Below are 257940 nucleotides of genomic sequence, written 5' to 3'. Positions count from 1 at the left end.
ATCTCACTGTATAATCTCATCAGCTTCCATTGATTCAATTATCCTCTCTATGCAGATGATTCTTAAATCCATTTTTTCCATCCCTAACATCTCTCTGTCTCCAACTTCAGATGTCCAGCTGCCTATTGGATGTCTTGAATTTGATCTCCTAAAGATATCTTAAACTTGACAGCTTTAAAATTGAACTCATTTTTCTTCCCAAACTCCCCCCTCTTCCTAACTCCCTATTACTTTAGAAGGTATGGATAGGGTGCTTGGGTGCTTGTGCTTGGACCCCAATTACAAGATCACATTTCTCCCTAGCTTCATAACACTGTTCCTGACAGTTTTCTCCCCAGCCCAAGGACACTATGCCTAGCAATAACTCATGAGTGGGCCCTAGTAAGACAAACTACCTTTCCCCACAATTACTCATGAGTGGCCCCCAGTAAAACAAACTATCTTTCCGTCTCACAAGAAGAAGTTGACCTGTGCAGAAATTCTCTTGTAAAAACAGGATGATTTTGTAAACACAGAATTATCATGTATTGATTCCCAAAGTTATCATATGCAATCCAGAGGTCAAGCTTTAGACATCAATTCTCAAAGCTATCTTGCTACATATGTAACAGAACAAAAATATATCCCTTAGAAACCTCTTACTCTGGTTTTCAGTAGTGAATGATAGCCAAGGTTGTAGGTTAACACCTAATTAACGTATCTGCCAGATAATCCACTACTTTTCCTATATAAGCTTTAGCATCATTCCTCTTAAATTACAAGTTCCTTAAGGAATGCAGGTTCTTTTAGAAGCTCTGCCCACCACATTGGTGTTACAATAAACCTTTGCCAACTTGACTTAAAGAATGCTTGAATCCATGAATTCATTCCAGATGACCCTCTCCTGTGCTTCAGTCTTTGGCAGGGAAGGGTCCCTTAATCTCTCGAACCACATCAGTAAACACCATCCTCCCAGTCATCCAGGTTATCAACCAATGTAGCAAAAAAGTCTGATATCATGTCATATATCCACATTTGGTATTCGAGCAACATGGCCAGCCCATCAGAGTTCTGCTCAGTGCGGTAGAGTTTGAATACTTTGCAGTTTAGTTCAAGAAAAGACCTCAGTGTCTGCTACCTTATCTTGATGGGTGATCTGCAGAATCTTCCTAAGACATTTCAAATAGAAGCGATTCAGTTTCCTGGCATGGTGCTAGTGGACTGTCCAGATGTTACAGGCATATAATAATGAGGCCAGCATAACAGCTCTCTAGACCTTCAGTTTGGTAGTCAGTCTAATACCTCTTTTCTCCCACACTTCCCTTTGTAGCTTCCCAAACTCTGAGCTACCTCTGATAATGCATGCATTAACCTCATTGGCTTCACTCTTTCTTCCAGATTCATCAGAGTCCAGTGGCAGGACAGAGTCAAGATGACTGGTGAAGGCTCCAGATGCAGTGGATGACCTTGGCATCTTCAATGTCTAGCCAAGCTATATGTGCTCCACAGCACCTGCTTCAGCTGCCATTATGGCCTTTGGAACGGATTGTCCTCATCCGCCCATTCTACCAGGGCAAGTCTTCACATGTTTGGGGTAGACGCTTGCCTTCCAAGTCACCAATGGGTTTGAGACTCCTCAGTTACCGTTAACCTGGTTTAGCCTGTCTTTCAAAATGGTTTACTGAAGTGTGACCACTGTGCATGCTACTGCTTCTTGGAGCCACTTATAAGAGTTAGGTGGATCAGGTAGACACCAAAGTGGGAAAGCAGCTCTGAAAAGGAGCCAGCAGCCCTCATACCAGAGGTGCTAGTCTTTCCTGAACACACCCTACACCCCCAACCTCGAATAGGTTCACACTGTAATAAAGGTTCATCGTGCACTGAATGATGCTCTAGGTTTTGTCTTAGAGCTGCTAATGTATGCATGACAGGCACCTTTGTCTTTCTGATGAGCTCTGGAGTTTCAGAAGATGAAGATAAATAAGATTTAGCAAGTATAACCAAGTATATCTCTTGCCTGAGAGACTGGCTAAAGGAGATCTACTGTTAGCCAAAGGCTTTAGCTCAAAAATGCTCTGAGAAAAAGAAGTTTAGGTTCATTGGGGCATCTAGAGAGTACAGCAAATAGAGGACTGAAATGTGACTCAGAAAGACTTTGGCGTGAATTCTTCCATGGACATTTACTAACAGGTGACTCTGGGCAAATCATTTAGCCTCTCTGGACCTCAGTATCCTCATCTGTAAAATGAAGGGAGAGGGTGGAACTCAACGGTCCTTTTCAGCTCCAAATCTATGATCTTCTGATCTTTGCTTCAGTGGACAGCCTCTAAATTCCCTTCCATCTCTAAGTCTATGACCCTATGAATTGTCATAGCCTTCAGCAAGATGATGGTGCTCTGCTGATGGTAGGGGCTGGCACACCAAGCCTGGAGCCAGGCCCTAGACACATAATAATTGTGTGTCCCAGGCAAGGTTCCTGTTTGCCTCAGTTTCCTTATCTGTAAAATGAGCTGGAGAAGGGAATGGCAAACCACTCCAGTATCTTTACCAAGAAAACTCCCAGAAAGGTCATGAAGAGTTAGACATGACTGAAAACAACTAAACAACAACAAGAAATCTTGGGGTGCACTCATTGGGACTCATGGAAAACCAGTTTATACTAAGTAGCAGAAAAACTGGTCAGTTTGCCAGTCTACAAAAATGGCCCAGAGAGTTATCAGGACTCTGTTAAGAAAAGACATCAGAACCATCTATTGCTTCTTGGGGAGTTAATTAGAGATGCTGGTCAGCTAAAGGGAAGATGGTATAGTAACTATCCATATTCTTGAGAGTGACATACGAGCCTGGAAAGTAAATTATCTAGATGAAGGATCACTTGAGTGTTGGTATGAGTGTTCTCACCTTATTAGGTGAGAAGTGAACTGATGGAACACTAACTCATTGTTGGCAGAACTATGAGCTGATGCAACCATTCTGGAGAGCAATTTGGAACTAAGCCCAAAGGGCTACAAAAATGTGCACACCTTTTGATTCAGCAATAGCTCTTCTGGGACTCTATCCCAAAGAGATCATAGAAATCAGAAACAGTCCCACATGTACAAAAATATTTATAGCAGCACTCTTTGAGGTGGCCAAAAACTGGAAATCAAGGGAATGCCCATCAATTGGAGAATGGCTGAATAAGTTGTGGTTTATGAATGTAATGGAATACTATTGTGCTATGAGAAACGAAGAATAGGAAGACTTCAGAGAAGCCTGGAAAGACTTATATGAACTTATGCTGAGTGAAAGGAACAGAACCAGGAGAACTTTGTATACCACAACAACCATAGTATGTGAGGAATTTTTCTGGTAAACTTAGTACTTCATTGAAATGCATGAACTTAAAAAATTTCCAATGGATTCTTGAGGCAAAACACCTTCCACATCCAGAGAAAGAACTATGGAATTGGATGTCAGACAGAAACAGACCATTTTCTTTTGTATTATGTTTTGTTTTGTTTTATGGTTTCTCCCATTCATTTTAACTCTTCTAAGCAGCGTGCATTTAATAGGAATGTACGTGTAGAACCTCAATAAGATTGTACACCATCTCAGGGAGGGAGTGAGGAGGGAGGGGGGAATAAGGGAGAGGGAGTGGAAAAAAATCTAAGATATATGGAAGTGGTTGTCAAACACTGAAAACAAATAAAATAATTCAATTTAAAAAGTTAAAAAAATAAAAATTAAATAAAAAGAGAAGTGAACTGAATTTGTCCTAGCCCTAGGGTGTATGGGAAGGGGAGTCAGTTAGCCAACCAGTATTTATGGAGTACCTGTTGTGCGGTCAGCACTAGTGCTAAGCTCAGTGCTGGGGATCAAAGACAGGCAAAAATAAAGTCCTTGTTATCAAGGAGCTAAATCAGAAAATCCACCATTGCAACTTTCTCTGCATGTGGTTCACTGCAGGTATGAGATTTCTTGATTCCTGCCAAAGTCAACAAATCAACCTGTGAGCTACTTTGACAAAGGCAAAGGTTTTGGTTTACACTCAAAACCTTTGCCTTTGTCACAGCAGCTCATAGGTTACTAGGTGGCACAGTAGATAGTGCTCTGGACCTGGAGTCAGAAAGGCCTGAGTTCAAATCTGGTTTCAGACACTCTCTAGATGGGTGACCCTAGGTAAGTCATTTTAATCCCTGTTTCCCTCCATTTTCTCACCTGTAAGATGGAGATGATAATAGCACCTACCTCCCAGAGTTGTTGTGAGGATCAAATGAGAGAAATTTGTAAAGCACTTAGCACAGTGCACATAGTAGGTGCTACATAAGCATTACCTATTATTATGATAGGTAATACAAAATGGGAGGAGAAAGTATGCAAGTCACTATGTACATAAAAATTTTTTATACGTATGTATTATATACACATATAAATATTATTTTATTTATATAAAATAAAATATAATAAATTTATATAAAATAAATAAATGTTTATATAAAATAGACATTATATTTATATAAAATACATAAATAAATATATGATACAAATATATTTATTATTGCTTGTTTTATATATTTATATATAAAATCTTTTATGTACATTGTTACATGTATACATATGTATATGTGTGGATAGATGGACAGAGAGATAGTAAGGTCATCTCAGGGAACAGAGACTGGGAAAGGCTTATTGCAAAACGTAGGGTTTGAGCTGAGTCTTCAAGGAAGCCAGGGAGGTTAGGAGGCAGTGAATGTTGAGGAGGGAGAGCATTCCAGGCACTGATAGACAGACCGAAAAACAGTTAGGAGAATCATCTCTGAGAATCAGCAAGTAGATGAGTTTAAATGGCTCATAAAGTACACAGAATAAAGGGACTGCACTGGAAAGGTAGGAAGGGACAAGGTTGTGAAGGACATTTTATATTTATATATTTTATTTTATGTATATATATATATCCATAATATTATAGTTATATTTTTGCACTTTATATTTTATACCAGTGCAGGCTTTGAGTAGGTGGTTGACATGGTCAGCCCTGAACTATTCAGTAAAATTACTTTGACAGCTGAGTGGGGAGAGACTGGAAGGACAGAAACCATTCATCATGCTACTGCAATAATCCAGGTGTGAGGTGATTAAGAGCCTGTGCCAAGGTGGAGGCAGGATCAGAGCAGAGAAGGAGATGTATATGGGAAACTCTGTGAAGGTAGAAATGATGACTTGAGCACAGGTTGGATACACAGGCTAAATGTGAGTTAGGAACCAAGTATGCCAAGGTACAGGCCTAGGTAACTAAAAGGATGGTAGTTCTCACAACAATAATAGTAAAGTTGAGAAAAGGGGATGGTTTTGAAGGAATGATAATGGATTGTCTGGGGCATACTGAGTTTGAGATGCCTACCAGACATCCAGTTTGAGATATCCAAAATGCAGGTTGACGATGAGAGACTGTTGCTCATCCTTCATTTGAAGAGGACCAGCTGTATTATGGGGTGATGTCTTGACTCATACATGAATGGGAATTAAGTGAGGCAGAGTTGCACAAAGTTGTCAGCCTCACTTTCTCTTCCAGAGTCATCAAAGTCCAGTGGCAAGATAAAAGTCAAGGTGGCTGATTGGCCTAGGATGTAGTGGAGAACTTTGGTGTCTTCTATGTCTAACCAAGCTCAAAGCACTCCGTAGTGCCTGCTTCATCCACTTCTATGATTGAAACAAACTATTCTCATCTACCCATGTCACCAAGGGAAATCTTCACATGCTTGGGACAGACATCCCCCTAATTCACAGACAGTTCTGAGGCCTTCCAGTTACTCTCAACTTGGTTTAGTCCATCTGTTGAGATGGTTTTTATCAGGGTGTGGTTCCTGCTTGTGCTATGCTCCTTGGATCTATAGGTGAGATCAGGAGAGAGATCAAAGGTAGATCTGGGAAACATCTGTGTAGAAAGGATAATAGAATCCGTGGGAACTGATCAGATGACCAAGACAGTTAGTGTAAAAGAAGAAACAAGGACAAAAGCTTGGTTAGTGCATGTGGTCTGGATAAAGTTCTAGCAAAACAGAATGAGGAGGCAGTCACAGAAGCAGCAGTGGAGCCAGGAAAGGACAATGTCATAAAAACCTAGAAATGCATATCCAGAAGGACATGATGATTCACAGCGACCAAGGCTATAGAAAGATCAAGGAGGATGAAGACTGAAAAAAGGGCAAATCACTATTTGGCAATTAAGACAGCATTGGAAACTTTGGAGAGAGAAATGTCTGTTGAATGATGAGGTCAAAAACAAGACTGCAGAGGGTTTAAAAGTGAAAAAGAGGAGACAATGTGTAGACATCCAATGTCGATGGCTACCTCAAGGGGTTTAGCCAAGAAAAGGAAGAGAGATATGGGATAAATAGTTAATGGGGATGGTTGGATCAAGTGAGAAGGTGTTTTATAGAAGAGGAGACATGGGAATGTTTGTAGGTAGCACAGAAAAAGCCAGTGGATAAGGAGAGACTGAAGATCAGAGAGAAGATGGAGATAATGGAAGGGCAAATCTATTAGAGAAGATGGAAGAGTTAGGATTAAGCAGTCATGCTGGAGGAGGAAGGGAAAAGAGAGAGCTTTTTGGCAAATGGTCTTAATTGTTTCAATAAAGTATGAGGCAAGGTTCTCAGCTGAGAGTGTAAGGAGAGGGAGATGCAGCAGTAGGTGGGGGGATATTGAAGAGAGATGAAAAAGTTAACATACTGAGTCAATTAAGGAGATGTGAAAGGATTGTCATGCTGCAGTGAGGACTCAGTTGAGATAATATAGCATAAATTTGTAATGAGCCCATAACATGGTTTCATGATTTTTTCCAGCTCTGTTCAGCAGCACATGAATAGAAAAGAATGAAGCAGATAGTGGGAACTTGGGATTTGACAGGATGTGATTGGTGATAGGATAAAATCTAAAGGATCTGAATGTATAGGGTAGTATTGAATTGAACTGATTCACCATGGGGTCAATGTAGGGAAGGACAAGAAGTGTAGCCAGGGCAGGGGTGATGACCTAAGGAAAAACTGAGAGTTGGAGAGATTGGTGAAGGGTCATGGTGAAGATGAAGACCAGGGATCAGAAAGTATAGCGAAAGATGGAATGATATGACCACTTCTGGGCATAGCTGAGGCAGAATAAGGGAATAGGCTGTGGGAAGAGAATATGGGAAATGATCAAAGTTATCATTGCATAAAAAAATTCAAAGATCTTGAATATGAACAAGGAGCACTTATGGATGATGGCAAAATCAAAGATATGATCATCTCTGGGTGTACTGAGGTGAGATAGAGGAGTCGATCTTGAGAATTGAGCGTATTGAGGAACTGAGAATTGAGAGCATTTGAGGGAACATTAATATATATAATGAAGTCACCTAAGATGAGGCAGTTGGGGGTGGAGGGAAAGACTGTGAGCCAGACCCTGAACTCATTGATTAAGAAAGGAGAATGTCTTGAGGATTGATAGAAAATAGCCACTGTGATTCTGATTGGGTGATAAATGAGGTTAGCTTGAGCCTCAAAGAAGAAATTGCTGGGTGATGGTGGTAGAGAGAGAAAATGGAAGTGGAAATGGAAGCAGAGTATTCTGACCATCTTCCTCATGCCCCAAGACCAATGAGCGGAAGGTATGAATGAAAGGGCAACCAGTACTGTGGAAAAAGTGGTCAGGAACACTGTCTTTCCTGAAGGATCTCAGTGAGTCTCAGTAAATGTCAGAAGCTAAGGAACAATAAGGAAGAAAAAGGTTTTATATGAAAGAAAGTTTGTTCAATTAAGTGAAGGTCTAAATCTAGATATGTAATCACAGGATCATAAAATTGGAAAGGAACTTGAAGGACATTTCATCTGCTTCCTTACTTTATAGCATAGGAAATGGAGTCTGATAAAGGCTGTGACTTGCCCAGTGTCACACAGTGAGGAGGAGAAGAGATGGGATTTGATTCCATGTCCTCCAAGCCCAGAGCCACCCTTCTTTCCATTGTACCATATCACCTCTCAGTTATATTACAAATGGTTTGGGTTTTCTTCCCCTTAAAAGGGGATGTTTTGCATAAGAGTACTAGTTGATATTTCTAAATCCTCCTACACTCCTCTTGTTAGATGCTTTACACTACATTGGTTGTATGCAGGAAAGCTAGGCTCATGCCATCCTAATATGAGTACTACTAGGTCTTAGGTACCCGCACATACATTTCATTGTGAAGTTGGGATGATCACCAGTGGTTAAGTTATATGTCAATTTATGAGGCTATTGATATATGTTAACAAATAGTCAAATATGTTGTTGTTGTTCAGTCAATTCTGTTGTGTCTGACTCTTTGTGGTCCCATTTGGGGTTTTCTTGGCAAAGATAATGTAATTGTTTGCCACTTCCTTCTCCAGCTCATTTACAGGTGAGGAAATTGAGGCAAACAGGGTTAAGTGACTTGCCCAGGGTCACACAGCTAGTAAGAGTCTGAGGCCAGATTTGAACTTATGCAGATGAATCTTCCTGACTGACTGGCATTCTATCCTGTACTCCAGCTGAAGTGAACTTTATGTGATTTTCAGGGAATGAAAATTGTTACTTCAGGAAAAGGTTTATTAGAGAGTATAGCTATGGTTATGTGTCATTCCTTGTTCAAAAAGCATTAGACTCAATAGTAACAAAATACATTCTTAAAAGTTTGCTCCAAAGAAGGTTCTCATCACATGTACCCCTTGATCCTAATCTTAACGTTCTCAACCTAAAGCCTGAGGGTACCATATTGTTTGGTCATTTAAAGAAATGCTTTCCAAATTTGGGAAGCTGAGGAGGAAAATGCATTTGGAAGAAAAGTACTCCTTAGGATGAGAGCTGAATAAAAATAAGGAAAATTGAGAAAAAAGTGAAATATTGTCTGTTTTTTTCTATTCTCTTAACTTTATTTTAATTAACAAGCATTTATTTTTTCTCTTCCATTTCCCTCCTGCTTGTTTTTTTTTTTTTTTAATGTCTAAGGAAATGAAATCATTTGACATCTTGGTCTTGTGGATAGAGATTTCAGTTACATATTTGGATTTACTAATTGGGAGAAATGATTATTGGTAACCAATGATTTGGGGTGATCCAGAGTTCCCAACTTTTTCTAAAGTCCTGATTTAAAAAAAACGTTCAAGTCTCTTGAAGGACATTGATGATAATGAGATTGGCCTAATTTTCTTGTTCAGACCTCACCCAAGTGGGAAAGCCATAATGTTCTGCTCAGGTTTGGGTGGGACATAAATTCTTGAATAGATTGCCAAGTCTGGGGTCATCTGGCTATAGTGAGAGTTTCTCTCTGCACAAGGGTGACATGATGTCACTCTCAGTCCCTTACCGTAACATTTTTTCTCTCATTAATTGTTAACCAATAAATACTTCTCTTCCAAAGAAAAAAAATACAAACCCTAAGTCTGCTACCATGATTGCCTTTGATCTAAGAGAGATGACCAAATGACCATCCTTTTATTGATAAATGTGCTGGACTTATTAATAAAATGATTAAATTACCCAGAAACTATGTCTCTGGAAACTTTTTAATCACCTCATAATGTTTAAAACACATATGAAAATATGTATGAGTAAGAGTGTCAAGAATAAATTTCAGCCCTCTCAACAGCATCCTACACAAGTTATTTACAGTAATTGCAAGTGCAGTTTCTTTGTAATTAATCAGGAACATCTCATTAGCATTGCCGTTCATTAAGTGAACTCTGTCCTTTGCTGTTGTGTCATAAGTGGTAACTGTTTTCTGGCTTTCGACCTGGCAAGATTTTAAAATAATCAGTACAGTTGTTTGTTTTTAAAAGTGGTTCCCAATATGCTTGGACTCTTTAATTTCCTGCAAGTCAAAGGCAAATTCTGATCTTTCTTCAGCGAATCCTACTGTCCCTCCCCATTTTTGCTTCTGGTGAAATAGGAGAATTCAGATAAAGAAGGGTATTAATGCTGACTCACTCTTTTCTTGCTTCACTGTTAACGACTGAATGGCCATGTGAAAGATGGGAATGATATGTCTGGTGCCTGGGCTGCCTACAGGCTGAAATTGAGAGGACTGCCAGAATCTAAGCTTTAAAACCTAAAGATCACAAAGCTCTTAAAATTTTCTAGTCTGAATAACTCTTTTTCTTCCCCCTTCTCTAGCCACCGCAAAGAGTTTGTCTCTCCAATTAAGAGGAGAAATGATGCTTCTTTGAATGAAGCATCAATGAAGTTAATTATTTGGCTCTTAAATATGGCAGCTAGGTGGCTTGATGGATGGAGTGCTGGGAAATCTCATGGATAATATGGTCCACTGGGTCATAAAGAGTCACTGAATAACTAATCAATAACAAGCTCATTTGCAAAACATTGAAGAGGAGGATAGAAGCGGTGTATACTCACAAAGTAATACAATGAACATGAAGGATAACACAATTATGGAGGTTGGTATGTACCACAGGTAAGTCAAATCATTCTGACAGTATTATAATGATGATGATAATGGATACTATTGTTATTTTCATCTAGTTCTAATCTTTTTAAAAAATAGGTTTCAGATAGAAATGGACCTGACACATCCTTTCTGGGAAATGAAACCACTCATGTGCCTGAAACCCAGGAAACTGGTTCTGTCAATAACTACAGTGTTTCAGAATGGCCCCAAATGGTGGCATAGGTTCCCAAAGTGGGCAATACCACCACCTGGGGAGTGTTAGAACAACCCGGGGGAGTGGTGGTAGGAGCACTGGGTACAATGCAGGGAGCATCAAATAAAAATAAGGGGGCAGTGGAAGCATAAAGAAAGAAGAAAATTTTGAAAAATTTGTTCATACATGTTTCATCTGTTGTGTAACAGAGTTAAAGTTGTAGTGATTACATTTTTTTCTAAATAAACATACAAAATGGAAGTTATACTCCATCAGTGGTAAGTCTGCTGACAGGTCTTAACAAGCAAGTATTGGCAGATGAGTGTGCCTCCCATTGTCCAGAAATCCAGCATGCATCAGCAGGAATATGTGTGTGTAATGACTTGTTTACAATACAATATTATATGGTTACATGATGCAATAGTGCATCATAAAAATTTTAATGCAGGAAAAAGACCACCAATTTACAATAAATTATTAAATTTAAGATGCATCATTTAAAAAATATATTTTATATATTTTCTGAAATGATGCAAATGTAAAAAAAAACCATTAAGGGATTAAAGAAAGTAGATTTCCAGGGGGGTACTGAGTAATTTTTTTTGAAAAGGGGGCAGTAGAGCAAATAAATTTGGGAACCTCTGTTTAAGGGGTTCTGTAATTTTGTATGGAAACAGAAAAAGAAAGCCAAGTTCTTTTACAAAAATATTAATTGGAGGAAAGAAGACCCTACACCAATCCCAAGAAAGTTAGAATAAACATGAAGCATGTTAGAATTCATTCCGTTGGTGTTAGGGAATGCATTCGTGGACTCATTAATCAATCTAGGTATTTATGTCTACCTCTCTCCCTTTCTTCCTTTGGGACAGGGCCCAGAGTACATCACCACATTTTCATAGTTATACATCTGACTCAGATACAGATAAAATAAGATCACACCATTTAAATTTTTTTTTAAATTTATTTTTATTTTTGAGGGGTTAACAATCATTTTAACCAAGCACATGTATAATTCCTTTAACCAAGCACATATATCATTCACCTAGCTCAGGGGAGTCAGCACCCTGAATTTCAAAGAAAATACAGAGAAATCAAAAATCAACAGACATGGTTTCCTCTGCCTGAATTCAACAGACAAGTCTAACTGTCTGACCATGGTTACCAGAGAGGGAAGCACTGACATCTGGGTTTTCAAAGCCAGGGGGCTCCTTAGTGCCTTCCCAGAGTCCTTCTCTGGTCAAACACTTCTAGTCAGTAGGTCCCCTATTTTTTTAAACATTCAACTTAATGGTAAAAAAATAAAGTCCTAACATTCTAATCAAACCAAGCTTCTTCTAAACACACATTGAAATCATATAAGATTCCATGACACCTGTAGAAGAAGTGGATGAACCCAAGTACTCTGAGATCCCACAACACACGTGACCATGGAGATATAGCTAACAATCCACTAAGTAGCAACGTCAAGTAAGACATATGGCAGGAATACATGCTCACCTATGGTATTCACCAGTGTTATAGAGAATATCCTATGAAGAATACAAATAAAACAATTCTCTTTTTTATTCTTCAAATTCTCCTATTTGCAGAGTACATTGTATTAATTTTATTGCACTCACAAACACTATAAAGCCTCTCAAGTACAATATAAATTCATTTGAAAGTGATCAGCCTCACCATCCACAATAGAAAAACAAAGTGGATGAAAAACATACTGCCCAGATAATAATCTTCAGCTGGACAGAGAGTGCATTAGTTAGTTCACCAATAAATATGGCAATGCCTACAGAAGATAGATAATGAGCTGATTCTAAAATAGGAAGAAGAGGAATAGATTAGGCTGCATTGAATTTGGGAAATTACATATCTTAATAATAGGACCAGAGATGATCCAAAGTTGATAACTGCTATAAATACTCACTTTTTAGGCATCACTATTTCTTTGGTGTTGCTATATAGATGCAAATCAAGGAAGACAGGGATCTTATAAAAAGACTTGGAGACTTTTGCCATGAAGGCTGAAATGAAAGACAAATGTCACCAGATGTATCTCCACCTCTCCAGGATTGCTAAGTGCCTCCTTGAAGTTTATTGAAACTTCTAGGTAATTTGCATGGTTCCCCCCCAAACCAGTTCCCAAATAGTTTCGTAGTCAATAGCATTTACCAAAGAGAGAAAAAATTTGCCTATGAAAGTTGAGAAAAAGAAGGCAAAATGGTTGATTTTGCTACCCATATGAAGAAGAGTCATTCAAACTGTGGGTTTTCACAGGGTTGTCAACATCATCATCCAATTCTGAAGTAGCTGGCCTTGGTTATGGGAGAGGGTTGCAGTTTGCGGTGGAAGGTTGGGGCTTGTTTGGGACAAATGACAGCCCTTTTTAATGTTAAGAAAAAAAGAATGGAAAATGCTTTACCTCAAACTTTTCTCTCATGGAGCTCAGGAAGGCATGACACTTCTCTTAAAATCAGTTTTTTCCCCTCCATGACATACCTCTCAGAGTTTGCGTCCTGTTTTTACAATGGTTAGTCACCTTATTTTCAATGGCAGAAGTTGCCTTTAAATTCTAGATATCAAATATCTCCACTGGTGTATGGCCACCATCTGTACATTTCCTAGAGTTTAGAGAGGGAGGTTGCTATGCCCTCAGTGTCCAACTGAAGCAGCTTCACCCAATGACCCTCACAAGTCATAAAGGAAAGGGGAGAGGTAAGATGCGAAAATCAAGCTTCCCAGAGAACATGTTTCTTGTAAAAAGGATAGCAAAGCATCAGGATAAAGATGAAAGCTAAAAACATCATCTGTAAAATTGGACTTACAAAAACACTTCCCTCCCAGTTGTGAGGATGAAATGGGAAATTGTAACGTACTTTGCAAACCTTAAAGTGTGGTCTACTACTACTACTACTACTACTACATCAAAAACCCTTACTGGATCACTGAGAGCTCCAAGACCACAGTTTGGATAAAGCAAAAAGGTAAACTATTAATAGATAAGATGTAACTATTACTTGACCCAACCTTAAAGTGCTATACAAATGCTTTCACTATTCTTGTTATTAATTTCATTCAAATCAACAAGCATTTTTAAGGGCCTGCTATGTGTGTCCACTAAAAATACAAAGACACAAATGAAACAGCTCTGGTTTTCAAGTTTATATTTTATTTGAAAGAAACATGTCCACAGATAAATGAATACCAAGTAATTTCAGGGAGATGAGGGAGAGTCCTAGCAACTGGTGATGTCAGGGAGGGCTTCATTCATGTAGGAGATAGCATCTGGGCTGAGTTTTGAAGAGACCTAGAGGGGAGTTCCAAAAGGCAGAAAAGAGATGGGAGAATGTTCCAAGCATCATGGACTAACTCACGCACAGGCAGAAGTTAAGTACATTAATTAAATAAGTACATTAAATACATAAATTAAGGCATACAGAATGGTAACCAACTTAGCCATATTTCAGTCCAACCCTTTGTCTTCTTGACAAGAAGAAAGCATCAAGTTTTCAGCTAAAATGAATCATCAAATAGCATTGCAGAAGTGGTAGAAATCTTCCAGCTCATTCCGTCAATCCTTTCATTTGACAGTAGACCACATTTGGGCACAGTTCAACTCTGTTCTGTGGAGATGTTGGCCTGTTTTTGTAAATTTAACATGGCTGGAGCAGATAGGTGGCAAGGTGGGATAGAGCACTGGCTCTGGAGTTAGGAGGATCTGAATTCAAATCCAGCCTCAGACATTTGACACTTACTAGCTGTGTGACTCTGGGAAAGTCGTTTAACCCCAATTGTCTTGAAAAAAAGCACCAGATCTTGGGGATCACTTAATTATGAAAACTTAGGCAAGTTGCTCCTTTTCTCTGTGTCTCAGAAATGTCCTCATCTGTAAAATGAGGCAGCCAGCTTAGATGATCAAAGGATCATGAAGTTAGAATTGTAAGGAAGAAGTGAAATTCATTTTTTTCTTTTTCCAACAAACACTGTAAGATCACATAATTTGTATCACCTTGATCAAGACACTTAATTCTCTTAGCCTCAATTTTCTCTTCAGTAAAATGGGGAAAGTAATATATTTATACTGTGCCATTTAAAAAGGTTTGAGGGCAATTTCTGGGTAATTTAATCATTTTATTAATCATGACAGCATTTTAATAAAAGGGTGGTCTCTCTCTTAGACCAAAGATAATCATGGTTCATGGCCTTTTGGAAGAGGAATAGTCCTGAGCTTGGAAGTAAACTCTCACTGGCTAACAATTAATGAGAGAATGAATATTAATTATAATGAGGAGCTGGACCTGAACTTTGCTTGTGTCATTTTCTTCTAAGTTACGGCAATCTATGGAAAGAATTTGTCCCCTCCCAAACCGGAATAGAGCATAATAGCTGTTACACCTCAGTGTGGTCTGGATAGAAGAGGTTAGCTCAGCCTTCAAGAGACTGAGATCTTGAAATGAGGAGAAAAGAAAAAGGGGGAAATCTAGATCTCCCCACATCACTGGTTATTAATAACCATTTCTCTTAACACTATCGAAACGAATGAAATCACAGATCCAGTCTTCACCCCCTTCTCTCTCTCTCTCTCTCTCTCTCCCAGTGTCACACACACACACACACACACACACACACACACACACACACACACACACACACACACACCCCACCCCCAGTGGACAATCTTGTTCCTCATCTAACTGCAAGCCTACATATTATAATCTGCAAAATAAGCATTCTTCCCTTATCCCCCTAATATCAATCAACAAGCATTTATTAAGTTGCCACCATGTTCCAGTCCCTGTACTAAGTAAAAAGACAAAAGGGACAAAGTGTGAGGGGACTGCAGCAAAATTCTGGCAAGCCACAGACTGGAGCTGAACAGGATGGGTAGCATGCATGAGTTGCCACCGGCATCCTTGGAGACAACTGCCCTAATGATTAGATCACTTCTGTGCCTCAAAACTTTCTGCAGATTCTCCCCACTTAACAGAATAAAATACAAAATCTTCACCCTAGCATTTAAGGCCTTCCACTGCCTAGATCCAGTCTTCTTTCTCAGATTTATTTCATACTACTACCTTTCACAAATTCTATATTTTAGCCAACTTGTATTACTAGCTGTTTCATCTCCAGCCTCCAGACATTAGCACCAGCTGTGCTCTCCTGACTAAAAAGCATTGCTTTCTCAATAGTAGGTTCACTTATTGATTTCAGGAACTGTCTTTTGTCTTTGCACACTACACCCCCAGCTTGGCACGTTTTAGATGCTTGGTACTGAACCTGAATTAGGATATTGAAACTCCCCGCTCCCCAGTTGCAATTAGTTTATAGACAATTATCCTGGGCAGAGGATTATTAATTTTTAAAATGGAATATCGCAGGTTAAATATGTTGAAACTTTGTTGTCCAGAAGCAGGTATATAATCCCAACCGAAGCCACCAGTCCTTAGTGGTATACAGTATACATATGGGACGCCTTAGAGTAACTAAGTAACTCTGTAGTAACCATTTTGGACACCCTCAAAGTCTGTGAGTGACAGCCTCCGGCACAGGCAAGCCATGAAGAATTTGTATCGCACAAAGTACATCTGGTTTGTTTGGTTTGGGCGTTAACGCAGGCTTCCTTTAAAAAGAGGGCTCCGAAGACTGCCCAAACCACAAAGGGAGTCTCCCCCAAAAGACAGCCTGAGGCTACTGCCTCGGGTTCCCCAACTCGTCAAAAGAAAGCCTGAGGCTACTGCCTCGGGTTCCCCAACCCGTCCAATAGTGGGTGCGAAGGAGCGAGCCTGAAAAGCGGGTGAGACGTCAGGGGCTGGGAGGGTTAGCTCAGCCCTTCTGGGGTTGGGGCTCGGGGGGGGCGGGGACAGGTTAGAGCCAGCCCCCCCACATGGCTGCCAGGTTGCCGCCCTTGAGACGTTTCAAACCAGAGGCTGCAGAACTTGACCAATGGGGTGCAGAACGTTGGGGGCCGAACGTTCCGGGCCCTCCCTCCACCCCGCCCCCTTTTCCCTTTGTGACGTCTCTGGTCACTCTCTCTGCGGCCTCTAGAATCTGTGTCAGTTTCTCTGTCGATTTCCCGGGCTCCGGCCACCTTTGCTGGGCGAGTGGTGTTTCCCTGCTGCTAGAGACCATGGCCTTCGTCACCCGGCAGTTCGTGCGCTCCCTGGCCTCCTCTTCCTCCGTCACTGGCCCCGCGGCCTCGGCCAAGAAGATCCTCATCAAGCACGTGACTGTCATTGGAGGTGGGCTCATGGGTGCGGGGGTCACGCAGGTGAGCTGGGTCCAGGTCCCGTTTCCCTTCCCCTCCAGCGCCCACTCTAGACCCCCGCCCTTGCCCTCTACCTCCCCACTGACATTTAAACTGCTACTGTAGCAGCTGCCTGGGAAGGGAGGGGGGGAAGGTTGGAAGGGTCCTCGGGGCATCTTACCTGTTACCTTGCGGTCCCAAGGGAGGCGACTGAGCCCTGAGACTGGGTCCACAAGGAAGGGGTGTGAATCTGCACCCGCTGCGCTCCCCCTCCCCAGCCCTCCGAAAATCAGCAGTCTGACTGTAGGAGAGCCTTGTTGTTATGGCCTGTGTCTTCAAAGTTCTACCTCTTGTTAAACCTTTTATGCCTTAGCTCCAACTTAATCTAGGCAGGAAGTACTTTGAGGGAGGGGAATGCCTTCTTGTAGGGAGTCTGATGGGAGTCACATCTGGATTCTTTCTGGAAATCCTATCGTAAAATCGGAAGTTTAGAATTAGAAGAGGCCTTAGAGGGCTTCTAGCCCAAACTCCTTAATTTTACAGATGAAGATCTGAGACTCAGAGAGGCCAGTAGTAGCTAATATTTATCTGGAATTTGAAGATTTGAAAAGACCCTTACAAATAGTTTCATTTGACATAATATAATAGGTGGTCAATTCTACAAGCAGTTTTAAAGCAGATTCTATGTGTAGGTATTGTGCAAAATGTTGAAAGAATTTCAGAGAAAAAGCAAAACCAGGCCCTGTCCACAGAGTACATTCTGACTTGTTAAGGGAGGTGGGTAGACAGCTAAATACATGCAAGATAAATGTGGAGTAAATTGGAAGTAATCTCATTGGGAATGCTCTAGCATTAAGGGGGCCTGGGAAAGACCTCTTGGAGAAAGTAGGATTTGAATTGAGATTTGAAGGAAGGCAGAAGGCAGGTGACGGAGAGAAAATAGCTGGGATTCAAAGTTCATTTCTTCTGATTTTTAACTCTTACACAGCTCCCACTGCATTACCGGCTGTGTGACCTTGAACAAGTCACTTAATCTGTAAAACTAGATTAATAATATCAGCCTCCCTACTTTATGGATCTCTTTCTGAGTCAACACAGATACAGTAAAAAGGGCCTGGTGCTACACAATAAATTTGTTAGATATTGTGAGAAAATTCCTACACCATTAGCACTTGCTAGACATTCAGCAACTATTTGATTGATTTGGAAAAAATAGAGAATCTCCAAAGAACTATTTAATTGCTTTCTTAGTGATTCTTTCCCCATCATTTACTAAACTGTAGTTTAAGGGATATAGGCAGCTAAGTGGTGCAGTGGATAGAGTGCTAGACTGGGAGTTAGAAATACTCTTAAGACTCCACATTCTGAGTTCAAATCTGGCCTTAGACACTTTGTGCTATACTCTAGTATCTTTGCCAAGGAAAACCCTAGTTGGGGTCATGAAGAGTTGGACAGGTTTATGGGTAAGCTGGACTCCAGTCTAAGAAGGCCTGGGCTCAATTCTAGGCTCAGACACATACCAGCTCTGTGATCCTGGGCAAATCACAAATCTCTGAGGACTCTCTACAATTTGCAGAGAAGATGGCATTCCTTGCATGGGTAGAGGCAGTTTACTCACACAGAAAATTCTCTCTCTTAATGAAATCACAGGGTCCATCCTCCATTTTCCCTCCATATAGTTCCCAAATTTGAAAGATAAATAGAATTTTGCACTGGGCACCAGACATCTTTATCAGAAGCCATATTGTACCTCTTTCCTTTAGCACCAAGCACTGAATTGTATTAGGTCTCCAGGGGGAGGGACCAAAGGACTTCAGCAGAGAAAAGATACAGCCTCTGCCCTCCAGGAATTTCTAATCTCATCATTTATCTGTAGAACTCTGCCCTCTTTCTCAAGAGAGTTATGGTTTGTGCTTAATTGCACAATTGATGACCTAGTTTAGAATTATTTTGAAATTACAAAGTCATTGGTATTACAAAGTCATTAAACCTTTACATCATGGTCCCCTTCCCTGACAGTTAACTTATTCCCACTTTCTATCTAGTTTGTTTGGTTTAATTGTCTCTGTGTTGTCTCACCTGATAGAATGACCAAAGACTTGCATCTTTCTCTTTGTACCTAAAGCCAACCAAGTGCCTGGCACATTCTAAGTGCTTAATTAATGCTTATTGGTTGAGTATAAGCCGAAATCATGCTAGACTTGGAGTCAAGAGACTCAACCTTGTCACTTACTAGGGTTGTAACTAGGCAAATCATTCAGCTTCCTCATCCCTAAAATGTGGGTAATTACTTGTTTTACCTTCCTCACTGGTGGGCTTTCAAGAAAACATAATATGAATTGCTTAGCAAGGATTTGAGGATATTTTGGGGCCCATTGATGGGGTGTTCTGACCCAGTGTGGCAATTCTTAAGTCCTCAGGTCACAGTTGGCCCAGTATCAAACCTTCAGGTATGTTTTCATCACTACATTGTTTGTACACCTGACATGATGATGGTCAGGACAGGGCTCTAGGGGCCACTGCATTGTCTTACTCTGCCTCCTTCTGAGTCTTTGCTGTAGGTCCTAGATTTGTGCTTTGCTGCTTAGTAACCCCTGACTGTGAAAGAAATGATTATTTTTCTCTCATTAATAACCAATTATTAATTGAGATTAAGATTTTTCTTTTCTGTTTCCTCATTCAAAGTCCAATCTTTCAAGGAGATTTATGATCTTACCCCAAAATTTACCCCACCCATGCCATTTTAACCTTATAAAGAGAATCTAATCTAAGTGTATAGCCTGTTGTGCTCTATTGTAACAGACTTGAGTAGGAGGTCTGGATTGTCTTTGCCCAGATTGCCTGTGGCTAGGGGTACTCTGGGTAGAGAGAATGGTGACATAATTACAGCTAGTCCTCTAGCCCCTCAGTGGAATAGGTCTACCTGTCATTATAATATTCATTCTCTCATTAACTGAAGGCTATATAATAGAGGTTCCCAAACTTATTTGGCCTACCGTTCACTTTTCAAAAAATAAAATTACTGAGCACCCCCTCCCAAAATCCATTTTCTTTAACTCTTTAATGTTTGCTTTTTTAAAAAGTTTCTGTCATTTCAAAAAAATAAAATATATTTTTAAATGACACATCTTAAATTTAATAATTTTTTTTAAATTTGTGGAATTTTTCTTGCATTGAAATTTTGATGATGTAGTATTATGCCATGTAACTTTATAGTATTGTATTATAAACAAGTCGTTATGTGAATATATTCCCACTAATACATGCTGGACTTCCTGATGGTGTGCAGTAAACTCACCTGCCAACACTTACTTGTTAAGACCTGTTGGTAGACTTGATCACTGATGGGTAAAACTTGAATTTTGTGTGTTTATTTGGAAAAAAATGTAATCACTATGACTTTAACTCTGTTATACAATAGATGAAACATTGTGTAACAGATGAAGGGATGAATGATCTTTCAAAATTTTCTTCTCTTTTTTTCCTTATACTTCCACCAGTCCCTTATTTTTATGCAATGCCTCTCAATTGCATCTGGGATCAATTCAGCACCTCCCAGGTGGTGGTAACACCCACTTTGGGGACCAAAGTTATATAAGCATCAAGAAGCTTCCAGGGAGGGTCTTTGTTTTTTGAGAGAAGTCAAATGACTGCCTTCTAATTAATTAATTTAATTAAATGTCATATCTTTGCCTAAAACACCCCATGTGAGGTTATGAAGAATCAGAGGGAGCTGAACAAAATAATTATGGTGCCAAAGGTCATTGCCTCTCTACTGGGTATGCTTGAGAACAAAGTGTACGCCAGTCGAATTTTACCGAATTTTTTCTGGCAAGTTTTGGATTGCTGTGAATCTTTGGCAATGCTTAAAGAAACAAGCCCCCTAACCTGATTAGGTCAGATGACTAATTTTGACTCTTAATAAGACTTTAATTTTAATCAGTAACTTTTTCTTTCCTGCTTAACATTTTTGCTAAATTCTTAACATCCTCTAAACTCCTTGAGGATAGAGATTTTGTTTCATGATACCTTTCTATTTCCTCTAGCCCTTAGCACTATGCTCTGTACTCAGTAGGTGCTTAATAAATGTTGAACAGTGTCCTAATACACTGAATTTTAGCAGAAAAGGTATAAACTTGATGGGTTTCTTTTTTTCTCTTTCAGATAGCAACTCCAAAGTTGTTTTATATATGCCATGGCTCATTTGATCATGAATGCATTTGTAGGAGATTTATGTGAATTTACTAAGCAAATTAAATGACTCATTACTTATATTTGAAACAGCAAATGGTCCTCTTTATTCACTACCAAGATAGTAATGTTGTACTTATGTTTTTTCTAGTGTAAGCATCTTCGCCCTGGAAGGTTTTGCCATTGAGTTAATATTTAAGTGGAGTTAACTTGTTTAATGTGTATGTTTGTCTAATGCTTTTTCTCCTGACTTGAAATGACTGCCAATTTATCTTCCACCTGATGCTATGCCTGACATTAAAGTTTAGAGCACTAAGTAAGCCTTGGACAGTAGAGGTCATTGTGTTATTTTAAAGGGGAGCTGTATTTTTTCATTTTCATTTCATAGGATAATTATGACGTATATAAGTATATAATATAAAGCATATACTTATATTAAGATATAATATAAAACATATTATATAAAGTCAGTAGTACATGTGGGACCAGAGTTCCAGGGTCTTCTTTTCTATTCAGAATCTTGCTTAGCACTGTGCTTGGCACACAGTTTATTGTTATTGTTCAGTTGTTTCAGTTATGTCCAGTTCTTCATGGGTTTTTTTTGGCAAAGGTACTACAGTGGTTTGTCATTTCCTTCTCCAGTTCATTTTACAGGTGAGGAAACTGAGGCAAATAGGGTAAAGTGACGTGCCCAGGGTCACACATCTAGTAAAATATTTGACATAGGATTTGAACTTGGGTCTTCCTGACTCCAGGCTGAACACTCAATCCACTGAACCACCTAGCTTCCCCATTTGATCCTTACAAGCACCCTGAGAAGTACTTATTATTCTCTTTTAACATTAAGAAACTGAGCCTGTCTTAGGTTAAGTATTGCCTGGGGCCATACATGTACAGGAGCAAGCGTCTTGAGCCATCACCTCTGATGACTCTGGAAGAAAGAGTGAGATTGATAGTGTGCAACTCGAGTCCTCTTAGGAAACAGACTGAACAGCAAAGGTGAAAGATTGGAACGAAATATAAAATGAAATAATGAAAGAGATTGCTGTAGGGTGTGAACAAAGGGTATGTGTGTGAGAAAGTACACCCTGTAACCTAGAACGTGTTTAGGGATGCAGTGTCTTGTGGGAGAGTCTGGTTCATTCTGACTGAAGTTGGAAGATCCTCGAGAAGAAAATGTCTAAAATAAAGTTTGTTAACAATAGAAAAAAGCCTAGAGGACCCTATGGAAGGGGATCCTGGGTTTTGGAAGTGAGGACCCTGATGACTAAGGCTCAGGTCCTGGGCCCAACAAGCTTTGCTGTATCCTCCCTGAGGGGGAACAGAGAAATGTTTCCCTGTGGCTGTGAGTTGGGACAGAGCAGCAGCAGATTCCACAGCAGTTTGTTGGGGGAGAAGAAGAAATGCAGGGAACCACTTATTTTTAATATTTAATTTAATATTTACACATTTAATTTTGATTATTCGATCTTTTCGGTCATTTTTATATTTAATATATTTTAATTATTGTTCAGTCTTTTCAGTTATTTTTATATTTATTATTTTCTATATTTAATTTTGATTGTTCAGTCCTTTCTGTCCTACTTTATCATTTGGAATTTTCTGGACAAAGATACTAAAGCTGTTTGCCATTTCCTTCTCTGGATCATTTTACAGATAAGGGACTGAGTCAAACAGGATTAAGTGACTAGTCCAGGGTCACTCACTTAATAAGTATCGGGTGCCAGATTTGAACTCAGGAACATTTCTCTTCCAGACTCTAGGCCAGCACTCTGTTCACTTTGACATCTTATAGTTAATAAAGAGTATTTAACAAATAGGTGTTTAACTAGAAAGTACTATGTGCCGAGTCCTCTAGAAGGTCCTGGAGTGGGAGGGTTAGGGTAGATACTGTCCCTGCCTTTATGAAGCTTGCTGTTTCGTAGGGAGATATTTCATAAAGGAAATTGTACATCCTTTCCCGTCTCTCACCTGGAGAGTTGTTCGTAAGAGGAAGGAGGATGGGAGGAGCACAGAATACTTTTGTGCATTAAGTGAATCATCTCCAAGTGTAAGTTATACCTGGGTGGAAGTAGCATCTCCCCTCAATGCCCCCAGCCCCTTCCAGCTCCCACATGGTCACCTGGAACCAGGAATGGTGACCAACCATGCTCTGTGTGAGGGTGGGAAGGGGAAAGACATTTCTGTCTTCAGTGAGATACTATTGTAAGGCTTAGAAAAGTACCTGGTACATAGTAGGCACACTTAATCAGTGCTTATTCCTTTCCTCTCTTATTTTACTCTAGTGTTTGAGTTCAAACCCCACCTTAGTCCCTTACTAACCATATGACGCCAGTCAAGTCACTTAACCTCTCTCAGCCTCAGTTCCTTATCTGTAAATTGGGGATAATACTGATAATACCTAGGGTTGTGTGAGGATCAAATGAGATGACTTAGATAAATCACTTTCCCTCCTCATGTGTAAAAATGGGGTTTTTTAAAATATATTCATTTTATTTATTTTTAATGCTCTACAATCATTACCATAAAACTTAGATTTTTTCCCCTCTACCTACTCCCTCCCCCCCCAAGATGACATACTATTCTGTGTAGGATCTACACATACGTTCCTATTGAATACATTTTCATTATAGTGATGCTGTGTAGAAGAACTAAAATAAATGGGAGAAATCATCTAACAAACCAAAACACAATACACACACACACACACACACACACACACACACACACACACACACACACACACACACACACAAATGATCTGCTACATTGTGCGCTTGAATTCCATAGTTCTTTCTCTGAATGTGGAAGGCATTTTGCCTTAGAAGACCATTGGGAATTTTTTTTTTTAATGTCCTTGCATTGCTACGAAGATCCAAGTCTACCAGAAAAAACTCTTGCACACTGTGGTCGTTGCTGTGCACAAATTTCTCCTGGTTCTGCTCCTTTTGCTCAGCATCAGATCATATAAGTCCTTCCAGGCCTCTCTGAGGTCTTCTTGTTCATCATTTCTTATAGCACAATAGTGTTCCATTACATTCATGTACCATATTTATTCAGCCATTCCCCAATTGATGGATATCCCCTTGATTTCCAGTTTTGGGCCACCACAGAGAGAGTTGCTATAAATATTTTTGTACATGTGGGACCCTTTCCCATTTTTATGATCTCTTGGGGATACAGTCCTAGAAGCAGTATTGCTGGGTCAAAGGGTATGCACATTTTTGTAGCCCTTTGGGCATAGTTCCAAACCACTCTCCAGAATGGTTGGATGAGCTCACAGCTCCACCAACAATGAATTAGTGTTCCAACTCTCCCACATCCTCTCCAACATTTATCATTTTCCTGTTCTGTCATGTTTGCCAATCTAATAAGTGTGATGTGGTACCTCAGAGTTGCTTTGATTTGCGTCTCTCTAATCAAAAGTGATGTAGAGCATAAAATGAGGGTTTTAAGACCTTTTCCAGCTCTAACCAAATCTGTAATCTTATCTGCATTGGTAATAGGTGGGAGCATTTTTAACCCCTTCACACCTTCATTTCTTGAATTGCTGAAGGAAAGAAGACCACAAACATTTATTTATTAAGCCTCTCCTATGCTCCAGGTACTTTGCTAAGTGATTTACAAATATTATCTTACAACTCTAGGAGGTAGGTGCTATTATTAGCCTATTTTATTGTTGAAGAAACTGAGGCAGACAGGTGAAGTGATTTGTCTAAGGCCCTGATTTGACTGACTGCTGGTCTGGTACACCATCCCACATGTCACCAGCTGCTCAAGGTCATCACTTGTTGACTGTCCCTTTGGCAGAGTGGCCCCTCTCTGGGCTTAGGCTGGTCCTGGAACAACTTACATGCATACATACCTCACTCCTCCTCCCTGGCCTGGATGTCAAGGTTGCAGCACCAGAAACCATACCCTTGAGGATTAAACCCTTTCATCGCATCTAGCACTTCTGCCCAGAGACCCCTATTCAGATCTGTGACTGAGCTACCTGGCCCACTGTTTCAGGCAGGCCCCAGATATCTTCTACTATGCATTTGTGCAGTACAAATACCCCTCTGTGCCCCTTGCTCCCTTCTACTTTTGTAACCTTGATGCGATCATCTCCCCCATTATTCTTGGGAGGCATGCATGAGTCAGTTTGCTCCCACTAACATCCCATACCTTCTAGACTAGAGTGCCCCTCCTGAGCCCCCACCTCAGCGCCTGCTGCCTCTCCCAGTTGGAGGGGCACTCTCTTTGCTTTTGTACTTGTATCCCCAGTCCTTGGAGCAGCTCTTGGCACATAGTATGTGATTAATTAAAACGTTTTCATTTATACTTGGTAGATCCTACCACGTCTTGTAAAATATTGGCCTAACTAACCTTTGAGAGCTTAGAATGGGATCCGTACCCCAAAAAGGAATTTGAGTGGGAGATACACAAGGGGGGTGTAAGAATAGTGCTTTGTGAGGCCTGATGGTAGGAAATTACCTTATCACTTTGGATTGAGAGAATTTATTAAGTAAACATTTACCGTGGGCCAGGTGCTATACTCCATGCATTTTACAGATATCTCATTTGAGGGTAGATGCTATTTTTATCCCCATTTTGTGGTTGAAGAAGCTGAAGGAGCCAGGTTAAATGACTTGCCCAAGGTCACACAGCTAGGAAGCATCTGAGGCTGGATTTGAAGTCAGGTCTTCTGACACCAAGTCCAATGCTCTATCCATGCCAACACTTCGCATGGGGGAGGAAGTCAGGGAAAGCCGGCTTTTGAGTTAGACTTGGGAAAGATTTCAGCAGGTGGAAGGGTGGGTGAGACAGGTTCTTAGGCTGGGTGACTGTTTGGGCAAAGTCACAGAGGCTGGAAAGAGTAAAAGTGGCAGACAAGAAATAGTGCATCTTGGTTAGACTAGTGTAAGAGTGAGCTGGAAAGAAAGGTAAGGCTATCTTTAAGCCAGCAGAGAAATAGGGGTCTTTCAAAGCCTTCAGGTTTTTGTTAACGAAGGACTTGAGTATTTAGCAAAGAACCTTCTTGATATGATTGTATTTATGCTGATTTCCATCTGCCTGCATTCTCATCCATTGCCCACCTCAGTGGTCAGAGCCCAGGACTGTCCTAGAAAGCCCTTTACAATCTTTCTTCAGCCTACCTTTCCTGGCTTATTCCACATTTCTTCCTTTCTACCCTAGAGGCAGCAAGGTGGCTTCCTGGTTAGAGTTCTGGGCCCAGAGTCAGGAAGACCTACCTTCAAATCCAGCCTCAGATACTTCCTAGCTGTGTGACCCTGAGAAATTCACTTTTCTTCTGTCTGCTTTGAGTTCCTCAACTGTAAAACTGTATCATAATGTCATCTATCTCTCAGGGTTGTTGAAAGATCAAATGAGGTATTTGTAAAGTACTTGGTAATAGTAGGTACTTAATAAATGCCTCTTTTCTGTGTCCTTCATTCCTTTGTGCTCATTGTCATCTGGATATTCTATCTTGTCTCCATGCCTTTGCCCTGGCTGCCTGAAATGTGTTCTCTTCTCATTTATACCTCCACCCCCCTCTCCCCACCCAGGAAATTATCTTCCCTTGTACCTACTTTATATGTATTTCCTTTTTACTTAGATGTGTCCTTGTTTTGCCAGCATCCATCGATTAAATGCTAACTGTGCGCCAGGCCCTCATCCAAATCCTCCAGATGAAGCAGACAGTCCCTCACCTCGAGGAGTTTATATTGAGTCAGCAAGCATGTATTAAGCGCTTTCTCTTTGTTTGTGTTGCTCTGTTATTTTGCCGCAGGGGCCATGGCACAGTAAATGTTTAGTAAATGCTTGCTGATTGATTACAGTGCCATGGTGACTTGACACTGGTATGAGGAAAGACAATGAAAATCTCCCATTAAGAATGAGAGGCAGCCAGCTGATGGAGGCTAACTGAGGCCTAACTTCTTCTTAGCCCTAAGGCCTTTGGGAAGATTGCATGGAACCTCAGCTGCTGCCTGAAAGGTTGCTTCTTGGTGGGGCTAAAAGCCTATATTGGACTGGGATCTCAGCTCATGCAGTAGTGAGCTGAATTCTCTTGATTTGAAAAGGTTTCCACTGGACTCAGTTTATTTGAGACAAATGACCCAGTGTTCTTTCTTTAGGTTTTTTTTGGATACCTTTTGTTTTTTTTTATATCACCTTCATTGCTGAATGTGACCCTCCTGTCTCCCTTACTTAGGTAAGAGAGAATAGGATAGAAAAAGGAAGATGGAAGAAAGTACGTTAGGCATACTAAGTAATACGTTAATCAAGTCTGACATTATATGCAATATTCCATACCCATAGCACCCACCTCTTCAAAGACAAGAGGGAGGTGGGTTAAGCTTGATCAGTATAATAAAACAAATTTCAGTTGGGGAAAACACATTTTAAAGCTTAAGGTGATATATAAATGTAAGTTGTCATTAAGAATAGTGGGCAACGAGGTGGTGCAGTAGATAAAGTCCTGGGTCTGAAGTCAGGAAGACCCCTTTTCCTGGATTCAGATCTGGCATCAGATACTTATTAACTGTGTGACCCTAGGCAAGACACTTAACCCTGTTTATCTCAGTTTTCTCATTTGTCAAATGAACTGGAGAAGGAAATGACAAACTAGTACAGTAGCTTTGCCAAGAAAACCCTAAATGGGGTCATGAAGAGTTGGACACAACTGAAAAAAATACTGAACAACACTGAGACATATAAAAGGAATGGTCCTGAAAACAAAGACAGTTGTTACCACACCATTTGATTTAATATAAGGATTTACTGCTCAAGTTAGAAGGCATGAGGCATGCTGCAGTTCTGGTGGTAGGTATTCGCCCCTTCCTTGCCCCAAACCCAACCACCTTCACCCCCTCCCCCCAAACCACCATTTGATTCCTTAGTATATTTGTGTGGCCTTGGGCCCAGTGTACTTAGAGCCTTTGACAAGGGGGCTGTTTACCTTGACTATTTTTATAGCACTCTACTCTAAAAATACTCCTCAGTGTGACTGAATCTTGCCTCTGCTTTGAGTTGGAAGTTTGTGCACAGTTCACTGGGCAGTCTTCCATTAGAATTTCTGCCTGGCATGAGCATTGGCAAACTTCCAAGCTTGGCTTATTGGACATAGGACTGTGGACAAGCAGCAAGGTTTCTCCAGCTCTGTTTTATCTAGCATCAATAGTTTTTTGTGTATCCCTTCTACTAGATTGTCTCCTTCACCTTGGCATCTTACCCAGCCCCAGTGTTCTACACAGTCCTATAGTGGTAGCATAGACTGGAAGTTAGAGCTTTGGGGGCTTTTATCCTGATGGAAAAAAATTCATGAGACCTCAATATGGTGTAGTAGACAGGTAGGGAGATACTTGTTAAACTTATACTCAGGGAAGACCTGGTCTCATATCCTGGCTCTGACACTTCATTAGCTTTGTGACTGTAGGCAAGTCACTTATCTTTCTGTGTCTCAGTTTCTTTATCTGTAAAATGAAAAGTACCATCAGTGGTACCTCCCTCACAGGGTACTTGTGAGGTTCAAAGGAGAGAATACCCATGGCAAGTGCTACGGAAAATGTCATGGGCTGGATGAATGACAATTGTTATTGTTCACAGGTCATTGACTTTCCCCCTCTTCATCTATAGTTTTTTTCCATTCTCATGACCTCCTGGGTCCAAATTTGGTCCTTGATAGGGGTGATCTTTCTTACATGTCTACTGGATGGTTTATGTCATGCTTTTAGTGGGCCAAGAGAGAAACTGGAATGAAGAAGTAGGAATAGAAATTGTAAAAACAAATATGCTGCTACTGAGATTTCAAGTCTTGACCCTTCATGGAACCAGAAAGACCAGTTTAGACAGATAAGGTCCTCCAGGATTTTTTCTTTTTGTTCTTCCAGATGAATTTTTTTTTATTATAAGCTTAAATATTAAAACTTAAATATAAAATAAGACAAGAAAAAAACATGTCATGTGCACAGCAGAACATGAGAGGATTCAAAATATAGCAATAAATTTCCATTTCAAGAAAGCCTACATACTAAGTAGTACGCATTGTGTTGAGAGTTGTCCATCTTCACTTTGCTTCCATGTGGATTTTCTTTTGTTCTCTGCTGTGCACTTTTCACTTTGTTCTTTTTTCCCCTTCCTCCCCTTCCTCTCCCCTCAGGCTACAATTAAACATATCTATGTGTATGCATGTACATACACACACATGTGTACACACACATGTGTATCTATGCACACACATACATATATGAACATATACTTTCCCTAACAGGTTCTACTCCTGATCTTTGTTTTTGTGCTTGTGCATATCTCTTATTTCCTATCCCTCCTAATTTCTCTACTTCTGCCTGCTACCTCACCCTCCTATTACTTAACCAGGGGTGGGGAAGCTGTGGCCCAGCAGGTCCCCAAGTGTGACCCTCCAACTGAATCGGGATTTTGAAGAATGGCAAAATTACCTGGCTGAGGCAGGTCACAGATTTTACTAATAAATATGATTTCTTGTACTACTTCACCTTTAATGAAACTGATCATCCAATAGGATGAGTCAGCAGCTCACCTCCAAACTGGATTTTCTTTTTCACTCTCTACTTGAGTTAGGCTTTTACTTGTCTTGGGTGAACTGGGAAAATAAGCATAGTTTTGTCCCCTCAATCACTTTGACAGGGCATCATTTGACACATATGCTTTGTCCTCTTGGAGCAGTTGCCTAGCAAGTCTTTTAATTACTTTGTTTTCTTGCTGGTGTGTTTATTTAGTAAAAATCCAGCAGCTTCAGGTGTTCTCAGCTCAGAAATGGCAGAAGGGTGGTGGTGGTGGGAGGAGGAGGTTGGATAACTGATTAGAAAGAGATTGCACGTGACTCTTTTATAGGCACTGGATGCAGCTACACTGATCAACAGCTGTTGACAACACGCAGTTCTGGATTGAGGTTCTAGGGTGGAAAGGAATGGTCATGGTCAGTTACAAGGGAGCAGGAAATCTTGTGGCAGTTCCAAGGTGTTAGAAACACACTTGACTAATAAGGTTATCAAGGAAAATTTATTGCATCAGAGTTCAGAAGAATTGAACACTTTGGCCAAAGTGGGCCCCCACCCTCTTTTCAGGAAGAGGAGGGAGCAGTGGATATAGAAGTGAGGTGAGCTATGTACCATTATTCCAAGACAGATCCTCCCACCAAGAGATGGATTGGTCTACCCTCCATTAGGTTGCCATCTTCTCTACATGCCCATTACATAACCCCCCTTAGTAAGATTCCCCCCTCCCAGATATGCTCTAACATAAGACCTATGATCAGAAAATGGAGGGATAATTTTATGCAGAGTGTGTCTGCTTATATGCATGAAGTTCATTAAGCAAGTTCAGTGAAGAAAAGCCTTCCCTAAAACTCTAGATTATTTTTTTTGGCTATTTCCAGCTAGCTGTAGATTTGGTTCTTTTATCAAAAACTTTGTAATCTTCTGAAGGCCACTGTCTGACTTTTGATTGGTTGCGTCCACCTGCAGTCTGCTGGACTTATTATCTAACTTGTTCTCCATGACTTCATCAATTAACAGTAACTCACTGTGGAAACTTAACTTTTGCTATCTCTTTTTTGTTTTGTGATTTCTTGGTTTCTCGTAGTCATTAGCTTCCATCTGCTCCATTCTAATTTTTAAAGAACTATTTTCTTGAGTGAGCTTTTGAACATCCTTTTCCATTTGACTAATTCTGCTTTTTGAAGCATTCTTCTCCTCATTGACTTTTTGGACCTCTTTTGCCATTTGGGTTAGTTTATTTTTAAAGGTGTTAATTTCTTCAGCATTTTTTTTGGGTCTCCTTTAGCAAGCTGTGGACTTGCTTTTCATGATTTTCTTGCATCGCTCTTATTTCTCTTCCCAGTTTTTCTTCCACCTCTCTTATTTGATTTTCAAAATCTTTTTTGAGCTCTTCCATGCTCTGAGACCATTGCATATTTATTTTGGAGGTATTAGAAGCCTTGACTTTGGTGTCTTCCTCTGATGGTATCCTTTGTTCTTCCTCATCTGAAAGGATGGAGGAAAATACCTGTCCATCAAGAAAGTAACTTAATATAGTCTAATGTTTTTTTTCCCCTTTTTGGGTCATTTTCCTAGCATGTTACTTGAGTTTTGAGTCCTTTGTCAAGTGGAGGGTATATTCTAGGGACCTGTAAGTTCTCAGTTCCTGCACGGTGGTACAATCAAGGAGGAGGAGTTTACTCCTCTCCTGGCCCGTGCCCTGGTCTGAGAGCAACCACAAGCTTTTCTGCCCAGGATCTGCGAGTAGGGTTCTCTCTCTACAACTGCTTCTAGCTCCACCTCGTCAGCACTCCTCCTCACCCCAGGACCACCACTCAGGGCTGAGATCCAAATCAGTGGCTTGATTTCCCCAGGGGCTTTAGGCTGAGGGCTCCTGAAATGAAGGTTGCTGCCTCAGCAATTGCCACCACCCTGGAGCCAGGACCAGACCGCATTCCTTTCTCACCCACCTTTGAAACTATCTTTGGCATTTGTGGTTTGACGAATCTGAGAATAGCAGTTGCTGCCCAGGATTCCGTGCCCTGAAACCTGCTCCAGTCCTGTCCCTGCTGTAACACACGGCCTAGGCTGGGCTGTGCTTTGCTCCGTGCTCCTGAGCCCGGTGCGATACACCTTTTGTTTTAGCCTTCCAGGCTGTCTTAGGATGGAAATCTCTTTCACTCTGTTTTGTGGCTTCTGCTGCTCTAGAATTTGTTTGGAGTCATTTTTTACAGGTATTTTATAGGCTTTGGGGAGAGAGCTAGAGTAGGTCTGTCTTTCTACTCTGCCGTCTTGGCTCTGTCCTCAACTTTTGCTATCTCTCACACAAGGCAAAGAGGAGCGCTAGCATTTGTGACTTTAGGAGAGCAGGGTACCTTGTGGTAGTTCCAGGATGAAGAGGAATGCTAACACTTGTAATGGCAGAGGAACCAGGGGCCCTTTCTGGGTAAAGACCAGAGCACATACCAGGAGAGTAGTGAGCCCACTTCTCCCCACATCACACCATTTAGGAAGCAACAGAAGCTTGCAGACCCCCCAGAATTAGGGTTCAGTAAAGCAGCACAAAAGAGCCTGAAACTTGAGACAGTACCTCCCACCCCAAGGTGAACAGAGCCCAACTTTAACATTGAGTTTAAAGCAAAGAAGTAGGCTGAGAAAATGAGGGAACAAAAAAAGGAATTTGGCCAGCAAAATTGAATATAATCTTTCTGAGGGGAAAGGAGAGGGAAGGGATATTTAATGAAATAGAGGACTTCTAAACATTCCTGATGTCATGACCAGAACTGAATAGAAAATCTGACTTTCAAATATAAGACTCAAGACAAGCATAAAAAGGTAACCATAAAGTAATAGTCATAAGGGATTTGATAAAGTTAAACTGTTTACATTCCTGTATGGGAACATGATATGTGTAACTCCTAAGAGCTTTATCATTATTAGAACAGTTGAAAGGAGTTTTTATAGGATGAAGGCATAGACTCCTGGAACCAAGATGGTGGAGAGAGGCAGGAACTTGCCTTAGTTCTCCCAAATTCTTCTCCACACAACCTTAGAATAACTCCTCAAAATCAATTTTGAAGCAGTGAAACAAATTTTCAGCCCAGGACAGCTTAGAGGGTCAGCAGGAAAGGTCTCTCTCATTGGTAGTACCTGAGCAAGCCAGAGGCAGATTGCACCATATGTGGGATAAAAGCAAGGCGTCATCTCCAATGTAAATTGGGCCCTGAGCCCTACCACAAGAAATTTGGGACTCCAGGAGTAGAGCCCAACTTTAACATAAAACGAAAAGTCATGAAATAGGCTAGGAAAATGAGCAAACAAAATATGACCATAGAAAGGTTACTATGGTGAAAGGGACAATCTAAATACAAACTTAGAAGAGGACAACAGTGTGAAAAACAGCCACCTGCGAATTCTCAGAAGAAAATGTGAATTCATTTCAGGGCCAAAAAGAACTCTTGGAAGGCCTCAATTTTTTTTTTTTAAATCAGAGGTAGAAGAAAAATGGGGGAAATAAATGAGCTTAATGCAAGAGAATCATAAAAGAAGTTAGCAGCTTGGTAAAGGAAGCACAAAAAATGAAAGAAGTTATACAGAACTTCACTGAAGAAAACAACTCCTTAAAAAGTAGAGCTTGGCAAATTGAAAAGGAGGTACAAAAGCTCAATGAAGAAAATAATTGCTCAAAATTAGAATTGGACAAGTGGAAGCTCATTACTCCATGAGACATCAAGAATCAATCAAACAAAAAATAATGAAAAAATAGAAAATATGAAATAGCTCATTGAAAAAGCAACTGACTTGGAAAGTAGATCCAGGAGAAATAATTTAGGAATTAATAATTGGATTACCTGAAAGCCATGAATCATATTTCAAGAAATTATCAAGGAAAACTGCCCTGATATCCTAGAGCCAGAGGGTAAAAATAGAAATTGAGAGAATCTACCACTTACATCCCAAAAGAAATCCTAAAATGAAAACTCAGAAATATTATATCCAAATGCCAAAGCTCCCAGGCCTAGGAGAAAATGTTGCAAGTAGCCAGAAAGAAACAGTTTAAATATTACAGCACCACAGTCATTACACAGGATTTAGCAGCTTCTACATTAAAAGACTGGAGGGCTTGGAATATGATATTCCAGAATGCAAAAAGAGTCAGGATTACAAACAAGAATCAACTACCCAGCAAAACTGAGTATAATCTGCCAAGGGAAAAAAATTGATATTTGATAAAATAGAGGACTTTCGAGAATTCCTAATGAAAAGACCAGACATGAACAAAAAAATTTGATTTTCAAATACAAGATTCAAGAGAAGCATAAAAATGTAAACAGGAAAGAGAAAACATAAGAGATTCAATAAGGCTAAACTGTTTATATTCCTACATGGGAAGATGATACTTAGAACTTTTAAGAACTTTATCACTATTAGGACAATTAGAAGGAGTATATATAGACAGAGAATGAGAGTGTGAGTTGGCTATAATGGATACTCCCCCCAAAAATTAAAGGGTAAGAAAGAGGAATGCACTGGGAAAAAGGAAAGGGAGAAGTAGAATGGTGTAAATTATCTCAAATAAAGGAAGCACAAAAGAGTTATTACAGTGGAGAGGAAGATGGGGTTAGGGGTGGCAGGCAACTCTTGAACCTTACTCTTATCAGAATTGACTCAGAGAGAATAATAGACCTAGTTGGGTATAGAAATCTCTTACCCTTATAGGGAAATAAGAAGGGAAGGGTATAAGACAGGGAAGAGGGAATGAAGGAGGGGAGGATAGATTAGGGGAGGTGGTGGTCAGAAGTAAAACACAAAGGTGAGAGGGAAATGGGAAAAAATAGGATGGAAGGAATACAATTATCATAATTATATATGTGAATGAATTAAAAAACAGAATCCTACAATATGTTGTTTATAAGAAACACATTTGAAGCACAGTGACAGAGTAAAGATAAGGGACTGGAGCAGAATCTATTATATGTCAGCTGAAGTAAAAAAAATGAGCAGGGGTAGCAGTTATGATCAAAGACAAAACAAGCAAAACCAGATCTAATTAAAAGAGATAAGGAAGGAAACTATATCTTGCAATACTACACATAATATGCAACAAATGATACAGCATCTAAATTTTTTTTTTTATTTTGTAATGTTTAACAATCACTGCCATACAATTGCGATTTTATCCCTCCTCACCTACTCCCCACTACCCCCCTCCCTCCCCATGACTGCATACAATTCTGTATAGATTCTACATATACTTTCCTATTGAGTATATTTTCACTGTAGTCATGCTATGTAGTCAGACTAAGATAAATGAAAGAAATCGTATAACAAATCAGAACATGATACACAAACACATACACATACACAAACATGATCTGCTACAATATGTGAGTGACTTCCATATTTCTCTCTCTGAGTGTGGCAGGCATTTTGCCTTGAGATCCTCCATTGGGATTTTTTTTTTTTTTTCGGTAAGAAGTTCTTGTGTTATTACAAAAATCTAAGTCTACCAGAAAAAACTCTCACACACTGTGGTTGTTGCTGTGCATAAAGTTCTCCTGGTTCTGCTCCTTTCACTCAGCATCAGGTCATATAAGTCCTTCCAGGCCTCTCTGAAGTCTTCTTGTTCATCATTTCTTATGGCACAATAGTACTCCATTACATTCATATACCATAATTTATTCAGCCATTCCCCAATTGATGGACATCCCCTTGACTTCCAGTTTTTGGCAACTACATAGAGTGCTGCTATAAATATTTTTGTACATGTGGGACCCTTTCCCATTTTTATGATCTCTTGGGGATATAGTCCTAGTAGTGATATTGCTGGGTCAAAGGGTATGCACATTTTTGTAGCCCTTTGGGCATAGTTCCAAATTGCTCTCCAGAATGGTTGGATGCGCTCGCAGCTCCACCAACAATGAATTAGTGCAGCATCTGAATTTTTAAAGAAGTTAAATGAGTTACAGGAGGAAATAGTAAAACTAAAGGTGGGGGACCACAACTTCCTCTTCTCAGAACTAGATAAATCATAACAAATAATAAACAAGTTAGGGAAGTGTATAGAATTTTGGAAAAGTTAGATATGATAGACTTCTGGAGAAAATGGAATGGGAATATATCTTTTTTTTTTCCTGTGGTACATAGCACCTACACAAAAATTGACTGTATAAAGGCATAAAAACATTACAACCAAATGCAGAAAAGCAGAAATATCAAATGCATCCTTTTTGGATCATGGGGCAATAAAGATTCCATTTAATAAATGGCAGTGGGAAAATAGATTAAAAATTAATTGGAAACTAAATATAATCCTAAAAAATAAGTGGGTCAAAGAACAAATTATAGAAAAAATAATTTGATTCAAGAGAATGACAACAATGAGACAATATACCAAAATTTATGGGATTCAGCCAAAGCAGTATTTAGAGGACAGTTTATATCTCTGAATTCTTGCATCAGTAACAGAGAGCAGATCAATGAATTGAGTATGTTACTAAAAAAAGGAAAGAGCATGGATGTGGAGTTATGTTGGAATGAATACCGCCCCCCTCCCCCCCAAAAAAAAAGAAATGTAGGGGTGAGAAACAGATGCATTGGGAGAAGGGAAAAGTAGAATGGGGAAAATTTTATTATAGAAAGATATACAAGGAAGAGTTTTTATAGTGGGGGGACATGCGGGGTGGTAATGGCAGGCAATGGTTGAACCTTACTCTTACTGGAACTGTTTCAAAGAGGGAAGATACATATACATATATACACTTAGTTGTGTATAGAAATCTACCTTACCCAGTAGGGAAATAACAAGAGAAAAGAGGTAAGAGATACGGAGGTAAGGGAAAGGGAGAGCTGATAAAAAGGGCAGAGTCAGATAGGCAGTGGTCAGAAGGAAAACAGACTTTTAAGGAGGGGCTGGATGAAAAGGGAGAAGGATAAACAGAAAAGGAGGAAGGTAAATACAAAATAATCATAACTGAATGTGAATGGGATGAAACAACCCTTAACACAGAAATGGATAGAATGGATTAGAAATATGTAGTTTGAAGAAGAAAGAAATACACAGAGTTAAAATAAAGGGGTGGAGTAGAATCTGTTAGACTTCAGATGAAGTTAAAAAAAAGCAGGGGTAGAAATCTTGTTCTCAGACAAAGCAAAAGTAAAAATAGACCTGACAAAAGAGATAATTAGGGAAATTACATTTTGCTCTGTACCATAGACAATGAAGTAATATCAAAAAATTTACAGCACTTTTTTTCATAAAGGCCTCATTTCTTAAAAATATAGGGAATTAAGTCATTTTTAAAAACAGCCATTCTGCAATTGATAGATGGTCAAAGGATATGAACAGGCAGTTTTCGGAAGAAGAAATCAAAGCAGTTTATAGTCATATAAAAAGTGCTCTAAATAACTTGATAAGAGAAATGTGAATCAAAACAACTCTGAGGTACCACATCATAACTTATTAAAAATAACATACTGGGAGGGGTTGAGGGAAAATGGGTACACTAATAAATGGAGTTGTGAATTGGTCCAGCAATTCTGGAAAACAATTTGGAACTATGCCTAGAGGGCTGTAGAACCGTGCATACCCTTTGATCTGGCAATACCACTATCAGGTCTGTACCCCAAAGAGATCAAAGAAAAAGGGAAAAAGAGTGATATATACAAATATGCTTATAGCAGCTCTTTTTGCGGTGGCAAAGAATTGGAAATTGATGGGATGCCCATCAACTGGGGAATGGCTGAACAAATTGTATATAAATATAATGGAATACTATTGTGCTATAAGAAAAACCTGGGGAGACTTTGTACATACATACATAACACACACAACACACATGATACATATATATGTATTTATACACACACACATATATAAGAACATGCAAAGTGAAGTAAGTAGAACAAGGAGAACATTGTACACAGTAACATCAGCTGTAAAAGACTTGGCTACTCTGATCAATACAATGATCCAAAAGACAATTCCAGTGGACTCTTGATGAAAAAATACTATCTACCTCCAGAGAGAGAATTAATGAACTCTGAAAAATGAAGTATATTTTCTTGCCTTATTTATTTTTTAGTTCCTTCTTTTCCTTCTTTCTTTCTTTCTTTCTTTCTTTCTTTCTTTCTTTCTTTCTTTCTTTCTTTCTTTCTTTCTTTCTTTCTTTCTTTCTTTCTTTCTTTCTCTTTCCTTCCTTCCTTCCTTCCTTCCTTCCTTCCTTCCTTCCTTCCTTCCTTCCTTCCTTCCTTCCTTCCTTCCTTCCTTCCTTCCTTCCTTCCTTCTTTCTTTCTTTCATTATGTGAATGAAGTCTTTGCTTAGACCCTTTGCTACTAGTGGCCTCTGTTGTTACCTACCTTGTATCCGTGTACATAAATGCTCCCTTCACTAAGAACAAGAGTGGAGCTTGCTGGAACATTTGCCCAGGGTTTCACACTAGTAATATATCATTTCCAGTTTGCAATACTATTCCTGTGAGATCAGAAATGGTAACTACCTGGGAGGAAACTGAGGTACAGAAGTTCATTTTTAAACCTTGCTTGAGTTTTTATAGTTTTCCCCCCTTGGTGATGGTTGTTGTTTAGTCACGTCTAACTCTTTATGACCCTGTGGACCGTAGCATGCTATACTTTTCATGGGGTTTTCTGGGCAATGATGCTGGAGTGGTTTGCCATTTCTTTCTCCTGTAGATTAAGGCAAACAGGTTAGGTGACTTGCTCAAAGTTACACAGCTATAAAGAGTCTGAGACTGGATTTGAACTCAAGTTTTCCTTACTCCAGACTCAGCACTCTATCCACTGAGCCATCTAGCTGCCTCATTTTCCCCCTTAGAAGCCATCAAATCAAACTTAGGCACAGAGAGGTTTACTGAGCCTGCTCAGGGTCATGTAGCTAATGGTGTCTGAGAGGTAGGATTTGAACCCAGGTTTTTCTGACATTTTTGTCTTGCCTACATGTAACCCCTAAGTTACTTTCAGTAATTATGACAGGGAATCTTGGTTGGGCTGGCAAAAAGCTTGAGATTCCTGTTTCAGGTTCTCTTGTTTGTCATGAGTTTTTAATCTTGGTTTGGTCAGCTTGCATTTTGTGGATGGTGTTTCTTTTGTCTCAGGTTGCTGCATCAACTGGACACACGGTTGTGTTAGTGGACCAGACAGATGAGATCCTGGCCAAGTCCAAAAAAGGAATTGAAGAAAGCCTTCGGAGAGTGGTCAAAAAGAAATTTGCAGAGAATCCTCAGGTAACCTCTTAAGTCTTGATACCTTCAGATCAAACCACTTAGAAATTGATTGTGCTCTTTGTATGGAGTAAAGAAGTCCACAAAGTTAGCACTTTTCTGTTGAGCAAGCACAGTGGTGAGTAGGGACATCAGATGTGCTTTTATGATTCAAGAGGCCCCGAGAGTAGCTGGGAACATGGGCATCAGAGAGACCCTGATTGGGGGAAGGAGGCTCTGAAGCTGGTGAGTTCCTCAGCCTCTGACTTGTCCTCAGCAGCACCTATCTACTGCCGTTACCAGAATTCCTTGTTATGCCAATGCTTACCAGGGAGTCTGTTCTTGGTTTCTGAATCATCCTGTTGTAAATGTTTCCCTTTTTTTGCACTGTCCTGTACAGATATTTCTGAGACCTCCAGGGGCATTGAAGTTTGGATAGAATACAGTAGGAATGTAGGATCATGGGGTCAAAGCTGAAGGACCTCAGAGACCATCTGGTTCAATTTCATTGTTTTACAAATGAGGAAACTGTGGCTCCAGGAGGTAAAAGTGACCTTTTAAAAGACCACTTAGAGATTAAATAATAGACTGGGATGCAAGCCCAAGGTCTCAGACTGAATCCAGCTATCTTTCTGCAATTTTAATTTGACCCCTGTACATTTTGAATTTGTGTAATTCTTAGTCTTCTAAGGTAACATTGGAAGGGCCATGTTGATTTTTACCAGATTTGACACATCATAATTTAGGTTGTATTCCTGAATTAATCTACCATTCCTTACATCAGTTTCTTTTTCTATACCTATATAGTCACTGCCTAGAATTTAGGCTCTTTGATTAAAGAAATAGACTTCAAATGGGTTTCCAGATGAGCGCATTTTTCCTTGAGTGAAATCTAGACGAATCATTAGAAATAAGCTCTAAAACCAGATAATACTTAATGGAAAATAAAGGAAACATTTGAGTTTGACAAAGCCTTTGTGAAGTCTCCTCCTTCTGTCCCCCCTACTTTCATTGTCTAGCTCTTTATGACCCTGTGGACGATACCATCCATAGGGTTTCATTGGCAAAGATAACTGGAATGGTTTGCTATTCCCTTCTCCAGTGGATTAAGGCAAACAGAGGTTAAGTGACTTGCTCAGGGTCACATAGCTAGTGATTATCTGAGGCTGGATTTGAACTCAAGTCTGAATAACTTCAGGTCTAACATTCTATCCAGTGAGCCACCTAGCTCCTCCGAGGCAAACAGAGGTTGAGTGACCTGCCCAGGGCCACACAGCTAGTAAATATCTGAGGTCAGATTTGAACTCAGGTCTTCCTGACTCCAAGCCCAGAGCTCTATCCCTTGAGCCATCTACCTACTCTCCCCTGGCTTAATTTTTCTCTTGTAATCTATTTTGTGCTGTGATAAAATAAATAGTATCACGTTTTTAGACTAATGGAAAGCACCAGTCTAAATTCAAGCCCTTCTTAGAGAACTGAGTTATAGGCTTGCATTGAAAATAAGAATAAAAAGAATTATCGGGCTAGAAAGAATGATGCAGAGAATGTGGTGTTACTGATTCTAGATACTTAAACAATTGGCATAGCCTCCTTAGTAGCGTAGCCTGGAGTGAACAGTTGTGAACATAAAGATTGGCATGTCTATTTAGAACTAGGCTGATAGAATAACCTCTTGGAAGTGGGATGTAGGAAGATTTTATTTTCAGCACATAGCGATATTTTCTGGGGCGCATTGGTTTCTTCTCACTCTGTTTTGACAATATTAAGAAATATTTTCAAATGAAGTGTGTGACTTTTTTTCTCCTTTCTCCTCCACATTCCTTAGGCTGGTGATGAATTTATTAAGAAGACTATGAGCAACATATCTTTGAGCACAGATGCAGCTTCTGTGGTCCATAGCACTGACTTGGTGATAGAAGCCATTGTGGAGAACCAGAAACTAAAAAATGAGCTTTTCCGGAGGCTGGACAAGTTTGCAGCAGAGTATGTATGCAGGCACCCAACTGGTCTTTATTTTCCTCTAAAACCCATCCCTTTTCCTAACTTTCTTCTTTCTGTCAACTCTCCTATTTTCTACCATCTTTCTAGGCATGTAGCTTCTCTACCTTGTAGTCAGCCTTCATTTTTTTCTATCTTCAGTCCCCCATACACAGTCAGTTGCAAAGTCCCGTTGAGTTTGCCTTCACAGTATCTCTCCTGTCTGTCCTTTATATATGAACTGTCACCACCAGATGCTTAGGCCCCACTTTGCTTAGGGTCACAGCCTACAAAAAACCTATATATAGTCCCTCCCATTTCTAGTCCATTCTCCCCAGAGCTGCTAAAATGGTATTCCTAAATCACCAATCTGACCATGTCACTCTCCTGTCTATGTATCTCCCTGTTGGCTTTTAGGATAAAATACAATCTCCTCTTCAGGCATCTTAAAGCCTTTAAAATCTGATGCCAACATATCTTTTGGGAACACTCCCTCTCATTCCCCCTTGTGGATTCCAATTCCAGCCAAATTGGCATAGTTATTACTACAGTAACATATTGTGCTCTACTAACGTTAGCATATACATAACAAATTAGCATAGTTATTATTATGCCAACACCCTTCTCTGTGCCATCACAGGCCATCACCTTAAGCAGCTCTTCTCTAACTAGAATGAGCTAAAATTCCTCGCTTTCTTCTATACATAGCTCACATCCTACTTCCTGTGAGTGGTCTTTCCCATACTTTCTGTTAGTGTTCTTTGCCCATGAAATTTGTTTTACAATAGATGGTCCTTGAGGTCAGGGACTATTTTATTTTTGTCTTTGTTTCCCCAGTGCCCAGTATGGTGTGTAGCACATAGTAGGTGCTTAATACATGCTTCTTGAACTGAATTGTCTAATATATACAGTATTTTTTGAGTCTTTCCTGTGTGCATTCTACATCTGTCTTCCTCTTTCTGCTACAGGGGATACAAAAGATACTTTTCCCTCAAGAACTTTCAATCCGTGGAGGTGTTGATAATGATAGTTCATGTTTGTAAGCCTTAGAGCATTATATAAAGTGCTTTCCTTCTGTAAGTCCTGTGAGTGCATTTGCATATGAAAGAACTAAGGCTCAGAAAGGTTATAGGACTTGCCCAGTTAGAAGCTAGCAAGTAGCAGAGCCAACATTCAAATCCAGGTCTTTTGCCTCCAAATTATTACCACTATATGCCATTAGAGTGGTTCAGACAAAGGTCTCTCACTTCATCAGTCATGGAGTATCAGGAAGACTTCAATGGAAGAGGAAACAGGTAAGGAAATATTCTTGTGAAATGCTTCAGTACAAAAAAAGGACCTTAAAGGATGGATGCGATTCAACAAATGGAAATGGTAATGAGAAGGAATTCTTGGAAGAAGCCAAGGAAGGAGGCAGGAAAACATGGGGCAAAGTCCGAAAACAGTCATGAGTCCATTTCGGATTAGATTGACTTTGCATTGTTAGAGAAGCCACGGGAGGTCTGGAGAGACCTGGTTTCAAGTCCCATCTTTGACCTTGAGCAAGTCCCTTAACTTCTTAGTGCTCTAAACAATGATCTAAGACTGAGTTGCAGAGAGAGAGTGCTGTCCTGCACTAGTAGAGGGGAATTTCTTCACATAGGAGTTTAGTGGAATCACAGGATGAGTCTCTATCCCTTGATTGTCTTGGATCATCCACATGATGGACTATATGTTCCGCTCTATTCATCTTTAAGAGGAAAACAAGACCTACATCAGGAGGAGGGGGACCAATGAGTCTTCAGCACATTGTGCCAGACGGTCATCATTGGCAGTAGCATCTCTTCCAGTAGAGTTAGTGTAGATGTCAGAATGTTTTAATACCCTTAAAAACTGAAGATATCTCTCACTTCATCCTTCTGGGTGATCTCTCATTTATATTTTATTATAGGTTAATATTATTATTTAATTAATTAATATTTACATATTAATATATTTTTTATTTGTATTTATAAAATTAATATATAAATGCTTGTTTTCTTCCTTCCTGCCGGAAAACTTAAGGCTGTGGGTGCCCCTGCCAGAGAAGAAAGGGGACTGGACTCTACGCTCTTTTTGGATTTGAAAAACTAATTAAATACACACACAAGAAACCAATATATCTTACCATAGTAGTCAACATTGAGTGAACATAAAGACCCCATCCACTTGGATGAGTACTCACTATTTGACCAGATCTACTGGGAAAATTGGACAGCATAATGGAGGAAATTAGATTTAGACCAACATATTACACATTATGCAAAATAAGCTCCAAAAGGGGAACATCTTCATGATAGAAACTGTCATATCATAAATGTAGACAAATGGAAAGAAATCAGCTATCAAATCTTATCTCCTTTCCCCCTAAAACCTAGGTCAGTCATTCTAAGGAAGAACTTTTCTGCCCCAAAGATCTTGCCCAAATTGTTCAGATTTACAGCAATTAGATATATCTTGTCTAACAAGCAAGCACCCAGGGAGGGTTACAGGAATAAGGTAGGAGACTATCAGAAAACAGCTAGTTTTGGAAAAAGCCTTAGGGATTTTCTAGCCTAGGCATCAGGGCTGTCAGACTCAAATAGAAACAGATCCCCTGTAGTTTGCATATTGACTTAGTTTTAAAATGTACTGTTAAATGTTTTATTATATTTTTATTTTGTTAGATATTTCCCAGTTACATTTTCATTTGGTTCAGGCTATACTTCTATTTTGGGCTGTGTGTATGTGATATGTTGGATTTAGTTTTTCATTGTTAGAGAAAAATTTTAGAATTACAGAGCTGAAAGGGAACCCCTGGAGGTCTTCCAACCTAGTCCTTTTCATTTTACAGATGAGGAAATTGAGGCAGAGGTTAAATGACTTGCCCAAGGTCACTCTGCTAGTAAGTGTCTGAAGTAGAATTTAAACCCACATCCTCTTGACTTCAAGTCTAGCACTTTAATCACTAGACAATACTTTTTCCCTAATTATTGGTATCTGTCTGTAATTTAATGGTGCTATCTGAAGTGGGCAGAAGGAATATTTAACTACCCACATGAGTAGTTTTGCCTCAGATTCTTTTTAATCCAGGCCCTGACCCTTTCTTTACTTATTAATCCCAAAGACTGGCATTTTGTAACTGGTCAGATTGAAACTCACCCTGCACCCTTTCCCTCAACCCCTCCGAGAAGGGGAGTCAGGGGCAATGAGCTGGCACCAGACATAGACTTACATAAATGTCAAGGAGTTTTCATTGGAACTGCCCAGGGTAAGTGATGCAGTGTGAAAATAGAGGAAAGGAGTCAGGGCAGTATTTATTTTCTCTTCTCCGCATATGTGCATGACTTCTTGTGTCTTAAGACCAAGATCAATTCAGCATCTAAATGTTTAGTTCAGGGGTGAGAAACCTGTGGCCTCAAGGTTACATATGACCTTCTAGGTTCTTTGGTGTGGCTTTTTAACTGAGTCCAAGTTTTACAGAACACATCCTTTTATTAAGGGGATTTATTCTGTGAAGTGTGGATTTTGTCAGAGGGCCACACTTAAAGACCTAGAGGGCCATATGTGGCATCAGCTGCATATTCCCCACCTCTGGTTTCTTCCTTTCTGTGATGGTTAGCTTATTTGAGTAGCCTGCTGTTTGGCCTTACCTACTTCCAAGAACATAATCCTGGCTAGGAACACTAGCCTTTTCTACTGGAATGGAAAGGCAGGATGAGGTTATAAGAGAACAAAGTCCTTCTTAAACAGCTTTCAGTATACAAAGGCTAAGGAGCTCAACCCCAGATGAAAGCACCACCACAGATGGAAAAGGTGATCAGAGAAACCCTACATTCAACAGAACATAGTGTAAAACCCCTCTGATCTGGTCCTAGAGATGTCACCTCTCTGAAGCATAGGTTCATGATCAGTGGTAGTTACTGGCATTGGAGCAAGAGGTGGGATTACTTACTACCTGTAGTAAGGGATCTAGGGCAAATCATTCAGACTTTTTGAGCCTTGTGTGATTCATCTGTAAGATGAAGGAATTAAATTAATTATCCTCCAGGATCCCTTCTAACTCTTAAGTCTACATCTATGATTGATTTCAGCGCTCACTTTCAGCATTAACATTCTATGGTTCTTTGATTCTGGGATCTTATAAAAATAAAGTTTGTATTTTTTGATGACAAGCTAACTTGTTTACTTAAGGTCACAGCAACTTGAGATAATCAGAGTTGTAAGGGATTTTATTTTTTATTTTATTTTTTGAAGATCAAAAAAAAAATGTTTCCTTCCAAAGAAAATTTTATTTTTTCCCAATTGCATATAAAAACAATTTTAAACATTTATTTTTAAAAATTGAGTTCCAAATTCTCTCCCTCTCTCCTTCCCCTCCCCAGTCCCTTTGATGGGTAAGCAATTTGATACAGCTTGTGTGTGTGCAATTGTGCGAAACATTGGAAGAGACTTTGGAGGTACTAGTGACACAGTGGGATAGATTCCTAGGTTCAAGGTCAGAAAGTCCTGAGTATAAATCTGGCTTCAGATACTTGCTAGCTGCATGAGAAGGGATAAGTCACATATTTTTTGTCCTCCCCAGTTTGCTTAACTATAAAATGGGGATGATAATAGCACCTATCTTGGAGGGTTGTTGTGAGGATCAGATGAGATAATATTTGTAAAAATGCACTGGAGCATAGTAGGCAGTTAGGTAGCACACCGGATAGTAAAGCATCAGGCTCCAGACATTTACTAGCCACGTGACCCTCCGTTTACTTTAAGCCACTTGAGAAGGAAATAGCAAATCACTTCAGTATCTTTGCCAAGAAAACCCCATGGACATTATGGTCCATGGGATAATGAAGAGTTGGACGTGACTGAAAACAATAAGAAAAAGTATAGCCTCAGGCTTTGAGGTAATTTAAATCTAACTGTAGAGATAGAGTTTTTACAAAGGAAAGGATCATAGCATCAAAAGACTTAGACTGGAAAAGACCTTGGAGACCATCTAGACCAGCCCCTCTACTTTAAGGTAAATGACTTGCCCAGTGTCACACAGGAAGTGGCCTGAAAATAATGGAGTACAAATAGACTGCCTCAGTCAGAAGTAGGTGAAAAGTCAGGTGGCACAGTGAATAGAGCACCAGACCTGGAATCAGAAAAATCTGAGTTCAGATCGGGCCTCAGACACTAGCTGTGTGATCCTGGATAAGTTGTTTACCCCCTATTTGCCTCACTTCCTCATCTGTAAAATGGGGACACACTGGAGAAGGCTATGTATGGCAAACCACTCCATTATCTTTGCCAAGAAAACATCATGGACAAAGGTCGCAGAGTTGGATGCAACTGAACAACAAAATGGTGAAGAAGTTTGATGGATTTACCATTCCAGTGACAAGACAGAACATTTGTTAATGTTTGTCTTTGTATCCTGACTACCTTAACCCAGTGTCTGGCACTTGGAAGCTCCTTAGGCAGTATTTATCTATTGATAAATTGACCAGTATCTATTGATACTGAGCAAATTATTTGAATTAATTTTTATTTAAATTATTTTAATTTGAATAATTAAATTATTTAAACAGCTAGGTAGGGCAGTGATAGAGCATTGATTCTGTGGTTGGGAAGACCTGAGTTCAAGTATGACCTTGGACATTTAACTATGTGGCCCTGAAAGTCACTTAACCCCACTCAGACTCAATTTCCTCTTCTGTAAAATGGGAATTCTGATACCTAACTCTCAGGATTTTAATGATAAATGAGATAGTGTTTGAAAATTGCTTTGCAAACCTTAAAGTGTTTTATTTATGATTGATTGTTCTTATTTATTCATATATATTATTAATATTAATAATTATCCCTGAACCTTGGTTTCCTCATCTTTAAAGCAAAGATAATATAACAGCTACCACTTACTACTTAGGGTTGTTATGTGGAAAGTATTTTGTAAATCTTTAAAATTTAAGCTCATATAAAAATGTCAAGTGTTCCTTGTATGGTGACTCCCTCTACCAAGGCATATCATGACTCCCTAGGACCTACTAAGTAGATCCAAAGGAGTTAGATCTGATTTCCTACACCCCACCTACGTAAATCAAGTCACAGGCGCAGACCAAAATCAAAATAAAATTTCCTGGCTTTTAAATTGAGAATGGAAGTAGCTCTGTTATTTGAGTTTGTTTGAGAGAGTCCAGAGCTCTGTACCTTCAGCTTATTTGAGCTTATGGTTTAAGGAAGTCCTTCATTTATATGTGTCAATTTCTAGGGCAACCATACCGTATGCTACATTGTTTTTCTTTTTAGCCCATTGCCCTTTGAGTGACTGAATGACTCTGTCCCAGTAGAATGGGTTGTTTTTCTCGTAGATTTCAAACAAGTTACAGTTGCCTCGTTGAGGCCAAGCCCATGATTTTCATACTCTTTCTAATGACCTAGGCTCATCAGGGATAGTCAGCATGCTGCCTCTTCTAGACTGCTCATTGCCTATTTTTCCACAAGGTGGCACAATAGGAACAAGAAACTATATTTGGATTTCTTTAAGGAAGTTTTTTTTCTTTTTTTCCCATGGTATTTGTAATCCAGCTGTCAGATGTTACATTTTGTATTAATCTGGAAGCAGGGGGAGAGATTATTGTGAGCATTTCATCTGGTGCTGTAGTCTTATTCTGTTTCTCCCAACATTGAATTGGAAATTTGGAGATAATTTACATTAAAAAATTATTTGGAAAAAAAAAGGCACTATGTTTAATGTTTGCCATTAGAGTTTCCTGGATGGAAGTTTGTTTGAAATATAGGTTTATCCTGAGTTGTCCTTATCAGACTTCCACACAAATCTTTCTTTCTGATGGTGGAATTCTCTGTTGTTTGTCCTTTGTTTCTGAGGAGGACCACAAATGAGGAAGATGATGCCGTAACTTTTTGCGTGAGGTAGGGCTGTGCAAGGTCACCAGCCTCACTTTCTCCTCTGGAGTCATCAGGATCCCCTGGCAAGATATAGATCAGGACAATTAGAAATGGTGCTGGGAATTCATTAAGGAGTCCTAGGAAGACGTGGGGCAGCTAGGTGGTGTAATGGTAGAAGGTCCAGTCTGGAGTCAGGAAGACCTGAGTTCAAATGTGGCTTCAGACAATTGCTGTGTGACCCTGAGCAAGTCACTTAACCTCATTTGCCTCAGTTTCCTCATCTATAAAATGATTTGGAGAGAGAAATGGCAAATTACTCCAGTATCTGTTATGAAAATCCCAAATGGAGTCACTAAGGGTTGGACATGACTGACCAACAACTCAACAACAATGAAGATATAGGGAAGGCTTCTCTGTCATTTTGTAGAAGAGAAGTCCTTTTGTCAAATGAAAATATTAAGTTTCTCGGTGGGAATGTACTGCAGAGAGGATACTATGTTTGAAGGGAAGGAGTCTGATGTTGGAATCTCAATATCTGTGTGACCTTTGGAAAATTATATAACATCCCTGGATTCCCTCATCTGTAAAATGAGAGGATTAGACAAGGTCGTCTCCAAGACTTCTTACAACTCTAGCTCTGTGATCTTATGTATCTATGTAGTTATAATTTGTTAAATGGACTTTTAAAGTTCTTCGTACCTTTCCAGTTGCTTTACACCTTACTCCCTTCTGTTGTCTGATCCAGTGACATTAATATCCTTGTCTCCTACTTTGTACATGTTTACTGCTTTGTCTCCCTGCCTAGAATCCTCCTCTCCTCATCTCTGCCTTCTGGCTTCCTTTAAGTCCCTCCCTAAATTCTACTTTCTACAAGAAGCATTTCCTGACATCCCTAAATCCTAGAGCCTTTCTTCTGTTGATTACTTTCAATTGTTTTCATGTTGAGAGCAGAGAGCAGCAGGGTGCTTTCTGGTACATAGTAAGTGCTCAAGAAATGCTTGTTGACTATGTTGATAACTTTATCATGACATAGTAAAATAGTTTCTAGGTGCTTTTTACTTTTTTTTTAAAAAATATATCCCATCTTTAGTAGGTTTTACTGATTTTTTTTCTTTTTTTAATTGGTGAATTTGTTTGGGACAGTTAGAAAAAATGTCCGTTTATCTTTGTAACTATGTTTTGTTAAACCATACACAGAAAAAGAGAATTTTTACCCTCTATTCCATGTGAATTAGAATATGAAAAAGAGTGATAAGGGAACAAGCTTCCCTTTAAATCATAGATTGACTTAATTTAAATCCAGACCTGAGATCATATGATGTGTTTCTGGGGGAATACACTGTTTTTTTCTTCCTTTTCCCCAAAGGGGGCAGATTAGCTGATAGACTAGAGTCAGTAGCTACCTAATATGGTGTACTTAAGACCTAAGTTCTAGTCATTGCTAATGATGTAAAATTACTTGGACATCCTGTTGTTTTTTTTTGTCTCTGCAGACGCACGATCTTTGTCAGCAATACTTCCTCTTTGCAAATCACAGACTTAGCCAATTCTACCACCAGGCAAGATCGATTTGGGGGGCTCCATTTCTTCAACCCTGTGCCCATGATGAACCTGGTAGAGGTTTGTATTTGTATATATAAACATGCATTTGCTTAGTTGTTACTCTTGATGTGTTCTGGTTTATTCTTGTGTTCAGGTATGATGTCTCCATCTCTTAGAAAGCCTATCTTTTTCAAAGGAAGGAGAGGAAAAAATGGGAAGAAAAGAGGGATGAGGAAGGATATAGATAAGGGAAGAGAAAGAATGAATGAGGAAGAAAACTGCAGAGATCACTGTGCCTTCAGTTTTTGAATCTTGTGCTTATACCAAGAGCAAAGAAGATTTTGCTGCTGGTCAACGGATGGGCTGCCATATTTGTTTGTAAGATTGTGAGTAGTATAGGAATAGTCTCACCTGAAGATTGAAGAAGGCAGCTAGTAAAAACAGTACTCTTGAAGAATTCATGGCCAAATGACAGCATTACGGGATATAAAATAGATAATTTTTATTATATCAAATTTAAGAGTTTTTATATAACCAAAACCAATTCAGCCAAGAAACAGGAAACCAGAGAAAAAACTTTATAGTAAGTTTCTCTGATAAAGGCCTCATTTCTCAAATATAAAGAAAACTGAGTTAAATTTATGAGAATGCTAGTCATTCCCCAGTTAATAAATGGTCAAAGGAAGTTTTCATAAGAAGAAATCACTAGTCATGAAAAATGCTCTCAATCATTGTTGATTAGAGAAATGCAAATTAAAGCAACTCAGATTTCACCTCATATCTTTTAGATTGGCTACTATGACAGAAAGGAAAAATGACAAATGTTAAAGGGGATGTGGGAAAATAGAGACACTAATGCATTATTGGTGGAGTTGTGAACTGATTGACTCCAGTCATTCTGGAGAGCGACTTAGAACTGTGCCCAAAGGATTGTAATGCTGTATATACTCTTTGACCCAATAATACCACTGCCAGATCTATACTCCAAAGATATCAGAGAAAAAGGAAAAGGACCAATATGTACAAAAATATTTATAGCAGCTCTTTTTGTGGTGGCAAAAAATTGGAAATTGAGGGGATGCCCATCAACTGGGGAATATTGTGGTATATGATTGTGATGGAATGCTGTTGTGTTATAAGAAATGACATCCAGGATGACTTCAAAAAAACCTGGGAAGACTTATATGAACTGATTGTAAAGTGAAGTGAGTAGAACCAGGAGACCATTGCGCACAGTAACAGCAATATTGTGTGATGATGAACCAGGAATGACTTAGCTGTTCTCAGCCATACAATGATCTAAGACAGTTCTGAAGGACTTATGGTGAAAAATCCTATCCACCTCCAAAGAAAGAGCTGATGGCATCTGAATACAGAATGAAATATACTTCCCCCCACCTAATGGTATTTTATTTTTTCCAATTACATGTAAAGATGGTTTTAAATATTCACTTTTATAAGATTTTGAGTTTCAAATTTTTTTCTCCTCTCCTCCTCCCCAAGCAATCTCTATATATGTACAATAAAAAATAGACTTTTACTTTATTATCCTTCAGTTCTTTTAGTCTGTGTTTTCATTTGCAATATGACTAATATGGAAATGTTTTCCATGATTGTACATATACTCTATATCAAATTGTTTGCCTTCTTGAGGAGGGGAGAAGGGAGGAGAGAATTTGGAACACAAAATTTAAAAAAATGTTAGAAATTTTGGTTTACATGTAATTAACAAAAAATAAAAAATTAAATCTAAAAATTAAAAAAGAAACATTCCCACTGTTTGGATGATATTTCAGAGGGGTTACTTAACACATCAGTTCCCCACAGATCCAACACATGACAATCTTATTGGACAAGGCTGGCTTTGAAGGCAGCCAGGTTGGACTCATCATCTTCACCACTCTTCATGGGAATTTATTTGGACTTTTCCTAGTGTGAGAAATTCATACTATAATGTAATCATCCAGTAGGAAAAGTCCAAATAAAGGCTACTGAACTGGACCCAAGTTCCAGTCCTGGCCCTGCTATTTACTATTTGTGACAAGTCATTTAAACTCTCTGGACCTGAGTTTTCCCATCTGTAGAGTGATGGATTTGAACTCCATGACCTGTAACCATAGATCAGTGATCTCATTTAATTGTGAACAGCACTATTAAAAATAGCTGTTGTGGCTTTGAACTTTCTCACCCCAGGCCAGAGGTGTTTGGGAACAAATGGCCAAGGAGGGACGTCTACAATGATGCCTAATCATTTGCTGTGTTGCCTGTGTTCGTTTGCTTAGAGACTCTGTTTTAAAGGGAGATGCATTCACAATAGACAATTTGCACCTGAAAATGTAGCAACTTGCCTTTTACAAGGACTAATAACAGTGTCTGAGGAGTAGCAGCTATTAAAATAGTATTTTACTCCATGGTTCAGGAGTTATTACCATGCGAAGTGTGGGGGAAGGCATCCCACATCCCGGGTGATGGGAGCCAAGGGAAACCATAGAGACTCGTGACATGGCTTTTCCTGGGAAAGAACATTGGTGTCTGGGGTTTTTTGTTTTTTGAAATTATCACTGTTCCCTTCTCACTTAGCCTTTCTTTAACCTGTCCTTTATCTTTGCTTCTAAATTCACAGCTCTGGTACCTTTTCCATATAGTCCCCCTTCACTCTAACTTTTCGAATGCGTTTGGTTTCCTTGGTAATTTTCTCTATTTTAGTTCATTTATTTTTAAAACATTTCTCTGAGAAGGGACCAAAACAACCATAACACATGTAAGGTTAAAAACTCCTGGGCTCCAGAATCTATCTGTAAGGCCTCTTCTGGTTCCAGATTCTCTGATTTTATGAAACAGCTCTTTCTGAAGCTGTCTTTGAGCAGCTTCCTGATATGTTGAACTGGGATTGTCTATTCTGTTTTTTATTGGGGAAAATGCTAAACATGTATTTAGGTATTTGTGTGTCTGTGTCACATGCAACATGTATATTATGTAAAATATCAATCCAGACTTAGCTAATATTGATGTCAACAGTAATGTTCATTTTTTTCTTTAGCAAGGTAATGCCTGTATTAGCTGTGTGACTGATGTTGATATTGTCCTGAAAATATTCAGAAATTCTTTCCCCCATGTTATTTCAATGATTAATCCCACATTAATGTTCACATTAGCTGTCATTTTTACCTAGCTTTCTTTTTCTGTTGCATACAGAAGTTAAGCAGACGATTTCAGAAACCATTTTGCTGTCTCTTTGTGGGGGGACCATGTGCCTTGCCTTTCTTCCTTGTCGACCTTTCCACTACAACAAAAATAGAATGATTCTTTAAAAAACACCATGTCCCAGCCCTGACTGTCCTCCCCCAGATCACTTTCTTCTTCCTTAGGTCTTTGACCAGACATTGGGTGAGGAGGTTATTCCATAAAATTCAGACCTGTTAGCACCTGCCATCTTCATTGTCCTAACCATTTCTTTAATCAGATATGACTGAAATAAGAATTTTTTTTTAGAATGTAGTCTTTTTGGGTTTCTTTCCAATATTTGCTATCTCCAACATGGATTCTAATTCTTCTCCCTCTCCTCCCCTCTTTTCCATCTCCCTCCAGGTGATACTTTAGCCTTTTTTTAGTCATACTACCACACCCCATGCTTTTAACTAATCCATGATCACATTAAAACATGATTTATAATAATACTCTACGTTTATATAGCACCTTTCATCCAAGGATCTCAAAGCCCTTTACAGACATTAAGTCATTAAATTATACAACACCCCTCTGAGGAATAGATGTGCCAAACACTATTATACCTATTTTATAGGTAGAGAAACTGAGGCAAGGAGAGTTATTTGACTTGCCAATAGAGTAGATGAAAAAGTAGAGTATGAAATAAGGTTGGAAAGTTGGAATAAAGCCCAATTGTACAGAACTTTGAAAGACAGAATTCAGGGTTTTACATTTTGTTAGCTAAGCAATGGGAAGCCATCGAAGAATTTTAATAAAGGAGTAATAGGGGATTAGAGTAGTTATTACCTTAGAAAAATTACCTGGGTGTGAAGGATGGACTAGTAGTTAAGGTGAACCAAATTAGTTATAGCAGGAATGAAAAGGGGCTAACAAGATACAAGAGATACTATCAGGGTTTAGAATCAATAGGATTGGAAATTGAATTGGATGTTGTTTTGGAGGAGCAGAAGGGTGATTGGGAGGGCTGGTGAGAGGCAGCGTGGGCTAGGGTAAAGAATACTTCTTTAGAGACAAATCTGGCTTCCAATTTCAGCTTTGCTGCTTATCAGATGTGTGACTTTGGACAATCAAATTGTCTCATGTAAAATGAAAAGGTTGGATTAGATGATTTTCATTTTGCCTTCTGTGATTAATAGGCATCTAGAATATAGGATGGAGGGAAGTGTTTTGGGGGGAAGGGGAATTCTGTTGTGGATATGTTGAGTTGGAGCTCTGATCAGAGCTCAGGGTGGAGATAGAGATTCACAAGGCTCATCCCTGGAGGTGATTATTTAAGCCTTGGGAGTAGATGCACTCACCAGGGAAGAGAGTAGGGAAAGGAGAGCATTGGCCAAGGACAGAGAGAGCACCATTATTTAAGGAAAAAGTGGTGGAATATTAGGAAGAATAGGAGATGGGGAAGGAGAGTTAAGAGGAGAGACTCATGAAAGTGAAGTATCGTGGAAGTCAATAGAGGAAGGGTACAGCTGATCTAAAATGGCATGTCCAAATATCAACAATATCTATAATTAGGTAGAGTAATCGAGGCTCCTTAGAGATTCTCCATTTTAAAGATGAGGAAATTAAATCCTAGGGAGGTTAGGTGAGTTAAGAGCTGGGATTTGAACACTGGGATTTTTGCCACTTCATTATACAGTAGAGCCATGCTATGAAGCCTTCTCCTTGGAACTTACTTAGGGTATGAGCACTGATTGATTTTATAAGGTTATGATTGCTATTGGTGATTTCCTCATTTCTCCTACTAATATCTGTATCTGAAAAACTTTTAGGCCTTTGCTATTTTATGGTTTCTTTGTATTACCAGGTCATCAAGACACCAATGACCAGCCAGAAAACATTTGAATCTCTTATGGACTTTAGCAAAGCTTTGGGAAAGACTCCAGTAACTTGCAAGGTAAGCTAGGGGTAATTTGGAGAATGAGTGATCTCTAATCCAGGATTTTAGGGGTTTTAGCTCTCCTCCCTTGGAGGATTTGGCATTTTGGGGTTGAAAAAGAGATCTGTTATTGATTAGCTATGATTAGAAAAATACTTCCGTTCTCCTTCCCCTTCTCTTTCCCCTTTTCTCTTTTTCCTTTTCACTTCTCCCTTTCCTTTTCCTCCTTTTGGCTTTTTTCTTTCCTTTTCTTTCCACTCCTCCCCTCTCCTTTCCTCTCCTTTCCTCCCTTCCCCTTCTCTCTCTTTTCTCACTTTTTTCCCCCTCCCTCTGCCCATAAGCCACCTCAAATCACAGTTATATGAGTTAGATTGAGTCTGGTGGAAGTTTACAGTTCTTATTAACTGAATTTTTTGAACTGATGAGAAATTCACATTTTCCCTTTCATAAAAAAGACCATCAGTAAGATTTTTTTGGCATTTTAATGTCTTGGTGCCACCCCCACCCTTCAAGCATGTTTTTTTCTTTGCAAATACTGGTAGGTAGATGTGTGTTGTCGCCAATCTGCATGGAGGGTGGTCCTCACTGTAAGTTCCCAGTGACATCATAGGTGTTGCCCAAATCAACATTCTCCCACCCACACTTTCCCCCTACTCCCAGGCTTCCCTCCAAAGAAAAGAAAAAAAACCCTTCATATTTGTATGGTATTTCAAGTTATGTGATGTTTCCCTCATAGCAACCCTAAGAGGTAGTTAATGCAAGTATTAGTGTCATTTTATAGATTAGGAAGCCTGAACTCACAAGGGTTCAGTGTCAAGTCTACACCTAAAACCAGCTTCATGAGAAGTTTAATAGAGAGTGACCAACTTCCTCTTCCTCTACCACCCCCTGCCACCTCCAGGGAAGTGGTGGGCAGAATATTCTTTTCTTCTGGAAAAAGGATTCAGACTATTTGCTGGTCCAAAATTCAAACAGTATATTTCATATGGTCGAGATGGCTAGATTTTGGTTTTTAGTCTAGAAGCCAAAAGAGTATTCTGAGAAAGAATTTTACAAGGGTTTTCTTTCATCTTGTGGGAACGGTTGATAACAAAAGACTTATTCAGACATTTTATTCAGTTCCCTCCACTGCCCCCAAGCCTATCCCCAGCCCATGATGCAGATTAGGTAGATTGTGGCATAAATGTTAAGGTATGTGAAAAGAGACTTAGCTAGGTTGAAAAACTGCCCCTGTCAGCACTTTCTCCAGTGGAGAAATCAGAAAATTTCACATCTGTTCTCTAGCTTCATGAAACCACACTGTCTCTGTTTCACCATCTGTAAATTGGGTCTGGGCTTTTGTTTTTAAACCAGTGTAGTATTTGGTCAGATGGGTCTGTAGGTCATTAAAATAATGTGGAATTTGAAGTAAATTTTCCACAATATATAGAGAAGAAAAACCAGATAATCTTTCCTTCCACCCCTAACAAAAAGGCAATGTGATTATCTTTTACCTTTTATCTTTTATTATCTTTTATCAAAATTTTATATTATTTTATCAGAGCTTTTAAGTTTTTTTTATTGACCAAAGGATTGTGATTATCTGACACTCTTTTACTTTCCTTCTTCCCCCCATAAAATAGGATAGCCCTGGATTTGTTGTTAACCGTCTCCTTGTACCATATCTTATGGAAGCAATCAGGATGCATGAAAGAGGTAATTTTCTACCCTTTATTTTGAAAAAGACTAACATTGCCAAACGACATGTGGGACTGCATTCCTGGAATCATTCTTAATGCTTATCTTGGGAGGCTCGGGACAGTATGCATTGTACTGGGAGTCACTGATGAGCCGTGTGACCTTGATGGAGTCGAGTCATTTAAACTCTGGGCTGTAGTTTTCTCATCTGAGATACTAAGAGGTTGGATTAGATGACATTCTAAACTCCCATAACTTCACATTCATCCCACAGAAAGGGTTTTGGTGTCGAAAGTGTGTCATCTCTCTGATCCCAAACACCAAGATTTCTCATGCTGACCATAACATCATCTTCTGCCTCACTCCTCATAAATCATTGTGAATTCCATTTTCTCCCTTTATACCTGTTCCTCTCTCATCCTCTTATCTCACTTCCCTGTCTTCCCAGTGTTGACCCTTGACCAAAATAAACATAAACTATTTAAAAAAATTATTTATTTCACTAAATGTTTCCCAATTACATGTAAAAAAATTTTAATAATAATTTTTTAAACTTTTAAGTTCCAAATTCTCTCCCTGTCATCTGTCCCTCCTTATTCCTTAAGAAGACAGGTTCTTTGAGATTATACATATGAGGTCATGCAGAGCATAATTCCAAATAAAGAAATTTTTAAATTTTATTTTTAATCTTTTTATTTTAGACTAAAACTTAAATACAAAATAACTTAAATACATGAAAAGAAACATCACAAACTTAAATATTAAAACTTAAATATAGAAAAAGAAAAGAAAAAACCTGTCATGCGCATAGCAGAACATAAGAGAGGATGGATATTGATACTGTTGAAAAATAACTGTTTTTTCTTCTGAAAACTACCTGTTCATATCATCTGACTATTTATCAACTTGGGAATGGCTCTTATTTTTATAATTTGTCAGATTACTATGGTCTTATGCTTATTGTATAGTTTGTCTCTTCCAATGATCCACCATCCTATTTCTTAACCAGTATCAGACTGGTTTTAGTAATTACTGCTTTGAATATAGTGTGAAATTTGGAATTGCTAGACCACCTTCCTCCACATTTTTTTCCATTAATATTTCCTCGATGTTCTGGATCTTTTGTTCTTCCAGATGAATTTTGTTACCATTTTTTTTCTAGCTCGATAAAATTATTCTTTGGTCGTTAGATTGGCGTGGCACTAAATATGTAAATTAGCTAGAATTGTCATTTTTATTATATTATATTGGTTCAGCCCATCCATGAGCAATTAATATTTCTCCAATCATTTAGATGTCTTTATTTGTGTGAAGCATGTTTTGTAATTGTGTACGTCCCAAGTATTTTATGTTGTCTGCATTTAAGTTGAAATTTCTGTTTCTCCCTGCGGGGTTTTGTAGATAGTATATAGAAATGGGTTTATTTATAGATTTATGGATTTATTTTATATCCTGCAACTTTACCAACATTGTTGATTGTTTCAACTGGTTTTTTAGTAGGTTTCTCTAAATATACCATCTGCAGAGTAAGTATGTCATCTCCAAAGAGTGATAGTTTTGTCTCCTTATTGTCTATTTTTAGTCTTTCAATTTCTTTTTCTTGTCTTATTGCCATAGCTAGCTAACATTTAATACAATATTGAATTATAGTGTTGATAATGGACGTCATTGTTTCACTCCCAATCTTACTGGAAAGGCTTCAGGTTTATTTCCATTACAGATAATTCTTGTTCTTGGCTTTAGATAGATGCTGTTTTATCATTTTAAGAAAGGTTCCATTGCTTTGAATTCTTTCTAGTGGTTTTTTAATATGAATTGGTGTTGTATTTTGTCAATGATATTTATTGTTGTCATTATTGATATGATCGGTGATGCTGATAAGTTTTCCTGATGTTTTTGGTGTGAATCCTACCCAGTATGGTATATGATCTTTGTGCTGTTTGGTATATGGTATAAATCTCTTTGCTAGTATTTTAACTAAAATTGCTATATCAATATTCATTAAAGAAGTAAGTCCATCGTTTTCTTTTCCTCTCCCCGGTTTGCCCAGCATAACCATATTTGTGATGTAAAAGGAATTTGGTAGAACTTCCTTTTTTGCCTATTTTTCATATAGTTTTTATAGTACTGGCAGTCTTTAAGTGTTTAATATTCACTTGTGAATCCATCTGGTCATGGGTTTTTTTTTTCTTAGGGAGCTCACCAATAGCTTGTTCAGTTTCTTTTTCTAAGTATCTTTTATATATATATATATATATATATATATATATATATATATATATATATATATATATATATATATATATATATATATATTATATATATACATATATTTAATAAATATTCACCCATTTCACTCAGATTCCAGTTTTACTGGCATATAATTGGGCAAAATAACTCCTAATAATTTCATTAGTTTCATTTTCTTTGGTTCCATTAATTTGCCTCTTTCATTTTTGATACTAGTAATTTGGTTTTCTTTCTTTTAAAAATCAAATTAACCTGTGGTTTATCCATTTTATTGGTCCTGCCCCATCAAACTAGCTCCTAGGTTTATTTATTAATTCAGTAGTTTTTTTTTTTTTTTACTTTCAATCTTAATTAATCTCTTTGATTTTCAGGATTTTTATTTTGGTTTTTAATTGGGGATTTTTAATTTATTTTTCTAGTTTTTTTAAAATTGCATGTTTAATTAATTGTTCTGTTTTTTCTCTTTTATTGATATATGCATTTAGAGATATACATTGTCCATCCCACAAATTTTGATTTTGTCGTTCATTTTAATGAAATAATTGATTGTTTCTATGATTTGTACTTTAACCACTCATTCTTTAGGATGAGATAATTTAGTTTTCAATTAGCTTTTAGTCTATACTTCCACAGCCCTTTATGTCATGTCATTTTAATTGCATTATGATCTGAAAAGGTTGCATTTAATATTTCTGCTTTTCTGCATTTGGTTGTGAGGTTTTTGTACCATGATCAGTTTATATGAAGGTGCCATGTCCAATTGAAAAGAAAGATATAATCCTTTCTATTCCAATTCAATTTTCTCCACAGCTCTATCATATCTAACTTTTTAAAGAGTTTATTCATCTCTTGGCCTCTTTCTTATTTATTTTATGACTAGGTTTATCTAGTTCTGAGAAGGGAAAGCTGAGGTCCCCCTACTAGGAATTTGTATTTCTTTCATTATTTGAACGCTTTTTCATATGGTTGTTGACAGCTTACTTTTCTTCTTTTGAGAACCATATTTTACTGACTTTTATTCTTTTACAGTTGTAGCAGTTCCCTAGGTATCTTGGATATCTTTGCCAAAGAAATTTCCTATGAAGATTATTCTCTCCCCTTCTGCCCCTTAACTGTTTCCCTTAAAATTTTTATTATTCATTTTGCTTGTGCAAAAACTTTTCAATTCTATATAATTGAAATTGTTCCTTTTATCTCTATGATAACCTCTATCCATTGTTAAAAATATTAAGCATTCTCCCTTCTGTTAGTCATAATTGTGAAATTGTGTCTTTTCTAATTTAAAAAAACCACTATGTAACCTTTTGTGTTTACATCATGTCAATTTGGGGCTTGTTGTGGTATGTGGTATGAGTTTTGATCAAAACCTAATTTCTGCCAGACTCCCTTCTTTTTCCCCTCTCCCTTCCCTTTTCTTTCATTATTATCCTCCTCCATGCCCCTGTCCTGGGTCCTATTTTATTCAGTCTGTATCCTCTTCTTCAGTAATTTCTTTAACTCCCATGGGTTCAGTTATCTCTGTGCCAGTTACCCTCATATCTACATGTTCTAGGCAGCTCAGATTCTGTTTATCTGCAAGAGAGCTCATTTCCCTCAACCCATTCATCCTTTAAATTTCCCTCTTTCTTTTGAGGACACTGCCATCTTTCTAGTCCACTATGTCTGTTATCTTCGTGTCCTCCTTCATTCTTTCCTTTCTCTCACCCCTTGCCTCTAATCATTCAACAAGTCTTCACACTTCTACATGCATACCATCTCTCATTAACATCCTCTTCTCTCTAGCCACATAACCTCTGCTCTCCTTCAGGTTTTTCTCACCTTTCACCTGGACTGTGGCTGTAAACTCCTGATTAGTCTCCCTGTTTCCAGCCTCTTCCCTTTCCAAACCATCCTCCACATAGCTTCCAAATTGGCATTGCTAAAGCTAAAGCTTAAAGCACCTGACCACATTGCCCAGCTACTCCGATATCTTCAATATCTCCAAAGTCAGAGGCTACAAAACCTTCATCTTTGTGCTGAAGACCTTCCATAATCTAGCTTTCACCTTTCTTTCTAGTCTTCTTTCTTACTATTCCATTTCAAGTGCTCCATCTCAGGCAAACGGACCTTCTAACTACTCCCTATACACAGTGATCACTTTTGGTATAGAGGATACAGTGATAGACTTAGAATCAGGAAGACCTGAGTTTGCATCCCACCTCACATACTTGTTAATCATGTAAGTCACTTAACTTTTCTGAACCTCAGTTTTCTCATCTGGAAAAGGGTACAGTGATGATAATGATGATGGGTATCCCAAGAAAGTGTAGGGAATCAGATGAGATAATGTATGTAAAATGCTTTACTGCCCTTAAAGCTCTAATATCAGGGATTCTTAACAAGAAGTCTATGGATAGATTTCAGGGATTCATGAACTTAGGGGAAAAAATGCATCTTTATTTCAATAAATCTGATTTCCTTTGTAATCCTAATACATTTTGTTCATATATTGAAAAACAATATGAAAAAGGATTTATCAGACTGCCAGAAGTGTCCATTACACAAAAAAGGTTAAGAACCTCTGTTTTCTATAAATTTCAGATATTGTTCTCATTTCCCACTTTTTAGCCTTTTCATAGGTGGTTTCCCATGTCAGAAATGCTGCCTCTCATTAGCCTTAACTTCCTTTCCTGCCCAGCTCAGGCACCACCCTCCTACATGAGGATTTTCTTGATTTTCCTCCATCCCAAGTTGTTAGTTTTTTCCCTCATGAAATTACTCCAGTGTAATTTAATATATACATTGCACCTTTCTGTGTCCCTCCAGTAGAATGTAAGTTCATGGAGGGCATGCTTTGGATGTGGTGTCCCTGCTGTCTAGAATTGTGCCCAGCATACAGTAGGTAACATATGCTTGTCCAGTCAAAGAGTCTTCCCACTTGACCATTCTGTGGGGCTCTAAGGACTCTTTGTCTGCCTCTCGCTCATGACTATGTTACCATCTTCTCATCTGTGGTCTACTGGGGCTTGAGAAGCTTCTTGGATCACTCCTTATAGATCAAGAAAATAGGGAAGATCCTTAGTTTACCTACCTGAGAAATAGACAGCTTGGGGGGAAATCACCCAGAGTGAAATAAAATGCTTCCTCCCACTTGTCCCTCCCCCAGTTCTGGGAAGATAACTATCATGTCTACTTCAAAGGCAAACATGCTTTAATTCGGCTGGATAAAAAGCAGCGTAATTGTTTTCAATTACTCCATCCACAATTGCCTGCTCCTGAGAATGTCACTTTGGAAACAAAACATTTTTAACTGGCACTTCCTGAGAGATGAAAGCACGTTTGCTTTTATGAAAATCTTTTTTAAATATCAAAACTTTTGCCCCTGTTTTCTGGAAGCAATTGCTTCACTTTCCCTCCAAGATCAAACCAATATTTCTGTTTATCCATCAACAAATATACCTAATTACTCCTCAAAGGGAGTAAGAAGCAATTTGCGCTGTCTTGAAAGACAGTTTCTTTTAATAACTCTATTTTCAAATGAAGCATGTGGGTGATCTGCTCCTTGTTAGCTTGATTCTCCCAGCAGTATTCTGCCACTTAAAAACATTTTTAGAGATAGCGTGTCTCAGTGTAAATCGTAAGGATTTGTTCCCATCTCCCTTCTTTTCTTCTTCTTCCTCCTCCTTCTCCTCCTCCTCTTCCTCCTTCTCCTCCTCCTTCTCCTCCTCCTCCTTCTTCTTCTTCTCCTTCTCCTTCTTCTCCTCCTTCTCCTTCCTCTCCTTCCTCTTCTTCTTTCTCCTCCTCCTCCTTCTTCTTCTCCTCCTCCTCCTTCTCCTTCTTCCTCCTCCTCCTTCTCCTCCTTCTCCTTCTTCTTTCTTCTTCTTCTCCACCTTCTTCTTTTCATCCTCCTTCTTCTCCTTTTTCTTCTCCTTCTCATCCTTCTCCTTCCCCTTCTCTTCCTTTTCTCTCAAAGAGCTTCTTAATCTATTCTTTGATATGTCATGGACCCCTGTGGCAGTATGGTGAGCTCAATGAACAACTCAGAATAATGTTTTAAAATGCATAAAATAAAATACTTAGAATCAGAAAGGAATTTTTTTTTTTTTTTTTTTTTTTTTTTTTTTTACAAATCTGAGGACTTCAGGTGAAGGGTCTCTTAACTAGTACCAAGCCCTCATTTTGCTGATGTACCATCTTGGGCTGCACAGCTAGTTATTGCTCCAGGCATGAGTGGCCTTCCAGTTCACTGGGCTGCTGACTTGTTCTCTTTTCTTGCTGTCTTCACCAGTCCACGATGCTGATGTAGGGAGCCTGCGTGCTGTGTACAGATTAAAGAGGTAGCATGTGGCAGAACAGCTTTACTTACCTCAGGAGTGGTGGGCTGGCTGGCCTCCAGAAACTCATCCTTGTTTTTGCTATTGATGTTGTCACTGTTCGCACCAGCTCTGGTGTTTGTGGTGGGTCCTTATTTCCCAGCCGGGGAGGAGAGGGGAGCAGCAGAATTTCCCTGTGCTCTATAGCCTGATGCACATTAGCAGGCTAAGTGCTGGTTGGCTTTGTTGCCTCTCTGCACCATACCGTTGTGCAGACCCTGCAAAGTATGCAGGTTTTGTGATTTTGGTAACCACTCGATATGAGCTCCGAGATCTTAGTCATATCTCAAGAATTTTAGCTATTATTTGGTCATTTTTATTCATGACATGGAGCTGGGAGAGGTTGCCAGAGGCCCCTGTTCTGTTTGCTACTCTTGGAATTACAGCTAGGAGAGGGATAGGGACTTTCATTGGCAAAGGGAACTCACCAGAAGAAGAAACTTTCTCTACCAATGCAGGTGGTAACTCCTCTGCCACTTTAGTCCTAGAATTGCCTAGGGGGCGCTAACGTGTTACTTTGCCCAGACTCCTACAGCAAGAAGATATCAAAGGCAAGATTTGAACCCAGACTCTGAGATAGGCTTTCTATCAACTATGTCACACACATATCCTCTTAGCAGTATGACTTAAGTAAGATTTCCTGACTCCCAATTCAAAGAAAAGGGACATTTTCTGTCCTTCCCAAATCAGAACTATTAGTACCACATATTAGGGGTATGAAATGGATTGAGATGAGATACCAATAAATCCAGTATTACATCTTGGAATAGCTTTAGGGTCTTGGTGTGTCTTTTGGCTGGTAGCCATCAAAAGCTTCTCTAATGGAGATGTATTTACTCAGTTAGCTTCTAGCATAAAACTTGTCCAGCAGCTAAGCATTTGGTACCATAGTGTACAGAGTGCTGGGAAGACCTGAATTCAAATGGACACATACTAGCCTTATGACCTTGGACTAGTTACTTAACGTGAGTTAACCTCAGTTTACTCAGATCCAAAATGAGGATAATAATAGCACCTATCTTGCAGGTTCTTGTGAAGATCCAATGAGATAATATTTGTAAAGTCTTAGCACAATGCCTGGCACATAGTTGGTGCTATATAAATGTTTATTCCCTTCCCTCCCTAACCAAGCAGAGTAGAAGGGTTGTAGGAATGGTTGAACGATGACAGTAATTGAGAATGAACCTCCTTCTCTAGGGGATGCGTCAAAAGAAGATATTGACATAGCCATGAAGTTGGGATCTGGCTACCCCATGGGTCCATTTGAACTCCTAGACTATGTTGGTCTAGATACCACCAAGTTCATCGTAGATGGTAAGAAGTCACTACGTTCCTTTTTTTCCCCCAAGGAAGGGGTGAACTATAACCTGCTCCATAGCAACAAACACTTTAAAAAACTGAAATGATAAGGGATTTATTTGAACCAGTATTAGCTTGAGAGTGAAGTTAATAGGTGCCAACAGAGAAAAAAGTGTATGACTGTCCATCATTCCTCCTTTTAAAAAGACATTCCTTTTCATGGAGTGAATCTAGCGACCCCAGCAAAGAGGTCCATCAGTCATGCTTAGAGTATTATTACTTCTGACTTCCACAAGATGGGGCTGAAAGAGAATGGAGGAGAGGAGACAGCCTAGATGTTGGACTTGGAGATTGAGTCTCCTGGCATATGATATGTTGTCAGCAGCAATTCAGTTCTTTAAATATTTGTGCTGGAAACGTAAAGATCCATTAGTGAGAGACCTTTTAATCAAACTTTTCCTACTGGCCTCCTTATAATCCTGAGTATAGATATATACTCTTTGTAGTATAGATAGATAGATGGAAACAGCCCAACCAATAAATGAGAAAATCTTAAATCTAACAGATGATTAGAAAATAAGATAAGGTTCTGAATAGGGAGGTTTCTGAATGGAAAAATTCGAGAGGGAAGGTTAAAGTTTGCTTGGCTTTTTTTTGCTTGTTTTATTTTTGCTTGGTTCATTATTTTTATTTTATTTTATTTTTTGTGAGTGGTAAGTAAAATAAAGAAAAAGTAACCAACATAATGGCTGATTCTGACAATGTAAGCAACGTTCTGCACTCCCACCTTTCTACTGAGAGGGAGGAAGTGGGTTTTCAGCTTTGATTCACTTCATATAGTGCTGTAAGGATAGTGATAAGGATGATTTGTGGTTAAGGTTTTTGGTCTGATGACATTTTCATATGGAAAATTTAAGGTGAAGCGCCCCTTTGTCTAACTACCTTAGAGTCTGAATTTCTACTCTTACTCAAAGAACTGTCCTTACTGTTCAGATCAGCATGGCACCATTTCTTCCTAATCTCAGATATCAGCCAACACTCTAGTTATATAATGGTAGTAGTAGTAAGGACAATTTTTAATGGTAGACCGTTGATTTCCTCCCTTCTTCTCATTAGGATGGCATGAAATGGATTCAAAAAACCCATTTTTCCAACCCAGCCAGTTGCTAAATAAATTGGTTGAAGAAAAGAAGTTCGGCAGGAAGACAGGAGAAGGATTTTACAAATACAAGTGATCCCCTGGGTCTCTTGAGTGGGAGGAAGTCTCTGTCAGCAGGTACCAGTTGGCCATCTCAAGAGTCCGATTGGAATGCTATTTGGGCAGAAATTCCCTCACCCAGCCTGCCCTGATTTTTGTGCATTTTGATTGTTATCTCTCTAAAGATTATTTGGCACTCGTTATGTAATAACAAATTTCTCTATCTGGGAACTAATTGTTTTGGTTTTTTTTTTAGTCTATCTCAATTTTTCTATAAGCTTGATGCCCTTTGTGCCTTGGAGCAAATGATGCCTTTGAATCTGTTCATTTTCTTGTAAAATTAGATGTTTATAAAGAAGGTGACACCTATTTGTGTCTTCTCCTGATTATTTGGGGAATCATCGGTGTCAGGTGCATGTGTCTCTGTGTGTGCGTGTTTTAAGCTGTGCTCACTCAGATCCGGCAGGTGGCAGTGTGTACCTGGCCTTTTAGGAGACCATGTACAAGAATAACTTACCTGCTTTAGGAGGTTCCACCATGTTTCTAGAATCCAAATTGAAACAATCTGACCAGACACTGAAGAATATAAGTTTAGATTTTAATTCAACCCCTTTTCAGAAGAAAAACGCCATCTTAGGATATTGTACTTAATGGACAATGGATACCAGTTTTCTGAATTTCCTAATTATTTACATTTTCCTCTAGCCCTTTTGGAAACCACTATACAGATTGTATTTAATAAAAATGTGCACTTTCAAAACCCAAAATTTAATAAGGTCAAGCAATGATAAAAGCACAGTTTGGTACTTTAAGACAAATGCTCTGTGCTTAAATTTCTTCCCCTTAGAAATAATATGAGTGTGGGGATTGGGACATAGGATATAATTTTGGTCTAAATGTTCATGTGGCTACCATTTTCATGGCTTCCTTTTCCTTCACAGTATAAAAAAGAGATCTCTGATTATTTAAGATGATGTCAGTTCATGATGATGGCAATTTCTTTTGAGTAAAGAAATCTAGGACATCTTTTAATCATTGTTTGAAAAGGTATCCCCAAAGATATGAAATATTAGATTTGGAAAGGATCTTAGGCATTGCCTAGCCCAACTCGTCAGTTTGCAAATTGGGAAACTGGGGCCCAGGGAAGTTAAGTACATTGATCAAGTCACACAACTGAGCTGGGAATTAGAACTGGAGTGGTGGGTGATGATAAAGTACTGGGATGAAGCTGGGAAAGAAAATAAACCCACAGGCCTAGTCCCTCCTCCCCAGAAGTCATTGTTGGATTATGTATTGGGTTAAAAGTTCAATGCTAGGAAAATGGGAGAGGGGGAGGGAACTTTTTTCTATAATCATACATTAGCAAAAAAAGAATTCTTTCAATTAAAACAAAATTAAAATGAGAGCACGTGCCTATGCGTATGTATATATATGCACACATATCAATCTTCAATGTGTATGGGTATATCTATATGTATATCATTTGATGAATGTACACTCAGAGCAGTCTAAAGAAATTGAGGCTTCTCTGAACATTTTTATAAAATATTTCCTAAGAAAACAAAGGAAACACCTGTATAGCTACCCCTATTTCCATTTAATAAAGGTTAACCATGTGGTCTAACAACTCTGGTCTCTTGGGTTTTTTTTCAGGCTGGTTCTTGACCTTTTTGCCCAATCCTTGGGCAGAGGAATGTGCTTTTTCCTCCCTTTCAAAGGGATTAGTGGAAGGCTTCTGGGGCTGACTGTCTCAGCTTAGTCACCAAAGGATATGGTGCCCTGCCCTGGATACTAAAGGGCTTTTCATGAATCCTGAAGGCCAGGAAAGGGCAGCTTAAGAATCTAAGAGCCAGGCTCTGGAGACCCAGACTCTGCCTAAAATGGGAGAGTGTGGGAGGGGTCATGCTGACTTTTGATTTGACTGAGGAAAAACACAAGGCCTGGGTTCAAGAAAGAATCAAACTCTTAGAATCCCCATCTGGGCAAATTTTTTATTCCCAAAACCTCAGCTGTAGAGGTGGAAGCAAAGGGAAGAATATCTCCACAGCCCCCTCGTTTGATGAGGAAACAGAGGCTAAAGAGTTTACCATGGGGTCAGAAGTTGTGTGGTTTGTTCTCCATTTTCAAGAGGACCATGACATCAGGGAGGTGATGCCAGGTGAATTGGATTTAAGTGAGGGAGGGCTGTGCAAAGTCACCAGCCTCACTTTCTGCTCCAGAGCTATCTGGGTCCAGTGGCCAGATATAGATCTGCTTTTGACAAATCCCATGTTTTTTCCTTCTATACATCATAATAGAAGGAAGAAAATCACTTCTGAATAGTCTCTCCCATCTCTGGGTTTGTGTGTCACTGTTCTGTCCTGGTTCTCTGGCTGCTTCTGCATGTCGTCCCCACTAATCTGGGATGTACCCTGAGGCTCTCTCTTGAACCCTCTCTACTCTCTATATGTGTCACTTGGTGATCTTATCAGCTCCCATGGTTTCAGTGATTCAGATAATTCCCAGGTTTGTATATTTAGGCCATTGTCTCTCTCCTGTACTTTAGTCAGACATCCCTAACTGCCTCTTGGGCTTCCCAAAATGGATGTCCCATAGACATCTCAAACCAATATGTCCAAAACAGAATTCATTTTCATTATCTTTCTCTAAAACTCCCTCCACCTTGCAGACTTAACTTTTGCAGTTCCACCATCTAGTCCCCCAGGCTCACAACCTCGGTGTCATCCCTGACTGGCACACTCACTTAATTCACATCCAATCCATTGCCACACCTTTTTGTTTCTACCCTCACAGTATTTCTCCTATATGTTCTTTCTACTCATATCACCACAATACTCGCTTAGGTCCTTATCCATCTCACCTGGACTATCGAAATGACTTTTAGCTGACAATTTATCTAGCTGATTCCTATGAGGCAACTCAATGTTTTCCTATTGGCTTCAGGATCAAATGATTGTTCACTGAGTACCTACTATGTGCCAGGCATTGTACTAAGATCTGGAGCCACAAATAAAGGCAAAAGACAACTTGGTTTTCAAGATACTTATCATTTTAGTGAGGGAGACATGAAAACAGCTTTATATATACATACACATATACATATGTCTATATACATATGTGTATGTATATACACATACATGTATATAGACATGTGTATATTATGTATATATATATATACATACATATATAGCTGGATAAATAGAACATATTCAATAGAAGGAAGGTTCTAGCTGTGAGGGTGATAGAGAAAGGTCTTCTGTAGAAGATGGGACTTTAGCTGGTACATGAAGGAAGACAGGAAAACTACGAGGTAAAGGTAAAGAGGGGAGTGTATTCCAGGTATGGGGATTTAAAACATCATTTAAAACACTTGGAGTAAGGAGATGGAGCCCTCCAGCTTCATTGCATCTCAGAGTACCTGGTGTAAGAAAACTGGAAAGGTAGGAGGGGGTCAGGTCATGAAGAGCACTGAATTTCAAACAGAATATTTTATATTGACTCCTACAAAGCTGCTGTTTCTTGACTAGGGAGATGATGCGGTCATATCTGCTCTTGAGGAAAATTAATTTGAAAGCTGAGTAGAGGATGATGGGCCAACCCACAGTAGGCTATTCCTCTAGTCCAGGTGTGAGGTGATGAAGGTCTACATTGGAGTGGGGTAGCATCAGAGGCAAGAAGGGACCTTTTTGAGAGATATTGCAAAGGAAAAATCAACAGGCCTTGGCCTGGGGTGTTGCTGAGAAAGGGAGGAGTCCAGGATAATGATTAGTCCAGGAGCTTGGGGTGACTGGGAGGATGGTGGTCCTAGACCTAGATAGAAAAGGTCAGAAGGGAGGGGAAGGAAAAATGATGAGTTTAATTTTGGACATACTGAATTTAAGATAATTAGGAGACATCCAGTTTGAGATATCTAATACACAGTTGGAGATTCAAGTCTGGAGGTCAGTAGAGATGTTAGGGCTGGATAAGGAGATCCGAGACTCATCACCATAGAGATGATAATTGAATCCGTGATAGCTGATGAAATCTCCAAGTGAAACAGAAGAAAAGATGGTCCAGGACAAAGCCCTGGGGGAAAGTCATAAGTCGTAGTCATCACTTGAGTGAAGATGTAGCAAAGGAAACTTCGGAGTGATCGTCAAAGAACCAAGAGGAAGCAGTTGAGAAAACCTAGAGACGTGATGGGCAATGAGAAGAGAGCAAGGGGGCATCCTCAAAGGCTGAAGAGAAGTCAAGAAGGGTGAGTGCTGTGAAAAGGTCATTAGATTGGGCATTTAAGAGATTGTTGGTAACTGGAGACAGCAGTTTCAGTGGAATGAAATCAGAAGTTAAGAGAGTGGGAGAAAAGGAAGCAGAGGTACCTATTGTAGATGGCCTCAAAAGGAAATGTCACATTTCTAGTGGGTAAGGGATGAATCAAGTGAGTTTTTTGAGAATGGGAAAGATAAGGGTATTTTGTAGGTGGTAGGGAAGCTGCTAGCAGACAGAGAGACTGAAGATGTAAAAGGCGGGGAATGATAAGAGGGCAATCTGCTGGAGAAAATAGGATGGAATGGATCAGTTGTGCTTGTAGGTGGATTTGTCTTAATAAGGAGAAGAGTCACTTCTTCATGTGAAAGAAGGGTGAAGGAGGAGACAGAGTCAGGAGGCTCCTGCATAATGTAAGATAAGGGGGAGGGGGAAAAGGGAGCTCTTGTCTGAAAGGCCTCATTTTTTTTCCCAGTGAAATATGAGGGAAGGGTCTCAACTGAAAGAATGAGGAGGAGGGAGAATCTTCAGAGATTTGAGAAGGGATGGGAAGGTTTGGAAGAGCTTCTGTGGTGAATGTGATAGTGAGTTAATTAGGGAGGTATAAAAGGATTTCCTTCGCCATGGCTAAGTTAAGGTTGTGTAACATAAATTTGTGGTGGACCCAGTCAGAATGGTTTTCCTCTAGCTTTGTTCATTAGCACATGTCTAGGAGTGAAGGCAGTGTAGGAGTAAATCCGAGACTGAGACTTGGCAGGGTAAGACTGGCAATAGGAGGGCAAAGGACTTAAGAAGTTATAGTGCAGAGTTGCCCTGTTTCACCAAGAGGGCAAGCTAGGGAAGGGACGAGGATGTAGCTGGTCAAGGATGATGACCTGAGAAAGAACTGAGAGGTCAAAGGATCAGTGATCAAGGAGATGTGGGTTGTAAAGCAGAGGGAGAGAGAGAAAATCAACAGATTATGCTCAGATAAGGGAGCTTTAGAGCTCATGAATTCGAGTAGTGCATTGGTGGGTGATGGCGAGATCAAGGGTATGACCATTTTTGTGTGTGGCTAAGGTGGAGTGAAGGAGTATATCATCTGAAATGAGTCTTTGGAGGAACTGTTTATTAGGATGTTTAAGGGAACATCAGTATGCATTTTGAAGTCCCCTAGTAGCAGGACTGGATTTCAGGTGGAGAGAACAATTTTAAGTCAGGTACCAAACTCATTGAGGAAAGAAGCAGTGTCATATAGATAGAGAGACAGATAGATAAACGTACATATATACATATGTTATACATATATACACACATGCACACATATATATACATACACACAAGAAAAGCTGGGATTTTTTTTTTAAGTTAAAAAAAGTGGGGTTGAAGGATAATATTCATTTCTTGGCATTGCCCTTCTCTCCTAAAGATTATGAGTTTACTCCCCATCACTATATTTGTTGATGTTTTGTTTTTAAAAAATTGCTATTATCCCCCACCCCCACCAATTGGTTTGGAAACCAAGACCCAAATTGCTGTGTGACCCTTCTTAACTTGACCTCAACCTACCTTTCCAGACTGATGACTCATTCCTGTCTTTCAAAGACTTCATTCAGCCAGACTGGTCTATTTGCTGGTCCACATATACAGGAATCCATTTCCTATCTCCATGCCTTTACAAAGGCTGTTCTCCATACTAGGGATTCACATTCATCTCCCCTTTATCTCCCAGAATCCCTAGATTCCTTCAAAGATCAATTGAAATGTTCCCTCCTACACAAAGCTTTTTCTGATTTCTGTTTCTCTCCCATCCCCAGAAAGTACTTTGTATATTTCTTTGGTTTTGGGGGTTTGTTTGTTTGTTTTTTGGTCTAGACCTGTGATTTCATTAGTTTGGGAACCTCTGGTAAGGACATTTCCTCTACCAATGACCGATAACTTCTGCAAATTATAATCTTAGAGAGTTGCTTAGGGACCCCAAGAATTTAAGTGACTTCTCCAAGATCCTGTAGTCAGTATGGAAATTTCTATCAGTGGTGGTATTTGACCTAGGTTTTCCTGACCTCCGGACAGGCCTCTGTCTCATATATCTCATATTTATTTATCTGTGTTCATGTTGTTCACTCTTCACCCTATCCTCATAGAGAATGTAAAATGTTTGAGGGTAGGGACTGTTATCTTTCCATTTTTGTCTTTGCAAAAATTATCAGTGCCTAGCACAAGACCGACCCATAGTAGGTAGATTCTTCATAAATGCTTATTAAGTCAGATTGTACATTCAGCACCAGGGAGAAATGGGATGAGGATTAATTGACTGGGGAGGCTGTTGTGAACAGACAGGCCCACATGTTGCAGGGTATAATGTAGTCCACAGGACCGTATGGCTTGGAAGTTAAACTGTTGGACCTCCTGGGCAAATCGGCCCCAAGAGTTGTTCCTTCCATCTCTAGAGCCATTCCATTAGAGATTCTTTAAACTTCTAAGGATGAGTCTGGTCAGAATTAATCAGGAGAAAATACTGACCTTGGGGAATGTTCTAATGAGCTCATATGAGTCAATTACATCTTACCTATCAGCAATGAGTTGTGAATGGTTTAAGATAATAGGAAAAAAATAACTGAGGTTATAGAGGAGAGACTTTCCCTGAGGTTCCCCCAAATGCATAAGGTAATTAGGGAAGGGGCAGTGTATGGGATGGAAGAAAAATGTGGTTCTAACCTGATACATTTTTTAAATGATAGGTGTGCTTCAAAAGATTCCCTCTGCAAGATTCAGTTGTGGGAAGGTATTTGCACTTATGGTGCTAATAAGCCACAGTTATTGAAAATAATTGATTTACTTTCATGCAGTCAGAGATTACTTCTCTGGGTTCTCATAGAAGGTCAAGGTAGAAGAAAGACCTTATTAGTAGAAAGGTAGTCATTATGGTCTTAGAAGGGAGAAAAAGTCACACTACTGAGCATGAACAATTCTACTACAGACTCATTGACTTTGGAAGGATTTCTTCAGAAGGAAATGGCTTGGTCATAATCTAAGCAAGTACCCTTGGAGAAAAAAAGTACCTGAGAATAAGACCCACCAATGTCTTTGCCTTCCATGTAAAGAGCCACCTGGTTCAGAAATGACAACATTTAAAGACAAAGAAGAGAGGCTTTGGAAGTCCCTGTCTGGCAAGGTTGGCGTTCTGGAAACCTAGTTTTCTACTTGGATCAAAGCTTCTCAGCAAAGAGAATTATGAAGGGTTTCAGCCTCAGGTCAACACCTGGGAAAGGGTGAGGATACATACAAAATATTCCTTTTCTTTTGCCATACTTATTCATACTATGAACTTTTCATATGGTTTTCCTTCATTTAATTTTAATTTTAAAACATTAAAATCCACCTTCTCTCCTTCCCTTTGAGAAACAAATTTCCCATTGGCCATGTCCACACAAATTTTGTTTTCTTTCATCAAGGAAGGTAAGGAATCAATTAAGCATTTAAAAAGTGTTTACTGTGTGCTATGAACGGGAAAATTATTGTCTATATGTGTGTATATGTGTGCTCTTACTCTGGAATCTGTCTCAGGTGGAGTTTCGTGCACTCTTCCCAGGCTAACTGGCATCCTTAGTTGTTTTTGGAACACCATGTTCCATTTCTCATCAATATGTTTTTGCCCAGGTGGTTCCCTATGTCTGGAATGTTCTTCCTTCCCATTTTGCCTCAGAATTAGAGCTATCATCTTTGGAGTTATTTTGCACAATTTTGTCTATGTAAACTTATTGTATCGTCTCTTCTTGGAGTCCCTGTTGCAGTTAGGTTACTGCATTTCTAAACTTTATTTCAACTCTATCACTCCAGTTCAGCGAACAGTGAAGAAAGCCTATTTACAATGGATTTAGGTTCCTTGAGGACATTGACTGCTTTATTTTTGACTCTGTGTCCCCAGCTTCTAATACAATGACTGACCCCTGGAAGACATTTTTTAAATGCTTGTTTAATTTATTTTAAATATTGTGAGAACCATGAATTTCTCAAGATTGCTAACTTTAAAGATGTTTTGAACAATGAACTGTGTTATTCTATGGTACCTTAGGTTGAATTTTGTTACTTCAGTATATTTCCTAACATTCTAGAAAGAAAAACAATAGCACTGAATAAAATCCATGTTTCTAGTTAGATGACAAACAAATTGAAAATGTGGGAGGGGGTAGGAAAGGAAGCAGAGCAAAAAGTACAAAGTGATTTGGCATAGTAAAAAACGATTGGGAAGACCTATTTTTGTGACCTTAGGCAAGTCCCTGAATCTCTCCAGGCCTCGGTTTTGCATTTTCATTTAATATAGAAAAAGAGCATTAGACCAGGCAGCCTCTGAAATGCCATCCTCAGAAAATCCTTGCTTGATATTTCTGTCCCTGCTAAATATTGTCCTATATATCTCTTCTACTCTATGTGGCCAAGCTTTTTGCAAAGGCCATCTTTACGGTAGGTACCTCCAACTTTCCTTCCTCTTATTCACTGTTTAATTTCTTAAAATCTGGCTTCCAATCCCATCCTTTCACCAAAATGGTTCTCTCCAAAGTTAACAATGATCTCTTAGTTGCCAAATCCGTGGGCTTTTCTCCATCCTCATTCTCCTTGACCTCTCTGCAGCCTTTGATACTAAGAACTCTCTTCTCCTTGATACTTATCTCTAGGTTTTCAGAACACAATTTTTCTCCTAGTTCTCCTCTCCTCTCTTCAGACTGCTTTTACTCAGTTTGTTTTGCTGCTTCTCATCCAGGTCATCCCTTCCAATTGTGGTTCTACCCTGGGCCCTCTTCTCTTCTCCCTCTATCTTACTTCCCTTGGTGATCTCATGAACTCTTATGGATTTGTCATCTCTATGCTGATGATTCTCAGATCTATGTATTCTGCCCTAACTTCTTTGCTGACTTCCAGTCATATATCTCCAACCGCCTTTTAGATATCTCAGAATGAATGACCAGTAGACATCTTAAACTTCAACATATCCAAAATAGAACTCTTTCCCTCTACATTTTCCCCACCACCTTACTTTCCCTATTACTGTAGAGGGCAATACCATCCTCCCAGTCCCTCTGGAGGAGGGAGTCAAACTCAACAATTCACTAATTCTCACTCTCCTCCTCCAATATCTAATTTGTTGCCAAAGTCCCTTGATTTCACCTTCGCAGCATTTTTTCAATATGCCCTCTTCTCCCTGACACTCTGGTGCAGAAACTTGGTCTTCCCGCCTCAAGTCTCTCCTCCCTCCAATCCAAGCCACCAAAATGATTTTCTTAAAGTGCAGGTCCGATCATGTCATACTCAATAAACTCAATAAACTCCAGTGGCTCCCCATCACCTCCAGGATCAAATACAAAATCCTCTGGCATTCAAAGTTATTCATAACATAGCTTCCCTCTTCTCATCGTTTTAGTCTTATACCTTGCTGTCTGCTGAGTACTTTTTGATCCAATGACACTGGCTTCCTTGTTGACCCATGAATAAGACATTATCTGCTCCAGACATTTTCTCAAGTTGTCCCCCATGCCTGGAATTTTCTCCTTTCTCACCTCCATCTCTCAGCTTCTCTGACTTGGATCAAGTACCAACTTAAATCCCATCTTCTTCAGGGAACTTTTCTCAATTCCTCTTCATTCTAGTGCCTTCTTTATTTTATCTGTCTGTCTGTCTCTCTCTCTATCTACCTATCTATCATCATCATCTATCAACCTATCTATCATCCATCAATCAATCTATCTGTCTATCTATCTATCTGTCTATCTATCTATCTATCTATCTATCTATCTATCTATCTATCTATCTATCTATCTATCTATCTACCTATCTACTCTATGTCTGTCTATCTAGTGCCCTAATTATTTTCTATTTATCTGATCTAAACTTGTCTGAAACATCTTTATCTGTTAGTTGTCTCCCCCATTAAACTTGATGGCAGACATTGCCTTTTGCCTCTTTTTGCATCCCAGTACTTAGTGCAGTACTTGGCCCATAGTAGGCATTTAATACATGCTTATTGAATGGCTGTTGACTGACTGTTCAGCACTAAATCTATAATCTTGTGACAGATCCTAATCTGTCTAAATCATGCTATTTAAACATTTTAAAAATCATACCTACTTTAGCTCTATTCCATTCAATACAGAATCATTTACTTCTAGTATTCTTTTAATCTAACATCAGATTTTCTCTACATTTTCCTTATAGGCACACCTCACTGCTTCCCTAATGGAGCAGAGAATAAAATCAGCCTCGAATATATTGAGGTAGCTTAATCATTAAAAATGATCGCTCACATCTTACAGTGTTGTTGAAGTGATTCTGTTGAACCAGGCTGTTGGTGTGTGTACTTTTTGGATCTTACACCTGAAACTCAGCCATGACAGTTCTGCTCAGTAGTGATCACCACGGTTACCAGCTGCTTCTTTAGGAAAAGGAAATGTTCTGCATCCTTTCATCACTTCCTAATAGTTATCCGTATGCCTTTAGAAACTACTCCTTTTTACCCACTAAACTTGTTTGTTACAATACATGCACCTTTGCATACAGATGAGACTATGTGGCAGAGGGGATAAAGAGATGTCCTGGGAGTAAAGAGTATTTGGTTCAAGAACTACCTCTGACCTACTCTAGCTGTGTCCTTGGGCAAGTCACTGAACTTTTGAGTGCCCCAGATAATTCTCTAAGACTTTTATGTTCCAGTTGTCCATCTACATTGTGGGGGTTTTCTTAGTGACACCTTTCTATACCAATGAAATCACAGGTGTAATTAATAATTATATATGGGTATACAGACATACGGGGTGGTAGGTGGCATAGAAGAGAGAATGCCAGGTGTGGAGTCAGGAAGACTCTTCTTCCTGAGTTCAAATCTGGCCTCAGACACTTACTAGCTGTGTGACCCTGGGCAAGTTACTTAACCTTGTTTGCCTCAGTTTCCTCATCTATAAAATAAGCTTGAGAAGAAAATGGCAAAGAACTCCAGGATTCTTCCCAAGAAAATTCCAAATGAGATCACAGAGAGTCAGACTTGACTGAAAACGACTGAACAGATACAAACATATATCTGGGTATGTGAGGGCAAGAAAGCCACATGGGCACATTTGTTCGGACTTGTGATTTCATCAAGGAAACTCACAATGAGGAAACCTGCTTCACTAAAGACAATTTCTCTATAACTTAAGAGTTGTAGGGGGCACTCATAGGTACTCAGACATCAAGTGACTTGTTCACGTTCAGTTATTATGCATAGAGGCAAGACTTATGTCCAGGTCCTTCTGACTCCAGAGTTAGTCCTTTATCCACTAGGCCAGGTTACCTCTTGCCAATGAATGGTTACCAATTTGTACAGCATTCTAAATAAACATTTTTTACAATCCAATTTGGCCTTCTCGAATAAATTTCCTACACAGTATAACAAATAATGATCATGATCCACCTTGGAAACAATCATAAACATTTTTCCTAGTTCACAATTACTAGAGATTTAATTTTGTTTTAGCCAGTCTCTTCTGTCTCCTTCTCCCCCTCCCCCCCATATATTCAGGATAAAATAAATATGATAGGCATTCTTTGATACTTACCTGGCAAAAACACTTTACCCATTAAGTACAAATGGGTAAACAGTAGGTTTTTACCAAATTTCTTTAAAATGTCTCTTTTCAATCCAGATGCTCTCCTGATGTGTGTCCAGTTTGACTCTGGGCTGTAGTACATCAGTCTTCCTTATTCAAATACTCTCTAAAAACAGTTGAGAGGCAGCATAGGCAGAAGGAGAGGTGGGACTGTCTAGGCCATAAGCTCAAGTGTTTCCCTCTCTGGCTGTTTACATAAAAGGTGTAAAGTAATAAGAAAATTAATATTTGGGAACAGTGGCTCATGTCAGAGCCAGAAGGACCTGGGTTCATTGCCACCTCTAACACATAGCTGTGTGACCTTTGGCAAGTCAGTGCTCAAGAAAATTTCTGAAATCTATGAAGTTGCAGACAAGGTGCCAACCTGCATTGGTAGATGGGTTTTCTTCCCCTGAGTTTTCTATATACCCAACAGTGATGCTGGAGCCAACTTGAATGGTGAGTCAGTTTGTTAAAATTTCAAGGTGAGCATTTATGCCCCTGAAATCTGTAAATGCTACAAATCCAGGCTTGATTTGTTGTTTTACTGATTATCTAGACCACGGGTGGGGAACCTGCGGCCTTGAAGCCACATCTAAACCTTTAGGTCCTCAAGTGTGACCCTTTGATTGAATCCAAACTTCATAGAACAAATCCCTTTAATAAAAGGATTTGTTTTTTGAAGTTTGTTAGACTCTTAGGCTTAAGAAAGTGAGGTAAAAAACAATGAAGATTAAATTTAAAGGTGTGTAATTTGGGTACATTCCTTCCCCTACCCCCAACAGGTTGTTAAATATTTACTAGCACCTACGCTGGCAGCCTATACCAATGAAATCATACGTTCAGAGATATAATAATGAAACCAGTAAAGGACCTACTGTGAGTAGCTGAAAAGACAATGCCCACAAAATTCACCTGGGTTGAGCAAGATAATTTGTTCCTTCATTTTTGAGGGAAAGCAGAATTCTAAACCACCATTCCTTCGGAGGTGCTGGAAAAGTTGGTCAGACCAGGAATTCCATAGGGAGGGAAGGAACACCCTCCTCTTCCTCTCAGACCGTCATGTAGATTGCCATCTCATCTGAGATGAAATGGGGTCTGAGAGAGAGAGCTGTCTCTATGTAAATAGCATTCTGTGTGGAGATCCTGAAACTGAGAATAGAGAGGAATCTTAAAGCTCATCCAATCTGAGTTTAAGTGAATTGCCCTAGTTCACACAGGTAGATCAGGGTCTTCTGATCAACAGCTAGAGTGATTTCCACTGTACTATGCTGCCAAGTCAAATTGTTCTTAACTGACAGTTATGTGGTACAATTGAGAGTGTTGGACCCAGGAAGACCTGAGTCTGAATTCTGTCTTAGACACTATGTGACCCTGGGCAAATCACTTCTAAGCCTCAGTTTCCCTATCTGTAAAGAGGGAGTGGCAATTGTACCTCTTCCCAGGTTTGTTATGAGGATCAAATGAAATCACTTATGTTACTGTCATTCTATTACTGAGACAAACATTACAAAGGTAACTTTAGAATTCACCTTGGAATTCTCAGAAGTGAGCTTAAGCAGTACAAATCTTGCTGAGATCTGCCCTCACACCCTCGCAGGCCTGCTGTCCTTTGGCCAAGGAACAATTAAGTGACATTGGTCAATAAACAATATGATGTCTTCCAGTGACCAAGTTTCTAATTTTTGTTAAAGTTATTCTCTATCCATCTGTGGTTATCCTCCTTTAAGAATGAAAATGACCTAGATATCTAGTTATTATTCACTTGCTCCTGATTATCATAGCCTTTAAGATTATTTCTAGCCTCAGACCAAAACCTACAGGAAAAGAAAAAGGATTTTACAGCTAGGGTAGTGGTCTGACTTATTGGTCAGAAGGCATCACTCCTAGCAACCAAGTAAACCAGGGTCACAGAGAAAAATAATACTTGGTAATGAGTAGGTTGTTAGCCATAACCTCTGCTAGTATATATCTTTCAAGAGGCTGAGGCGTCCTCTCTTAGGCACATCCTTTACTGAGGAGAGAGCAATGAAAAAAGTCAAAGACGGACCAACACCAAACCAGGAAAAAACCAGGAGGCAGAAGCCCCACAGATGTCTTCAGAGCACTGGTTCCTCTTTAGCTCATACCTTTGGGACTACTTACTCTACTACCCTGTAACACCTAAAGGAGTTGGGCTTTATGGGGATTTGTCAAGAATGAGCTTCCTAAGGAAAATTTTTCCTGAGATCATAGCCCATAAAAGAGGGAGTTCAGGTTGAGGAGGAGTATGGTAGAAGATGATGTGCAAAGACCCCAAGCTGAAATCAATTTCTTCCCAAGTCTTACTCTTTCTCTCTTTTTTTTCTTCATTTGTTTCTTTCTTAGGATGTACTGAGAGGGGGGAAAAAAATCTCTGTCACTCTTTGAAATGGATTTTGCTAATGCATCTTGTAACCTGCTCAACCCAGTATATGAAGAGTTTTTATTTGAATGGTTTTCCATCAATCAACAAGCACGTAATAAATTGCTGCCTTGGAGCAGAGGAAGGGGTACTGACATTAGAGTTGGAGAAAAGGAGTTAAATTCTGCCTCTGATGCTAAACTGCATGACCTTGGTCAAGTCATCTACTTAAACTCTGTGGGCCTTAGTTTTTTCATCTATTAAATGAAGGTGAGACTAAGATGGTTCTGGGGTTCCTTCCTGCTATGTGTTTATGATCCTGTGTACCATGCACTGAAACCTAGATTGATGACTTCTTGGAGGGTTTGGTTTCCCTGCTATTTCAGAGAGTCATACTACTAAGCCATTTTTAAGCATTATTTTTACAGTGCTGCAGTCAACAAGCCAAAGATGAATTAACATTCCAAAGACAATCATTTTGGAATGGTTGAAGTAGGTAAGTCATGTGGGTTCAATGACAAAAAAATAAAGAAAGAAAAAGAGAGACACTGCCCCATCTCATCAGATCAGTGCTAAATTGTCAGGTGCTTTTCCCCTTCTTGATTATAGTTTAGGACCGAATGAGAAGAAATTGGAGAAGGTACAGAGGAGAGCAATGAACATGATTAAAGGACAGTGATGTAAGCTTCAGGGAATTGGGATGTGCATCTCCACCTGAAACAGGACAAGGCAAAGCGGCACAAATTTTATTTGATTATTTGCCTAAGTGGGGAAGGAGGAGGGGAGACGATTTCCATTACACCCAGAGGCAACCCTGAATTTGAACTTCTAAGAACAGAATAGCTGACAAGAGGTTTTCAAAAAAGTTTCAACCATCCTGTTCAGGATGGCTGACATACAGACCTACCTGTATACTGAAGGATGGCAGAAGGTACTTACAGCGGTCCCTAACAAATCTATTCTAATCCAACTTTACCAGACAATTCACTCTTAATGAAGTGATACTTTTTTTGTAGTTTTATTACAAAGCTTCTTTAAAAAAATGCTCAGCACATTAACTCAAACTGGAATGACAAAACTTTAGTTAACAGTTTTTGGCAAAGGCTGCGCCTCGCAGTTTTTTGTTTTTTTTTAAAGGGTACATCAATGCTTATTTCAACCACTGGCATAAAATCCCACTAATCGGCTAATAAAAACAGATACAAATACAGAACATTTAAAGTAATAACAATTCAAGTGCTGGGCTTTTTACAAGAAGAAGGAAGTAAGAGATAAAGAAGAAAGGGAAAACTCACTGCAAACCAATTTGCTGGATGGATTGCTTAGGTTTACAAAGAGGACTAAAGTGAAGCAGGATCCACGTGTCTACTGACATGTTGACTTGGTGGTTACACTTAATTAGTTCTATATGACACCTTACAAAGACGGAGAGGCCACTATTTGTTACAAACGGTTCACAGAGAAGCCACATTTTCAGACAAGATTTCTCTCAGACTTCTTTCAGTTTTGTTTTTTTTAAAAAAATCATACTTTTCCAGATCTTTGAATTTTATTTAAAAGATCATATAGCTAGTAAAATATACACCAAGGAAATTAAAACTAAAAAGTTAAAAATATAAAAGCATTCAAGTTTAAAAAAAAAAGAAGCAAACATAAAATTGATCCTTTTGCACTGTTATTAAATAAAAAGTTTGGGAGGAAGGAAAAGAGAAAACAATGGGGACAGAAAGAAAGATGGAAGAGGTCTTCCACAAATTCCTCATAGGGGGATGGGCAGGTGATTGAGTGCTGGCTAGCTATTGGCTCCACATGGTTGCAGCAGGCAGGCAGACATGGCCGGGTTACCTTGCTTGCCAAAAGGTATAGACATGGATGCAAAATACTCTGGGAAGGCAGAGATGAAGGGAGAGAAGCTTCTCAACTGACCCAAAGCCTGCAAACCTTCTCATGTGCATTTCAATTTTGTGGGGTTCGTTGTTTTAAATCTTCTTATGCTTTTCTTTCAGGACTGGGTTCTTGCAGTAGGAGCAAAGAGTGATTTGGCAGTGATTGTCCTTATGGTTCAATGTCTCTAGCAGTAACCACAGGGTCAAGTAGATATCAAGACTCCTTAGGGGTCGACTGCTCAGACCGAGGAGATGTTTGGAGTTTCAACAGGCTTCCATCTCCAGAAGAGGCCCTGGGGTTGCTGCCTTGGCTTTGCACGTTGGGAATGAGTTTCGTTTTCCACCTCAAGAAGGAACAAATGAAATGCTATTAATATGAACCATCCATAGATGAAACTCCCTGCCCCATTCCCCCAAAAAGCCAACTTCATTTTTTTTTTTTAATGTCTCTAATGCAAGACCTTCACAAACCCTTTGTATTTCTTTTGTCCATTAGGGCAACTTGGTTATCCCAAATATGGATTGTGCCCCAGCACTGCTTAGTCTCCAGTGGAAGTCTGCCTTCAGGCAACACAATTAGAATGTTTCAACATCAGGGTTTTCAAAATGTTTGGATTCATGCACCTTCTACCACATATTTGATTAATTAAGCATATTTTTCCTTTTTAATGAGTTAGCAGCATCTGTTGTGCCATTTAACTAGACTGGCTAAAAACAAACAACCCTAAAACAAACACCTTCGAAAAAAAATGACTCAACAGTAACTCCTTTCTAATAAATACTACATTTCCTTCCACAATTGAACACTGAATCAACGATGTGATTTTCCCATGTACAATGTGACTCTCAGTACTTTGAATTCAGATTTTTACCTTGGGAAGGAAAACTCCTAGAGCAGGTAGTAGAAAGAACACTGGATCTAGCCAGGAGAACTGAGTTCAGACTCCAGTTTTATCACTACCTTAAATAACTCTGAGCAAGTCACAACCTTGAAGAAAAAAGCGTCTGTGTGTCTTAGAAATCTTGCCCCTAACTGGTTCTACCTGATGGGACCACCATACGGTGGCATAACTCAGTTTCCTCACCCATAAAATGAGGAGGCTATACTAGACACAGCCTTCTTAGCTTTCTAAATCTTATCTTGAGGATTGTGTTGTACGACACTCTATTCCAGTGCACTCAGTAATAACTATTCTGTAATAATAAAAAAAAATTGCCTTAAATCCCTCCACTTCAGACCCCATTTTGCATAACAACTAAACTTTGAAAAACTCACCTAGAGGATATGTATAATGGAAAAAGAAAAAAAGCTGAGAGGCCGTATTGGTATTGTGTGTGTTACAATTTACCAGAGAGAACACATATTATTCAGCACATTGCTAATATCCTAATACCAAGCATCCCCACATCTTTCCATACATTTTCACACCCTTGTATCAAGAGTCCAAGGTCCTTTGTTACTATCTGTAAGTCTGTCGTTGGATTACGATCTAAAGATCTACAACTGAAAGGGACCCCAGAGACCATCTAGTCAATCCATTTTAATCTGAATATTCTCAAGGATCAGGAAAAAACAACAACTACTTTGTCTTTTGGACTCGAGCCATGTCATGTACAGATCAAGTGTTAAATGGATATGTAAAGTAGACAGTGCTTATGACAGTTGTGGGGAATCTTGAACACCAGAAAAGTTGAGAATATAACAGACCTCAAAAATCACAGTTTTGGTAAGTTAGGGAGAAGAAATGGACTTATTTTCATTGATAGTGTTATATATTATAAAGAAATCACACATCAGGACCTTTGTTGAAGAAAGGACTTTTCTCTGAATTTTTTTCCCAAATGACTTTTAGGCAACTAGCTGCTCTAAACTGATGGCGAGATAGCTAGGTGGCACAATGGATAGAGTGCCAGGCCTGAAGTCAGAGAGACTCTTCTTCCTGAATTCAAATCTGGCCTCAGATACCTACTAGCCGTGTGACACAGAGCAAGTCACTTCATCCTGTTTGCCTCAGTTTCCTCATCTGTCAAATGAACTGGAGAAGCAAATGGAAAACCACTCCAGGATCTTTGCTAAGAAAACCCCAAATTGGGTCAAGAAGTTTGACTTGACTGAAAGAACTGAACACACACTTAAGATAGATCAACCACTCCAAATACAACCTTGAAGAAGAGAAGAGGGTCTGAGTATTTTAGAAACTTTACCCCCAACTGGCTCAACTTGATGGGACCCCTATACAGTGAAATAATTTCTTAAACTTGGATGACTTGGATTTCCATCGGCTTTTTATTTGAGAACATATGGGAAAAGTAAGAATGAAAGAGGAAAAATAAAAATAAGAGAGAATACTAATTTGATTGTTTCTGAAATAGGGTAGCGGATAGCAAACTTGAATGTCGTCCCTAATACAAGATTTTTTAGGTGTACAAGATTTTTTAGGTGTTTAATAAAGACTTGTTGATGAGGTGATTAAAATTCTAATATCTTGACATAAATATAAAATCATTACTAGGTCATTTGAACTTATTTGACTGAGATAAAATTACCACACTTTCAAGTTAGGTAGAAGAATTCCTTTCACATAAAGAATGGTGGCTACCAAATGCTCAGCCTGAAACTTGGGGTGAAACAGGCATCTATGCTTTGGGAAGGTAAGGCCAAATGTTTATTTACAAAAGTAATGTTTTCAACTAAGGGGGCTGTTTATTGGCACACTCGATTTCTATTTTCTTATAAAATTAGACCTCTTCTGACTTAATGGGAGATGTCATATCCCCAACCCCCATCCCATCCCACCCAGTTTCCTGCAGTGGTACCCTACCCAGTAGTAAGTGGGGATCAAAGAGATATGAAGGTCTCTACCTTTCCAAGGAGAAAGGAAGAGTCCAAGCAAACAGCATGGAATCAGTGCTGAGTGCACCCCGTAGATTTCCATTTACTTTGTGCCTTTTCATCCCAGATTTTCAAAGGTTTGGTCCAGGTCACTCTTCCTGGGAAGGTTTTCCTCTAAGTCTTACATAAAAACATTCAGCTTCCTGTTGAGGATTAGCCTTGAGGCTCCAAGCCAGTAGCTAACAGCAGTCTGATACAAATGCTGTGATTCAGAGTGGACTCTCCATGAAAAGCCAGAAATGTCTATTTTCTGGAGGAAATGAACCATTCTTCTGTTGCGGCTTTTCCTCACTCCCTTCTCCCACCAGCAAGCGCCCCTTTGAAGCCAGAAGGTTATGATAACTTTCATGGCCTTGCTCTAGGCTTCCATTCTTAAACAAGGTCTTCACTTCTCCTACATCAGAATAAAAATGCCATGTATGTACATACCTAACCCCTCACAGCGCTCCTCACTGCCTTGCCTGAAAGGCTTCCTTTCTCCCTCCACCCCTCTAGTCAAGTACATTCTAATATATATCTTTTTTAGGTGCTCAATAAATAGGCTTAATTTTAGGTTTGTTGATGGAGTGATTAAAATTCTACTTTCCTACATAAATACAGAATGATTTAACTTACCTGAGCATGATAAAGCTAACAAAACAAACAATCTTATCACACATTCTTCATTTCTTCACTTGCCTGTACACACACATACACACACACACACACACGCACACACACGCACACACACACACAACAAGTTTTTCCAGCATCCGAACAGGACTTAGGAGAGAAATATTCTAAATGCACTCAGGCAAAACATGTTTCCTTTTCTCACTAATCCTGATTTAAGTTTGCTCCATGAGCTCACTGGACAACTGCTCACCAAGAAGCAACTTAACACCACTGGGACAGATCTCCCAAGGGATATGCTGTTTTTTTGTTCTGTTGGTTTCTTTTAAAGAAGGCAATTGAGAAAGTGCCTCTAGTAGCAAGTAATGTCATTCTTTCCCCTTAGGATCTAAGGGACAAAACTCACAGGCTCCCACTGTGGACAAACCCACCCGTACCTTAAAGCATTAGGAATGGGGGTCTTGTGGTGTGCTTTGCAGACATGAAACAGGTCAAATCAGGATTCTTTTCAAGAAACCACAGGCATGCGCTAAGGAGATGGAACACTCCCCACATCTAAGACTTCACTGGGGGGCTGTAGCTGAAGCCTTGCCAAGCCAGGCATGCCCTAGCAAAGCCCAATCCACAAGTGAAGTCGGCGCTATCAAAGGTTGCAATTACAACTCCATGGCTGTGGTTAGGCTTCAAAGAAAGTGCTGCGAGCCACATTTTACATATGTTAAGTCTTGGGCTTGATCCACAGCGAGAGCCACTGTCTGTGCCATTTATACTGGATATCTGAGTGGGGAGGGGGGTGCCTTCTAAACAGAGGCTACTAAAAGAAAATGTAAATGATCCACATGAAGTACTCATGGATCAAACCATGAACTTTTCAGACTATTCCAACAAGTCAAGTGCGATCTGCAACCCGGGCTGGCAAAACTACCTGTTGGGAACAGGTAATTCACAACGTGCGCAAGAGGTGGGGGATAAGGGTGGAGGCAGGAGAGGGAGCCAAGGGAAGGTCTTTTGTGTAACTAAAAGATTTTTGATGTTAGCATGCTAGGAACTAATAACCGAGGAGAGTAAGTAGCACTAGGATAACAATTTATTCAGTGATAACATTATAAAGAAAAACAACTTTGAAAGACTTGAGAACTTTGATCAATGTAAAGAGAAACGAAGAGTTCAGAGGCCACCATTCACCTCCTGCCAAAAAGCTGATGGCCTTAAAAGGCAGATTGAGACACTCTGGACAAGGCCGATGTGAAAATTTGTTTTGTTGGACTGTGTATATTTGTTATAAGGCCTTTATTTCTTTTATGAATTGTTCAGTGCAGAGGGACAGTGGGAGGAAGAGATAATAAATGTTTTAAAATAAATACATTTTTTTAAAAAATGAGACTTTTGGTAAATGAACTACCTGGACCTTGAGATTCTCTTGGTCTCTGACTCAAAGGATGTGCAAAAGAGAAAGGGGGTGTGTGGGGGGGGGAGGGGGGAGAGAGAGAGAGAGAGAGAGAGAGAGAGAGAGAGAGAGAGAGAGAGAGAGAGAGAGAGAGAGAGAGAAAGAGAGAAGGAGGGAGAATGGAAGGAGAAAAGAAGCAGGGAGGAGATACTTGCTTATTAGTTCAAACATAAAGTGAATTAAAGGCAAAGTGTTGACATATTTCCTTAGACTTTCACAGCCTTCTCCTAGGCAGACCCCAAGAAACAAGGACAAAATAAAGAAAGCACATAGGATGGTTGGGTGGTGGAGGAGGGGATGCGTCTAGGAAGGAAGTCCCCCAACGTCCAGCCCCTGCAGCACTTTGCCTGATGCAGGGCATTTTTCCAGACCCAGGTATAAGATGGCCAAGTAATTCCCTGCAAAGAAGAGAGAAAGAATACCCCCTCGGTTGGGATTTGATGCTAGAAGAGAGAAGGGAGGTGGAGCCCCCCACTCTTCCCACAATGCCACTCCAGGAAAAACAACAACCAAAAAGAAAAAAAAGAAAACAGTTTTAGTTCTGACATGAAAATTGGAGGGGAGGAGAGAAAGATTAGAGTGGGATTTATGAGAGGTGAAAAGAGACACAGATTTTAATTGCAGAAATTGCTTTATACCACACCACACACCTTGTGCCAATGCTTGAAATTTCACTGCCCTGGGGAAAACTGACAAAAACACTCCCAAACCTGTGATTTCATTTTGGGGTGTGAACCACTCTGCTGCAAAATGCCATGCCTATACCAGATTCCTGTCTTTCAGGGGTTTAGTCTGAAGATAAGTCACACTTTTTTCCTATAAGGTTCAAACTGTTGTTCTCTTAGACTGGGTTATTCTACTGAACATAAATCCTTCTGTCACTTCTCTAATGGAGCCCTCAGACCACGGGAAACAATGACTTAACTCAATGGGAAGGAAGGATATGAAATATGAAGGGTGAAAGGCACAAAAATCTGGATTAGAAATTTAATTCTTCTCTAAGATTAAAAAATATAACTTCAGAAATCTAGTCGCTGTGCCTTGGAATGAGGCATTACTAAGTATTTGAGGAAAAAAAGTTAAAATGATAATGCGTGGTTATGGATGGCCATAACCCAGTTTTGTTTATACAGCTGTGTTAGCCTCCACCCCCAATACCCATGGTCTGGCACACCAACCACAAAGCCCTAATGTAAAGTGAAGATTCCCAGCATGGGGGAAGTGAGGGTGGGGTGGGGAGACAGAGAGCAGGAGGAAGAGGGAGGGAAGGGTGTTCCAAGCTATCACTGGTTCTTTGCCTCATCCTAAACTTTTGTCTCTATTGAGGCTGAGCCAAGAAATTGGCTTCCACCTTTGTTGAAGAACATTTTCATAGCCAGCATCATAGAATGCACAACAAATGAAAACTAACTCATTTGCACACTTGGCTTTGGCAATATCAGAAAGACTTCCAACTCATTAGGACTGTTTCTCCCTGGGGTTACCTTGTAGCTCTTAATAAAAAAAAATCCAGGTGCTTGTATTTTTGTCCTATGTCCTTTGTTTTGGGTTTCTCTTTTCTGTTGATATTCCTTTGTTGTCTCCTTTATGAGTGTACACATAATACCCATGTAGAACAAGCACAATGAATTAATGTCCCTGGAGGGACTCACAAGGTATTCTCAAAGACAAGACTGGTGAAGAAACCACTTCCATAGAAAGTACCTCCCATAGAACAATTTATAGAAAAATAGATTTTTCCAAAACTCCCTTCAAGTGAACTAAAGTGTTCAATGATTATGCATAACAAAATGAATCTTATATACCACATACAGAATTCTCAAATCTTTATCCATTTCTTCTTTCTTTCTATTCACTATGACTTTTTTAACATCAAAAATAAACTTCAAAAATGGGTTGGAAGGACAAATGCACATCTTATTCCATTTTTAATGCAAATAGTCCTATTTTTTATATCTCTGCATATCTTCATTTTATACTTAGATTATAGAGCTGGAAAGGATTTGGGGGGCCTTTGAAGTCACTGAGTCCAACAGCCCAATAGAACAAACAGAGGCACAGAGAAACTGACTTATCTGAGTCATACAGAGTGGTAAGTGACAGAGCTGGAATTTGAAATGAGCTCTTGTATCTCTAAGATCACCGATCTTTGCTTTGTATCACCCTGTCCCTGGTTAATAAGTCTTGATATTAATCAGTAGAATACAGGAAATTTGTATGACAGAACTTCTAATAATAGATGGAAAATGAATCCCAGTGCCGATCAAGAATTTAAAAATGTTCTCTAAGACAGAATAAATCCTGAAAGCCCCAAATAAGAGAAGAGCCAGAGAAAGACCCCCAAGAGGGAAATGGGGCTTTTCAAGCAATACCAAAGAATATCTGCGAAAGAAATGGAAGCTTATCTAGATTTAAAGCTCAACAGCAGATAAAAAATGAGGCAGGCAGCCTTCAGTTGAATGTTTCCTATTCTCCCTCTCTCTCTCAGAAGGCACCAAGACATCTGGTCAAACTCAGGAATAGTTACTTAACAGGGAGAAGAATGCTTTGCTAAGTGCAAGTCAACCAGGATCATTTTTCTTTGCTACAAAGACAAGTTCTTGAGCACTAACTACAGCGATTCTCTTATTCCACTTAGCTCTCTAACCAGGAATGTGGAGGTACTAATGACCATCATGGTGATCTGCTCATGGAATCATAGCTCTTGAGCCCAAAGGGTCTAGTGGGTGCTGAGTCCAACCCTCATTTCATGGATGAGAAAACTAAAGACAGGTTAAGTGAGTTGCACTGGGGGTCACAATAAAAGTTCAAGGCAGGATTTGAGTATATCTCTCCTAACTCCCAGTTCAGGTTTCTATCAACAAAGCCATGCAACTCTTATATTCTTACATTAGTTGCTTTCAATCCTTTCATTAGGAAACTTACAAACTAATAAAGACAGGATCAAACACATCACTACCCTAGAAACCAGCTGTTTGTTGTTTGTCCATGAGGACCATGCCATCAGGAAAAGGATGCCATAACATGCAAGTGAATTGGATTTAAGTGAGGAAGGGCTGTACAAGGTTACCAGCCTCACTTTCTCCTCTAGAGCCATCTGGAACCAGTGGCAAGATATAAATCAGGATGACTGGAAATGGCACCCAGACACCAAATGGTGAGTGAATAAAAAGCAGCCTAAGAGAATGCTCTGATTTTAAGAAGTTGTAATTATGTGGACAATATTATATATTCATTAGACTAGTTATACTGTTTTGATTGTACAGCCTCTTCTACTCAAGTCAATGTGATGAATCTTGTGATAACGGAATGAGGTAGGGGGATCCATGACCTGGTTCTTATATCTTTATGGGGTGGTCTACAAATAGAGACACCTGGGATATGTGGATTTACCATAGGGCATATCTTATACTACTGAACTGTGTTTGGCTAGAGTTTGGGTGGAGGAAGAAGAGGGTAAGTAGGGGATGTAATTGTAAAAGGATAGAGAAAGATGTGGATTAAGGGCTCTCATTCTCACCTTTATAGTTACTCATTTATGCCCTCATTAACCATGATGACCAAATGTCCTGAATTTTCTGGGCCCATCCTTGTTTTTAAGAAAATAAAAATGTCGTTTATTATCATTGTTTGTTGTTTCTGTTTCTAAGTTGGGTAAAGTTTCCCATGTACTATCATCATCATGGTTTTGTGGTGTAGTGAATAGAGAGCCCACTTTGGGGTCAAGGAGACCTAGATTCAAGTCCAGCCTTTGACACATATTGGTTGTATGACTGGGCAAATGAATTAACCCTTTCAATGCTCTATAGAACACTCTTAAGACAATAATTTTTCAGAGCAGTTGCCAAACTGCATTGGTAAAGGTGCTCTATATCAAAGGAATTGCAGGAATAAAATGTAAAGTTAAGGAGGTTTCTGCAAAAGGAATGTTCCTTTTTTGACTACAAATAGTAATTTTTGGTTTGGAAAATAGGAGTGCTATGTAGTTACTCCAACTGTACCAATCAAGAGACCAGGGAGAAGGATGGCCAGGGATTCAATTTCTTATATTAGATTTTAAACAAGACTGCATTTCTCTTTAGATTTTCAAGGCTCCCATCTTCTAGTTGACAATGTAAGCAAATGTCCTGAAAAACATCATTTATAAGGTTCATTCCAAGAGGGCACCCCAGAGAGCACCCACCATTGTGTAAATAGGGGAAAAAACCCAGTGAACTACGTCTTCAGCCACAAGATCAGCACAGGCTGTAGCTCTTACCATTAACTCAAATCTTACCATTAACTCCAACTGTGCCTGGCACCCAAAGTAGACCATTAACCTTTGTGTCTCTTTTTAGGTCTTCCTAAATACTGGGCTCAGGCATGCACCTCCAGATTTATATTTCTTCCACTGCCTACTTTAATTCTGTAGGCCTGCTGGTGGCCCTGTTAGTGAAGCTGTGGCCGAGTTAGATGTTTTCACTGCCCTTAAGAGTAGAACTGAGTGAGGAGACAAGGATTGGAATGGTGATTTCATTGGCATAAGGAATTCTGAGGCGAGGAAGTTCACTCTACCAATGCAGAGATTCTTAATCCATGAACTTGTTTAATTTTTTGATAATTATATTTAAATATAATTGGCTTTCTTTGTAATCCTATGTATTTTATGCATTTAAAACATTATTTTGAGAAGGGATCCATACACTTCACCAGACTGCCAAATGGGTCCAGTACACAGAAAAAGCTAAGAATCTCTGCTTTAAAGTTATGTCTAGATCACCGAGGGGTTAAATGCCCTGGCCAATGTTACATAAATAGTATGTGTCAGAGGTGGGGTTTGGGCCTTGGTCTTACTCTCCAATGGACTGTTTTGTTTTTTTTTGTCTTTCCTTGTACCTATCCCCATTGACTTGATAGACTTGGCTGTGCTATACTGATTAAAGAAGAGAAAATGAGTTGTAATTTTTTAATTTCTTGACTGCTGGTTTTGGAGTCAATCATACTTCATAAATAAAGCATAAATCAATGAATAAATGAATTTTATGACTGCTTCTTTCCTATTTCTTCACCTATATCTTGTTTTTTGTTTTGTAAGCATCATGGAGGCTATCACCAATAGGGAAACTGCCCTAATGCTTCATTGTACAAGGCTAGGCACTGCTGACCATGCTTCCTGGGGCCTGTGGAACAAAACTGGGAACCAGAGCAAGGTCAATCAAAGACGTGTTTTCTAGTAGCTCAGTGTCCAAGTGGATAGAATACTAAGTCTGGAATCAGGTTTGAGTTCAAATACGGCTCGGTGATCCTGAGCAAGTCCCTTAACCTCTGTCTCCCTCAACTTTCCTAGGCTGGAAAATGGCAATAAGAGTACCTACCTTCTAGGGTGGTTGTGAGGATCAAATGGGAATAACTGTAAAGCATTTAGCACAGTTTTAGGTGCATAGTAAGTGCTATATAAATATTATTTATTATTATCATTATAACTGTCATAGTATAAAATGTGCCAGGAGAAGAGATACATTTACAAGAAGGATGTGATCATTTTTCTCTAGTGATCAAAGATTTGGGAAAAAAAATGGAATTATGGGTCATCTAATCCAATCCCCTTGTTTTATAAATGTATAAATTACTGATGGGTTGTGAGGTGGCCCAGTGGATAGGGCACTTTGGAGTTAGAAAGACCTGTCTTCTAATTCCACCCCAAACACTCACTGCAGCCATGTGACTCTCGGTAAAGCTCTCAGACTTGGTTTTCTCATCTGTAAAATGGGAATAATGATTGCACTTACCTTCCAGGACTGTTGTGAGGATTAAATAAATTAACATATGTAATGTGCTTTGCAAAACTTAAAGTGTTATATCAATGCTAACTATTCTTCTTCTTAAATTGACACTTAGGTAAAGAAAGTCACATGAGCACAGGTGGGTTGCTAGCCCAAGTTCTCGGATTCTAAATCCAGCATTCTGTCTCCTGCATCATGCTACCTCTTATCAACAGAAAGTATTTTCAAAATGGTCCCTGCTTCTAAGAGTGGGGCTAAGTTAGGGGTTGGGGGCAGCAGTACTATAAATCCTGAGGATCAGATTTCTATTTTAGGAAATCCCTCACAGTTACAGGACATCACAGATGTAAAAAAAGGCTCCTGAAAATTCTCACCTCCACTTTTCAGCCACAAGCAGTAGAAACTACTTAAGGACCATACCCAGGGCATGGCACAATGAATATTCTCTGTTCTGTTGGCATACCTACCTTACAACTCTGGGCCATAAAGAAATAAAAACAAAGGTTTTTATTTAGTAAAGGGGGGAAAAGAGGGAAGAAAACTTCTTTATTTACTTTAGCAAATCTCCAAGATAAGCCAAAAATACATATATTTTCTTCCTTGTATGTCTTTTTAATAGCTAAGAGGTAATAATGACAGCTTGCTTTTTGCTCTTAATACCGTTTTTAAATATCAGATAACTGAAACCATTACACTGAAATACTTTTTCATTAAAAAAACAGGATAGCTCGGTGGTTTTTGTTTGTAAACACAAAATAACAACCCAATTTATAAAGTTATACATTTTTTAATGTATGGAGTTTACTCACTCGTCCCAACTTAAAAAAAAAAAATCATCTCTCCATTCATTCTTTAGGCTGTTGAGATAAAGCAACCACAAGCCAATTATCTATATTAGGATATAACTGGTAAAACCTAGCAGATGCTGAGATTCTAAATATTCCTTAATAAAAATTTACTAAAACACTGGAATGCTGTTGTTTTATCATATCAGAGAATCTTTCTATTAACAGAAAATAAGGATTGTTTCATTTTTAAAATTCTTGTATGTTCAGCGTAGAGTACAGATGAGGTTGTCTTTGTTTAGTGCATAGTCAGCACAGTGACCAACACATAGTAGATATTTAATAAGTATTTCCTTCCTTAAGCACCTACTATTTATTAAATATCTGCTATGTGTTGGTCACTGTGCTGACTACTCACTAAACAAAGATAATCTCCTTTGATCCTCACAACCGTGGGAGGTAGGTGTTATTTTTATCCCCATTTTACAGCTGATGAAACTGAGGTAGGCAGAAGTTAAGCTACTTGCCAAGAGTCACCCAGCTAGCAATCTGAGGCTGGATTTGCACTCAGGTCTTCTTGACTCCAGGCCCAGTGCCTTTTTCTATGGAATCAATAAGGTGCTTAATAAATGACTGTGGAGTGCTTGATTCTTTGTCACAAAGGACGGTTAACTGTGGAGGGTGGCGAGAAATTACTGTGCTATAAAAAACAAAAGACATCCTGTATCTCAAAGAAATCATAAAAAAGAGAAAAGGACCTACACGTACAAAAATATTTATAGTAGCTCTTTTTGTCGTGGCAAAAAAATTGGAAATTAAAGGGTTGCACATAAATTGGGGAATGGCTGAACAAGTTGTGGTATATGAATGTAATGGAACACTATCGTCTATAAGAAATGATCAGCAGGCAGACTTCAGAAAAGCCTGGAAAGACTTGTATGGACTGATGCAAAGTGAAACGAGCAGAATTAGTAAAACACTGCACACAGTAACATCAACATTGTATGATGATCATTTGTGAATGACTTAGTTCTACAGTGATCCAAGATGATTACAAAGGTCTCATGATGGAAAAGATCTATAATCAAAGAAAGAATTGATGGACTCTGAATGCAGATTGAAGCATACTATTTTCACTTGTGTGTGTGTGTGTGTGTGTGTGTGAGTGTGTGTGTATGTATGTTCTTCCTTTTGATCTGTTTCCTCTTTCACAACTGTGACTAATATGGAAATATGTTTTACATGATATCACATATATATAACCCTGTTTAAAATTGCTTACCATTTTAGGAAGAGGGGAGGGGAGGATGGAGAGAGAAAAATTTGGAACTCAAAAATTTGTAGAAATGAATGTTAAAAATTTTTACATATAATTGGAAAAAATGAAATATGATCAATTTTTTTTAAAAAAAGACAAGAGACATCAAAAAAATGAATTTAACACAAATAAAGTTTAGTGTTGAGGCTGAGCTGATATAACATAGTGCCACTCATTTTAAAATTTACCAGAGTGGGCACTCAATACGCTAGAATGGGTGAATATGGCCACATTAGAACACAGTTGCATACTGCAAGGAAATTCCAGGCCAATTCCTATGGTAAATTGCATCAGACAGAAAGGCAAGGGCCTTCGCTACTTCAAATAAAAGATCATAAAAGAATTTTAGGGCTGGAAGGGACCTTAATGATTATTTAACTAAGGGACTCAATTATTTTTGCGTCCCGGACCTCTCTGGCTGACTGGTGAAGGCTATGGAACCCTTCTTGAAATAATGTTTATAAATGCACAAAATAAAACACATAGGATGACAAAGGAAACCAGTTCTATTTAACTGAGATGACAAAATAAATGTTAAAAAAGGTTCACAGACCCCAGGTTAAGAACTACTGGTCTAATTCAGTCTTTCATTTTACAGAAAGCCCTAGAGGTGAGAGTGATTTCAGTCAAATAATAATTTAATGGCAGAAATGGAGGGGTGTGTTTTGCTTGATTATACAAATTTATTACAAAGGTTTGCTTTTCTTTATTTTTCAGTGGGAGACAGAAGGGGAAGAAGAAAAAAATTTAGTAAAAAAAAAAAGTGAATTGACAGAGCTGGGACCCAAATCCAGATCTCCAATTTTCTACTACACTATGTTGCCTCTGCATAATTTAAGATCTATTTCTACTCTGGAGAGGTACGGTGGGGCCCTGAATTAGACCCTGGATCTGGAGTCTCAGAACCCTCCCCCACAACTGAATCCATGTCTTATTTCTGACAGTTAGTATCCAGGTAGTCTCAAAAAGTCAGTTCTCTCTCACAGGCCTCAGTTTCCTCATCTGTAAAATGAGAGGGTCAAACCTGAAAGCCTCTAAGGTCTCTTATAAGTTTAAAATCTGTGGTTTTATGAACTCTTCATAGCACATATGGGCTCTCTGACATGACTTTGGTGACCTGGGAAAGCTGATTCACTTCAAACTAACCATCAATTCATGATTACATTTCAGAGTGATGGGAATGTTCTGTGTTTGGGGTTGCACTTGCATAAAAATGAGTGTGAATTGTTCCCCCCCCCCCCAATGTAGGAGTTATCTGGGGACTGTACTAGCTAAGGTGAGAAGTCTTCAGCCTTCACGTGCTGAATATCAGGTGAGAAATTTTTTCAGCCACTGCAATTCACACAATCTACTAAGGCATGCAATATGGATCAGTGAAGAGAATGACGAGAACATTTTAGTTTTACACTGGTGAAAGTATAGGACTTAGAAAGGCTTGAATATGTGTGTGTGTGTATGTATACACTATGTAAAGGTATAATATGGCAGAAGAGTGTAAGTGAACGTATCGATCAAAAAACACATTAAACATCTACTGTGTGCCAAGTACTATATTAAGCCATATGTGTATAGGAGGAAGAAAAAAAATATTCTTTTTTTTGGAAGTCTCCTTTGATCTTAGAATTATTAGATCTTTAAGATTAGAATCATTAAGATAAGCTGTCTGACATTGTTTTTTAGGATTCTGTTTACGTTGTCTTTATGACAATAAGGAAGCTCTGACTAATATTCTGCAACTTACTTTAAAGAGAGTATTGGAAAGCAACTTTGAGTTTTTACCACTGAAACCAATGCTAGGCAAATGTAATTCATCTTTTCTAGCTATGGAGTTTTCAGTTTTTTGGGGGGTATCCTAGGCAACTCTATGTGGTTCCCATTCCTTGAGAAGCAAATAACAAAATCTCATGATGTGTTCTCCAGTTACTCGAAACATTATGCAAATATCCTGAAAGAATCTGACCCTATGAGACGTCATCTATGTTGAAAACGACCCAAGAATCAAATTTCCTCCAAGGTGTTTTAGAGATCATAAGCTCATAAACTGAGAGATAGAAAGAACCTTAGAGGAACCCTCATTCAATCCTCCATATTTTAGAAATTAGAACATTTAAGGCCCAGAGGCTAAGGACTCATATAGAGTTTTTCAGGTAATAAGAATCTTATCAAGAATTGAAACCCAACTCCTCTACTTTCTAATCTACTTCTCTTTTCTCTTATTAGGTTGCCTCTTTACATCTACTCTGAAAGCTAAACCAAAGCATTTATCAAGAAAAGGAAAAAAATAACAATTAGATGTTTGACAGGATCAATATAATTTTTATAGTTAGTGTGAAGGCATTTTATTCATTTATGTCAGTAAACAAAAATCCCTTCATGTTGGTTCACATGGCTGCCTTAATCATAAATAACAAGGAACAGGGGGAGGCAGCATAAGCTAACAAATTGGAAGAAGTAGAAGAAGTTCTTCCTGTAGCACTATGCTCAAGAACCCCTGTATGATATACCTCCCTTTACTTTAACTTCTTGACCTACAGAATGAGAGGTGCCGAACCACCAGACATGTAATAAGCTTTGGAGATCCCCTCCCCTCCAAAAGGGCAGAGTGGGAATATGAACACTTACCATTACCAGATAATTCTGATAATGGGAAGTGTGAGTCCCTAACTCCTTTATACCTTACATCCTATGACTGGAGATATATAATAGAGTCTCAAAAAGTAAAATTTTGGATATAATTACTTCACAGTCCTTTTTTATTGCATGAAATAATTTTTAAAAAATAAGGTGGGTAAAAATATTTTAAAACCATTTTATATCTTGTTATGAGGTATAATATTTGTTATGAGGGTTTTTATTTTTCTTCCAACAAAGGAGTGGTAGAAAAAAAGTAGATTTTTATTCACTGAAAAAAATTACATTTTAAAAATATTGTAGCATGATGGAAAAAACAGCTTCAAAATCAGAAGAGTTGGACTTATGTCTCAACTATGGGACCTCAGTTTCCTCAGGTGCATAATGAGGTTAGATGAAAGAATCTCTAGATTTCCTTCTTGTTATAAGTTCTAGTGAGTGCTGATCCTGGAGATGCCTTTGAATCAGTGGTCTCCCCTGTAAAAGTTGAATAATGATATTTATACGGCATCCCTGCAAACTCAAAAGGTACTAAGGAAATATTAGTTATTATTCTGGATGACCACTCCGCTTTGTGGCACCAGAGTGAAGGTCATAAAAAAAGAACTTGAGGAAGTAGAAAGAAATGGTAACAAGGGGAAATCTGAGGGAGCTGACATGATTTACAATCTACAGAGAAAAGATGGCACCCTCCATTTAGACCACAAGACCAAAAGGGCCAACTTCTAAATTTTGAACCATCAGAAAAGAAGCTTTACTTTATAAGAAGGGAGATTTAGCCTTAATAATAGGTTACCAAATGTACTTCACATTAGAAATAGGCCAGAATTAGGTTAAAAAAAAAAAAGACTTTCCAAAGGACTAGGATGGCAGAGATCTTTACAAAAAGGTGTGGAGAAAGGTACAAAGTCCAGGGCATTCTGAGGTTCAGGGGAAGAATCTCTGGGGTTCACTTACGGAATTGCCTTATTCAGCTATGGCAGAGCAATCAAAGCAACATCTATGAGAGCCAGAACTATGGCAGACTGGGCGTGTAGCAAAGCCCAGGTCTATAAAAGATGATGGAGAGAGGAGCAGGGGAGAGTGGACCCACCACACATCCTTGAAGGAGGTACAGAAAGAGGCTGAAGATCCCACCAGATGCAGCAGCAATGTCAACACTAACCTATTTCAGGCTAAAATTAAAAGAAATGTCTTTCATTAGCCTCCTCAAGAGAACAAAAAGAAGTGATGTATCCAAAAAGGAGTGGGAAAGCAGGAAGGATAATTTGTGTCAACTAGAGGCATTAATCCTTTCTCATGTGTTATATAAATTTAAGTATATACTGTAATAAGTATATATGCTTCATATATATATATATTACATATAAGTATATGTGATAAATAATACTCTTCTCATCTTGTTATCCTGTTCCCAGGGCCTGATGTACTGCTTTGCCTAAGAAATGTATGGAAAACAAAGCAAAGCATTATCCTGCCTTTACTCAATGTGATTTCACAGTCTTGAATATGTTCTAGGGTGTCTCCATCTTCACCCTGGCTAGGTACTATCATATTTGATAACTCACATCTTCTAATTGTAAGGAGCACTCCCTCCCCCACCTCACTCTGGCCAGTGTAAGAATCATCCCTAAGGGGCAGGAGTGAGGGGGTAGGAGTTGGTTTCTTGTTTCTTTCTGAGGTCAAAACTCTTGGATTTATAAAGGCCTCCTTCCTGGCAGAACTGACAACAGGAGGTTGATTTGATCACGGACGTGGAGATTTGGTCCTTTTACATGACTGGAAATATTTGACCAGAAGTACTAGGCATGGCTTTAATTTACTACTTTAGCCAAAGATGGAACAACAGAGCAGCCTGAGGAAGTTATTGACTTTGCTGCAGGGAAATATGGATAAGAAGGCTGCTCTTTTGATGAAAACAGGAAAGATCAGACTTTGTTTCTTCCTACCTCTCTCTTCTTTTGTCTGACTGTCTCTCTCCTAGGAGAGGAAAAGTTCATATGGCCTCATGTTCAGGAAAGTTCCCCTGGAGGTATTGATCTATTAGTAATTATGTATGTAATTAAGACTATTGTTAAAGTTTCTATTTTCATTATACAGGAGCTAATTTTGATAGACTGATGTGTTTATTGAGCTAAAAATTTCCCGACAGTCTATATGCTCAAGTTCTCAATTTAAATACCTCTCTCTGCTACAACACTGTGCAGTTATTATATGGGGTTCATCACTGCAGGTATGCTATAACCAAGGCGTAAAACAATCCAATGAGTCCTGGCACTCCTACAGATTTGAGGGTGTAACAGACTTTATAACTAGTGAAAGTTGGGAGTTTCTCTGCTTCCAGCAATCTGCAAAACAGATACTATTCATTTTGGTCATCATACCTTAAATAAGATATAATGTAACCATGGAAGGTCCAGAGAGGGACACATGAATGCTGGAATCAGAAAGGAAGTTAAGAAGTCACCTAGTCTCTTGTATTTACAATTCCTATTTAACGGAGGAATCCTCTCACGTCCCCGATTTTGGTCCATCCCGCACACTGCTGTCAGAGTAATGTTCCTTAATTGTAAGTCTGACCATGTTATTCCCCTACTCAGTTAATTTCATTAAGTTCATATTGTCTCAAGAACCAAATACAAATGCTTCTGCCTAGCTTCTAAAACTCCCACACCTTGGTCCAAACCCACCTTTCTGGTTTTAATGGACACTATCTCTCTCCCATACTCTACAACCTAGTTAAATATGACAATCTGAATAGTCTTATCCTTATGGGAGAAGATTGGGAGCTATTGAGGTTATACATGTCAAAGCATTTTATTCAGAGACATTAAGAACATCTAGATCTTTGGCTTAAGTGTTAGGTAGTTTAGGCTGTGTCCGCTTTGCTCAGTCACAAGCTTCTAAAAAACCAGGCAGTCTAATGCATATATAATTAGATAACACACAATTGAATGGGGCTATGCTTAAGCAAGACATGCCATTTTTACTTGTAGAGTGTTTAAAGATGGTGATTCCAAGTGAAGAAAAGACACTAAGGCTATATCTAGGGAAGGAAAACAACCAAGCTTTTGCGAGGAAGAAGGTACAATTTTTACTTGTGGATAAAACTCAAAATATCATGTCTAGCAGACTGTCTATGAACTCTGAATTCTTTCTTGCAAAAGCAGAGACTGTTCTACAGTTTCTATAGCTAAATCCTGATTTGTGTAAACAACGAATCCCTAAAGTGGCTGCATTTATTTGAATTTGCACTATTGGAAGTTGTAATTATATAAAATATGGCAACTAATTCTAGCCCGATGGAAATGTGAAGGGTAAATTTGAATAATGTGACCATTCTATAAGGGATTCATTATTCATAATAATGAGAACTTAACTGTACTTTCAATGTAATTAGAGAAATAAATCATTTGTGACCTTTGGGTCTCCTAATTAGGGTCCAAACCCCTCAAATTTCATACTTTTAAGAAAAGTGGGAATATGAAAAATATATGACTATATGGTTAAAGATAAAAAACCAGGCATTATAATTATACTGCTCAGAATTTACTTTGACAATATTTGTGTGAATCTCAGTAAAGAAAAAAAAAGCTAATTCCCCCAAAGGACATTTTATCATCTTTCTTGGGTATGGAGCTCTCACTAAAGCCAATGAACTTCTTAAGAGTGGAAAAAAATGAACCCAGTAGAACAAGCCAAATGTTTAGTTCTAAGGGTTTTGGGTTCTTGAGGAGAGGTTACAGGATTGAAACAGTAAGACTCAGTGTGAATTGCCATCAATTAGAAAAGGTGAAACCTCGCTCATGATGAGGACAGAGTTAGAATCACTGGAAAACACCCTAAATGAGCTGTAGTGATGTGATCACAGAAGAAAAAAGAAACATTTAAGATAAAAAAGGAATTAAATTAATATATAATATTTCTAAAATATGCAAATGAGAACAAGCCACTATTACTAGGAGAGAAAAATTCATTCATTCAAAAATTTATGACTTGGGATGGTAAAAGGGAACAGCTATCTTTTCCTTGAGAAACAAATTAGTTTTCAAATGTTAACCCTTAATTGAGAAAAAGTCTAAAACCTAGCATGCCTTGACTGAATGGTGCTTCATTCCAGTCAAGAATACACTGCCTTCCCCAACGCTGGTTAAAAGCATTCTGAAAGCAGAAGCCATATGTATCCCCTTGGGATGGTAAGATGCTTGTTAAACAGACTGGTGGCTAGTTAGTTAGTAAGGCATGGTTGGTGGGCTGAGGGAGGTGTGGTTGAGGGCAGCAGAAGGGAAAAACTGAGAAGAAAGTAAAAGAAAAGTCCTTTTTTGAATTCATAGCTGATAGAGAAACTATCAGATTTGAAAATGGGCTTGATGCTAAGAACTGGATTTTGTTCTTTCCTGTTTAATAAAATAATAATAATGATACTGAATGGAATCTGTGGCAGCAAGGAGGTTCACAAGCAAAGGCCTATGTTACAACTCATTTCGGCGGGAAGTCTAGAGAGACATTCTTACCATGCTTCAGATGTAGGCAGCTGTCATTCTTGGACCTGTACCTGGAGAAAATTGTGTCCTTTAACAAAGATTCATTGAAGATGTTTTTTTTTGTACATTCCAAATATGTAGCACGTTATAACATCATGTGGAAGTGTTTGTTTTGCTTTTTGTGATTCTTATACTAGCCATTTTTATTTGTGTCACATAGGCAGAGGGAAGGTTTTTTTAATGCAGGAAAAATAAGATCTCACTGATGCCTTGAACCTATTTACTAGGAAGATGAAATTCTCTTTTTGTTTTACATTAAATAACATAGGAAACTATGAAAAATATTTCAAGGGGATGTAGTCTATTGCAACCTATGATAACCATGTAATAAAACATGTTTGAGGTCTTAGGCAAATGGAAAAGGACAGAATGGATAAAGGCAAAGAGAGCACAGCCAAGCAACAGAAGCAAAGATTTAAGAATTCAAACACAGTTAGCACCTAGGATTCCAAGGTAAAAGGTTTTTTAAAAAATGCATCTTCACATGATCACATTAAAAACAAATCTCTTAATTTTTTTTTAAAAAAAACATATAAGGAAGGAAAAGAGAAGAAAAACAACTTGGAACTCTAGAACATGGCAGCATTTAGAGAGAATGCATGTCATTTTGAGCATAGGCTTTTAGAAGCATATGAATTGGACACACAAAAAAATCACTTTGGGCATACCTGATGTGGATTCCTGTAGTTTCTCTCTCTTTCTCTTCTTTTTCTTACCCTGGAAAACAGAGAATTCATCATGTCATTTATCCATGACATATGTCCTATTAAATCAACAGAAGAAAGACCAGAGATAAGAAAACCCCTCTCCCTTCTATTATATTATTCATGGAAAGAGAGAGACATATACAGAGAGAAACAGAGAGACAAAGAGAGATCAAGAAAGAGAGATGGGGGACAGAGCAAGGGACAGAGAGAGACAGAGAGAGAGACAGAGAGATAGAGAGACAGAAAAACAGAGAGAGAGAGAGAGACAGACAGACAAACTGAAAGAGGAGTAGGAGAATGACGGTGGGAAAATGAGAGTAAAGGAAAAGGAAATTAATTTGATGCCCCTTTTAAGGATGGGATAGTGTAGATATTTGCTTACTTTAAATGCTTTAACAGTTCCTGTTTATGTAAAAAATGTGCTGAAAACTTAAGGTCTCATTTATAAATCCTGTCTATAATTCTAGATTTTTAAAATTTTTCATCCTTACTATTTTCCCCCAAGTAATAAATAGTCATTAAAGCCACTTTATTAACAGAACCTGTTGTTCAGTCAAATGACATATTTGATTCTTCATGACCCTATTTGGGGTATTCTTGGCAGAAATACTAGAGTGGTTTGTCATTTCCTCTTTCAGCTCATTTACAGATGATGAAACTGAAGCAAATAGGGACAAGTGACTTACTCAGGCTCACACTTCTAGTAAGTGTCTCAGGTCCAATTTGAACTCAAGAAGATGAATCTTGTTGACTCCAGACCCAGCCCTCTATCCACTGTGCCACTTATAGTCTCTCTCTCTCTCTTTATACATATATATGTATGTATATATATAGTATACTATTACTATATACAGTATAGCACACTGTATTTATAGAGAGAAAATGACCAAATTTGATTTAGGATGCCATTTTAAAATAATTATGACCTAATCATGTATAAGGTACCTCCATACACCCCAGACATGATAAAAAAAAAACAACACAGCAGTTATTCTAAGAGCTCTAATGGAACTATATTCTATATGGTGTGTGTGTGTGTGTGTGTGTGTGTGTGTGTGTGTGTACCATGCACTCCTAATCACTCCCTCCGTTTTTTTTTTTATGCTTATGCAGTCACAAATACATTTTTCTTCCTTTCATATTGTCATATGATTGGCTGTGGAATCAGAAGACTTTAGCTGAATCTGTTCACACACATACTCACTAGGGAAAATGCAAGATAGAAGAAACTTAGTGAAACTGAATAAAGTCAGCTGGAAAAGCAAATGAAAATCACCAGGACTTTTGTGTGGCTTGAAAAATATATTCCATTCACCCCTATGCATTCTTTGGATCTCTAAAATAATGCTGTAACATTGCATTTGTGTAACTACAATAATTGGCTCTAAGGAGGTGAACAGCTGAATTTTACCTAGGCTCTAGAGTTTGAAAAGCATAGTCTGAGAAGCACCTTTCATTTGATCTCACAACAACCTAGTGAGGCAGGTGCTGAAAAAACACGTGTTGGATCACCATAAAGTGTCTGACGTGGTTTTTGAATGCACATTTTCCTGACTTCAAATCTAGTATGCTACTCATTATACCTCACTATTCTTCAAATTAATTAAAAGAGTTTGGGATGATAATAGAATGATGAGGAAAAAGGGAAAAAAACATGGTTTCTTGCACCATGCACTCGTAATCATTCCCTCTTTTTTTCTGCTCCCAGAAAAATAGTAAAAGCTCAACAAAATTAAAATGAAATCTCACGAGCTCTGAAAAAAGTATGCACAGAAAATAGATCCCTATTCACATGGCAAAAATGTATTTGTATGTAAAATATGTAAAAAGTACATATGTGCATATGTGTACATAAAATATGCATGGATATAGAGTAAAAGAAAGAGACAAAAGAAGTAGAGATGATAAGAGACAGAGAAGAGGGAGAGGACATTCTTTGAAGTCTGTGAGTTCTATGTAATATTTATCAGAGGAACCACTGAAATAGAGATTTAACTATCTCTGTAAAAAGACAATGTTCTATAATTTTCCTAACCAATGAATGAAAAGAATAAATTATCCAATGTCTTCTTCCCTAAATGAGGTGAAAATTCCATAGGAAGCTAAGCTATATATAGAAGGCTGGATATATATATATATATATATATATATATATATATATATATATATATATATATATATATACACACATATACACACATATACATGTATATTTAAAATTGCTAAAATTTAAAATTTAAAAATTGCTATTGAAAAATTGCTTCAATGTATTTCTCACATCTGAGTTTTCTTCCAAAGAAAGGGGCAATTATATTATCATACAATATAATGTAGCTTTTGTGAAAACACATTGTCCCATAATCTAGATGTGAGTTGGTTTTACAAGTGCCTATCAGTCCCAGACAGAAATACTGGCTGTACTTAAGCATGTGAACACACAAAAAAGATCAATCTCCTTTCCATGAAAACACGATTTGTGCGGTGCCCCAGTATTTTAAGGTGTTGGGCTCAAACAAAAGACAATTTTATTAGAAAAAAAGTTTTCGATTGTTCTCAACTAAGAGGTTGTGGTGTTGGTTGTTTTACAGAATCATCTATTATTAGCCAAGTTATCAAAACACAAAAGTGAAATTTTAAACATTCGTAGTATGGGAAATTTTGTTAGGAAATCATGAAATGCTACCTATCACCACTGTGTTACCAGTGAATGTCAGCACAGCATTTTTTTCTTTTAACTATGGCTCTGGCGTGTAAATGTCCTTCAGTTTTAGTCTGTTTGGTTTAAGTTGACTAAAAACCAACTTTAAAGAAACCAAGGTTGTCTCTGTTTGAACTACTTGACTGGAATGTTGAGTGTCCCATAATATATGGCCTCGTTCATGGCCAGAGTAATTATTAAGTGATGGGTTAAAAAAAGTATGCAATATATTTGGGTTTTCCATTGATTGCGGTGGATCCTTAAACCGAACAAAATCGTTATATTTAAAGTATTTTACCGAGGGGAAAAATTCACAGAAGAATTCAATTACAATGGTTTGCATTAAAACCCTGTCTCTAAAAATATGCAACCACTTAAAAAAATTCTCAACTTTTCATGTAACCATCAAAAAAAGGAAGGAGTCCAACCCACTGACTGGTCTGACAATGAGGGGTTACTTAAGACCTACTGACACCAAGTATGCACATATAAACCAAGAAATTAAGAGCACTGACAAAAATAGAGGTGCCTCTTTGAGTATGGCCAGTAGAAAAAATATTTTAAATAAATGATTACTCAGTGACATCCAAGATAGAATTAAAAGAAGGAATTTTCAAAACAGGAGATTGAAATCTAAGCATTTTATCATTTTACTAATAGGAACCTCACTAGGATTCTATATATAATAGGGCACAGAGAATGGGGGCATATAACCCCTTGGTTCAAGATATTGTTCCTAAGTCAAAAGGAGGTTCTAAGCTTAAAAAAAGTCTGAGAGAAATTTGCTTCATAAAAATATGAAGTTTTCTTAGAAGTTAAGGTTCTTTTTCTTCATTAGCTCTACAGCTTTATCTAATGCTTAAATTCAGTTCCCAGAATGCTAAAAGGATTTTTTTGTCCAAAGCATGCTATGAGAAAGAAAGCATGGTACATATCTAACAAGAAAATGAAGGGGAAAATACAGAATGGAAATCAGGAGACCTGATCTTTACTCTCAGCACCATCACTAACTAGGTTTAGTTAGTAGTCTTGGACAAGATGCACCTCCTTTGAATCTCAGTGAAATGAATAGAGAAGATTGAGGCAATTCAAAGGCCTCCTTCCAACTTCCAAAATCTATGAAGCCATAAACTCTGATGATGAGATTTATAAGTATTTTAAGGGAAGCAGGCAGAGCTTTGGTAGAGAACTAAATACTCTGTAAGATTTGGGTCATGAACATAAATTCTTGCATGAATGTCAAGGTCAACAGGAGCCATGTTCACCCTCATAGCAGCTCAATTTGCCCTCATCACAGAGATAATCCTGTATATTTTAAGATTTTTCCTGATGGATACCACCGATGTTGATTATACATTGGACATGAGTGTTATTTTCCAATTAGATTTGTAGCTCAGGTTCTTAGAGTTACAATGGCTTCCCCTCCTTAAAATATGACACTTCTAAATACATCATTAACAGCAATATACCCTCATGAGTCTTTAACTTTGCTAATGCAGGAACCCAGACAAACACAAAATGAAGATTGCAGTAAACATTTTAATGACATCAAATGTAATAGCCTCATAAGGGCTTTTTCATGGAAATTTAGAGTGGCAAGAGACCTTAATGGTCATCTAGTCCAAATTCTGCATCTCCAAAAGAAGTCATCCAGTCATCCAGCATACCTCTAGTGATGGGAAAGTCTTTATTATTAGGATCAAAGATTTAGAGTTGGAAGGTACCTTAAAGGTTATCTGGTCCAAAATCCTACAAAGAAGTTAAGTGACTTTCCCAAGGTCGTACGGAACGGAACCAGGATTCAAACCCAGTGCTCCTTCCAGGATAGCATTCTACCTCCTGCCATACTTATATATTCATCCAAAGTGGTTTAGTTTTCAAAGAGTTAATGCCTGAAATATACGCACGTTAAAACAGCTTTCTTTCTGGACAGCAGTAAGAAAAAACAAATGAAAATGGGCAACCACAGACAGTATATGCTTACATAATTGTCTCTTGCAGACCAGCCTGGATAGAGCTGCATGTGTAACTGCCTTTCCTTCCGAGCTAATTCATAATATTTCGCCTGCTCTTCCCGGGACAGGGCGTGCCACTGCAAGCAAAAATGGTGGAGGGAGAGGAGAGAAGAAAACAAACTTAAGTGAATACAACAGGTGATCGTGGCAGTATACAGAGACATCTTTCAAACTGTTGGGAATGATTTCGCATATTAAGCTTATTAACACTGATTTACATTTGAACAACCAAAGACCAAAGGGGTAAGTGAAGCAAGATCCCACTGGGAATTGGTGGTTATAGTGAAGTCAAACCCAGGCCTTTCTCTCTTGCTCAATTATATCACAAAACACATCAAAATCAATCAAATTTTGCTATGTAAAATTATTTCTATCATATTCTACTATAAATTGAAAAGAGATTTCCTTGGTGTACTTCAGCACCATTTTTTTTGTTTGTTTTTTGCTCCATTATTTATTAATTATTTTGGTTACTTTTTTTTGCCCTATTCTCAGATATGAGTCTAAAGTCCCATTCATTTCTGCAAAATGAAAAAAATTTCCAGCTTTTTGTTTTTTTGCACTGTTCCTCTCTCTCGCATGGACACTTTCTCATAATGTCACATGAAGAGGTCTCACCCTGTAAGGAAAGGAAATGAGCTTCTCTCATGTGATCCTTCGTTTCACATAACAACACATCAAAGGTCAGCTATATACACACACTCTAACTGCCCTTGGGGAGGCCACCATAAACACTGTACATTCATGCCTGCATACTTTACAGCCATTATTTCATCTTCCCTCGCACAGAAATTAAGAAGTCATATTAACTTTATCCTGCCAGCTACAACTTGATTTCAATTATCTAATTTGGGAAATGGAGATAGCAAACATCCTTTATATTTTCCTTGTGTGTCACTGCTTTGATACATTTCTAGATAAAGGGCATTATGTTAAAATGGAACATGTAGACAGTATAGCAATTTTGCTATTATATATCCAAATACATACTATATATATACATGTATGTGTATATATAATGTATATGTATGTATGCACACATTCCAACAATTCTCCCCTCTTTTAAACTTCCACATCACTATCAAGGGCACCATTATTCTCCAGTGACCAAAACTGGGAGTCACTGCTGATACTTTGATCTTTTTTACCCACCATATCCAATCTTTTGCCAAGTCCTATTGATTCTGTCTTTGCAACATCTCTTGTATATGGCCCTTTCCCTAATACTGCCACCATCTTGGAACAGTCCCCATCACATCATACCGGGACCATTTCAAGAACCTGCTGGCGGGTCTGCCTGCCTCATATCCCTCACCATTCCAGTTCATCCTCCACTTAGCTGCCAAATTGATCTCCCTAATGTGCAGGTATCACCCTGCTCTTTTATTACATTCCAGTGGCTTCCTATTCCCTCCAGGATCAATAAAGCCCTTTGTAACTTGGCATTTTTGTACTTTTCTATTCTTCTCATATTTGACTCCCCTAAATGTATTCTATGGCTCCCTGAATAAGACATTCCACTAACTTTTCATTTCCATTGTCTGCCCCACCATGGCTGGAACTTTCTCCCTCCCCTTTCTTCCCGGCTTCCTTCAAGTCTCAATTTCTGCAGGAAGCCACTCGGGTCCCCTTAAAGGTCAGCGCCTTCCCTCTGGGATCACTTTCTATCTATGCTGGATAATCTTGCATGTACATATTTGTTTGCATGTTGCCTCACCAATAAGAATATAAGGTCCTTGAATAGCAGGGGCTATTTTTGCTGTTCTTTGTGTCTCTAGTTGCTTATCACAGTGCCTGGCATATTATAAGAACTTAAAAAAGACTAATTGACTGAACAAGCTTGGCCCCAAAGGAAAGGTATGAGAAGGCATACTCCTTTGATGAGGTGGGGCGAGAGGCAGGTCCATGGTGTGGGACAATGAATATATTTTCATACACTTTCAACATATTGATTGGTTTAGCTTATTTTTTCCTTCTTTCTCTTTTTCTTTAAAAAACAAATCTTTGTTATAAGAGATGACTCTATGCAAACAGGGAGGAGAGAGATACAGGGAGAAATTTAGGCAATGTAAAAACAAGGTACCAATAAATTTTTAAAAAAGAAAAGCTAAGTGTCTTTTCAGAAATTTTGTAATTCATCTGATTTTGCTGTGATGAAGTAGAGCATTCCCAAACCTTAAGAATATCTGCCAGGCAATCATCTTTCTATATCTCGTCCACATTGCCATGCTCATCCTCTTCTCCTTGGCACAGTTCTCTCCATGGCACTAACTTTCTTCTTTTCTCCTACCTATCTGACTATTCCTCAGTCTCCTTTACTGGATCTTCATTTAGATTATGCCCATTGACCGCAGAGGGCCACAGGGCTGCCTCTTGAGTTTTCTTTGCTTCTCTTTCTAGAGTATTTCATTTGGTGATCTCCTTAGCTCCTGTGGATTCCAATATCATCTATGCTGATGATTCTCAGATCTACTTATTTAACCCTAATTTGCAGATCCAGATGTCCAACTGCCTATTAGACATCCTGAACTGGATGTCCTGTAGACATCTTAAAACTTAACATATCTAAAACTGAGCTCATTCTTTTTCCTTTTAAACCTTCTCTTTCTAACTTCCTTATTACTGTGCAGGGTGCTGCCATCTTTCCAGTCACTCACAACCTATGTATCCTCCTTGACTCCTTATACTTTCTCACTTCTCATACCCAATCTGTTGCCAAGGACTGTCAAATTTACCTTAGGAACATTTCTTATATACATTCCCTTCTCTCCTCTGACATTGCCACCGCTCTGGTGAAGACCTCATTATCTTTGTTGTTGTTTAGACGTTTCAGTCATGTCTGACTCTTTGTGACCCCATTTGGGGTTTTCTTGGCAAAGATACTGGAGAGATTTGCTCTTTCCTCCTCCAGCTCATTTTACAGGTAAGGAAACTGAGGCAAATAGGGTTAAATGACTTTAACAGGGTTACACAGCTAGTCAGTAGGCTGAATTTGAACTCACAAAGAGAAGTCTTCCTGATTCCAAGTCCAGTGCTCTATCCACTGCACCACCTAGCTATCCATCACCTTATGTTTGCATTACTGAAAATGCCTGATGTTTGGTTTAACTGCTATCTGTCCATCCTAAGTCCAATCTATCTTCTCCTTAGCTGACAGTGATTTTCCTAAAGTTCAGGTCTGACTATGTCATTTCTCCCTACTCAAAATAATTTGGGTGGCTTCTTAGCACCTTCAAGATCAAATATAAAATCCTCTGTTTGGCATTCAAAACCCTTCAAAACTTCCTTCCTCCCCCCACCTTTCTAGTCTTCTTACATGTTACCTTGGGGGCCATCTCCAGCAGTCCTGATCTATATCTGGCCACTGGACCTATATGGTTCCAGAGGAGAAAGTGAGGCTGGTGATTTTGTACAGACCTCCCTCTCTTAAATTCAGTTTACTTGCATGTCATGGAATCACCTTCCTGATGTCATGGTCCTCTTTGAGAATGAAGGAAAAACAACATCTTCCCCCTGCCCCACATAATATACTCTGTGACCTGATACTGGCATTCTATCTCCTGACTCTTGGCATTTTCTGTGGTGTTTCCCCAATACATTACATCCTCTGTCTCTTCATCTCTGCTTATTAGCTTCCTTAAAGTCCCAGCCAAAATTCTACCTTCCAAAAGAAGCCATTCTCTGTCCTTCCAAATTTTTGGGCCTTTCACCTGTTCTTCCTTCCAATTCATTCTGTCTCTAGCTTGTCTGTACAGCTGTCTTTATATTGCCTCTCCCATTTGACTATGAGCTCCCTGAGGGCAGTAACCATCTCTTTCCTTTCTCCGTATCCCCCAGTGCTTAGCACCAGTGCCTGGTACACCACCGAACTCAATACACATTTGTTAACCGATTTAACCTTTCAAGTAGAAGTAGCAATGCCTGCAGGCAGAGCAAGAGACTAACTTTTGAAGATCCCTTAAAAGCTTTTGATTCCTAATGGAAAACACGTTGATCTTTTTAAAAAATTGCTACATTTGTAGAGTGTGTAAAGTTTAAGAAAAAGCCTCTAACACTCATGGCTTGGCCTCAAGACAAATTAATAAGTAAAAGATTTGTTTAAAAAGGGGTGGGGGGAGCCAACAACTGTATGAAAATAAAGTTACTAGAAACATACACAGATTTATTTCTTGCCAGTCTAGTACACACAATTAAAGAAGTGCTGGCCAGAGGTAACCGTGGAGTGGAGAAATAACAAAGGTCCTAATTTTACCAGCCATTTACAACTTTACCACTTATATTTACTCACAGATGAAAAATTTCTATAGAACTGGTGCAACAGAAGAGGTATTTCAAAACCCATATATAATGTGGAAAAAGAAAAATTAGTGCATGCTCTCCCACATGCACACACATATGTATTTTTGGGTGAGAACAGTTATACTGGCATCCTTTATTTTTAGGAATTGACTTTACTTAGTGGATGGAGAAGTAATTCTAGACCTTGGAAAATGATAAAAAGATAGGCACTATAATACATATTCCATCATTTGTCCATTACATTCACTCATCCAACAGAGTACTGATATGAGATATATACAGTTCTGTCCTTTCTCATCCCACCATATTCAAGCCTGTCACCTACTATTCAGTAAATAAGTACTCATTAAGTAACTATTATGTGCTAGACAGAAGAGGATTCTAAGTCTAGAGGGTTAGGAGCTTATGGGGTCTGATAGTCTATAGCCATCTGATAGACCAAAGATAAAATAGCATCCTAAACACACGTAGGTATCCATAAATAAGAATGGAGGTGAGCCTGGTTTATACCCGAAACAATTCATTTCTAGCTTCAAAACTTTTTTTGAAGGAGGGTGTAGAGGGGATACCACCTTTATCATGTTATTACTACAGAAAATTACTGATGTAAACTGTCTCTCCATTGATACAAATCTACATTCCATCCCTCTGAGAAGTCAAATGACTTAGATAGAGCCACACAGATAACACATGTTAGAGGTGGGACTTCTTGACTTCAAAATGTGTTTTATCCACTAGCCATGCTTCCTAAATTTCAAAATTAGGTTGACATAATAATCACAACCTATATTTACAAAATGTTTTACATTTCCAACAGGCTTTCACACACATTTTTTTTCTCCTTCCAAACAACCTTGTAAAGTAGGTAGCACATTATTATCCCCATTTTACAGATGAAGAAACAGAGGTATTAAGAAGCTAAGTGGTTTGTCAAAAATTGCCCAGCTAGTAAACGGTTGAGCTGGGAGGTGAACACAGGACAAAGTGAATTCAATATGGTTTTCTTTCCCACCAATTCACAAAAAAACAGAGCAAAAAGGGAGAGGTACAATGACACAGAACAAATTCTTAGCTTGCATTTGCAATTAATTGGATTCCCTTTGTACTCATTTTGGCCATGGATTTTTGTTATAATATTAACCCATTATAACATCACAAAATATACACAACAATAAAACCAACTGTACAAGATTAAAACAAAAATACAAAGTGGTATGAATGTTGAAATGTTGTGCAAAATAACTGCATGGGCTAGAAGATGAATCTTTTTTTTTTACAGTAAAGGAGGAACTATTTTTCTATCTTCATCACTTCATGAAAAATCAAGAGCATTGCCTGTATGTCACTTAATGTCTTAATTAATGTCTGTTAGGAGTCATGGCTTGGCCACGTTGAAATACAGGTGAGTAAAAGAAAACCTAGCTATTAGGGAAATCATCGCTCTCTTAATGTCCTTCTCCTACTCCGGTTATTTTGCAAAAAGAAATCTTATAAACCATTTTGTTCATAATGAGATTTCCAAAGACAGACCAGACACCATCAAATTTTGACTCATTTAATCGAATATATCGTTTTTTCATTGTAGAGATACAGTAAGAAAACTCAGACGCTACAAGTTTAAATATGCTTGGAGGAACTTTGGCAGAATCTTTAATTCATTCAAAAAGAGGGCTTTACTTCATTCATTTGTAAAGAGAGGTATAATTATCCCAATGCTAATCTTAAAAAAAAATTGAAACCTGGGAACTTTTAAGGGCTAGTAGGCTCTGCTCAGCCAGAGAGACCTTTGTCAGGATGGAAAAACCTGATGTTAATCAGAGCTCAGAGATCTGTAAATAGAAACAGGTGTCCAAATCAAAGACAGAGGGACCTCACATAAAAAGCATCATTCGGGCCACAGGCACTGATCTGGGAGTCGTTAAGAGAGCTGAGAAAGTAGCAATTGCTGGAAACGTGCCTAAAGAAGGAGGAGGAAGCATGCCTCCTTGTATCTTTTCCTGGCTTGCTCTCTCTCGCAGGAAAAATAATTCCTGGTGGAGGGTTGGGGATCCTTCAACTAAGAAAAAATTGTTTAAGAGCATTACATGGCCTCAATAAAAATGTCAGCTCTGATTCTGCACTGATTCCTTCTTTTACGGGGTCAGGGAAAATGACAATCAGCCTTTAAGCTTGTACAGTTTAGAGTCCTCCATGGGTGATGGGAATCACCCATCTGTGATGATTTGGTAAGGGGAATAATCGTAATTATTGTTATTAAATGTTTAAGAACCTCCTGGGTCCTAGGCATCCTATGTAGGGCACCAGAAGGGCTATAATTTGCTCTCACTCATTCTTTTTCCAACCACAGTCTATTGTAGATAAGAGAAGAATTTTTAGGGTTGTGAAACTGCCCTCAGATAGTGCTGCAGGGACATCCTCTCCTATTTATAAAGATTGGTTGTCTCAACTATTTTTAATTGTTTTTACTTAATTTTATTAGTTATTTCTAATAGCTGAATCACCAGCAAGCAGATTAAAAATGACCTTATATTTTTGTCTTACAAAGCATTGTCATGTGCACCAAATATGAAACATATTTTGTTTTGCTTAGAAACAAACAAACATACAAAAACTTGCGACTTACATGACAGATGCCAGAATGGAGTTAGGTCCTATAAACTTGTAAACCAGATAAATCTGAAGTGTTTATGTGGTGATGGCTGCTTGTCATCCTGGATACCAAGGAGTCTGAGGTTGGTGAATCACTTGAGCTCAGGAATTCTGAGCAGTGCTGGACTGAACCAATTGTGTATCTGAACTAAGTCCAGCATCAATATAGTGAGCTCCTGAGGGCAGGGGAGCCACCAGGGTGCCTAAAGAGGATTGAACCTGCCTAGATCAAAGCTCTCAGGCTGATCAATAGTGGGATCAGGCCAACGGATGGCGGAGGAGGAGGAGAAAGTAAAGAACAAAGAAGAGAAGGAGGAAAAGGAGGAGAAACAGAGAAGAAAGAAAAAGGAGGAGGAGAAAAAAAGGGGAAGGAGGAGAAAAAATGTATGTGTATTATAAAAACATTTGCTTTACAAAAGGGCAGCATGGGTAGAGAAATGGTTTGAAACCAGGAAGACCTGGGTGCAGGTCTAACGATCTCTGATATTTACCATCTGGGCAACAAAGAGCAGAATGCTTAACCCTCCAGCTGCTCTAGACAATTCTCTACTTTTTTAAATTACACAGCAGATACTCATCAGGACTGATAAGGGGGCTTCCTCACTGGAAATTCCCTAGAAGAATGAAACCATCGTTCTGAAAATGAGAATTTATTTATAGGTCCTCAATTGCTTAACTGGCAGGGCTGAGACCACAAAAATAAAAATTCTTCCAAATTAAATATCATTTAAATACTAAGATCAAGTGTGTCTAAATTATAGATGTAAGTACATAAAGTTCCCAAATCAGTTGACAAAAATTCAGGAGACACTTTGCAGTTTAGAAATATGCTGTTTCTAGGGTGAATGCAGGAGCTGGGTCATGTGGTAGGCAGTGGGTGGATGTGAAAATTTTGTAAGGTACCTCAGTGTAGTGGAAAGAAGAGGAGGTTTTGTTTCAGTTCAATGGTATGGGCTCTAGTTTTATTTATTGTTTTTCGGTTATGTCAGACTCTCTGTGATGCCCATTTGGGGTTTTCTTGGCAAAGAGAGTGGAGTAGTTTGCCATTTTCTTCTCTAGCTCACTTTACAGATGAAAAAATGGAGGCAAATAGGGTTAAGTGACTTGCACAGGGTCACACAGTCAGAAAGTGTTTGAAGTCAGAGTTGAATTCACAAAGAAGAATCTTCCCGACTCCAGGTCCAACACTCTCTCCATTATATCACCTAGCTGCCCCCGTGTGAAACTTGGGTTAAATCACTTAATCTCAATGAATTTCCTTATCTGTAAAATAAGGGTGAGTGGGTTGGTGGGGGGTAATGAAGTTGAACACCCTTCTGTCTCTAAAATTCTAAATAAATATTTAATAAATAATGATACTAATAAAATAATAAAAAACAATAAATTCTAAATTAAAAAAATTCTAAAAATCAACCTCTATAACTCCGGAAATCCTTGGAACTAGGCTATATTTCCTTGGGCCCAAAGAAAAGGTCAAAGGCAGAAAGGTATTGTCCTGAAGAAGGTCGGAGTGCAAGTACTTAGGTACCGTCCTAGCATACACCCCTATGTGCAGAGATTCAGTGTGTCTGGTTGTTGCTCCAACCCAGAACAGCCGGGCCACTTCCCTGGTAGAAGCCACCATCACTTCCGTAGATCATTCAGAAGAACTGCTTTTAGCCTCCATGCCAAGTGGAAATAAAAATAGTCCACTAAGGAAGCATCTTAATATAGCTGGCGTTTACGTAACAATGTAAAGGCTTGCAAAGCACATTCCATAGGTTTTCTCCGTTAATCTTCACAACAACCCTGGAAGGCAGGTGCTCATTATTAGCCCCATTTTACATCTGAGGCAAGGGAAGTGGAGGGCAACAAGTGTTTATTAAACTCCTACTGTGTCCAGCTAGGTGACACAGTGTACAGGCATGAAGTCTCATCCTCCTGAGTTCAAATCTGGCCTCAGACACTTTACTAGTTATGTGACCATAGGCAAGTCAGTTAACTTTATTTGCCTCCGTTTCCTCCTCTGTTAAATGAGTTGGAGAAGAAAATGGCAAAACCCCTTCAGTATCTTTGCCAAGAAAACGCCAAATGGGGTCACAAAGATTCAGACACGACTGAAAATGAACAAAATCAGCAGCAAATGTGCCAGGCACTATATTAATCACTTAACAAATATCATTTCTTTTGATTCTTGCAATAATTCTGAGAGGTAGGTGCTATTACTATTCTCATTTTACAACTGAGGAAACTGAGGCAGACAGAACTTAAGTGACATGCCCAGGAACACACTGTTAAGTGTCTGAGGCCGGAATTGAATTTAGGTCTTCCTAATTCCAAATTCAGCTACTGTGCTACCTGTCTTCCAGATTTAGGACAATGATGAGCAGCCTCTAGGTATTCTTCCTGGGATTGGAGCTGGTTGTATCAAACCGAGGGACTTCCCTTTATACCAAAGCGTGATATGGTAGAAAACTCATGGAACATGGAGACAAATGGGGTGGGTGTCAGAGGAGTTGGGGTCAGTTCTTGGCTGTTATTTAACAACATTAGTGTGACCTTAGGCAAATTACTTAACCTCCCTGGGATTCTGTTTCCTCATCTGTGATGTGAGAGAACTAGACTAGATGGTTGCTCACTTTTTTTCCAACCCTCAATATGTTTTGATTCTAGGTCCTCTCACAAATGCTCCAACACTACCTAACATCTTCTCCCTTTCAAGCCATAATCTGGGTTAGTGTTATTGACTGAAACAACTTGCTCTGGACTCTGAACCTTTTTCATGTCATCATTCTCCCCTGTCTGCCCCCAAGACTGTGCCACATCTTTACCTTTTTCACACCTGCTCAACAGACTCATTTTTCCCATAAGACCTTTACGGATACAGTCACCAGCTTCATTTACTCAAATCATTCAAACAGGCCCCTAAACAAAATCCAATGACCCACAGATTCTCTATAACTTCAACACTTTGATGGATCTGTGACCTCAGGGATGTAGGTACTTGCCCCAATGATGCCAATGGCAGCTCATCCCGTGAGACTCTTGTCTGGGCTTCCCCCAAAGTCTTCCAACATAGTGGAGGCATTCCATTGGGTTATATTGCTCTCTCCCTGCTGCGCGGGGAGCCATAGAGGAGAAAGCTGGGGTGACTCCATAAGAGGAATCTTTTAGTGGGTGACCTTGGGTCCCCATAGAGTCCAAGTGGCACCATGAGTCATTAAGGTCCCTAGGGCTACTTACAGGCCTAGAGCTAGGTTTGGCTGACTAGCTTCAGGCCTTATTTCTCCTTCCTGGGACAATCTTAGCCACCATCCTTTGACAGACCTCAGAGAATAGACTTATACAGGACAGGGATGGGAGTATAGAACTTGGGAATCCCCACAGTCTGAGGGGAAAAAAAAAGAAAATTTGAATAGTGTAGAATTGACTATTGAAAAATAATGTCCATTGTGCATCTTATAAATGATTCTGGTTTCATAAAACTTTTCCCATTTAAAAAGTAATAAGGCAGGTTATAAAATTCTTTGGCGAGAGTAGGAAACGGACTGAAGGACTGTGAAGATCCCCTGTCGTCAGCTCTGCATGTATTTCAGTCTAACTATAATCAGGTTGTCCTGTGTTTGGTTCTCTATTCTTTGGGGGTGTTTCTTGTGACACTCTTCTGTCTCATTCATTAAATGCTCCTTGAAGGCTACCTCAGTTGTTTTTAATTCTTCCCAGGATCCAGGTGTATCTGCTAAATACGAAGTTTCCATGACAGACTGGCAGTTCATGAGAAGTGCTCAGTGTGAGCATTTACCCCTCAACAATTGGTAGTACGAACCAAACCTTGGTTTATTTTTTGATGATTTATCTAGGTTTAAGAAAGTGATGTAGAAAATGTTAATAATGCAGTTTAAACTTTCAAGTGTACATTGGGTACATTTTTTTTTCTTTTTGGAGGGGGGAGCTGGTTGTTAAACATTTCCAGCATGTTGATGCTAGAGGGTCATTGAATTTGGGTAGGATTTAATGAAATGTTTCCATAGTGACTGTAAACACCCACATACTATTTCACTACTTACCCTTCTGCCTAGAATCTGGTTGATAGCTGCACTTTCTTTCAGAGTACACTCAGCTACAACATTCGCTCTCATCTCTTTCATGTATAACATAAAAGCATTCAGAGGTTTCTTAATGTGAGGTCTTTTCGGCTCCTGCTCCTTTCTCTGGTCATGCTGAGGCTTCCTAAAAGGTGGGGGTTGGGGGTAGTAAGAAAAGGATCACAAGGGGAAGAAAAGAGAGTATCTGTTTACCATCAACAGCCAAACTTGCTCCTAGGAATAAAGCTGGTAGGCTCGATATATACACACATGCCCTTACATTTGAAGAGATGGCACCCGGCTAGATAGATTAAACCTAATTATGTCAACAACCGAACCCAGCAAAGCCATTGACTCATTGTAGATAAAGGCCATCTCTAAACGATCCTGGTTTCATAAAACACTTCCCACGACAAAGAAAAGGGCTGTAACATTCTTTGACATAAACTGGAAATGGATCTAGAGACGGAAAGAGGCCCTATCCTCAGTCTACTTAAAGATGGAATTCATTGGTTTTCTTGACATGAAGCAGAGTATGCAATGTTGGTGCATACTTCACAATCGAATCAGTCAACACATATCTATTAAGTTCCTGCTGTGTGACTGGCATTATGCTATACACCAGGGATACAAAAACTAAAATGAACATGTCCTAGCCTTATGTTCTAGAAATCATGGAATTTGAGAACTCAATAGCCAATTAGTCCAACTCATACATGAAAGGAGTCCCCATAATTCCCTGATAGGTAACTGTTCCTTCAATTAATCCTTAAAGACTCAAGAGGAACCTCCTGTTTTTCAAGGCAGTCCATTTCATCTTGGACAAATCTAATTGCTAGGAAATTTTTCCTAGCAATCAAGCCTAAACTGATATCTTTGACACTTCCACACATGGCTCCTGATTCTGTCATCTAGGGTTAAACAGAAGAAGGTTGATCCCTCTTTCACATGACAGTCCTTCAAAAAGAAGACAATTGATTCCTCTAAGTTACCTCTTTTCTAGGGTAAGCATGTCCACTTCCTTCCACGGATCAATCATATGACATGGACCCCAAGTCCAGCACCCTCCCGACTGCCCCGCTTTGATTGCTCTCCAGTTCACTTTCTATAACTATGATCAACCCTACTGTGAAATTAGTGGGATGGCTTTGGCACTAAGAGGGTAAAATTTGAGGTATGGGGCTCTTTTTGCCCCTAACCTCTGCACTGAAGAGGCTTCAAACTAGAATGTGGGTGATCTCTTTAGCAAGGAAGGGTGCTGATAAACCAGTTCATTTTATATGGGCTTCCTAGGACATCCAGTCATTCCAGCTTCTTTCCCCTATGAGCTGAATTGCAGTTGGCACCTTCCTGGCAAACAACTCCACCATTCATGAGTCAAGATCTGGAGATACCCTTAGAGGGAGTAAGTTTTAGTGATTGTCTCATGTTCTACGCTTTGCCTTCAGAACCATAAAATAAAGGAGAATGATCACTACACAGAGAATCAAAGCACTTCTGAGTGGCTACAGAGACATAGCTAGGAAGGAACACTCAAAACAAGCTTTCCTGTTCAGAGATGTGGGGAACAAAAGGTGGTAAAGATTCCAGGAAACCAGAAGCAAACTTACACGTGCATTAACTCATTGTCAGTATGAGGGTGTTCCTGCTTGACCTGAGGTGTTACAATAGCTGGATGAGGGATTCCAGTTGTGTGGGGACCTGGAGGGCCAGGGATCATATGATGTGAAAACCTAAAAGAAAAAAGAAATAGATAAAAAAAAAAGTGCGTAGTGATAAGCCATCATACCAAAAACGAGGGAGAGACCAGTAAACAGGACACTCCAAAGAAATGTAGGGATGACCAGCTACTAAATACCACTGGGATGACAGTACAAATATTGGTCATTGAATACAAAAAATATTTAATTATTGCTTGTTGTAACTGTACTTCTTTCCTTAAATCATTTGATCGAAACTTAACAGCTGACAACATTTTCCAACCAGTTTGAAGGACTGAGAAAAGACTCAATGGACCATACATAGTATCATACATTTGGAGCAGTAGTGCACCTTCAAGGTCCTCTAGCCCAATTCCCCTTTTTGAGGAAATTGAGGCCCAGAGAGACTGAATCCCTTGCCTAAGGTCATGATGTCAATGATGAGAAACATCAAAGATCTATAACTAGATGGCCCTTAGAGGCCATCGGATCCAAGAGAAATGTTAAATTTTCTTTTTTTTTTAAAAGTTTTCCAATAATAATATCAAAAGAACTATTTATTTGGAATACAACATTCCATTACGGTAATTCTTTTAACAATTTTAACAAGAGACCCAAAAAATAAAACAAAAAGATTATCTTTCCACTTGTAGAAAAGTATCAAAGTATAAGAACCTCCACCCTGGATGTCCTTCCAATTTTTGCTCTCTCCTGTCCAAAGATCAGGAGAAGCAAGGGGAAATAAGAAAAAGGAAGATTTTCTTCAAATAATAAACATAAGTGAAATCGTGCCAGATACTTTTCTGTACTTGCTGTATAGAATATCCCTTATACTATACTAGGAGAATTGTTTAAGAAATCCTGACTCATGGAAAACTGATAAAGAATTCAAGAAGACATTTTTTAATGAATACAGTGTTGTATTTGATACCAAGAGAAAGCCAGGTACATGTACATGTATTAAAAGCAACTACATTTCTAAAGGATTGCATTGCATTATAACAGTCTTAAAATATCCTCCACCAATGAGCACAAAGAAGGGAAACCGCCATGCAACAAAAACTAAACAAATGAGAGTCAGAGGATCACAGCCTTTAAGCTGGAAGTAGACCTTGGAGGTCATCTCCTTTCAACAAGTTCTTTAGATATGTTTGGCTTCATTTTAGAAACTTTTGCTTTTCAAAGTGTTTTAAGGGTTCAAGAAAAGCCCTCCTCTTCCTCCATGGCCTTCCCACACATCCAAGGTTGGCAGGTCTCCTCAATGACTTCAACCCCCAAATCAGGCCTTTTGGGAGAAAAAAAAATTAAGCTCTTTCATCTGGGAAGAAAAGAATGGATTCTCCTTGAATACGTACTATCTGGGAAAGAACAAAAAAAAATCAAGACTGCAGGACTTTCATCAGAGAATGAATGCTAAATTTAGGATTAAAAAAAAAAAAGACGTACTGGTTATTCGTCAGTGAAAAAATCCTGTCACCAGACAGTTCTAACAATGTGACTTGAAATGGGTGTAAATTTTTTTGCCCATGGGGGAAAGAGTTAATTTTGTTTTGAACTCCCTAACTGAAATGTCTACAATTCACCTAGAAGAAGGTAAAGAAATTTTAATAAACTTAAGAAACCCCAGTTAAAAATAAAAAAAAATAAAATAAAAGTTGATCATCATTTATTAAGCAAATAGTACGATGCCCCATATGATGACAGTATTTCCCTTGAGAAAGTCACACCAAATGCACAGATGATACATTGCAATCTTGGGTGAATATATCAAGCACAGGATTCAGAAGCCATTTTTTCCCAGGTGCAAAAGCATTTACACAGAGCAGTTTATAAGTGTGGCATGGCAGGTCTCAGAGAGCATTGCTTGCACTATTAAGTCAACACATGGCCTGATTCACACACTAGTACAGACATCCCATAGGTACTGACAGCTTATACACACAACCCTTATCCTGGGGCTAGGACTGGACCCTGCAGAATCTGTGTATTTTTTTACCAACCAGTCACGCTAGGCTGAACTTGAGAGTCGTGTCCAGGAAGCAAATTAGGAGAGTAAACCACTCTTTCCCCTCCTCCTCCTCAATATATTTTATTAAATCAAGCAAACTGACTGCAATTTCCAACACTGGAATATTTCGCACCCCTCCCCCCCACATATACATTGAGTGAGGAGGAGCCCTTTCACTTTGGGAGTAAATATTTGCAATGATCACGGATCATTGGCATATCCGGTTTCTATCTCCTGTCTACAGTACATGGCTCCTACCTGGGAAATCCTAATTAGCACTTCTAGTGTGGGAGCCAGGCAGCCTGTATCTACAGACAGACATGTTGTTGAAATGAGGCACTGCTCCTAGCTGTCTAAAAGGCAAGCAGAGGCGTACAAGATGCACGAGAAAAGCAGCAGCTTGTATTTCAAATGCCCCAGTTTTCCGCCTCCTCCACCTACCTGGACATGGAAGTGTCGACTGAGAGTGAGGATGGGTAGGGCTGCCTGAATCCACCTGTGATGGGATATACAGGCTGACCTTGCCTGAGGTCACAGAAGAAAGGGTCCCATCAATAATAAAACAAGAGTTACCAACTAGCAACAACAACGAGAGGAGGGCAGGATTAACATAATGTTGTCTGGGGTTTCAATAGTTCCCCCCTCCCCACCTCAATCTCTTCAGTTATAAATAACTGGTTCCCCATCTCCTTCCCACCTCCAAAGAGCCCTCCTCCCTCACACACCCCAGTATAAAATCATATTAGTTAACACAAAGGCTTGTGAGTCAGATCTTCTGTGCTAAAAAAAAAAGAAAGTAGCCAGTCAGTGAATTTCATCTGAAAAGTCTGCAGACCAGTAGGAAATGGAAATAAAAAATAAAATTGGATAAATCAATTCCAGTGAGCAAATATTTTTACACCCCCACACTCCCTACACGCCTCTTTCTCATTCACATATTCCTTCAAGAAACAAAAGGTCTCCTGTTTGTTTTCCTTTCCATCCTCCCTTCAGATCCCATCTCTCCTTCCCTCCCTCTCTCTGTCTTTCCCATATCTAACATTACACTTTCTTGCATATTTAGTTTATACCCCCTCTTCTAACTGCCCCTGATGGGACTCGGCACAGGATTAATGTCCCCCTAAGTAGCTAAGTTCAGAAGGAATAATTGATTCAGGTTTGAAAGTGTAAGCACAATCAATTAAATTCAAACAGAGTTATTGACCGAGAGATTTAATGCTTTAATTAAAAAAAAAAAAAAAAGACAACTGACATTTCCAAAGCTGCTAGCCTTAATAGCAACCAGGATGACAATCCATGGTTAAAAAGAGGAGAGATGAGAATTCTTAACATACTACATTAGGGGAGAAGAAGGAAAACACAGATTTAAGTTTCATCACAGATCCCCCCAAAAAGAAATAGTACACTCCAAGAGGAGGAAAAAAAAAAAAAAAGGTGAGAGTATCAAAGACAACAAAAAGGCAATAACTTGTGTGTTTCTTCTTCCCTCTTTCTTTCAAACTACATTTCCTTTGCCTTTAAAGTTCTGGCTAAACAATAACAATAACGAAAAAACCTTTAAAACTAAAATAAGAAAAGACTAAAAGGACGTTACCATTAAATTTTTAAGAAAAGACAGTCCTAAATAACTGTTTTTGATTGATGCTGAAGTTCACGGTACACACATCTCTCTCAAAATTCAAGCCCTGTTTTCATATTTTGAATTCCTGTATGTGGTCTATTCTGCTGACAACTGACAGCTCTTTCCTCCCAGTCTGACACGATTACTTTAGTGAGAAAAAAAACATTATATACGTTCATCTTTGGTGCTAGAAATTGCAAGTTTATTCATAAAAAACTTTTAAAAATGTTTTCCCTAAGAGCCATCTATTTTTAGTCATATCAAATGCCCAAAGCAACACACTGGATCCATCCAACTATGAGCTTCAAAGCAAAAATGCTATATGTTCATTTTCTACACATATTAGAAAACAGATTCAACCTGTTTCAAAGTCTACATTTTTTTTTAATCTTTTAAATTGAAATGAAATGAATTGACCACCTTCCTCACGAAGTGAAATTTTCTTTACTCCATGGTCCTGTTCATAAAGTTAACATGAATAAATGAAAAAGGAATGGTATGAAAGTACAGATATTCTACTTCCAAGTTGTCAAAGGGTTCTTACCAGCCAAGAGGTGGGGTAATCTGTCCTACACCACTTGGAGACAGGGGATAAAAGGTAGGGATGTCAGGAGCTGGAGGATGTCTGGACATGCCTGTTAAAAAGAACAGAGGAGAGGTAAATTTTTAGATTCAACAGGCCACTGGGCGAAGAGATGAATGAAAAAAGGAATAAAATGCCTTATGCTTTAATCAAGAGATGGAATCAAATTGTTTTTATTGTGGAAATTTGGAAGAAGTTGTAAGGAGAGTACTTTGCAGATGACTGTATAAACACGAAGTACTACTATTACTGTTACTATTATTATGATTTATTATTTTTACTTCAAAGGGATTTGAATTCTAAGAAAAAAACTTCATCTTGGCTAATACATAATATATTTTAGTAATTCAGTTACAACATTTCCTTTTTTGAGGAATCTATGAAAGCACAAATGCACCATTACCTCAAACTCATCAAATATGATTTTAGAAATATGCTACTTATTCCACTTTATTTCCTTTTAGCTGAGAAAAAGTCATACAACTCTTTGGAAATACAGCATGAAACAAAGGGTACAGACAAGGTAAATAGCCTTCCATGGAGTTACTGCAAGATTTGGTAGGCACCTACTTTTACCAATTTTTAACTGGCTCCCTCATGGATGAGATTTGGAAAATTTGCTACTGGAGGATCAGGGCTTAAAGGAATTATCTTCAGTCTCATAATGGTCATAGTCGATATGATTCATTGGGTTTCTAACTGTCACTTCATCGTCAGTTAAGCTGTGCAGAGAGTTAAGACCTCTGGGCTTCAAGGTCACCCCATTTCACATCAGTTGCATTTCACAGAAAGGCAACGTCCCACTAGAAATGTTCATCTTCCAAGCCACAGAGTGCGCTTAATTGTAAGAAGTACCTCAAGATTAGACCTAATCCTAGTCCCAGATGACTGTCTTTTGCTCATGTTTTACCTAAGACTGTCTATAAAAGGAAGAAGGGAGAGAGCCCCATGAGCAAGCCTATGAAAAGCTGCCATTTAATATGTTTGGGAAAGTAGAGCCTAAGAGCGAAAAAGCTATTAAGTCTTCTTAACACATTAAATCAACTCCTTTAAAGGGCTGTTTCAATATTTATGCTCACATTCAGGAGGTGTGAAAACTAAAGAGACATACCCATGGGAGGCTGAAATGGTACTAAGTCAATAGATGGCTGGTATGTGTGTGGTACAGGTAGACTGGATATTATATCATGGACTCATGTGACTTTTCATGCAAAATTCCATTGAGATCCATCTGGATTTTAGGAGACATCAAAAATCTTGAATTTGAAAATGGACTAGTAGCCAGCATTTATACACCTATTTAAGGTTTGAAAAGGACTTTACATATATTATCTTACTTGTTCCTCACAACAACTCTATGAAGTAGGTGTCATTATTAGCATCATTTTACAGATGAGGAAACTGAGGCTGATCGTGACTGCTCTAGGGTTACACAGCTAGTCAGTATCTAAAGTAGTTCTTTCTGATTCCAAGACCAGAACTGCTAGCCACCTGAAACAGCAGAAAGAACAAAAAAAGGGAGGAGGCTGATGGGAACAAGAAACAGCCAACACTGAAATGGGAAAGCTAGGTGGGTAGCAGAGCTCAGGGCAAGAAGACATGAGTTCAAATCCAGCCTCTGATACTTACTAGCCGTGTGACCCTGTGCAAGTCACTTAACTCTGTTTGCTCAGGTTCCTCATCTGTAAAACAAACTGGAGAAGAAAATGGCAAACCACTCAAGTATCTTTGTTAAGAGAACCCCAAATAGGGGTCACAAAGAGTTAGACACAACAGAACAACCACAAAAATACATGCTAGGCATTAGTAACTTAGAACAGAAAAATCTTGCTTAATACCCAGGGAAGCAAGTTGCTGCCATCCTAGTCACTTTCTATCATATCCAACTTTTGGTGACACCATTGAAGATTTTCTTAGTAGAGATGTGGAGTGATTTGCCATTTCCTTCTCCAAAGTAAGCAAGCCATGGGGACAAAGAGAAAGGCTTTTTCCTTTCTTTTAAAAGATTAACTACCACGTAAAATACATTCCTGTTCTTGTTCAGAGTCCGGTGGTAAGGCTAGATAGCAGTTCCTGTGAAACAAAAATCCGGATGTTTTAATAGACCACAAGCTCACTGGGAGTCAGAATGTCTTCAGAATGAATCTTTAAATCCATTTATCCCCCATAACCGGAGTGTGTTCCCTCCACCTTTTTGCCTCTCTAAATTCTTGTTTGTACACACACACACACACACACACACACACACACACACACACACATTAAAATGTAACCTTCTTGAGAGAAGGTTCTGTTTCACCTTTGACTTTGTATTTACAGCCTGGTACATGGTAGGTGTTTAATAACTGATCATCTGACTGATCATCTCCAAAACTAATGCAATCTAAAGCTGTGTTAAGGCAGGAATAGACTATACTTAAAACACAGGAAGAGATAAGCTTATTACACTCTTTTCTTGACTAACTATATCATCACTAGAATTTAATAATAGCATTTATAAATAATAATAAAATGATAACATTTATAAAGTACTTTAAGATTTAAAAAAACATCATAATGTTAACTCATTTCTTCCTCAAAACAACCCTGGCAGGTAGGGGCTATTCTTATCCTCCATTTTACAGTTGAAGAAATGGAGGCAGAAAAACGTTTGTGTGACTTACCCAGGGTCACACAGTTACTCCGTGTTTAAGGCAAGATTTAAATTTTTCCTGATTCCCAAGCCCAAGGCCTCTTTGTCCATCTCTTATGACATCCAGAATATTGTGTTCAGTTCTGGTACCACATTCTGAGAAGGATATTGATTAACTGCACTTGATCCCAAGGAGCGTGCCTATGCCAGGCAAAAGCTGAGCTGAAGGACTTGTACATGTGTATGTAGCATGGTAAAAAGTAGACTTAAGGGGAAACGTAAGAGTTCTCTGCAAATGGGTCTGCAAATATTTGAAAGACTGTCAAGTGAAAGAAAGATTAGCCTTATTCTGCTTGACCCTAGAGGAAAGAGATAACAACAATGAAAGAATTTGAAGAGACAGATTTTATCTTGATGCAAGCAAAGTCTGTCTGATGATAAGAGCTGTCCTCGAAAGTAATGGACTGCCTCAGGAGGCTCCCCTTCACTAGAAGGGACCATTTCTCAAAGATGCTGTAGACCAGAGATTCTTAACTTTTTTTAATCCCTTCTTAGAATAATGATTTTAAAAGCATAAAATAAAATAAGATTACAAAGGAAACCAGTTTTGTTGAAATAGACATATTTTTTCTCATCCACGTTCATGAACCTTTAATATCTCAGTAACAAGGGAAGGTCCATGGACCAGGTTAAGAATTCCCTGTTGTAGAGGGAGGTTCCGGTTCAAGTAGCATTGAACTAGAGGACCAAAAAAGCCTCTTTTGATTCTGAGAGTCTATTGAAGATTGTACATAGCTAGTCCTTCCATTGATCTAGAACAACGGTGCCAAACTTAAGTAGAAATGGTGGCCATTAAACCATATCTAAGGTTTGTGCAGGCTGCACAATGGTCTATTATATTTTTATTTATTTTATTCAATATTTAACATTTTTATCTCATTCAGACTGAATTTCAAAGAATTGAGGCCACTTCATGTCTGACACATTTGATGAGATCACAACCCTCAAGTTAGACTTCTTTGGCAGAGGCAGCTAGATGACGTGATGGATAAAGTTCTGGACCTGGGGTCCTGCGTCAGACACTTCCTAACTGTGTGATCCTGGACAAATCACACAACCTCTGTCTACCTCCATTTCCTCAACCATAAAATGGGAATAAGAATACCACCTACCTCCCAGGGTTGTTATGAGGATCAACTGAAATAATATATATTTTTAAATTGAAAAGAACTTTAAAGATCATATTGTTGTTTTATGTTCCAACTAATTCTTTGGCCATCTCCCATCAGCATAAACTAGGAAGACTGAATCTCGCATTTGCTGTTGCAATCACAATTTGTAACAAAATTAATGATACAATAGACCACTGTATCTCAGAAGCAGTGTCAGAAGCCATCTGGTCCAAACACTGAGATAACATTTTTTAAAAGCTTAGTATAGTGCCTGGCACATAGTAGGTGTTTAATAATTGCTTGTTTTCTCCCTTTGGCCAGACTGGCCTGGAATCATATGAGTTAAAAATAACTATGAAATCATGGGCTATTCAAAGTTATGGCTCTAGAAGACAAAAGGAGGCAGGGAGGATGTGGGAGTTGGGTTGAAATCAGCTTCCAGTGGAAATGGGAAAATATTGACAATTGACAATTGAAATATTATTCAGGATAAGACACTTGGTTCTGACTCATAAGCATGTGTGATGTTGTAGCTCCTGCCTTTGAACAGCCAAGGTCCTTTCAACAGTGGCCAATGTTTGACTCTACAAAATTAGGACACAAAAGAATAAAAATTGTAATGTTTCAATACTTGTAGAGATTTATGGTTTTGCCAATGTGGCTACTTCCTCCACTGAAATAGGTTAAAAGCCCTTGGTGCTTTAATACATCTCAACAAGCTTCTCAGTCCAAAAAGAAAAAAAAAACAATTATATGCCAGAAATGAGCCTCTATGAACTTTACTAGATGGGTGCCCACATGACTGATGAACAGCCTGTTCACTAGGTCCATACTAGAGATTAGAGCTGATGTTTCATGACCTTCACCTTTGAGAACCCAGGATCATTTCTAAGCCAAGGTAAAGAGCAGAATCTTAGGATTTAAAAAAAAATTAACATAAACTGAAAATAGGAGTATCATGGTATTTTTCTCAACCTTATTTATCGAAGGATTATCCAATCCACACAGGAGAGTACATCCATTCTGGTAATCATCTACTGACTCATTTGGCACTACAGAGATGCACACTGGCTACATTTAACCTTGCCAGGATTAAAGTCCACGAAATTGACAGTTTTTTACGTTGAAAGTGGCCTTCAATATGTCCCCATTTCTGTTCCTTACAAAACTCCCCTTCCAGGTTTCCCATGCATCATTGCCCTTCGAACGACTTGGATTACATCCAAACTGACCTTCGATTAGCCCATATACAATGTTCCATCTCATTTCACCATGCTGTTCTACAGTCCCATGTCTGAAATGCCCTTCCTCCTCACATTGGCGTAGCAGAATCCCTAGCTTCTTTCAAAGCTCAGCTCCAGTATTATTTCCCATAGAAGTCTTCTTATCCTTCAGGTTGCTAATGATTCCCCTGACCCTCACCACCAAAAGTCCTTGTTATGTATTTTGCTTTTTCATTTTGGGATACCTGTTGTTTTCTTTCAATAGAATATAAGTGCCTCAAGAGTAGGGACTGGCTTATTTTTGTCTTTGTTAATAACCTGGGCCCTAGCATAGAGCTGGACACAGAGTATGAATAAAGGAATGAAAAGGCTTTAAGTCCTACTATGTGCAAAAGCATGATACTAAGTGCTAGAGATACAAATAAAGAGTTAAAATGTAAACTTTGGCAGCAAGTCAGATGGAAGGATCTCGTAGACCTTAGGGGTATAGAGGCAAAGTAGATGATTACGCATTTTCTTTAATGTCATCTCTACTAAAAAAAACCAAATCTGCATTTACATCTTCTATTGAGGTGTTCGATGGTACCAAGGCCTTTGGTAGTAAGAACTCCCCCTTACTCCCACCCGCATCATGTTTCTGGTAGTTGCACCCATACAAATAGCTGCCAGGTCCCATCTACATAGAGGTTCCTGCCTTGGAATGCCTTGGATGAAGAGGTCAAGCTCTAAGAAGGGCCAGTACTCGGGGTGGAACAGTACTTCTATTTGGGACTCTTGGCTTACCCATCTGTTGATGGCAGTGGATCAGTGGCTATGGGTGGTGCTCACGATGGACCCCTTCACCACACTGATGGCTGTGAGGGACAAGAGGGAAGAAAGACTGCTAGTCTGAGGATGAGGGGGTCACTGCTATTTCCAGGGATCTTAGCTAGAGCAAAAGCTTAATAAATGGTTCACTGATCAATCCTTCCTTTGTTACTCAGATTTTAGGGTACTGACCACTAGTTAGGTACATTATAATAGGGATTCCTTTGGTGTTAGGGTTGGAATAGAGGTCCTTTGCAATTCTTAAATTCTATGATTGTATTATTTGCTGACCAATCTGAAGCAGGAACTAATGTTCTTCTGTTCTGGGTTTTATTGGGTAGATGAGTGGTAATATTAACACAGATACTTCAGATCATATGTAGGTAACAGAATTTACATCCTTGGAATATGAGGTAGAAGGAATAATTCATTGAATTAAACCAAATGGGAAATCTGAAGTCCAAGAGGTCTAAAACTATTGAAAATTTTATTCTAGAGTAGAAGTTCTTGTTTTTTTCCCCCAGTGTCTGGACTTTGTTGGCAGTCTGAAGAGGCCTGGAGACTCTTCAAAATAATGTTTATAAATGAATTAGATGAAATACATAAGATTACAAAGAAAAATCAACTATACTAAAGAATACTTATAAAATTATCTAAAAACTAAGTTCACAGACTCCAGGTTAAGGATCATTCTTCTAGAGAGTATTCATGCCTAAACTAGAAAAATGTGGAAATGACTGTGTTGAATATAGACATTTCAAAATCTTCTTAAAGATTTGCCAGTATTCAAGATACATCCCTTTTAACAACATATTTGTAACACTGTTCTAATCATCACAACTAAGAAGTGTCTGATGATGAAAGTGTATTCCAATTAGTATTTCAAATAGAATAAGCTAAAGAGAGCAGGAGAAAACACACTGAGTCAAGAGTTAGAAGACTTTTTATTGGTAACCCTATCTGTCACCTGTAACATAAAGGACAAGGTTACCTTTGTGGATCCTTGCAGATTTACAGTTCTGTGATTCTAAGAGTCACTAACGATCACATCATCAAGTAAATAAGCCTTTGTCCAATTTAAGACTTCTTTTGGTGGGTCTACCAAAAGGTCTCCAGTGCAAGCAGAACCAAGTCAAGGCTTCAGCTCACATCCTAGAGCAGGGAAAGCTACTGATTCTCCTCAGAAAAAGATCTGGAGGTCAGATGGGCCATGGTAATAACAAAATGGAGCTCATCATCTTTCCCCCTTAGATGAAACATAGGCTCTCCTTTCAGCCATCTAAACTTACATGCTCAGTCATCATTGGTACTCAACTATTTCCTTCCAGTGTGATCTTGGATAAGTCTTTGACCTTTTTATCTTCCATTTCCTCATCTGTAAAATAAATGGCTTAGACTAAATGTCCTTCTGTTTCTAAGACTCTTCTTCTAACTCCTAATATTTCTTGAACCAGTCCCGCTTCTCATTCTGGTTTACACCATCACAACCTTAATTTAGACTTTATCACCTCTTACTTGGACTAGCATAATAGCCTCCTAATGATTCTTTCTGTCTCCAGTCTCCCCTACCTCTCCAATCCCTTCTTCACATAGTGATCAAAATAATATTCCTTTCCAGCTCACTATTCCACTCTCAATAGCAACTCCTTTTTTATTAAATTATTTTATTTGTTTTCAGTGTTCCACAATCACTTCTATATATCTTAGATTTTTATCTCTACTTCTCCCTCCTTCCCCCATCCCTCCTCACTCCCTCTCTGAGATGGCATGCAGTCTTATGTAGGTTCTACACATACATTCCTGTTAAATACATTTTCACCTTAGTCATGTTGCATAAAAGAATTAAAATTAATGGGAGAAACCATAAAACAAAACATAATACAAAAGAAAATAGTCTGCTTCATTCTGCAATCCAATTCTATAGTTCTTTCTCTGGATGTGGGAGGCATTTTACCTTAAGAGTCCATTGGGAATTTTTTAAGTCCTTGCATTGCAATGAAGTACTAAGTCTACCGGAAAAATTCCTCCTTGCACACTGTGGTTGTTGCTGTGTACAAAGTTCTCCTGGTTCTGCTCCTTTCACTCAGCATCAGTTCATATAAGTCTTTCCAGGCCTGTCTGAAGTCTTCCTGTTCATTTCTTATAGAACAATAGTATTCCATTACATTCATATACCACAACCTGTTCAGCCATTCCCCAATTGATGGATATTCCCTTGTTTTCCAGTTTTTGGCCACCACAAAGAGAGCTGCTATAAATATTTTTGTACATATGGGACCCTTTCCCATTTCTATGATCTCTTTGGGATACAGTTCCAGAAGCAATATAACTAGGTCAATAGCAACTCTTTTAAACTTTTTCATCTCCATAAATCTCACATAACTCCCTCTTCCCCAACCTTCTCAGCTGAGAACCTGGACTCAGTTTATAGAAAAAACTGAGACCATTCACTGAGAGTTCCCTCTTCCTCATCCTCATCACTGCCACTATCTCCTCCTATACCCTTTACTCACATTAAGAGGTGGCCTTTCTCTTTACCAAGGATAACCCCTCTTATCACCCGCACAAGTGATCCCATTCTATCAATCATATCCACTCTCACTTCAGTCTCTCCCTCTCTATTGACTTATTCCTTACAGCTTACAAACATGCCCATTTCTCCCCTATCCTCAAAAGACTTCCACTTGCCCCTTTTGTCCCAGCTAATTTTTGTTCTATATTGCACTCAGATAGAATGAGGTCTGGGAAAGACCTTAGCTTAAAAAAGCTAATGTCTCCCACTGCATCTAGGGCCATCTCCAGTTGTCCTTATTTATAGTTGGTCATTGGATCCAGATGGCCACAGAGAAGAAAGTGAGGCAGGTGACTCTGCACAGCCCTGTCTCACTTAAATCCACGTGCAAGTCAATGTATCACCTTCCTGATGTCATTGGCCCTCTTTGAGAATGAAGGATGAACAACAATAATAATTCTAATGCGTAGTTATGACCATTTCATCCCCCCAGCTCAAAAATCTTCAATGGTTTCCTGTTGCATAGGTCAAAATACAACCTCCTTAATTCAGCATTCACAATCTTCCAAAATTTGGTTCTTACATATCTTTACAGTTTTGTTCCCCATCATTTGTCTTCATATACTCTACAATAGAGCCAAACTGGAATTCCCTAACCTTGTTGGAAACTTTCCCATCTCTATGCATTTGTATGGCTCACCTACCATACTTTCTTCTGTATGAGATCTCTTCCTTCAAGATTTGGCTCAAGTGCTACCTCTTCCACAAAGCCTTTCCTGATACCCCCACCCCAGAAGAGTTCTCTCCCCCTCAAATATTCCCATCACATCATTCCTTGTGTAACTTATCACACTTATCTGTACACAAATGGAATCCTATGTCTTATAAGTCACTTAAAGGTGAGGAGTATGCCTTTTTCATTTTTGCAATCCCGTTGAACCTTGCAAACATAGGTAGTTGCTTTATCCCTACTAGCTACTATCCCATATCTTTCCTCCTCTTCTCAGCTGAACTCCTTCAATAAAAGAGTACTTTCATCCCCTATCCTTCATATTCACTTCTAAAATGTAATCTAGCTTCCAACATCATTATTTAAATGAAACTGTCCTCTCCACCATGATCAATTTTCTCTTGATTTTCAAATGTCTTACCTTTCCTGTTTTCTCATATTTTATTTCATGTATTCAATGATCCAAAGGCATTTCTTGCTGTATGTCAAATGAGACACTCCATCACTTGATTCTGGGCATTTTCCTTGGCTCTCTGACATACCTAGAATTGTCTTCCCTTCTCACCTCTGCCTCCTGGCTTCCCTGAAATGTCACCTAAAATCCTACCTTAGGCAAGAGCTTCTGTCCTCTAATAGAAATAATAGTGCCTTCTCTCTGAGGTCATTTCCAATTTATCCTGTATATAATGTGTACATAGATGTTCGCTGTCTCCTCCATTAGACTGTGAGATCCTTTAGGGTAGGGACTAGTTTTGCCTTTCTATGTATTCCCACAGTGCCTAGCACATAGAAGATGTTTAATAAATGCTTGCTAACTTGACTTGAAATCTTTTCCTCAAGGTTATTAGTTCCTTCTTAGACTCAATTGGATTACCTTTTCCTCTTGGATATTTTCTCCATGTTTCCTTGACATTGTTCTCTCTGGCTTCTCTTTCTACCCCCTCCTCAAACTCTTTTCCTGAATCTTCATGTCTGTCATGTCTGCTAATTGTAGGTGTCCCTCACAAGGTTCTTAACTGAACCCTTTTCTCTTTCCCTTCTAAAATATCTCGGTGATAACAGCACCCATGCGTTCAATTGTCATTTCTATGCAAATGATTCTCAAATTTACATACCCAACCCTAATACTTCTCCTGAGCTCTAGCCTTGCATCACCAGCTGTCTTCTGGATTGTCACCTGGAACTGGATGACTCCTAGGCAGCTCAAACTCAAAATGTCCAAAACAATACTTAGTTTTCCCTTAAAACTCTATTATTTTTCCAAGATACCATACCTTCCTTTTATACTTCAACTTTTGGGTCATCCTCAATTTCACTCAGATTTCTAATCTGTTCCTAATTTTGCCATTTCTACATTGCCAACATCTCTCATACACATCCTCTCCTTTCCATTTACATGGCCACTACCCTCATATAGTAAAAAGGCATCATCTCTTACCTGGATAATTACATTAGTTTCCTAATTTGTCAGCCCATTCCAGTCCATTTTCCACTAAACTACCAAAGTGATTTTTACTGCCCCCTTCCTCAATAAAGCTTCCTTATTACCACCAAGATCAAATACAAATTTATATTATAGCTCTTGGCATTTATAGCTCTTTCCAGCTCGGGCCATTCCTACTTTTCCAGTATTACACTTTATCCCCCTCCATAATCTCCCTACACTGCTACTCCTCAAACAAGACACTCCACCTCTCACCTGCATGCCTGGGAACATGCTCCTTCCACAATTTCTGCCTCTTTCTTGGCTTCCTTAAAGACTCAGGCTCAAATTCCACAACTCCCTCAGAAGCCTTTTCCTGGTTTCCCTAACTGTTTTCTCCTCTATCAGAATGTGAGAGCCTTTAAAGTCAGGAATGTTTATAACCCCAGTGGCTTAGCACACTCTTCATAAAGGCTTGCTGACCAATAGCTTCACTAACATGGTTGTTAGCATCATCATAAGGCTGTATCAACTAGGAACCAAAAAGCCGCTCACTGGAGTGAATCTGAAGCTGTTCATATACAGTTTGTTTTCGACCTTTATATATAGAGGAAATTTACACAAAATTCTATCAAAGCCCAGACTGAGAAACTCAGGTTGAATTTTTAGCACAAGAAAATGACATTACTGATTGTATGCTGTCTTGAGGAGAGGGTATGGAAGGGAAGAAGAGAAAATTTAAAACTCAAAAGCTAGTGGAACTGAATGTTGTGACCTAAAAATGGATAAATAATTTAAAAAAATAACATTACTAGTAAAGCAATTAGAGGCACCATAGATAGAGAACTAACCACTGGATCAGCAAGGCCTAGGTTCAGATCTTGTCTCTTGACACCTACAAGTCTCTTAGACTTAAGTTGTAAACCAGAGGTTGATCTGCTTTGGTAGAGGGAGATTCTTATGGCAATAAAATTACAGGTCTGGTAAAAAACATGCAACATATATGCAGAAAAATGTTTCCTTTACAATGATCATTACAACTGACAACACATTTATGTAACTTTGTATATAAAATATGTTTCTTTCAAAAGACATAAAATCATTTTTTTTCTACTAAAATTCTTCAGTAATTCAATCTGGAGGTATAGAGGAGGAAAGTCTAAATTAGTGAAAAGCCAGAACTCTAGGCTATATTTTAATGATACCAGCTGTATTTATTTATTACTTAAGGCCTACAAAGCACTTTACATCCATTTCATAGGTATCCTCATAGCAACTCTGTGAGATAAGCAACTATAGGTATCCTGAATTCCCTTCTGTAAATGAGAACTAGAAGTTCAAAGCTCAAAGTGTTGGTTGGTGGAAGATTATATAAATTGAGTCTGTGCTTTATTTTATAGGAAACCCCAAGCAGGGGTGGAGAATCTGTGGCCTCAAGGCCATATGTGGCCCTCTAGGTCCTTGGGTGCAACCTTTCAATTGAGTCCAAGTTTTACAGAACAAATCCTTTTATCAAGGGGATTACTGCTGTGAAGTTTGGATTCAGTCAAAGGGTCACACTTGCGGATCTAGAAGGCTACAGGTTTCTTACCCCTATAGGATTTTTGAGTAAGGCATATTCAGAGCTGGGAATTAGAAATTTTATTGCGGCAGTTATGTGAAGGATGGATTAGAGAGGGAGGAGATAGTGTTTAGCCCAATAAACACTTATTGATTGACTGAGTAGACAGTGCTCAGTAGAAGCAGCAAAAAGGATAAAGAGGTTATTACAACAGTCTGAATGAGAAGTTTGATAAAGACCTGAAGTAGGCTGGTGAGAAATATGTCCATAGAAGTAGACAGGGAAGTTTGGAAGGTGCTATGGTTCTGAGATGCTAGGACAATGGTGGCAGTAAAAAAGGAAAATAAGGAGGAGGGACTAGTTTAAGGAGGAATGATGATGACTTTCATTTTGATCATGCTGACTTTCTTGTTATTGCTTGTACTTCATTCTTGCAGAGGACCATGAGGAAGGTGACACCATGACATGCAAGTGAATTGGATTTAAGTGAGGGAGGACTGTGCAGTCAGCAGCCTCACTTTCTCCTCTGGAGCCATCTGTATCCAGTGCAGGATATAGATCAAGATGACTGGAGATGGCCTCCATGTTGACTTTGAGGTACTGGTCAAATATCCAGGTGGAAATATCCAGTGGATGTTAAGTGTCTGCCAGTTTTACTGGCATAGAAGGCTCTCCAGTAAATAAACCCCAGTGCAGATTGGCAACTCTTCTGAAAGTTACAGTCTTGGAGAATTGCTTGTGGGAGTGAGAGGTTAAGTGATCCACCCAGGGTCACATAGCCATCCATCCCATTTCAGGGTGAGATTTAAACCCTTGAGCTTCATGACTCAAAGAGTAACTCTCTATCCACTGCTCCATAGTGCCTACCACCAACGCCTCCTGAGACATCATACGTTGAAATTAACTCATCAAAATTTTGATAGTTACTTATCAAGTTTATTAGTTGTATTGGTGTTCAGTGTTAAGTCTCTAATAAGCTATTTTTAAAAGAGACCATTGTTTTCCTTCAAGATGTGTTTCAGAAGATCAGGATCATTTATGTTTAGAAAAACAATTACATGCTAAAATCTTTACAAAGATATGTGTTCACTATTCTCTAGTTCCCCAGAATGTTTTCAATTTGTTTTACTTGTTTAATTTTGTTTGACACTTAAAGCTCTCTACAACCTAGTCCCATTGCATCTTGTCAGCCTTCTAATGCATCATTCCCCTACATTTACTTTCAGGTCCAGGCTCATGGACCTTTTTGTCTGTTCTTTGCAATAGACATACCATCTCCTGTCTCCATACCTAGAAAGATTTTCCTCCTCACTTTTAACTCTTGCAATTTCTGGTTTCCTTCAAGGTTTAGCTTAAGCATCACCTTCTGAGGGATACCTTTCTGATTTTCCCCTAAGAATCTGCTTTGTGTGTGTCTGTGCATAACTAATTATGAACATTTTGTTTTCCTGGGAGAATATAAGCTTCTAGGGCAAGAACCTAATCAATATGCATTTATTAAGGGATCTACTATGTGCCAGGCACTGTGTTAGGTGTTAAGGACGCAAATACAAAGAATGAAACTCTCTTCTTGCAAGAATCTTATATTCTAAAAAAAATGCTTGGTCAGTTAATTTGCATAGCTAATGCTTTCTTCAAAAATAATTCATAGATAAGCTTCAGTATAGGAAATCTTCGGAAGTTTAGTCTCTAAATTAATAGAGTTCTTTTTAATGTTAAAAAAATGTTATTGTACTCAAAAGGTTGGGAATCATTGCCCTAGATCAAAGTTCCAGTATAATCATGAAACCTGCAATCCATCTAACAAACATGTGATGGCTATTCATATGCCCATTTTTTTAAAGGGGAACATAACCCAAGAAAAGCTAAATAACTTATTGGTAATAATATAGTGTGCTGTTAGATAATTCAGACTAAAATTTTGTTCTTTTTTCGTCTGGGTTCTACTCTCCAGATTAATTTTCCCCAACTATGGTCAATAGAATTATTACAAGAGGTCTTTAAGTTAATATACACTCTAAGCATTATTCACTTTGATCTTTCATTTCAACTGCTATCATGGAGAGGAGGAAATGGAATGTCATTTAAATTGTGTGTGTATGTGTATGTGTTTGTACACACACAAATTAGTGTCTACATATTTAAAAGCAGAATTTCTTGCTTTTTTAAAATTTTATTTATTTATTTTTAGTTTTCAACATTCATTTCCACAAGATTTTGAGTTCCAAATTTTCTCCCCATCTCTCCCTCCCCCACCATTCTGATTACCCCTTCCCCCAATCAGCTCTCCTTTCTATCACACCCCTCCCTTCCCTTATGCCCATCTTCTCTATTTTTTTGTAGTGCAAGATAGATTTCTATGCCCCATTACCTATATTTCTTATTTCCCAGCTGCATGCAAAAGCGGTTCTCAACATTTGTTCCTAAAACTTTGAGTTCCAACTTCTCTCCCATCTTCCCTCCCCACCCATCCCTAATGAGAAGGAAAGCCATTCAATATAGGCTATACATGTGTAGTTATGCAAAAGACTTTCATAATAGTGATGTTGTGAGAGACTAACTATATTTCCCTCCATCCTAACCTGCCCCCCATTTACTCTATTCTCTCCTTTGACCTTGTCCCTCCCCAAAAGTGTTTACTTCTAATTACTCCCTCTTCCCATTTGCCCTCCCTTCTATCATCCTCCCACCCCACTTATCCCCTTCTCCCCTACTTTCCTGTTGTGTTAGGTAGATTTAATACCAAATTAAGTGTGCATGTTATTCCCTCCTTGAGCCAAATGTGATGAGAGTAAGATTCACTTTTTTCCCTCTAATCTTCTCTCTTTTACCCTCCATTGAAAAAGCTTTTTCTTGCCTCTTTTATGAGAGATAATTTGCCCCATTCCATTTCTCTCTTTCTCCTCCAAATATATTCCTCTCTCACCTCCTAATTTTATTTTTTTTTAGATATCATCCCTTCCTATTCAACTCACCCTGTGCCCTCTGTCTATATGTATGTGCATAATTGCTCCAATTACCCAAATATTGAGAAAAGTTTCAAGAGTCATAAATATTATCTTTCCATGTAGGAATATAAACAGTTCAACTTTAGTAAGTCCCTTATGATTTTTATTTCCTGTTTACCTTTTCATGCTTCTCTTGATTCTTATGTTTGAAAGTCATATTTTTAATTCGGCTCTGGTCTTTTCATCAAAAATACCTGAAGTGGTCATTGAATGACCACTTTTTCCTCTGAAGCATTATACTCAGCTTTGCTGGGTAGGTGATTCTTGGTTTTAATCCTAGTTCCTTTAACTTCTGGAATATCATATTTCAAGTCTTTTTATCCCTTAATGTAGAAGTTGCTAGATCTTGTGTTATCCTCATTGTATTTCCACAATATTAGAATTGTTTCTTTCTGGCTGCTTACAATATTTTCTCCTTGACCTGGGAACTCTGGAATTTGGTTACAATGTTGCTAGGAGTTTTTCTTTTTGGGATCTCTTTCAGGAGGTAAGCGATGGATTCTTTCAATATTTATTTTACTCTCTGGTTTTGGAATATCAGGGCAGTTTTCTCTGATAATTTCATGAAAGATGATGTCTAGGTTCCTGATCATGGCTTTCAGGTAGTCCCATAATTTTTCAATTGTCTCTCCTGGATCTATTTTCCAGGTCAATTGTTTTTCCAATGAAATATTTCACATTGTCTTCATTTTTTTCATTCTTTTGGTTTTGTTGTGTAATATTTTGGTTTCTCATAAAGTCATTAGCTTGCATCTACTCCATTCTAATTTTTAAATAAATATTTTCTTCAGTGAGCTTTTGAACCTCCTTTTCCATTTGGCTAATTCTGCTTTTTAAAGCATTCTTCTCCTCATTGGCTTTTTGGACCTCTTTTGCCAACTGAGTTAGTCTATTTTTAAAGGTGTTATTTTCCTCAGCATTTTTCTGGATCTCTTCTAGTGAGTTATTGAGTCTCTTTTCATGATTTTCTTGCATTGCTCTCATTTCTCTTCCCAGCTTTTCCTCCACCTCTCTTACCTGATTTTCAAAATCCTTTTTGAGCTCTTCCATGACCTGAGACCATTGCATATTTATTTTGGAGGTGCTGGATGTAGAAACCTTGACTTATATTTCTTCCTCTGATAGTATGCATTGTTCTTCCTCATCCGAAAGGATGGCAGAAAATACCTGTTCATCAAGAATTTTTTCCCTTTTTTGAGCATTTTCCCAGCCAGTTACTTGCCTTTTGAGTCTTTTGTCAAGAGGAGGGTATACTCTAGGGACCTGTAAGTTCTCAGTTCCTGCAAGGTGGCACAATCAAGGGAGAGGAGTTTACTCCTCACCTGACCTGAGCTCTGGTCTTGGAGCAACCACAAGCTTTCCTGCCCAGGATCTGCGAGTAGAATTCTTCCTCCACAGCCACCTCTAGCTCTACCACACCAGTGCTTCTCCTCACCCCAGGGCCTCTACTCAGGGCTGAGATCCAGATAAGTCAGGCTATTCCTTCACTCTCTTTAGGCTGAGGGCTCCTAAAATGGATGCTGTGCTGCAGTGACTGCTGCTACCCTGGAGCTGCCAGGGCCAGACTGTGTTCCCTTCTCACCCAGGTGAAAGAGCTTTCTCACCAACCTTTGAAGCTGCCTTAGGTGTTTGTGTGTTGAGGGATCTGGGAACAGCAACTGCTGCCTGGGATTCAGTGCTCTGAGGCCTTCTCCAGTCCTGTCCCTGCTGTGCTGCACATCTGCTCTGAGCTCGGGGCAATAGACTTTTCCTGTTGGCCTTCCCGGCTGTCTTGGGCTGGAAATCTCTTTCACTCTGTTGTTTGGTGGCTTCTGCTGCTCTAGAATTTGTTTAGGGTCATTTTTTACAGGTATTTTATGGGCTATGAGAGGAGAGCTAGAATGGGTGCTTCTTTCTACTCCACCATCTTGGCCCTGCCCTAAGAGCACAATTTCCCAAAGTGTGGGCCAGAGATGCCTGGTGGGTTCTGAGACCCTGGCAGGGTGTCCACAAGTCAAAATTATTTTTATAATAATACTAAAATATTTTAATTTCAAATGTGGAAATTATGTATAGGTTTAAAAAGATTGTGAGTTCCTTGAGGGCAGAAGCTACCTTTTGACTTTTTTTTAATGCCTTGTGCTTAGCACAGTCTCTGACACATAGTAGGCACTTAATAAACGTTCATTTATTGATTGATTATAACCCCATATAAACACAAACTCTTTGAAGTGATGGTCTTCAATAACTTTTAAGAGTACAAAGGGTTATCAAGATAATAAAGTTTGAAAATTTTACACTACAGTCATAGAAAACAGCTCAAGGCTGAATTCCTAGCATTAGGAAAAAAAATCAACATAATACACAATATTTAACATATAGGCTTTCTTGAAATGATAAGTTATTGCTATATATTCTGAATCCTCTTCTATGTTCTGCTATGCACATGACATCTTTCTTTTCTTATTTTATATTTGTTTATAATGCTTCTTTTTCTTTTCCTATTGTGTATTTAAGTTTTAGTATTTGTCTAAAATTAAAAGAAAATATTTGACTTTTAACCACGTGGATTCTTGTACTGGAAGGAGTTTTAATAGCCTGAGGGTTATTTCCTTAGAGTTTAGTTTTCTATTTCTCATAGGGTCTCTATCTTTGAATATATTAGCTGTTCAGATAAACAGATATCTCAAATGTCAAAGTTGATAATAAGTAGATGATAGGTATAAAACATTGGAATAAAAAAAATCTTTCCAAAAAAGTAGACGGTCAAATTCAAAGATACAGGTTGGATTTAACCAGTTGAAAGGGAGCTAGCCTAAGGGATGTCTATATTCCCTTCTACTTCTCATAATCCTTGATTCTGTCTCCATAATAAAGTCAGTTGTGTGTTAATGAAATATTTACTAAAGGATATAAAAGGGAATGAGTTTCCATTGTAACTGTATTCTCAGGTCAGCAATGATGCATTCATTAAGAAAAGGTACTTCACAAACACAGAATCAAAACAAAAGCTCAAATTGTGCACCAAATATGAATAATTTGGCAATGAATGGTGCTTCTCCCCAGGAGGCAAGAATAAGTTATCAGTCAGAATTCAAGGATGGTGGTGATGATGAGAATAATTACTAGCAAAGAACTTTCCCTGTGTCATTTCATTTGATCTTCAGGACAACCCTGGGAAGTACGTACTGTTATTATCCCCATTTTATGGATGAGAAAAACAGCTATTATTAAAAGTGAATTTTTATCCAGTGACGTTGAATGCCTCCTTTGATATTGCCACCACTAATAACTGTTTCATTAAAAAGTTAGTAAACATTAATTAATTAAAAAGATTTGAGCCATCATAATTTCACTGGTGTAGAGAATTTCTGACTATGGAAACTTCCTCTACCAATGGAAATCAATTCTAAAATTTATATCAGAGTTGCCTGAGTGACTGAGATAATAACTAACTCTTCCCTGATTCTTCTTACCTCTGAGGCCAGATCTGTCCCACATCAAGAAATTGCCTTAAACAAAAACAAAATTAAAAACCTGATCCAGTTCTGTCTTTTTAAATCGGGTTAATATTTTCAGCCTTCCTAGTCTAAGAAAGTGATTTACATAAGGTAACTAAGTGAATAAAGGATATATGTTCTGTGCTTTGTGTCTTATTCTGAAATTACACAATTTTCTGGGGCATTATCACTTACCACCAGGTTTCAGTTTGGTTGAAGTGAGAGCGATGTTAAAACCTATCCAGTCAATTTGTGGTTGCTCATTCTGATGGGAACATAGTGAAAATTTGAATAACTTGAAGATACAAATTAAAAGGCTCTTTGATTTTAGCAGTTATCCTCAATCTTTCTTTTTCTAGTAAGTTTTATAAATATCATTCTTACATCACAGTCTCCACTGAAGTCTTTCCTCTCCAATACCCCACTAGGGATTGGAGGTCACCCTGGCTTGTCGGAGGGTATAATAGTGGTCAGTCTGCCCTCTGGTAGATTGTCCCAAGCTGGAAAGGCTCTGAGGGCAGATCTAGCAATGAATAAAAGTTATGGCTATTTGTTCATACATGTAAATGTTACTACATAGAATATAAGCCTGTTGAGAGCAGGGACAATTTCCTTTTTGTCTTGTATGTGCGTTTTTTGGCAGATAAAAGGTGTTTAACAAATGTTCGTTGGTTATTTGATTAATTGTTTTAAGAGGACCAGTCTGGTGACATTCAAAAAGGTTCATCAGCAGTTTGGTTTTGAGGGAGATTGTGGGGGGAGTAGTGGGGTTTTTTTCTGGCCACAGAAACTTTCAAAGATTGCTGATCAGGTTGTAGTGGGTTAATCTGTGTTAGTGGAAGGGGTAACCACATTGATAAAACCACAGATCCTTGAAGTGCTGAATTAAATATTTTAAAGTAAAAGCTAAGTAGTAAGCCGCCGAATCCCATTGGTCCAAACTTCCCTTCCTTTCCTGTTCCATTTACCTTGTCTTGATAGGGATGTTGACTATACAAGAGAGGGTAGGTGACTACAAACATAGGTCCAAACAAAGTGTTGTGAGAATCTGCATATAGTTTCAACCATTTGCCATGTATGTTGTATAGGAATATGTGGTTCAGTCAGGGCTCTAAATCAATGAACTCTGAGATCCTTTCCAGCTTGAGGATTTGGTGACTCCAGGATTCAATACAAGATGGTGCCAATCTTGGATGGAGATGTCACTAAAATCTTGTCCTTTCACAAATGAAAGCTGATACGAAGGAGACATTCACAAGCTAGTAGCTGCAATGGGTTTATACAGAGATAATTTATATATTTACTAGAACGCTATGCAGGATCAGGAGTCAGGGAAAAAAGGGGTATAGTGTGCCCAGGGAGGAGACATTTTCTCTCTACACAATTAACTGGCCTATAGGGAAGATGAAACCAGCAACACTGCCCTCATTAGTACCATGCTCTAGCCAACTGAGCTAACCAATATGCTAATTAGCAAAGAAATACCCAAAAGGCAGGCAGCTGGAGAAAGGAAGAACAGAAAGCAAAAGACCTAAATAATAAGTCCTTGAATAATTCAGTGTTGTCTGTACAGACCATGCCACCACACTGGAAGCTACTTTTCATATGGGTAGGGATCTGTGCATTGAGGGAATAAGAAAAACCTAGAATCAAATTGTTTAGTTATTATTATTACCAGTATCATCATCAATAATGATCTTTAAAGGTTTTATAGTAGTGATGATTACCAGTAATGTTAATGATATTTATGAAGGGCTTAAAATGATTGTTATAAGTTTTAAATAGTCATCATAAAAGAAAACTAGGTGGGAAAGTAACGGGTTGAGTAGAACATGCTTTCTTTTCTGGTCTAGCTATATGAATTCATTGGAAATATGGCAATCCAGTAAGGACATGCCTTCTACCAATGCAAATCTATAACTTAGAATCTTAGGTCAGGAATTCTTAGTCCAAGGTCTGTGTACTTGTGTGTTTTTGAAAAATTTTAAATATTTTGATAACTCCATTTCAATATAATTGTATTTCTTTGTAATCCTATGTATTTTATTTCATGCATTTAAAAAACTTGATCCTGAGAAGGGGTGGATACATTTCTCAGACTTTCAAAGGGGTCCATGACACACAAAAAAGGTTAAGATCCCATGTCTTAGAGAGTTGCCTGGGATGCTGAGACATAAAATGATTCACCCAGGGTCACACAGTGTGTTGGAGCCAGAGGTCAACACATGAACCCAGGTCTTCTTGACTATAAAGTCTGCTTTCTATCCACTACCCCAACTGCCTCTCAGTTCCAAGATCTAGTAATAATAACAATAATAGCTAGAATTTATATAACATTTGAAGTTTTGCAAAGCATATTACAAACATTGTCTCATTTGATTCCCACAACAATCCTGGGAGATAGGTTTATTGTTATTCCCATTCTACAGGTGAGGAAACTGAGGTAAGCAGAGGCTAAGCGACTTGCCCAAGGTCACACAGGTGGTAAATGTCTGAAGCAGAATTTGGACTCAGAACTTCCTGACTCCACCATCCACCAAGCTGCTTCTAACAATAACTCACATTTATATAGAGATGGGGTAGTAATAGTAGATGGAAAAAGAGCAAACATGAATAACACGGGTGGCCATTAGACATAAACTAATTATTTTGAAGATGCTTATGATTGCCATGTAGTTTTAGAACCATTATGACCAAGAGAAAACAAAAACGAGAAAACAGAATGGGTGAGGAATTAAATCAAGGAGACGAATATAGCTCCTACCATTCATCACAAACAGACACTGAAAATAGAAGCTCAAATTTCCTTCAAATGTCACATGGAACCATAAGTGGAAAAGGACCTTAGATTTATTCCCATCCCTATCATCCCATTTTCTAGATAAGGAAACTGAGGCTTACACAGGTTGAATGACTTGGCCAAAATCATACAGCTAATCCGAGGTAAATCCAATATTGGAACCTCCTGACAGGACAGAGTTCTTTTCTGCTCTCCCACACCATCATTGAGTAGCCACATCAAATTTTCTAGCTTTTCCATTTTAATTTTAAAAAGTTGTTGTTTTTTATTTTAAGGACAAGGATTGAAATTAGCCCAGAGTTTCTAATAAAGGAAAGTCCAGCATCCACATTCTGAGATTCTATTCTTGGAATGGCAGACACCCATTTGATCAGGTTTGCCTCTACTCCTGGAAGAGTGGTTCTAAGATGGTCAAGAGAAGGTTAGAGTTAAGAGTAAAACCTAGGCATTTAGAGGTGTTGACTTTGCATAATTCTGTAAAAAACTTTCCATCCCTGTTTAGAGCATAAGAGGGCCTGGAGAGAAGGAAGTCTTTAAACTTTTAGGAAACTTCATTCAAAAAATAGACCACTCCACCTCCCTGTTTAGAAAACCCATAGAACAGAGCTGATGTCCACTATTTGCTCTAATTAAAGAGCTAAATTTTTTACTTGATTTACAATTTATTTACTTTATTTTTAAATTTATTATTTATCTTTGTTATTTAAGTTTGTTATTTATCTTATATTGTTTATAAAGTAGCAGAAATACAGTTAGGCATGAATTCATGACTTGATTGCGAGAGAGTTTAAGTTCCCTTTGTGGTCTTCGTCAAATCTTTGGATCAAAGATATGGACTTGGAAGTGACCTCAGAGGCTATGTAGTCTTACCCCCTCATTTTATAAATGAGGAAACTGAGGCACAGGGGGGATAAGTGACTTGCTCAAAGGCCACAAAACTAAGTAAGGAGACAGGAGGATAGAGATCTGAATCCCATCCTCTGAACTCCACAACCACATATATCACATTCTGTGAGTGTTTCAATTCAGTTCTAGAAAATAATAGGTTGGGGCAAGGCTAGAGGTGGGGCAGCTATAGCTGGAACAGTGGATAGAGTGCTGGGCCTGGGGTCAAGAATCAGGAAGACTCACTTTCATGAGTTCAGATCTGTCCTCAGACACTTACTAGCTGTATGGGCAAGTCACTTAACCCTGCTTGTCTCAGTTCCTCAACTGTAAAATGGGTTGGAAAAGGAAATGGTAAACCACTCTCTGCCAAGAAAAGCCCCAGTAGAGTTGGAAACAACTGAAATGATTGAATAACAACCACAAAATAACAGCGAGGATGTGGACAAGAATTTTAAATCATGAAACTCTTTTAGACGTTAATGCACACATTATTTGTAAAATGAAAGAAAAATGTTAAGTCAAGAAAATCAAATTCGGGTTAAAAATCCTCTTCTGATTCTCCCTATTTCACTTTAGACATCTTCTGTATGCGCTGAGATATGTAAATACAATAGAGGGCGCTAAGGATTAGATCTGGAGTAGTCATTTCTTAAATTGTGGTTTATGTTTATAAATTTACTAAATGATGCTGAAAGTGTTCAGCCTCTGTTTCTCCACCTGAAGACCCAGAGTTGTGGTGGTTTCTCTCCCCCTCTTTCTTTTAAATAGTTGCTCTCTCATCATTTAAACAGCTCTGACCTTATGGCAAGCATCCCTCTTTTATACATCACTTTGGGATGCAGCAAAATCATTTGCGAGATAATCCGGACACAGGTACCCGTAATGCTGTAGCAACGAGAAGAGTACGCTATGGGGAGCTCGCCAGACACTCTGATGCTTTGAAATCAGGAGCCTCCTCTGCTCCATGATACAGCTGTGGGCAATGAGATTCCAAAGGAGGTCGTTCTCACCTTGTTTGGAGTTAACGTCTGATGGGATGTGGGAAGGATGCGATCCTGGTGAAAAGTGCTCGTCGCTGTAAGTGATGAGGGGAGTGAGAGGGTGGACCGCGTGGGATGGCTGCACCACGGGGACTTTATTGGACTGCAAAAGAACAACAGTAACAACCGTTAACATTTCTGCCATCCCTTCCTCCTCTCAGAGGACTTGATGTACTAATAACCACACCCCATCTATTGCCTTAGCAACTGAGGTTATCCGATGACCTGCCTGGGCTTTGATCTCTGACAATGTGTCGCCCACCTTTGTTCAACAGAGTCGCTAAGGTCTCTCAGGTACGGTCTAAGAAATCTTTTCAAAGATCAGAACCATTTTAAAGATATCTTACATATCAAGTCCGCTACTTTTTAAATTGCTACTGTTTCACATATTCTAAAATAGTGGTTGAGTTCTTACATTTGCGCCCTTGAAATATTTTGAGTTCTTGCATTTGCACCCTTGAAATACTTAAATTAAGAGTGGAAACTTCATGAATGTAAGATATAAATATATTTAAACTTTATATAATACATTAACATTTCAATAGTAGAATATGTAATAAAATAACTGATATTAATGTAGCAATTAAGGAATGTGATAGGATTTATTTATAGTCTTTCACTGGACAAAAATTCAGTTGGATCCTTACTCTTATTCATTCAAAACTACTCAGTGCTTTGGAATGTTTAAAAATCACCTTAACACCATCCTTAAAAAAAAAAAAAAAAGTTTTAGAGACCTCTTAATTCAATCAGTCTCCCATCTTGCTCCTCCTTCCCTTCCTTTCCTGGTTCATACAGACAAGTTCATATCATACAGACAAGGCTGGATATGGGTGTCCACTATTAAGTCAAACTATGCTTGAAACCTACATGTCAACATATTTTCATTTTCCATAATTCCATTAACTCTCTACTTTTGGAAAAGCATTTTTAAAAATACAGACCTAATTCAGAAGCTTTAAACTAGGTAGCATATCTTTTTAGAAATATGTTAACATCTTCACTTAAGTTCCAATAATTTGGACTGTGGTCATTCTGCCTGGAATACATTCTCTTTCTGCTGTATGGTAACCACAAAGAAAAGAATTGCTAAAGTGAGATAGTTATGTAAACGTGATTGTAGGGACATGTTTAACTTACTTAAGAAAATAAACTATTTTAAAAGAAGTTTAACACAGAAAATATTATATGCAAATAAGGTTGCTGATTAAAAGTGAATCTCATTCATTAAAATTGCCAAGATGCGATCTCTAGTGATCCTTCTCCAGTAATTACTGAGTAAATGTGTGAACTTGAAAGTAGCAAAACTTCATTTATTTAAAATATTCCTTAATTCAGACTTTTTGCTAGTTCAGACTGGCCTTCCCTACAATTAGTCTGGAGTAGCTTAGGCCTCACTGTAATGCAAACTAAATGATGTGTGAAGTTTTTTTCCTCCCAGACAAATGCTAGCTAAATTAAGTACAGGAGGCAGACTGAAAAACTTGAGCACCATGTACTGTTTGTGCATAGGGGTGCATACGGAGGAGTCATGTCTCTGAAGCATGTTTATATCTGTGTCACAGTAACTCTACCCATAACACATGCTAATTTTGCATTTGATGCTTTCTACAAATTAGGTGTAATGTTAAGAGGTGCCGTGGATGAAACATGCATGACTACCCTGAGGAAAAATAGGGGCAATTATCCTAGTAATACTTAATTCTCTTTTACACCCTATCATTACAACCTCCACCCAAGGGAGCTGAGGAGCGGGAGGGGGAAAATCCCACGTGTGTTTGTGTGTATGTGTGTGGAGAGAGAGAGAGAGAGGGAGAGCGAGAAAGAGAGAGAGAGAGAGAGAGAGAGAGAGAGAGAGAGAGAGAGAGAGAGAGAGAGAGAGAATATATGTGTGTGTGTGTGTGAGAGACAGAATGTGTGTATGTGTGTCTGTGTGTGTGAGAGAGAGAATGTGTGTGTGTTAGAGACAATAATACAATTTCCATAGTACCTCTTCCCCCCTATTTTATAATTATCAGCTCTTCTCTAATAGCAGGACTCCAATAGTTATGCCCTTGGCATATATTAAAGGGAGCACCATTATCAAAGCCACCCCATAATTCTCCATATACCTCAGCATAGCTATTTATATGCAGAAGAGGTTAAAAAAAATGTTTCAATGTTTTTCAAGTGCTAATGATACAGTTCACCAAATACACAGAATGAGCTGTTAAACACCAGGAATTAAGGACTATGGAAATGGGGCATTCATATGAGAAAAACCTTATTAAAATGGAAACATACACTGATATTAGTACCCAAATGCTGATGCAAAATGGGTTATGTTTCAAATGAATTTCAGAGAATAATAAAGTCTACCCAGAGTTCAAGTTCAGGAAAAAAAAGTGTTGTTGTAATACAAAAGGTCATGATAATGTCATGGGATAGCTATGAAATCCGGAGAAAAGAAAGAAATGAAATTATGTATATGTGTACATATACACACACATTCATGAATGTATGCATGAATATGTAATGTAAATGCAGACGTGTATATGTGTATATATATATTTACATACTCTGAATGTGTGTGTGTGTGTGTGTGTGTGTGTACGGCATGCATTTCTTATTTTCAGAGCACTACCTTTAAGGAACTTGCATTAGCAGGAAGTATCTTCCTAATGTCTGACCTCTCCCTCCAGTCATATAGCTCAGAATCTGGTGCCATGAATTTTCGCTAAATTATGCTATCCTTGCTCTGCTCTTAATTTTACGGTTTTCAACACAGATTTGCTTTCCTGTGGGAAAGAGATAAGAACCCGAGGATTTTAATTTAAGCTCTGGCCTTGTCTTATATTTTGCAAGATGAAGAGAGAAAGCAGCCCTAGTAGGTATGTTGAAGCCAACAAGGATTATGTCCATTTTTGTGGCCAAATAATAAAAGCAATATGAAATCTCAATAATATATGTGAGCGGAATTCTAAGGGTTCTCTCTCACCTCCTGGCATCCATCTTAGCCATTTTTTAAGACCCAGAATAAAGTGGATTCTAGTCTACATTTCAGATGTTTAACACATCCCAGTTAAGTCCAATCAGCTCCTAAATTTGTAGACTCACCCTGAGATGAGCAGTTATTTTAACAAAAAGGTCACTGCAGTGTCATTTGACAAATATGCCTAAAGTGAACAATACACTGCTGATACTACCTGAAAGTATTTTACTACAACCATTCATATCTGACTTCGCTGAATACTAAAGAAAAAAAACTCCTCACAGCTCTAAAGAGAGAAAAGCTGAAATTATTTTAATTCCCCCCATTCATAAAGTGGAAGAGCCCAAGGAGGTTTGGTTTCCTGTGAAGGTTATTAAATGTCCCCAGTTTTTCAGGCATCAGTCCTAGGGAAATCTTTTAAGACTCACAAATATTCCTTGTGGATTGACTGACAGTCCTCAGGCATCCCAGATCCCTGTTCCTATCTTTCCTCTCTGTCTCTTTTCCTTCTTTCTTTCCATTCTTACATGCTCTTTATTTGCCAGTTGTGACCCTGAATGAACCATCCTTCTCCCCCTGGGGAAAGAGGAATGAGCCATGGGAGGCTTGGAATAGTTAAGTGAGGAGTTTGGAGAGGCTACCCACATAGTAACACCTTTGCATGAAGAAAGATTCAGATACTCAGCTACCACGAACCTGACTTTGGATGGCATTTGCTCTCCATTTATTAAAAGCCTGAAGTTTGAGCTTAAATGTCTGAGGTTTATTAGCTGTTTGACCAAGGATCGCTTAGTCCCTCAGTTTTTCTGAATCTCAGTCTCACCAGATGGCAAAATGGTGATCATAATACTTTGTGTCAATGTGCTGAGGATACAAAGACAAAAAAACAAGACTTCAAAGGGTTTATCATACTAGGGATGTGGGAGAAAACAATACGAACAAAACAAGCACTTAGTTGGACACTAGCGACTGAGGGGGTCATGTTAGGCAGATAGTATTTATTAAGTGCCTTCTATGAGCCGCTGAATAATATTGGTGATGATGATAATGACAGCTAGTATTTGCATAGGGCCTTCAGGTTTGCTAAGTATTTCACAAACATAACTTCATTTGGTCCTCATAACAACCCTGGGAGGTAGGTGCTATCAAAACCCTCATTTTACAGATGAGAAAAATGAACCAGGCAGAGTTAAGTGACTTGCCCAGGGTCACATAGCTAGTAAATATCAGAGGTGATATTTGCATTAAGATCTTCTTGTCTCCAGGTCTAGTGCTCTATTCATGGAGCCTGTGAATTTGTGATTTGAGTTCCAGAAAAAGTAAACACTACAAAATAGTGAGAATCTCCACAAAAACAGCAAACAGTGAGGAGACCAAAATGCTAACTATTTGGTAGAATATTTACAGGTTCCAAGTTAAGACATGGGTCCACATTCTGGCTCTGTTTGCAGTCCGGGTGATCTCTGAAAAATCCCTGAATTACTCTAGGTTTCACTTTTCTGTTATGTAAAATAAGAGGTTTGGATTAGGGACCTAGGTCTTTCTAGTTCTATGACCTATACTTGAAGCAACTATGACTCAACCCTAATTGGACTTTCAAGACCTCTAAAGAACATTCCCAGAAACTTGTCTGGTTCCCATCTAAGTTATTCTATCACAGATGCAGGAAAGGTATAAACATTTATGTAGTGTCTATTATGTTCCAGGCAACATGCTAAGTGATTTTTACAAATATTATCTCGTTTGATCTTCCCAATAACTCTGCAAAGGGGGGTACTATTATTCTTATTTTAAAATTGTGGAAATGGAGGCAAACAGGTTAAGTGACTTGTCTAAGGTCACAGATCTAGGAAGTATCTGAGGCTAGATTTGAATTCAGGTCTTCCTGATACCAGACCCCATGCTCTACCCACTGTGTCACCACTATCATAGATGAAGTCATCCTGTCTAACAAATAACAGTTCTGTGAGAACTATGAGGCTATTACTCAAACCTTCATGAATGCCACTGAGTGCATAGACCCAATGAATATGAGGGATGTCTTGGGTGCCATTCCTTCTAAAAGTCATCTCACTCTCTCAAAGCATCACTCCAAGAAATAACAGCTCGAATAGAGAATCTGTTAAGAAAATGGATGTCATTCTGGCAAAAGCCCCCCAAAATCTTAAGCATCCTACTGGCTGAGACTACCTGCTGGCAAGGGTCACTATTGCCCATTCTACACATCTACCGATTTCCGTTGAAACCCAAAGTGTAGACTCTAGCTGTGCATAAAGGTTTCAAGTCCTTTTTCAATTGGCTGTGCATTTTACCAATAGTTATCCTCTTAATAACTGAATCCGGGGGAATTTTAACACTCCACCAACTTATTGAGATGGGAAATTCCATCTGGCCTCAATCGTTATGGTGGCATTTAACTTTTTATTAAACTCTTTAAAAGTCTAGTACTCGTGAAATAGAAAGCATGTAATTTAATACCATGTTCCTCTCGCTTCCCTGAATTTGAGCTTCACAAGCATTCTGACAATGAAGAGTAGATTTAATTTCCAATACCAAGAGGACATGTTGAATTCTTCCATCAAACAGAATTTAATAGAATATTTAGTGCTAGAAATCTTTTTGAAGGTACCCCCAAATTGTGCCTCTTCTTAGGAAATCCCTCTTCTTAGCAAATCTACTCTGGGTCCCAGTCATGCAGGAACACTGTACTTCTTGCTTCTAAGCCTATGACTGGAATGGACTTGCTTTTCACAAATCCAACCTTTTTTCTTTTTCTTTTTTTATTAAATTTATTTATTTAACTTTTAACATTCATTTTCACAAAATTTTGGGTTACAAATTTTCTCCCCTTTTCTCCCCTTCCCCCCCAAACACCAAGCATTCTAATTGCCCCTATGACCAATCTGCTCTCTCTTCTATCATCCCTCTCTGCCCTTGTCTCCATCTTCTCTTCTGTCCTGTAGGGCCAGATAGCTTTCTATACCCCTTTACCTGTATTTCTTATTTCCTAGTGGCAAGAACATTACTCGACAGTTGATCCTAACACTTTGAGTTCCACCTTCTTTACCTCCCTCCCTCTCCACCCCTTCCCTTTGGAAGGCAAGCAATTCAATATAGGCCAAATCTGTGTAGTTTTGCAAATGACTTCCATAATAGTTGTGTTGTATAGGACTAACTATATTTCCCTCCATCCTATCCTGTCCCCCATTACTTCTATTCTCTTTTGATCCTATCCCTCCCCATGAGTGTCGACCTCGAATTGCACTCTCCTCCCCATGCCCTCCCTTCTATCATTCCCCCCACCCTGCTTGTCCCCTTATCCCCCACTTTCCTGTATTGTGAGATAGGTTTTCATACCAAAATGAGTGTGCATTTTATTCTTTCCTTTAGTGGAATGTGATGAGAGTAGACTTCATGTTTTTCTCTTACCTCCCCTCTTTATCCCTCCACTAATGAGTCTTTTGTTTGCCTCTTTTATGAGAGATAATTTGCCCCATTCAATTTCTCCCTTTCTCCTCCCAATATATTTCTCTCTCACTGCTTGATTTCATTTTTTTTAAGATATGATCCCATCCTCTTCAATTCACTCTGTGCACTCTGTCTCTATGTATGTGTGCGTGTGTGCATGTGTGTGTGTGTAATCCCACCCAGTACCCAGATACTGAAATGTTTCAAGAGTTACAAATATTGTCTTTCCATGTAGGAATGTAAACAGTTCAACTTTAGTAAGTCCCTTATGACTTCTCTTTGCTGTTCACCTTTTCATGGTTCTCTTCATTCTTGTGTTAGAAAGTCAAATTTTCTTTTCAGCTCTGGTCTTTTCATCAAGAAAATTTGAAAATCCTCTATTTCATTGAAAGACCATTTTTTCTCCTGAAGTATTATACTCAGTTTTGCTGGGTAGGTGATTCTTGGTTTTAGTCCTAGTTCCTTTGACTTCTGGAATATCCTATTCCATGCCCTTCGATCCCTTAATGTAGAGGCTGCTAGATCTTGTGTTATCCTGATTGTATTTCCACAATACTTGAATTGTTTCTTTCTAGCTGCTTGCAATATTTTCTCCTTGACCTGGGAACTCTGGAATTTGGCCACAATGTTCCTAGGAGTTTCTCTTTTTGGATCTCTTTCAGGCGGTGTTCTGTGGATTCCTTGAATATTTATTTTGCCCTCTGGTTCTAGAATCTCAGGGCAGTTTTCCTTGATAATTTCATGAAAGATGATGTCTAGGCTCTTCTTTTGATCATGGCTTTCAGATAGTCCCATAATTTTTAAATTGTCTCTCCTGGATCTATTTTCCAGGTCAGTTGTTTTTCCAATGAGATATTTCACATTATCTTCCATTTTTCTATTCTTCTCGCTTTGTTCTGTGATTTCTTGCTTTCTCATCAAGTCCTTAGCCTCCATCTGTGCCATTCTAATTTTGAAAGAACTATTTTCTTCAGTGAGCTTTTGAATCTCCTTTTCCATTTGGCTAATTCTGCTTTTGAAAGCATTCTTCTCCTCATTGGCTTTTTGAACCTCTTTTGCCAATTGAGTTAGGCTAGTTTTCAAGGTGTTATTTTCTTCAACATTTTTTGGGGTCTCCTTTAGCAGGGAGCTGAACTGCTGTTCATGCTTTGACTTCATGTCTCTCATTTCTCTTCCCAGCTTTTCCTCTACCTCTCTAACTTGATTTTCAAAATTCTTTTTGAGCTCTTCCATGGCCTGAGCCCATTGGGTGGGCTGGGACACAGAAGCCTTGATTTCTGTGTCTTTGCCTGATGGTAAGCATTGTTCTTCCTCATCAGAAAGGCAGGGAGGAAATGCCTGTTCACCAAGAAAGTAACCTTCTATAGTCTTATTTCTTTTCCCTTTTCTGGGCATTTTCCCAGCCAGTGACTTGACCTCTGAATATTTTCCTCACACCCACCTCGCCTCCTGATCTTGCCAGCCAGCGTTTGGGGTCTGAGATTCAAATGCTGCTTCCAGCCTTAGGGCTTTTGGCGGGGGCAGGGCTGCTATTCAGTGTGAGATTAAGTTCAGGTGGTCAGGTCGGGGCAGGGCCGCCTCTCAGGTTCAGTTCCCTCAGGGGGTTTATGCACAGACCTTCCACAATGGATTCAGGCTCCTGCCTGCTTGGGGAGCCCCGGTCTGCAGCCGCCTCTCAGCTTCTACCTCCCGGGGGGGGGCCTGAGTTATGGGGGCACCCCACTCCCCTCTCGACCCGCCAAAGAGACTCTCTCACCGACCCCCATCACCTGTGGGTGGAGGGACTTGTGTGGCTGCTGGAGATCCCGTCCCTGAAGCCTGCTTGGATCTGTACCTCTCGGTGCTGCGGCTGCGGCAGATCTGGGCTGGGCTCCGCGTCTGCAGCGCGACGGACCTTTTGCGAGAGGTTTGCAGGTCCCTCTGTGGGTGGAGGGACCCGCGTGGCCACTGGAGATCCCGTCCCTGAAGCCCGCTAGGATCTTTTCCTCTCAGTGCCGCGACCGCGGCAGGGCTGCACTCAGCTCCCAGTCCTGGTGCCCAGTCTGCAGCACGAAGGACCCCCCCGCGAGAGGTTTGCAGGTCTCTCCGGAACAGAAATCTCCCTCGCTCCAATGTTCCGTGGCCTCTGGGTGCAGAATTCGTCATGAGTTACTTCCCTGTAGGCGTTCTATGGGTTGTGGGTTTGGAGCTATGTGTATGTGCGTCTTTCTACTCCGCCATCTTGGCTCCGCCCCCCCCCAACCTTTTTTCAAAGCTCAATTCAAGTCCACTTCCTATAGGAAGCCAGTCTTATCCCCTCAGTTACTAGTTCTCCTTCTAAGTATGTTTTTGTGCATATCATCTTCCCTCACATCCTCAAGACGATAAACTCTTTGAAGTCTTATTTTTTGTCTCTGTATCCTTAGCACATTTGATACAATGCCCATTAGAAAGTAGTCAATTTAAAATGCTTATTGAATGAATAAGGAAAGAGTATGAACACCAGTTTTTCATCTGGTGACATTGAGGCTAGGAAAGACTAAGTGATCTTTGGTCAAACAGGTAGTAAACATTAGAGATTAGACTTGAATTTCAGGCTTCTAATGCCAAATTCACTTGTGTTTTTCTATTCTGGTACATTGATACCCAGTAGCCAAGGGAGCTCACCTAACAGGTCAGTAATATAATTTAGCCAAGGGTAAAACTGTCCAGAATCTACCACCCTCAAAGGACAATTGGAACATTTTTTCCCTACCATCATTGAGTACTCAGGTGGGCTCTCTGCCTCTCTTGTTTACTTCCCTGCTATATATGTGTGGGCAAAGTCAACTGACAATCTTGGTGTATGCTCAATTCAATCTACTTCTGCTGTCCAAGAGGTCCACCCAATAGTTAATAGTTTTTCATCAGAGCCCATCTGTTCCTCAGCTCTATTGTGCTTGTCCTTTGTTCTCGAAGAGGACCATGACATCAAAACGATGACGTGACTTGCAGTTGACTTTGTTTTGAGTGAGGGAGGGTGGTGCAAGGTCACTTTCTTCTCCTGAGACATCTGGGGTCCAATAGCCTGATATTCATCAGAGTGGCTGGAGATGGTCCAGGATGCAATGGGAGACCCTGGCCCTTTCAGGCTAAGGTTTTATAGCATTCTCACTGTGAGTGAGATACACCCATTCAATGAATAGGCTTCTTTAAGTAGTTGCTCAAGGGATGGCCCCTACATGAAGATGAGAATAGCAATTTGTCTCACAAGGCTTTGCCCTGGATCCACTTCCCTTTTCCCTCTATTCTACTTTGCTTGGTGACCTCATTGGTTCCCATGGATTCTCCCTTTAATGATCATCTGCTTATGATTTTCAAATCTAGTAAACATCTTCAAGTAGACGTCCCATAGACATCTTAAATGCAACATGTCCAAAGTTGAACTCATTGTCTTTCCCCTAACACCCTTCATTCTTCTTAATTTCTCTATTACTGGTACCACCATCCTCCCTGTCACCCAGGCTTGCAACCTAGTGTTATCTTTGACTCCTCACTCTCTGACACCCACCATATCACTGTGACTGCTGCTACCAAGGTGCAAGCCCTTTCCAAGTCACACTCAGGTCACTGCAGTAGTATGCTGGTGGTTCTCCTTGTATTTAGCTTCCTCCTACTCCCATCAATCTTGCATTCATCTATCAAATTGGTTTTCCTAAGGCATAGCTATGACCATGCCACACCTCCCTCTCCCCAATTCAAAAACTCCAGTGGTTCCCCATTATCTATAGAATCAAATATAAAATCTCCTGTTTGGCTTTTAAAAACATTCATAATTTGGTCACTATCTGCATTTCCAGTCTTCTTACAAATTACTCCCCTCCATAGACACAGACTTCCTTCCTGCTGTTTCCCACACAAGAGCACAAAACACTCCATTTCCCAGTTTCATGAATTTTTACTGGCTAACTTGCATTCCCTTCTCATCATTGACTCCTGATTTCCATGGCTTTCTTCAGGTCTCAACTTAAATCCTTCCAACAAGAACTCTTTCCTGGCCCCCTTTAAGGTATGTTGCCTTTTCAATGAGATTACGTCCAATCTACCCTGTACATATTGTTTGTAAACAGTTATTTCTAGATTTTTCCCCTCATTTGAACATGAGCTCCTTGAAGACAGGGTCTGTTTTTGTCTTTCTTTGTATGTAGAGTGCCCAGCACACACTAACAGCTTAATAAATGCTAGTTGAATGACTATATAGTGAGAAACTGTCTCTACCATGTGACATTCTCTGCTGCTGTTGCTATCAGGTGTAGACTCCCATTAAACATATAAACATCATCTCTTATTAAAACTTGGAACTTATTTTTGGATGTTACATGTTGAGAAGGCTGAAGGTAGAATGTGACAAGCAGATAGTAAACATCCCAGGAATGCTGTACCTGAGGTTTGGTGCTCATCAGGTAATAAGAGTAGTAATGGTTGGTATTTCAGGGTACTTTATAGTCTGCAAATGATTTCACATAAATGATAGTGTTTGCTCCTTGCCACAACCCTGAAAAATAGGTGCTATTCTCATTTTACAGATGAATAAATAGGCTTAGAGAGATTGCCAAGAGTATGTGAAAAGACCTTGGACCTTAATAATACTGAACAAAATAACTAAAAAAACTCCTGTTAACTACTGAAGTAAATGGCTATTCTCCCATACATACAAGAGTCATCTATCTATGAAGTGAGGGAATCCTTAATGAGTTTATAATTAGCTAGCTGACTCATGGGATAGAGAGCTGAGCTTGGAGTGAAGAAGATCTGAGTTCAAATTCAACCTCAAATACTTACTAGTTGTGTGACCCTAGGCAAGTCACTTAACTTCTGATTGCTTTAATCCACTGGAGAAGAAAATGGCAAACCACTCCAGTATCTTTGCTAAGGAAATTCCATTGGCTTGATATGGCTCATGAATTCATGAAGAGTCAGACATGACTGAATGACTGAACCACAATTGGGAACAGGAAATATTCAATAATAAATCATACTTTTACCAACTAATAGTTAATTGAAAGAATTCAGAGCACAAGATCCCTATGTGCTTATTGTTTTTAGCTTATAAAAATGTATTTAATTTTGTAAAAAAAAATGCATCCTTTATAGGTTCTTTTACAACAAGGTGTCTTCCAGTGAAACAAGAGAAATAACTGTTCAATGACATTCTGATAAGGAACTTCAGGTGAAGTGTAATACCAGATGTATGTTTGCCAAAGTTCATGATGGAAAAAACCTAGGGTACAGTTCTTGTCAAGGAGGAATTTCCTGTGGATGCATCCTTCATATGCTCCTGTTTGTGGATGACATTTTGCTAATTATATCAAGCTACAGAACATTGCAGGGAATCCTAGAAGAGGAATTCAACCTGTCCATCCACACAAGAAACACCAAGTGGATGAAGAACACCTATTTCCAGATTTCAGCATGCACTTAGCACCTCACAGAGCTCATCCAACAGTATGTATGTCTGAAACAGTCACAGATGGACAAAGAACTGGGTTCAGCATTGAAAAGGAGAACAAGGAGAATTGCTTTCAGGAAAATGCAAAGTTCCTTTATTGACTCCAACTTCCTATGAAAGAAAAGGGTCATCTTTTCAATATGAACATTTTATTGATGTTGCTATATGGCAGCAAGACATGGAACACTATTGTCTCCAAAGAACTCCAAATTATTATTCCAATGGAAAAGTGAATGTTTAGGGGGAGGAGAAGATAGGTTGTAACAGGTTAACCAACTTGGAAATGGGAAGAAGAATAACAGTAAAAGATGCTATCAAAGAACTATAAAACAGGAAGAGGAGATAGGCTGGACATGCAGCAAAATAGAGATGACAGGTGAAGAGCTAGAATGATCTACTATTGGAGGTGCTCTTATGATCTCAAGAGAAATCAAAGAAGTTGCTCTCTGGTGATGACATGTGCCAAAGTTACACATGGAAGGTCAAGAATGGATGAGATCTCATTTCCATCGTTGACAAAAACTCTTGAATCAATAAGATCATAGATCCTTGGGTATTTTGAATTTCAAATATCTACTACCAAGGATGCCTAACTAATATAACTTAGGTTCAGAATGGTCAAACTGAACTCATTATGTTTCCCCTCAAACCCTCTCCTCTTCCTAATTTTGGTATTACTGTCAAAGGTACCACCATCCTCCCAGTTACCCCATGTATAAAACTGTAAGGTGGCATAGGGTTGGGTCTGGAGTCAGGATGACCTGAGTTCAAATCCAGCCTCAAACACTTCCAAGGTGTGTGATCCTGGGCAAATAACTTACTTTTTTCTTTTTTTTTTTTTTGGTATGCCTCAGTTTTCTTCATCCTCATCATATAATAATATGACCTACCTCCCACGATAGTTATGAGGATCCAATGAGATAATATTTGTAGAGTACCTTTTAAACTTCAAATGCTAGCAATAACTGTTCCTATGCCTAGCTTTCCTGACTGTGCTTTGCTATGAAGAAGAAATGAATGGATAGTTTTTGGTTTTGATCTGGATCCGTGATCTGGTGCATCAGGGAATGTGTTGGAGGCAGTCAGGATTAAAAAAAAATTTCAATGTGATCATTTACACCTTGGAAATTCACAAATATCAGATACAAATCAGAGTTGGAGTTGTTGTTTTATTGATAGTCTAGATTTAAGAAAGTGATGGACAAAATGTTTATTAATAATGAAGATTCAAGTTAAAAAGTGTGCCATGGATTTTTTGGGAGTATGGGTTGGTGAGTGAATCCAGTTGTTAAACAGTTACCAGCATGCCACTGAGGGTTCAGAACTCCTGATGAAGAAATTCCATTGCAGGTTGGTAACTGTCTTGCAACAGAAAACATGACTAATTCACTTAAATTCCTAAAAAATGCATAATATGTAACTGAAGGAACACTTTGGTTCATGTTTTACATCACAGTCGTTTCTGGGAAGAACAACAATTACTGTCCTTTCTTGAATCTTCCCTTTTAATTTGAATCTTCTCTTTTAACAAAAACCCCAACAATTCAGCAACAGCATCTCATATAGTCACAGTCTTCTAATAATAATAGGCAGAATTTATATAGCACTTTAAGATCTGAAAAGTGTATCGCATGTTATCATTTGATCCTTACAACAAATCTATTAAATACTTTTATTATCCCCATTTTACTGATGAGGATAACTGAAACACAACCAGATTAAGTGACTTTCCCAGGGTTACACAGCTAGCAAGTTTTTGAGTCAAGATTCAAATTCAGGTCTTGATTTCAAGGCCAGCATCTCTCTACTTCACCACCTAGCTGCCATGATATATGCAACATGCTGTCCCATAATCAGGACATCATGATCCCTGTTCAATCAGTGGAAATGGGGTAAAATTGGCTGAATAGACTTGGACAATATCCTTTGGAATATCTGAGAATAATAAAATCCAAAGTGAAAATTGGGAATTGTTGCTAGTTCAGTATATATGAAAGCTTGTTATGCATTGTCTTCTGGAAGTAGGGAAACTCACAATATAACAATGAAGACAAAATCTCAGGGTAAGAGGAAGCTAACTAATGTTTCTTCCCTCTTGTTACTATGAATGCCAACCACACTTATTTAAAAAGATGCATATGATATTCCAAATGTTATCAGTTGGTATTGTAATTATCCATGAGATTAATCCTGCTCACACCAGAAAGCTCTAAGGGTGAGTTTTATATGCTTTCTTCTTTTTCTTTCTAACCAGAGGGTATGACTTCAGGGTTGCTTATATTCACATATAATCAAAGTTGACAAGGATTGCAGTTCAGAGAGAAATGAAAAAAGAGGACAGATTAGAATATCTCTGTCTTCTTTCCTCCAACATCTAAGAAAATAGGGAGAATCAAGATTAGAATGAGTTCCAGATCAACCCTAGGGTCAGAGCTGGGAATTTACAAAAGACTATGTAACTGGATAGAATTGATATCCCTAATTTTGACATGAACAGTGAAAGGCGAGCAGTAGCTTTAATGAAGGGGATCGGAGTATTGACTTTTAAAGTTAAGTATAATCCTCCAAGTCACAAAATTATATGCAGCCTTCCAAGGTTTTCTTTTTTAGGTCATGTGTATTTAACAAAGGGTACTCTCTAGAGTCTTAAATTCTTGCCATTCATTAATTACTGAGAGTGCAAAAGATGGCTTCACGATATTAAGGGGGATAGGGTAGCAGAGAAAGGAAGTCAAAGAGGGAAGGGATGGCTAAGAGGGGTGGGGAACAATTGGATGAGCAAACAACAGAAGCAGAGAAACAACAGGGGATGATGGAGATTGTGGTTCTTTTCTGGATAGTCTGCTGGCAGAGGGGAAGGAGGAAGGCAGGAGTACCCAGAGCAGCAATTCCCAATTTGTTTTAGTTATAATACCATGTCATTTATGTGACTTCTTAACAACCTTCTGTCCTCCTCTAACCTAAACCCCATTATACTATAAGTACTATAGGTATTGTACCTCTTTTAATAGTTGTTTCCTTTTTATCAAAATGAATCAAGACTATAAATCTAGAAATGCAGAATTATTATCTCTTGAGATAAGGAAGATACACTAACCAGTCACAAAACCAGAGTTGAGAATTGTATAATTATAGAAAGGCAGTATTTGTAAAGGGATAAAGAGGATCTAGACTATGGGCTAAGTGTAAAAAAGAGGTGACAATTCAGGAGGAGAGTCATTGATTTAGAGCTACAAGGGTCCTTGGAGATCATTTTATTTCATTCAATTTAAAAAAAAATTAACTTAACATGAATAAAATAGACACTTCCATCTGCACACAGAGTAGGCTAGAAAAAATTGAACACAAAACTGTAAATCTATTAAGTACAGTGTTTTTTTAATATATAATTTCAGCATATAACTATCAAAATTGTTTTGCTTGTCTGATTCTTGTACTTTTTCCGTTCTACTTCAAAGACATTCTTTTTTTTAATTTCTCCATTTTTTCCATTCATTGGCTACCATATTTCTAGCTCCACCCTTTTTTCACCACTTCTGATCGAATTGAAAAAAAGAAAAAGAAAATCCTTGTAACAAATATACATTGTCAGGAAAAATATATATATTCCCACAATGTCCAGGTCTTTACAATGTTGTTACTATATAAATTGTTCTCCTGGCCCAGTTCATTTCACTCTCCATTAGTTCATTTAAATAGACAAGTTCCTCTGAAATCACTCTTTCCAGCATTTCTTACAGTATAACATCCTATTCCATTCATATACCCTATTTGTTCAGGGACTCGCCAATTAATATATGTATCTCCTTAGTTTCCAGTTCTTTCCTTTAACAAAAAGCTACTACAGTTTTTTGTACCTATGGGTCCTTTTAATCTGCTTGGGTATGGACCTGCTTGTACTAGCACTAAATCCAAAGGCATGCACAGCTTAGTCATCTGGTGCGGTATGACTAAACTGTTCTCCACAATGCCTGGACCAATTCATAGCTCTACTGAAGGCATAAAAGCTGGCCTGGCTTTCTACAGTCCCTCTATCAATTCTCATTTTTCCTTTTTTGTCATATTTGTCACTGATGGGTGAGATGGAACCTTGAAGCTGCTACATTGAATTCCACTGCTACAGTGAATTCCTCTAATTATTAATGATTTTGTAGCATTTGGTTCTTTATTCCTAGGATTTATTCCTTTGAAAAAATACTTGATCATACCCTTTGCCATTTTGATTTATTGGAGAACACCTTAGATATTACTTCTTAGAGAGAAATTTTTCTGCAAAGATTTCTTTCCCAGTTAATTATTTCCCTTCTAATTTTAACTCCATTCATTTCATTTGTGCAAAGCCTTTTAAAATTTTATGTAATCAACATGGTCCTTTTTATCTTCTGTGATTCTTTCTACATATAGTTTGGTTTTAAACTCTTCTACAATTCAAATTTTCTAAAGGCATTTTCTTCCTTGCTCCTCAAAGTTTTTTATGAGTTGACTTTTTATACCAAAGTTCTACATCCATTTGAATCTTATCTTGGAATATGATACTGGATTATACCTGATGTCTGCCAATCCATCTACTTTCCCAAACCCCTCATTTTTATAGATGAAGCCTAGAGAAGTCACCAAGGACATCTAGGTAGTAAATGACACAAGCAAGATTTGAACTCATATTTTCTGACTGCAGATTTAGCTTGATTCTACATTAGACTCTTTAGAGACAAGAAGAATGATTAAGATCGGTAAGGGTAAGATTCACTTTGAGAGACTGGTATTTATAAGGTTGCAGGGTTTGAGTCAAAAAACAGATAAAATTCAAAAATAAAAAGCTTGAGTAACTCTTCAAAAGGGAGTTCTACATGGTCACAATATAATAAAAGTCAAAATTAGTTATAAAAATAGCATTTCAAAGTTTACAAAACCCTTTATATACAATCTTGGTTAAGCCTCATGAATGGGGCCTATAAAGTGCTACAGGCAGCCGAAGTCCCATTTTAAAAATGAAGAAAGGGAGGTGCAGAGACATTAAGTGACTTATTCATGGTCACACGGCTAGAAAGTCTCAGAGGTAGAACTGAAACCCAGGACTTCTTGAATACCAGTCCAACTCTGGAGGTTACTCTCGATTGAAACAGGTAACATTGGGGGTGATGGATAATCACTGGGAAAATAGGCTCCCCAGATAATAGAACAGAAAAGGAAAGATGTGATGAAAAAGAAGATAAAAGAAAAAAAAGCCTTCTGGAAAATGTTTTGACATCCATTGCTTTCCCCCAAAGGTTTGGGACCCAGAAGGACATCAGCACTCTGAGGCTTAGTGCAAATATTTCTAGTGTTGTTATATTATGGGAGATCCAAAGTGGGAGCATTTGTAAAGGCCTATACCCAACTAAAGAGCTGGTCTTACACAGGCCAATTCTTGGGACCCAGGACTCCTAGGGGAAGGAAATCGTATTCCCTTGGAATTAATCATACCTTGTGCTTTTCTTCTGAGTGTTTAGCATGCCTGGAAATGAACTGACTTCAATGCACTCAGTTATTCATTCTTTCAATGGACAGTTCTTGGGTACCTATTATGTATAACTCAAAACTTCAGTAACTTCTTGATATGAAGGACTATTTTTCATTTTTGTCTTTATATTTCACACAATAGGCACTTAAGAAATGCTTATTTGTTTTGGACTGTGGCAAAACAGGGCAGCTAAGTGGCATAGTAGATAGAGCGCTGGGTCTGGAGTTAGGAGGACCTGAATTCAAATCCAACCTCAGGCACTTACTAGCTGTGTGAACCTGGACAAGTAACTTAAGCCTATTTGCCTCAGTTTCCTCATCTGTAATATTGTAATATTTCCTCATGTGTATATTGCAAAGAGCCCCAGGATGTGCAACATTTTGATTGTAAGGAAAGGTGATCTTTAGCACCTAAAATGAATATGTGGCATTTTGGAATTTTCTGATTATGTGGTCCTGATGTCTACCTGACTTTAGGGAGACAGGTGAATGCACCGGTATTTTTACCGCTGCTGTACATGTGTATATTTTTCAAATGAGTAAGAAAATAAATATTTAAACTCTATTTTATAGAGTTGGCTGAATAAGATACTCTCCGTAATATCTTTAACAGATACCCATCAGAAGCCCAGAGAAGAAAACCAAGAAACAAATACAGAGAAAATTTTTGGAGTCCAGTCACCACCAGCAATAGTAGGATTGAAACTATGGTTAAGAATTGAACAGTTTTCTCATTACCAGGAAGCTTAAACTGTTTTCTGTTAATGTATTAATGTAATACCATGTACCCTAAGGAAATTAGTATTATGTTCTCTGGGCTTTAGAATACGGATATTCCTATCTGTGTTTACATGAAGTATATGCAATATAATTACATTTGTATCATACACTAATGTATATGCACTAATATATAGACTAGATACACTTTCCTGATTGTGTAACTATGCATTGTAAAACACATTCTTAAATAATCTCAATGTATTTTTACAGGGAATGGAGTGATACTTACATACTCCAACAAATGGTCTGGAGATTAATGTCTACATATAACTGTTTCAACATGCCTATCAGTTCAGGTTATTTAAAAACAAAACAAAAAACTCCCCCTCATTTCCAGTCATGGATCAATCTGTCCCTCTTGCCAAGCAGCTACATTCCTTCCCACCAACTATTCTGAGGGGTTGTTTGGAGTAAGATTGTTTTTCTTTCTTGGGAGAAAATGAGACTGCTGCTGCTGTTGAAGCAGAAGCAGCAGCAGCTGTAGATCTTGTGCTAAAGAACATGATTATGAACCTCAAGGAAAGAATTCAATTCAATAAAACCTCCATTAAGCTTCTATCCTATACAATATGTTTTGCTTGGGCTTTCATTTAAAAGTTGAAATTGGTTAGTTGAAACTTGTACACTGCAAGGACAGCAGATAGAAGGTAGTTTATTTGATAATGGAGATAGGGAACAGTCATTCCTCACAAGAGAAAGTAACTATTTTTTCCCCTTCAGTTTACCGTCACTAATGAGTCAAATGAGAATTGAAATCTTTTGAAATGAATATATTTGTTTCAGTGGCAAGGGTCATGTGAGAAACACAGAAAGAGGAAGAGAGAAAGAATGACCTTTCCAAAGACTCCCCTAATGCATTTACATAGTGCAAAAAAGATGTTCTTTGGCAAGACAAAAACAGCCAAGATTAAAGAGGACCATGTTTTCCTGTGTCTCACAAATACAGGATGAAAACGTAAGCAAAGACATAGATATGAATTGATATGAATAAAGAAGTTCCCTTTCTAAATATCCATATTTTTTCCATCATTGATTTGGGGAAGCAGTGGGGGAGGTATCTATATAAAATTCAAGATTTATTCTGAATAACTACAATATGTTTTCCTTAGGTGCAGTTTGGGTTCTCCAAGTATGTGTCACTGAGTCAAGTTCTAAACACCATGGTGGAAGAAACCCTTTAATTTTCTTCTCTCTACTGACAATCAACAAAGGCTATACTCTTGATCCCCATCTCAAAAAGAGAAGGAAAACTCCAGAAAAAAGCCTTCTAGAGGTCTTCCTTTGGCATACTCCAGAATGCCCTGGTCTGTGACCTCCTTTCAGCTAACTCAACTCCAATGGGCAGTTATCAGTAGTCTCTGATGAATTCCCTTCCTCAAGCTTAACACAACTTTGAATTTAAGCTGCTCCTTAAAAGAAGGCATCCACTGTACAATAGCAAAAAGAGACGAAAAAAGAAAATGAGTAATGGATTTTTTGCCTCCTGTTCCTTTTATTAAGTGAGAGTTAATGCTGCAATGATGACAGAAGAAAAGGGTTACTGTAACCATTTGGAAAAAGCAATTATTCACAAATATATTTTCACAAAAAAGAAAAGTAGGTTTGCACTTTTATTGCCAAAATATCCCTCATTATATCAATACTGAGCCACAGAGGCTCTTAGTACCCCGGCAGAATAGGAGAGGGGCCAGAGGTTAGATCTTGGGAATGTTCCCCATTCTACAGCCTGATGTATGACTCCCTGAAGGCAATCTCTTTCTCTTTATGATAGGTGACTGCAGATGAACAGAAATGAGTTTAAAGGATTACTGAAAGATTTGTTCATGTTCTTTTGCCTTTGGGGGAGGGAGGATTCATGCTGTTGTATAGATTTGTATCTTCCCTTTGGGGAAAAAAAGTCAGTAAAGAAGTCTAAACTAATTTCCTGAACGGATAGGGTTATTGCTTGAACCACAATACACATAACTATTGTAGACTAAAGTAAGGTTACCATTGAAATTTGCTTGAGCTGTTCCCTATGGCCTCAAAGAACCAAGCAAGAATTTAGTTCACAAATCTATCTTCCAATAACTATCATCTACTTGAAACGGATTCTTGGCCCTAAATCTTCCAAGAGAAGTAACTTCCGTGGCATACGAATGCCAGTCCATCCATACCATTGGATGGATCCTTTATCATTGAGAATGGAAAGTGTACAGCGTGGAGCTATGGAATCCCAAGGAAAGCATATGAGCTGGAGACTGAGAGCAAAGGCATCTAAGCAGAGAAAAGCCAATCTGAAAACAAGCCAACAGCATAAATGTTTGAGCCAGAAACAGAAGTAAAGGCAAGCGGGGACAAGCAGGCAGTCAGGCAAGAACACTGGAGTACAACAATTTTGTGTGACATGACCACAGAGCCCATGATCTGACAGGGAGAGCGTGATCAAAGACAAATGCTCTAAACATTTTGGACTTGAATTGGATAGAATGTTGGTCTCAGAATCGGTCTTAGACACTCACTAGCTGTGAGATGCTGAGCAGATCAGTTAATTTTTCTGCAGCCTCAGCTTCCTCTGCTGAAAATTGAAGAGAATAGTGTCTACTTAGAAGCAGGCAAGTGGTGCAATGGTTAGAGCAGGAGACTTGGGGTCGGAAATCTTGCCTCCAACTCTTGCTAGTGATGTGACCCTTGATTTTCTCATTTGTACAATGGGGATAGTAATAGCAATTATCTCAGAGGCTTTCTTAAGAGGACTAAATAGTGCTTTGCAAATCTTAAGGCAATACATAAATGCTAGTTATTATCATAATTTAAACCAAGATTTTGATACTTTCTTTGAGATTGAGGAAAGAGAAGAATGTAAGAAAAAATGAAGATTGTCCTTATGACATACTCTAAAATAATTATTCACCTGGAAGTCTCAAGTACAGTGGAAAGAGGGCCGGATTTGGAGTTGGGAGATGTGGGCTCAAATCTAGGCCCTGATGCACAAATATGACTGTTTGATTACAAGCAGATCGCTGGATTTCTCTGAACCTCAGTTTCCTCACCTGTAAAAAAGGGGCAATAAAAATTGTACTACCTATCAAGGTTCTTAGAAGGGTAGTAGTCAGTAAACTTTGACATGTTCAAAGTGTGAGCTATTCTGAAAACTGCTCTCAGTCTTCAACCTTATCTGTGCTATAATGACAATGGCGGAGTGGCAGTGATGTGTGCTGAGTATATCAGGGTGAAATGTGAATCAGAATAGGACAAATATTGAGGATGAAAATATTTTAATTTGTTATTAAAATTCTTACTGGGTCATTTGAAAATGTCTTTTATGTTTGACCTAATTCATAACAAGGCTTAGGCCCATGAGTCTGTGCTAATTGGTAGAGGAGGGGCGGGGGAGAATTCTTTGATGGGGATGTGGTTGTCAGTGCCAAAAGCCCATGGCTGATAACTCCCTTTCTATAAGACCAGGACAGTCAATGGCACTCCTCCAACCCCAAACTTGCCTTGAATACTTGTCCTTGCACTGGCCTTCCCAGCCCCAGATTGGGTGCTCACTTGGGGTACAGCATAATGCTGATAAAAGAAATCAATCCTACCCATCCTCGGTCTTAAACAGCACACAAATCCAAAATTTGTGGCAGGACCAATTCTAGGGGTCCATAGATAAATGGAGACAGAGCTATACCTAGCATGTGACTAACAGGACTTTGTCCTGAGGTACTGACATGGGGGACAATGTTTTCTTCTCTGAAGTAAGGAACCATGTTCTGATGGGCACTGTTGAGCTTTTTCTGTCTCATGCCGTCATGTGGCAAGATGGCCCCATTTCCAGGTCCCCTTCCCCATGAGGATCCCTGAGGAGCTCAGGGTTAGACTTCCCTTTTTCCTGGGTGGCAATTCTTTGGTTATCTGATTGTTCTGGCTGCCCTTTTGCCCCTCTCCATCTCCAGGTTCTATCACTGGCTCTTTTCTCTCATCCTTTTCTAACAGTCCTTATCTTATTCTATATCCAAGTTTTCTGAAGACATCTCTGTGGTGTGCAAGTTACTGTCGGAGGGAGAAGTGACTTCTGAGACTGCCTTGTCCATCTATAGCTGAAGAAGACTCTTTTCCACAGCATACCTAACAATTGGTCATGCAGTCTCTAATTTAAGACCTTAAGTAAGGAGTAACATCTTTGTAAGGGGCAACCCATCTCAATTTTGCACACTTTTTAAATAATGGGAACTTTTTTCTTACCTCAGATTGAAATATGTTTTTCTGAAATTTCTATCATATCTCCAAGTTGTGCCCTCTTTCTGTGTTGTTTAGTCATTTCAGTCATGGCTGACTCTCTGTGACCCCATTTGGCAAAGGTACTGGAGTAGTTTGCCATTTCCCTCTCCAGCTCATTTTATAACTGAGGAATAGAGGCAAAATGGGTGAAGTGACTTACCCAGGGTCACACAGTATCTGATGCCATTTTTGAATTCCTGAAAAGATTTCCTGATTCTTAGCCCAGTGCTCTATCCATTGAGCCTCCACCTGCCACATTAGCAGCCTTTAGTTACAAGCAGGAAAAACTAACCCTCTTCCATATGCCTTTCAAACCCTTGAAGATCCCTGCCCTGCCATTAGCTAGCTGTGGGATCCTGGGCAAGGTTCTTCACTCTCCAGATCTTTCATTTCTACCACTATAAAATAAGGCAATATGGTGTAGTAGTGGACAGAACACAGGATTTGGAGTTCAGATGACTTGAGTTCAAATCTCAACTCTGCTATTTAGTTGCTGAGTTAACTTAGGCAAGTAAGCTCTTCTTGCTCCCTCCCTAGAACCCCACAATAAACCCTTGCTCGACTGTTTTTGCCTGAAAGTATTCCTAGCTGCAGCTCTGCTTGGAGATCAGAATTTTCAAGGTGCTATACCAAGAGACGAGGAAACTGCAGCTGGCACTGAATGACTTGCCCACGGTCACGCAGCTAGTTAGTATAGGAAACTTCATTTGAACGAACTCAACTCTTCCTCACTTCAGCTTACCTCCCAGGTTTGTTGTGAGGATAAAATAAGGCGATATTTGTAAAAAGCACTTATAGCAATATATAAATGCTAGCTGTCCTCCTCATCACCATTACTCCTATTCCATACTACTTTCAAGGCACAAGGAGAGAGGTCAATTTGGTTCTAAGGACAAGGAAGCTCGATGACGCACCTAGTTTTTGACTCATCTCCAGGGCCTCTCTAGTATCCAGGGCTTATAGCCCTGAGATGGGGATGACAGTGGTAGAACAGGACTAATTCTGAAGGGAATTTTATTTTTTAATTGTTATTAGTCACTGAGAGACTCCAAGTCCTGGCTCTGACATTTTCTAGCTGGTTGACTCAAGGGAAATTAGTTAACTTCTCTCTACCTTAGCTACCTCATTTTTCAAAAGAGTGTTATAAGAATCACAGGCTTATTCTGAGGAAAGACTCTGTAAAGAGTTAAGTCAATGGAAACTGTTCAGCCACCCTCTACTCTTATGGACTCTTTTTGAAGTGGAAAGAGGAGCAAAGAAACAGATTAACTTGCATAAAGTCAGGTGTAAGGGCAGGAGAAGATAAGCAGTAAAGTAACCTAGACTGACAAATCTGGAATAATTTTCACAGAATTTTACCATTCTCTACAAAAACAACCTAACGTATGCTCTGTTTAAGTTTTTTAAATGGTCATCCAATATGAATGTGCTAAAAGCAGCAGATACAAGCAATAGATTGCTTAAAAAACAATGAAATGCTGATAGCATATATAAATTACCTTACCATCAATCTGTTTTCTATTGATACTTACCTCTAGAATATTTCTGCCATCTATCTCTTCTTTTCCACTCACAAGACTTGCTTAAGCCACGGTAACAGCAACGTTTCCTGATTCTAGCCTCTTCCCTTTCCCATAGCTTCACCCCATAGCTTCTGAAACAACCTCCATGCAGCACAGGTCTGACCATCTTACCCCCATCCCCAGCTCAAAAATCTTCCATAGCTCCCTTAGGGTCCCAGAAAGATCTTTAGGACTCTCTGAAATCTGGTTTCTCCTTGCTCTTTCTAGGCTTTTTGTATACTACTCCCCTTTTCAAACTCTATGTTCCAGGCAAACTAGACTACCAGTATTTCCCTGAATTCTTATACTTCATCTCCCAACTAATGTGTTATTTGCCCAAGTGATTGGACACCCATGGGTGGAATTTACTCTCTCTTCATTTTTACCTCTCATGTTTCTTCTCTTCCTTCAAGACTTGACTTAGATGCTATCTCTTTCATAAAGTCTTCTCATATCCATATCCAACCAGATGCCAGTACCCTTCCCTTCCTTGTACTGTACTTGTGGCGTCTAAGCTCCTCAAAGACAGGGACTTTTGTTTTTGTGTCAGTAATGTCTAGTAGATCTAGGGAGCCAGGTAATAAATGTTGCTGAGTTTAATTGAACATACATACCAATGCAAAATCATCATGTAAAAATGTGAATACAGGGCTATCTATGGTTTTCACTTTATCCTGGATTTTTAGCTTTTTTCAACAATAGTGATTTTTTTTTTTTAAGGTTAGCAATTTCCCTAATTGACTATTAATTCCCGGGAAACAGTTCACAAAATAATAAAAAATTTTAGAGCTTGACGGAGCATTAAGGGTGATCTAATCCAGAGATCTAGTCCAGAGAAGCAAAGATTCAGTAAGGTGATTTTGATGATTAATGCTTAATTATAGAGGGAGGGGATCAGACCTGTGATTTCATTGGTATAGCAAACTCCCAGATGATGAAACTGTCTCTACCTATTCAGGTCAGTCCCTTCTCTGAAACTCATTCTTAGAGGTTTGCCTAGCACAGAAGTTGCCTGAAACTTCGAATCACAAAACTCTCGAGTGGTGCCTAAATGAGATTAAAATGCAATTGGCAACTGCTTAACAAAATAAATAAGAATACAGTGCAACATGGGGGCAGCAATCAGGGCAATTAGATGGAACATAGTGTCTGGAGTCAGGAAGACTCGTTTTTGTGAGTTCAAATCTGACCTCAGACAATTGCTAGCTGCGTGACCCTGGGCAAGTCACTTGACCCTGCATGCATTAGTTTTCTCATCTGTAAAATGAACTAGAGGAGGAAGTGAAAAACCAGTCTAATATCTTTGTCAGGGAAACCCCAAATGAGGCCATAGAGAGTCAGACATGCCTGAAACAACTGAACAACAAAATATATATATACATACACACATATGCCTAATCCCAGTAGGATCCTATAATTCCCTATACCTTTCATTCAACTGGACATCTGTAAAAAGTCTATAAAATGGTGGCCCTGAGCCCCACTCCTCTCTAAACGCCTGGATCTATTATCCTTTAGGTTGAGGACTACATACCCTGCCAGAACCTAAGTACTACTTGACTTATCCATCTGTCATGGACTGACCATGAACATGGATCCTCACTAATTAGAATATGAACTACTCAAAATCGTCTCAATTTTCTTTTTGTTTTCCTGATGCTTAACCCAATGCTAAATAAATGTCTTTACATTCTCTGTGATCTGCTACAGAATATAATTTACAAAAGCCTACCTGTTCCCTTCTTGTATCTTTACCAAGGATTCCACTGATATGCATAAATTTTTTTTATTAAGACTTGATAGACATGAGACAAAAGGCATATGGATCAGAAGTTATTGATAATCTCTCAACCACAATTTTTTCTATTGCATAGAATACATAATAAAGTATAATACCACCCTCTCCCTAAGAATTTGGTGTTCTCCTTTTTCATATATCCTGAGAATTCATCTTTCAAGACTCTCAAAATTGTGTTGTTTCTAAAACAATCCTGAACTGTATATCCTTGATTTTGTCCTGAATGAAGCCATGTGGAATTTCAGTTTTCTTTAACATCCCATGAAACCCCATGTCAGAGACTGATGAGGTTCATTCTAGCATGATGATGTTCCAGTATCATTGACGGAGGAAAGAGTGTTGATAGGATTCATGAGAAATCCTTTTTATTTGTTGTCTGTCTATTGTCCCTCTTTATTATTATCTCTTAATGTTCTCTCTAATACTGCCTGGATCAAATATGAAATACTCTGTCTGGATTTTAAAGCCTTTCACAACATTTTAAAGCCTTTCTACCTTTCCAGGCATCTTATACACCTTACTCCCCACTCCTCATACTCTAAAATTCAGTCACACTGTCCTCCTTGCTGTTCCTCATACAAATTATACCATCTCCCAACACTAGCTGTTCTCCACACTTGGAAATCTCTCTCTCTCTTCTCAGCCTCCTGGCTCACCTCAAATCCTATCTTTTGCATGAAGGGTTTCCCTACGAACTTCCCTCTGAGATCACCTCCAGTTTACTCAGGATTTATCTTTTGTGTATGTAGTTTCCTTGTTATCTTCACTTAAGACTACGAGTTCCTTGCGAGTGAGGATCATGTTTTTGCATTTCTTTGTGTCTCCAGTGTTTAGCACATAGCAAACACTTTCAAAACTCATGCTGATTGAGTGTAATTTCATCCTTAAATGTCGTGAAGAACACCCACATCTCTCCTCTAGTTTTTTATAAGCTTGCTTTCCCTTCTGCTCCTTCTGTTTCATGAGACAACGTTGCTCATAATATTTCCCCACTCTCCCTCATAATATTTGACAAAGAGTTTATATTGTCAATTGCTGTCCTTGGCCATCAAACAGCCCTATGTGGCAAAACAATCTAATGTTTTCAAACTAAAGCTGTTTGGGCTATTTTGGCCTCTTTGTTGTGGCAACATTCATGGCTAAATTCTAGGAAATAATGAGAGCCTATTTTTTAAAAATCCATATATCATTTTTTGGCGTTCACTGCTTGTTTCAGTAAGTCAGGCTGTATGCCATATCATTAGCTTTGTTTTTTTATAGTTTCTTTTATTTTAGTATTGATTGTGATCTTTGTTCTAATATATCAATAGTCTTACTACATAAATTCAACTGATTCAGAAAAGGTTCCTACATTGTTAACTCATTTCGTCTCTGTTAAAGTATCATGAATTATATAATACATGATGAATTTCCTTTTTTATGATGCTATAAGGCACTTATCCAGGATGGACTTCTCAACTCTCTTTTTTCTGACTTTCTTCTTGAATAAAGTGTGAGGAGCTTGTAAAGTATACAAGCCTTTTGCCTCTTTTTTTTTTTTTTGTTATGAACCATGTGTTCCAACATATTTTGCACCATCCTACCCTATGTCCAGGCAGCTAGATGGCACAATGGATAGAGGGCTGGGTCTGGAAGAAGACTCCTTGTTAATTCAAATCTGGCCTCAGACACTTACTAGTTGTGTGACCCTGTACAGTTATCTTTAATGTTTGGAATGCATTCTCATTTAACTTCTGCCTTTTCGAATACCTTGGCTTCTTCCTTGGAGGCTCACCTCATGTGTAATTTTCTCTAGGAAATCCTTCCTGATTCATTCCCTCCTCTGATCTCCTTTCATTTGCTAATTGATTTAAAGATGAAAGGGACCTTAGAAGGCCATATGATGCAATACCCTCTATACAGTTTTAACAGATAAGGAAACTGAGCTTCCTTACCTTATTCATACTCACAAAACTAGTAAATATAAGAAGTGCAGTATTCTAGGCTCCAAGTTCAAGTAGAGCACTTAATCTACTCTGCCCTCCTACTTGTTAATATTCTCTTTCTCTTCCAATAATCATATGTGTATATATAAAAACATATAATTGTTTTAAAAGAGAGTCCTATAAGTATATATCATATGCATACATACTGTATACACACATATGTAAAACATGTATATGTACCTAAATGTATTTTCATATTGTAATCCAGAAGACTGGAAGTTACTTGAGGACAGGAATTACTTTTTGTTTTCTCTGTCTCATCAGGGTCCAAGATAGAGCCCTGTATTTAGTAGCCACAATAAATGCTTGTAGGATTGGAAAGGATATGAGGATTTCATTTCAATGCAGTATTCATTTGCTGAGAAGAACATTGGGAATAAAACAAGGGACTTCTTAGAATTTCAAGAGAAAAAAAATTCAGTCTCAAAAGATTTCACTCTCCCCTGTCTCAGAATTAACTGTAATGAATTAAGCAGAATTTAAATATAAATTTTCATTCTTCTATTGCAGACCAATAATTAGTCCTGTTTATGAATAAAGAGATGAAATATTACATTTATAGCTTGAAGCAATGAAAACAATACTATCATTTATTTGAACTTTTAAAAAAATCCATCTCAGAACCTTCATTAGCCACTCATTCTTGGACAGAGGCAAATTTACCCATAGACTTAAAATATAATACTAATTTTAATAAGGTATTAGGAGAGAAAAAGTTATAATACCATAATTTTTTTTAAAAAACCCTTCAATCTATTTAAGACAATGTAGTTACAGATGTATTTGAAAGAGAATCCACACATGAATAGAATATATATATTTTAACAAACTCTATTTGTGATAGTCGGAAAAATATGTGTGCATGTGTTTCATAATTTGTTTACTCAGAAAATAGATACCTAGAAAGGGTAACTTGACAATATTTATATTCCACTTCAATTTCTGTGGCGCCTTAGAAAAAGAAGAGCTTTTGTTGCTATTTTTAAACAGGAGGAGAAGGGTTGAAGATACAGGACTAACAAGAATGACTCAGAGAGGCCTTTTCGAGACAAACTGTGTATCATATACAGAGTTTATCCATTGGCTGGAAATCTGAGCTTGATGGAAAAAACCAAAACAAAACCCACACTTCACATGCCCCTTGAGATAAAAAGGCCCATTGATCTCAATGGAAAATCTGACTGGACCTATATTATAGCATTCATCGCTTTTATGCACCATGAATGTGTAATCTCATCACCTTGAGGGTGTGCTGATATAGCTGACTGTCATAAGCAGAAATCAGAGAGTTGGGAATAAGAAAAGGACCTGACCAAAAAAACCCAACCCAACCAGCTAACATAAGAAACCATAATTCTGTGTTGAAAGGCATTTCAGTAGGATGGGGAACTTCTCATCTCATTTTCATCATATAATCAATTGCAGGGCCATCAATCAAATAGTGAGAAATAAGTTCTTGGACTTTTAAATGTCTCATAGCCCTTCCAGTCAGACTGGGCACTTTCTGCATTTCACTTTTTGTATTTCATGTACTGCCTCACGAGCTTCTTTTCAACACTTTTTTTCCTCCTTTGGGGAAAATCAAAAAGATTTTGATCTTTGACTTCTTTGAAGGAGAAAAAGAAAACTGTAGACTTTACAAACAGGTGATAATTTTTAATACTCTACCCAACCCTCTGCACCATTTCTGAGGGAAGAGGCCAGGTTAAAAAAGCACTGTGAAGATTTAGGGATTTATGAATCATAATTTTATGAGTCAAGGTCCTCCTTGTGTGTGGTCCAGTAGAGAGAACACTGGAGTCAGAGAATTCTGGTTCAAATCTCACTTCTGATACTGATTTCCTGAGTGATCTTGGGCAAGTTTTTTTTGACTCCCTAATTCTAGGTTACCTCATCTGGAAGATGAGAGGATTGGATACTATGACCTCCAAATCCCTTTCAGCTCCAGAACTGTGGTCTTATGATCAAGTAATTCACTGAATGTCACAGAGGTAATAAAAATCCCAAGCAGAATTTGAACTCAATCAAGGTCCTTTGAGCATAATCAATGAGTCATTGGAAAAAACAACCCACAAGACTATGTGACCAAAACTTCAGGAAGAGAAGAACATGGCCTTCAGTCTGATGAAGTCTGTCACTAACTCCACTAAGTGTGTTCTGTGGGAGACAAAATTCACATTTTTTTTTATACTTCCTCTAGGCAGGTAGGTGGTACAGTGGATAGACTTCTGGACCTGGAGTCAGAAAGATTCTTCTTCCTAAATTTAAATCTGGTCACAGACACTTACTAGCCAGTTGTGTGATCCATGGGCAAGTCTTTTAACCCTGTTTGTCTCAGTTTCCTCATCTGTAACATGAACTGGAGAAGGAAATGATAAACCACTCTAGTATTTTTGCCAAGAAAATGCCAAACAGGATCACCAAGAGTGAGACACAACTGAAAAACTATTGAACAAGTGAAATGTAGGGATGAGGGAGAAAACAGAGTAAAACTGATCTTTACTTTGAGCTCGAGAACTAAGCTAAGTATCTGTTAGAATGGTCTTGAAAGTCTAGATCCTTGATTATATGGAAAATGTACTTTACACTTTGAGTTTTTCCTCTCCAACTTGTTCAGACTTTCCAAATCAACTTTCAACTGCTTTAGACAGAATTAAAAACAGAATAAATAACATTATAATTAGGACAAGTTCTCAATCTGTCATCTTCTTAGCCATAAGTATGTCAGAGCATTACTTTTTTCTGCTTTTGGCTTAGTCTCCATTTGATTCATTAAGAGGTCTTTCTCCTTAAACCCGGACCTTGCTATTTCACTACAGCAGGAGTCTTTTTAACTGCTTTTGTGCCATGGACCCCCTCTGGCAGTCTAGAGAAGATTTGGATCCCTACTCAGAATAATATTTTTAAGTAAACAAAATGTAATGTGTAGGATTATAAAGGAATACAATTTGAAATACAGTCATCAAAGCATTTTTTAAAACAAGTTTACTGGACCCCAGGTTAAAAACTTGGCACTATAGTAATAATTCCCAATTTTCCTGCCACTCTTTTTCTATGCTGGATAATTACTAATTATAGCATAGAAGCCAGTCCTTGATCATTCACGCTAATTAATAGAGTTATTAAGTGAATAAAAAAGTATATTTTTCTTTTGAATGTTTTTGAATTTGCATTAAAATGTAGGTGTTTGACAGTCTTGGAATGAAGAAAATAGACTTTAAAATTAGATTACACGGTGATAACCCACTCAAGAGGAACTGAAAGGTTGCCTTGGCTTGTGTACCTTCCATCCTTACACTGAGATCCATCCCTACTGCCCAGGCTTCTGTAGAAACAGTCATAATTTATCAAGTTGAGTTTGCTGGAGGAGGGCAGAGGAGCTGCTCTCTAACCTTTATTTGTGGTTCACACTTTCACTAGGTTGAGGCAAATGATAAGAATTTGGTTTTTAACAAAGCTGTGGGGCAAGAGTAAAAAAGCAAATACTTTTTAAAAAAATCTTTCCATCTCTTCTACCCCAACAGAATTAAAGTCAATAAAAATATAAGGAGAGTTGATTTCTGTTGTACTTTTTACGGACTTTGTCCCTATGGTAAACCCTGAGCCAAATCTCTGAAATTCAGGATGTCACTATGGCATTGATAACCAACACAAGACTTTGAGATACGCCTACTACTCTGGTATTAAATCCAAGTTAGTACCTTATGTTTAGAAAAAAAAACAATCATTAATTGAAAGTGGCTGACTTTATATACCACCATCATGACCCTAGCAGATGTATTATACGTAATCTTGGCTTCACACAGCAGTAAATGCATATTCCTAAAGTTTGGTTCTGGCCCAATCACCCACTTGCTCCTCTGTGTGACCTTTAAAAAGCTTCACAATCCAGCAGGGGCCCATTTCTCCAGGCTGTTGACACATGGCTTCCCTCTCTGGTGCTGGCTGCTCCAAGAAAATTGGTCTACCTGATGTTTTCTGATGAAATATTCTCTTACCTCTGTGCATTTGCTGAGGGTGGCCACATAACATCTAAGCTTAAAGACTTAATTACATTAAATAGTAGTCACACACACTTTTACTTGACTGAAAATATAATCTGAAATTCCAGAAGCATCTGTCTCGTTTAAAGGAAAAGAGAATTTTCTACTTGCTCTGCTTAAATGAAAGAAAGAACAAAAGGAAAACCCACAATCAAGGAAACTGTCCTCAAAGTTATGGTCAAGTTTGTTTCCTCTTCAATCCAGTCTCCACATTGCTGACCAGAGATTTTTCTAAACCAATGGTCTTCCCATGTCATTATCCTACTCCACTCCTCTAAAAATATATTTAGTGTTTAAAACAACAACAACAAAAAATAGTGTAAAAAAATGTAGCGTTTAAAGACCTCAGTGATCTGCTCCAACCTACCTTTCCTGTCTTATTGTACTTTATCCCCCTTCCCCAACTGTTGGGTCAATCCAAAAAAAAGTTTTTAGTTCTTATGGAGTGGTTTATCACCCATAATTCTTAAGGTTTCTTTTTTCATTCCAGGGCTATCAAACACACCTATATTTTAATGCAAGATCAAAGACACAGAAAAAATATAATTTTTATTCACTTAATAGCTCTGTTCATTAGCCACATACAGCAGTTTCCCTCCTTCATGCCTTTGCATTGACTGTCCCTTATGCCTGGAATTCACTCCCTCACTTCTGCCTTTTAGAATCCCATATCCTCTTCAAGATAGCCTAAGAACCCCCTCCCAACATGAAGCTCCTTTGATGATTTGCCTTCCCCACTAGCTGCTAGCGCCCTCCTGCCCAAAGTGAAACAACAGAGGGAAAAATATTGAACAATTAAGAGCTGCTTGGGACATGCTAATTTTCTACCTGACAAACCGTTTAGCAAAAAGGACCACCTGTCTTCCTTCGCTATCTCTGCCTCCTTCCCCCTCTACCTTTTGCCCGTTTGTTTATTATGTATACATTCGGTTAAACACTTTCCTGTTGGTTCCTGACCTTCCTGGATAGAATACAAACTTCCTGGGGGCAGCCTTCCCTTTTGTGTGTCTAGCCCCACTACCCAGCCTAATACTCTGTATAGTCAATGTTTAATAAAATTGATTGGTTGGTTAGGGTCAAAAGCTTTGTAGACTCTATAAAACTCAGGCATGTTCATTTGTGGTCATTAAATCCAAAGCCATTCACAGAGAACTGTGCTCAGTCATACCAACAGGCTACAGAAAGACAGACAGACACACACACACACACACACACACCTCTTACCAAATTATTAAACTGGGTAAGACAAGTAAATAGGAAATCAGCCTTATAAAAATACTGACCCTGTTGAAGTTCACCAGAAGCCAGTCTACCACTCCAAATTACTTTCTCTCAGTATTTCAAGCAATTATCACCTTCTCCTAAATGTCTGGAGGGGGAGGGGTATGAAAAGGGAAAGTGGGGAAGGCTGGATTAGAACTGCAGCTTTTACATTCAGCAAAGCCCCAGCCTTCTGGGGAAAGGCAGAGAGGGGGAGGGGGCAGAGATGGTGAAAGAAGCCAGGTGGTCCTTTTTGCTAAACAGTTTGTCAAGCAGAAAATTAGCATGTCCCAAGCAGCTCTTAATTGTTCAATATTTTTCCCTCAGCTGCTTTTCACACAGCCCCAAAGGTCAATACATATTATAATGACTTTTGAAGGGGCATGTTTTCATTTCATAAATTCTAACCTCTTCCCCCTCTTCTCCCCTTTTTCAGAATACTCTTCCACTCTCAAGTGGAATTGTCCACACACGTTGATGGGGGGCCCCTCATTGTGGCCCAGTTAAATTTCAGTTCACCTCAATATTACTACTTGTTGCTCCTAGGACAGAATTCTCCTTTAGGATTTCATTGACTGCTCAAGGTTGCATTCCTGAGATCATGGGATCATAGTAGCTCAAGAGCCAGAAGGGGCCCTAGAAAGCCATTTAGTCTACCACTTTGTTCTACAAATGAGAAATGGAGAACTAGAGGGTTTAAGTAGTGTGCCCAAAGTCACATAGGGAGCTTACAAACCTACATCTAGCTTAGAAATCCACCTCCACTCAAGTCTTCTCCCAACAGAGAAGCAGTGCTATGTTGGCATTTTGTGAGCTCCCCTATGGTCAGTGATTAGTACAGTGCCCAGAACATAACGTTGCTGTTCGGTCCATTTTCACTTACGTCTGACATTTTGTGACTCCTTTTGGAGTTTTCTTGGCAAAGATACTATAGTGAACTCCCATTTCCCTCTCCAGCTCATTTTATAGAAGAGGCAAACAGGGTTGAGTGGCTTGTCCAGTGTCACCCAGCTAGCTAGTAAGTGTCTGAGGTAAAATATGAACTCAGGTCTTCTTGATTTCAGGCCTGGTATTACATCCACTGCACCACCTAGCTGCCCAGCACACAGTAGGTGCTTAATAAATGCTGGTTGACTCGTTGATTCTATATGACTCACTCCACTTGCAAGCTTCTTCTCCACCCAAAGCTCTTATCAAGATTAGTGTTAAGCTCCCCAAAGTTCCCTTACCAGCTCTTCCAAGCTGAGCCAGCACTAGGGTGACAGGGCCCCTGATATCTGCTCATAACTTTGACTTAGTAATTAGGCTAGAAGGAAACCTCATGGTCACTAATCCCACCCTCTCCTTGTGCCTTGAAATAGTCTGGAACAGGAGTAATGGTGATGATGAAGACAGCTAGCATTTATATTTTGCTATAAGTTTTGCAAGTTGCTTTTATATTATTTTATTTTACAAATATTATTTTATCCTCACAACAACTCTGGGAGGTAAGAGTATTATTATCCCCATTTTACAGATGAGGAAACTGTAGCTGAGGCTGAATGACTCTCCCAGGGTCAGTTAGTATAGGAAACTTCATTTGAACTCAATTTTTCCTTACTCTAGTTGGACACTGTGATACCTTTCTGAAAATGAACCAACCCATCACCCTGACTGATCCTCTTGTAAACTATTGAAACAACTTACTTGTCACTGCTCTGGAAAATTGAGCAACATGTCATTGGTCCTCTTCTAGAATATAGGATGAGCAACGAGAAGCAGTCATTGTTTCTTTGGACCTCCTACTCGATGTTTCATACCCTATCCCCACATTCCTCTGAGAAGTGTTAATCACATCATATTTTATCTTTGGCCCAGAATATTTAAGGACCATGTAGTCTAAACATTCATTTTTCAGATGAGGAAACTGAGACCCAGAGAAGTGAGAGCATCATAGATTTCGACCTAGAGATGTGAAAGAACCTCAGAGACCATCTAATCTTTTTTTGTACTTAATAGTAAATTTTCCCAATTACATGTAAAGATAGTTTCTGAGATAGAAAGCATTATGAAGTACAAGATGGATAATTCTGATTACATTAAACTGAACAGTTTTGCACAACCAAACCCAAAGCAACCAAAATTCGGAGGGATGTAGTATATTGGGAAAAAATTTTTATAGCTAATCTTGGGGATAAAGGCCTCATTTCTAGAATATATAGAGAACTGAGTCAAATGTACAATATAAGTCATTCCCCAATTGAAAAATGGTCAAAGGATATGAACAGGCAATTTTCAGAGGAAGAAAGTAAAGATATCTATAATCATATGAAAAAATGCTCTAAATCTTGATTAGAGAGATGCAAATCAAAACAACTCTGAGGTACCACATCACACCTATTAGATTGCAAACATGACAGAACAGGAAAATGATAAATGTTGGAGAAGATGTGGGAGAGCTGGAACACTAATTCATTGTTGGTGGAGCTGTGAGCTCATCCAACCATTCTGGAGAGCAGTTTGGAACTATGCCCAAAGAGCTACAAAAATGTGCATACCCTTTGACCCAGCAATATCGCTTCTAGGACTGTATCCCCAAGAGATCATAAAAATGGGAAAGGGTCCCACATGTACAAAAATATTTATAGCAGCTCTCTTTGTGGTGGCCAAAAACTGGAAATCAAGTGAATGCCCATCAATTGGGGAATGGCTGAGTAAATTAATGTATATGAATGCAATGGAGTACTATTGTGCCATAAGAAATGATGAAAAAGAAGACTTCAGGGAGGCCTGGAAGGACTTATATAATCTGATGCTGAGCGAAAGGAGCAGAACCAGGAGAACTTTGTGCACAGCAACGACCACAGTGTGAGAGAGTTTTTTTCTGGTAGACTTGGATCTTCATAGCAATGCAAGGACATTAAAAAAAAAAAATTTCCAATGGTCTTCTAAGGCAAAATACCTTCCACATTCAGAGAAAGAACTATGGAATTCAATCGCAGAATGTGCTGGTCATTGTGTGTGTGTGTGTGTGTGTGTGTGTGTGTATTATGTTTTGGTTTGTTATATGATTTCTCCCATTTATTTTAGTTCTTCTACACAGCATGACTATGATGAAAATGTATTCAATAGGAACGTATGTGTAGATCCTATATAGAATTGTATGCCATCTTGGTGAGGGAGGGGGGCGGTGGGGGATAGGTAGAGGGAAAAAAATCTAAGTTTTATGGTAGTGATTGTAGAGCATTAAAAACAAATAAAATGAATATGAAAAATAGTTTTCAACATTCATTTTTGTAAGACTCTTGAGTTCCAAACTTTTCTCCCTCCCTCTCCCTTCCCAAGACAGCAAGCAATCTGATATAGGATGTACATGAATAATCATGTTAAATATATTTTCACATCAGTCATGTTGTGAAAGAAGAATTAGAACAAAAGGGGAAAAACACCAAAAAGGGGAAAAAAACAACAAACAAAAAGTGGAAATAGCATGCTTGATCTGCATTCAGACTCCCTAATTCTTTGAGTGTGGATAGCATTTTCCATCATGAGTCTTGGATCACTGTTTTGCTGAGAAGAGCTAAGTCTATCAAAGTTAGTCATCTGCAAATGCTTGCTGTTACCGTGTACAATTTTCTCCTGGTTCTGCTCATTTCATTCAACATCAGTTCATGAGTCTTTCCAGGTTTTTCTGAAATTGGCTTCCTCATCATTTCTTACAGAACAAATTAGCCCATCACGTTCACATACCACAACTTGTCCAGTCATTCCTTAATTGATGGGCATCCCTTCAATTTCCAATTCTTTGTCCCCACAAAAAGAGAGCTAGAAATACTTTTGTACATGTGGGTACTTTTCCCAGTTTTATGATCTCTTTGAGATACAGATCTAGTACTGGTATTGCTGGATCAAAGGATATGAACAGTTTGATTGGGCTTTGGGTATAGTTCCAAACTGTTCTCTCAAATGGTTGGATCAGTTCACAACCTCATCAGCACTTCATTAGTGTCTCAATTTTCCTATATCTTCTCCAACATGTACCATTTTCCTTTTCCATCATATTAACCAATCTGATGGATGTGAGGTGGTACCTCAGAGTTGTTTTCATTTGCATTTCTCTAATCAATACCAATTTAACCCTTTTTTCATATGACCATAAATAGCTTTAATTTCTTCATCTGAAAACTGAGGTCATCTAATCTAACCTCTTCATTTTGTAGATGAAAGAACCAAGGCCTAGAGTAAAGTGATTGGCCCACGATAATATAGTATAGATATATAATATATATAGATATATAGATATAATATAGATATAGATATGTATAATACATAATATAGAATGTGTTATCAATTGTCCAAGATATCTTGGTTGTCAATACATTTTGAGTACTGACCTCAAACCCAAACTGGGAAAAACACAACCTGAAAAGCTAATTTATTGATGAAAGGCAGTTCAGAACAGAGGAAGAACAGTGACTTTGGAGTGAGGAGACAAGAGAACTCCATTACTTAATTAGTTGCGTTACTTTGGGCACATAATTCATCTCTGATCTTCCTTTTCTTCCTCTGCAAAATGGGAGCAGTTATATTTGCATGAGCAGTCTCGTAAGAATGTTGCCCAGATTAAAGGACCCAGTGTGTACAGTGTAGCAAAGCAAGTTATATGTACAGTGCAGTGCAGTAAAGCATTATTCAAAATTGTTGTTGTTATTGTATCTGGAGATTAATTTTGGATAAGTCATCAAGCACTTATTATTAAGTACCTGCTGTGCGCCAGGACCTGTGCTAAGCATCGGAAATAACAAGAAGGGCAAAAAGATAGTCCCTGATCTCAAGAAATTCACAATCTATTTCAGCAACTAGCTTTCTATGAGTAGAATCCCTACAACCAAATGATTTAAAAGTGGAAGGGAATAAAAAAAATCAGTAGGCTATGGGCAGGACTATGCCTCTGCCCACCCTCATCCTCACCCGTGTTCCCTACTCTGTTGCCTTTAGCCAACCTCCTCAAGAAGAGAAGGATAACGGATCAGGGAAGAGGAGAAGAGGAAAGCTTGATGATAGGGTGGTGGTATGATTCCCTCAAAGTGTAAAGATAGATTTATCCCTAAAAAGAAAGGCAGCTGTAGTATGGCATCCCATTTCATTACACTCCAACTCAAGTACTGCCTAAAGCCCTTCATGAACTTCAAAGGATAGGGAGAACTTCTCAAGAATCCAGAGGTTATGCTCAGAAGAAGCAGGAAGTCCTACATTTCAGGATTTCATCCATTCTCAGCACTGACTTGACTCTGCCATCCTAACTAATGCTGGAATGGCAGATACCATGGTGCATTTCTCCTGGGCATCCTTTACCAAGCAATAAGGACATAAGCTTGTAGACTAGACCAATTCTATGAGCCTTTGTAATGCAGTCAATTGAGGGCTTAGAGATGGCAACTCTGGTGGGAGTAGTATAAAGTCACATTCTAGATCAAAGGATTCCCAGAAAGGAGAAACAAGTTCCAAGGTCTTCTCATTAGACATAGTAGGGTGCTCTGGTTCTCCACCATAAAGGCTTCCCAAATTGATCAAGTGATGGGAGTATGTTACTAGGAAGTCTTAAGGACCTAAAGGATTGTCTTTGTATAGTCAAAAGGACCGTACAATACTAAACCCTTTTAAAATAATAACGGCTACTAAGATCTACATAGTGCTTGACACATTATCTCATTTGATCCTCAGAAAAATCTTTGCATTTATTATTCTCATTTTACAGTTGAGGAAACAGATTTAAAAGTGGTAGAGAACAAAAAATCAGTAGAATGTGCACAAGACCGGGATTCTGCAGTCTCTGAATCCAGTCTGGGGCCAGGACGGTGTGGGCTACTTAGAAAATCACTATCTACCCCACAACATCTCCTCTAACAGCCTGGTGCTTGAAATTCAGATCATTAAACTTGTGTCTTTAATTAAAAGCATCACACTTCCAGAAGGTCTTTTAAAATGAAAATACTTCTTTTTATGTGTGATTTATGGAAACTAGTCCTGTTGCTTTATTTAGTACCTTACAGGAAGGATCCATTAACATAGATAGGTTTATCAGACTAGTCAACCAATGACAGATTAATATAGCCATAAGCTTGGAATTGTAGCTCCTTTTGTATCTTAGTACCATGTCTGACACATAGTAGGCACTTATTAAATGTTTATTATACGGTTGTTTTTATTGTTCAGCCATGTCTGACTCTTTGTGACTTCATTTGGGGTTTTCTTGGCAATGATACTGGAGTGGTTTGCCATTTCTTTCTCCAGTTCATTTTATAGATGAGGAAACTGAGGTGAACAGGGTGAAATGACTTGCCCAGGGACACACAGCTAGTAAGTGTCTGAGGCCAGATTTGAACGCAGGAAGACACATCTTCTTGACTCCAGGCCTGGCACTCTACTCACTGAGCCACCTAGCTGACCTTGCATTGTATTATGCTGTATTGTATTGTGTTGTGCTGTGTTGTGTTGTGTTGTGTTGTACAAGTCCTTCATTTTACAGATGAGAAAACTCATACAGGTTAAGTGACTTATAATGTCACACAGTAGCAGAATTTGGATTAGGCTCCACAGTTCAGTGATTTTTACACTATGAAACTGCTTTCCTAAGCTGTTACCATGGAAATCAAAGAACTGAGTACAGAAAGTAGGGGTTGAAAGTCACATAAGTTTTAGTGAGGAAAGGCAGAAACAATCCTGGGGGGATTCCTCCCCAGGGAGGAATATAAGACAGTGAGAAAAAGGTGGAAGGAACTTCCTGCCACTATTTTGCCTGAGTTCACTTCTGTAGACAACATGCAGAACAGTTGGTTGGGAACCTGGGGGAAGGGGTGGGGAGAGATGGCACAAAGTAGAAAAATAAAGTCAAAGAGGTGCTCTGTTTTCTACCAGCGTTAGTCTCTACAGTTAGGCTCTGCAAACATCCTGTTTTTGCCATGGGTCAAAAGCTTCTTAACTCTATTTCTTTATATGACAACGTTAAGTAATTGTGTCCAGACATCAAAACACAAGATGTTTAAAAAGCCCATTTTCAAATTTTTCAACAAGATTTCTCTTTGGTCTTCTTTAAAGTGGGTAGAAATCTAATGAAAAGGGGTAACAGCAGTGTTTGGGAGGTCCAGGATCATGAATAAACTGTGGGTACATGTGTCGAAAGGGAAGAAGAAAGAATGGAAGGGGAGTGGAGAGTGGTAGAAAACATGTGGCTGCTTTACCACTAGGCCACCCATTATCACCATTTGCTTCAAATCCTCTTTTTTAAGTAAAATAAAGCATAGATTCAAGCTGAAAGTTGGTTTTCTCTGCTTTCAGCTGTAAGACATTTAAGATCTGGGTGCTGGACTCATTAAAGACAGCTATGTCAAGACAAAGGATATAAAGGAAAACATCCAAAGAGTTTAAAGCAAACTAGATTTTGAACAAATGCTCTACTGTAGCGATTTCTTGTCCCATCCTATCCCTCCCCCCACCTTTTTTTAAAGACTTGTTACAGAGAAACTTTGCTAAAAGTTTCAGTCATCAGAAAATATTTTATCTGACTCATTTTTCCAAGATAGCAAAAATTCATACATTGAATGCAACCCAATTCAATTCAACAAACAATTATTAATCATGTACCATGGGTCAAGTCTTGTGCCAGGGGCTGCAGGGGTGGGGAACCTTTGGCCTGAAGGCCACTTGTGGCACTCTAGGTCCTCATGTGTGACTCTTTGGCTGTATCCAAACGTCACAGAACAAATCCCCTTAATAAAAGGATTGGTTCTGTAAAACTTGGACTCAGTCAAAAGGCTGCACCCAAGGACCACATGTGGCCTCTAGGCTACAGGTTCCCCAGCTCTGGGCTAGAGGATGCTAAGGGATATAAAGACAAAATATAAACCAGTCCTTGCTGTCAAGAAGCTTACGTTCTTCTGGGGAGATGCAACATGTAAATAGATACAGGATTATTTGAGGAGGGGGAGGAGTTAGGGATGACTTTCCATAGAACTGGGGAGGGGGTGCATCTGAAAGCTGGAAGAGAAGAGGGAATGCATGCTAGGCATAAGGGATAACCCATGCCAAAAACATGGCAGTCAGCAGTGGAGGGACAAGTTTAGGAATATCAAGAAGTCTAGTTTTGCTGAAGTACAAAGTATGTGAACGGATGTAATGTGAAATGTCTGGAAAAAAACAGGCTGGTGCCAGACTACGATGACTCTAACAGAAGAGTTTATACACACACACACACATACACATATGTATACATGCATATATATGTGTGTACATATATATATATGTATATTTTTTTTCCCTAAAGGTAGTAGGGATGTGTTAAACATTCTTGAGTGGACATAGTCAAACCTGTTTTCAAATATTTATCAAGGCGGCTGAGTGGAAGACAGATTAGAAACTGGAAAGAATAGGAGAAGTTAGGAGACTACTTTAACAATCCAGGCAAGAGGTGCTGGATGGATGGAGACAAAGGGGGCAAAGGCAAGGTATACAGTACTGGGGAGTTTGAATGGACAAGACTTGACAAGCAACTGGATTGTAGGGGTTGAAAAAAAGGGCAGAGCTGAGGTTGTTTCCAAAATTATGAACCAGACTGGCTAGAAGGGTGGTAGTGTGTCTCAAAAGAATCAGGAAAATTAGATTTAATGAACCCGACTTTGAACTTGTTGAATTTAAGATGCTTATGGGACATCCAGGTAGAGATGTAGAGCAAGCAGCTGGTGATGAGAAACTGTGGTTCACTGGAGAGACGAAAAAAGGATGAAAAATTTTGATAGGTGGAGAAAAGGAGGGAGAGCATGTCAGGCATGGCCTTCATTAACAATTATAGAAAATGTTTTCAAGTGTTCAAGTAAAAGAAGCTGCATCAGGCAAGAGTGATATGCCCTCCCCTTTAAAGATGACTTCATTTCGGGAGCATCTTTCATAGTATCCTAGAAAACCTTTTCAGAATTAAGAGGATCAGAGAGGAGGGGGAAAGATAAAGGGAACATAATTTCAGAGAATGAAACTACCAGGACAATGAAATGCCATTCCAAGAGGCAGATATGCCAGGAAGGAGATCACTTGAAGGTGAGAAGAAAACACGGGAAAATAAAAGAAAGGTCAATTCTAGGAAGGAATGGAATAGCCTACATGAATGGGATAAATTTAGAGTTTAGAAAAGAACTTAGTAATTTTTATACAATGGCTTAGAACTAATGAGAAACCTATAGTTCTCTGGAATGTCCTTGTTGAAAATGTAAGCTCCTTTGTGTAATTATCTCATTGATTGCATTTCTATCCCCAGTGCTTGGCACAGTGCTTGGCATATAGTAAATGTTGAATGACTGAATGAAGGATTTTACTATGTGCTGGAGAAACAAAGAGAAAAGTAAGATAGTCTTTATTCTTAAGGAGTTCACCTTCTAAGAGGGAGAGACAATACATATGGAAGACTTCAGCAGCAAGTCAGATGGACAGGTCCCATGGAATCACCTAGTATGTTCCAGGTGCTAAGAGCTGAGAATACAAAAAGTGGCAAAAGACAGTCTCTGCTCTCAAACAGGTATAAAGCAAACTGTATACAGGATAAATAGGAAAAGCTCTGACATAAGAGGGGTCGGGGAAGACTTCCTGTAGAAGGTGGGGTTTTAATTGAGACTTAAAGGAAGCCAAGGAGGTCATTAGTTGGAGAGGAGGACAGAGGGTATTCTAGGCATGGGGGACAGCCAGAGAGAATGCCCAGGGTTGAGAGATGGAGTGTTTATTTGTGGAACAGTGAAGGGGCCATTGTTACTGGATCAAAGAGCATGAATTGGGGAATGAGGTGTAACATGACTGGAAATGTAGAAGGGGGATAGATTATGAAGGGTTTCAAATGCCAAACAGAGTATTTTGAATTTGCTCTTAGAAGTAATAGGAGTTTGTCAGGTAGGGGTGGGTGACATGATTATATCTGTGCTTTAGGAAAATCACATTACTGGCCTATCGGAGGAAGTATTGAAGTGGGGAGAAACTTAAGACATGCAGTCCCACCAGTGGGTTATTGCAAATTATGAAGTGATGAGCTCAGTGTCAGAGTAGAAAAGGTGACATATGGAAGAGATGTTACAAAGGTGAAATCTGCAGGCCTTTGCAATGGTTTGGATGTGGTTGGTAAAAGAAAAATGGAGTCTAGGATGACTCCTAGGCTGTGAGCCTAGGGGACTGGGAGAATGATGATGCCCTCCATAAGAATAAGGAAGGTAGGAGGAGGGCTTTTGGGGAAGCATATTGAATTTGGTTTTGGACATATTGAGTTGAAGACATCTACTGGACATCTAGTTTGAGATGTCTGAAGGGCAGTTGGAGATGCAAGATTGGAGATGTAGCAAGAAAGCAGATGTTGAAGCTTCCTCTTTAAGGTTATTTCCACAGATAAAATAAAAATAGTTTCTGACTATTGAACCATTTCACAACGCCAAGGACTTCCGTGGCAAAGACTTTCTCTTCAGAGTGTTCAATAGTTATGGCTGTAGTACCAGCAGGAACAAGGCTTAAGGAATGCTTGTTGATTGGAAAATGTGGTTAAATTTATTTGTTATATGTGATTGGCTGAGGACCTGAGATCTGATTTAGAAGAACAAGGTGTAGCAACAGAAACGATTGGGAAAAACTCAGCTCAGGAGAATGATTCAAAGGTGTAATAGGCATATCCAACTAAGGTCTATATGTGTGCCTTTTAGAGGTAAGATGGTGGCAGTAACCTATGCAGATAGAAATGTGGTGGTTATACAAAATTAGAGCAAATATGCATTATCTGAGGTGATACTACAAAGTGATGCTTCGTGGGTAAAGTCACATTTAGCTTATACGCAAACTCAGACGTAATTGGCCTTTGCTATGGGATCTCCCAAATTAAACTTCTTTTCTCAAGATATATACGGTTGAATTGACACAAAAGGCAACCATATTGCATGGTATTTTGTAGGCACTGTTTTGCACTTTTAGATGATTTTTATAATTTTTTTTATAGTTTATTGTTCAGTTGTTTTCAGTCATTTGACTTTTCATGACCTCATTTGAGGTTTTCTTGACAGAGATACTAGAGTGGTTTGCCATTTCCTTCTCCAGCTCATTTTACACATGAGGAAACTGAGACCAACAGGGTCAAGTGACTTGCCCAGGGCCACACGGCTAAGTGTCTGAGGTCAAATTTAAACTCAGGTCTTCCTGAGTCCAGGCCCTGCACTTCATCTGCTGTACCACCACATCTCCAATTATTATATTCATTTTAAATGTATCCAACTTCATCCTTGTATCCTATGGATATATCCGTGCTAAGCCATCAACAAGAATAAAAGATGAAAGAAGGCAGCGATTAGTTAAGAAGTTAGATGCCAGAAAACAACTGAAAGAATTAATCTATAAAAGAGACCAGGATAGACAGTAAGTTTCTTAAGGTCTTTTGGAGCATGGACTTCAGGGGAGAGTATTGAAAACAGATTCCTGCCTATTTTTCTGAAACTTTTTTTTAAAACATTTGGAATTCAGTGTTCCAATCTTGACTGAAAATGGTTACGAGGAGATATGTCTTTTTAGAAATCAATTTCTACTATAAGTGGCTATTTTCATAACTTCAAATTCTACAACAGAATTCAGCAAATCCAACAAGCATAGATTAAGTGCCTACTATGTGGAAAATCCTGGGCTAGATCCTGGGAATACAAAAAGAGAGGAAAAACAAATCCCTGTCCTCAAGGAGGACTTCTGATGTGAGAAGGAAGTTATAACTAATCCTGTCTTAGATTTAGCAGTACAGTAAAAAGAGGACTGGTTTTAGAATCAGAAGATCTGTTCTTACATACTTCTTCCAGGCTTCATTACCTGTTTCACTTTGGGTAAGTCACTGAACTTCCTTGGGCCTCAATTTCTTCATCTGTAAAATGAGGAGGTTGAATCAGATGGCTTCAGAGGTCCTTTCTAACTCTAGGCACCTATGCTTGGGAATACTCTCTTTTGGATGGGACACTGGTGATCTTATTATAAAAATGTTGGCTTTCCCCACCGGAAGGAAAGGGAGAAAGAGAGATTAAAAGAAGGGGGAGAAGAGGCAGAGACAGAGAGACAGAGAGAGAGAGAGAGAGAGAGAGAGAGAGAGAGAGAGAGAGAGAGAGAGAGAGAGAGAGAGAGAGAGAGAGAGGCAGAGAGAGAGACAGACAGAGACAGAGAGATAGACAGACAGAGACAGAGAGAGAGACAGAGAGAGATAGAGAAAGAGGAGAGAAAAGAGAAGGGAATGGAAGGGGAGAAGGGAAGGGAGAAGGGAAGGGGAAAGGGAAAGGGAAAGGAAGAAAAAAGAAAGGAAGGAGAGAAGGAAGAAGTCTCTTTACATGACATATTGGATAGAGAGCTGACCTCTGAGTTAGGAAGTTCATAGTTCTAGTCCTGGCTGTGACACATACTGACCAAAGCCCTTTTGCCTTTTGGTGTCCCTACCTCTGGCACATTCTCAGACCTGAACTTGCAGAGCAGGGGCAATCTGCTTTAGTAGAAGGGTTTCTGTCACTTGGCCAATATCACCAAGTCACACCTATACTCTCCCTCCTTTTCCTTCATCTGGAAATAGGACATGGACCTCTAACTCTGATCGGTGAGTTTTCACTTAGCTTGTTCAGACATAGTTCTACCATACTACTTTTTAATCATCTCTATGATCTTCCTCTCCAACCCTTACTTGCTTTCTCTTGCTTTATCTAGTTCTGACAAGAGTTATCAAATAAACGCCTCCATTCTTGGAAAGAATTTGACTACAGATTGACATTCCTCCCTGGTTACCATTCCTTCATATGTTTTGTCTTCATCTTTTAGAAGGCAAGTTCCTTGAGGCAGAGACTATCTTGCTTGATTTGGATTCATATCCCTAGGGCTTAACACAGTTCCTGGAACACAATAAGTATTTAATAGATACTTGCTCATTTATTCAAATAAGCAGCAGTATGCGACTGGTCACAGTAGAGAGGGAAGCATTTGGAGCAGTGACCTTAAAAAAGAAAAGGAAAAAGCTGAAGAAAACCACATGAATACCAAAACAAATGCAGACATTGTGATAGGTAAAGAGAAACTTTATTCTGATTGAAAATGACATTTAGGAAGAGTTTATGTGGTTGATGAAGAGATATATTCTTGGCTTCTACCACGCCCAAGGAGGCGGGAGCTATGATCAAAAAAATTAGAAAGGCAAAGTGTAACTTTTCTAGCGTGTTAGGGGGGAAGGAACCTCAGAAGCCCTCCCAGGCAACCTCCTCATTTTGCAGATGAGCTGAGACCTGGAGAGTTGCCAACTCTACACAACTTCCTTGGGTCTTAATTTCCTCATCTGTAAAATGAGGAGGTTGAAAGAGATGGCTCTTGAGGTCCTTTCTAGCTCTAGGCACCTGGGTTTAGGAATACTCTCTTGTGGATAAGACCTGTGATTTTTTTGCAAAAATGTTGGCTTTCCCACCAGCACTCTAGAACTCTGTACCACACATTGGACTTCACCACTCTCACAAACCTATCAGCCTATTCTCCTTACAATCACATAGTCTATTAAATGCCAGGGTGCAACCATAAAGTTCTATTGCATTTAGGTAAATGAAAGACAGTGCTGATGATGAGAAGATCATGAGATGCACAAGTCTTTAGTAGCGAGTGACCACTGATGTTGCTGTTTCCAATTCTGTTTCTCCCTAGGACTCCCTGCGAAGTCTGGCAGTCTGATTCTAGCATTAAAGTCACCCAGAATTATAAGCTTGTCTTCTTTTGGCACATTGACAATAAGGGTCTCTAGGTCTTCATAAAATTTTCCTTTGACCTCATCAAGGTTCATCATGTTGGAAGCATAGACACTGATGGTGGTGTGATGTTTTCCTGCAAGTGGCAATCGCATTGGAGGGAGGAAGGAGAGCAGGAGAGGAGTCAGAGAGGAAGCTAGAAACCAGGGTGTCCTCACCTCTAGATTCATTCTTTCCCCTAGGTATCGTGGTACCTGTCTCTCATTGCCTTCCTCAGGTTAACGGAGGAATATTTAAATTAAATAAACATATTAAAGTAAGGTAGTTAAAATCTCAGCCTGTAGGAAACAGCAAAAATCTGTAGAGATGACAAGCCAACTCTCAGTCCCAAACTATGCTCATGATCTCAGCAGCTTTGGATTCTAAGAAAACAAAATTCAAGGACTACAAAGAACCATTCTAATAAAAATTATAGCTAAAAACAAGTTAGTAACAAACAGCTGAAGATTCTTGAGTCAAGTCTTTAATTGTACCTGTTTATTTCTTTCAGTTTTGCTCTTTAAACTGATGGAGTTTGAATGCGGATTAAAGCATACTATTTTCGTGTGTGTGTGTGTGTGTGTGTGTGTGTGTGTGTTGGAGGGGTCTGTGTCATTCACAACATGACTGATGGAAATATGATTTGTATGATGGCATATATACAACTTGCTTTATCAAACTGCTTACCGTCTGGGGAAGAAGGAGGGAGGGAATTTGGAACTTAAATTTTAAAAAACTGAATGATGATTTTAAAAATAATCTTTATGTGTAATTGGGAAAATATTAAAAATGTTGCTCTTTAATTTTTTGGGGGGGCTCAGATGTTATGATTACATCACTGTGGAAACTCCCAGCGTTCAAACTTCCTCCACAAATATAGATCTACAATTAGCTTAATTTACGGCCTTAAGACATTTACTTGGGGGAACTGGGAATCTTAGTGACTTCAAAGTCATAAAGTTAATTTGTGTTAGGAGTATGACTTGAACTCAAGTCTCCTTGAGTGCAAGGATGGCTACTTGTAGGGTTTGCCGCTGTTAGCTATTACTTATCAGTTATTAAGTCTAGTGAGCCTTGTTACGTATAAAATGTAGTTTAGCTTTTTTTGTTATTTTTTAAAAAGCTCTTTTAGTTAAGAAAAAGATGTTATGTAGAAAATCTGTGATTATTATTTAGGTCTATCTATCATTTACTTATCATCATTTAGATGACAGGCCATGTGACTAAAGCACTCTTGCTTTCCTGATGGAAAACAAAATATCCAGGAGAAAATCATTGACCTCTCTAGGGCTAGACTGAAATTCTCAAAACCCAAAGTGGTGGCTGTAAATGTGACAACGTCTAAACTGAGAGAAAACTTGAGTCAGCAATAGAAACAAGTTGGAGTTCTTAGAATAAAGTCCCTTGGCAAGTAAAACAGGAGGACACACAGACTTAATATGGCCTGAATGCAGATCGTGGACCTGGAATTGGAATGAATCTTAAAAGGCATTGAGTCAATCCTCAATTTACAGACAAATGAACCGAGGCTCATGGTGGTAAAATAATTTACCCAGAGGACCAGCAAAACTGGGATTGAATCCAGGCCCTCTAACTCCAACTGCCACAAAAATATGGAGGCCCTAAAGATCTGGTAAAGTAAGTAAACTAAACGAAATTTACTTTAAAATAAAATGCAGTTTATTTCTTCTCAACCAACATCAATGTTGTATGTCTACCTAAGCAGCAATATGGCATACCTTAAGAGGAATGGTACACTGGACTTAAGAGTCAAGATACTCTGAGTTCAAGTCCTGCCAAGTTATGTTTAAACTCTCAGAGCCCCATTGTCTTCAAAGCACTCTATTAATAAAGAAAATTAGCATTTATATAAACGTGCATTATTATTTAATTATTATATTGCTATGTTTTTGAACTGGATAAATCTTTACATCTGCAGGAAAGAAGCCTCTGTTACACTCAAGGAAACCAAGCAGAGAATATGTTAGTACAAGAGCTATACTTGAATCCCCAAGTCATGGGTGGGATCAGTTGAAGTGACAGTGAAAGCAGGTAGGTTAGTGTTTTATCAAAGAGCTACTTGACATATATTTCCTAATCTCTTTTTTAAAAGGATTAAGGATTTTTTTCTCACAAAATTTGGCTTTGGGTCTTCTACCCACTCCCTTCCAAGAAAGAAGAAAGTAAAAGAATTGTGGAGAAGGGAGGAAGAAGAGAAAAGTAAAGGAGAAGGGGAAAGAAAATGGAAAGGAAAAGAATGCATGGGAAGGAGATGAAAGAGAAGGGGAAGGAAAGCAGGCATAATATGCTATGTCAAGTTTCTGTTAAGGATCTAAGAATAAGGCATGTAAGCAACTAAATCTTTCAGCTGAAGTGCTGAAGTTTCTGCAGTGAGAGAGTGGCCACTCTTGCAGACAGCTGAGTGCCATCTGCCATGGCGCCTGACCTTTCCCAGGACTCTGATCAAATTATCTCACAATTTAAGATAACAGTCCAGAGAAAGAGGTGGGGAAGGGGGGTAGGGTGGAAGGAAGCAGAGAGCATAAAGGAGGACGGAGGAGTATAGAAGATGTGGGACAATGAGGAGGGAGAAGGGGGAAAAAGGCTTCCCTAAATTTGGCTTTCTAGCCTTCTGAGATGTTTATTCAAACAAAGAATCATAAATATACATATACATACATATATATATATATATCTGAATCTAAAAAGCAGTTTAGATAGAAACCACATGGTTTATCCAAGTCTCTCAGTGTTTGGTGTTTACTGTTGAATTGTTTCAGTGATGTCTGACTCTTCATGACTCCATCTGGGGTTTCCTTGGCAAGATACTGGAGTGGTTTGCCATTTCCTTCTCCAGCTCATTTTACAAATGAGGAATTGAGGCAAAATGGGTGAAGTGATTTGCCTAGGGTCACACAGCTAGTAAGTGTCTGAGGCCAGATTTGAACTTAGGAAGGAGTCAATGTCCAGATGAGCAAACTGACGCTAACTGATTCAATTGGTAGTTGTAAAATTCAACCTAGACAATTCAATTTGACACATATTTAGAAGAGAATTATTTAATAGGTACCATTACTGTGTTGTCATTGCTATTTTTTGATGATGGATGAATTTATAAGATTTAGAAGTACTCTGTCAGTTTAAAAAACTAGTAAGAAATTCATGTTTTTCTCTCATAGGGTGTAGAGTTGGAAGGGACCTCAGACTTCATCTCATCCAACACCCTCATTTTATAGACGAGAAAACTGAGGCTACTGGAAGTGAAGGGATTTGCCCAAGGTAACAGCAGCCTCAGAGGTGTCTGATTCCAGCCACTCCTGGATCTTTGCAGTCTAACGTTTCTGAAATTCCATTTCTACGTTTGCTGTCAATCATTATTCGTAATAATGACTTTGAAATACTTAAAATTCATCTTGATTTCTCTCTTATTCATTTGCAAAGTTTATACATAAAAGTGATTACATGACAATAGAAGTCTCATTTTCCTTACTGCATTTAATACCTGAGGCTTTTATTGAAGGTAAATAGCTAGCTAGATTATGGTATTATAATATATATGTAGGAGAGGGGTTAGAAAGGTTGCTGTGTATACAATATAAGCCAAATTATATGACATTTTTTCTTCTAACAACTATTTGAAGAAACCTTTAACTTGAAAGGGCTCTAGGCCGGGTACTCTTCCAAGCACATAATTACAATACTTGTGTTAGATTACTATCAAATACAAAACACAGATTTTAAATAGTTTATTTATCTGCTAAAGGTTGTATCCCAGAATGACTCATGTGAACAATTTCAACAAACATCTGTGGCCCTAGATTGCTACTACCTGGGACATCTGGTACAGTGGGTAAAATGTGCTGAATCGCTGTGGGTTAATCAGATCCATCTTGACTCATTTTCTTTAATGAGACAGTATAATACACCATATTCACCTAACCTGTTTTGGGGGTTTTGTTTTACCTACACTTGCAATTCTGATCTGATCTCTTCTTGAAGTCTTCTTTCTGCCTAACAAAAATTTTAATTGGAATTTTTCTCATTTGAGAACTACATATATATGTATATATACGTTTGTGTATACATGGGTATATACATATACCCATGTATATATACACATACTTACATATACACATGCATGCACATATACATATATACACATGTATATATTTAATATACTCACACACATGCACATGTGTATATATGCACAGATATATACATATATACACATACGTATACACACACACATATACATATGCATACATATATCTTAAGTTCTATCCTGGGTTGCCTGGATTAATTTTGGTATCATGGCATGAATCATGTAGAATTCTCCATTGCCAATAGCTGAAACCAAGTTTATAAAACCTAGATACATTGCATTCCCTTATAACCAGGAAAAAAACCAAGCAAATAAATAAATAAGTGAACAATGTTCATTCAGGAACTTTGCCTTCCTCTCTCATGGGTTAACTGTGGGACTTTAGAGGGAAATTTTACTTTAGGGCAGTCTTTGTGGTATTAAGAATCTCTTTTTGCACTCTCTGAAATTTCCTACGTATATACATGGTCTTCCTCTCATCTCTGTTATTTGGTTTTTATGGAATTTTGAGTTTTAAACGCCAGGAGGAATGGTTGCTGATTAAAAATTCTGCCTGTGGAATTTCAGGCAAATATGTTTCACAACATAAAAAAGTGACAATCAGACTGTAAACTCCTCCACTAACACATTGGGGGAGAATAGGAACTCTCTAAACTCAAAATGACAAAATTCACCCACCTGTTCTCATTTCATCCACAGAATTCCTGTTTCCTCCTACATAAAGATTCATGCTGCTAAAGCTTTTGTGAAATAAAATGTGACTTTTAAAAAATTTTGGTCTTAAATATTTTGCAACAATTTGTAAAGTTTAATTCAAACTGAAGGTGGTATAAATTTCTTCTTTGGAAGGGGCCCAAGTAAAATTATTTCCAAGAAAGAAGACTAAGCTAGTATCAATTTGAATTTATTGTAAGCTAAAGGCTAAATTGAGAAAGTGGTATTTATATGTAAAATCCCACTGAGAATTCCACTAAGCCTTTAAAAATAGTTGTATGTCAGTGAAAAAAATAAAGAAGGATTAAAACAGTGTTCAACGAAAGTGGGTGGGTGGTGCAGTAGATACAATGCTAGGTCTGGAGTCAAGAAGACCCGAGTTCAAATACAGTCTCAGACACTTACTAGCTGTGTAAGTCACTTAATCTTATTTGCTTCAGTTTCCTCATCTGTCAAATGAGCCAGAGAAGGAAATGGCAAACTAGTCCAGTATCTTTTGCCAAGAAAACCCCAAAGGGGGCCACGAAAAATCAGACACAACTGAACAACAAAACTCGGTAATTTGGGGGCTCTAGGGCTATCACCACAAGCACCCTAGTATATATTCTTGCACTCCTTGTATTCAGGAGCACAGCGTTCTTCCTGGGTCATGTTTACCCTGAACAAAATGGTACCCCCTCCAAAAAGCAATCTTGATTTACAAAGAACCAAACTGATATTCATGGGCCCAATTGATAAGAGAACCTGGTTTCATTTTGACTTGAGTGGAGAAGCCAGATATCACAGCATAAAAGAACACTCCAGTACTCCAGACAGCATAGATTTCTCACCTCCCTTTTCCTGTTCTCTAAACCAGCTGCTCCCACGTTCATGGTGAATACTTTTTGTCCAGTACATTGGTACACTGGTGTCCAGGGCAATCATTAAAACCTCTCATTAGAAAGAGCCAGTGTTGGCAGAGAGGAGTTGTTTGTCATAATGGACAGTAAGCAACCTAGCCTGGAAGGAAACTGAGCTGGCCTCATCCTCAAGATAATCGGGAATTTACAGCTCCCTGTTTCAGGACTTCTAATAATTCCACCTTGTGGCATATATTTTATTCATGCCTTTCTTTGGAGGAACTAGACCCTCTTTTTAGTTCATTTAATTCTTAAACTTTCTCTTTAATGGAAAAGAAAAGAGGTGGTATGTTGTTACCTTGATTTTTGTAAATCAAGGAAATTGGCAGAGGGTAATAAAAAAAGCTCCAGGTCAAATTACAGCTTAGATTAAAACTGCAGTTTTCTAACTCTGTTCAGTTGTTATCACGGGGCAATCTCTCATATCCTCGGATGAGATGTTCACGGTAATAAGTATTCCTACTTCCTTTTTTAAAAATATCCTACTCAGCTAGAACTACTGGCTTGAGTTAAACTATGCAAATAATGTCTACAGCCACCATTAGGATTATAGAGAACAAGGGTTATTAGCCTTATCATGTTATTTACTATCATTGGCAATCTGATGAAGTCTCTGGGTCCCTTCGCAGGAGAATGCTTTTAAATGCTTCAAATAAAATACACATGATTACAAAGAAAAGTAATTATATTGAAATACAGTTATTACAGTATTTTCTCTTAAGTTCATACTTCTAGGTTGAGAACCTCTGGTTTAGGGAATTTTTTACATAGGGATGTAGCCATTCAGTTGTTTTCAGTCATATCTGACTCCTCATGACATCATTTGGGGTTTTCTTGGTAGATCCTGGAGTGGTTTGCTATTTCTGTCTCCAGCTCATTTTACAGATGAGGAAACTGAGGCAAACAGGGTTAAGCGACTTGCCCAGGGTCGCACAGCTAATAGGTTTCTGATTGGAGCTCAAGAAGACAAGACTTCTTGATTCCAGACCCAGTGCTCTATCTACTGTGTAACATAGTTTCCCTTTACATAAGAATGGCCACCCAGTAATAGTTATGCAAGCTGACCAATTAGCAGAATTCCCCTTCCCTTCCAGTTTCCAAGATTTCACTTGGAAAGCCCCTCTTCCCTTGGTACAGGTATTTCGCTTCCCTGAGAAAATGCATTCTGAGTTCTAAACACAAGAACAGAAAAGGATCTTACCTTCTCAGAACTTCATATTTCCTCCACAAAGAACCTAGCAGAGTGCAATGAATTCAGGAATCATTTTATAATTGCTTATTCAATTGAATTGAATATGAATTTTGGAACAAAGATCGTTTGGATTTTAGTACCTGCCTAGATTCCAATCCACCTATTTTTTTTTCCCTGTAAAGGTCCAACTTGCATCCTTTCTCATATTAATGCTTTATGTATTTACCATGTTCTCTACACAATATAACACAGCCATTTATAATATCCCAAGCATACAGCCTCTCAGTATATATTCAACTACAAGTTTGATAATGGAAACTTCCCTTTCAAAATTGGAGTTTTGAATGCACTGGATAGAGCAATTAAAATGTGAGTCCGCAGCAGGTACGTGTGCATATGAGAGTTGGCTGATATAAAAATGTTGGTGAGATTTTGAAATTCTAATGTTTTTTATTCATTGCATCACTCATCATTTGTCCTTAGGTTTCACTTAAAAAACAAACAAGCATGTGTTTTTGAAAAAACAGTTTGTCTAGCATTTAAATTTAATTTGCAATCAACTGACTCGCAACAGATGGTTCAAGAAAGAAGGTGTGACATGAGGACTTGTCACTAGAGAACTAAGGCTGAGGCAGCCTAAAAGGATGTTCCTCTGATGAGGAGGTAATCATATATTTGTCATCCCCTCAAAAACTTACTAAACATTCAAGTAATAACAAGGTATTAACCTTTTCACCATAAAAACCCAACCAGACCAAATTCTGCTTACCAGTGACAGTGTTTGAATTTTCTATATCTTTGCTATGTACAGTATACTTTTATTAAGAATAAATCAGATTCCTATTTCCAAAGCACTTGTATCCTGCTGTCCTGATGGTCACAGATAGATTTTTAAACTACTAAGCATACCATCAAGAATAAAAGAGATGCCTTGTATAACTTTCCTCCAAATTCCAGGAATCTCAAATAATGCTATATACATATAATCCTGCAACATCAAAAACACATTTAAACCAACTAAGTCATCTGCCTCAATGTCCTAGATCTTTTTTTGTCAAAACTGCCAACAAAGAACTAAAATGACTGGCTTAAGCGTTAGCTTCTTTCCAAGTTACAACTGAGGATGCTAATAAAATGTGGTCAGAAGGTGACTGGTAGGAGCGGTAGAGAGAAAGAAGCGACAGAGATAATTCATAATTGAACTTATCAGATCGTTAGATAAATCTAGAATTAAGTAATCTTTCTTGTTTGTAAGGGAAAGGGGATGCAATGTAATTACTTAGTAGTCCTTTAAATTATCCCATCATATTTACAGGCTGAGACTAAAACCAGGGCCACCTCCAGTCACCCTGATCTGTATCTCACCATTGGACCCAGATGGCTCCCAAGGAAAAAGTGAGGCTGGTGACTTTGCACAGCTCTCCCTCATTGAAATCCAATTCACTTGCATGTCATGGTATCACCTCCCTGATGTCATAAGGACAAACAACAGCAATGACAAATTTTTTGGGGGGAAATTTTGGCTGGACCAACCTATTTATCCCCAGATTGGCCAGCTCGGTCACTGCATTGCTTTAAACAAGTTCCTTAACACCTCTGTTCTGTGGTTTGTTCTGACACATACAAAATGAAAAGCAGGAGTGTGTGTGTGTGTGTGTGTGTGTGTGTGTGTGTGCGTGTGTGTAGGTATATGTATATATGTGTAGCAATCATGATCTCAGATAAAGAAGGGCAAAAATAGATTCAAAAGAGATCGATGGGGAAATTACATTACTTCATTACATTATTACATTACATTATTTCATTATATTATTACATTATATACATGATAAATTACCATCATTATCAGAATATTAACATAATCATTAATTTAATGTTGGTATTGATATTAATATGATAAAATAAATATTAATATAATATTTGTACCAATACTAGGAAGGTTTCATAACCAATGTATTAATTTCAACAGTTAATGCATATATACTAAAGGGGAGAGCGACTAAGTATTTAAGAAAAAAACTGAATGAGTTACAGATAGAAAAAGAAGGTAAAGCTATAACAGTGAAAAACTTTTGAGGCATCCTTTTTAGATCTAGTAAATCTAACCCCCCAAAAACACCAAGAAAGAAGTTAAAGATCTGAACTGAATGTTAGAAAAATGAGATGACAGATATCTGGGAATTACTGAATGAAAATAGAAAGGAGTATACATATTTCTTAGCAGTATATGGCATCTTTAGAAAAATATATGACATATTAAGATGTAAAAACTTCCCAATTTGTTTTGAAGAAGTAAAATGAAAGACATGTCATTAAGTTACAAAGATATTAAAAGAAGCAACTATATCTACAAATCACTTTTAGACACTCTATAGAAAGCTCTGAATATAACTGGGATAGTTATACCTTTTGGGAGATTGCCGATTTTCTGAACTAGCTAAAATGATGGTCTTTACTTGACCACCAAAGGATTAATGAGGGCTGGGGGAAGGTGAAGTAAAGAAAAAGATTAAAACAGATGATCTTCAAGGTGCCTTTCAACTCTGACATTTTGGCCTCAGAAAAAAAATGAGTGCTTGATTTGAGTGGTGCCCTAAGGAATTGGGCTTGATTGTAAAGATGACTCAAGACTCTGCTGTCAAGCAAGCTGTGAAAATGTTGGCTTTCCTCCTCTAGTACGATACAACATGGTTCTAGGTCTTGTCTTCAGGGTTAAGGTCGGCTGTCTCAATCCTCTGGTATTATTTTTCTGATACTCTTTCATTAAATCACTAGAAACATGAGATATTGAGCCAATATCCCCACTCCCCATCCCCTATTCCCATACACACCCATACTTGGAATTCAATAATTACTGAATGAAATAAGGACAGATGGAAGGAACTTTGTACCCTTAGTGCTGACGAGAAAGTAGCAGAGATTGCTTACTCCAAAATAAAATTTAAAAATGAGCCCCATATGAAAAGAGGAGATTAGCAATAATTTATGTTCAAAGTATTTTCCCCAACAATTAAAAAAATTCTTTTGTGTTTATGCCCACCCATTCTGTGAACTGAAAGAAAGGTAAGACCTTTGCCCACCAAGATGGTGAATACAGACTGATCTCCTTTCCACATTTAAGACTGGAACATTGCTTAATTATTGGTGGTAATCGCAGTTGAATGGCGCTTTACTATTCGGAGCAGGGTGTGCTAGTGACGACCTTCAGACCAATCCTTAGTTCTACTTTCCAAAGTAACCTGGGCAAATTCGTTCAGAGAAAAATGCCACCCCCTCAAAAAATTTAAAAAGGAATAAAAGGCTGCAGCATGGGGAAAGATATAAGAATAAATATTTACCATATGAATCAGTCATTTCTTCCTCTTAGCATATTATAGAGACTAGACCTATGATTTCATTGATAGGGGAACTCTCAGATGAGGGAAGTTCTCTGTACTGATGTATTTTTTTTCTAAAACTTATAGGCTTAAAGCAGGGGTTCTTAACTTTGTTTGTGTGTAATGGACCCCTTTGGCAGCCTGGTGAAGCCTATGGACTCCTCTTCAGAATAATGTCTTTAAATGCATAACATAAAAAAAACCCAACATAAGATTACAAAGGAAATCAATTATATTCAAAGTTGTTGTTTTTTTTTTAATGTAAAGAATTGCTTAGAGCAGGTTAAATGTGACTCACCCAGAGTCACAAAATCAGTATGTGTGAGAGGCAGGACTTGAATCCACGTCTTGCCATGCTTCCTAATATTCTTCCTCACTAAAAAAAATGAAGTTAGCTCTGTGTGGTTGTGTGCAACCTGTGGCTGGATGGCTGCAACTCTCCCCAGCATGACCTGATGCCAATTAAAATGTAATTGGAAAATATTTAGCAACATAAATGAAAATACAACAAAACACAGATAATGGGAATATGTGGTTTTTTTTTTTTTAAATCCAATATGCACCTGGGAGGAATACTTGTGATGTTTCTATTTGAGTTTGATACCACTGGTGTCTTGGGATCAAGAAAGCTTCAGCTCAAATCCTGTGTGATTCTGGCCAAGCCTCTCCTTGCCTGGAAGTCATTTCCTAACACTTACCTCCCAAGTCATAAAGACTACAATTTGCATTAGAAGAATTTCGTTAACCTGACAGACATCACAGTTCTTTTGCACATTCAGGTATTTCTTTATAAACTTTCCTGGAGATACAAGCATAGCAAGATGGCAGAAGAAACCAACATGCCATCTACAATAAAAAAACACACACACAAGGGAAAATAATAGGGCTACATAATTATAGGTTAAAGCTGAGAGGAAAGAGGAGAGGACTTTCAAAGGAGACATAAACAGGAAGAGAAGGTAGAAGGGCATAGAGTACTTCAATGTTGTCTTCTGGAAAGGCATTAATTGTTTTTAAAGGAAATGTTTCTTGGTTTGTTATGGATGAATCACCACTGTTGTCTTCCCTTCCCCCATCCCCATTTCTGAAGTTGGTTCAACCCAAATAGAAATCCTTGTGCTGACGAAATCATTGGTCCATCCAAGTATTAACTGGAAAATAATCCATTAGATACTAGGTTTAGCATATTTAATTGCTGAAAATATGCACAGACTTGAGCAGAAATGATTTATTTGGGGAGAAAGTTAGACAACATGAAAGAAAATTCTAAGAACTATGAGAAAAACTTTAGCCTGTTAGACACCAGAGAGCTTGTATACCACCAGAACCGCCTGCTATTGCTTACCAGACTAAAAGAAGCCTCCTCTTTGCATTCCCTCAAATTCTTCCTGCCTGTCTGTCTGTCTCTCTGTCTCTCTGTCTTTCTCTCCCTCTTAGCAAAACAGCTGCTTTATAAGGCAAAAGTAAAAGGACAGATATGGGCAAACTGTGCACATTCTTTCTTGGGTAAATCAAGTCTTTCTTATTATAATTCTAGTGCACACAGAATTAATTCTATTCTAAAATGTAAATAAGGAAGGAAATAAGGAAATATTCATTTCTTAATATCAGTAGTCAAAAGAATTTCTACATGCCTCTGGCCTCTTGAGAACATTGGCATATGAAAAAGAACTACACTTTAAGATTCAAAGAAAAATTAAATCACAGCTAACCTAACTCATATTCAGAAACATATGTATGTATATATGTATGTATACATATATGTGTATATATGGTATACATTGCATATGTGTGTATATACATATACCCACATTTATATAGCACTGACTATGTGCCTGGCGTTGTGCTAAGTGTTTTACAAATATTATCTCATTTGATCTAGGAAGGTAGGTGCTATTATTATCCCCATTTTCCAGATGAGGAAACTGAGACAAACAGGGGTTGATTTGCCCATGGTCATATAGCTAGTAAGTATCTGAGGCCATATTTAAACTCAAGTCTTCCTGATTACAATAATAAAAAAATTTCTAGGCTTATCTTTAAAAAGAAAAAAGGTAACTACATCATGTCTCTGAGAGTATGATTACCCAATTCATTTTTAATTAAATTCTTTTCAATTAACTGAAATTCACCTTCTCTCTTCTATGTCCCTCACTCTCCAACTGGAAAAGAAAGAAAAATAAAGCCTTTGCAGTGTATCTATATAGACAGGAACCAAGCACAGTGAAATATAGTTCTCTTTAATTTTCCTCTTCTTATTAGGTGAGATGCTATTTACAAAGTTAAGAATAACAAAGCAGTTGATAGAGACCTGATTACCCCATCTACCATTTCATTTCTTTCATAGTTACTAAAATGGAATAACATGTCTTTTCCCCACCTCTCCAAACACTTCAGTTCCAGGGAGGGCTAAAGTTTTCCTTCTCATCTCTCCTCTAATACTCATATTTGAGAATAAAAACATGACAGAGTCTTTAAGGCAGCAGGAGAAGTTTAGGTTAAGGATAAGAAAGAAATGCCTGATAGTCATGATACATACCAAAGTCAATTACTAGAGAAGTTTGTGCAATTTCCCATAACTGAAATCTTAAAGGACAGAGTAGATCACTATCTACCTGGATTAGTTTTAGTGCAGGTTGCTTGAAGACAAGGGAATGCACTCTCATGGGCCTTCTGAGCCCCATGAATCTATGTTTCAATTATCCCATGATTTTAAATATAAATTACCTACAGCATATCAAAAGTTCTTTTTAAAACTAGCTACTACTTCTCCTAGCTAATTGTTTTGCTTTCTATATTCCCTGGTCTTAACTGCTTCTTGGACCTCATTAGAAACCCAACCTTCCTTTCTAATTAAATGGACTGTTTAATGAGGTATAAACAGGTATGCATTTTGTAAGCAAAGTGGGGATTGCCAGAAACCATCATTGATTCACTAAGAAAAAGTCATAGTTAAGTTATTTCCTTTTTTTATAGTTACTAGACACAGGCAGGTCAAGGAATAAATGCACATTTGCATTTTGCAAACTGTATTGTACTTATTGTCAGTATGGACTTCAAGTGATATTGTTCAAGTTGGTGATAATTTCCTCTCTAAAATATCAAATATGAGATTATATATCAAAAGTTATTACATTTTATGTAATGTTTCATTATGAAAATGGACTTAATTTCCATTTTGCTCCAAAACAATCTCTAACTACCTTTACTGGCAAACAGTACCCCCCCAAAATCAAAACAGACTTGAACAGGTGGATCAATTTAAACAAGATGAAATAGATGTCAGTACTTAAAAGACTGAAAGTGAGTCTCCCCCACAATGGTTTGGATTGTAATCTCTATGTCTTAGACAATCTATCAACTTCATGAGTTGCCATGGCCTTAAAAAATCATCTTCTCTTAGCTAACAGCTGGTATGTGAGGCAGAAGTCAAACTCAAGCCTTCATGACATAAGCTTAAGGCCAGTACTATCCACATTACTTCACAATAAGACTGATTCAAGCTAAATGTCAGATCTTAGGATAATAGATTTTTGAGTTGGATGAGAATCATCTAATTTTGAGTCCTCATTTTATTAGTGAATGAATGAATGATAAAAAAGAATTTACTAAACTCTTACTAACAATGGGATGAGTGGTTGGCATACAGATAGAAAAAGCAAGACAATCACTGTTCTCCAGGAACTGAGGAAAATAACACAGAAACAATTTAGCTCCTGGAGAGATGGGAATGATGGGAGTGATGGTGTGGGTGATAACGCCAGGAAAATGCCAAGCATAGAGGGAAGGCCTTGAAGTCATCAGGAGGCAGTAGTAAGACAGAGGGTAAGATCTGGTGCCTTGCCATCTCTTGGGAAGGAGCAGAATCTCCAAATCCATCCCATCCAGTCAATGTCAGAAGGAGAAGGCCAGGAAGAAAGGTGGTGCTGGTAGTGCCACCAAGATAATACAAATAGCTAGTAGCAAAATAAGGATTTGAATAAAGGTCCTTTGATTCATTCAGTTGCACAATTCAAGGACTGCAGAAGGGAGGGAGCTGTTGGCTTAGATATTAATCCAGATGCTTGAGTGTTTTAGTTGACTATGAGCTGAATGAATTGAATCTGATGAAGCTGACCCCAAAGGCTAACATAATTTTAGGCTGTCTTAATGGAAGTCGAGTGTCCTAAAGAAGGAAGATAATTGCACTGTTCTTTCTGCTGATCAGACCACATGGGGAGATTTGTGTTTTCTACTGGATGCCACATTTTGATGGAGGAGGCTGACAAGGGGCAATGCCTCCAAAGGAGAGAAATCAGAATGGTGGGGGCACGCAAAAATCACTCCTGGTGAATCATTATTGAAGCAACAGTGTGGGGGTGTTCTGAAGACAGAATAAATGTAACTAATAAGTGATAGTGCAATAAATACCTGATATCATGTAAAGAGGGATGTTCTCTATAGCTGTTCCTTAGAAGGAAAGAATTAGGACTAATCTGTGGATGTTAGGGATAGGCATTGGTTCAATACATTCAGTTGGTTCAATATAGTGGAAAAAACACTGGCTTCAGAATCAGTTATTACCCACGTTAGTTACTCCATGAGCATTTTTTGTTAAGTGGTAAGGCATTTACCCTCTCTGGGCCTCAGTTTCCTCAACTGTAAAAAAGTGAGAGGTTTGAATGAGATCCGTTCAACATCTAGCTCAAAACATAGGACCCTATGAAGAACTTTCTAACAACTACAGCTATGAAAATAATATACCGAAAATAAAATAATCTATCTCATTACATGAGGAAGTTCAAAAAAATCACTTAACTTTTCTGTTTGTCTGTCCATTGGAGAAGGGAATAGCAAATCACTTCAGTATCTTTATCTTTGCCAAGAAAACTCCGTGAACAGCACTAACAAGCTATGGTCATGGGGTCATGAAGAGTTAGACAGAACTGAATAACTGAACAACATCTCATTAGATAACGAGTAACCTAACTTGGAGGTCTTCTGGCAGCAGTTAGACGATCTGCTGTCTGGAAAACCAGTTCATGTAGAAATGTAATACTACTACCAATCATAAAAAACAATATGGCATAGTGGAGAGAGTTATCTCTGGACTCAGGAAGACCTGAATTCAAATGTGACCTCAGATACTTAACAGCTGTGTGACCCTGGGCAAGTCACTTATCCCTGTTTGCCTCAGCTTCTTTATCTGTAAAATGAGCTAGAGAAGGAAATGGCAAGCCATTCTAGTATCTACCAAGAAAACCTCAAAAGGGGTCATAAAGAGATGAGATTGAAAAATGACTCAAATTGTTTGCAAATCTCTTTAATATTGTCTGACTTAATAGTAGACAGTTGGATTCTCATATCTGTTTCTGCATTCAGTCTGTTGTGAGGTTGTTTTGGTTGAAATACATGAAGAAAATCTGGCCTCATATTGATATGTAGTTGGAAGAAGGAGGAATGTTTTAATTAGCTAATGCCTTGGTGTTATTACAAAAATAGTTTTGACCTTGAAGACTCTCTGAAAGGGTCTCAAGAACCACACTTTGAGGTCTGGGAACCACACTTTGAGAAGGAATGCTCCAGATCACTTTTTAAGACTGTAAGATGTTGACAACTTTAACAGCAGGAGGAGTTCCATGTATCAGTGAAACCAAGTATTCAATCCATATCCCCTTTCTCACAATAAAAGTAAAAGTTACTGTGAGTGCAAATCTTATAACCTCCATCTCACAAAAGAGGAAACTAAATCTCAGAAAGGTTGATTGATTTGCCCAAGATCCCCCAGATACCAAGTATCCTACTGAAGAATGAAACCCAGCTCAAGGTTGTATTTAACCAGAAATCTTTGATTTCTAATATTTAACAAATACATTTTTTGATTCTATGAAATGACTGAAATCCAGATGTTACTCATCTCAAACCCTGGCAAAATATTAAAAGAGAGTAGCAAGAGAAAGTTTTCCTTTTAAAAAAGCTAATAAAAGTATAACACAATGCCTAGCAAGTTGTTGTTGAGTCATACCTGACTCTTCTGTGACCATGCAGTTCGTGGAGTTTTCTTGGCAAAGATACCCGAGTGATTTGTCATTTCCTTCTCCAGTGGATTAAGGCAAAGAGAAATTAAATGACCTATCTAGGGTCACACAGCTAGTGTCTGAGGCTAGATTTGAACTGAAGTCTTCCTGACTCCAAGCTTAGCAGTTTATCTTCTAAGCCACCTAACTGCCTGGTATGTTATAGGTGTTTAATAAATATTTCTTGATTGACTGAAGTAATCTGGACAATAACAACACAATATTCTTTTGCATAATAAATCCACAAGATGATAGGAATTAAAAAATACTTCTGCTACCACAATGCTTATTTGACTTAAAATTAGATGCTTAGGTTATCCCATCATTAATCTCTCAAGTCCAAATCTGTAGAAACTTTTGAATTTTCACCTACTCTCCATAACTCAAACACAACCAATCTGACTGCTTCAAAGTAAGGAGAGAGAGCTTAGAACAGAGAATAGGAAATTAGCCTGAGTTGTTAAGACCTGGGTTCAAGTGTTATCCCTGTCAGAGAGTGGCTGTGCATCCTTAGGCAAAGTCTTTTTGTCTCTTCGTGCTTCAGGCAACTCCAATTAGCACAAGGGATGCCAATGAGATTGTAGAGGGAGTTCCACTCCCAGAACTGATGAAGTAATAATAGCTAACATTTATGCAGTACCTACTATATGCCAGGTGCTTTGAATAAATACCACATTTTATATATAAATATGCATATATATTATAAATATAAGCGATTTTTATAAATATTATTTCATTTGATCCTTACAACCACCCTAGGAGATAGGTGCTATTAAGTCCATTTTATAGATGAGGAAACTGAGGCAAACATTGGGTAATGACTTACCCAAGGTCATACAGTTAGGAAGTGTCTCAGGCCGAATTTGAACTAAGGTTTTCCTGACTCTAGACCCACTACTCTATCCACTGAGCCACCATAAATCAGTACAAAAATTATAATTATAATAAGGAATTCACATTAAGTGGGGCTGGGAAAGGCTTCTTGTAGAAAGTGAGATTTTAGTTGGGATTTTAAAGAAAACTGGGAAGCCAAGAGATGGAGGAGATGAAGAGAGGTTCCAGGCTGTCTAGAGGAGAGCCAGTGAAAACGCAGAAAGTCAAGAGCTGAAATGTCTTGTTTGAGGAACAGTGAATAATAAGCAAAGGATTTTATATTTGATCCTAAAGGTGATAAGAAGCTATTGAGGTTTATTGAATAGGGGAGCTGGACAGCAATGCCAAACCTCACTATATAATAATGGAATGTAGCGTCATGTAACTGGTTTTTTTTTAAAGGAATCACAAATGTTTAGTCAACCTAAGTCACTTCCCTGCCATGAATTTAAAAGCGCTCCTAAGAGACAAGGTTATACCTAAGTGGTTCATTCTTAGCAATGACTTTGGATGGTTTCTTTTTCCAATAACCAACAGTTTCTACAAGACCCTCCTAGATACAATCTAGTGCTCAGTGACTGGCACATAGTAGGCATTTGAAAAACAGTGATTGACTGATTATTAATACGAAGTACACAAGAGACTTTTATATGGTCCAAAGAAAGTTTGTTGGTTTTTTCAAATGAAGCTTGGTGTCACAGATATCAGATTCTGAAAACGATCCTCATGCTCAGCTTGCATTTGAATGCCTACTCCCATCCTATCTGCTCCGCTGAATCTTTAGGAGTGGAACTTAGACATGAAAAAACAAGATTTTTTCACAGGGACACAGGGTATGTTTGGAAATAAAGATTCTATTTTCACAAAACAACAATATGCCTCAATGAAACACACTTCTCTGCTTCTTGAGACAATAACTTGACATAAGGAAATAATCAATTGACATTTGTAAAGCGCTTACTCTGTGTAGGTTTTGAGCTCTTGGGATACAGAAAAAGACAGAACCTGCTCTCTAGAAGCTCACAACCTAATGAAGGAGCGACAAGCACACAACTGTGTACAAACAATCTCTCTCTCTCTCTCTCTCTCTCTCTCTCTCTCTCTCTCAGTGTGCATATATGAAAATACATATATTTATTGTTAATAAATTTTATTATTTATAATAAATAGAAAGAGAAGGAGGGGGGAAGGGAAGAAAAGAGAGAAGAGGTGGGGCAGAGAGAGAAAATATGCTGGAGATAGTTATCAGAGGAAAGGAATTCACATTAAGTGGGGCTGGGAAAGGCTTCTTGTAGAAAGTGAGATTTTAGTTGGGATTTTAAAGAAAACTGGGAAGCCAAGAGATGGAGGAGATGAAGAGAGGGTTCCAGCTGTCTAGAGGAGAGCCAGTGGAAATGTACAAAGTCAAGAGCTGAAATGTCTTGTTTGAGGAACAGTGATTGATAAGCAAAGGATTTTATATTTGATCCTAAAGGTGATAAGAAGCTATTGAGGTTTATTGAATAGGGGAGCTGGAAAGCAATGCCAAACCTCAAACATTATCTTCAAAATCAACGTCTCACAGATTGGCCAGATTGGACCCTAAAGTGATGAAAAGTGACACTGACTATGTTGTATCCACAGATTTGATGGGTGTACTGCGCCTATGTCAACTTTAATAAAATGAAGGAATTTTTGACAGCATGTCACACCTCCAGTTTGATCTTAGATGCTATAAAATATATGGAGCAGCAAAGTGGATAGAGTGCTGATGCTGGAGTGAGGAAGACCTGAGTTCAAATACCATCTCAGACACTTAATAGCTGTGTGACCTTGGGCAAGCTCCTCAACCCTTTGATTCCATTTCCTCATCTGTAAAATGAGCTAGAGAAAGAAAGGGTATAGTCCACTATCTTTGCCAAGAAAACCTCAAATGGGGTCATGAAGGGTTTGACATGACTGAACAACTATAAAATGCACAGCATGATAAATGGTTTTTAGGCATAGAAATGATGTTTTCCCAAATAAAGATTTTAAGTGGGAAGTAAAGAAAAAGGGAGCATCTTTTATGAACTTTGAGGGCAGCTTGTCTCAGGATGAACTATGCAGTAAAAACTTAAGCAAGTGACATTACTCACTATACGATGGTTCTTTCTATCCTCTCTCTGACTTTGGGAGACAGAAAGGAAATGAGTTAAAAGATGAATACAGAATAATAATATGAGTCTATTACCAACCAACATGCCATTCAATCAGGAACCTTCATAACTGGATCACTGAGAGTGAGCATGGGAATGGAGGGAAGCTTGATTCAGGTAGCCCAGATGGGCAGATGGAAAAATCAATGAGGTGTGCGGGGTGGGTCGGGGTGGTTAAAAGAAAGAAAGAGGATGACATTTGCCTTTGGGTTATGGGGAGGAGGACATCATTGCACAGGGCTATAAACCCTGAGAGGAATTATGACAGCATTAAACAGTAGGTAATTCTATTTAAGGATTAGTTTAGAAAATCTAAGCACCACCCCATTTTACAGGCATTTCTAATTGCTTTACACTGTTTATTATCTCTAAATTTGTATTTTCTCCTTGCCATTTTATTTTCAGTCTGGACCTGTGATTTCACTGGTGTAGGGAAAGTCCAGTGAGGAAACTGTCTCTATCAATGTAGATCAGCAATTTCTATACTATTTAGGAGCTTTAGACATTTGCCCAGTGCGCCAAGAGTTGCTTAGGGTCAGACAACCTGTATAGTGTCAAAAGTGGGTCTTGAACTCAGGTTTTCCTGACTCAGAAACCAGCTCATTATCCACTACTCCATGCTGTCTCTTGCCCTAAAAATAAATGTCCCATTGAGACAGTTAGGTGGCACAATGTCTAGAGAACTGTGCCTGGAGCCAGGGAAGACCTGAGTTCAAATCTAGCCTGAGACACTAGCTGGGTGATCATGGGGAAGTCACTTAATCCTGTTTGCCTCAATTTCTTCATACATAAAATGAGCTGGATAAGGAAATGACAAGCTACTCCAGTATCTCTGCCAAGAAAACCCCAAATGGGATCATGATGAATTGGACAAGACTGAAAAGATGACAACAATAATGTCCTTTTATGGAATGAAAAGGGGATACATGGGAAAGAGGGAAGAAGCCACTAAAACCTGGACACCTGGAAATGATGTTAGTCACTGAGGAGGAGGGATGCTTAGTTAGGGATCAGCTGCGGAAGATACCTGAACCTAGAGAAACTAGGTGGCTCAGGAGGGCAGGGAGGTCTAGGAGGGAGTGCTTCATTTGGAGGTTCAGTAATTGTAAGGGAAAAAATAGTGAAAGGTCAAAGCCTTAAGGCTGAAGTCAGAGTCCCCAGACCGGTTCCTAGGGAGGAGCTGGTGGGAGCAGCATGCAGGTCAAAGAGGCTCTTCCTATAAAGGAATCTTTCCCAAGGCTTGTGAAAATCAGTCTCCATAGTCACAATTTCTCTGGATTTGTCCATTTATGTGTGAAATTCAGATTTGATCAAGAGTACATAGTTATGGGAAGGGAAATATAAGCCAAAAAATTCTTATAGTATTGCTTCTATTTACCTACCAATAAAACAAATTTTCAAACAAATAATAAATCCATCAATTTAAATTAGATTATTCAACATTTACATGCTGATATTTCTAGGAATTCCTCCACGTTTCTTATTCTTTACGCCTCTCTAGGTAGAATTTATTTTTTAATTGAATGCAACAAAATAGCTTTAGCAATGTAAACAAGTGCATTAGTCTCTAATTAAGAGGCCATCAAGCATCAGATTTCTGATGAGCAGTACACAGCTAAAAGACAACTGGAATATACCAAAAGAAAAACATTACACAGTTTAAAATGCAGACATTTCCCTGGCTTATACAATACATAAATTAGGAGATAATTCTATCCCTGCTACAAAAGGATTCCTTTTAAAATAGTAGTTCCTCTAATACCTTTATGTATTTAAAATTCAAATTCCAACTAGGATTATAGCCTAAGGATGTTATTGACAAGGAAAAAAAATCTGTCAATAAATATTCATAGTGTTAATTGTAAAAGAAGAAAAAAGGGGAGAGAAACTGTATATTCAAAAAACTGAGAAATGGTTGAACAAATTGTGGCATATGTATCTAATGGAATATTGTTGTCATAAAAAAACAAGAAAAATGAATGGTTTGGTATTCAAAACAGCATACATACTGGTCACAATCATCTGCAGTTTTAACTACTAATAAAAATAGCAATAAAGAAATTTGGAAAAACATACAGAAAAGTTCCAAAAAGGACAAGAAAGCAGAGGATGTTTCTGTTACTGTTTTTTAAAGATAACATACACTTTTGGGAAAGCAAAATCTCAATTCAAATTCAACAAATATTACATATTTATTAGGTGAGAACAACCTAACGAGATATACAGCTTAAATAATACATGAAACTTACCCTCCTTAAGAAATAGGACATCTATACAAGTACTTGTATGCATATATATATCATATCCAACTATGTGAAGTATGAGTGGAGAAAAATTACTTACTAAGGAAAGCAGGGAAGGCTTCCTGGAAGAGGTAGCAGTTGAGGTGAATTTTAAAGGATGCAAAATATATTTTAATTAATTATAATTATATATAATATGTATATGTAAATTAATGATAATTAAAATAAGGGGAAATATATTTTAGGCATGTAGAGCACTTTGAGCAAAGGCAGAGAGATAAATGCCAGGAATGTAAAAGGGACAGAAAATTGTCCAGTTTGGCTTGAGTGTAAAGGACATTTAAGGAAATGTCAGAAAAATAAGGCAAAACTAAATTATGGAGGGCCTAGAATAAAAACACACACACATACACACATTTAATTTTATTCAGCAGACATTCAGAAGGCATGGTACAAACATATGTCACAACCAAATCCACATACGTGGAAGACAAGTCTGATAGTTATTGGAAGATGGTTGGGTATTGGTTCTGGGGAGAAGAGGAGAGGTAAAAAGACCTGTGAGGATACACTTGCAATAAATAATCCTGGTAGATAGTAACAGAGGTGGTGGCAAGGGGAATGAAAAGTCAGGGAAGGATGTCAGGTACAATCAAGAAGATTTGGAAACTGAAAGGTTTTGAGTGAAGAGAAAGATGGACAAGTCAAACACAACACCAAAAGTTCTACACTTAAAACTGAGTGAAAAGTGTTACCATTGACAGAAAGACTGGAGTGAGAAGCAGGAGGTGGAAATGTATAAATTAAAAAAAAAAGAATGATTGCCAATAGGATCAGAGGTTGTAGAGTCAGAAGGGAACTTGGAAGTTATCTAGTTGAATCCCTTAATCTTAAAGATGAGGAAACTGAGGCCCAGAGAAATTAAGTTCTTTGCCCAAAGTCACACATGTGATAAATAACCAAGTGTCATTCAAAGTCAATTCTTCTTAACTTGCAATCCAGAATTCTCTAAAAGCGTAGAAATAGGATGCAGGGTGATGGTATTTGTACATGAATTTTTAAGGAACACACCTATTACAGAAAGGTTATTTTTACTAAATAGTTCAAGTGGTTACCCTTTATAGGGACATGCCATAGTAAAGATGGCTCATAAGGATCATTTCAGAATTAAATTCATTCTGAGCAGCCTAAAATACTCAGAAAAGTTATTCATTAAATGACGTGAAAAAACAAAACATTAAAATCCATAATGACAACAACCAAATATATTTCCAGAATATTCTTAGGACAGACATTTCTACTTATATGGGGTTTTCATTGGAGATAGGATATTTGTAGAACTTAGATAATAGAGGAAAATTTATGAGATCTTCCACTCCAATCATTTACAAATGAAGAAAATGATGCCCAGAAAAGTAAATGTTGCCTATAGTAGCACAAACAAAGAGTAGGAAGAGAATGAGGATTTGAACTCAGGTCCCCCAATTTCAAATTCAGTGTTCTTTTTCATAATACAGAATTATGGCTTGAGCATTACAAGGGACCCTGGAGGTCATCCAGTCCAACCTTTACTCTTTGCAATGAGAAAAATGGAAGCCCAAAGCAGTTAAGAGAAATCCCCAAGGTACCACATATCAAAATAGAAGCAAGATTACAACCCAGATCTTCTGACACCAAAGCCATCACTACTCTCCACTGAATCATGACTTCTCTTGGAAAGTCATAGAAAATCTTCTTTGTTTTTCAGTAGCAACTCACAGCCCATACCTCTTGTGATTCTTTTCACCGCCACTTGGTCTGTGGTATCAACACAGATGATACCTCCAAGATGCAGCCAATCCTGTTCCAGGACCATAAGTTCTCCAAGTCTATGACCAAGTGCAACCACCAGGACAATGTGGCCAAGGACAATTCACAGCACTCAGTGAATGGGAAGTGGTTAGGCGCCTACTACTAGACACATTGGGGCTGCATGGTGTGTGGGTGCTGAATGGTACACCAAATATGTTCTGTAACATAGGAAAACAACTGGCCCTGTTTAAGACCAACTCAACTGGGGCTTTGACTTTGGAATCTACATCATGTTCTCTGAAGACAAGCATTTCATCACTTTCTTCTGTGTGTGATACCCCAGGCAGAATGATAGCCATGAAAGCCAGATGAAGCTTACTTGTAATGATACTAAGATCATAGGTATCATGTGGGACCCCTCAGGATGTGCATCATTACCAGTCATGAAAATGGGTGGCTCAGATTGGTCAATGCTAAGTCTGGAGAGCACTGGTGAATTTCAAGGAGCAGTTGAGGAAGATTAATGGCATCCAGATGTCCCAAGACAATATCATTTGCCACTGCCTCCAAGACCAACATAGGGATTGTAGGAGCATAGATTGTTATCGAGGCTTTTCATGTATCTAAATTCATGGGATACATGGTTTTTTCTTTAGCATGAATCCCTCATTGAACTTTCAATCTCAGATTTTGACTGAAGAATGTTATTAAGTAACTAAACCAGGAGTATCAATTAATGCTTTAAAACAATTTCTTCATCTCATTTCAGAGATAACCAAAGATACTGTGAATGTTGTACCCACAGTCACACACCTAGTAAGCTGGAGTCCAATCAAACTGGAGTCCATCCATTCCAAATCCAGTGTTCTTTCTAGGATATTTTCAACTAGAATGGAAGAAGCCCAAGGAGTGTGGAGTAAAATATCTAACTTTTATGTACAGCAAAATTGTGTGAGAAGCAGTACTGGGCAATGAATTGAATGTGGACCTCAGCATTCAGAAGCCCTAGGTTCAAAGTCAGCCTCGGCCATATATTGGCTATGTGACCTTGGGCAAAGCTCTTGATTTCTCAGTCTCCCCAGAAGAAGAGATACTGTTTGGCACTGATCGATGGAATTTCTTCACCACAGAGTGCCCTATACCACTGAAATCCCAGGTTACTCTTCCCCTGATAATAATAAATTCTGTCTCACTGAACTCAATGAACACGAAGAGGTTTCACTCACTTTTCTTCACATTAACCAATGAGTACTACCAGGGATTTTTGTTTGGTAAGATGAATTAAGTAAATAATTTTCTTTCTCAGTATTTTGGACGTTGGCCCAAACACAAAGTATTTTACATCTTGTAAAAGTGTTTCTCAACTGTGTATCTGTATATATCAGTTTTTAAAATATGTGGCATATATGGAATCATTTTCAAAAGGCACAATTACTAGACTAAAACCTTAATAATTCTAAGGAAGATCTCATCCCAGAATGAAATACTCTTTTGCTGAAATATTCAACTCTTGCTTACACAATGTCCTAGTATGGTAAAATACTAAGTTTTTCAAGTAGTAATTCATTTAGCATCAATAAAACACTTCTTCCCTCTCCTCTCCCCCTCACCCCCTCCCATGACTGGAACCAGTCAGGAGTTATGTTTTTCAAAACTTTTAAGTTTTCAAAAACTATATGGTCAACTAGCTATTCAATGACCAAGTGCATGATACACACACACACACACACACACACACACACACAATCAATAAAGAATCTTTGAGCACTATATAAATATAAAAATAAAAAATTAGAACCCTGTTCCGTATTAGTCCAACCTTACACACATACATAATCATGCATGCACAAACACAAACTGCCAGGAAGGTTGGGCTAATATCTTCCTTAAATTTCTTGCTTGCTTATTGTTAAGACCTTAGATGCTTATACTAGAGAAGAATAATTCTATTTTTGGATAACTCCTTCAAGTCTGAAAAGCTGCAGGCAGTTTGGTAGAATAAAATACTAGATAAGAGTGGCTCAAGTTTTGTTTTTTTTTAAATCAATGCCTGACTGAAGTTAGTGAATAGCGTATGCTAGTGGAAAATGGGGCAGCAATGTAGCACAGTGGATAGAGCATCAGATCTGGAGTCAGTAAGATCTGAGTTCAAATCTGACCTCAGACATTTACCATCTGAGTGACTCTGGGCAAGTCACTTGACCCTGTTTGCCTTAGTTTCCTCATCTGTAAAATAAACTAGAGAATAAAAGGGCAAACTACTCCAGTATCTTTGCCAAGAAAACCCCGGATAAGTATATGAAGGGTAGACTGAATGGAAAATGGGTTATGCATGATAGTAGCTATTGATAATATCAGAATTACAACTATTATTTGCTGTCCCAACACACTAGCTTTCAAAAATGTTGTCTGTAGGTTTATCAAATAATAATTGTGAAGTTTTAAAAATGATAGGTACTCCCTGATATAACAGCACAGTGGAGAGAACCATGAATGTGGAGTCAGAAAGACTGGAATTCAGATTTCACCTTGGATCCTTACTGGTTGTGTGTCCCTAGGCAGTTTAATACTGTCTGCCTCAGTTTCCTCATGTGTAAAATGGGAATAATAACAGCACCTACCCTTCCAGGGTTGTTCTGAGGATCAAATGAGATATGTGTACATAGCATTGCAAACTTTAAGCCAATTATATTTATGCTAGCTATTCAATAGTTTAGACACCCAAAAAAGGATAAAACTTTCAGCAACTTTTTGAAGATAAGATGTAACACCATAATCATTCAATAATTAAATAGTAACAGCTAAGGGCTCCATATCTTCCCTCGAGATTTTGACTTGCTGTTTGATCTTCTCTGAGATCTACTGCTTTGGCATTGGCCTGTCAAATTGTCAGTATTTTTCTTTACTGTAAATACCTTAAATATTTATTTTAATTAACTAGATCCATTAAGCTGTGTTTTGATGACATTTCACTGGAAGATCTTACTAAGTCATTAAATTTCAGTACAAGAAAGAATGACGAATATTTTTTTTTAATGGTTAAAATAACTTGGGATCAAAAACATGCTTTCCCCCCCATTTGAAATCATAAAATCACCAGAACTGGAAACTCCTTATTAGTCCAGGAAGTTTAACTTTTTCAATGGCATCACAAGGTTGCTTTCGTAGTGACATTTTTTCAATTTGTAATTTTTATGTATGTGGAGGAGTTTACTTTCAAAGGCTGAGTCTAGGGAGTGGGGAAACAGAAAAGAAAGATAAAGCAGCATTGACTGTTCGTTGGATTGATGACTGAGGACCGTACTGGATGGTGGGGCAATCTCAACAGAGAAGAAAAAGATATTTCTTCTTGCTGGAGTCTCCTTCCCCTCTTATTAGACTAGTACAATTTATGAGTTAGGTTTTATCTTGCCACGAGGCGTGCTTATATAGTGAGAATGAAAAATCTTAAATGCTTACTCAATATGCGTCATTTTGATATTCAGAAGACTTGAATGTGGCTTTCTGGTTACCATTCCAAATGCTAGTGGAGTTCATGCATATGAAGACTTTGTAATCTGAACTGAATATTTTTCTATAGGGCATATCCACAAAGTCTAATTAGCATATCTGGGACTATGCCAGGATTTTACATTTTCATGCAAGTTAAAACTTTTCCATTTCAATGAATTAATGACCTTTTTTTTAGTATGTTAAAAAAAAATCAGGACAACATACGAACAATGGTTTCAAGTATTTTTATGCCAAATTACTGAACATGTTGTACGTTATTGCTTAATAAGTTCTTAATGTGATAAATTGTGTTCCATTATCACACCAGACCCCTGAACCACCACCGGGAAACCACAGGAAACACTTTTTGCTCCTGTTCCATCAGCAGAAACATAAACTTAGAAGTGGTATTTCAGACCTAACACCTCTCTTTGCCCCAGTCCCTTATAAAATGAGAATGTAACCTATATGATTTTTGCTTCTGGAAGCAAGATCTAATATGTACAGCTTAAGCTGTACTTAACAGTATAAAGCCTTACCAGTTTAATTCTGCATGAAGACATTTGGGTACCCTGTATACAGAAAACTGACATATCAACGAGAACTAATTTCTCAAGACAAAAACCACAAGTTCAGTCATTTTAAAGGAATGAGAACTGCTTGGTTAACTAGCTCACAAAATAATGTTTTTTGTTGACTTGGCTAGATCCAAGTGAATAGGGAACACATCAGGACGATGGCTAATAAGGCTTGGAAATCAGGCTGTCATAATGACATTAATTCAAGATTTTAAGGAATTTCCATCCAAGGCCAAAGAGGAGCTTGCTTTCTCTGCCCTTATCCATATTGCTGATTCCTTTCTCTCTCTCTCTGTCATCTTTTCTTGTACCCACCCAGCCCATTTAGCCCATTTTCTAAGATTTAGGCTTAAAAGGCTAGGAAAAAAAAAAGAACTGAGGGCAGGGGAATTATGGAAAGGAGGGTACTTGTATATTAGAAATGGTACGGAGTTTTAGCCTGCAGAGTAGTCAGCTCACAAAAATTAAGAGAATTGCCAATTATATATATATGTATATATATGTGTGTGTGTACATATACATATATGTATGTATATATCTGTATGTTTATGTGTGCATGTATGTGTATGTGTGTACATGTATATATGTATACACACATATGTATCTATGTATATATATAGATATAGATATATATGAATCACCAGCACAGCTCAATTATAGGAAACTGGGAGTCCCATTCAATTTATTTTAACCATGGTCTTGGGCAAATCTTGTTGGGCTGCCACGTTTATGCTAGAGTAAGAACTATAATAATAACAAAGGCACAGATAGGTGGAAATGACAGACATTTCTCCCTTGTCACCTGCGTTTGTATTAGGAAACTTAAGTGTAAATCAAAAGTATATTGTTTTGATTTCGAATGACTTGTTTTTCAACATACATGTTGTTTGGTGATTTTTCAGTGGTGTTCGACTCTTCATGACTCCCTTTGGGGTTTTCTTGGTAGAGATACTGGACTGGTTTGCCATTTCCTTCTCCAGCTCATTTTACGGATGAGGAAACTAAGGCAATCAGGTTAAATGACTTGCCCAGGGTCAGTCCCACAGCTAGTAAGTGTCTGAGGCCAGATTTGAGCTCAGAAAGGTGAGACTTCCTGACTGTAGGCCCCCCAGCAGCTTTTTCAACTAGCCAAACAGAAATTGCTGTTAGCCTTAATATCAGGATATCTGATTACTTCAAAATCTTGAATTTGCAGAACTATTATTAAAATTATTGATTGGTTCCAGGATAATGTGAAGAGCTCTCAAATTGAACTTCTGAGCAGCTCTATTTCATGAAATATTCCAACATGAATTACATATTGAGGAAAAACCAGTTTCCATAGTGGGAGCAGGGGAGAGGTGAGGAGGTAAGTGGGGTGGGTGGACAACTAGACTAAGATCATTTTTTGAAGTCAACTAATCAGCGATGTCTCCGGTGTCATTTTCTCTAAGAAAACAAAACTGGTAGCAGCGGTTTTAATTTGTTGAACTTGGATTCATAAAAACACCCTGGATCACACAGCACTGGTCTCCAAAATACTTTAGTTAGTTCAATTGATCTCCCAAAATATCTGATGTTGTACTTCACAAGAAATGAAGGAAAAACCAGTATATCCTATGAACAAAAGTACAGAGTTTTTGCAGCACTCCTCAAAAATCGTGGCTACAAGAAAGAACCCCAACTGTCAGAGATTTGCCTCACTTTTCATGTAAATCTACAGCTTTCACTAAATAGCAAAAGAAAAAAAACTCATTTAATTTATATTCAAAATATCAAGGGATTATCAAAACCCCTAATTTGCTGCTGAAGTCTGCGGCAAGTTTTATACCTTGAGTGAAATGCAATCTAATTCCTATGTGGTTATATTTAAGAGGGTGGAAAAAAAAAAAAAGGCAGCAACTTTATTGAAGCCAATGCTTCAGGCAGCCCTGGAGCAGACTGGATCCAGTTTGAAAAGAACTGGCAACCCTAAAACTTTGTGATAAGATAAAAACTCATTGATGCTGGCTCACATGAGGCCCACTCCAACTCTTTGCTTGTCCTCTGTGTTTCTGTGGCATATCAGTTCCTTTCCTCTATCTGCTTTAGCATAACTTTATTTTTCTCTTTTATCTCTAGATATTAACTGCACCGGGGATTATATAGATTTTTTTGTTTTGTTTTGACTTATTGTTTGAAGATCTATAATTCAAAGCAATTCTTACACCTCTGATGTCTAAGCTGAAGCGGAATAAAAGGTAAACCCAGTCCTACGTATCAAACTGAGTAGCAGTAATACCATTTTATAACCAGTCATCTAGGTTTTTATCTTATTTTTCCAGATTTTTAAATCTTTTTTGGGGCTATCCGGCAGAGCTTGGGGTTTATTTTTATTTATTACATTACATTATTATATTGTATATGTTCTATTATTATAATATTATATCATTTTGTTTTGTTTTGCTTTTGTTAGTTGACAGGAACAAATTCAAATAAAAATAAAAAGCCCTGACAGTTCTGTATACTAGAAAATGTATATCTTCCTCTTTGACACACAAAAAAAGCTGCAGTTTCTCATGGGGGGAAAATAAAACAAACACACCACAATTTAATTGACAATGAAAGGAAATGACCATATCGTTGATTTTAGAAAATATAGAAGCATTTTTAGAAAGCATGGCACTGATGCACTAACGAGAAATTTTTTTGCCACATGGATCTCAAATCAACACAAGAGAAATAAAAAATGCTAACCTCGGGCTTGAACCAAAAGATTCTAAGAACAGTGCCCGGCTCATAGTAAGCGCTTAACAAATGCTTATTGATTGATTGGGAGGCATAAAAAGGCTTGTGCTCTCCCGATATGGTATTAGATAGATCCTCCACATCAGGAAATCCCAAGCTAACAGAGAACACAGGGGAGGAATTTAATGACCCAAAGTTAAGTTCACTTTCTCTCTTTGTCTCCCTATGTGTCTCTCTGCAATCTTCCTTTGAATTCTCTCAACCTCAGGCTCTTGTCCTACTGTACATACACGTACATCCACGGACCCAGAGCTGATGATGGTCTGTCCTCTGAAGTCGCCCCACTTGCTGAAATATGGTTACATATGCAAACATTATCTCCCAATTGTAACCTCATTTTCTGCTCTGCTGGACCAACATTTGTCATTGGGCCTCCCCGCCCCACACATCATTCATATGTCTATAATGGTCATCAAGACGAGGCGTGTCAGCGGGACTCCAGTGTTCTCTGAGGCCCGTCTCCACACAGTCACTCAGGTAACAAACCCATAATCTCGTCCTGTTTTCATGACGGTTGAATTACACATAATTGTTTCTGCACAGTGATTGATTTCTGCCTGAATAGAGACCTCTGCCTTCTTTCAATGCGAGCGAGTGGCAGCCAAGTCTCCCCATCTAGGAGCAGGCAGCAGCCTTTGAAGAGATCAAAGCCAAGGCCGCAAGCAGTTGTGAGCCCTGGGAATATGGAAAGCCTTTATACTCTCAACCTCATTTCCAACATCATGTTGGATTGCAGCTGTATTACATTCTGCCAGTATTCTTAATGCTTTTAGTATTGACTCTGACATCACCGATAGCTGTTTTAAAGTAACAAAAGCCGAAAAGATGACTTATTTTCACAGCTCTGTAATTAGAACATGCAAAGATGAGGGGCGGGGGTGGGAGGGGGAGGGCAGGAACAGAGAGGAGGGGGAGCACATTTGTTTTTAATTTAAACCACTACAAAAGAAAGCACACAAAAATTATATAAGTTTCCCCCAAATGAAAAACATGTTTTTCATATGGAAAAAAAGCAGTGGGGGGTGGGGGGGATTTTTATAACTCAGACCACACAAAATGACTTGATGGTTGAACATACACTTTTTTTTTTCAAGCCTAAAGGCTAAAATGAAAATGACTGGGTAAGTGATTCAGATCAGGAAAGATACAGGAACCTGTATCTGGTTTGATGACTTTCCACACACCTGATGCAAGGTGAAAGTCCAGATGCTGAAGAACCAGCCTTTTCCCCCACCCCCCAATCCCCAGCCTTTGTGTTTCATGAAGTCTGGCTGTTATTTGTAATCAACTACGGGACTGCTCTAAGAAAAGAGAAAAGCTCACCAACTCACGAACAGGAAAGGAATAAAATAAAAGCCAAATAATCTTTCCTCAAGTACTTCTGGATTCCCAGAAACACACAGACAAAACTGCCTGCCAGTATAACATGCTTAATGAACCCTGACATTTCCATCCCCGATGACTGAAGTCGCTAAAAAAAAAATCAGATTTCTACCAACATGAGAACCCTAAATGATCAACAGAGCATCTCTCTTCCTTCTATCAAAGCAGGCCATGGGGCAGAGCTGTTTCTGGTTTCAGCTTGTGGCAAAATAAATAAAAAGTACTCTCAGAAACTGAGAACAGCCCCATGAAAATATAAAGTTATTACAAAGGAAAATGTCAGTGGTCAGACCAATATTCATTGCCCCACCACACCTCCAGTTCCACAAGGCTATGTCCAGCTGCTGCCACCATCCTCTGATGGAGAAAACTCTGTGAGATATTCCACCAGAGTTCCCGAATTACAGCTCTGAAAACTACCAGCTGTGACGGACTTGCTTCCATGAGGAAAGAAATTCCTAATTAGTGAAGCTGAGACATGTAAAAATAGCAAGGTGGAGGGAAGAGGAAGAATTAAAAGTCAGCTTAAAGAAAAAAAATACAAAAATTAAATCATTCTCTTTCCCAAAAAAACTGAGGATATTTTCTCTCCACAAAGTACATTTTAAAATTATTTTTTTTCATGTCTAGAGAAATGATGGAAAGGGAGATGAAGAAAGCTAAATCATTTTATTCACTGAGTCCAGGAATAAATTTGTGCAATACCTCTTAATTCATGAATCACAGAATCATAGTTTCAGAACTAGAAGAGAAATTAGAGACCACCGAATTCTGCCCTCTCATTTTACAGAAAAGTAAGCTGAGGTAACATAGGTTAAGTGACTTGCCCAGGGTCACGTAACTAGTTAAGTGTCTGAGGCAGGATTTGAACTTGGGTTTTCCCGACTCCAAGTCCAGTGCTCAATTTAAACTGAGGATAAACCAAAGTAGCCCACTGCTTTGTCAGGAGAAGCCCACTTCATTTATGATTCTAATAATACATTTTCCCTCTACTGCCCAAGGAGCCAAGTTATATAGGGACAGCCTTCTCCTTCTGAATGGCATCCCTGCCTTTTCACACCACAGACTGATTCTGCATAGTGGATAATGGATTTGGAGTTGGGATGGGCTGGGTTCAAATCCCTTCTTGGTCACTTACTAATTGTGTGACCCTGGAGGAGTCATTCAACCTCTTTCTGCCTCAGTTTCTTCATCTGTATATGATAGTCTCTAAGGCCGTTTCCAGATCTAAATCTATGACCTGTGATACGATGAACACAAAAATAAACTCATCTTTCCTTCTCAATAACAAAGTACTCACATTCCTTTATGAACATGGCACTCTTTTCAAGTCCCTCTACAGAGGGGCCATGGTGGGACTCAGAATACCTGAAAAAGTCTTTTGTTTCTGAGAAACCTATAGGATAATACTGAATCACTCTCTATAAAATCATTCACCATAAAATCACTTTTGAAGAAGAGTGATGGTAGGAAAGGGGGTATAGGGAGATATTTTCACCCCTTTCTCTTTAACTTGGGGAGAAGCTGTACAGCCAGAAAAACTAAAGACATGAGGATCTCAGAGCCTGAGCTCCATAAATTCCCAAGTGAAATGCATACATCCCTTCTAGCAAAAAGCACTTCAGAGTTAAAGGCCTTTTGTCACACATAAGAATGGAAGTGATGCCTTTTCAGCAATACACTGGGTCTGGCACATTCCTTTATAGGATAAGTTTATACTGAACTTCACAGTCCACTAAAAAAACACCTTCTGGGAGGGAATGTGACTTTTGGAAATCTGTGCTCTTCTCCCCAAAGTTTTTTTTTGAAAAACAAACAAACCCAAAAACCTGTATGAGTTGAGGGGCAGGGAGGGGACTTGGACATAGGTAATTAGGAGACGAGAGTAACAAGGGAATGCAGCCCTAGGTCTCTGAATTCTTTAGTGTTTTATTTTATTTTTTTTTTTTGGTCGGATTTGTAATTTTGTCAGTGTAGGGCCAGATTTTGCTATTTCTATTTCCACACCACCTCTTGCATGCTAACTGTGATGGTGGACAGAGTTATTTAACCCTCTTCAGTCTAAGGTTCTTTATCTGTCCATCAGAGATGAAAATCACATAAATAACGCAGTGTCCCAAAAGTCTTGGTGCCATTATAGGTTTTAATAGCTTCAATCTGCACCAAGACTTTGGGGACACCTGACATCTGTAAGGGCCTTTACAAATCTTTTGAGCACTACATAAATGTTGGCTATTATTATCATCACATCTCCTCCTTCTCTCTATTCACCCAGCTACCACCTTAGTTCAAATCCTCACCATCTCTGGATTTGACGATTTCAATGGACTAATTGGTCTCCTTGCGTCAAAACTCTTGCCATTTCAATGAAGCTGCCAAAGTGATATTCCTTAAGTACTGCTCTGACCATGGCAATCTGCTATCAATAAATTCCAGTGGCTTCCTATTTCTTCTAGGGGCATGTCTCAATTTCTCACTGTCTTTTGAAACTCTTGACAACAGCCTGTTCAAACTGAATTTCTCACTGTTCCTCACATATAGCATTATGTTTCTTGTCTTTAAATTGGCCATCTCCCATGCTTGGAATGCATACCTTCCTCACTTTCAGCTCAGTCACTCTTTTCCTTCAAGACATAACTTAAGCACCCCCTTCTACAAGAAGCCCTTTTTGATGACCCTCTCCTCCACCTGTATTTATTACGCATATGCTTTCATTCATATATGTTGTCTTGCCCAGTAGAATGTAAGATCTCTAAATACAGATTGCTTCTTTCTATGTTATTTGTAATTCCCAAAGTTTAATACAATGCCCAACATGGGAGTAAGAACTTAATAAATATGCTTGTTGATTGACTAACTGATTGGAAACTCTTGGTGAGGAAGCTCCCTCTGCCAATACAAATCAGCAAATGTTCTATAATTTGCCCACAGCAACCCCCAGCCAAAAAGTGGCGAAGGTAACTTAGACTCGTTCTCATCGTGCTTGCAATTTAAGTAAAGGGAACAATTCCTTTCAACATTAACAGTAAAATAACATCTCCCACAAGTGTGTCTGAGAATACAACCTTTCTGCAGGAATTCTTTTTGTATCATGTACACTGCTATCAGTTTGATAAAGCCTTTCTCACAATCATAGGCTTAAATGCGTAAAATAAAGTACTCAGGATTACAAATGAAATCAATTATACTGAAATATAGTTATCAAAGTATTAAAAAAAAGAAGTTCATGGATCCCAGCTTAAGAATTCCTGAAATGGAAATAGAGGCTGAATTTACATGTGGATAATGAACAGTGGGGTAAGCCATAAAAAGAAGGTCGGCAGGAATAACCTCATGAGTACATACTGAGGATTTTCATCTCATCTGGCAACCTGGTCTCAAAGGTCCATTCCAACTCTAATATACTGTGATTTTTATGAAGCACATCACTAAATGATGCCACTGAGCTAAGACAAACTGGGAAGCATCACCAGTCAGTGGTTCCCTCTTGCCATGAAGATAAAATATAAACTCCTGTTTAGTTTTTAGAGCCCTAAAATACCTGGTTCAAACTATCTTTCTAACCTCACTGGAAATTATTGTCCCTTTTGCACTCTCTAATCTATCCAAACTGACTTCCTCTCTGTTCCACACACATAACATTCCAGCCCATCTCCAATCTCTTTACTTTTGCCATGGCTGGGATGCACTCCCTGCATACCTCTCTCTCACGGATTCTCTCCATTCCTTCAAGTCATAGCTTAGGCATCTTTTTCTGCATGAAATCTGGATCTTCGCAGCTTGTAATGCCCTCCCTCCTAAACTTCCTTGTATCTAACTGCTTTGTATACATTTCCAATAATTCACTGTATATTTATGTTTTATGTATATTTTATGTACTCGGTGTCTCCCCTATTAGAAAGCAAACTCAATGTAAATATGGATCTATTTTCATTTTATTTGTATCCTTAATATCTAGTACACAGTACGCACTTAATAGTACTTAAATATATGAACCTGGTATGCAATAAGCAAAAACCATATGGGTTGTTGTGAGCAACCCCCTTAGCTAAGTCATGAAATAGAAAAGCAGAGTTAATGTGAGCACTGCAGAGGCAGGGTGGTACAATGTAAAGGATGCTGGATTGGGAATGAGAGAACTGAATTCAAATCCTGACTTGGCCACTTAGAACCTGAACCACTATGGGGAAGCCCTGAGCCTTGGTTTCCTTAGGTCTAAAATGGGAGGTTGGGTAAGATGATCTCTTGGTCTCCTCTGGCTCTAAATCTGTGGTTCTATGAACCATTTAGAGTGATTAACAAAAGAAGAATCTCCCATATTGCACAACATTGCAAGAATAGTTGGTCACAATGCATACCATACCCTCCCATGACCAGCAACCAACGGCAATATACTCTCTTGAAACAAAGAGTATGATTTCATAGGAGACAAACATCTTATTTTCCCCCAAAACTATCCATCTACACAACTGACTCCTTTTTGACTTTCACTTTTATTTCCCTAATCCTGGTAAAATAAAATAATTCCTTTCCTCCTTTCAAGAATGAGATGCTTTGCCTCAGAGATGCTCCATCCGTCCATCCATCCATCCAACTGCTTGTCCAGAAACAAGAAGCAATCATGAACAGCCCAGAGAAAAGAAAGTAGCTCTGGCTTTAGAGGAGAATCTAACCACTTTGCTATTTAAATGCCAATGACTGGAGTCATCCCCATGTACTTGTAGCAGACTCACCAGGCATGAAGGCAAGGCATCTATCTATCTATCTATGACATCTATCTATGACAAAGAGTAAGGAACAGTGAAAACCTAGCTTATAACGTGAAATCAGCCTTTCAACAGTAATTAATTCAACCCCATGAATGAATTCAAGTTAGATGTCCAGAATTTTCATAACAACTATCCTGCTGGTTTCTTTTGATTACACTTTTCTAGATCATAAGGACCCTTTCTGAGAAGCAGCATGACATAGGAAATGCAGGGTCACCTTGGAGGCAGAGAAGATTGAACTTCAAGTTTTGTCTCCTGCCAGCTATGAATGTGAGAAACTGTCATTTTTGTCATCATTATCTCTAGCACCTAGTAATGTGCTTGGTACATAGTAGGTGCTTTAAAAATGTCTCTGGCTTTGGGGAATAAGTCACTTAACCTCTTGATACTCTAAGCACCTCTAAGACTGTCAGTAGTTCTCTATCCTGAGAAAAAGGATCTTTTGGGACCAGTCTCAAGAGAAAGCAGTTTAGGTCAAGTGGTTATTTGAGCCCTCTGGATCTCTCACCCCCTTCACCTAGACAAGGAAAGAAAGACTACCATGCTTAAGCACAAAGGTCAAACCTGTTCTCTATAGGACTGATAATATAAATCCAGAGATAGAAAAATATTTTTCCAATTTTAAGAAACCACAAATATTTGAAAACTATGGGCAAGAATAAATAACAGTTGTAGTAGGAAAATGATCAACATTACAAATTGATTGGCCTTCCAATGTACTCTGACATGACCAACTTCATACTCTGAGGAAATCTTCAGTTCAGATTTGACCTCAGAACACCTAGTAGCTATGTGACCCTGGGCAAGTCACTTAACTTCTATTTGCCTCAGTTTCCTCAATTATAAAATGGCTATAAAAACAGTACTCATCTCCCAGGATTGTTGTGCGGATCAAATGAGATAATATCTGTAAAAAATAAAAAAGTGTTTTACACAGTGCCTTTCCACAGTAGGCTATATAAATCCTTTTTCTTCCATCTCAATTAATATATTCATTAATAATAATAGCTAAATGATTTATGCTTCTGTAATACCTTATTGTTTACAAAATGTTTCACATGCATTATTAGCTCAGCTGATCCAAGAATGCTGGAAAACAGATCCTTTAGAATATGGTATTAAAATCTTTGAATTACAATTTCTTTTTGACTTGAGAGGTAATTGCTACAACTGCCCGACTATCTTTCCTAAATTCTATCTAGGCCACCACAAGGAGAAAGTCTTTTTAAAATTTTATTTTCAACTTATTTTTCCTTCAAGGTACACTAGAAATTCAACATAAAATCTCATTAGGAATATTCTGAATCATTTAATTACTTGTTCCTAGTTTTGCTTCACTTTAACTGATCCCAATATGTGCACCATCAAACCAGAACTTTAGTAAAAAAAAAAAAATGGATGATTTTATTATTATCCTGGTAATCCTAAACACCAATTATGACAAAAGAAACTAAATGAGATATTATTTTCAAATCAATACTCAGCCACAAATTCTATGAATATATGTAAACCCTATCCTCAGAATGATGATAGTGCTTATATGGTATTGGTTCTAGTAACTTTGGTAAGTAATTTAAATGATTATATATGAAATGGTCACTCAAACAAAAATGGAGGGATAAATGGTGGGTGTTAGTAAATTGTAGCATATTACTAATGAATTGTACAGAACTGAGGTAAAGAAATTATGAACTACAAAGAGTCAGGGGAGTCATGTAGCCAGAACAAGGGATAGCTGGGGGACAGCTTATTGGTACCAACACAAAGCTAGAGTATCTAGAGGAATCTTCTCAGTAAGTAAGGAGGTCTCCATGGGAAAGATATACATAAGGCTATGGACAAGTCACATAGGAAGAGAACTCACATTCCACTCACATCAGTAAGGCTATAAATCAAACATCTTTCAATGTGATAGCTTTAATGAATGAGTACTAGGATACTAAATACAATATCAAAAAGTGCTAATTTCCACAATCCACTAACATGGTAGTCAAGTTAATAATTTGTACATTTAAAAGAGTAACTCACACAAAGTATCATATTAAGAAATGGTTCAGGCCAAATTGGCAGAGAAAAGATTTGCCTGAATTCTAGGTAAGACCCCTCCAAGCAACTTTAAATAATACCTTAAAACAAATTCTAAAGTGGTAGAACCCACAAAAAGATGAGGTGAAACAGTTTTTCAGCCCAAGACAACCTAATGGGTTGGCACTGAATCAGTGGGGACAGTGAAGGTTTCTGGGGCTCTCAACCCACAAACAGTAGGTGGGTCATACAACTGGCCAAAAGGAGATTAGAGAAGGCCTTTTATTGGCAACAGGGACAGGACTCTGTTTCAATGTCCATGCTTGTATCTGAGTCTCAATCCCAGGGCAAGGAGGAGCACTAGCACAACAGGGCTTGTGACCACAAGGGTGCTGGGGCCCTTGTCACAGATTCAGGGTGGGAAAAATACTTGTGGTCACTCACAGACCAGAGCACAGGTCAGAAGTAGGGTAAATACTCCTATCCCTAAATCATATCATCTTGGAAGAACCAAAAACTTACAGGTGCCCAGAATTATTTCTAAGAACAGGTGCACAAAAACCCTGAAGCTTGGAACAGTGCCCCCTCCCCTTGGAAAGCATAGCTCCACTTTAGCATAGAAATAAAAGTTAACAAAGAGACTGGGAAAATGAGCAAACAATGGGAAAAAAATTCTGACCATAGAAAGTTACAATGGTGACAAGGAAGATCAAAACACTTATTCAGAAGAAGACAATTAAGTCACAATTCCTGCATCTGAAGCTTCAAAGGAAAATATGAATTGGTCTCTGGTCATGGAAGAGCTCAAAAAGAATTTTAAAAATCAAGTAAGAGAGGTAGAGGAAAAGTGGGCAAGAGAAATCAGAGTGATGCAAGAAAATTATGAAAATAAAGCCAACAGCTTGGTAAAGGAGGCATAAAAAATACTGAAGAAAATAACACCTTGAAAAACAGATTAAGCCAAATGGTAAAAGAGGCACAAAAATCCAAAGAAGAAAAGAATCCTTTGAAAAGCAGATTTGGCCAAATGGAAAAGGAGGCAGAAAAGCTCCCTGAAGAAAATAATTCCTTAAAAATTAGAAGCGGGGAAGTGGAAGCTGATGGCTTTATGAAACAGCAAGTAACAATAAAACAAAATCAAAAGAATGAAAAAATAGAAAGAAATGTGAAATGTCAATAACTGACTTAGAAAATAGATCTAGGAGAGATTATTTAAGAATTACTGGACTACCTGAAAGCCATGTTAAAAAAAGAGCCTAGACATCACATTTCAAGAAATTATCAAGGAAACTTCCCTGATATTCTAGAACAAGAGGGTAAAATAGAAACTGAAAGACTCCATCAAACACCTCCTGAAAGAGATCCCAAAATAAGATCTCCCAGGGAAAAAAAAAGACAAATTCCAGAGCTTCTAGGAAAAAGAAAAAAAAATATTGCAAGGAGTCAAAAAGAAACAATTCAAACATCGTGGAGACACAGTCAGTATAACAAGATTTAGCAACCTCTACATTAAAGCATAGGAGAGCTTGGAATATAATTTTCTGGGGTGGGGGTGGGGCAAAAGAGCTAGGATTGCAACCAAGAATCACCTTCCTAGCAAAACTTAGTATAATCCTTGAGGCTGAAAAATGAATTCCAGATGAAAAGACCAGAGCTGAATAGAAAAATCTGTCTTTCAAATGCTAGACTGAAGAGAAACATAAGAAGGTAAACAGGAAAGAGAAATAATAAGGGATTCAATAAGGTTAAACTGCTGATATTCTTTCATGGGAAAATGATGCTTGTAACTATTAAACACTTCATTATTAGGGCAGAAGGAGTATATACAGATAGGGGGCATAGGTGAGTGTTGAATATGATGGGGTAGTCATCTAAAAAAATAAAAGGGTGAGAAAGAGGAATGCAGGAGAGTAAGGGAGTGGAAGAGGCAGAATGGGATAAATTATCACATTTAAAAGAATAACAAAATAACTTGTTTAGTGGAGGCAAAAATGAAGGAGCAGAAGGGGAGCAACAGTCAAGATGTTGGCTTAAATTAGCTAAGTCTATCTTAATTTACAGGAAAGTAGGAGGGAAGGGGTAAGAGAAAACTGCGGGGGGCTGAGGGAAGGGAGGGTGTACTGGAAGGCGTAAAAGTTGGAAGCAAAACATTTTTGAGACTGAACAGGGTGAAAGGAGAGAGACAGTAGGACAAATAGGGGAAAAATACATAATAATCATAACTGTGAAAAAATGTATAGCAAGTTTCTTTGATAAAGATCTCATTTCTCAAATATAGAGAGCTAAGTCAAATTTATAGAAATAAGAGCCATTTCTCAAGCTTTGGTTAAAAGATATGAACAGGCAGTTTTCAAACAAAATAATTAAAGCTATCTATAATCATATAAAAATGCTCTAAATCACTATTGATTAGAGAGATGCAAATTAAACCAACACAGGTACCACCTCACACCTATCAGATTAGCTAATATGTCATAAAAGGAAAATAACTAATATTGGAGGGGATGTGAAAAAAATTGAGACACTAATGTTGATGAAGTAGTATGCTGCTTGAACAAATTTTAAAAATTAATGTTAAAACTTTTATACATGTAATTGCAGAAAATTAAAATATTAAATAAAAAATGAATTGCTTCAAAAATAGTTATCAGCCTCTGTCTTGTTAGTTTACTTAATATCCATTCTCAATCCAAGTACTTTTCAGACCATTTTACATTCTCAGTGGAGGAAAAATCTAAGTTTAATATAAGCCTATATAACATACTAAGAAACAAATCCACCAAATATCACAAACATAATAACTTAAAGTCATCGTATGAATGGAAAGCTCTCTTAACAAAAAACCAGCCAAAACAAAACAAAACACACAACAAAACTTGTAAACAAATGTGGACAGTACCTTTTAAGACACTGGATTCACTAGATAGTAATAAGGTTTAGGAACATGGTCATCTTGCACTTAGGAATAAAGTGTATAGACTAGACCCATTGCTCTGCAATTAGACATTCCATCAGACATGAAGCAGTCCTTGACTTGCTGTGATGTTTATACCTGCGGCATGTCTCCTACTAGCCAGTAAATTCCTTAAGTCTCTCACAGGCTTAAGATTCCTCACAACCCTAAGCATATCTCTCTTAGAGGGGGCACTCTTTAAAATACCCATTGAATAAATGATAAACTGTCCCTACGAGAGACAGAGAGACACAGAGACAGAGGATTTGCATTGTACTGGCTGTTCAGTTAATCAGTCAAACACTAAGTAAGTGTCTCTCCTCAGACACTTATTACCTTGGGTAAATCATGTAATCTTTGCCTGCTTCAGTTTCTTCATCTGTAAAATGCGGATATAAAAAGCACCGACCTCACAGAATTGTTGTGAGACCCAAGTGACAATATTTGTAGAGTGCTTTTGTAATCCTAAAGGCACTATGCTTGCTATTATTAATGTCAGTCAATATTACTTATTTACTACGTAGAAGACACTATGTTATGCACTGGAGATACAAAATGGGGCAAAAATCACAGTGTCTGCCCTCAAAACACTGACTTTCTAATTATTCAGACAGCATGCAAACAATTATTATCAAAACAAGATGGACACTTTCCTAAAATCACCTGGTCATAGTTCTGGTGTACCTGTTAAGCAGAAGATACTAACAATGATACAGAATTGAGAATGCACAAACTACAGTTTATCCATATCTAAAAAATTTTCAGAATGACTTATTCTTCTAATATGTGAAGAAGTATTTCGGAGGGAGCATAGAAATAAGACTATATTTACATTAAAAATTCTAGAGATAATCCTTGTACACATTAAATATCCATCTCTTAAGATCAGTACAATCCGTCCTGTGATAAAACGGGTAAAAGATCAAGCCAATATAATAAGAAAACAGAGCATATCCCAGGATGAGATAGCGTTAGAGTGAGAATAGATAGGTAAATTCCATCTTGCTTGAAACAAATAGAGGGAAAACACACCATTCTACTAAGAAGAATTGGTTCATGGCTAATAAAATTTTGAACAGAGAAATGTTCTTTGGGTTTTTTTTTCTTTTCTAAAAAACTCAAACTGACAGTGATCACAATTTCCCTGGAGTGATCATGATTATGGATGATTCTAAACTAATTTTTCTTACTTAGCCTAACATCACAGCATCACAAAGATTATAGCTAACAGCTCCTTCTAGAAATGAAACGCAAACCACATTTTAATTGCCTTATGTACAAAGAACACTCTTTTTTCCTGGCAAGATATTTCCATTTGCAAAGAGTCAACGCTGGCATGACAAAGACAACCCTATTTACCAAAAATGACTCCAAAAAAGCACAAAATTCAGAACTCCATAACAACCTGGTTAATTATCTTGTCCACGTAAGACTTGGGGGAATGGCATAGTGAGAGAGAATGAGCACAAAGAATTACACAAAAAACCCAACATCTTACTAAAATGTGTCTGCTTCTGATACACTTACCCTAACAAACTCTTCCATTTCCTGTGACTTTTAAATGATTTGTGCAGACCAAATAAAAGTTTGCACCATTAGGTCTAGGAACTAGACAACAGTGATCCTCCACTATTCTTAGAACTTAGGGGATTTTGCCATTACGAAAAACTACATAGAAAACTTCAGCCCTATAATTCAGTTTAGGTTTAAACATCCATGCACAAGAACACAAATAGAAGAAATCCTTTTTCATCTTCTCTAATGGTCATTAAAGAATACATCTCAAACTCCTTTGACTTGTACATAATATATGAGTCAGAGGCTCATAATCTCACTTTGCCCAAATGACTGCTCTCTTTTCTGGGTAACTGGTGAAAGTACAGGCAACTTCTTTAAAGACCTCTTCTAATAAAGTTTCCTAAAACCAGAAGATTGCACCCAAATTCAGTTTTCTATGTTAGTGATGTATTGTTGTTTGAACTGGAAGATTTAAAAATTAGGCGACCAAAAGATTAGTACCAAAGAAGTATTGACATTTCACAGAATTTGACTTGGTGTAAGTTTTTGATTCTGTGGCACTGTCTAACCACATCCTCTAAAAATACAAATTGGAATCACCTTTGAAGTTGAAATAAAACAACAAAAACAAAACACTTCAATAGCATAGAACAAAAATTGAAGATTTTATTCACTTTCTTGATTGGGTATCCAAGATATAGGCTCCACAAAATGAAGTCACAGAGACAACTGAGATGTCTCTTTTTTTAGGGCATCCTTTTGGGTAAAGCAGGAGCTACCCTAAAGTTTGTGCATCAGTACTTAAAATGAACCTCTAAGCAATGAATAAAGATGTCAGGATTGCACTTATGGAGAAAAAAAAAGCCTTAAAAATGGAGAACAAATGTCATCTCAGTCCAGACTGAAACACCAGCTTTATTTAAAATTAAACAATATTTTAAGTTAAGCTTCCATTAAAATCATCCAAAAAATCATAATCACAATACAGTCATGCCAATTTTGTTTATAATTATTTGAAAATTAATTACTTTCATAGACAGCTAGTGATTGTTTTTTAATAAAATTATTCTTCAACTCAATCTGTTGGACAAAGGAAATTCTTGAATTTAAAACTGGAGATATTGGTTTAAAAATACAAAATGTAAAAGCAAATGAATAAAACTGGAATAAATGAATTCAAAGTTTGCCAAGAATACTCAGATCATTATTTTCCTCCTGCTGTTGGCAACAGCTTCCTTACTGATTACCACAGTTGCAGCAAATGCTGATTTTTTTCCCCTACCATGTTTTTAGTTCCATCTCAATGATTCAGAGAATACATAATGTATGTATAAAACATGATAGTAGCCTTCTTGGTAAGCTACTTCTTTTCTTTATTTCAACTAGTCATTTAAGATTTTTTTTTTAAAGGAAAATAGATGAGAAAAATCTTATGTACTGTTTTCAATCTTGAATGTAAACTGTTGACTCTACAAGTTATATATCTGCTCTTGATAATAGCTTGTCAAGAGATCTAAATCCTGATAATGATGAGAGACTAGTTTTTTTCTGTTCTCACTCCCTTTTTTCTCTTCCCTCCCCCACTGACCAGAGAAGTTTAAATTTCCCTATGTTGCCCTTCCAAGAAATCTCTTGGCCCTTGGATCCTTTTAGGTGCAGAGCAGGAGTTCTTAACCTGGAATCCACTGATAGATTTTAGGGGAAATTTGTAAATTTAGATAGGAAAAAAATTACATCGTTACCTTTACTACTCATTTTAAGTCTATGTATTTTTACTTTATTTATTTAAAAAATATTATTCTGAAAAAGGGCTCATAGACTGCCCAAGGCGCTCTTGACACAGAAAAAGTTGAGAACCACTGGTAGAGAGAAAATCAATATGACTTCAATAAAAATCCTAAGGAAAGAAATTAGCTTATCCTTTTGTCTTCCACATTCATAGACCCACAGATCTCCTCAATGTGTTATTTTTGCACTGGAGCAAAGAAACTCTATTCCAGAAGGTTTTTAAATTATTATTACTGTTATTATTTCAGTTGATTTCCACTCTAAGCCTATTATTTCCCCATCTTTCAGTTACCTTTTTTTTTTTTTTTTTTACTACCATGCTAATTCTTAGAAGAATTAAAGACTTTTATTTGCTATATCTGGACTGCAGTTACTATCCAATTGTTTAAAGGTTATGATTCACAGAGGAAAGTCAAGAGCTCTCCTGAGTCAAAATAAGGTAATAAACTTGTGGATTCTGGAGTGATAGGCTAGTGACCACTTTTTGTCACAGAATGGCCATCTTGGCAAAATCAGAATTTGTATATTAGCCAAAAGATTTTTTAAAGAAATCTTAATACAAATTCCCCTACTCAATGTTCAAAAGTATTTTCAGCATTGACTCACCATTGTCCTTACAACAAAGAAAGGACAAAAGGGAGACTAGGGAGCAAAGATCAACTGTTCCCATTTACTCCTTTGTTTAAATCATCTTATTTCTCTTCTGAGGTTCTCCACTCTACTGGCTTCTCACCTATACCTTCTCTGCTCCCTTCTCTACTAATACAAGGACCAAGAAATTCTTCTGCATCCTGCAAGGGACATTCTCTCACAGTACTAGGGGAATGGTGATGTTGCAACATCCAGAAAAACCACACCAAATAGTTTTTCTAATGTCTGAAAATACCTCAAATGCTTTTAAAAAAACCTCCGTATCTGATAGAGAACAAAAGTAAATTGGAAAGAATTAACTATAAGATACCAAAATACACTTGAAGGCAGCTTTCTTATTATTACCAATACATTTCCATTTCAAGTACTCTTTCGAAAAAAAGAAAGCATTCCTATCAGGCTTTTATCTTCAATTAGGTCGCTAGGATCTAGGCTAGAAATCCTATGACTCATTATGACATACTCCTTACATCAGGATCCAAATTCCATAGTTTTACACCTTAATCATGATTGTTAATTACTACCTGAAAATTTCACATTCTATAGTTATACACTTTGATTTGCTCAGAGCAGATTCGGGATTTAAAAAAAAAAAGTCTATTGCCTCTCCCTTCCTTCCACACCACCCCCATCCCACCTCTAAGCACAATATTCCAAATTGGAGAAAAGATAAAATTTTAAAATACTGGGAATGATTGAACAACCTCCTTAAAGTTGTTCTTTTCTCATCATCTTTATTAGAGATGATGGATAATTTAGAAACAGAGACCCAGTAACATGAAACATTTCTATTTCACCATTGACGTTGGAAAGGAAAGAAAAAAATGCACTGAGCATTTAGTACAGCTAATATAATCTTTGAAGTTCATGAGTAATCCTTCATAGCTGCCTTAAAAAAAGAGGATACATTTTTGCAAAGGAAAACAGAATAGGTAAGACTTTTCTGCTTGTTTGTTTCTGGGTATGTTTTCATTTGGAGGTTGATATCACCACCAAATAAAAGGAAATTAAAGTTACAGTGAGGTCACTTCTATTCCCATAATTCTGATCTCTGGATCATAGATTTGGAATTGACACTATAGAGGCTATCAAATTCAACTCTCTCATTTTACAGATGAGGAAACTAAAGTCCAGACAATTTTACTGACTTGATCAAGGTCAGACAGGTATCAAATCGTGGACCTGGGATTCAAGCTCAAATCTGATTCCAAATTTAGCCCTGGTTATACAACACTATGCTGTCTCTCTCTTCACATCCCTTCACTAGGTTTACTGCTGAGTACAAGCAAATAAGCTTTTAAAAACTCAAATTCTCTTACTCCCAGCCTCTCAGAGACAAACTGCTGTATGAAAAAGGGGGAAACATCCCTAAAGTCCATTTTAACAGAAGCAAAGGAACTTTAACTAAGTCAAAAAGTTGCCCAAGTTTGATTATATCACAATACTGCTCAATAAACTCTACTGGCTCCTATTACCTCTAGGACAAATACAGCTTCTTCTTCTTCTTCTTCTCCTTCTTCTTCTTCTTCTTTTTTGTTTTCTTCTTCTTCTTCTTCTTCTTCTTCTTCTTCTTCTTCTTCTTCTTCTGATATTTTAGACCCTTCATAATCTGCTTCCAATCTACCCTTCCAGCTTTATTATACTTCATTCCCCTTCAACACTACTAGCCAAATTGGTCTCCTTTCTCTTATTTACACCATATACTTCATCTCTCATCCTCATGCCTCTGAACAGAGGTCACCCCTCATGCTGGGAATGCTTTTCCTCCTCACCTCCATCTCTTAGAATTCCTAGTTTCCCTCAAAGCTTAGATAAAATGCTATCAAAAGCTATAAGAAGTCTTTCCTGCTGTCCCCAGGTGTTATTTATTTTAATGTATTTATATGTATTTAGTATCATATGCATTTTATATATATATACATATATGTGAAGAGAATGCATTAAGAATAAATATACACCTATACATACACACTCATATGCATATGTGTGTATACGTGTGTGTGCGTATGTGTGTGTTGTCTCTTCAACAGAATATAAGCTAGCTGAGGGCACATACCATTTTTTGGTCTTTGTTTCTACAACGTCTAGACAGAGAGTCAGACACATACCAGATGATTAATAAATAAATACTTGGTGATGGAGAAGTCTCATCTTGTATCATTTTAGAAATAGCAGTGGCATGGGCATTTGATTTGAAATGAAATTTTTAAAGGCCTCACAAACACTTAAAGTATAAAATTTAAAAAGGTCTCCAACTCTCTCCCATATTGTTCTACTCAAGAGTTCTTACAATCATGTTTAACCTGTGGAGAAAGAAAAAAAGACAACAAACACTATCTCTTCTGCTCTATCTCTTGCTTACCTTGTATAATGTCTATAATACTATTCCCAGAGGTGTGAGCCACACTATCCCTTAATTTGAGAGGTTTGGGCAACTATAGGTATCTATATATGGTATAAACTATAGGTGTAAATACATGTATTTCATGGAGACTTAAATTTCCCTAATTGTCTTTGACAGCACTCTAAATAACCCAGGTTGAACTACCAAAACCTAGCTGTCAGATATTCAATACTGTAGGTCCTGTCATCTCTCCTGGCCCCTTTCTTTTCAAGCGTATCTTGTAGGGGACTTCAAACATTTGTACAGGCTGTTTGGATAATAGCTCAATCCAGGAACATTGAGAAATCAATTTAGTCTTCACCTGACTCCTGGGTCAGAAGAAAGACCTATTACTTCATGGAGTCACAAGTTTAAAAAAAAATGTAAATAAATGTGCACATATTTAAACATAGAGGCAATGGGTTTAAAAATATGAATACATGTGCATATATAAGAACCAAAAAGCTTTATCCTAAATTGGTGAAGACCAAATGCTGCATTTCCCCCAGTCAAAATGCCATCTCCATTAAGATATCCTCAGGTATTAGTGCCTTCTCCCCCTCCTAAAATTTTATGCATTCTGTATACATGTCTAATATGTATGTTTGTCTCCCCTGTAGAATATAAGCCCTTTGAAGTGCCAGGCATTGGAGACATACACAAAAACATGAAACAACTCTTACATCTTAGACTGTGAGCTCCCTATGAGTAGGGATTATTTTTTGGCTTTTTTCTTCTCCCCAGTGCCTAGCAAAGAGTAGAACAGAAGTTGTAAATGCATGCTAGAGAAGTTACTTTAAACCCCTGGTTTTTGTGTCACAGACACGGATGAAGTGCATACCTCCCTCGTCAGAAGGATATTTTTAAATGCACAAAATAAAATACAAAGGAAACCAATTATACTGAAAGTTATCAAAAAATATTAAAAAACTCAACCAATTCATGGATGCCCTGGGGATTCATAGAACCCAAGTAAAACCATGCTGGTTTAGATAATATGGTTGTGTCCCACTCGGTTTGTGGCCTACATTGGTAATCCTAGCTACCCGGGGAGAGTGAGGCCAGCAGATATGTTCAATTTGAAAGTTTGAGCCCCAAGTCAGCTATGTTGATTGGATGTATGAACTATGTTTAGTATTAATATGGTAAGGTCCCCAGACAAAATGAGAGGGATTGAGGGCAGGGTACCAGTTTGTCTAAGGAAAACTGAACCTCCTTATGTTGGTCAAAGCTTCCTGCTGATCAGGCCCATGAGCAGACTCTGCACGTCCAATGTAGTTGAAATGAGGAGTCATATGTGTTTGTGTATTCATATATATGTATGTATATATGCAAATATATATATACTTATGGAGAAAAAAGGAAGGGGAGGTTCATTTTAACAGAAGCAAAGGAACTTTAACTAAGACGCTAGTTAAAAGGAGGTTCTTGAAAGGTTACCCCCAACTCAGCAACACCAACAAACTGCTGAATCTTAGTTTTGCCTGAGGATAAGCTAAATACACTTTTCTTTGTTAAAACATCAACATTCTGATGTTTTCCCATGTATCCATACTAATACCATACATATTTCCTCTTTTAAGTTTCAAATCTTATCCCAAAAGCAGAAAGAAAGAAGTTTCTATACACACACACACACACACACACACACACACACACACTGAGAGAGAGAGAGAGAGAGAGAGAGAGAGAGAGAGAGAGAGAGAGAGAGAGAGAGAGAGAGAGAGAGAGAACAGCTCTTATATTGTGGTCTACTCATTTGTTTTTTAAAAATATTTTATAACTATTTCAATATAATTGTTTATGCATTTAAAAAAGATTATTTGGAGGACACCAAAAGGGACCACACATACATCTATAGGACAAAAAAGAGGGTTACAATCAAGAATCAATCTAGTATTCTATTTGAAAAAAAAATTCAGTCATACAAATCAAGGAAAATCATGCTTAAGTAGTATGTCTCCTAAGATCAGCTAAAAGGGACCTATCAAAGAATGACACATTAACTTCATCATGGTGCCAATAAGACCACAAGTTATATTCGATATAGGCCAGTTTCTACAACCACAGATCCTGCTCCTAAATGGCCAACTCCATCTGAACCTCTTACACACACCAAGGGAACTGTTGCAGAGTATGGATAAATCACTGCAAATCCTGGTTCACTATTTGAAATATAACTCAAAGTCTATATGGGTTAATAGTTTCTAACTGAAGGACACGTACAATGTCCTTTTTTGCAAGTTATCTTAAGACCATCCATGACAGTGGTGATTCTCCCTTCTTTTACAGACAGAGATAGCTCCACCACCCCAAGAATTGAGCAGTAAATCACTTAGAAGGCAACTCATCCCTTACCTACCTATTATACACTGATGGTTTTTGCAAGCACAGCAACCACAAACAGTATCGTCCACCTTTAATACTTCAAAACATGTTACTCAGGGAATATTAGAGAAAAACTAATTAGTCATAAAGTTGTTTCAGGGAAAAGCAGGTGGAATTTTAAAATTAATATCATTGTTTCCTAGCTTCCCAGCACATTAATGTAGCAAATATTCTATGGCTGAGAGGACTTTTTGGAAAGTCTTTGTCTTGAGAAACCTCTACATCACTGAGCAACAAGATGACTTGTCTTACTTAGGTAACACTACCATGGTGAGTCAGAATTGGTCCTGATCTCTCCAGGACAGCCGTACTGGGTATAAGTCCTACAAAGGGCCCTTTTCTAGCTTTGGAGAAGCCAGCTAAACAGATGACAGACCGAACAGAAATCTGCACCCATTTATTTTTCCTACCTCTTCCACTGTTTATGTCTGGGAGCGAACATTACACTTTTAGTAGCCTACCTACCTTCTACCTGCAATTAAAACATTTTCACTACACCAAGATGGGAGTGGAGTGAGGGAATAAATAAACCTCCTTTCAACCAGAGTGTAAAATGACCAGAAAATAACTTTGTCAATAAAAATTCCTCCTAAGATCATACTCTGATGCCTCAATTAGAATGGAGCTGTCCCTAAGTTCTCAAAGGGCAATCCAAAGTTCTCTGGCTGGCCTCAAAATTCTCTCTCTGTCTATTAGCAGAGCACATGTTTTTGAAGGTCCTTCAAAATCTGAAAGTCTTAGAATATGGCTCAGCCTGGGACTGCACGATTGTGGGAAGGCCAAACTTGATCACTGGGGAGGCAACACCCAGGTAGTAATTAAAAAAAAAAATACAGAAATTCATGGAACTTTTTTTTTAAGAGTGGGAAGTACTGGAATAGCTGATTTCTTTAAGGAGTGAAAAGGTTCATAATATCGAAAGCTGGAATGGAATGTATCAATAAAGATTCAGTAAAGACAAGTACAAGATGCATCTTAGGTGCTTTACTACTTATACCTTTAGGATAGCTAGGTAATGCAATGGGTAGAGCACCAGGCCTACAATAGGGAAGACCTGAGTTCAAATCCAGCCTCTGATTCTTACTACTTTTATGAACATGGGCAGGTCACCTAATCCTGTTTGGCCCAGTTTCCTCATCTGTGAAATGAGCTGGAGAAGGAAATGGCAAACTACTGCAGTATCTTTGCCAAAAAAACCTCCAAATGAGGTAATGAAGAGTTGGACATCACTGAATAACAAAAACTTGTTCACTTAAGTTTATACATTTGCATCGTACATAGGAGCATTTGGAACTTTATTAATGCAAAGGAACAGTCAAATGTCTTAGTTGCTTTAATACTTCCAAATAGTTTTTTAAGTTGCCCTTAAATGGGTATGTACTGATTGAGAGGAATTTAAAGAAAAATTATTTTTGAGAGTAATTCTATCCATCACACAACTAAAAGGTTGAAAAGTCATGTAAGAGTGAAAAGGAAGATGAAATTCTCAATAATAGTGATAAAATACAAAAGCCGTTTACTATATGATAAATGCCACCTTCAACAAATATGATTCAGATTCTATCTACCTCTCTCACCAAAGAAACAACAGAAAGAAAAATAAAGTATTAAATTAGCATTATTTACACAACCCAGGTGGTGTTGTGGTTTGGGTATGAATTTGAACAGCAGCATTTAATCTGGCTTCCTAAACATGCTCATCGATGTTGCTTTTTCCCTCTCTATTTACCTGAAGAGAAGTGAATTGTTTCTGTTCTGAAGTGTTAAGTCTTTGTGTGGCCATAAGGGACAAATGGAAATTTGGCACCATCTATGAATAGACAACCACACTAAAGACAACTTTCACCACAGTGAGGTCAGCAATGCCGAAACCAATTTCACCCACTGGTATTCAGAAACATTTTGCAGTGTGCTTCTAATAAACTCTCTTAGATGCCTGCTTCAAAACATCTAATGAAGTTTCTGTATCTTTTTTTTCAGTCTCTGTTAAGACAAACTCAAATAAGGATTTTACTGAGCTGACACATTATGTCCACTGGATCTTTTTAAACAGTTTCTTTTTAGGGACACATTATATTACTTTTTTTGTGAGAGCCACTCCCGCATCCCTTGAATTTCACATAAATATCTTGTAAAAATTCATCTCCATAAATCCTAGAAGGGGAAAAAAAGCAACACAAAACAAACAAAACCAGATTCTTTCATGTGTGTTTGAGTTTATACCCAAAGAAGGGCAATTGTGTTTAGAAATAATGAATATCTTCCATTCACAGATACCTCAGGTAGCCATTACTGGCTTTTCCAGGTTCATCTGCCAATAAATACAAATCATTGAGGATAATCTGAATGGAGTGGGAGAAGGAACCTAGGCTACCAGGTAGTTTCCAGTCCTAACACCTTCATTAAACAGATGCAGTAAACAAGGGGTTACTTTGTTATTCAAATACCAAATGGCAGAGATGCCACAGGGTGACTGCCACCCAAGACCCAAAAGCTCACACAAATGGTCACCTACCTCTGACACCTTTGATGGGAACCTAGCTGAGGCTAGTGAGGGCTCCAGGAACGGTTAGAAACTCAAGGCAGCTAAGAACACAGTGAAAGAGCAGGAAGACTGAGGTGAATGAGTAGGAGGAAGGCTGAGAGGTTGTCTTCCGGCTAAAATGTTTTTGATCTCTTACACATTTTAAAAAACACAAAAACCAAAACCCCCAAAACCCAGCTGTAAAGCATTAAAAGGCAAAGGCTGCAGTTCAGTTGGACTCTAAAAAATATTCTGTAACTAAACACACATAGCTTTGTGGCTAGACCTGAACAGCTTCTGGAATTATGCAAACTCGAGAGTAGCGCGAGAAAACACTGCCTAAGAGAAATCTGTTCAAAACTGTTGCAGAAAAGAAATGGCGGGCAGAAGATAACCATGTCAGTAAGGGGAAATGCTTTCTACCCACAGCCTTTACCATCTGAAGACATCAAGCTATGCACACACACTATACTGGGTCTGCCATAAGTTGCTCAAGTAAAGAACTGCTCAACAGATTGACTTCAGAGTTTCAATCCATTCCCTGAAAATACAGGGTTTTCACTTGATCACCAGTACCTCCCCTGAAATAATCGCTAGAACAACTCACATTTGTACGAATGATTTGAGGTTTACCCAAGTACTTTTCTCCTAGCCGCCCCATAATCAAGATCCTCAAGCAGTTTCTGCTGGACTAAGTTGAGGAGTAGAAAGGGAAGAGCATCGGTTTCAACAGGACAAAAAAGTTTGGGGGTTTTCTTGGGTCTTGTTTATCAATGCCAGAAAATCTGGTTTGGGTGGGCTTTTAAAAAAATGTAAGGGAAAGATTAGTCAGATCAGTCTCACCTTCTAGGAATCATAAATAAGAAGGTATGAGATTTTTTTTTCCTAATGGCCATATGTTTATCAGCATGTTGGAAACTATAATTCAGGATGCTGGAAAAAAATTGTTATCCTAAATATTTTTCAACAGAAGCTCTCTTATTTGGTAAGCTACATGCTGTTTGGATGTTCTTAATTAAGTCTATGTAGACTCTAGAAGTAAAGTTCAAAATAAGGAATGGATTCATTTGTTGCTATAATCAAAACACATTCTCCCATGCAAACATGAAAGTTAATATCTTATATTTAACATATATTTACTCCACCAAATTTAAGTACTCTTGCATATTTGCAAATTTTAAAAAGCCAGAAATATCTGATGATTAAGAATCAGAATGCCTAATCCTATTCAGTCATATTAATGAATTCACCCTTTTAAGAGAGAGGCTAGTGTCTGTGCTCTTAAGTATTTCCTATGATGAAACCCCAAAGGTCTATTTTCCAATCAAAAGAATAAAATCAATTGTTTAAAGATCAAGCTACTTTTAAAAGTCTGATAGATTTTGTCATTAGGTAAAATGTCGAACATTGCTTTTTTATATATTTAATAGAAAAAAATAACTTCTAGTTCAGAGTGCTTGTGTAAAATCTAGTTCTAGGTAGATAATGTGAATTCAATCATTTCAAAGGGATGAATAAAAATACTTAAGATCATCATAAATAATCATTATCATGAATTGATTGCTATTGATATTTTGATCAACCTTGGGTGATTTTGTGAATTTTTCTTTAATGAGGTAAAGGGTTCAATTAGGTGGATAATGGAAGGTGTTGTTACTAATAAAATAAACTTTCCCTATCCACCAATCAGCAAACATTTATTAAAATACCTCTTGTATCCCCCATTTAACACTCCAATATGATCTGTAATGAAACTAAAATCATTGGTTTGAGATCCTGCATTTGGGCCATGTCAGCTAGTCTTAATTATTTTTTTCCAGGACCATAATTTTTTTTTTTAACATCAATCTATTATGTGTTTTTGATTCAAGAGGTAAAAAGAGAGTAGATGATCAACACAAATACCTAACCTCTATGGGAGAAAAACTCAAGAGTCAAGCTCTTCTCACAGCCCAGTAATGTCATTTCTCTGTAAAAAAAAAAAAAAAAAAAGGCCAACCTATTTTTGTTTTTGAAACAACTATTCAAGTGCTACATAAATCAGACTTCTCAATTAGACTTTCTCCTAACCAGTGAAGTCTTTTATTTACTCTTCTCAGGAACGTAGAACACGTTTAACAATTAATATAGTCTGAAATTCTAACAAGTTTATGCCAACACAACTTAGAACTTTTTCAAAGTTACATTTAATCTATTACTAAAAAAGAAACAGTCCCCTATGTAATATCTTCACATACTAGCTTGCAAAAATTCCAAATGGAGTGGAAAAGTGATATTATTTTTGACAAATAAAAGAAAAGGCCTGTTTTTTAAGCTGAAATACGCCCTGTAACCATCTACATAGCTCTAATTCTTATTTTATTAAGCTCCTTTTTGATAACCATGGGACACCAAAAACTATTCAGTACTTAGATAACCGAAATATTCTATTAAAATGTTCCTTTCTATGTAAAGAACACATTATACTTGTAATTTGTGTGTGGAAAGGGTTTACTGTTATTAAAACAAAATTGATGCAAAACAAAATCGGAATTCACACATGATATATGGAGATACCTCCAATTAATTCAAAAGCTAATATGTTAAGGTCAAGCTCACCAAAACTCCCATTATAGCAAGTCCAGCTATCATAAATGCATTCATTCAGTCTGAGATCTGACGTGTAACATATAAACACTCAAGTATTTTTTCAGCCAAATACTTAAAGATAATTATTAGAATTTGAATTTGGAGGAGGATAAAATTTTAAATAGAAATATATTACTCACTGTTCTAGGGATGGGTGGAGAAAGAGATCCATTTGACATGTAAGGGTCATTATTCATATTTGGCATCATTATATACCCAGAATAACCGGAGTAAGATGGGCCCTTGTTGTATAATCCTCCATCTGGATGTTTTCCTGCTAAAAATCAAGTGAACAATGAATGATCCATTGATTTTTTTTTTATTTCTAGGTCAATTTACTTTTGTATCTCTAGTTCAATAGTCATAAGGCAAATATTCACCCTACAGAAACAGGATACTTTAATTAAGATTTTATACATGCATATACTTTAAACTGGCAGCACCTGTGTACTTGGGCTCTGAAAAATCCTAGCTATAAAACAGATGCTTTTAAAACATGTGGTTCAATTTATTTAAACTATAGACTGATGTTCTAAAAATAAATTTTGTCCATCCGACTTAATTTGACAAAGTGGACTAAGGCAACAGAGATATTGAAGAGAAAATATATAGTACCAAAGTTTCATAAACATTGATCATCTTTCTTGACATCATCAATATCTCCATCTTTCATTTAAGTTACCAGTAAGAGCACTTAAAAATCCTCTCTTAGTTATGAGAAAAAAAAAAAGAAACGTAAAACTGACAGAAAGAGAATTGTATCTGACAAATATAGGCAAGAATCTAAATTTATAAAAGGTTTACTGTGTGGGGCCCCATTTTATAGCGATACCAACATCCTGTTGATGGCAGCAAGTATTTGGAATTGTTCTGTGCACACAGATTTTTATCTCTCGACCACTGACTTTGTGGTCAAAGAAGAAAGCATGGCATTATATAGTCAGCTTCACTTCCTGTGCTAGGCGACGTGTTGCATGTATGAACAATTCATCCTGACCATGCCAATGGTAAGTAATTAAGGAGAACAGAAATGTAATCTGGTATACAGGAGAACTCTACCAAGAGTTGGGACTTCTTATGAAGCTCTTCATTTAATCTATCAAATACGTATTTTAAATCTATCCCTCCCAGTCTACCCCCACATCCAAACAAAACAAAACAAACAGTAAATGCCAGAAATGGATCATGGAGGATTAAAGGATCATAGGATTTAGCGCTGGAAGGGACCATTGAAAGATCACATAGGACAACCTCCTCATTTTAGGGAGGAGTAAACAGAGGTGACAGGCCCAGAGAAGTTGAATGATTTTACCAAAGTCACACAGACAGGTTATCAGTGTTTTGTAATTATGACTGACTTTAAAAAATACAAAACTTAATGCTACATCTTCCTAAATTAAGCATCTATCTATCTATCCATCCATCCATCTATCTATCTAAAAATCTATCAACAACCATCTCTTATGAGTCTACTATGTGCTAGGCACTGGGGATATAAAGACCAAAATGAAATTAATGAAATTAAATCAAATAATGCTTATTTTTTCTCACCCCAAACATGACGTTAACATATATATTGTTCCATCAAATGGGCCATCTATTATAATTCTTACTTTATTTTAAAAATATATGTATATAATTCTTATTTTCAAAGAAAAGAAAAAATAAACTCTTCATATAATACATTAAAATATCAGTAACTTAAACCATTCAAAATGTAACAGGATGGTTTTAAAGGAAGAGGAAAAAAGAAGAAAAAATAATGAATGTTTTAACCCTTTGAATATTACCCACATGCTAAATTGTTTCTCCACGACGAGAGTCACATGTCCACCAAAACACAGATGAATTTTAAAAGCCAAATAATTCAGTCACATTTTCTCATTTGCATTCAATTGTATAAAAACTACATATACAACCTTCAAAGTTATGTCATATCAGGTTACTTGTGTGTATATTTTTTTAAAAGACCATATTTGATTAGAGTATTCAGTAGCAGCACTCTTACCTTCATCAGGATGATCTCTGGCTTTGTCATGGTATGATTCCTGAGAAGTTTGTGCTTGTCTGACCACCTAATCACATGGCATCCGTATCACCAAAAGAAAGAGAATCTCGTGTTACAGTATATAGCAAAAATAGAAAGCAATTAACTTCCTAATAAATTCAGCATTATCTGTTTTTATATATCTCTATAATCTCTATCTCTCTAGCTTTATAACATGTAGATCTATATAGATAGTTATAGGCTATATAATCTGTTTGAATAGTGGTAATATTTCTAAGAGGCTCAGTACTTTAAAATCATTTTATAATGTTTTAAAAATGTGGAATAAAGGAAGGACATATTGAGTATTGTCAAAGTGGCAAGACATTAATTATAAGTTATAAAGTAAGAATAGTAAGGGGAGAGGAGAGGAAGGGGGAAGATAATCCTTGGTACCTATAAAAATTAGAGAAGGAAAACAGTTCAACCTAAGTACCGACACTGAATCCAAGAACTTGGACCCAGGTCTCCTTTCAAATGTTTACTACTTTGGGTGATCCTGCATCTAATTCCCCCGAAACTCAATGTCTTCATCTATAAAATAATGAGGTGGCCTCTCAAGTCCCTTTCAGCTCTACATAACCTAATTCTGTGATGTATTTTTGACCATGTATTTGTTCAATACCTTTATGAAGTCTCTATCAGTTAAATATATATGCATATGTACATATGTACATATTTGTATATCTTGTTAGAATCTGCACATAGCTCTGACCTTGATGATGTGAGGAGGCCATCTCAAGGCCATGTGGAGACTTAATTCTATTAGAAAGGTTGTAAGGCTCTATAGTCTTTTACCCTCATATTCCCTTTTACCCAAGAACTGGTTAGAACAGAATTTTGGGAGAAGGTTTGAATCTTAAATTTTGTTTTTCATCTTGAAATGAAATTTTAAACCTAAACAAATCAAAGACACAGTGGCAGGCTGCTAATGACTTCCTTGGAAGATTTTCCCTGGGGACGTTATCAAGAGCAGACTTCAACTACTGTTTTCTAAATAAACTTCACTTTAGTTTCTTAACTATTAGATAGTGTGTTTCTCTTTGTGTATACACTTAAAAGCTAGAATAGCAACCTTATTTCTGTGACTGATGAAGGAGATTCCCTTGACAATTACAGGCATCTAAAAGAATCTATATAATGTCAATTGTGACAACTCTCTCAGACCCAGAGGAGTGCAAAACACCCACCCTTAACCCCTCTTGGTTTTCTTCCATTTACTTTCATGCCCTATCACGAGCTACTTCAAAACACAAAGTGCAATATCACTATTCTTTCCTACCACAGCATTGTCCCTTTCAAACCCTCTACTGCCTTGACCCAGAAAGGTAAGGGAAGTATTAGTTGAGGCTACACCATTCTCCCCATTATTTTACCCTCACTAATGGAAGACTTAGCTAGGAGAATGAGTTTGGAAGACAACATCTGTAGTTTTGTTTTTGTTGCTTCTTAACAGTAACATTCCCCCAATGCCAACCCAGCCCTGCAAAAAACCCAACCTCGATAAGCATAAAGATACTCTCCTCCTCCTCCCAAACATGCACTTTGGGGAGGGAATGTGCTGTCATACCTTGAACCCTAAAGGAAAACTCAACACTTAGCCTTGCTCATAATAGGAGGAGAATGTGGGATATATTTATTTTTATTATGGTACTATCTCCCTAGAGTCTTTCTATACACTCAGCCTTGGTGAAGAATGGGGACACTAACTTAGATGTCTTTAGGGGAGCAGCCTTGGTGTTATAGTTTGGGGGTTCAATTCAGATGGCTTTCCCAATCCCAGCACAGAGCTGGACAGTTATTGACAGTTATTGGACGTCCACACACATCTGATAGGTTTTCATACAAGGGACAGAGTTTCCCCCCCGTCTCTCCCCTCCCCCCCCCCCCGCCCCCTTCAGTTGTCTTCCCTTTTTCTCTCAGGCACCCACGTGTCTCTATTTACTTTACTCGGGTTACTGGCGCTATCTCAAGGAGCGCGAGGCCAAAGGAGAACAAGTAGATCCGATAAAGAATCGTCGATCTCTCCCCCCACCCCCCCACCCCCCTTTCCTTTGGTGCCACGGGCCTGGCTTTATCTCGATTTACGCCGGAGTTTCTGTATCTTAGTTTCAGCGCCCGAACAGCAATAGACACAACCTGGGGGGTGGGAGATGGAGGGGTAGGGAGGTGATGAAGGGAGGTGGAAGAAAACCAACGTGCTGTGAATAAAGAGGCAACGACCTTGTAGGCAACACGTCTGGGTCTCAGATTCCTCGGGGCCACAAGTGACGGGCTTCAGCTACCGTGGCTGTTGCCTCTGAGTGGGATGTGGGCAGCTGTTTTTGGGCTGCGGGCCCCTTCCCATCCCTAACCTCCACAGTAGCCTCCCACTCGTGCGCTCTGCTCCCCTCGGGCCTCCCTCCCTCGCTTGCTTGCTCCACCGGTTCCGCAGCTGGCAGCCCCAGAGTCAGCCCCTGCCCCACGCCCGCAGCCCACCGCCCTTCCTCTCCGCCCCCACCCCATCTCCAAATGCTTTTTGGTGGTTTGACACACTAGGGTAGACAACTGTACGCATTAAAGGAAAACTTTTGACTGTTAGTATGCCCCCCCTCCCTTTTCTTCCCCCTCCTTCCTTTGCCCCATCCTCTTTCTCATCTCTCGCCTACACTAAGAAAAAAAAAGAACGCGAAGAAAGATTTAAAGCTAGAAGAGTCCTCAGGCCATCTAGTTCACCTCCTTTGTATTGTAGAAAGGGAAACTGAGGCCCAGAGAAGATATCCAGGGCTGAACTCTCCTTCCAGGTTATGAGTCCTAAGAAATCCTGGGAAACACGCACGAGACCGTGTATTCCCGATGGCCATATCAACGAGCCCCAGAAAACCACTAACTTCAGAAGTTTGGCAGCACACACACACACAACCACACAACACACACACCTGTGCACACAAAACAGGAGCATTTCCTTAATGGTCTAGCACCCCGCCACCCCTCGCCAAAATAAGAAGTTATACATTTAGCACCACAACTCTCTGTGCCACCCCCCCCCCCCACACACACACTTACATAAAGACCCACAAACACAGCCAGTCACCCATTTCTTTCCTTCCTCCCTAGGGTGCGTCCCATGTTTTTTCAGGCTGCGGGAGTGGGGAGCTCACCTCATGCCCGTTGCTGGCTGGGATGATCTCGGATTCATTGACCAAGGAGGATTTGATGTCGGCCAAGTCCCCTTCCTCTTCAGGGTGACTAATCTCTGCGAAGATTTTTTCTTTCTGCGGATCGCCTTCGTCTTTGAAGGGGATCATCTCGTCGGTGGCGCACAGCTCCGGGTCCCCCCCGCCGCCGCCGCCACCACCTCCCCCCGAGAGCTGGGGCATTCTGGCTGCTCTTTAATCCCCTCTCCTCCGGGGGAGCGACCGCGGCAGCGACGACACAACAAAAGCACACAAAAAGGGAGGGGGGGGGGGGGGGAGAGGAGGCAGAGATTGAGAGAGTTGAAACTGGCGTGCAAGAAAAGAATGGAATGGGGACGTTCCTTGCTCAGGGGCACTCGGCCAACAAGCCTCCTTTGCAGCCGCTGGTAGGGACGCCTTGGTGATGGCCTCTTAGTCGTGCCTACCCCTCCAGAGGAGTGAGCCAAGCTCCAGACCCGAAGGGAGAATAGCAGGAACCGCGAGGAGTGGGAGGTTCAGCCAAGCTGTCGAAGTCGGCTCTCTTCCCCGATCACTCCCGTGCCTCTGGTAAGCGAGGCGCTCGCTCCTGCTTCTCCACCAAAGTCCCTGCCTTCTGTTGTGTCTGCCAGTGGAAGTTGGTGTGAGTGGTGAGGGGGTGGGGGCTAGCCAGAAGTGCGGAGGCGAGGCAGGCAGGCCTCCGCGCAATCTTCTGGATCTTCTGGACAAAGTGGATATTAGAGTCGTTTTGTTTTCAAAAGGGAGTGACGGAGCTTGCCCAAAAGGCTCCGGGTTCGCGTTTTCCCACGATGAGAAGCTGCAAGGACAGTCAGGAGATAATGTAATTTCCACTTCCTGGAGCAGCGATAGATGTATATGGGCATCTATCTCTGTAGCAAATAATCAGCAACCTGAAGACGCGTGTCCTTACAGCTTATGGTTTCTTTCCCTTTCTCTTCGCCTTTGCATTTCAAAGCCCATTTAATCTGTAGGAGGGGATGAAAGCAGAGGACAGAACTCAGGGGCAGAGGAGGAAAGACAGGGAAGGAGAAATGAAGGGAGGGAGGGAAAAGTTTGCCAAGAATAAAGTTTGTGCCACCGGAGGTGTGGAGAGCCGAGGGGCGCAAGGAATAAAAACACTGGTCTCTGTCTCATACACACACTCACACACAAACACACACAAATACAGAAAAGAAAAAAAAATCCTAGTCTCAGATATAAGGCAAACTCTTCTTTGTTTCAAGTTTCTCTCCAGCCTTAATTTTCTCGCACCCTGGATCGCTTTTGCTCGCCACCCTTCAGCTGTGTCCGCAGTCTCTGTCAGAGCAAGTTAGTAGCTAAGTCCCTCCGCTACTACTGGAGCCAAGGGGGCGCGCGGAGGGGAAGGGGGAGTTGGGGGGAAGGGGGAGGGGAAACTGACTCCTGCTGAGAGCAAGGACTGGAGAGCCTCGTCCCGGCGCCTCTGGAGGAGTCCACAGAGCCCGGAGATCAGGGGGAGGTTGAGGGGCGGTCGGGGCTTTGAGGGTTCCTCCTCTTCGCTCTTCTCTGCAGGTGAGCGGCTGCGCCTCCCGGCCGATTCTCCACCTCCCTCGCCTCTCCGGCGCTGAAAAGCTATCCACAAGCGTCGGATCTTCTCCTCCTCCCTTCTGGATACCCCCTCCCCCCTCAACTCCTCCGCCTCTTTCTTTCCTAGGCTGGCGGCTTAAGAGGGGTGGGGGGGTGGGGGCAGAGGAGGTGGTGATTGAGGGTGATTTTTTTTTCTTTTCACAGAGCCTGTAGGACTGGTCCTCCGCGTGTGGGGTGTGTTTGTGTGTGTCTCCGGGGGAGAAAAATTAGGCAACTTCGACAGGGAGGGAAGGATCTCGGGGCTGCCCCTTCTGCCCCTCAAAGAATTGATACGCTTATGTGAAGTTGAAAATTGGGGGTCTTGCCTTTAGGGTTTAACTTTAACATCTAACCTTCCTTCCTCGTCCCCCACTCTTCTTACTCTTCCAGATGCCCCCCACCTTTCCTGCTTTCTCTCTCTCTCTCTCTCTCTCTCTCTCTCTCTCTCTCTCTCTCTCTCTCTCTCTCTCTCTCTCTCTCAGAAAAGGGGGAGAGGGAAGATGAAAGCGAAGCCGCCGCTCTGATTGACACCACATTGATAGAAGCTCTGAAAGAAGGGAATTGGGGGGAGGGGGATAAGCAGAAAGGAGAAAATGGGGGAATGAAACCGCACAGAAATCACTGCTTAACTAATAAGGGAGAAAAGAAACGGAGAAGGAAAAGAGCCACAGGTATACATGTATTGCATACACATACACACATGTATTTGTAGGGGGGTATATATACATCATACCTATATTCACATTGGGATATACGCACATACATATATACATGTACAATTAGTATGTAGGACTGTAAAAACACATATAATTTGGGTACCAGTGAGCACAAACTTCCGGGCTTTGGGAGATCAAGTGGGGGAAAAGGGGGAGAGAGGAAACACAAAGACTAATAAGGGGAAGTTGAACGTCTTAATTATAATTAAAATGATCACTCTTTCATCACTTTTATTCCACAGGCATTTTAGGCAGATGTCCTTTGGATGCCCTGATACACACAGTAGTGCAGGAAAGAGTGTGAGCATGGAAGGCGTAGAGCAAGGGAAGAGGGGAAGGAGAACGAAGGAAGGCACCCATGAGCTGACAGTAAGTAATGTATGTCAGAATGCAAAATCAGTAGATGAACAGAGTAAGGTGAGGAGAGGGCAGGAATCAGAGCTACGGCATTCTTTCAAGAAAGGGCGAAAAATCAGAATAAAACCTCAAATGTCCCCTAATCTCCCACCATCTCCCTGGCACTGTGTACCAGAACTATGCTTTCGGGACTATTTTCATGATTATCTTTTGTTACACTTAGGGGACATTAAGGTTAGAAAGCACGATTCATTTCAGAAAATTCTTACATTTTGCTACTTTTGCCAGCCTTAACTATGCCAGAGGAACATCTCGGTTGAGTTATTACAGCTAGTAGACATCTAGTAAGACCCCAAGTCAGTGTCTTCCTTGAGTTGAAAACTAGATTTGGTTATGTTATATTATATATATATACATATATATATATAATATGTATATATATGTACATATATATATATATATACATGTAAAGATTCCTCATCTTTCCCCAGGGTCACAAATAACACCAAAACTATTAATTGTTCAGTTGATAGTCATCTGTCAGGGATCGTGACAGCACTGTATATTATCGAAAACTTCACCCATTGGTAACTGCTTCTTTTGGCATAGAATTTTACCAAACAACTTTTAAGGAATGAAAACATTTGAAAGGGTTTACTTTTTCATGAATAATTCATGCTTAGCAGAAATATTATTAGTAATATATGGGGAGTCTGGGATAAGGATAAAAGGGGTGGCAGAGAGGGGAGAAGGAAGTGAAGGAAATTCAATCCGCTTTGAACAGCTGACAATTTTATGCCTTAGAGGAAAAACAAAAACAAAATCTTGCTACAGTATATCAGTAAACTAATGCTAAAGAGTTGGAGAGAAACCCATTTTCTTTCTTTTCTTTATTTTGGGAAGAGAGTGTGGAGGTATTATGTTTCCTTTAATATTAGCATGTTTGATCTCTGCACCTTAGATACTATTATGAACGTTTATATCATCTGATAGTTTAAAGGAAACGTGAACAAACTAATTATGTTAATAATGATCAGAAGAAAAAGAAAATAGCCAATTCAGCCCCATCAAAGCAGGCAAATGTTCCTTTATGAAAAAAAAAAACAGGCTAAGGAGAGAAGGTGCAAGTGGAATTAAGTTGCCAAATTAAGATGTATACCTGCGT

General features: G+C 38.5%; 2 protein-coding genes across 9 annotated transcripts; one reads left to right on the top strand and one right to left on the bottom strand.

Annotated features, from left to right (window-relative positions):
* The first annotated feature begins 16479 nt into the window (after positions 1-16479).
* HADH (hydroxyacyl-CoA dehydrogenase) lies at positions 16480-66673 on the top strand. The gene is made up of 8 exons (XM_072622498.1): positions 16480-16875; positions 38658-38786; positions 40588-40745; positions 49118-49244; positions 54199-54288; positions 55893-55965; positions 63747-63863; positions 64965-66673. Exons 1-8 carry the CDS (start codon positions 16492-16494, stop codon positions 65081-65083), a joined length of 1197 nt encoding a protein of 398 aa, XP_072478599.1. The 5' UTR covers positions 16480-16491; the 3' UTR covers positions 65084-66673.
* A 13593-nt stretch (positions 66674-80266) lies between these two features.
* Positions 80267-255671, bottom strand: LEF1 (lymphoid enhancer binding factor 1). Of its 8 annotated transcripts, none has more exons than XM_072622491.1 (12): positions 254086-255671; positions 250907-250973; positions 249039-249175; positions 146740-146872; positions 123456-123546; positions 121732-121815; positions 119193-119315; positions 117565-117727; positions 106540-106647; positions 101819-101867; positions 101121-101161; positions 80267-81502 (listed from the first exon to the last, which is right to left on the bottom strand). In XM_072622491.1, exons 1-11 carry the CDS (start codon positions 254302-254304, stop codon positions 101127-101129), a joined length of 1209 nt encoding a protein of 402 aa, XP_072478592.1. In that variant the 5' UTR covers positions 254305-255671; the 3' UTR covers positions 80267-81502; positions 101121-101126. The 8 variants fall into 8 exon arrangements, with proteins under 8 accessions (XP_072478592.1, XP_072478593.1, XP_072478590.1 ...); XM_072622492.1 differs by having other exon boundaries at positions 249039-249172; positions 254086-255424; XM_072622489.1 differs by lacking the exon at positions 101121-101161.
* Between the last annotated feature and the right edge of the window lie 2269 nt (positions 255672-257940).

This window comes from Notamacropus eugenii, chromosome 7 (assembly GCF_028372415.1).
Source record: "Notamacropus eugenii isolate mMacEug1 chromosome 7, mMacEug1.pri_v2, whole genome shotgun sequence".
Classification (NCBI taxonomy): Eukaryota; Metazoa; Chordata; class Mammalia; order Diprotodontia; family Macropodidae; genus Notamacropus; species Notamacropus eugenii.
This window is presented reverse-complemented; position numbering and strand designations above follow the sequence as displayed.

Excerpts from the sequence above, each read along its gene's own strand:
- LEF1 (XM_072622489.1), bottom strand. The coding sequence starts at position 254,304 with ATGCCCCAGCTCTCGGGGGGAGGTGGTGGCGGCGGCGGCGGGGGGGAC. Across the intron at positions 117,728-119,192 it reads GACAATGAGTTAATGCACGT|GAAGCCTCAGCATGACCAGA; the intron begins GTAAGTTTGCTT and ends CCCACCTTTTAG. Across the intron at positions 106,648-117,564 it reads ACCAGATTCTAGGCAGAAGG|TGGCACGCCCTGTCCCGGGA; the intron begins GTAAGTAGTGAA and ends TTTTGCTTGCAG.
- HADH (XM_072622498.1), top strand. The coding sequence starts at position 16,492 with ATGGCTGCCAGGTTGCCGCCCTTGAGACGTTTCAAACCAGAGGCTGCA. Across the intron at positions 55,966-63,746 it reads AATCAGGATGCATGAAAGAG|GGGATGCGTCAAAAGAAGAT; the intron begins GTAATTTTCTAC and ends CTCCTTCTCTAG. Across the intron at positions 63,864-64,964 it reads CACCAAGTTCATCGTAGATG|GATGGCATGAAATGGATTCA; the intron begins GTAAGAAGTCAC and ends TCTTCTCATTAG.